This window comes from Lissotriton helveticus, chromosome 3_1 (genome assembly GCF_964261635.1).
Source record: "Lissotriton helveticus chromosome 3_1, aLisHel1.1, whole genome shotgun sequence".
Lineage (NCBI taxonomy): Eukaryota > Metazoa > Chordata > Amphibia > Caudata > Salamandridae > Lissotriton > Lissotriton helveticus.
Window position 1 is genome coordinate 1,615,720,209 of NC_136061.1, and position 288,358 is coordinate 1,616,008,566.

Consider the following 288,358-nt stretch of genomic DNA (forward strand, 5'->3'; position numbering starts at 1 on the left):
TTTTTATTAAGATCATGGAATTAATTTGAGCCTGAAATGCCAATGTTGAGAGTGGATCTCAGACACCATGCATCAATTGGAATTCCCACATTGAATGCCCTGCAGCTTCCTAAAAGCCCCCACAAATAATGGGATCCAAAATAGCTGCCAAAGCTTTGGATTGCTTATGTATGATGTTTTCTGAATTTCAGTGCAATTTTGAGTGACATTTCAATGACTATGAGTGACACTTTCTCGCAAGCAAAATCAAGCAATGGAGTGGAGCAAAGTGGAGAGGAGTAAAGCAGAGTGGAGAGGAGTAAAGCAGAGTAGAGTGGAACAGAGTGCAGAGGAGTAGAGTGGAGCACGGAGTGGCGCGGAGCAAAGCAGAGTGGCACTGAGTGGAGTAGAGCAGAGGGGAGTATGCAGAGTAGCGTTAAGTGGATGAAGCAGAGAGGAGTAAAGCAGGGTGGCATGGAGCAAATCAGAGTGACACTGAGTATAGTAAAGCAGAGTGGCATTGAGTGGATGAAGCTAGAGGGGAGTAAAGCAAGGTGGCATTGAGTGGATGAAGCAGAGGGGAGTAAACCAAAATGGCATGGAGTAAAGCAGAGTTGAGTGGAGTAAAAACAGAGTGGAGTAAAACAGAGTGGAGTAAAGCAGATTGGCATTGAATGGAGTAAAGCAGAGTAACGTTGAGTGGAGTAAAACTGAGTGGAATTGAGCAGAGTGAGTGGAGTTAACGGAGTGGAGTTGAGCAGTGAGTGTAGTCAATCACAACAGAGTGGCATTGAGAGGAGTAAAGCAGAGTGGCGTTGAGTGGAGTAATGTGGGGTGGGGTGGAGTGGAGTAATGCAGAGTGGCATGTAGTACAGCAGGGTGGAGTAAAGTAAAGCAGAGAGGAGTAGGGTAAGCAGAGTGAAGTAGAGTAACGCAGAGTGGAGTAATGCAGAGTGGCGTAGAGTGGAGTAAAGCAGAGTTGGGTGGAGTGAGGTAAAGCAGAGTGGCGTGGAGTGAAGTAAAGCAGGGTGGAGTAAAGGAAAGCAGAGAGGAGTAGGGTTGGGCAGGGGAGTTTGTGCAGGGGGTGTATGTGCAGGGGGGTTTGCACAGGGGGTTCATCCGGCGGCCGGCGCTCCTCCTCACCTGTGTCTGTGGTGTTGGTGCTGGCTGCGTCTCTCCCGGGTGTGGCCTGCCTGTCCGGCACTGTACTCAGGGCTGCAGACAGTCCAGACACAAGAGCGGTTCGGTTACAATGACTGCTGCAGCCCTGGACCCTGTCAGCCCCGCCTTCGATGACATTAGCTCAGTGCGTTGGCGCCGGTGCTGCACCTCAGAGTACGGTGTGCACCAAAAGAGGCAAATGAAAAGTAAAAAAAAAAAAAAATGATCACATTCACTGAGCCAACTTGTCACTAAATATATACTTTTATGTAGCGCACCACCACCACGTCCACCAACACCACCACATCCACCAACACCACCACATCCACCACCACACCACACCCACCACCACCTCCACAACCACCAACTCCACCACCAACACCATATCCACCACCACCACGCCCACCTGCGGGTAGCCAACGAAAATTATCATGATCCCTGTGATCAACATGCTCCTAGTGCACACAACCAATTTTGTCAGCCATAGTAAGAGAGATTGGCATGACAACAGTTCTTCCAGGTGAGTAAACCCCACTTTCTTATGAACAATAGAGTATAATGATGAAGAGCAAGTACACAGAAGATACTTAAAAAGGTGTTTTCCTCAGCCTGTAAAGGTCTACCAGGCATATCACCCCACCCTGTCATACATTGACTTCTGTCAGTGGTTTTGCTTTATAGATGAGAATCATTTCCCTGATATGGTGGCATCCGAATTTGTGAGAAAACCTAAACACACCCTCTCACACTCTTCATTTTAAGCACCCATTCCCACATGAATTCACAAACCCATTCACTGACCCATATCACTACATACACATCCTTTCACTAATTCATAGATCTACACACGTCCACTCACACATACAGCCGCTTACACACACATTCACTGAGCCATACAGCCACTGACTCACCCACTGATTCATCAACACATGCAGTCACGCACACCTTCACCCACCCACACAGACACACCTACAGGCACTTAGACAACCAATCAATCTACCATACAGCCACTTATGTACCCACTTACCAACCCATACAGCCACTTTGACACAAACTGACAGACTGATACAGACATTCGCACAACCAGTCACTCACCCATACAGTCACTGAGACATCTAATCACTCACTTATACAGTCAATCATGCACCCACTGAATCATCAATACAGGCACTCATACACCCAGTAATTCACCGATTCAACTTGGTTGATATATTTAACACTCATAAATGCTATAAAAACACTCAGTTACTGGATGTCATCAGTGATACCATTTGAAATGTGCGATAGGGTGAGTGAATGGCTGTACAAATGTGTGAGTGGGTGTATGAATTCCTCTGTGGAGGAGTGTGTGGGTTTGTGAGTACTGCTATGGGTCTGTGAGTGGTTGTGTGGGTGAGTGGGCGTTGGAGAGGTTGTATGAGGGTGTGTGGGTGGTTCTGTGGATGATGTAATTTCAGATGTCATGAGTGATGTAAAATGTGAGGTCGTACGCAGTGCATTGTGTGGGAGCAAGTTAAAGTTAACTCAGCTGACTATAACTGCTGAATTTCACTGGTTTTGTACCAGTGAAACCTAAGCCTAACTATACTGTCCCTGTAACCTTTCTTTTTTTTCACTGCACCATAATACATCTGAAGGCGAAGGTTGCACCTGGAGCCATTGTCTAGGAAAATACATTTATTCTGTGGATAATCTCACTTGCATGCTGGGGAGAGAGGTGCAGAGGAAGCTAACATTCCTATAAGTGTTTGTGTATGTAGTAGACTGGCACATTACAAACCCATCTGTTGGTAAATAAACATGGCAATTTTTTGTTGACCTCATACTGATGAAAGGCTGAGTCAGCCCCATGTACGTAGTGACCTATAGCCTGCAGGTTACCCAGAGCACAAGCCCTAAATAAAATAGTGAGGGGGGGGTTTAGCATAGGCAATTTTAAATGACATCACATTGCATGATGCCACAGAAAGTGATGACACAACGCTCACATAAACCTCATTTAAATGGGAACAGGCCCAATAAACAGTCAAATCTGAGACAGGGGGGGTCGCGGCGGGGTAGCAAGGAGGGGTAGCGCGGGGGGGTCGCGCGGGGGGTCACGCAGGGGGGGTTGCGGGGGGAGGGTAGCGCAGGGGGGAGGGTCGCACAGGGGGGAGGGTCGCGCAGGGGGGAGGGCCGCGCAGGGGGGAGGGTCACGCAGGGGGGAGGGTCACGCAGGGGGGGAGGGTCGTGCTGGCGGAGAGGGTCATGCAGGGGGGAGGGTCACGTGGGGGGGAGGGTCGCACGGGGGCAGGGTCGCGCCGGGGGGAGGGTCACGTGGAGGAGGGTCACGCGGTGGGGGTTTATCTTAAGGCAAACTAAGACAGACTTAAGACAGACTTAAGACAGACTTAAGACAAAATCCTCACTTCTGTGAATACCAAAAGTAGTAAGTTCATTCTGTGAATGCCAAAAGTAGTAAGTGCATTCTGTGTATACAAAAATAGTAGTAAGTTTAGGATTGAGTCTTAAGTTCATTCTGTGAATCGGGCCCCACAACACTAAACCCTAAAATGCTACCCTCAGCACGACCTTCCCCCGAACCCCACTTCAGTCCCTACACTCAATCACTACCCTGCACGACCCTCCAGCACTACCCTAAACCCTAAAACAATACCCTACACTACACAAACACCACAACACTACCCTAAACCCTAAAACACTACCCCCAGCACGACCCTCCCCGACCCCCAGTCCAGTCCCCAAACTCAAACACTACCCTGCACGACCCCCAGCACTAGCCTAAACCCAAAAACACTACCCTACCCTACACTACACAAACACCACAACACTACACTAAACCCTAAAACACTACCCCAGCACAACCGCCCGACCCCTAGTCTGGTACCCACACTCAAACACTACCCTAAAAGACCTCCCAGCACTACCCTACCTATAACACTACCTAACACTAGACAAACACCACAACACTAAACCCTAAAACACTACCCCCAGTACGACCTTCCCCCAACCCCCAGTCCGGTCCCTACACTTAATCACTACCCTGCACGCTCCCCCAGCACTACCCTAAACCCTAAAATACTACCCTACACTACACAAACACCACAATAGTATAATAAATAAGGCATAAAAATAGTATAATAAGGAACCGATCTACCATTCAGCATGCAGCTTGAATAGAATGTTAATAGTAGTCTGGTTTAAGTCCAGTTGTATTCAAATTGTTTGTATTCACTAAAGGTTCTGCATTGTAAATGAAGACTATGCGATTACAAATAAGTATGTGCTTAGTATTCTGTTAGTTTTCAAGAAGTTCCACTCACATATCAGTAGTCTTCATGTACTAGCCTTCCCAAAAAGAACACTATTGAATACTAAAATTGGCATAAAATAGCGTTCGAATGCTATAAAAAGACAGGTTAACCACTAAATGTAGTATTCGACTTCGGTAAGGGATGTCACCTCGACATCCAAGAATGTCATCTTAAATTGGCTGTACTCTATTGAAAATGTTATATCTTGGTGTCTGGCATTTAGCCATGTATGGAACGCCAGTAGCTCGGTCTGGCTCCGCTGCCACAGGAGCCAGACGTCGTCAATATAGCGTAACAATTGCTTGATACAGTCTTTGAATGGATTGTTGGTTTCTACAAATCGCTTTTCATACTCTGCCATGTACAGCACGGCCATCTCTGGGGCATAAGGACAGCCCATTGCAGTCCGCTTCACTTGCATGAAAAATTGCTCATTAAATGAGAAGTAATTTTTCTTGAGGGCAATCTCTGCCAGTTTTAAAATAAATGACGTAGGCACTCTGTGTGGTCTCTCACGGCTATCTAAATACAGTTCCATCACCTCCAACGCTTCATCCTAGGGGATCTGCGTGTACAATGATGTTACATCCATTGTCACCATTATTTGGGAGGACTGTTCAAAGGGAGTACCTTCCACCTTATTCAAGAAGTCAGTGGTATCTCTCAAATATGATTTGACACCTTTCAAAAACGGCTTGAGAAAAACCCCAACATATTTAGAGATTGGCTCACGGCAAGAGTCACACCCCGAGACTATTGGTCGTCCCGAGGGTTCATTCAGATCTTTATGTTGTTGTTGTAATACTTTATTCGATAGATATTTATCATAAAAGTACAAACATACATGATACATAAAAACAATCTACCCAATAGTATTACATTACCAGCAGAACAGCACAGAACAATTAAAAAAGGAAAAAAGAGGGTTTTAAAACAATACAATCATCCTAAATAGCTTTTATACATTGCCCAGCAACCTAGAACGAATTATCCAGGCACCTGCGAGGTATTTTGCGACCCCAAAGACAATATACATAGAGGCAGTGTTGGTTAACATAATACGCAGGGCTGATCTATGATCCTTCACACCCAGAGCCCTACACACTGGTTTCAGCCATTTATTCCTAACATACTTATAGGCTGTGCATGCAAATAGAAAGTGGCCCAGGGTTTCCTCCGGGCAACTACAGCCTGGGCAATTTATGTCATGCACTCCCTTGCTTTTCCATCCTTCCATAACAAAGTCCTGTCTCTGGGTAGCTGGATAAAGTCCAGGAAGGGTTCCAGCTTACAAGTGGGTTTATGATCAAGGAAATTGATCGTCAGGGTTCCCAATTTGGGTTTGATGTAAACCTTGGCCTCCACCCAATCCCAATATAACTTTTTGACAATTTGTTTAGCAGGTGGACATTGCGAGGCCCAAGACTCTCCCAAGCCAATAGATGTTGCCAACAACTTAAAGTTGTTAAGCCACTTTATCTTGTTGTTGACATTTAGGGATATTAATTCGTCCAGCACTCGAGCATATTCTGATAATTCTTGAGTCCTTCTCAGGCGCACCCAGAATAACAGCGGCCTAAGATGGACTTTATCAGAAATTGTTTTTTGCCCATGTCAAAAAATAATGGTAACAAAGGGGTTGACACTGGGAGTGATACCAAATCTCTAATGAACTTATTCTCTGTGGATACCAGGGCCTTCATATTTCCGTTACCCCATAGTTCAGAACCGTAAACTGCAGAGGCTACAGCCTTCCCTTCATAGACTGCCAAGGCTGGAGAAACCGGTCTGCTAATGGAGAGGCGCTGGTTCTTTAGTATCGCTCCAGAGACCCTTTTGAGATTGAGTACCATTTCAAATATGTGAGAGCCCCAGGACATATTGTTAGATAGCCTAACCCCCAGGTAGTCGAATTCATTCACCACCAACAGATGGGACCCGAACAAAGTGATGTGTACCTTCCTAACCTTTCTATTTGCAGATAAAACCATTACCTTTGTTTTCAAGGTGTTTATCGATAGACCGTGCTCTTTACAGAAGAGGGAGAAACGGTCAAGCAGTTTTTGCAGACCCTTCGGGGTCTTAGACATCAGGAGGGTATCGTCCGCGAAGAGGAGTGTGGCGGTCTTCTCTCCGGCAAGGACAGGCGCGTCCGCAGGATCCTCCCTCAAATGGTCCACCACCCCATTTATAAAGAGGGAGAACAGCGTTGGGGCCATCACACATCCCTGCCGCACCCCTCTGTTGAGTGGTACCCTCCCTGTCAATTGCCCCTGACTCCCTCACCGTATCCTTGCAAAATTGTCCTCATGGAGCTTGATGACAAATTGCAGCAAATAGCTTGGAAACCCCATGGACAATAATACCTCCCATAGTTTAGCTCGTGGAATAACATCAAATGCGGTTTTGAGATTAATGAAAGCCAAATAGAGGCTGCCCTTATTAATAGATACTGACTTCCAATAGACCGCACAGAACCGAAACACCTGGTCCATTGCACCAACATTCCGCCTAAACCCAGTCTGAAAATGTGTTAGTACACCTTCATCCATTAGCCATGTCTCTACTCTGCTTATAATGACCCTGCCAACTACCTTTTGGCTGGTATCAATTAAACTAATTGGTCTGTAGTTGGCAGGGTCCTCTCTGTCACCTTTTTTATAAATCGTGATCACCTCCGCCCCTTTCCAGGATTCCGGGACGGGATGGCCTAACTGGATTAGATTCATTAGGCATGCTATGGAATCTGCCCAAATTTGGGGGTCATAAAAAAATAAGTCTCCAGGCAAGCCATCTGGACCGGCTGCTTTGCCTGGGAGGATATTGGAAATAGCATCTCGGACCTCTCGTGGGGAGAATGGGATAGCCTCGGTAAGAGAGTCTGTTCTTAGGTGAGACAAGGGTAATGGTATTGGGTTAGCTTGAGCATCGTCATCACAATATAATTTTTAAAAATGGGCATACCATTGCTGTTCATTAATGTGATTTAAAATGGGATCAACTCCTCTACGGTCTAAAATATTAATTAGTTTCCAAAAAATGACTGAATTCTTTCCCCTGCCTGCAATTTTAAGCTGCTGCCAATGGTCCTCCTCCCAGTTTTTTTTTGCTAGGAAAATAGTGTTGCGGTAGTCCCTCCTGGCCAATCTCACTGCTATGGGGTCTTTCAATTTTATAGCTAAAGCAATAGCCTTCCTTTTATTTCTACATTTTGCTGGGTACCAAGGATTAGTCTTTGGGGGTCTAGGATCAGCCGGTGGGTTCCCCTTGGAGTTTTTAAGGAAATACTTTCCTATTTCTACTGTGAAATTCTGGCATTGAGCTAATAATTCCGGCCCTGAAAAATTTGGATTGGCCAAATCCACCACTGCAAGACGAGAGGTTTCAGCTATAACTAGCTCCTTGATACAGTTAAGTTTCCCCTCTTCGCCCCTAACCACATCCCATTGTCGTGTTTTGGCAGCTCCTGAGTTAGCGTTTAGCACAGCTACACGGTCTTTTCTGTTAACTTGACCAAAACGAACGGGGGCCATTTTTGAATAATTCTGCCTTCCGTTTCCTATGAACACGCTGCCTCGTGGTCAGTATGCCCTTTTGTCCTTTCTCGATACCCATGGTCACTAGTCTGCTCGGCAACAGGCTATTTTTAGTACTGGTCAAGCGCACATGCGCATTACGCACCAATTGGTCACTCTTCAGGAATGTTCATGCTAACTGACCAGTGCTGTCGAAACTCCTCCCACGTGTTGGCTGTGTTCCAAAAATGACCTTATATGTACCTAAAATGTGTAAACTTGTAACCGCCTATCTTTTTATTGCTATTAAACTATATAAAAGAGGTCGCACACCGATGATCGGTGTGCTACTTCTTACATTACCGAAGGGTGCTGTTGGAATGTATCACCACCCCATGGGGTCTTAATAAACTTGTCTTTTACCTTTTCCAGTGTCCGTGCCAACTTCTATACTAAGGTGTTCGAGAGTTTAGCAGAGTATGTAGGCCTGATTTGAACCCAACACCACAATTGGCGACCACGAAGGGACTCATCGGCGACTCGGAGGCCCGAAGGAGAGGTCGTGACGAAGGTTAGGAAACTCGCCATGGACGCGATCGCTGCCATTGAGTGACCCGAGTCTCGGCACCCACGGTGTGTTTTCCCTTCCTTCCGATCTGACCTTCCAGGTGGCGCCGGTCCTCGACTGAGATTCTGATCTTGGATTGTCGTGATGTGCCGTTTTGGCTGATTTGACCACAGAACTTGGCAGTTGGACTTTGGACGTTTGAAAATATTTGGTAAGCTTTTGAGTGGTGAAGTAGTCTACTGACACTTACTGTGGCTTTTTGAAACTTTTAATTTGAATTTGAATTTGTTAGCTAACAGTTTGAATCTATGAATTTGAATTTGAATATGTGAAGTGCACCTCACATAGGCAGGCATGTAGGGATATTTCTCTGATTTATTTGATTTGAACAGTGCACCGTGTTAGGTGGCATTTTTGTAGTATCACGTTTTCGTGGTACTTTTTGAAACATGCCTGTTTTTAGCACACTCCGTAGGATGTGCTGTTCTGAAAATGGTACCAATTATCGATTAAGTGAAAAACAGCCGGCTCCCCCAGAGGGGACTCCAAATCGTGAAATGTATATTAAATTCGGTATTCCACCTATAATGTATAGTACATTATGGCATAAGTATACTAAGACTGATCGTGAATTACAGTGGCCACTATATGGGTCGTTTGACCTTCGAAAGGTACAGTATGTAGAGCAGTGTTTGTTTCAGCGAAGGTCTAGACAAGATATGTTCGATTGTGTGCGTATGTGGGAGAAGGAGGTGCGTGAACGAGTGAAGCGTGAGGAAGCCTTGGCGGAGAAAGTGCAGCGGAAGGCTGCACATGACAAAGCTTTACAGCTACAGGAGAAGGAATTACAGGAAAAGAAAGAGAGGGAGAGACGAGAACGTAATTTACAGGTTAATGGTCAATTCCCTATCAGGCGTCCTCTCTATCCAGTCCTTACTAATGAAACGGATGATTTTTCATTACTAGATCGTTGTCCGCCTCCGTACGTCGTACCTACGGCTCCGAACGAGGACTCGGACGAGGATAGTGATCGAACACAGCGTACCAGGTTATATACGGAACGAGCTGCGGAATTGCGCTCAATTGCGCGAAAGCTAAATAATAATACTGTTACTGTTTCTGATGTTACTAAACAAATGGAACAGTGGTCTGATAAGGAACGACTGTATTTTTTTGATCATTTTGGAGATGAAGTTGTTGAGCGGTATAGAAAATATTCTCTCGAGTTAGAACCTAAGGAGATATCCAAGGATCGTGAGAATTTTCGTAAAGGTCTTTTTGTTCTTTCAGATGCGGACGACTTCTTCAAGCGTTTGCTTGAACTGCGTAATGAGACGACACGGCTACGGGAGTTGGAAAAGTCGAAGAATTCGTCTACGTCCGGAGCGACGGGGATATCCAAAGAATGCCCTATCTTTGAAACAGATAAGATCGCTGCGATTAATGTTAGACCTATGCGAGAAGCTGCGCCTTTATATGTCCCTCATAAAGGGGATGGCACAGATGATGATAAAAGCTCCAAAGACGCGAAAGGGTATTTTGTATATAATTGGGTTTATACGCCTTGGAATAGAGCAGATGTCATGGCGCTTAAGAATGCTTTACCTGATCCCCGTAAAAACCCTGCGGCTTTTTATGAAAATGTTGAAAGTGCAATTTCTTCATGTATCATGACGTTAGTTGATATTGATCTATTTTTCGGGTTGATATTGCCCCCTGATATGTGGAGAGCCATTCGTAGGTTTGATGACCTCACGACTCTCGGGGCCACTTGGAAAGATCTTGTTCAGGCTGATTTAGATAGAGAACCAGCATGTAAGCCGTGTCAGTTAATATTAGACCTTCCAGGGGCCATACTAACAAAACTAAAGACTCTTGCTCCCGCTAAAAAGATTGATTGGACTATATTAGCCTCTTGTAAGCAGAAAGCGGATGAATCAGTTTCCGATTTTTTCTCTCGCTTCGAGGAAGCGTTCCATGATTACAGTGGTCAATTATTGACAGAAGATACTGGCAGGCATCTATTCGTTGATAAGTATGTAGCTAATCTCCTACCGGAGATTGCGAAACGATTAAAAGCGAGTGAAAGTTCATGGACCACAGCAACCCCTGCTTCTTTATTGACTATGGCTCAATATTATGAGAGACAGGAATTGGAGGCGAAAGAAAGTAGTGAAAAGAAGGCGAAGGAATTGAAAACGAAGGTAATGTTAGCTCAGGTTCAGGCTACGAGAGGGAACAATAGAGGGGGGCGAGGATCGTACAGTAATGCTCCTCCCCCTCGTTCTGACATTTCTGTGAATCAATGTGCATACTGCAAACAGTTTGGGCATTGGATTGCAGACTGTCCGGTGTTTCGAGAGCAGCGTAATTTGAGGGGACGAGGAAGTGGGAGATCTAGGAATTATTATGGAGGGTCAAGAGGAGGTTATGGCACGAACGATCGTGGAGGATATGGAGCAAGGGGTCGTGGTCAGTCAGATTATAATATGTTCGATAACCGCAATCAATATCAGATAAATGAGGGTGATCCTGCTGAACCACGGGATGAGCATTACGCATAGGATTGCGTAGGATGGGGTGTGGAATCGGTTGAGGTACCAGTTGATCAGAGGGGTCCATACATAGAAGCACATGTGTTGGGTTCTACTGATCAATTTCTGGTCGATACAGGAGCTACTCGTAGCGCTTTGTCCAAACACTTGGTTCCAAGGGCTCCCCTGTCTGGCGAGGTAATTACAGCAATAGGGTTCGATGGAACACCTACTTCTAGCCCACTGTCTCAACCAGTTGCATTTCATGTTGATAAATTTGCTGCCCCTTGTCCCTTTTTGTTGTCTCCAAATACACCCGATAATATTATTGGACTCGATATGTTGAAACACTTTCGAGCTACCATTCGCTGTGCCCCAGAAGGAGTGCGAGTTGTGCTGAATGAGAATTACCCAGACTTTGAGCGAGTGTGTTTTCTCCATGAATCTGAAGTATTGGCCTCCTTACCAAACACGTTGTGGGCCACTTCAGACACGGATGTGGGGCAGATGTTAATCCCTCCAGTACATATTACTGTAAAGGAGGGAGTATCTCTACCACGTGTCCCGCAATATAAGATTTCTAGAGAAGGTGAACTTGCTTTAATACACATTGTAAATGATTTGATTTCGGCAGGAGTAGTCGAGGAAGTTCCTTACAATGTTTGTAATAGTCCAATTTTACCGATCCTTAAGAGAGATACCGATACTAAAGTTTACCGTTTCATTATTGATTTGAGGGAAATAAACAAGATAGTAGTGCCTCAGTATCCAGTGGTATCTGACATCACCACATTGCTTACGTTGGTTCCACCGACGGCGACTACTTTTACGGTCATTGATTTGAAGAACGCCTTCTTTTCGATCCCTGTACATCCTGACAGTCGATATCTATTCGGCTTTACATTAAATAATAAATCGTACAGATTCTGTCGAATTCCTCAAGGCTATACTGAAAGTCCTAGCATTTATAGTCAGGCATTAAAAAGGCAGCTTGATTCCTTTGACCTACAAGAGGGAGTGGTTCTCATTCAATATGTAGACGATATCTTACTTGCTGCAGACACGCCAGAACAATGTGAGAAGAGTACCTTTTCCTTGCTTTCCTTCCTGGCCAAACATAATCATAAAGTTTCGAAGAAAAAGCTGCAATATTGTAGACCAAAGGTGAACTACCTCGGTCATCTTTTGTCTAAGGAGGGCCGTGCGTTGACACCAGATCGAATTCAAGCAATATTAGACACCCCAGTTCCTCGCACTCAGAAAGATGTTCGCGCCTTTATAGGTTTGACGTCTTTTTGTAGGCAATGGATATTGGGTTTTTCACATATCGTTAAACCATTGTTAGCATTGTTGTCTAAAGATACACCGATTCCCATTGAATGGACGGATGAATGTCAGAATGCTTTTGAACAATTGAGACAAGCTCTTTGTTCTGCACCAGTGTTAGGTACACCTGATTACACGAAGATTTTTACATTATATGTACACGAGAAGGATGGGTGTGCATTGTCAATGTTAGTGCAGACACACGGAGATAAACAGAGGCCTTGTGCATACTTCTCGGCGGTACTCGACCCTGTGGCTCGAGGATTGCCTGGATGTTTTCGAGCAGTTGCAGCAACAGCAGTTGCGATACGACAAAGTGAGGGAATAGTTTTGTCACACCAATTGTTGGTGCTAGTTCCCCATGCAGTAGATGCGTTACTGAATCAAACGAAAACACAGCATCTAACTAGTGCCCGTTTGACAGGATATGAGCTAACGTTGTTGGCGCCGCACATCACACTAAAACGATGTGCAACACTAAATCCTGCTACTTTATTGCCGGATCCTGTTGCTGAGACCCAGAAGGAAGAACAACATGATTGTGTTTTTCTGACTGAGGAACAGACAAAGGGTCGTATCGATTTACAGGATACGCCATTTCCAGATGTAGATGGGGAACTGTGGGTTGATGGGTCATGTGTGAGGCTACCAGATGGTACGACTTCCGCAGCTTATGCGATCACGACACTTAAGACTGTGGTAGAAGCAGCACGGATACCCCAAAAATCGGCTCAAGCGGCTGAGTTAATAGCCTTAACGAAGGCATGTGAGTTAAGTGCTGGATTATGTGTGAACATTTACACGGATAGTCGTTACGCTTTTGGAGTAGTGCATGATTTTGGCCTACTTTGGAAGGAACGAGGATTCCTGACTTCACACGGAGTACACATCATGCATGGAGAGTTGGTGCGCGATCTCCTGAATGCACTGTTATGCCCAAAGAAAGTTGCAATAGTCAAGTGCAGTGCACATAAAAAGGTGACGGACAAAATAGGGCAAGGCAATGCCTGTGCAGACCGCATTGCGAGAGAGACCGCTATGCTGCAAAATAATTGTCCCATGTATGTGGTGAAGTCACAAGCTGAGCGGTGGCATGATGCTAGAGAAGAAATACTAGATATACAGAAGTCAGCATCAGAGGCAGAACTTGCGAAATGGGCCACTGAAGGAGTATTGGATGATGAGGGTTGCTGGCGTAGTAAAGATATGGAGAAATGGAAACTACCCATGGCCTATTTACAAACAATGGTGCAAATGACACATGGACTGGCACACATTGGAGCTCTCGCAATTACTAAATTGCTTACACGAGTTTGGGAAAATGCTGACATTGCTAGCACGGCTAAGAGAGTAGTGCAGACCTGTCTGATATGTTTGCAGCACAATCCTGGACAAGGGACTCATACTCCTAAAGGTGGGTTTGTTCCACCTACTGCACCATTCGAAGTATTACAAATGGATTACATCCAGCTGGAACGCTGTAATAATCTCAAGTATGTCCTAGTAGTGGTGTGTGCCTTCAGCAAATGGATTGAGGCTTACCCTACGAAAGACAATACAGCATTGACAACAGCTAAGGTGCTACTCAAGGAGTACTTCCCGCGCTACGGTGTTTGTAAACTTATGTGGAGTGATAATGGCCCTCATTTCATTGGAAAAGTAGTGGAATATGTCTTGAAAGGATTGGGAATCAAACAACGATTCCATGCTGTCTTTCATCCGCAATCAGCAGGTTTAGTGGAGAGATATAATGCAACTCTGAAGCTGAAGCTAGCAAAGATAGTGGCATCGACATCTCTGAAATGGCCGGACGCTTTGCCTCTGGCATTGCTGTCCATTCGATCAGTGCCCCATTCTCGGTCAAGGAAATACCCCCACTCTACTGTATATATTTATGTGGTTTATACCTTGTTGTTGTGTGACGTGTTCTTTCGTCTTCACTATGTTCACTTATGTCACGTTCTGCACTTTGTCACCAATATGAGCACCTGAAACGTCTTTGATATATATTTTTTTTTTTTATATGCTAAAAAATGAGAATAAACTAATGAGTTTATGTCTACCTACACCTCAAGCTCCCTAAGTGTTAATTAATTATACACTGCAGATATTCTCTCAAGGACCTTATTAGGCCACCCCTGAACCACTGTTCCTTAAATACGTTTTCACCCCAGGTTCGCTTTATGGGGTACCCTTGTTCTCAAAATATACCATTCTCGGTCTGGCCTCACACCCTATGAAGTAGTGTTTGGAAGGCCTATGAATATCTGGGGAGTTCCGAAACCTCGTTTGATACATGATATGCCTTGTATAATGATGAACGATTATCTGGCACGATTAACAAATGATTTGCTTTCTATTCATCAACAGGTTCGAGAGGCGCTCCCTGATAACTCCGCTGGTGAGGCTCACGATCTCCGTCCTGGGGACCACGTGATGGTCAAAATCTTTGAGCGATCCAGCAGTTTGGAACCGAGATGGCATGGCCCTGAGCAAGTGCTGCTGGCTACGCGAACTGCTGTGAGAGTCACCAACAAGAAGCGGTGGATTCATTCAACGCACTGCCGACGCGTCTCTCCGGATCTGGTGAGCCCTGTGGTGCTATCCGACTACAGAAAGATTTTGGATACAGAAAAGAGCCCAGCTGTCACGCCTGATGAATTGGAGGGAGCCTTCCCGGACCACGTTGTTTCTGATAAAGTGAAGTACAATCTACGCCCCAGGAAATAAGATTTCTTTTGTGCTCTTTTTGAAACTGGTTGGTGACCGCTCTGAGGTTTGTGAAACGGAAGCCGGGAATATCAAGGGGGGGGGATCAGTTCTGCCCAGTGTAGCGACACCCGTCTTGAATCCCGGAGAACAAATCAACGGCAGCCTCGGTTCAGAACCATCGTTTTAATTTTTCTCGCTTAGTGTTGCTTTTGAAGAGTATTGTTTTGTGAACTATGGCATCTCCTTCGACACGAAGAGGGAGAATTCTTGGTGCTGTTTTGTTTGTCTTGACCGTAGTGGTGATCGCAGTATTAGCTTGGACTATAGAACTGTTGTTTCCTGCACGAGAACATTTACTGCCCACCACTCCAAGTCCGTCTGAACATTTTCATTTCACTCTGCCTTTTCACGAAGAAAGGCATAGGCAGACTTATTTGAATAACAGTTTTATTAAGATTCTGCATCATACTCATAACATGACCAACACGTCCAATTGTTGGGTATGTGGGATGTTGCCCGGACATCAGAAAAAGGGAGGAACACCACTCATTCCTCTCCCGTTTTCTCATAATGGTTCTTGTCATGCTTGGTACACTCTTCTTTTTACTCTGCGATGGCCAACGAAAGGTGGATTACTTTTTCGGTTGAATAAAATATGCTATAACGATAAAGATGGCTATCCACATGCTGAAGGAACTAAATTCGAATGGGAAGAATATCGTCCGGACAATATTTCTACACCTCGTGTATATACGAATCAAAGACTCATAAATGTGACGAACATGCATATAATAACCGTGATCGATACAAAAGCAGATTTGTGTATTAGAAATAAAGGTACAATCCCCGTAGGTCGCAGTGAATGTAATATTACACTTACCTTTGATACACCAACTGGAATTGCATTTGTGGCTTCGCATAACACATATTTTATTTGTGGAAATAAGGGATATCACCGTCTACCTTTGGGATGGTTAGGAACGTGTTATGTAGCATTTGTATTACCACCTGTGTTTATTGCTCCTCCCATGTATCACAATGATTATGTTTTGTACCATGATTTCATATTGAATAGAGTGAAACGAACAATAGATCTTGATGAAATAGACCAGACTGATACCACTTTACAACAATACGTAGATTTCAATTTGGGGTTATTTTCATTCGTAGGAGCTGCATTAAATAGCAGAAAGATAAGGCGGCTTACACGTGTGGTGGAAGCCGTTGCCAACGAAACTGCCTCTGCTTTAGGGAATATTACTGAGGAATTGCAAATTACCAGAATTGTGGCGCTCCAGAATCGAATGGTTCTAGATGTGATACTAGCTGATAGGGGTGGAGCATGCCGCGTCATCGGAAGTAGTTGTTGCGTGTACGTACCAGATAACTCACCTTCTGTATATGATTCAATTACAAAATTACATAAGATAGCTGCTGAGATCCACCCAGAAAATGGAACATGGACTTTTTCTGGTTGGTTCTGGACTCTGTTTAGTACTTGGGGTTGGAAATTATTAACGATTCTCTGTGTTTTTATTGGAGTATTATTTTTCATTTGTCTATGTATTCAATGTGGCCCTACATTATGTTCTGTATGTATCACAGCCTGTATTCCGTCCAAACGAGCTATTGTCAAACAAGAGAAACTGATCAGTGACGAAGTATTGAAAATAATGGCTATTGACATTGAGGATGAACATTCTGACTATGTCCACTATGAGGTAGCTTTTGCTAAACGCTAAAAGGGCCGTCTGTCGTGTTTTGGCAGCTCCTGAGTTAGCGTTTAGCACAGCTACACGGTCTTTTCTGTTAACTTGACCAAAACGAACGGGGGCCATTTTTGAATCCTTCTGCCTTCCGTTTCTGCAGTTAGAGGGAAAGACCTCCTTGGTGATCAACTTCGGCCCCACACTCTCACATAACCCATTGGTCCAATTGATTCCCATACAAAAAGGGTTATGATCACTGTCTGTGGACTGCCTGACCTCCATATCTACAAGGTTGGCCCAGGATTGGACGTCTAAAAGGATGTAATCAATTCGCGATGGGGAACCTATCCTATTGTAGGTCATCGCCCTATTGCGATCAGAAATGGTCCGCCCATTGAGAGCCCGTAAGTTGTGGTCCAAGGGCAGAGCATTCAGCTGGATTGCTCTGGCGGACCATTTTTTAATGGGAGCCAATGCTAGAGGGGGTATAGAATGTCTCCAGTCCTCCGAGCTCCAACCCAATATGTCCTCATCATCCAGGGGTTCAAATGTGCAGTTAAAATCGCCCCCCACCAGGATTTTTGACCCAGGAGGCAGTTCTGATATCTTAGTATCTAACAGCTCAATTGTTTGCGAAGTTTGGTCACCCTGTGCCCCTCTAGCATAAACACAGAAAATTTGTATATTACCCCCGTGGGGGCTTTTCAGGGAGATATGCAAAATATCATTGGAAGGGACACTATGCATAGTGACCACATAGTTTGAATTTACTTTCACCCATATGAGAAGGCCACCAGACGGGCGACCTTTCCCTGAGGAGACTGCCGGAACGTGATAGGTGGAGTACCCATTTTTGTATTGCGGGGACAGACACCAGATCTCCTGAAACATGCATATGTGGAAGGGGTCAATAAAATCGTTCCAATCTGGAATTGTAAGGTTTTTCTTAAGCCCTGCTATGTTCCAACAAAGAATATTAATGGGGGTAATGGCTAGAGTTGGTACAGTGGTTAAGTATATGGCACCCGCTCCCTCTTCACTAAGACCAGAGCCGCAGGATTCCAAGTGTACTTGGCCCTCCCTAGCACTACCAACTTCAGCCCCTGGAGGGTCTAGCACTTCCCTCAGAACTTCTTTACCCGGTGAAGTTGCCTGTGTAGGGTCATCTTCGACTTCACTTAGACTAGGGCTACAGGTTTCCACATATAATGGACCCTCCCCAGCACTACCCACATCAACCCCTGAGGGATCTAACACTTCCCTCAGAGCTACTTTGCCCGGCAAAAGGGCTGGGAGTCAGTCAACTGCTTCCAACCCACTATAGCGATTAAAACAAGGTATAGGGGGAGGATTGTGCTGTGGACCTGACCATGCCCCATTGAGGGGGCTAGCCCCATACAGGGGCCTATCGATTCTTCTGGAGACTGTGCTCCACCCTCCATTGTCGCCACCATCCCACTGGCTAATGTTATTATGATGTTGACCAGACCATGCCCCATTTTGCTGGTTGATGCCAGGAAGACACCTACCCGTTGTTCTTTGCACTGAAGTCCACCCTCCGTTGTTACTACCATCCCATTGATTTAAGTTGTGGTCCAGCCAGGGCCCCCCTCTTGTTCCTCCTCCCGTTTGATTAGGGCTCTCAACCAACTCCACCTATTACTACGATGGTCTGTAAGCATATAGAAATAGGATAGTGGTTTAACTAAAATTGTAGAGTTAATGTTGCATGGGGGCCCTGCACATATATGTTCCACCGAACGCGAGTCCTCAAATGTCACAACTACACAGTCCCCTTGAATGTTTGTTTTATTCTCACCCACACACGGGGCTCTCTCTACCATAAGCAGATTACTATGGATATTTGGTAGTAGTGGATAGTTTTTATCTAACCAATGGCAGACTTTATTTTTGAGAGCCCAAAAACATTCTGTTGTTGAGGGGGCAAGCTCAGGGACGCCTATTACATATGGGCAGGCGTCAGGTGGTAAACTGATATTGCGACGTATCTTAAGGTTCACAGGAGGGGGTGTTGGCAAATTAAGTGCCGGGATGGGGGGTCCATCAGAATTCTGGGGTTTACTAGGGGCGTTAGATGTCAACTTGGCTGCACCGTTATTAGTGATCATGGGGGTGGGTGGTTTAGGTGGATGTGATTTAATTGTCGAGTTTTTCCCTACTGGCTGCTTAGAAGGTACCGGTGGTTTAGTGTTAGACAAAACTGGAGCACCCGATGCTTTTTGAGCAGGGACTTTTGGTTGAGTTTTTAGCTCCAGGTGTAAGGCCTGGAGCTGCTGTTCAATCCCCTGCAATCTAATCTCCAAGGGTGTAAGTAGGGATTTGATAAGGTTGGATAAGGAACTCATAAATAAACCATTTCTGTCTTCCAATCCCTCCGGTGTTTCAACCAGGCTGCTTGTCTCGAGTAGACTCGCAAGGCTGGTGTTTGAGACTGAGTCGTCAGGAATACCCATCGGGAGGGGGTTGGATACGTTGTTCCCCTCTACTCTCACTGCACTGTTGCCCAAATTGACCATACTAGCCCTACCCTCAATGTGGCCACTATTGTTACTGGCGGTCTCAATAGAACCCCCTGCCCCTTCAACAACCTCCATGCAATCACTACTTTGCTTACTAGTTGGTTTAGGATATTTAGGGATAGCGCCCTCCCGTATACCCCTATGAGTGAGTGACTCTTCCTGACGGTCAGTAACTGCCTGGGGGGTCACGAAGGGGATAGGAAGAGCTAAGGGAGGGGGAATCAAGACAAGGGAATCCAATAGGGCTGGCTGGCTGCTATTGGAGGAATGGGTTATAGGAGAGGACACAATTAAATTTGGTTCAGAGGTTTGGTGAGGTTTTAGTGGTGTGAGTGCAGAGGCTATAATGCCTAAGGACGATCTTCTCGCTTGTGCGAGGTCCTGGGACACCCTTCTTTCCATAAGGGCAATACCTTCGTCAATTAACGAATTAGTGCGCACAATAAAATTGTCTAGAGTGCCTGTTAATTTTGAAGCACCAGCTGCGGTCTTACTTCGCATTTCACGGGTACACATTCCTATAGTGAGGATTTAGGCCTAACTAGCAAAACACAACCCAAGGAACCCGCTTACAGAGTACAAAACAAATACTTTAGGAACAAGCAAAACACTCACAATAATAGCGGGCCACAGTGACTAAGCAATAATAAATTAATAAAATAATGGCTTACAGCAAAATTAAGGGTTCTGGCCCAGACCAGACTCTGCAGGCCTCGGAGGGCCACAGAGGGCCCGCCCTTTGCCCGGGCTTCGCCCGCGCGCGAGCCCCCCTGAGCAATTAAGTAGAGCGAGGAGGTGGGGGCGGGAAGAGGACCAGCTGCGGCAGATTAGTAACGCACTGCCCGCTGGTCCTCGCAGTCCCGCTGGAGTCCGGATTGAGTCTCTTCACCGCCCTCTAGCCAGAGTCTCCTTCCTTGAGCAGCTCCCGTGGAGCGGGGGCCGCGAAAAGTGGGCACAAGTGGACTGAAGTCCTGGGGGTGAAACGCCAAACAAACACACCACTCCCGTGGTTTCTCAAGCAGAGGAATCCGCTGAAATGCAGGCAACACGCCACTTTTCACAATCCGGTTGGTGGGGGCGGGGAGGGGACCAGCTGCGGCAGATTAGTAACGCACTGCCCGCTGGTCCTCGCAGTCCCGCTGGAGTCCGGATTGAGTCTCTTCACCGCCCTCTAGCCAGAGTCTCCTTGCTTGAGCGGCTTCCGCGGAGCGGGGGCCGCGAAAAGTGGGCACAAGTGGGCTGAAGTCCTGGGGGTGAAACGCCAAACAAACACACCACTCCCGTGGTTTCTCAAGCAGAGGAATCCGCCGAAATGCAGGCAACATGGCACTTTTCACAATCCGGTTGGTGGGGGCGGGAAGAGGACCAGCTGTGGCAGATTAGTAACGCACTGCCCGCTGGTCCCCGCAGTCCCGCTGGAGTCCGGATTGAGTCTCTTCACCGCCCTCTAGCCAGAGTCTCCTTCCTTGAGCGGCTCCCGCAGAGCGGGGGCCGCGAAAAGTGGGCACAAGTGGGCTGAAGTCCTGGGGGTGAAACGCCAAGCAAACACATCACTCCCGTGGTTTCTCAAGCAGAGGAATCCGCCGAAATGCAGGCAACACGGCACTTTTCACAATCCGGTTGGTGGGGGCGGGAAGAGGACCAGCTGCGGCAGATTAGTAACGCACTGCCCGCTGGTCCTCGCAGTCCCGCTGGAGTCCGGATTGAGTCTCTTCACCGCCCTCTAGCCAGAGTCTCCTTCGTTGAGCGGCGCCCGCGGAGGGGGGGCCGTGAAAAGTGGGCACAAGTGGGCTGAAGTCCTGGGGGTGAAACGCCAAACAAACACACCACTCCCGTGGTTTCTCAAGCAGAGGATCCATCTTTATGGATCTTTGGCAATAGGCAAAGAATAGGTGTTCTCGGAAAATTTTTAACCAAAAAATCATATTCCTTGGCACCTAAAAAGCCTGCCTCTTTTCCTATTTGTAGGGTCTCAGAGATCATTAATTGAATCTGATTGACCAGATCTTCAGACAGTTGGCGATACCATATATTGTTTGTAACCTGTTTTGCTCCCTCTGCTAGATACATCTCACGTGGCAAAATCACGAATGTTCCGCCTTTATCGGCCTGTTTTATCACCACTGAAGTGTCTTCTTTTAGACTCTTTATTGCTGCCATTTGCTTTAGGCTGATATTATGTTACATGTACTTTTTGGACTTTTCGAATTTATTGATTCCTGATAACAACACTTGTTCGAACGCGTGTATTTGTTTAGGTATGTTTTGGCTTGGTACAAATTTTGATTTATTTCGCAAGCCTGTAGCTTCAAGACTAGATACTGCAGGCTGAGTGGCAAAAAAAGGCTTCAGTCTTATTTTTCGACAAAACTCGATAGCCTCTAGCTTCAGCTTCGTAAGGTCTGTTTGTCTACATGGAACAAATTTAAGGTCTTAAATTTGTCCTAAAGAAATCTCTTACAATAACGAGTGGAGTTGGCATCTTTTGTTCTTGTTGATCAGATCATGTTTATGGCACATGGTTGCAAATATTAATGGATCAAAAATACTTACAGTGCCAAACACGTATATTTATGGTTCACATACATATGATGATAATGCCATATAATGTTTGAATATAATCTCCGATATGCTGATGCTTATTATTGAACTTGCATGAAACACATATTTGTCAATGTTATTATTCCCTCTTTGAGCTACAAACTAGTATTTCACATGACATTTGAAGTCAAACCCAGGGGCAAATGTATCATTCCTGACGCAACGCAGCAATGCATAGTGAAATTTGAAATATGGCACATATGCCCTTCCCCTTTCATACAGTGCAGCAAGGTGGATTGCTGTGTAGTGTTATGTGCATGTTTGAAAAATAGGACCCCTAGAGCGCTTAATTGCACAAATGGCATGCAAGATGGTGCAGCAAAGAGTTTGTTGTGTTGTGCTGTGTAAAGGTAGAGTGCAGGAATGAGTGAGCTTTAACAATATATGGTGCATTACATCTATCAGCTACTGCTGGGACACAAACTGATACCTAGAGAAAATACACGCCCCCTGGCAACATGGTGCAAAGGTGCCTGTGGTGTTGCTAGGCAGCACATTTTGTGTCAGTGCAGGCAGAGAAGGAATGCATCATGTAATGTTAAATGTGGCCCATTCCTGCCATCTCTCTTTCTGGTAGGGCAGCACATCAACCTGCCTAGCTGTGTTGCGTTGAGTGAAAATAACAGGAATATGTCCCCTAGTGAATGATTAGGTTGTGCGATCAATGTACATGTATTGCCATGTGAAAAGTGACAATATTACAACATGGGCATATTCACATGTGGAAACATATGACCCACATTTCACGTCATACTTGAAAGTTAAGAAAAACTCTTTTGGAATGTAACATCAATCACTTTTGTCATATCCAATCATAGAATCTTTAAACTTACCCCAATTTCTTTCCAGAGGGACAAACACCATCTCCTGGAGATCTGCTAGTCTGTGATGTTCAACCTATTGATGACACCATCCTGCACGCATGGATGCAGACACCTTCCGACAATTTCTGGACACATTTCAAGCACCTCCTTCTAGTTTTGGCATGGGAAAATTGCATTGTTGAGTCTCCAAATGAACTAACCCAGACGGGACATACACCATCAACCGATAATTATGCAAATAAGAACCGCCAAGTTACATTTCGATGGCAAGTGGTAGGAGCGAATGGTTGATGAAATTAGGTTCGGAATGGAGACTATAGAGGGCACTCTTGAAGGAGTCCAGAGGTTTTTCAGCCACAATAGTGGTTGTCAAAGGCAATTATTGACATCCATTCTTGGCTCCATGGGACTGATGTTTCCCTAACTGACATTGCTGGAGTCATGATGCAGAAGAACCAACAACAACAGCCTTCACCATCTCCAGTAATGTTGTTACACAGCTGGGGACCATCAATTCATCCAACCAGTCCTTGGAAAGAGGACTGGAGGCCTAAGGAAATCATTTTCAAGGAGGAAAGGCTATATTAGTCATGCTGGATCTGTCGGCGGCCTTTGACACCGTCCCACATGACGGTCTCCTTTTAAGACTCTGGGAGATCGGGTTTCGTGGGACGGTGTTGGATTGGTTTAAATCCTTTCTTTCGGACCTTCGACAGGTGATCTGGGCACCACCGTTCTCCGCTGAAATGCCGCCGCTAGAGGTGGGGGTTCCTCAAGGGTCCATTCTGAGCCCCACCCTTTTTAATATCTATATGGCCCCTCTGGCGGCGGTAGCGGAGGCTTTTGGTGCCCAGATCATATCCTACGCTGATGACACCCAGCTCCTGTTTACTTGCAGGAAGGGTGAGGCTTTTGATGGTGCCAGAATCAAAGACTGCCTTAGTTCGGTCTTTGCTTGGTTTCAACGGCATAGCCTAAAATGCAACTCGGACAAATCTGAGTTGCTTTTTTTTGGGTGTGCTCCTGATCCGTGCCGGAAATCGTGGTGGCCTCAGGACATGTTTCCTCCTGAGAAAGTGTCAACGCAAGCCAAGAATCTTGGTGTGATATGCGATGACGATCTCTCTTTTAGATCCCAGATTATTGGGTTATTGGGGAAATGCTTTAGCATCTTGAAGATGCTTAGACAATTTCTCCCAATGTTATCCCTACAATACAAAAAAATCGTTGTTCAGGCGTTGATCGGATCGCGACTCGATTACGCAAACGCCTTGTATCTGGGACTGCCAAAATACTTGTTGGCCAGACTACAAATAGTGCAGAACTCGGCGGCAAGAGCCATTTTCGGCATTCCACGTAGAGCTAGAGCATCTGATTTGCTCAAAAAGGTGCACTGGCTGCCCATCTCGAAAAGAATCGTCTTTAAGATTCTTACTTTGGCCTTTAAGGCCCTTCATTCTGTGGGCCCTAATTATATCAGGAAGCGAATGGCTTTCTATGTGCCCAGGAGGATGCTGCGGTCGGCCACATCGGTCACGATCGCTGTCCCACCTATTAGACGTGCCCGGATGGGAGGGCAGCCTTTCCGCTATCTGGCGGCCCACCACTGGAATGAGCTCCCTGTCTCCCTTCGGAAAGCCAATAGCCTCCTCTCCTTTAGAAGGGAGTTGAAGACTTGGCTCTTTTCTGCTTGACCTCTCAGACCACTGTGAGCTGCTGTCTGGCGTTTTTCGGTTTCAGGTCTCTTTGCCAAAGCGCCGGGACACCCTATGGGGTAGCCGTGCGCTATAGAAGAGATCGCACATAACATAACATAACATTTGGAGGTCAAGATGAACTCTTCCATGGCATCAACAGGTGCCCTCAATAGCAATATTGTAGTTGTGTAGTCCAACTAGCACGCATTTGCTAGGGACTAACATGCTGCCTTATTGGCATTCATAAATGTAATTGGGAACACGGGAATTACATCTTCAGCCTCTGACGTTTGTGTTTCAGAAGCAAGTGCCTTCACTCATCTGCCTCCCATTCAAACACCACAAATTCCAGTGGAAGTAGAACACTCATCAGAGGAGGAAGATGTGAAATTCCCCAGTTTCTGAATCAGAACTTGCTGATAATTATTTGTGAATGACCCCTTGCTAGTTTTATGATCTGTCCTGTGCAGAATATCATGCCACCTTCTTTGGAACCCACTACAGTAGTCTATGATTGTGAATTATTTGACCTTTACCATGACATGTTCTCATCAAACATCATCCACAATTGCCAATGGCAATTTGATCCTCAACACCTTTCTCATGTAAGACATGTAAATGGAAAGTCCCATTTCCAGGTACGTGTATTTGGAATCATTAAACATTGGTAGTTGGCACTATGTGATGATTGTGAAAAAGTATACTCTCACCTGATATCATGTATCAAAACCTGGTTAATAATACAAAAATGTAAAAATTCATTACCAGATTTGTACGGTCTAATCTTAAAAGTCTTCAAACATATTGTACAAAAACACCAAAAAATTTGCTGAAACCTAGAAAATATGGGCCTAAAGTGAATAGCACATGTTTTTTTTTTAATGTGCATCTTCTGCAATGACATCCATTGCTATGGTAGAATGAGCAATGTGTAGTATCTCTATGGAAGGTCAGATTGAATAAACAAGCAACATCATCTTGATGGACACACAGTGAGAGAATTGCAAAATTCACAAATACTTACCACTTCTAAAAAGAATGTGTGAGGTATGCAACTCCAAACACTGTTCCATTGATCTATATCTATGCTGCTAAGTAATTAGCTGAACATCATTTCATAACTTGCTTACCTCACTCAAGAGCTTATCATCAATACATGACGCTGGATGGTTGTAACATAACATAACACATGTATTTGTAAAGCGCACTTATCACCCATGGGTCTCAAGGCGCTGAATAACGGATGTTTATTGTTACCCAACTCAATGGTACTCATTTTGTTGACCTCAGATGGGTGAAAGGCTGAGTGGACCCGCCGGGCTTTCAACCGGTGACCATAAGGTTGAACACAGGCCCCTGCAGTGGATGCATTAGTCCACTAAGCCACCAGACCTAGCTCTAGCTAGTTACTCATGCCTATATTCCTCATGGATTTGCACTGCACTTGGGCCACACAAGGAGGCAAAAGGGCAATGCAATACCTTGAATGACCATTACCAAGCTATGCAAGGCCATCTTGCGTTGCCATGTGTCTCTGTAAATGTGGAGTAATGCAACTAAGGGCATAATAGCGGTCTTATGTTACTCTGCCCTAGAGAGGCAATACATGTTTTGAGTGTGTATCCAGACATTCACACATTAAATCAATAACACCTACAGCTTTTGCATAAGTGGTAGACTAGGGAACCTGTAAAAATACTACACTTCCCCCAGGGGAAGGATAATGAGGAGATATGTGGTTAAAGCTACTTGTTGTGACTTCTTTCAAGATGAGCTGTATTATGCTGCACACTTTGCAAGAAGTAAATGCCAACAAGGATTTGTTTTGTCCCGGCAGGTGTCTTTTTCTGCACTCAAATAATTCAAGGAAACAAGGCAGTGCTCCTTGCACTATGGTGCAAGGGTGTCTGCATTAGTGCTAGGCAGCAGTTTGTGTGCCAGAGCATTCAAAGAGCAGCAATTTGTTATATGATGTTAAATACGGCACGTTCCTGCCCTCTCCCTTTCACACAGCGCACTGCAGTAATGGGCCTAACTGTGTTGTGCTGTGCTAGTCTGTGGTGTGTGAATAGGAAAAGGGCTGGAATATTCCATCTTCATCCTCAAAGGTAGCATTCCTGTCCTTTCCTTGTGTGCCGTTGACGCATTTTTGGCTACCTTGCCCCAATGCAGGCACCCTGCCATCATGTTGCAAGGGTGCCAGCTTTGTAAGCAGGTTTGTTTTTGGGGGTTGTGTGACGTTACGTGTTCTGATGTAGTGCATGCCTTTACCACGTATGTGTTTCAAGGTGAATGCCGTTACCATGCATAACCTTTACCACAAATATGTCTTTACCGCGCATACATTTACAATGAATTTAATTGTAAAACCCTGCATGGTAAGGGAATATTCATTGTAAAGGTTATCTCAGACCCCTGCCCCAAGTCCCATAACTGGTCTCTTGCGCCCTTCCCCCTTTAGCCTCGAAAACTTTTTTTTCAAAAATACCCTTCCGCTGTACCCCTGCGCGCCCCCCCTATATCGGCCTCAACCTTCCAACAAATACCCATCCCCTGCCGTGAAGCCTAAACATGGACTATGCAAGATACCCCCACCCCCAAACACTGCTAACAAATACCCCTCCCTTGCCCTGAACCCTAAAAATGGACCCTTGCGTGATTCCCTCACCCCAAACCCTTCTAACTAATACCCCTTCCCTGTCCTGAACCCTAAATATGGCCCCTGCATGATTCCTCCACCCCCTAACCCTTCTAACAAATACCCCTGCCTTGACCTGAACCCTAGAAAGAGGCCTTTATTTACAAATATTAATTTTATTTCTAAAGTAAAATCCCTCTTACCTCTTCATAACATCTCCTCTCCAAGCTCGTCTGAGGCACGGTGCATGTCATAAAGAGGAAGCAGAAGGGTCTTTCTGTTTCCTATAACGATGCCAATAGCCTCTACCACCATTACCACACACACATACCTTTAACACACATGCCTTTACTATGTATCTCATTGCAAAGGCATGTGTGATTTAGGCAATGAGTGGTAACAGTGTTTACCCGTCACAGACATACCTTTACCATACATACCTTTACAACTTAATTCATTGTAAAATTATGCATGATAAAGGCTACACGTTGTAACCACACATGCGTTGTAAAGCATGTATGGTTGAGGGTATCCATGAAAACAGCAGCATTGTAGTGACTATTTTCTGTTTTTGAACACGAAGTTACAACTTCCAGCACATACACATTCGTCTGAGGCATGTTCCCATTTGTAAATGTTCTGCTGGATTCAGCACACATTATAAATAGGAGGACACAATGCCATATCTCACCACCATCCACCTAATATGCATTGCATGGTCTACTAATTAACTCAATCAAGTAATGGGTCTGAATCCATGCGGGGATGCGTAGGATCAATCACACTCCACCCATCGCGCACCTCCCTGCTGGAGATTTACACAGGTCTATGTTTTGTGCAGACTTCGGTTACTTTTGATTTGTCAAGTAACTCAGGGCCATACAAGGTGCCATTGCGTAGATTGTCAAACCTCATTTAGCTTGTCAGTGCTCTTGTGGTCCCTTACATGGAGCACATGAGATCTAACACTTCCGAAATAAGCCCCAAAATGTTGCTAAACTGTGTGCACAAGCATGTAGCTCAACATTTCCTGATTTAGCATTGCTGGTGTCACAAATGTTATTCTTAAAATCTGTGGCTTTGTGTTATATTTCTCATTCTCCACGCAGTTATCACTTTGCAAGAGCTTTGTGACCCAGGTGCTAAAGATAATGGCAAATGTGTGTTTTGATTTTTCACTATCTGGGCACATGCACACATGGTTGTCCTAGTTGTACACTTCTTTCTCAGTGTAAGGTTGCCATCAACCATCATGCTCTTGTGTGTCACAAGAGGACCTCACAACATTCAGGAAGGCCAGGCTGTCTGTGTTGAGGACTCAGCGATAAGTCCCTTGGCTTGCGTAAGATGTCCAGGTGTTCCTGGTCACTGAACATACTACAGTGTGAAAAATTGATATAGCAATGGATATTTAGGCCCAGGACTATGGCTTGAGGATAAAGAGATGTATTTGAACTTTGAGGAGCCATATCTTTGGATTTGGATGTATGTATATTGTTATTATTGACATAGGCTGATGCATTAGACATCATATTCCATTGCACTCACAAATATTTATATCCCGCATTTGTGAATTGCAGGCATACTGGTGATAATGTACCTGTATGGTGGAATGTGTCAGTTCTGATAACTTGACTCGTTGCCAGGCTTATTCATTAGCGGGCACATGCATCAACGTTTCAAATTGCGATTCCTTATTTTCGATTTTTAAGGAATCGCAAATAAGGAATCGCAATTTGGAATGCATGATTGTTTTCGCAATGTTTTAGCGATTCTGTAAAAATCGCATTTTTTACCGAATCGCATGAATTGTGCGAATTCTAAATTGCAAATTCGCATTTTGCGAATTCGTAATTAGCGAAAATGCACACATGCTGAATCTCAATGAGATTACAACCAGGAAGGCAGGAGAGTAATTGTACACAGCTGCTCCCAGGATTGAAGGGGAGGTTTGGCAGTTGGAATTTGGAGCTCAGCCTGGAGGACCTGCAGCAGTGTGTGTGTCTGCAGTTTTTGGAGAAATGGCTAATGAAAATGCTGAAGCAGAAATCCAAGCCAGGAAAAGAAAAATTAAATTCAGTGACTAGGAGCTGGAAATACTTTTTGAGGAGGTCACTGTGAGGCAGGACCAACTGTTTGGTAAACAGTCTTTGAAGGTGCCTGAAGCAGTCAAAATGAATCTCTGGCTTGCTATCCAAACAAAGGTGAATGCTGTGGGTGTTGCACATCGTGATATAAACAACTTACAGAAACGCTGGTATGACCTGCTCAGTCGTGCCAAGGGAAGAATAGGAACCAGGATGAAGGCTGCCAAAAAGACTGGTGGAGGTACCCCCAGGGATAGGCCCAATACCCCCCTTGAAGACATGGTGGAAGGGACACTTTTACCTGAAGCTGTTGTTGGAGTAATTGACATTGATACCTCAGACCTTGTTGGACCTTCTGAAGGTAAGACTTTTTGAAATTGTTTTTCAAAATGTACAAAGGGATAGGAAGAGGCCTTAAAATGATCTAGTTGATGCTTAATTTGCATTTCTCTCTTGCAGTAGTTCTCTAACATTTTCAAAATCTAAAAATTACTCATTTTCAGTCATGTAGCAGTGCGTCATGGGAGTTGTAGTTTGTTAAAAAATTGCATATGCAAAAGATAAGCAAAGTTAATAAAAAATCAATTATATTATGTTAGGAGACCAAAGTAGGCATGAAACAAGCGATTTTTGTATGAATATTTATTTTGAAAAACAAAACAAAAAGTGCAAATTTGAAAGTAACACATTGTTTGCACTATTTCAATCATAGATACACAACAAGAAATTAATGAGAATGAATTGACAGAGTTTAATACTCAAGATGGACAAGACACAGATGAGTCAAATGCTGCAACTTCATCATCCTTAATTTTGGAAAGAAGGCAAAGACACAGAGTGCGCCAACTGCAGCAGTCTGACAGTGATGAAACTCAAAATGTTAATGTCCCAGTAATGCAGACTGTTGAAACACCAGCAACCTCTAACCCAATGCAGAGCAGGCGTAATAGACTTCAACAGTTTTATAGGCGCCGGTCACATGCGTCACAAAGAGGAAGAGCTGTAGAGGAGAGCAGCACCGGCAGTGTTGTTGAGGATAAAATTCTTAATGTTCAGCGCCTACAAGGCAAAGATATTACAGTCATGAAGGGAAAACTTGGTCACATTGACAAAGAGATTGGTGCAATGCACAACAGTATTAAACACATGACAAATGTTATTGATAAAGGGCATAAAACAACATCAGATAACCTGCACCGCATTGCAACATCTTTGGAGACACTGTGCACAGTAATACAGACACAGCAAGGGGAAAGTGATAAGAGGCATCTAAGAGCAATGACCTGCATGCAGGGTCACACCAGGGGAATGTCTCGGCTTTCAAGCAGTACTGCTCAACTCTGTAAGAATTATGAAAAATGGGGTGACCCCTAAGGCATGGACCTGGGTATATAATGATACAGAAAAAACAATGGTCCTAAACCTATTAATTATGATAGTTGACTAAGTCAATTATATTCCCACAGTTTGTTATATATGCAAAGCAACTACAAACAGTCTGCTCGAATGAACTCAAGTTGCTTAGTACTACAAGATGAACCTACACCACGGTTAGAGAAAATACTTTTAATTTAGTTTTTCATTTTCTGGCAATATATTTTTTACACAATACCATTTTAGAATAGATAAAAACAGAATGGTTGCCCAAAAAAGCGTGCAAAGAAAGACGTGATCAGAGGTGTGAAATAGATAAGCAGAAAGGAAATTTCATAGTGGTGATCAGAAAATATTCACATTATTCAAAAAGCAATATCGGACATATAATTTTCCGTATTGAATACCTGGCCAAACCTTTATAACTTTTTCAATCAAAACAATATTACATCCAGACTTATAAGTCCTAGAGTTTTTTGCACTATAAACAAAGTTTAGTTGGTCCAAGGTTATATAAAGGTAGCGTCGACGTTTCGACTCGTCTTATGCCCAACCGGTGATTTGAACCTGGGGATTGCGAGTCTTCATCAGGACTGGAAAAACAGACAGGGGCAACCAAGGGATAATAATAACCCCTTCAAAAGGGGAGGGGGGAAGCAATAGAAGGTTGTCCGTAGTTACAACTCCCCATCAAGTCTCCTTAATAAGGATTCTCTCCTCACTTATGTTGGGAGGGAACAATACCTCATGTATGCATCATGGCAAAGTGATACCTTGGTGAAAATGACGTCAGATCGATTTTCTTATTTGAGGGGCTCCTGTTGATAACATCAGGTGACTTTAAAAATGGTTCTGAGGCGTATAATTAATAATGGTGCTCCTACTCTTAAAAACAGGTAGCTATTTGCTGAATAATCAGCCCGTATCTACAGCCAAGCCTCAGTGAGTAAGGACGCCGCCGTCGTCCTGAAAACATGGAATACAGGTTGACTAATTTAATGGCATGCTAATGTGGCACATGCAAGCATTTGCATTGTCATCATAGTGAGCTGAAATGCATGTTGAAAAATCTAGGAGCATCTACTTGGGGGCATATTTACAAGGGGTTTATCTCTGTTTTTTTGGCTTAAAAAGCCAAAAAAGCTGAGATAAAAATATTGCCCTACTTACAAGAGGGTGCTAACATGCATAATCGCATGTTAGCACCCTTTTTCCCAACACCTCCCTTTGCATCTCTAATGAGATGCAAAGTGGACGTCACTGGGCGTTCCCAGGATGGACTACCTTGCAAATATTGCTGCTGTTCACCTCACGATATTTACAAGGCAGCCCACTGGATTTTAGCACACGTTAGATTTTGGCGAAACCGGCTGTTTTCACCAAAAACTAACATCTGCTAAAATCCAGACTTACCTATGCTTTACATAGGGGGTGGATTATGCTGATACGGCCACAGGGTCCTATCAGCAAGGTTATTGCCGCTTTGCAAGGAACATCGCTGGAAAACCAGCGATGTCCCCTGCAAAACTGCGATAGCCTCGCTATCTCTGGAATTTGTATCGCCCTGATGAAACGCGTTGTTAATAACACGCTACCAGGGCGATACATTCCAGAGATAGCCTGCAATAAGAAATTTATCGCTAAGCACGGAGAGCGATAATTATTGTTGGCCATTGATAATACGCCCCTTGGATTATAATACTCAGTTGTGCTGAGCATGCATGAGATCACCTGCTTGAATTTTCTTGTGAGAAGCAAACTCAAACATAAAGGACATCAAAATGAAGACAGCTAGAGAATTTTGCTCACTGGATCCTGCATTTGTTTGCAGATATTTTCTTCACAGGTTTCAAGCCATGATGTCTTTCATTTACAACAAAAGTAATCCTCCTCTTGGTGAAGTAACTGATTTACTTTGGTGTAAAGAGTATCAAGATAGAGGTGTTCCACATATACACATGCTGTTATAGGTAAAATATGCATTGACTTTTGCAACAATGATGACTCTGTCTTGACTTTCATAGAACAATATGTCACATGCACAATCCCAAAAGTCGGTGGTGGAAAGAGTTTGAGACAACAAGTTCTATGGTTTCAAACTCATTGATGTGGGAAGTACTGTTGTTGAAAATACAGATGCAAAGGACAATTTTACACCAGATGTTGTTTTGGATTCCCATGACCTGCCAATTCTGATGGAGAAGTGAACAGCTTTTTGTCTGCAGTCAGACATACACTGACATGGAAATCACTGAAAAATACATATATTCTCAGAGGAGCAGAGGCTTCAAAGTATATTAATGACTACAACCCTGTCATTCTGAAGATGCTGAATGCAAATATGGATTTACAATTTGTTGCAGCAGATCCATTGCTGTTGCTCGCTACTTGACTTCATGTATAACAAAATCAGAGAAGACTGACATTTCTGCAGAACAGAGCCTTACCAGAAAATCTTACAGTTTCAGCTTGAAAATGATTTCCTACAAAGAAATAGGATCCAATGAGTGCTCGCACAGGTTGAGCTCAGACACCTGTGGTCTGTGCAGGTAAGAGTGGTGAAGCCAGGTTGGGAGGGGATTCGACAGATGACCACAAGGGAAAATTGTTTATTTATTTAATTTTCCCTTTTTGTCATCCGTTGAAATCCCCCCTCACCCAGCCCTACCGCTCTTCCCTGCATGTTCCTCAGCTCTGCACAGATAGTTCTCAAAGTCAAGGACAATTGTATGGGTAAGTCTAGGCCTTGCAAACAGGCAAAAAACCTGTAGTAAAGTCTTTCCCAGGAATACTATTTTGCACAGAATTTGATCAGTTCAGTTAGTCTTTATTTCGATTAGTACAATCATAAAATTAATACAATTTAAAAAATGCATAAGTGCACAAATATATGAAATTTCATGACCAGCTAAAAAAACTAAAAGACAGCCCACAATAGGATGAATCACATATTTGTTAAAAAAAATTAACAGATTGATTAATAAGTGGTAAAATGCCTTAAAACACATGGGATTCAGAAAAGGGGGTGGTGATGGACAGAGCATCTGAATTAAGCAGAACACTCATACCCAGTCAAAAGATCAGGGCTTGATCCATCAACGTTTTTTAGCTCACTGCACCATCCCAGTTCAGAACCTGGCTACATACAAATTAGTCTGTCACTGGCCCAGTGCATCACGGGAACAGGGCAGACCAAACTACCAAGCCAATTCTTTACTGGAAAGGAAACAAGCTTCCGGGGACCGGTTTCTGGCATTACAGCCATCTTCGGCCCGGCTTGCTTGAATCCTGATGGTGCAGTGAGCAAGGGACTCACATCTGAGTATACCCTTCCACGCTTGTGGTGGCCAAAACGATTCAGAAAAGGGGGTGGTGATGGACAGAGCATCTGAATTAAGCAGAACACTCATACCCAGTCAAAAGATCAGGGCTTGATCCATCACCGTTTTTTAGCTCACTGCACCATCCCAGTTCAGAACCTGGTTACATGCAAATTAGTCTGTCCCTGGCCCAGTGCATCATGGGAACAGGGCAGACCAAACTACCAAGCCAATTCTTTACTGGAAAGGAAACAAGCTTCCGGGGACCGGTTTCTGGCATTACAGCCGTCTTCAGCCCGGCTTGCTTGAATCCTGATGGTGCAGTGAGCAAGGGACTCACATCTGAGTATACCCTTCCACGCTTGTGGTGGCCAAAACGATTCAGAAAAGGGGGTGGTGATGGACAGAGCATCTGAATTAAGCAGAACACTCATACCCAGTCAAAAGATCAGGGCTTGATCCATCACCGTTTTTTAGCTCACTGCACCATCCCAGTTCAGAACCTGGTTACATGCAAATTAGTCTGTCCCTGGCCCAGTGCATCATGGGAACAGGGCAGACCAAACTACCAAGCCAATTCTTTACTGGAAAGGAAACAAGCTTCCGGGGACCGGTTTCTGGCATTACAGCCGTCTTCAGCCCGGCTTGCTTGAATCCTGATGGTGCAGTGAGCAAGGGACTCACATCTGAGTATACCCTTCCACGCTTGTGGTGGCCAAAACGATTCAGAAAAGGGGGTGGTGATGGACAGAGCATCTGAATTAAGCAGAACACTCATACCCAGTCAAAAGATCAGGGCTTGATCAATCACCGTTTTTTAGCTCACTGCACCATCCCAGTTCAGAACCTGGCTACATGCAAATTAGTCTGTCCCTGGCCCAGTGCATCATGGGAACAGGGCAGACCAAACTACCAAACCAATTCTTTACTGGAAAGGAAACAAGCTACCGGGGACCGGTTTCTGGCATTACAGCCGTCTTCGGCCCGGCTTGCTTGAATCCTGATGGTGCAGTGAGCAAGGGACTCACATCTGAGTATACCCTTCCACGCTTGTGTTGGCCAAAACGATTCAGAAAAGGGGGTGGTGATGGACAGAGCATCTGAATTAAGCAGAACACTCATACCCAGTCAAAAGATCAGGGCTTGATCCATCACCGTTTTTTAGCTCACTGCACCATCCCAGTTCAGAACCTGGCTACATGCAAATTAGTCTGTCCCTGGCCCAGTGCATCATGGGAACAGGGCAGACCAAACTACCAAGCCAATTCTTTACTGGAAAGGAAACAAGCTTCCGGGGACCGGTTTCTGGCATTACAGCCGTCTTCGGCCCGGCTTGCTTGAATCCTGATGGTGCAGTGAGCAAGGGACTCACATCTGAGTATACCCTTCCACGCTTGTGGTGGCCAAAACGATTCAGAAAAGGGGGTGGTGATGGACAGAGCATCTGAATTAAGCAGAACACTCATACCCAGTCAAAAGATCAGGGCTTGATCCATCACCGTTTTTAGCTCACTGCACCATCCCAGTTTAGAACCTGGCTACATGCAAATTAGTCTGTCCCTGGCCCAGTGCATCATGGGAACAGGGCAGATCAAACTACCAAGCCAATTCTTTACTGGAAAGGAAACAAGCTTCCGGGGACCGGTTTCTGGCATTACAGCCGTCTTCGGCCCGGCTTGCTTGAATCCTGATGGTGCAGTGAGCAAGGGACTCACATCTGAGTATACCCTTCCACGCTTGTGGTGGCCAAAACGATTCAGAAAAGGGGGTGGTGATGGACAGAGCATCTGAATTAAGCAGAACACTCATACCCAGTCAAAAGATCAGGGCTTGGTTCATCACCGTTTTTTAGCTCACTGCACCATCCCAGTTCAGAACCTGGCTACATGCAAATTAGTCTGTCCCTGGCCCAGTGCATCATGGGAACAGGGCAGACCAAACTACCAAGCCAATTCTTTACTGGAAAGGAAACAAGCTTTCGGGGACCGGTTTCTGGCATTACAGCCGTCTTCGGCCCGGCTTGCTTGAAACCTGATGGTGCAGTGAGCAAGGGACTCACATCTGAGTATACCCTTCCACGCTTGTGGTGGCCAAAACGATTCAGAAAAGGGGGTGGTGATGGACAGAGCATCTGAATTAAGCAGAACACTCATACCCAGTCAAAAGATCAGGGCTTGATCAATCACCGTTTTTTAGCTCACTGCACCATCCCAGTTCAGAACCTGGCTACTTGCAAATTAGTCTGTCACTGGCCCAGTGCATCATGGGAACAGGGCAGACCAAACTACCAAGCCAATTCTTTACTGGAAAGGAAACAAGCTTCCGGAGACCGGTTTCTGGCATTACAGCCATCTTCGGCCCAGCTTGCTTGAATCCTGATGGTGCAGTGAGCAAGGGACTCACATCTGAGTATACCCTTCCACGCTTGTGGTGGCCAAAACGATTCAGAAAAGGGGGTGGTGATGGACAGAGCTTTTGAATTAAGCAGAACACTCATACCCAGTCAAAAGATCAGGGCTTGATCCATCACCGTTTTTTAGCTCACTGCACCATCCCAGTTCAGAACCTGGTTACATGCAAATTAGTCTGTCCCTGGCCCAGTGCATCATGGGAACAGGTCAGACCAAACTACCAAGCCAATTCTTTACTGGAAAGGAAACAAGCTTCCGGGGACCGGTTTCTGGCATTACAGCCGTCTTCGGCCCGGCTTGCTTGAAACCTGATGGTGCAGTGAGCAAGGGACTCACATCTGAGTATACCCTTCCACGCTTGTGGTGGCCAAAACGATTCAGAAAAGGGGGTGGTGATGGACAGAGCATCTGAATTAAGCAGAACACTCATACCCAGTCAAAAGATCAGGGCTTGATCCATCACCGTTTTTTAGCTCACTGCACCATCCCAGTTCAGAACCTGGCTACATGCAAATTAGTCTGTCACTGGCCCAGTGCATCATGGGAACAGGGCAGACCAAACTACCAAGCCAATTCTTTACTGGAAAGGAAACAAGCTTCCGGAGACCGGTTTCTGGCATTACAGCCATCTTCGGCCCAGCTTGCTTGAATCCTGATGGTGCAGTGAGCAAGGGACTCACATCTGAGTATACCCTTCCACGCTTGTGGTGGCCAAAACGATTCAGAAAAGGGGGTGGTGATGGACAGAGCTTTTGAATTAAGCAGAACACTCATACCCAGTCAAAAGATCAGGGCTTGATCCATCACCGTTTTTTAGCTCACTGCACCATCCCAGTTCAGAACCTGGTTACATGCAAATTAGTCTGTCCCTGGCCCAGTGCATCATGGGAACAGGGCAGACCAAACTACCAAGCCAATTCTTTACTGGAAAGGAAACAAGCTTTCGGGGACCGGTTTCTGGCATTACAGCCGTCTTCGGCCCAGCTTGCTTGAATCCTGATGGTGCAGTGAGCAAGGGACTCACATCTGAGTATACCCTTCCACGCTTGTGGTGGCCAAAACGATTCAGAAAAGGGGGTGGTGATGGACAGAGCTTTTGAATTAAGCAGAACACTCATACCCAGTCAAAAGATCAGGGCTTGATCCATCACCGTTTTTTAGCTCACTGCACCATCCCAGTTCAGAACCTGGTTACATGCAAATTAGTCTGTCCCTGGCCCAGTGCATCATGGGAAAAGGGCAGACCAAACTACCAAGCCAATTCTTTACTGGAAAGGAAACAAGCTTCCGGGGACCGGTTTCTGGCATTACAGCCGTCTTCGGCCCGGCTTCCTTGAATCCTGATGGTGCAGTGAGCAAGGGACTCACATCTGAGTATACCCTTCCACGCTTGTGGTGGCCAAAACGATTCAGAAAAGGGGGTGGTGATGGACAGAGCATCTGAATTAAGCAGAACACTCATACCCAGTCAAAAGATCAGGGCTTGATCCATCACCGTTTTTTAGCTCACTGCACCATCCCAGTTTAGAACCTGGCTACATGCAAATTAGTCTGTCCCTGGCCCAGTGCATCATGGGAACAGGGCAGATCAAACTACCAAGCCAATTCTTTACTGGAAAGGAAACAAGCTTCCGGGGACCGGTTTCTGGCATTACAGCCGTCTTCGGCCCGGCTTGCTTGAATCCTGATGGTGCAGTGAGCAAGGGACTCACATCTGAGTATACCCTTCCACACTTGTGGTGGCCAAAACGATTCAGAAAAGGGGGTGGTGATGGACAGAGCATCTGAATTAAGCAGAACACTCATACCCAGTCAAATGATCAGGGCTTGGTTCATCACCGTTTTTTAGCTCACTGCACCATCCCAGTTCAGAACCTGGCTACATGCAAATTAGTCTGTCCCTGGCCCAGTGCATCATGGGAACAGGGCAGACCAAACTACCAAGCCAATTCTTTACTGGAAAGGAAACAAGCTTTCGGGGACCGGTTTCTGGCATTACAGCCGTCTTCGGCCCGGCTTGCTTGAAACCTGATGGTGCAGTGAGCAAGGGACTCACATCTGAGTATACCCTTCCACGCTTGTGGTGGCCAAAACGATTCAGAAAAGGGGGTGGTGATGGACAGAGCATCTGAATTAAGCAGAACACTCATACCCAGTCAAAAGATCAGGGCTTGATCCATCACCGTTTTTTAGCTCACTGCACCATCCCAGTTTAGAACCTGGCTACATGCAAATTAGTCTGTCCCTGGCCCAGTGCATCATGGGAACAGGGCAGATCAAACTACCAAGCCAATTCTTTACTGGAAAGGAAACAAGCTTCCGGGGACCGGTTTCTGGCATTACAGCCGTCTTCGGCCCGGCTTGCTTGAATCCTGATGGTGCAGTGAGCAAGGGACTCACATCTGAGTATACCCTTCCACGCTTGTGGTGGCCAAAATGATTCAGAAAAGGGGGTGGTGATGGACAGAGCATCTGAATTAAGCAGAACACTCATACCCAGTCAAATGATCAGGGCTTGGTTCATCACCGTTTTTTAGCTCACTGCACCATCCCAGTTCAGAACCTGGCTACATGCAAATTAGTCTGTCCCTGGCCCAGTGCATCATGGGAACAGGGCAGACCAAACTACCAAGCCAATTCTTTACTGGAAAGGAAACAAGCTTTCGGGGACCGGTTTCTGGCATTACAGCCGTCTTCGGCCCGGCTTGCTTGAAACCTGATGGTGCAGTGAGCAAGGGACTCACATCTGAGTATACCCTTCCACGCTTGTGGTGGCCAAAACGATTCAGAAAAGGGGGTGGTGATGGACAGAGCATCTGAATTAAGCAGAACACTCATACCCAGTCAAAAGATCAGGGCTTGATCCATCACCGTTTTTTAGCTCACTGCACCATCCCAGTTCAGAACCTGGTTACATGCAAATTAGTCTGTCCCTGGCCCAGTGCATCATGGGAACAGGGCAGACCAAACTACCAAGCCAATTCTTTACTGGAAAGGAAACAAGCTTCCGGGGACCGGTTTCTGGCATTACAGCCGTCTTCGGCCCGGCTTGCTTGAAACCTGATGGTGCAGTGAGCAAGGGACTCACATCTGAGTATACCCTTCCACGCTTGTGGTGGCCAAAACGATTCAGAAAAGGGGGTGGTGATGGACAGAGCATCTGAATTAAGCAGAACACTCATACCCAGTCAAAAGATCAGGGCTTGATCCATCACCGTTTTTTAGCTCACTGCACCATCCCAGTTCAGAACCTGGCTACATGCAAATTAGTCTGTCACTGGCCCAGTGCATCATGGGAACAGGGCAGACCAAACTACCAAGCCAATTCTTTACTGGAAAGGAAACAAGCTTCCGGAGACCGGTTTCTGGCATTACAGCCATCTTCGGCCCAGCTTGCTTGAATCCTGATGGTGCAGTGAGTAAGGGACTCACATCTGAGTATACCCTTCCACGCTTGTGGTGGCCAAAACGATTCAGAAAAGGGGGTGGTGATGGACAGAGCTTTTGAATTAAGCAGAACACTCATACCCAGTCAAAAGATCAGGGCTTGATCCATCACCGTTTTTTAGCTCACTGCACCATCCCAGTTCAGAACCTGGTTACATGCAAATTAGTCTGTCCCTGGCCCAGTGCATCATGGGAACAGGGCAGACCAAACTACCAAGCCAATTCTTTACTGGAAAGGAAACAAGCTTCCGGGGACCGGTTTCTGGCATTACAGCCGTCTTCGGCCCGGCTTGCTTGAATCCTGATGGTGCAGTGAGCAAGGGACTCACATCTGAGTATACCCTTCCACGCTTGTGGTGGCCAAAACGATTCAGAAAAGGGGGTGGTGATGGACAGAGCATCTGAATTAAGCAGAACACTCATACTCAGTCAAAAGATCAGGGCTTGATCAATCACCGTTTTTTAGCTCACTGCACCATCCCAGTTCAGAACCTGGCTACATGCAAATTAGTCTGTCCCTGGCCCAGTGCATCATGGGAACAGGGCAGACCAAACTACCAAACCAATTCTTTACTGGAAAGGAAACAAGCTTCCGGGGACCGGTTTCTGGCATTACAGCCGTCTTCGGCCCGGCTTGCTTGAATCCTGATGGTGCAGTGAGCAAGGGACTCACATCTGAGTATACCCTTCCACGCTTGTGTTGGCCAAAACGATTCAGAAAAGGGGGTGGTGATGGACAGAGCATCTGAATTAAGCAGAACACTCATACCCAGTCAAAAGATCAGGGCTTGATCCATCACCGTTTTTTAGCTCACTGCACCATCCCAGTTCAGAACCTGGCTACATGCAAATTAGTCTGTCCCTGGCCCAGTGCATCATGGGAACAGGGCAGACCAAACTACCAAGCCAATTCTTTACTGGAAAGGAAACAAGCTTCCGGGGACCGGTTTCTGGCATTACAGCCGTCTTCAGCCCGGCTTGCTTGAATCCTGATGGTGCAGTGAGCAAGGGACTCACATCTGAGTATACCCTTCCACGCTTGTGGTGGCCAAAACGATTCAGAAAAGGGGGTGGTGATGGACAGAGCATCTGAATTAAGCAGAACACTCATACCCAGTAAAAAGATCAGGGCTTGATCCATCACCGTTTTTTAGCTCACTGCACCATCCCAGTTTAGAACCTGGCTACATGCAAATTAGTCTGTCCCTGGCCCAGTGCATCATGGGAACAGGGCAGATCAAACTACCATGCCAATTCTTTACTGGAAAGGAAACAAGCTTCCGGGGACCGGTTTCTGGCATTACAGCCGTCTTCGGCCCGGCTTGCTTGAATCCTGATGGTGCAGTGAGCAAGGGACTCACATCTGAGTATACCCTTCCACGCTTGTGGTGGCCAAAACGATTCAGAAAAGGGGGTGGTGATGGACAGAGCATCTGAATTAAGCAGAACACTCATACCCAGTCAAAAGATCAGGGCTTGATCCATCACCGTTTTTTAGCTCACTGCACCATCCCAGTTCAGAACCTGGCTACATGCAAATTAGTCTGTCCCTGGCCCAGTGCATCATGGGAACAGGGCAGACCAAACTACCAAACCAATTCTTTACTGGAAAGGAAACAAGCTTCCGGGGACCGGTTTCTGGCATTACAGCCGTCTTCAGCCCGGCTTGCTTGAATCCTGATGGTGCAGTGAGCAAGGGACTCACATCTGAGTATACCCTTCCACGCTTGTGGTGGCCAAAACGATTCAGAAAAGGGGGTGGTGATGGACAGAGCATCTGAATTAAGCAGAACACTCATACCCAGTAAAAAGATCAGGGCTTGATCCATCACCGTTTTTTAGCTCACTGCACCATCCCAGTTTAGAACCTGGCTACATGCAAATTAGTCTGTCCCTGGCCCAGTGCATCATGGGAACAGGGCAGATCAAACTACCATGCCAATTCTTTACTGGAAAGGAAACAAGCTTCCGGGGACCGGTTTCTGGCATTACAGCCGTCTTCGGCCCGGCTTGCTTGAATCCTGATGGTGCAGTGAGCAAGGGACTCACATCTGAGTATACCCTTCCACGCTTGTGGTGGCCAAAACGATTCAGAAAAGGGGGTGGTGATGGACAGAGCATCTGAATTAAGCAGAACACTCATACCCAGTCAAAAGATCAGGGCTTGGTCCATCACCGTTTTTTAGCTCACTGCACCATCCCAGTTCAGAACCTGGCTACATGCAAATTAGTCTGTCCCTGGCCCAGTGCATCATGGGAACAGGGCAGACCAAACTACCAAGCCAATTCTTTACTGGAAAGGAAACAAGCTTTCGGGGACCGGTTTCTGGCATTACAGCCGTCTTCGGCCCGGCTTGCTTGAATCCTGATGGTGCAGTGAGCAAGGGACTCACATCTGAGTATACCCTTCCACGCTTGTGGTGGCCAAAACGATTCAGAAAAGGGGGTGGTGATGGACAGAGCATCTGAATTAAGCAGAACACTCATACCCAGTAAAAAGATCAGGGCTTGATCCATCACCGTTTTTTAGCTCACTGCACCATCCCAGTTTAGAACCTGGCTACATGCAAATTAGTCTGTCCCTGGCCCAGTGCATCATGGGAACAGGGCAGATCAAACTACCATGCCAATTCTTTACTGGAAAGGAAACAAGCTTCCGGGGACCGGTTTCTGGCATTACAGCCGTCTTCGGCCCGGCTTGCTTGAATCCTGATGGTGCAGTGAGCAAGGGACTCACATCTGAGTATACCCTTCCACGCTTGTGGTGGCCAAAACGATTCAGAAAAGGGGGTGGTGATGGACAGAGCATCTGAATTAAGCAGAACACTCATACCCAGTCAAAAGATCAGGGTTTGATCCATCACCGTTTTTTAGCTCACTGCACCATCCCAGTTCAGAACCTGGCTACATGCAAATTAGTCTGTCCCTGGCCCAGTGCATCATGGGAACAGGGCAGACCAAACTACCAAGCCAATTCTTTACTGGAAAGGAAACAAGCTTTCGGGGACCGGTTTCTGGCATTACAGCCGTCTTCGGCCCGGCTTGCTTGAAACCTGATGGTGCAGTGAGCAAGGGACTCACATCTGAGTATACCCTTCCACGCTTGTGGTGGCCAAAACGATTCAGAAAAGGGGGTGGTGATGGACAGAGCATCTGAATTAAGCAGAACACTCATACCCAGTCAAAAGATCAGGGTTTGATCCATCACCGTTTTTTAGCTCACTGCACCATCCAAGTTCAGAACCTGGCTACATGCAAATTAGTCTGTCCCTGGCTCAGTGCATCATGGGAACAGGGCAGACCAAACTACCAAGCCAATTCTTTACTGGAAAGGAAACAAGCTTCCGGGGACCGGTTTCTGGCATTACAGCCGTCTTCGGCCCTGCTTGCTTGAATCCTGATGGTGCAGTGAGCAAGGGACTCACATCTGAGTATACCCTTCCACGCTTGTGGTGGCCAAAACGATTCAGAAAAGGGGGTGGTGATGGACCGAGCATCTGAATTAAGCAGAACACTCATACCCAGTCAAAAGATCAGGGTTTGATCCATCACCGTTTTTTAGCTCACTGCACCATCCAAGTTCAGAACCTGGCTACATGCAAATTAGTCTGTCCCTGGCTCAGTGCATCATGGGAACAGGGCAGACCAAACTACCAAGCCAATTCTTTACTGGAAAGGAAACAAGCTTCCGGGGACCGGTTTCTGGCATTACAGCCATCTTCGGCCCTGCTTGCTTGAATCCTGATGGTGCAGTGAGCAAGGGACTCACATCTGAGTATACCCTTCCACGCTTGTGGTGGCCAAAACGATTCAGAAAAGGGGGTGGTGATGGACAGAGCATCTGAATTAAGCAGAACACTCATACCCAGTCAAAAGATCAGGGCTTGAGCCATCACCGTTTTTTAGCTCACTGCACCATCCCAGTTAAAACACATGGGAGCAAGTCTAGCAAATACTTTTCATGCAGTTTTTTGTTGATCAATAAACCTGCAATAGAGGCGCCAGAACATGAGTTAAGAAAAATTTAGAATTACAACTCCAAGCCTTTGTGACTAAAACATTAGTAAAATCTAACAGGATTGGTATATCCTCATCTGTTTTGCTCAAATGGCCCACATCCAACTTAAAAAGTAGGTACTGTAATCACAAAGGTTTCCTGGGTGTTTGTCTTCAGAATCCTTAGTTCTTTCACACCTGATCTTGTTCCCAAATTAGATAAGATTGGTTTGAACCATTTTTTCCTGGGAATCTTATAGGCTGGGCACAAAAAAATAATGTGAGCTAGTGTTTTGATCTGTGCTGGACATGTGAGGCATTTGTCATCTGACCTGGGATGCCAGGTGCTTGTAAAGGCTTTTATGGGGAGGTAACCCAACCTGAATTGGTGGAACAACTTCCTGTCACTCGGTTTGGTGATGACGTCCCAATAAGCTTCAAACTCAGTATCATGTTTGAACTCCAAAAAAACCCTTAACAAGATGGATCTTGTTATGGTCGAGAAGTCGTTTAGTCTTGACCATATTCCAATATACTGCCTTAAATTATTTTTTTGATGGGAATGTGTTGTTATCAGGGTCCTCACACAAGGGGGGCGTGGCTTGGCGCGCAATGGAGGACGACGTGCTAGGGTAGAGCTCCTGCTCGAGCTCCCCTTTCCCGGGCCGCTTCTCCGGCCCAGTTATCCTGATTTGGCCAACACTGCTGGCGGATCTCCACACAACCCCAGCCCACCCACTGTCCGACTGTGGGTCTGATCGGTCACTGTGCACCGCACCGGTGCTAACTGAGACGTCGTGGCTGCTTTTGCTGCGGTCCCCCTGGGGCGCCTGATCACGTGAGACCGGGGATCGAGACACGCCACTAGGCCTGACGCATCGGCCTGTGCGGCGCCCGACCGGAACCTGCAGATCCCGAGGAGGAGGACCGGACAACCCTCCGGACCCTCGCTGCTGATCCGCCCTGCTGTGCGGCTGTGCCCTCCTTGCCTGGGGCTGTTGTGGGCGATGGTGACGGCAAAGGAAGACTGGAGGTAATCGAGGACCCGGGCAGTGCCATGGACCAAGATGGCAGACTAAGGGGAAGCGCGAGATACCCCAGCACCTACACCGACAGCTGCACCAAGGGAACATCCCGGCTGCCCAGCGGCGCTGCCCACGGCCATCGGTACATAGGAGAGGAGGGGTGCTACATGAGATCGGGCGGCGGCCCCCCACACCGCAGTCCCTTGGAGCCCTAAATTAAGACACTGGGCCTGGAGACAAGGCACACCTGGCACACAGCGGCGCCCTGAGAGGTCTAGGGACACGGACTGAGCGCTGTCCCCCCCCTCCGCTCCACCGCTCCACAACAGGCACAGCGCTTCCCTTCTGTGCCGTGGCACGGACTTTGCCTATTACCGCCGAGGGAGGCGGGCGTCAGAGGGGGACAGCTGAGTGCCACTAGGAGTGTATTGCAACCTAGGAGCTGCGGAGACCGGGGGCTCGAGGCACAGAGCACGAACAGAACCGCTAACGGCGGGAGAGAGTCTACTCGCCTCCTGGCACCACCGGATAGCGCTGCTGGATGCTGGGACCCCGCAGATCCATGCCAGAGGAGACGCCGCGCCGCGGGGAGCCTTGAGGAGGAGAACAACTGCGAGTGGGCCACGAGAGCTGCTGCAGGTAGGCTGGGGACCAACCCCTGGAGACGGTCCTCCACCTGCACCCCCGACTCCTACTACGGGCACAGGGGTTGCCACGCCGGGGAGGGCACCACGGCGTGGCAACGCTGCCGCACCTGCCCAGGAGAGAACTACCCATACCGGCTGCTACACGGGCCTGTGTGCTCGCCTGAGTCTCTGCAGTGTGCCTCCATCACTTGCTCTGCCCCAAAGCACGTATTGGTGTGCTCATTGGTGATAGAACTGACATGCGAGCGCAACCTGACACCAGTGTGGCCCAAGCGATTGCACATCCTGACTACACCTAGAGACATCGGCACATTGGACTCCACTGCGCCTAAGACCTGGAGTGGCACTTTGGGACATCCCCCCTTTTTGGCCATTGTGAGACGCCCCCACTGCCTGCCCTGCTCATCCGTACACCCACAGGAGGACGCTAGCACTAGAGTTGGAACCGCATGAACTGTGGGACGCCATTGCCATTACTGCGGCCCTAGACCCGGCCTGTACCTGATGCTGCCGACCTCCCAGAATCCTGCATATTAATCACCTGAAGCTACGTCTTGCGCTGTCCCACTAACATACAAGACTTGATTAGTCGCTGCGCCTGGCCCATGTCTGGAGGGGTGATGATGCGGACCGGCACCGGAGGCACGACGTTAAAGGGGAAGATATACAAAGCTGCATCTAAAATGGATGCGGAACAAGTGACGTCCAAACTGGACCATGTGTTGGCCGTCATGGAACGACTGGAAGAATCCCTACAACAGACCCGCTCCTCCCTGGAGACCAAGATTGACGGAGTGGCGATTGACTTGACCCACCTCAGGGCCGACCATAAGAAGCTGCAAGACCGCACTTCGACCCTGGAGGAGGCGGTGTCGACGCTGGAACCCGCGGTGAGTCAGGCAGACAAACATATCCGGGACCTGCTCAATCGGGTGGAATTTTTGGAGGAACGTGCTGAGGACGCAGAAGGACGGGCACGGAGAAACAACATCCGATTAGTAGGCGTCTCGGAGAAATGGGAAGGGACGGATCCAGTTCATCGGGTAGAAGCCTGGCTACAAGACCTGCTGCCGGAGGGCGTACTGTCACCTCACTTTGTGGTGGAACGGGCTCACCGGATACCCACACGACCCCTCCCTCCTGGCTCCAACCCCAGACCTCTAATTTTCCATGTCCTTAACTACAGGGACCGCGATACAATCCTACGGGAATCCAGGAAGCTTGGCGACATCCAGATAGACAACGCCACAGTGATGTTTTTTCCTGACTACACAGTGCAGGTACAAAGACAACGTCTCTCTTTTCTAATAGTGAAGAGACGACTGCGACAGGCGGACCTCAAATACTCGCTGCTCTTCCCGCCAAGCTTCGTGTGGTGGCACAGGACAAAACACACTTCTTCACTAGCCCTGAGGAGGTCGAGGCCTGGCTAGATGGAGGAGTGGCTACAGCGCCACGGAGGGCGCAAGGGACCACCACGACTTCGCGCACACGAGGATCAAGGCGGCGCCGTAGGCGCCGAACACCCACTCCCCCCCCGCACACAGGAGGTGCCGTCTCGCTCTCCACCAGTGGATCTGATCCTGCAGGAACAGCAGGATGTGCTGCACATGGTCACAGAGATCAGCAGCTCCCCAACCCCGTCCAATGCTCCAAATGCCAGTCGGACCACATTTCCGAGCGACGATGAGGCGATATACGGTCTGCCGGACTCCCAACAATCTGCGGATCCTCCGGACGTCACGCCACAGACAGTGGACCTTCTCGGCTGAGAGGGACCCGAAAACCTTCCTCCCCTGCGGCGTTGAGCTGGCGTAGCAGAGCTGGTGTTGTTTCCCTGAGGTGAGCGACCTGCAGTATCGACAGATGCGGGAATTTCCCTGCCATGGGGACCAAGCGCCGAGGAGGCACTGTGAGTACCGTTTTGATTTGTACACATGGCTCAGTCTTCTACCCTGGAGAGACCAACACATCAATTGTGTTCGCATGCCTGCTGGAGACTTTTGTTTTGGCCCCTCTGGTAACGAAGACTCCTCACGAGCTCTCCCTCTGTCTCCTGACATTGTACGGCCCCTCCCTCACCTTCTCGCTTCCACCATCCTGGGCGGGTGGAGTCATGGGCCTGCCTGTCAGTCACGGCCTCTCCTTCTAGGCCCGGGAGAGGTGACATTCCTCTTGTGGACACCATTGTTCTTCAGACTATTGTTGCAAAAGCCATTTCCTACCCCCCTAGAACTGTATAGTTTAATATAGCTCATTTGAGTGTTTGGACGACGACATGTTGTGCAGCCGACCTTTTGGCATTGTCTATAATGTTGCCTGTACTTGGCTTTATATGTTCCTTTTCTCCCTTACCCTCAGCACCAGTGGGGGTCCCTGCGTATTGTGTTGATGTTTGGATGTGGTCTGGGGGCGAGGGTGGAACCGGGGGACCTCCGGGGACCTGCGGGGAAATTCAGCTGGAGGGCTGGACGTGGCTGGTGAGCGTGGGATTGGCACGAGTGGTGATTATGGCTGAAATCCGGATCGGTACATGGAATGTCAGGGGCATGCACACACCAGCTAGACGGTATCAGATTTACTCCTATCTCAAACGCCATAAGATCAATATAGCGCTGCTCCAAGAAACACATTTGAATAAAGTGGAGGTGCGTGCTCTGCATCGTAGGTGGCGTAGACAGCTCTATGCCACAGACTACTCCCCCTATGCACGCGGTGCCCTTTTATGGATCCGGCCTGGGACCCCCTGAGTGGCCACGGACACACATATAGATCCCGAAGGCAGATATGTGGCGGCTCAGGGCAGACTAGATGGACAGCAAGTGGCGCTAGTCTCCCTATATTCTCCTAATACAGACCAACACAGCTTCCTTCCGCGACTCTCCGCGACCATGGCGACCTGGCATGCGGCCCTGTGGATACTGGGGGTTGACTACAATTGCATATTGGACACGACACTTGACCGCTCCTCCCCACCCTTAGCTGGTGCGCAGACACATGGCGTATCGAAAGCGCTGCTCGGCTGGGCCACACAGTGGGATCTCCATGATGATTGGCGCGCTCACAATCCCTCGGCACAGGTGTACTCTTATTACTCTGGCGCGTACAACCTGCATGTATGCCTGGACAGATTCATGGTGTCTACTGACCTTCTCCCACTTGTCACTGACACACAATACATGGGAGGCACTCATTCGGACCACAACCCACACTTCCTGACCATCACTTGGGAACGCCCGCACCCACCCATTCCCACCTGGCGATTCCAACCGGCGCAGTTGTTGGATGCGGCATTCCGCGACTCCCTTCTCACGCAAACAGCCCAATATTTTGAGGAGAATTCTGGCACGGCGTCCTCTACCCAACTTGAATGGGATGCCTTTTGAAGTTGTGATTCGCGGCCACTGTTTGGGTACACAGGGACACATGCAGCGGCAACTGGAGGGCGATTTGATGCGACTGGAGACGCAGAGGATTCCTCACTTCCTCCCATGTTGAATGACGCCAACCCGGCAGAGATGGCACACGGGTGGGCTCTTATCATCCCCTAGCCCTCCTGAATACAGACTATAAAATACTTGCTTCCACACTAGCCCGGAAACTGGCCCCCCTGGTCCCCCTCCTGGTGCACCATGACCAAAATGGCTTCGTTCCAGCACCCCACACCTCTTACAATATCCGCCGTTTGTTCCGTGTACAGGAGTACGCCGTTCGACATTGGCCTCGAGGAGGGTGTCTAGTGTTAGATCTCGAAAAAGCGTTCGACTCTGTTGAATGGCTGTACCTGGGGGCGGTTATGGAGAAGTATAAACTGGGAGGTGGCTATGAGGCGATGGTTGACCTACTCTACCGCAAACCAACGGTCCGGGTCCGCACCGGCAGATTGCTTTGTGACGCTATTCGAGTGCGAAGAGGTACCAGACAGGGCTGCCCCCTGTCACCCTTGCTGTTCTCCTTGGCCATGGAACCCCTGGCCACGATCCTCCGGACGCAGGGGGATGGGTGGGGAATCCCAATGGCGGATGGCCTCCATGTGGTCTCGCTATACGCCGACGACCTGCTAATATATGTCAGGGACCTAACCAATGTCCTGGAATCTCTCACCGACATTTTCCGAACTTTCGAAGATATGTCGGGACTACGGGTCAACTGGTCCAAATCGGGAGCCTACTCCTTCAGCCCGGATACGCCTGAAAGCGATGTCCGCTTGGGTGGAGAAAGGCTACAATGGTACCCCACCACATTCCGCTATCTGGGAATCCATATCTACAGGAACCCAGCAGATGTCCTGGAGGGGAACCTGATGAGAGCGATTGCTTCCATTCGTGCCCAAGTCGGCTTTTGGAAGACCCTGCCCCTCAAAGTCCCTAGTCGTGTGACACTAGTCAAGATGATAGTCCTACCACGGTTATTGTACTATTTCTCCAATATCTCGACATACGTCCCCAATAAAGTGTTCCGGGACCTTGAGGTCCTAATTCGTGGCCTTGTCTGGAACACGGGTAGGCCCCTTGTGGCACTGACTAAGCTATACATGACCACTGCCTCGGGAGGCCTGGCGGTCCCCAACATGGAGCTGTACTACTTAGCGGCACAGCTGCAATGGGTGTCGGGATGGCTCTGTGGTAAAAACCTAGGAGACACTGCCTCGGACACTACTGTCTGGACCCAGACGCAGATTTGCGCATTGTTCTATCCTCTAGCTCGGCCCACCTGCCCTTCTCAACTGCACCTAGCGGTGGCACGCAAGTGCTTCCTTCGATGCCTGCGGCTTACCCGGACAACGACACCCTATGCCCCGATACTCCCTCTCCAGGGCACCCCCCGGGGTGGCAGAAATGTTGACGGAGGCCCAACTGACCAGCTGGACATGGGCAGGAGTGGAGACGCTGGGTGACCTCCACGCTGACGGTGCGCTGCTCTCTTTCGCGGACCTCGCTGCAAGCACGGACCTCCCAGGGGGGCATTCCTACTGCATGCGTCCATAGTGCGCACGCTGACCGCCTCCTGGGGCGATGTGTCGGGGGAGTTGCCGATGCATCAATTCATGCAATATTTGCATGTCATGGGCAACGGCTCCCATATAATTCACTGGCTGGTGCAGGCACTGCTGACCCACACGCAGGCTTCCACCTTGCCATTGCGGGAGAAGTGGGCGGCCGACAGAGGAAGGGACTGGACTGACAAGGAGTGGGAGATGATATTAGTGGGGCCAACAAACGTCCCACGCAACCCCCGGTTTAAGCTCATCCACTTTTACATCCTACATCGAGCCTATCTTACACCCGACAAAATTAACAGATATTTCTCACTCACTGAAGCGGCCTGACAGCGTTGCTCTCTGGTGGGAGCGGATCTCCTACATATGCTTTGGCAGTGCCCCAACGTTCAGACGTACTGGGACGATGTCACAACAGTACTCACACAATGTACCGACGAACGAGTGCCGCGGACATGGGAAGCCTGTATCCTAGGGCTCTACAAACGCACGAAGCGGAACAAGGTGCTGACACGGTTTTGGGATATGGGTCTTATCACAGCTAAACGCTTACTTACCAAACATTGGAAGGCCAGCAATCCCCGCACATCCAGCACTGGCACATGTCCTTCATCAACTGGGCATGGGCGGAGAGCACAGTACTCCTCCGGGAGGAAACAGCGGGCCACCGGAAGTTCCCCATTGCACAGCTCTGGGACGAGCTCCTTAAATCCTTCCATCAAGCCTGCCAGGAACAGGAGATAGCTTGAGGTGCACTGACCCACTGCTACCACGCTGACTAGAGACATTGCCAGAAACCACAACGCTCACCCCCCCCCTCTAGTTGCTGACGCACCCATACCGATGGTAGCGCTCCTATCTTACACCCGCTTTGCACGCGCTTAAGCCGCACCATACCCACACCCATATTCTCGCCCCTCATCGCCTATATCACGCACCTCGCCGCCAACGACAGGCGGACTTCTCCTCTACACCCTGACACGCTTCCCGTGCACTGGGTCCTGTCCATGCCCCTCAACACATAACCACTGTCCTGGCTACACACTGGTTACATCGTTTGAGGGCCCCTACTTGAGCCCCCCTCACGCCCGCGGAACGGCCCCGCCGCGTCCCGCCCCAGGACAACAGACCTCCTTGCTGAGACTGCAAAGACTCCCCACCTCATGCCACGCTGACAGGCGCTCACGTTCTCGTACTTCCCACCCTTTGTTGTTCCATTGTTGTATTGGTTCATGTATAAGTTCAATCATCGGTCACGTTCCCCGACCGGGCTTATTATTGCTGTAGACAACGGCATTCTACATGCCGTGACAATGCTGCAGGACGTCACGTACCTGCTGACACAATGCACTCCCGATACAATGACATGCTACAATTTCCTGCACATTTGGACTGCAAGCCACGACTGGGACGGGTGCCCCCCCCCCGACACCGGAAGACCGAACCTGAGTGCTGCTTCTTACCCCTGATGTACATACTTCCGTGGCCACCATTGGGGGGTTCCACACGCATTAGGCCATCTGTCGTCTCGGTCTTGGCTGCAACAGTCATAGTCTGGTGCTATCGCCTATGCGAGCCTGCTCCCCTGCATTAGTGAGCTATACCACTATACACCTGTTCACGTCATAGCGGCATCTCAAACACAGGATATTCAATCCCTCTGTTGCCTGTCCACACAACACCTAACAAACACTACTGCTAACTGATGCTCCTTGTGGATATGGACTGTTGCTCATTTGCTGCAGGTGCCGGAGACACATTGATGTACCTACACTAACAAATGTAAATGGAAAATCTACTGACCTACTTGTTTACCGTGCTATGTATTATAGTATGTCTAAGTGCTCTATCTATATTGCGCTGCCGGACCCCAGGGTTGTCGGCTAAATGGCTGTGTCTTCTCGCCCAATACTTCCTTTGATCGCCAACCCACGCTGCCGGCCCCTGTGGGTTTTAGGCTATGTGCTGTGTATAAACGAAACAAACTGTCTTAAGCAATAAAGGTCTTAAAACATACAAAAAAAAAATCAGGGTCCTCACACAAACTACTCATCCCCATATCTAGTAAAGTATTTTTTACTTTGTTTACCCAAGAAATCCTACATAGGCAGTCTGCCCCCGTACTTCATAGAGAGCTTTAGCATACGAGGAAAGCTCAGGAGTACTCCAGAGTCTTCTCCAAAGTGCAATGGGTCGATAACGTGCTATCTCCTCAATGGTGTAGCAACCCAGATCTAAATAAAGGGGCATGAGTAGAGTACATTTTGGGAGGCCTACTAGTGTTCCCATAAATTTGTTTGGAGCAGCAGTAAGAGTTGATAGATCCTCGAATCCCCAGAGCTCAGAGCCATACAATACTGAGGAGCTAATCATAGAATTATAAATCTTTAATGCCGGTGCAATGGGATTGGTCTGTGAGAGCCTGTTTTCTTTTATAAGTGCTATAGCTATTTGGGCGTGTTTGAGGACCAACATCTCAATCTGTGGTTTCCAATTCAATCTCCTACATAATGTGATCCCCAGATATGTAAATACGTCTGTCTGCTCCAGAAGGACGTTATTCATAAAGACTCTCCCTTTTATGGCTATATGTTTGTGGAAAACCATAAACTTAGTTTTCTCCACATTTACTACCAGCTCCTTATCACCCGAAAATACCTCAAAACTAGAAAGGGCAGACTGCAGCCCTTTCTGGGTCTTTGAAAGGATCAAGGTATATTCTGCGAACATAAGAAGGGGTAGTCTTTGAAAACGAGGCTTCCTCCCCCCAAATGTGTCTGAATTGCGGTGTTCCCCAGGGTTCGTCCCTCAACCCTACCCTATTTAATATCTATATGAGGCCGTTGGCTGAGGTGGTGCTGCCCTGGGGAGTACAACTTGTTACATACGCTGATGACACACAATTGATTATCTCATTAACCACGCATGATGCCCCCTTTGAGAACCTCTCCATTTGCCTCAATATAGTCCGGGAATGGATGGATGAATCCTTCCTAAAACTTAATGGGGCAAAAACTGAGGTGATGATGCTGGGATATAAGGCACCCACCACGGTGGAGGATTGGTGGCCGGACAGCCTGGGCCAACCACCTAAGCCCACGACCCAAATTAAGAGCCTTGGAGTGTGGATGGACCCAGCTCTGAATTTCTCAGTACAGGCCCGGAAGGTAGCTGCCACATGCTATGCACTTTTGAGGCTTCTGAGGAAAATTATCATTCTCCTCCCCTTCGAAGCCAGAAGGATCCTAGTTCAGGCGCTGATCCTGTCTCGCCTAGATTATTCTAATGCATTATATCAAGGTGCCCCTCAAGGGACAATCAAGATACTTCAGACTGCGCAGAATTGTGCTGCTCATATGCTGTTGACCGTCCCACGGAGAACATCGGCTAAATCAGCACTCCGTCAGTTGCACTGGCTTCCAGTGCAACAGAGGATCGAATTTAAAGCTCTGGTCACGGTCCATAAAGTAGTTCATAAAACAGCACCTACACTGATGCAATCATTATTCTGCCCATATGTCCCTGGTTGAGAATTAAGATCCTCTAATAAAAATCTTCTGACAATCCCAAAAATAGGGAGAGTCTGTATGGGTGGCCGACGCTTCTCCCTACAGGCCTCAAGACTTTGGAACAATCTTCCACCCTACATCAGAATGGAAAGCAACCATCTTAGATTCAGGAAGATGCTGAAAACGTTGCTGTTCGTCTAGTCTTGGTTGAATGAACGTTGTCTAAAGCGCTGGGATGCCTTCGGGTAGCCATGCGCGATACAAATACGTAATCATTCATTCATTCATTCATCATTCATTCATTCATTCAAGGTATCTTCTGGGAACATAAGAAGGAGTATCTTCATTCTGGCTAGAGTTTGGGCATCTGTATGATAGGTAGAAAAATACTGAACCACCCTGTTAAAAAATAAAGAGAACAATGTTGGTGCCAAAACACACCCTTGTCTTACTCCCTTGGTGACAAGAAACCTATCCATAACAATTCCCATGCAAACCCCAGCGTACCTGTGCATAGTTACACTCATGTAATTTAACTAAAATGGCCAGTAATTCCAATGGCATCCCCATATCAACAAAATCGCTCCACATTTTGTGTCTTGGGCCAAATCAAATGCGGATTTGAGGTCAACAAAAGCCCCATAAATTGAGCCCCAGATAATACCAACCTGTCAGTAAATTAGCATAAGTCTAAAAATCTGGTCTATGGTGCTTGTGTATTGGCGGAACCCCGCCTGTAATGGGGACAGGATATCAATTTCATCTATCCAGGTCTGGGTTCTGCCCAACACTAGCCTGGCGACAATCTTTTGAATCGAATCGATAAGACTTATCAGCCTGTAAGTACCAGGTAGGGAATGATCACCCTTTTCATATATCGGGAGAATTTCAGCACCAAACCAAGTATCAGGAATGGGGGCACCACTTGCTATTGCATTGGACAGTATCTGTATGTAGATTACCCAAGCTTCTTTGTCGTGCAAAAACAGGTCCGCCGGAATACGATCCAGACCTGGGGCCATGCCTCTCGGGATCTTTTTAAGAACAGATACAACCTCTAATCTGTTAAAGTACAAGGCTATAGTAGGAGAGGGCAATTGAAAGAGATCGTTACTGTGAGCAGAAGTGGTAAACTGCACCTCATAATGTGTGGCCCACAACTCAGCGGGTACATGGTTGACTGGTGTTTGAATTAATACACAGCTACCCCATTTAACAAGCTGCCAAAATGTTACCCTGTTTTTCCCTGTGCTCGCAATAAGCAGATCCTGCCAGCGTTGCTCATCCCAGACCTTCTTTGCTCGATATTTGGTTTTCTTGTACCCTATTCTTGCCTTTTCAATGTCACGCATGATTTTAGATCTAATAGTTCTTGATAGCAACTTGCAAGACTCTCTACACGATTTGTTATATGAAGACGCTGCCTTAGGGCGCATTTTTGATGTCCGTCTTTTAGGTTCAATGAACAAATCTTTGAGTTTTGAAAACAAATCATTGTGGACCTGGAGGACGGTTGCATTAATGTCCTCATGCGTATCACAGTTTTGCAGGGTAGCTACCGCGGCAACAACCATTATCTTCATCTGTTCTATGTCCCTCTCATTATCAATAATCATAGCCCATCTAACTCTCCTGGAATCATTGGTATGCATAACAGCTGATGTGGGCAGTTTTGCAGGTTGGTTGCTTGGCATTAGTTAAACCCAAAACCTGCATTGATAGTACCAGAGGATCATGATCACTTTCATTCTGCTCCTGGACTGCCATGTCCAATAGAGATGATCAAAATTCGATATTAAGGAATATGTAGTCTATCCAACTACTTCTCAGGCCATTATTGAAAGTTTGAACGCCCGTTCTGTCAGACTCGGACTTTCCATTTACTGACCCCACCCCCCGTTCCAAGCATAGCCTTCAGTTGCAAAGCGGCCTCAGTCCACTTTTTAATTGGGCATAAGTCCAGTTGCGGAATATTCCACTGGGCATCCTCCTCTGTACAGAGGTTACCATCCTCTTGGTCAAGGGGCTCAAAGGAGCAGTTAAAGTCTCCTCCTATTATCAGGTTACAGCATCCCCTCTGATTTTCAATAAAACTATCCAGGAGGGTAACTATCTTGGAACCTCTACCACCCGGCATCCCTCTAGCTTAAACGTTAATAATCAAAATATCAGGTGAATGTGCCAGACATAGCCGTAAAGCCATGATGTCCGGACTGTCAATATAGACTTCCTCCACCTTATAGCCTGTTTGCTGTCTATGACAACAGGTAAGTCCACCTACCGGTCTACCTCTCTGTCCCCCTAGTGTTTTTTAAGAGAAATGTAAAAACCCGGGATGGTACACATGCTCCAGGGAACAAGTTTCCTGAAATACCCAGATATCATGATTTTCGATATATGCAGACCACTCGGTTGAAGTAGTTTTTGAAGACAGTTCTGCTATGTTCCAAGAAACTATGGACAGATTTGGTTTTGGATGCCCTTGGGTTGTGGCTTCACTATTAGCAGGGGTGATGGGCAGATTGATGTTGCCCAAAACCTTTAGTCTAGAGGTGCTATTGGTAAGGGAAGATATTACTTAAGGGGATTTTATAACGCCATTCTCCCTCACCATCACCAAACTCATGCCCACCCCAATTTGAGGATCTTCCCCTGAGATACTGTTCCTGTGAACAGGCACAACCCCTACTCTTTTGTCCACCCTATTTTGAAGGAAATCATCACTGGTGAATATAGCTGATTCAGCGTCAGACTCTTGGTGTCCCTTGGGTGATTGGATGCCAGTCAGAGTGGGACAGGCAGATGTTCTGAGACAGTCTATATCTTCTAGAGAAGCCAGGGGTTCAAATCGATTACTTATTGGGACCAGATTATTGGATTGACCATAAGGTAGTGTTGCCCCCTCCTTACCCTATGCCAAGAATCACCATTTGGTTGATAAAAGAAACCTAAGGGGAAGATGTCAATACCATCTTCCTTGCTGTGCTCATTACCGCCCTCTCCAATATAAACTGTAGGAGGCTTGGTGACCTAAAACTCAAGACCACACAGTCACCATCTACGGTCTTATGTGATTTTCCAAGCCATGGTACTCTGCAAGCCATTTTAAATTCCGTAAAAAGGTTATCACTTAAGCCAGTCCTAGTGCTCAGCAGGTGTACGCCCTTGTTCCTGAGTGTTGACCAATGCTCCCGTGTGCTAGGAGAAAGCACTGGAACATTGGCCAAAACAACTGTGTATGGGGTTGCCTCTGGAGGAAGGTGAAGGTGCATTTCAGCACTCGGAACACTACCAACCAAATGTTGAGTGGTCCGAGAGCTGGTACCACCCGTCCGCTCTATCATAATTGATGGTTGAAGTAAGCTGCCCTGAGATAAGTGGGCTGATTGAATAGCTTCCGTTTCTAACCCAGCTATGGATGAGGAACAGAGTGGCTTATGTGAAGAGCCTATGTTAGCACCCCTCTTGATGTTCATATCCGACCCACCTATTTTCCGAGCACCAGGATCAACCTGCGATGCACCAAGAATACTGTGCTCTATTTTGGAAAGTCTATCTTCCATCAGGATCAACTTTTGTAATAAGGGATCAAGGGCCAGATGTAGGTAGGACTTATTTACCGATTCTTAATTACCGAATTTTACCGATTCGGTAATTAAGAATCGGTATATAAGAAGGGGGGACATGTAGGAGCATCCAGATGTTTCATTTACTGAATCGGTAAAAATCTGTATCTACGGATTCGGTAAATACCGACCGGTAATGCCCATTCATTCCTAATGGGCTTTGAAGCCCATAGGAATGCATGGGCATTACCGATTCGGTATTTACCGAATCGGTAAATACCGAATGTCACAAGGGTGCAGGGGGTGTCACTTTGACACCCTCTGGCACCCCCAAAAGAGGCTCGGGTGCCATGTGGCAGGCATACCTGCCCTAAGGGCAGGTCTGCCTGTCATATGGCATAGGTGTGCATGCACACATGTGCATGCACACCGGAATCGGTATTTTACCATCAAATTGAATTTGATGGTAAAATACCGATTCTGTAAGGCTTGTGGGACTCAGTAGAGTCCCACCTACATCTCAAAATTACCGAATCGGTAAAAATACCGATTCGGTAATTTACAGAATCGGTAAATTTACCGATCGGTAAATTTACCGATTCTGTAATATTTTGCCCCCTACATCTCAAATTCCTTTTACCGGTCGGTAACGGCCGAATTCGGCCGTTACCGACCGGTAAAAGCCTACCTACATCTGGCCCCAAGCAACTCCGAAAGTTCTAAGGCTGGCCGTTTGCCAAGCTCATCCTCGTTTGGCCCAGGTAAGGGATCGGTATTACCTAATTAGGTGCCCTGATTTGCTGCCAGTTTAATGGGTGCCTGGCTACCATAGCTCTCAAAAGTGACACCCCTATGTTTGACTGTTTTAAACACCTGCGTTTTGGGCCTAGGGGGTTCTCTGGCTTTCTTTTTTTTTTTTAAATGGTGGTTCACAGCCATTGACTTGACTAGTCTTCTTCCCCCTGGTAGTAACCATTTCTGAGCTGGAGCCACTTCCCGGGCTTTAAGGAGTCAAAGGCACTGGATCTAAGGGTACCGGAGACGCCCAGCTGGATTGGGAGTTGATTTTTTGGTGTAATTACTAAAGGGATGGTATGAGGACACTGAACAACTAGGAAGTGAAAGTGAATGAGGATGTGGCTCTAACGATAACCTGTGTTCAGTTAATTGGATCTCATGAATTAATGCTGTTTCTGCCCTAGTAAGAAATGCGTCAAGTGTCCCAACCACCCCGGGGCCCACTTCCACCTTGCGTCTGCTCATACTCCCAAACCCCAACAACAATTACAATACAAAACAAACAGTGGTAACTTACACTGTAGACGAAAATAGGGTGGCCCAGCCCAGTCTCCTTCAGTCACTGACAGGCTCGTAGGGCTGGCCCTTGGCCTGAGCTTCGCTGCAGGACCACTGACGAGGTTATATACTCATCCTTGGCACTGCGGCATCAGGATCCTGTGCGCTTACCCTAAAGGATGCTGGGAACCGTGGTCCAGCACGCACGCAGCCCCCTCCTTGCGGGAACTGTGTCTCAAAGGCGGCAGTGGCGGTGAAGACTGTGACAGCTCTAAATCTAGGGACCCAGCAATTGTGAGTATTCCCTTAGAGAGTTATGACAAGCTATGTGGCAAAGACTCTTTCACTATTGGTTGTATTATTTTTAAATGAAACAAGGGTTTTGGGGAGTTGTAGGACAGTACCCGCTCTTCTTTTCCTTTCGGTCCTTTGAGGCTAGGGCAAAAGAGGCTTCCACCTTCTTCTTCTTTCAGGCCATGATTGAGTGTCTTGTTGAGACCCAGTAGAGCATGTAGGGGGGGGGAAAGAAAACAAAAAGAAAACACCCAGTAAGGCTAACGTCCGTATGTAGGTATCTGTGCGTGGGTTGCAGGGAGAGGACCGGCAGTGAAAGGAGGGGAAGTGTCAGGGTATAACTAGTGAGGCAATCGCGGTGGTAGCAGGAGGAGCTCTGAGCATAGTGGAAGCCTTCAGTTTCTCATCCCATTTACACTACCTCCCCTACGGTTCTCACCCTCACCAATACGGCGCCACACTGCTCCAAGGCGTCGCCATATCTTGTCAAGCCACAACCCTCCTGGGCCGTGGCTGTCTTCCTTGTGTTGCCGAACTTGATCCAGAAAGCATAGACATTCTGAAAAATAATATGTTGGATAAACACTACCCAAGAGGAAGTCTTCAGCATCAAAACATGTGCCACAATGAAGTATATGAAGTATACATATAGAAGTAATGTAAGGGAACACATAGAAGAAATGCAGTGCTTGGATGTGAAGGTTGTTTGATGAGATACAACAAAGGAAATCTAATTAACCACCAAAAACTTAGTTGCCAATCTCCGGAGAGTTTTTCTACTTACCACTTTTGCAGTTGTTCAAGCCATGACTTTGTGAATCAGATTTACTTGAACACTATGACTGTTATGAAGACTCTTTCGACAATGTGATAGACAGCATTGAGTGTTCAGTCTTTCCAACCTATTTGCAGACATTTAAAGATGAGATTAAAAAGAAATAAACAATTGCTGGTGAGATAGCGAAGGAGATATCACAAAGCATTCAAAGGCCTGGACCACTGACTCAAGACACTCTGTGAGAAACAATTATTCAAAATGAGCAGCTATAGCTATGGATGAGGTGGAGAGTGTAATGCAGACACCAAGAGAGGAAACTGTTAATTTCTAACAGTTAGTAGAACAACAGAACAATAAACACACATACATTTTAACCAAGTTAAAGAGAAAATAGAGCATGGATTTCTCTACAAAAACAAATAATGTGAATGTTATTCATATAAACTAATATTACAATACATCAGTGGTTAAGCTGGCACTGGAAAAAGATTTCTAATTAAAGTTCCCACTGGTTTTCTACAGAAAATTACAGAAATAAATGTGTCATGTGTAGAAATAGAACCAAAAGGAGTACCAGCACATAACATTAAAGGAATAACTTTACATCAACTACTAATGCTACTTGTTGAACATGACAATAAACTGAAATATCAGAAATTCTGTGGTGAAGCTTATCATAAGGTATCAAAAGTAGTGAAAAAACTGAGGCTTCTAATCATTGATGAAGTGAGCAGTGGCGACTGACATCAACGGAAAGGGAGGGCAGGCTCCAATAAAAAGAAAAAATATCAAAATAAATGGGTGCAGGCATGCAAATATAAACTCAAAACATATTAAAAGAAACTTACCTGACAACAGGACCTCCTGCTCTGGACCATGGCACACCGCACCCTGGCCACGAGGAAACTCCCTTGATCAATCAGGGCACTGCTCTTACCAGAATGAAGGCTGCACCCTGATTGGAGAAAGCAGCCTGTCTTGGCACTACACAGCACTATGGAAGCTTGCAGTTGCTTTAAGCCAGCTGTCTCAAGGCAGGCAGGTTAGTGATCTCAAAGTGTGCGTGTCTGACTGGCTGATGGCTGGCCAAAAAGACATGCATACTTTGAAAAGTGCACATACAACCCATCCTCCTCCCAGTTACTGCTGCTGTCATTCATTAGCGGCCCACCCCGTACTGATGCTTGATTAGGATGGGAGGATGTCTCGATGAAAAATAAAATGGGAATGATGAATTGCCATTTTGTTTTTCGTTTCCAGTTCAGTGGCATTTAAGTGGGAAAATGCTCCCACGACTGAAAGTGCACGTTGTATCAAACTTAATGCTTGCCTTCATACACTTAAGAATGGAGCAGATTTTAAAAACAAACTACTATGTACTCTTTGGAGGAAAGCATTTGACTGTATTGGATGACCTACTGCAACTTACTCCCATAAAAAGACATCCTGTTTTCAAAACACATGTCCATAGTAAAACAAGAAATTCTTTAGGGAATAATGGCAATGTAAATAGTTAGTTACACTTTAAATAGAAGGAACTAGTGAAAAATATGTGTCAAGCATCTGATGTGGATTATGGAAATATTCTTAAGGACATTAGAATAGGAATTCTAGCAAACGCTGGAAAAAATGTGCACTTGGAAAGTCGACTTATCCAGAAACTATTACCCTTTAACATTACAGCAGCAGAAATGCATAGTCTCTGCTTCCTGGCTTCCTGCTTCAGCACAGATCACGAAGCTCACGCTACTGTGCTCAATCCACAGAGCAGTTGGTAGTGAGCGAGCGGAGCACGGTAATACTCAGCAACATACTGGGACTGGGACTCACTCCACGAGGCCGGAGCCTCTCTGTGTTTTTTCTGCTGCCAGCTGTTTTGAACGCGGCTGGAGCCGGAGTCGTCGAGCGCTTCTCGGCGCTGCGAGGAGCCGCTGGGTGTTTCGCTTTGCGGCCGGAGCCGCTGGGCATTCCTCGCAGCCGGTCCTGCCGGGCAATTCTTGGTGCGGGCAGGGCCACCAGGCGGTTTTGGGTGCGGAAAAAATGCAAGAAAGATTTTTTGGGTGCAGCGGGGGTGCTGCTAGATATTTCTCTTTGCGGCCAGGTGCCGGGCATTTTCCTCGCGGCTGGAGCCGCAAAAAGTTTTTGAGTGCGGACGCCTAACCTGTTTGTTCACTTCAGGACTTCCTTTGCTGCCTGTTGCACCTGTCTGCCCTCCGCACTCCCAGTGCCTCGGGACACCGCATGATAAGCCCAAGGGGGGTCTGCAATGCACACTGAGCACGCCGTACTACAACTCCCAGAACCCCCTTTGGGTACGCTCAACCTGCATCGTCAGCAACGATGCATAAAAACACAGCGGCTGATAGAGGCTGGGCCACCCCTCAACACTATAATCAGGGCTTGAAATAAGAAAACTTCTGATATTGCCCTGGCCTCTCAAGGGGACTATTGGTAACATCTAATAGCCAGCAGGATCGTAGAGATAACTGATGAAACTGCTGGGCAACTAGCTCTGGCCGTAGCTGTGTTGTGTTGTATAGTGCCTCATTGCTGTTTACTAAGTGCAATTCAGAAATTTGTGTTCTTGAGTTATGAATAAGCCCTCACGTAAGGGAGCAAATGGGGGGGGGGGGGTTGTAGGTACTTTGGACGCTTTCCTCTCCAGGGCCGAGTCTATTTTAACTCATGAAATTCAACTTATGGAGTGGAGGTTATCTTTAGAACCACCTAACTTATTTCCACCACAAGCCCCCCGTTAGATCCTAGTATAATTGTAGTTAACCCACAAACAGTACCACTGAGTACCCCACTCATCCAGCTTCAGGGCCCCTCTGAACCATTGATATCGGTCAACTCCTCACGTTCTACATCATCCCCTTCCCCTCCATGTGCCCGTAGTAGGAAATTGAAGGCAATGCCAGCACCTAAGGGCAAAGACCAGTTAAAAAAGAGAAAAGCCCGTAGCGCACCCAAATCAAGCCAACAGATCGCAAAGCAGGCCAAGAATAGGAATGATAGACATGAGCAGGGAGGGTCTGTAGCCACGCCCTCAGTTTTAGATAGTTACAAGGGGGTTGGCAACAGCACTAATCTATCATTGGGTGCATCGGGATCCAACTGCCCCTAGGGAATAGCAGATATCTTAAGGCAATTGCATGAGAAGTTATCTAGAATAATTAGTCCTGTGTTGGCCAAATTGGAGGCAATCGAAGAGAGGCTGGGCACAATAGAGAAACACCAATTTAAAAACCCATATGTTCCTATGGTATTCAAGGGGGGTGAGCCGACAGAGGTCATACTGTTAGAACAGCCAGAAGACGCCATTGAGGGTCCAATAACTTCCAGGCCACTGCTAACGTTAATCCCAGACAATATACCTCAGGGTCCTAGGAATGGCGGTAATAGAAGCAAGGGCGAAACGTCTACCAACGCCCGAGTTCCACAGTACTAGACTTACCACCTCAATCAACACCCTTGGTGGTAATTCTGGGGAATGTGCCGCCACTTTCTCTTGGCTCTACCGAAGATTACCCCCAATTTAAGAACAAGGTCATTCACTGGCTATGTAATAACTTATCAGTAAATCCCGCAATAGGCCGTAATATCATAATGGCCCGTCGTGTGGGCCAAGTAGGAAACTCCAGGAAATCTGGTATGGGGGACTGTATCGTTGTAAATTTTAATGACTGTATGCTTGTTGAAAGGTTATTTAGAGAAGTTAGATCAGGCATACTCAATGCTAGGACTGGTACTCGAATTCAGATTCTTCCACTGGGTTCTTTCTATCAACCAGAGCTTCCAACTAGTAACACTCAAACGTTACATACTAAATGGCAGTTATGTGTTAAGACAGTAGCTTTAAAACCCATTCCTCACATTTCCCAGATAGCCAGCCAAGATCCCCAAGGGCATTTTAATTCATTACCCAGTTCAGGCAACAGATTCGCTGCCATATCCTCCTTAGAGGATTGTGATTGACTAAATAGACCTGCAGTGAGTACCAATCCTGCAGTGCCTCACGAATCCCAGTGCCCTAGTGAGGTCCGTTTAAGGGATCCGCAGGGGGGAGATCCTATCATTGCCCTGTCAATAGCTTAACACCCACCCAAGCTATAGCTCTGGGTAACTATGCCTCCTACAATATAGTATCATGGAACATTGCCGGACTGGCAGGGAAATGTCAAGATCCCAAGTGGACTGAGTTCATCAGGTTTTTTCCCGTGATCTGCCTACAGGAGACCTGGCTGGTGGACTGTGCCTCCTTTTTTTCAGAGGGCTATACGACCTTTGTCCCGGCCACACATTCATCTAGTGGCAGAGCTAAGGGAGGCCTAATAATATGCATTTCTCTAGCCCTGAAATGTTTAATTACTCCTTTATCCAGCACTAATAGTAACTTTCAGGCAGCCATCTTGAAATACGGGAATGTTAAGCTGCTTTTGATTAACATCTATAATGCAGTGAACATCTCAGGGCCCTGCCAGATTACTCAACTGAGTGGCTTTATTAACCAACACTGTAGAGATGCATCACATTGTATGTTACTTGTAGGGGACTTTAACACGCATCTATGTGGTAATCCAACAACGACCACTATGGGTGACCTGGGTTGTGACAGAATGGTTGGGATACATTTTGTACACTCTAATCGTGGTGAGGCCCTTAATCATTTATTAAATGAATATGACCTGGTTATCTCTATGTCTGTGGTGGATGTTGGCAGCAAGCAGGTTGTGCCAACATTTAAGGGGTATACAGGGGGACTTTCATAAATCACATCTTAATTACGGAGACTCTTCGGTCTCGTTTATTGGGTTTTGAGATTTTGGATTGTATCTATAGTGACCATAATCCTGTTTGTATCCAGTTATGTGGGAACTTACTGGCCCTGCAAAACAGGTCACCTATAAATGGGTTGCTGAAACATGGACGGAAGGCGCCGCCTTAGGTGGTCAAAGGAGAATGTGGACGCCCTTTACGTCAGTATACATAAAACATGTGCCCCAGATATCGAATCATGTGTTTGCCCTGTTCCTGCCCCTGTGGATATTCTTAGGTCATTTGAAATAATTACTAGTCAAGTGGGGACACTGTTGACCACTTCGACATCAGTTGTTAAGCCTAGGGACCCAAGATGATTCGATCACTCATGTTCACATGCTGCCAGGGAGTTAAAGCGGTACAAAAGGGGGTGGTGATATTTTGTACCGCTTTGTCCGCCATAAGTGAGGAAGGGTATACTCAGACCTGAGTCCCTTGCTCACTTTGTCACTGGATTCAAGCAAGCCGGGCTGAAGACAGCTGTAATGCCAGAAACCGGTCCTCGGTAGCTTGTTTACAGTCCAGGGAAGGCATGGCTTGGCAGTTCGGGCTGGACTGTTCCCATGAGGCACAGGGTCAGACTGATTTGCATATGGTCATGTCTGAACTGGGGTGGCAGAGTGGGCTAAAGAACGGTGATGGATTAAACCCAGATCGTTTGACTGGGTGTGAGTGTTTGATTCGTTCAGATGCTCCGTCCATCACCACCCCCTTTTTGTACCGCCAGGGAGTTAAAGGCAGCTTTGAAAAACACACCAAGAGACCGACTACTGATCCGTTCATCACGCTTAATATATAAGAAAGCATTAGTAAAGCGTAAGGGTGAACTGAAGGATAAGATCTGGAAGGATCTCCTGGACCCCAGTACCCCATGCAATAGTGAGAAATTCTGGGGCATTGTTAATAGACCACTGTTTGATACAGGGAGGGACCCCGAATTAGTAAACAACATCACAGAGAATGATTGGGTACAGCATTTCAGCTCCATATTTAGGGCTAACACCCCACAGGCAGACCTGCCCCAGGAAGGGCTGGAAGTATTATCACCACACTTCACTCTAGGTGAAATTGAGAGAGGAATTAAAGGACTGACAAGTAAGAAAGCACCGGGCCCTGATGCCATACCTCCGGATCTTTTTAAAGCAAATATGACACTATGGGCGCCAGTTCTTACAGCGGTAATAAACGCAGCAGCATCTTTGGGTTGTCCCAGGTCATGGGGTATCTCTACGATCGTCCCAGTATTCAAGAAGCGAGATCGGAACAGTACCACCTGTCATAGGCCGATCTCCCTGATTGACTCGATAGTCAAGGTTGTGGGAGGTGTGGCCCTGAACAGACTGTCATCATGGGCTGAGGAGAATGGGATTATTTCAGCTATCCAATATGGGTTTCGCCCGGGCCATTCCACATTAGCACAATATTTAAACGTATACTTGATATTGGGGAAATACACCATGGCGCGACAGGGAACCATCTACATGGCGTTCATGGATCTCTCCTCCGAGTTCGATTGTGTAAAACCGGGGGAAATATGGGATCTAATGGGCGCCATGTGGGTGGAGCCTGTGTTGGTTACGTTTCTAAGGGACCTCCATAGGGATACCAGGGCAAACATCAGATACTCACAAGATCTTAGGGTATCGAGAGACTTCCCTGTTGAGAGAGGTGTGCGGCAGGGCTGCATTCTGGCCCCTTTTCTCTTTAATTTATACATCAACGAGTTGGATTCGTTTCTGGTAAAAACTGGTGCTGATTTTCCTTCTGTTGGGCGCAGGGGCTTGCCCGTCTTGCTATATGCAGACGATGCTGTCCTTTTGGGAAGAACCCCTAAGGGCCTGCAGACCCTATTGAACGCCTTTCATGGTTTTATGGCCAATCGAGACCTCGCCATTAATAACACCAAATCATTTATTATGCAGATAGGAGTGCGCCCGAAGAAACAGTACCCATTTAAGGTTAACGATGAGAAGGTACCCCTAGCCACGACCTTCTCTTATCTGGATGTCTTGTTTGATAATCAGTTAAACTGGGCCACGTTGGTACAGCGGAAAAGAGGAGAAATAATACGGGCCAATGCAGCTATATTCAATTTTGCGTCTAAAATGGGCAAACGCCCGGTAGCCGCACTATTGAAGATATACCATGCAAAGAGTGTGGCACTGGGCAGCTATGGGAGCGAAATATGGGGCTATGTTCCAGTTAAAAGCATCGAGGTGGTCAAGAACAACTTCCTGAAGCAACTACTGGGAGTACCAAAGGGAACAGCTAACCTAATAGCCCATGAGGAAAGCGGAACACCTTTTATTAGTGATACGATAGCACTGCGGCCTCTACTGTTTTGGCTTAAGTGTTGGCTGAACAAAGACCTGGTCCTCAACCATCAGCTGCTAAGGGAAGTGCATTCCCAAGATCATGTGCTTAATATTCCTTGGCTTAAATACCTAAAAAGATGCTTTACTGAGTTGGGGCGCCCGGATCTGTTCTTTAACCCAAGCACGATTGTAAAGGCTGATATAGAGCTTGTTAAAGGAACTTTTTCTTTGAGAAGAAAACTGGAACAAGAAGAGGCAGATTTAATAAAACCAAGGATACGTAAATTTGCTATACTTAAAACTACCCTTTTAATGGAGCCATATTTACCATGGCCTATAACAAGTCACGAGCAGTTTTTACTAACAAGGTTTCGGCTGGATTACTATCATTTACTATTAGCCGTTCCTAGGGGGTCTCATAGAGGTCAAGTGTTACCCTCCTGCGGCTGCAACAATCTGTCTCCGCAGGATGTGGTACACTTTTTATTTATCTGCCCTTTCTATGTCATTCCTCGCAGGTTCTTTTTAAAGCCCATATTAAAAAGATTGCATTTTAAACAGGTCCGTCCGGCCCTGTGCGACTTACAAATGGTAAAGCCTGAAAACACTTTATATCTGGTTGGATTTCTTAAATCAGCTTTAAAATCCAGAAACAGGCGAGAAGAAAGTTGATCTGTTTTTAGCTGAATTTTAATTTTGTATTTTATACTTTTGTATATGAAATGAACTGTATAAAATCTCTGGGGGTTAATTTCAAGATATCTATTTTTAACAAAGTTTTATGTTTATATTGTAACAATGCTTTTATGGTTTTTAAATATGAAAAACCGAATAAAGTATATTTTGATTTGATTTGCATAGTCTGTTTAATCCCTTCATTTCAAGAGTGCTCCAACTTCAATGAACAATTACTAAAACTCAAAAAAGAAGATATTTTCAAAATCACAGCTGTTGAAAAAATGACACATCAGGGAGTGTTAATTATACCCACAGAAAAACTACAAGCAAAACTGGATTTTTTAGAGAACTCTGTATCCAGGACTGCAGGATAAAAAAAACGTTTACGCGTATGCAACAACAGCTGAGCAATTTTGAGGGATATTTAAATGTTAAAGAAGGGTTAGTAAATGGTACAATTGGTTATGTTATTGATGAAACAGATTGACCAATTTGTTGTATGTTTTTTGTAAATGGTACAATTGGTTACGTTATTGATGAAACAAATTGACCAATTTGTTATAAGATTTTTGCTAGTGAAATACGCATACATACAGCACCAGGAGTTCTTACTCTCTCTAGCGTATGCTGTAACTATCCATAAATCACAAGGTTTAAGTGTAGATACAGTAAATTTTGGAAGTCCTGTCTTTAAAGAAGGAATGTCATATGTAGCATTGCCGCAAGTTAGAACTTTGACCAGTTGGTTTTTGATTGATGTAGAAGATAAGAAAGTTAGTGCTGAAGCAAGTTGTGTAAGGGAATACAATTGGTTAATAAGTCCATACACTCATTAGAACAGTATCCTACTTATGATAAACGGTTCATCTGTCTTAAACTGAAGCTTACAAAAGAGTCAATAGATATTCAAGACAAAAAAAGGAACAAGGATGAGCTTGAAAGCGTAAAGAAGAAAAAAGTGGACAATGAGGAAGATATGGTAGGATACAAATTAGAAAACAGTTCAGTTTTCAACTGTTATTCAAACGTTGTTCTGAATGTATTGTTTCATTTACCACATCTTGTAAATCAAAGACAACAAAAAACAGATAATGATTGAATTCTGCACTGTATCATTTGCTCCAATGTTTACTCAGTGACCGAACTGTAATACATTCTCCTTCAGGTTTGTGAGACCTTTTAGATATATCTAGCAAATCTCTAATATTTACTCCCAACATTCTTAATTTGTCATTTGTATTGAGATTGATGTAGGAGGCTGCCTAGTTGGTGCAGGTAAAAGACACATCCTGCACCAACAAGATGCATAAGAAGACATTATGGTCATCCTTGGAGTTTTGGAGCAAGAAGAATGAAATATTGATGATTGATTTGGACAGACGGAACCATGGTGGTGACGATTGTTATTATTCAGCTAACACTCAAATACATTTTGAGTGTTTTCTGAATTGAACACTACTGGATTGCAAAACTGTGCCTTTTAACAGATTGATGAAAACTCTAACCAAAAATGGCTTGTTCAAATTGCAGATCAGATTTTCCATCTATGTTAATTCTAGGAACACCTGGAAAATACCCAATATTAATGCCACAATGATGCCGAGCCGAATGATCTCAATTAGAAACTGAAATTACAAACTTCAAAGCTGGACAAGTATCAATTTCATTCGGGACTTATACCACTTTGGCTTATTTTTCACTGAAACACTGCGTTGACAGTTTTGAATAAAGTTTTAAATATTATCATTTGTTTATAATCTTGTGACAAATTTGTGCCAACATTTCTTTTTAATTAATATTGATAAGATGAGTATGTATTGGTTATAATCCATCTATGTACATAATTTAAAATTTTTAATGAATTTTTCTGTGTTAAATTCCAGCTGATATTTTGAGTTTATATATCTTTTAAATTGCTGACAGTTAATAAAAACATATGCCTACATATTTATGTATTTTTGCTTGTTTAAAGTTCTTATTTATCACGAAAACGAATTTTGTTGTATTATTATGTTCACTTGTTTCCTAATATTCATCATGATTGGTCATTCGAGTTCGTGTGTATTTACCATCCCCTGAGGCGTGAGCCGGGGGTTCTAGGCTCTTAATTACGATTTTAAAACTGTGACAGAATTTAATTTTGTTGTGTTATAATTTGGTCCTTTGATTCACTTTATGTAACTTTTAAACCACTCCGCTTTCGTTGCACTGCAATCTTCGAGCCCTACTAGGAGGATTCAGCGCAGACGCACTCTCAGAGAGGGTACCGCCATCTTTGGTGGATCCTAGGGCAGCGCACTAGTTGCTCGCTGACTCCCGCCCTCCGTAGTACTTAAACCGAGCCCAATCTCGCGCGCTTAGTTCGTGTGTATTTACCTTCCCCTGAGGCATAAGCCGGGGGTTCTAGGCTGTTAATTACGATTTTAAAACTGTGATAGAATTAAATTTTGTTGTGGTATAATTTGGTCCTTTGATTCACTTTATGTAACTTTTAAACCACTCCTCTTTCATTGCACTGCAATCTTCGACCCCTACTAGGTGGATTCGGCGCAGACGCGCTCTCAGAGAGGGTACCACCATCTTTGGTGGATCCTAGGGCAGCGCACTAGTTGCTCGCTGACTCTCACCCTCCTTCATTGCTATAAAATGAACACCTGGCCCTGCACCTGGCCCCGGCGGCACATCGGGCGAGCGCAGCGGGCGCGCCCAAGTAAAGCCCGTCTGCGCCAAGTCCGCGACAGGAGTAGGACAGGCTAGTCAAATCCAATCAAATTCCAGCCAATTCAATCTTAATCCTATCCCATCAACTCGTATGTATAATGGAAAGGACCTTTTAATGTATAAGGACGCTGGTAAATGCCCCAGCTGTCCTTCTATGGAGTTGATATGGGGCCTGTTCTCGTGTAGAACCTGTAAATGGACCACCCCATGGCTCTCAGGTGAGTCCCTGCCATGTGCAGTCACCACGAGGTCAGGCTCTTGCAGTTTTAAAGGCGGACTGATTAATGCACGGTCCATATGTTGCCATAGTCAGGACATCAGGGATTTGATCCTTGATCTTGACCTTGACTACCTTTTTGTGACCGAGACTTGGCTCAACGACACCAGCAATCCAGATCTGGCAATTGCCCTTCCATCGGGCTTTACTATTTTTAGGCAGGATAGACAGAATGGAAGAGGGGGAGGGGTTGCTTTAATCATCAGAAGTACCCTCAAATGTCACACATTCAACTTAGGTCCTCTTAAAGGGGCAGAGGGAATAGGCTTCTCGATAATGCTGAATGCATCTGCCTCATTTTCAGGAGGTTTGGTCTATCGTCCTCCAGGTAATGCCACTCCATTTCTTGACTCAATTGAAGAAGGCCTATGTCAGCTCCTGCTGCGCTACCCTCACTTTACTATTATGGGGGATTTCAATCTCCAGTTGGAATCCAAAAATAATGCACAAGCTATTAATTTCTACCAGACTCCGGACATTTTTGGCTTGCACCAATTGGTGGCGTTATCCACCCATTCCGCAGGTCATACACTGGACGGTGTTTGCTCTAATTTTCCGGCATTATCAACACTTATCCCGATCCCAATAATCTGGACAGACCACAGTCTGATTCCGTTTAATGTCTGTCTCCCTGGTCAGGTAAAAATACCTAGGGATAATCAGCAGTCCACTACTGATATAAATTGGAAGAAGGTGGCTGAGACTATAAAGGCTAATCCTTCACGACAGTTGCAAGCTCCAAGTCTGTCGGGAGATGCGACCCAGGATTCTAGAAGCTTCCATTCCTAGATGCATCAAGTCATCACAGAATGCGCCCCGCCTAAAGTACGCCAATATAAGGGTATAAGGCGAAAAATGAATGCCCCTTGGTTTTCGTAGGCGTTGGCTGAAAGTCATCTGCTATGTAGAAAAATGGAACGGAAATGGAGGAAATCCTATGACCAAAATGCCAAAATTTCCTATGTTCAGCAAAGAAAATCCTCCCTGGCCAGCATTAAATTGGCCACAAAGGAATATTACATCAAGGCCATCAATGAGGCACAGCAAAAGCAGCAAACGGTCTTTTCCATAGTTAAATCCTGCACGCATCCTAAAGCTCTCCAGCCTAAAATTCTTCCTTCTGCAGATTTTTGCAATCAAATCGCTGACTTTTTAGAGGAGAAGATTGTGCTCATTCAGAGGGATTTTCCTGTTCTTTCCCCTAGTTTTCCCTCTAGTCATCTGGGGGCGGGGGATAATACGACACATACCTTCAGTGCCTTCCAACCGGCCTCCCTTATTCAAACTAGGGAAGTCATCCTGGCCTGTAAGTCAGGAGCACCCTCTGATTTGTGCCCTCCTCAGATACTTTCTCAGTTAATTGATGCAGTTAACCCCTCCATTAATGCAATTGTCAACACGTCGCTAGGCTCAGGGGTCGTACCTCGGGAATGGAAAAAAACTATCGTTAAGCCGTTAATGAAGAAACCCAATAAATCCACCACCGACTTGTCTAATCTTCATCCAATATCGCTCCTCCCAGTCTTAGGTAAAATAACGGAGCAGATAGTGTATCATGAATTAAAGGATTTTGTCGATACTCATAATATTCTACACTCACAACAGTCAGGCTTTCGACCTAGACACTCGACCGCAACTGCCCTTATTGAGCTTACTGATTCTATTAAATTCTTGCATGATGAGGGGAGAAAGGCTGTCCTGATTTTGTTGGATCTCACAGCAGCATTCAACACCATCTATCATGAAATACTGATTGATAGACTGATAGGTATAGGTATAACAGACGTTGCCCTGACCTGGATAGTATCCTTTTTCACCAACAGATCTCAAATGGACTCTTTCGTCTCTTTCCTTTCCAACGAAAAAAAGGTCTTATCTGGGGTCCCGCAGGGCTCCATTTAAAGTCCTTTACTGTTTAATATTTATATGGTCCCCCTTATTGCACTGATAGAGTCATACGACATACTTGTAACATCATATGCCGATGACACCCAACTTGTGTTCTCTATGGATAAAAATTCCACCAATGCGAAACAAAATTTTAAGATCTGTTTAACAGATGTCTTCCGTTGGATGGCCAATAACCACCTAAGATGTAATGCCAACAAAACCGAGATCTTACCCTTGGGCAAGGAGGCCCTCTTTTGTCCAAAGGACTGGTGGCCTGAGGAGTCACCTGCTCCGCCCCACTCAGTAGAAACAGCAAGTAATCTAGGGGTCTTATTTGATTCCTCCCTTTCCTTTGACCAACATGTAAGGAATACAGCAGGAAGCTGCTTTAGCATCATTAAGTCTCTGAAGAAGTTTTTTGACTTCCTGCCTACTGACTCTAGAAAGTCGGTTGCAGTGGCTCTGATATTATCGCGATTAGATTACTGCAATGGCCTAATGGCTGGAGTCAAAAAAGCCACGCTAAAAAACTACAGAGTGGGCAACATGCGGCGGCAAGATTAGTTCTCAAATTACCTAGAAGATCTTCCGCCTCTGCTGGGCTTCAGACCCTGCATTGGCTACCGTTTCATAAAAGGATCCTGTTTAAGATCTTGCTAACCTCTTTTAGAGCCCTTAATAAGACTGGACCGAGATATCTTGTGAGACGTTTTGCTCGCTATGATCCCCCGAGATGCCTGAGATCGTCAGGCGATAATCTAATCAATATCCCTAGATTCAAGCTTAAAACCAAAGGAGGAAGGACTTTTACAGTACTGGCTTCTAAGGCCTGAAAAGCCGTTCCCAAGGACCTCAGACTCCTTGTACAGGAAAAAGCCTTCAGAAAGCATTTAAAAATCTGGATTTTCAGTCTGTCAGATGGTTTTGTAATGGCTGCCATTTAGATCTTATCATTTGGTTTGTACACGTGTTCAGCGCCAGGATGCTCCTTTCGGAGCAACAGTTAGCGCTCTAGAAATACCCCATATCAATACAAATACAAATTAGGTGTTTGCATTCTTCCTTGCCCTATTAACTAATACATTTACAAACATAATACATATTTAGGAATGAAAAGGTAATTTGTTTTGTGTTAGACTCTATGTTGCCCTGTCCCTTTTCTCTAAATAACAGTCACTATCTTGTGTTCTTGAGTTTCAAACAGTTCTGCAACATTGAAGACTTCTTTTATCTTCCAAGAAAGGAGTTAATTTAACAGTTAAATCCTATAATCTCTAAATAAAGAGTGATACTGGAGGGACATATTTCAATCACAGAAACATTGAATACAAACTAAAATTGTCTTTGAAACTACAACATTGTAACCTTTTGTTTCTTCAACCACATCTCTACTTACTCTTTATGAAAATAAAGTAATGTATGTGTCCCACCAGGGATGATGTTTTCAAGAGGATCACCAAAATTCAAGTGTGGTTTACATTTATTAGTAGTAGTGTATCATGGATAATATTAAATATTTGATTTAACATATGGTTGTTTAGATTACTGTAATATCTATAGGTAAAACAACTGATTAATGAATTGTATCGATTGCAATGCATAATGTTACTTCTTAAAAGTGAAATACAGTACAGTTTTTTATTTTTCTACAAAACATTCAATTGTTGGTTCCCCACTGTTTAAGGATGAAGCTGCATATGGTACATTGCTTGTTATGAGGTATAAAAGTATGAACGCTGATAACAGTAAATAAGGGAAAATAAATGATTTACTATATTGTCATATACTGTTACAGCATAGCCAATGTGTGTTGTTATGTTTCTTTATATTTAAAAACGAAATCCAAACACATATTTTTGTTCTTTTTCAACAGTGTCTGAAGTGCTACAACGTTAGCTGTTTCTAAATAGCTGTTCTACCACAGACATATTTCTTTAACATACCCCAGGAGTATATTTTTATGCAAGAAGAGTACTTGGATACCTTGCCACCACTTTGTTTTGCTGATGTTCTAATTATTACTTTCAGTACAGTTCAGCAAATTTACACTGTAAAACCATACACCAAGGTAGAGTCTTATACAGCCACTGACATATTTACAGACACACTGATTGCACAACTCATATACTCAGTCACTAATCAATTTAACCACTCACTCACCCACTAACTCACGGACACAGTTAGTAACACACGTCTCACTTACAAACACATCTTCTCCTACATGAGGTTACTTACACATACAGATATTCACGTACTTAGTTACCTCCTAATACAGCTACTATAAGATGCAGTGAATCACCTATACAGTACCCTATACAACCAGGCATTCATACATACAACCAGTAATGTACTCAGTCACTTTCCAATGTAACAACTGATACTCCCACTCACTCACTCATACTTCTGGAAAGACACCCAGTCACTCCTGTAAACAGTAAAGCATACACTATTTTACTTCCCTAAACAGGTATTAACACAGCCACTCAGTTACTTATACAAGTACTGCCATACATTTTCAATATTACATACAGGCACTAACTAATTTGCTTACTCACCTCTGCACTCACATAGCAAGTGAATAATTGTTGGAAATGCTCTTGCACTCACTTAGCCATGTATAAAGATACTCACATACCCATTAACACACAAATACAGACTGTGCCGCACCCAGTCACACACAGCTGTATACATTACTATACCCAGACACACACTGATACAGACACTAACACACCCAGATACACACCCATCCATAGACTTACACACCCAGACAGAAACTCTTTCATACACTCCACATACACACTGATACATAGAGTAACATACCCAAGCATCCATTGACAGACCCAGACACACTTTTGTGAATACATTGATACACCCAGAAGCACACAGTTCTATACAGTATTACACCTATACACACACTAATATGACCACTGAGACACTCAGACACATAATGATGCAACCCCTGACATAGCCACTAAGTTACTCATAGAGCTACTTACACAACATTCACTCACCCATATAGCCCACACCGTTAATTATTCACCCATACAACTGATGACTCTGCCAGTCACTGTATCATACCCTCTTTTATGACTCTCTTCAGTCAGATCTACTGCCATCTACACACCCAGGGACTAACTCATAAAACACACTTACCCATCCACTCACTCACCCCTACAGCTAATAACACACCCAGACACTAACTCATACACAACACTAGCCCACCCAAACCGTAACTTATACAGGCACTAACACACCCAGGGCCTCATTTATGATACTCCTTGCACCTTCTGAACTTTTCCACGAAGCTGAAGCCTGTAATATATTTATCACTAAGCAACTTTTTTTAGCTTAATGCTGCCTGATAAATACCAGTCCCTTCAATGCAGTATTCTGTGTTAAAGGGGCGTGCAATGGGTGTTGCTGGGGACGTTCCCAGCAACATCCATGGGCTTTTGACACTGCCCCAGATTTAGGAGAAATTGTAAATCTGAGGCAGTGCCAAAAGCTTATGCCTCCCCAAGGGAGGCGTAAAGGCGGCACAACGAGGAGAAATATCTTTATTTCCTCTCGCACACATAGAAAGAGAAAAGAGCCTCTTGTGGTTATTTTTGTACAGAGAGGTTTCCCTTCCTGTACAAAAATAATCATCCCCACAACACAGGCACCCTTGCACCATGGTGCAAAAAAGTACCTGCATTGGCATATGTCAGCCCATTGTGCTCTGGCACAGGGGAAAAGGACAGGAATGTGCAGTATCTTATAGATACGGCGCATTCCTGCCCTTTTCTTTTGTTTTAGGGAAGCGCAACAGGAAGGCCTGCTGCGCTGCCCAACGGCAAAACCTCATAAATTAGGCCTCCAGTCTCTCACCTATGCAACCACGCACATTCAGTCATACAGGGACTCACACAGCCTTCTACTCACCCATGCAGCAAGTTACACACCCAGTAATTCATTCATACAGTCACTAACACATCCAGTCTCTCACCTATGAATTCACTCACACAACCACTCACTCAATCATACATGCACTCACACATACTCACCCATACTGCCACTCATATAGCCAATCAATCACTAATACAACCACTCACACACCTACTATTTCACTCATACAACAACTCACGCCCCAACAGGTTCACTTGTAAAGCTACTCTCAAAGCCAGTCATTCATTTATAGAAGTATTCACATGCTGATATAGCCACTCACACACCCAGTCACTCACTCACCATTCACTCACACACCAAGTCAATCACCCATATAGGCACTCCTACACCTGCTCACTCACCCATATAGACACAAACACACCCAGTCAGTTATCTATACATTCACCACACAACCACTCACTCAAGTACACAAGCATAAATACACCACTCGCTCACCCATATAGACACTCACACACCTCAACACTCACTCATACATGCACTCGAACACCCTGTCACTCACCCATACAGCTATTTACACAGCTAGTCAGTCACTTATCCAGTTATTCTCATACCAACTATTTTGCTCATACAGTGGGTCAAACCCCAACTCATCTCAAACAATCACTCACACAGATAGCCACTCACTCATGCAGCCACTCACACATTCAGTCACTCACTAAAAAGAGCCACTCACAACCAGACATACACCCCTACAGCCACTAACACACTCAGTCACTCACTTAAAATTACACTTCCCCATCCAATCACTCACTCATATAGCCCCTCACACATCCATTCACTCGCCCATACAGATATCCAGACACCGACTCATGTTCTCATACAGATAAGACATGCACTCATTCACCTATGCAGTCACTGGCACAACCACACATTCACCCACACAACTACTCATTCACTCATACAGTCACTCATTTAGCCACTCACCCTTAGAGTCATTCATGCGTCCTTTCACTCACTCATACAGCCATTAAAATACCCACTCACTCCCCTATGCAGTTAATTACGCAGCCAATCATTCACCCATGCAGTCTCTCACACATCCACTCACTCACCCATACAACCACGAATGCATCCAGCTAATCACAGTATAGCCACTGTCATACCCTCTTACTCACCCATATAGTAAAGTAAGCACCATTTCACTCAAACACCAATAACACACTCATACATCCAGCCACTATCAAATAGAGACACTTAGATGCTGAGTCACTCACTCACAAGTTATTCACACACCCAGTAACTCACTTATACAGATACTAACCCACCCACTCTCTCATCTATACAGTAACTAATATAAACTTGCACCCACTCACACAGGCACTTACATAGCCATTCGCTCAAGCATACTGCCACTTACAGAGGCAGTCATCAACTCATGCACCCACTAACACACCCAATCACTCACCCATGCAGCCACGAACATACTTAGTAAATTACTTATACAACCACTCCTCTCTATATTTACAAAAACATACAGTGTATCTTTTTCTTGAAAAGTGGATCTAACAAGGACCTTTTTTTGTCTTTTTTTCTGGAACTGTTTTTTCTGTTTTCTAAGTCGTTGCTTATCATTATCCCCAGACTTTTTACTTTAAGTGCTGGGACAGGTGGGGAGCCCAAAGATGTTGGCCAAAAATTGGTGTTCCAGATATTAAGGGTACCTCCTGTCAAGATGAGCTCCGTTTTGTCAGGGTTCAACTTTAGCTGATTTGCGCTCATCCAGTTGCTGATATATGTCATAACAGACTTCAAATTGACCTCTGAAGAGCTGGTGGGTTGTATGTTGAAGATTAATTGGAGGTCGTCTGCATAGTTGAAGACCAAGACTTCCATTTCCTTCAGTGCGAGGATCAGGGGCTGCAGATATAGATTAAACATAAGAGATAATGAGGAGCCCTGTGGGACTCCACATTGAAGTTTTCCTTTTTCTGAACAGAAGTTGCCCAAGCCGACTGATTGATGTCTGTCTGTCAGAAAGGACTGGATCCAATTTAATGCCTGGCCTCCAACCCCTGCACTGCGTACACGGTCAATCAAGATGTTGTGATCGACCATGTCAAATGCAGCTGACAGATCAAGGAGTATCAATGCCTGGGGGGAGTTCTGATTTGCGCCAGCTCTTAATTTGTCCAAGACTGTCAAAATGACTGCCTCTGTTGAGTGAGCTGGTAGAAAACCTGCCTGGTGGGGATCGAGGTGGAGTGACTCCTCTATGAACGAGCTCAAGCAACCATCCACATAGGCCTCCAAAATCTTGCTCAAGTACGGTAAAAGGGAAATCGGGCGGTAATTGCTCATAACTTGAGGATCAGCGCCAGGTTTCTTTAGTATGGCAAGTATCTCCGCGTCTTTGAAAGATTCGGGGACCGTGCCACTACTGATAGAGGTGTTAAGGAGAGAGAGAGGAGGGTCAGGGCAGGTGTGGAAAGCTTCGCGCAGGATGTGTGGAGGGCCACTGTCGAGGGGGGATCCCGACTTAACTTTATCTATCAGATTGAAGAAGATTTCCGTGGTGATGTGAGGGAAATGGCTTAATACTTCCGAATTTTGCCTTGCGGCAGATGACGCCATAGAGATGTTATTCACTGGGATGCTAGCCTTTATTGTGGTTATTTTATCACAGAAGTAGTGGTTTAGTGAGTCGCAGAGAGAATGTGAGTGTGCTGATTGCACAGAGACTCACTCGGGGCCTGTCAGATCGTCCACGCTAGAGAAGATCTCTTTTGTTTTATTGGCAGATTTTTGGATTTTTAACGAAAAATACTCAGTTTTACAAGAGAGAATGGAGGACTTATACTCTTTAAGGAGGGACAGATAAATTAATTTAAGTTCAGGTGAATAGTTTCTTCTCCATTTTCGCTCAGCTTGTCTGAGTCCTAGTTTGAGCTTTTTTAGGCTGGGAGAAAACCACCTTTGGGCATCATGAGCTCTTTTAATTTTAATGTTTTTCAGGGGAGCTACTTTATTGCTGGCCAGCTTTAACCAAGTTGTGAGATTTCTGGTTTGAGTGGAAAGAGAGCAAGCGAAGGTCGGAGGAGCGGTGTCTACTAAGGTGGAATGGAATGACTCAAGACATGCTCTGCTCCAATTCCTTGCTTTCATGTTACCAGGCTTTATATCAGTGATTGTATAAGGCAGTAAGTATGTGTTAGTATCTGCATAAATAAGTGATGTGGTGTGTGTATAAATAACAGAGTTGGTGTGTATAACTGTATACATGAGCAAATTTGTATATGCTTGATTCTTTGCATGACTGACTAGGTGTGTGAGTAACTTTATCGATGAGTGGTGGAGTGTTACTGTATGTATAGGTGTATGAGTGCATATTACTGTACTGTATTGATGAGTAACCGCATGTATAAGTGACTGGATGTGTGTATAGACCTAGGACATAGCCGGTGGTATGTAGCATCTGGCATTCTTGTGTGTATGGTTTCAAAAATAGTAGTCTGTATTTTAGAGAGCGTGTATCAAAGTTTATATTAGGGCATCAGTATATGCATCAGATTTTCACATGGATGATGTCATCAGTTATGCCAGAAAATATGAAATTTGAGATGTCATCAGTGATGTCACTCACCATGTCATGAGTGATGTAATATGTGGTGTCATCACAAGTGATTTGCGGGCACGCAAGTTATAGTTAGCTCAACTAACTAGAACAGGTGAATTTCTCCAGTTTTATATCAGTCAAATGTTCAACTAACTACGACGTATCTGAAACTTATGTTTTTTTAGTGCATTTCTAAGGTTTTTTAAATGCTAATTCCTAACTATAACGTCTGTAAAACCTATTTTTTTTGTGAATTTCAAAGGTTTTGTAAATGTTAATTTCATATTTTAATGTTTATAAAACCTATATTTTTTCTATTATATTTTTAAATATTTTGGAACTATATTATACTTCTTTTTTTAACTTTAAAAATTATGTAATGTTTTATATCTTCCACAAAAAGTATGTATCTCTTTTTTTTTTTAGAAAACTGCACTCCCATACTGGTAGCGTACGAAGCTCCATCACCACGCGAATCCGATCCAACATATTTCTAATCTCGTAAATGATGCGCATTTCGTATCCAACGGGTTCATGGTACTGCGTCCCGCATAACATCATGTATGCATGAAGTCACCATCTGCTACTTTGGTATCCGACAGGTACGCAGTACCAAGCCACGCGTCACGTCATGTACGTATGGAGTCGCGCCAGCTGTGCTTTGCATATGCGACAAGTGCACGCCGCCAGGCCCTGTGTTACATCACAGACGTATCGTGTCACGCCGGGTACGCCATTCCCTCTTTTTTTTTGTCTTAAAAGTATAGCTAAATAACTTTAAACAGTATATGAGAGCAAGCGATAATCTAAAATATTGTAAACATTTTTATATTTCTAACTGTAATAAACTTATATTATGATAAATATATTTTCCCAAAATCGGGTCGGGTGCAGCCTCCTTATACGCTCGGTGCGTGATTGACATGTGACCTTAAAAACAAGCATTTGATTGCTTCATAACATTTCCCATAGTAACAGTTGGACGACCCCACATATTTTAGTCATTCTCTCTACAGCATTTGATGAGAGACACCTCTTCTGCTTAAAGAGCCTTTTTGAAACGTTTTTTGCTGTATACACATATCTTATTCTACCCACAACATGCAACAATCATCTTGATCAATATTCTAGGTCTCTACATTAGCCTTCCACGTGCGATGGCCATGCATCTCAAACGTTACAACAAAAAAGAAATGTGTGTTACACAATGCCCCTGGTGTGTGTTTGTGCACATTATTGTGCTGCCTTTTGGCCTGGGTATTGGTGGCTCTAAGAAGTATCATCAGCCACTGCAGAGTGCAAATCCTAGATCACATGTGACAAACAGGAAACAGTAATGTGTTGATTTGTATTGCTGTACGCTCTGTTGTCAGGCTTAACCAATATAGTAGTGTGTTATATGTGAGACATTCAGATTCACGTTTGACATACATTGCTTGACTGTAATGAGCGTTATGACTGTGTATGATGTAGCCTCACTGCTGATCCTCCCTCCATCCGAGCACTTCACATGTGTGCGCTTCGTGATTGACAACACTTACAATAATGCCGCATACCATTGACATGCGTGTCTGCGCATATCAACAAGCTTGATAATGACATGTGATGTTGGCCATTCAATGTTTTCGAAGAGCATCTCATTAGCGATAGATGCCGCCCTCCTGGTACATGCTACAATAATGTAAATTGCTCATCTGCGATGTCAAAACTGCAAAATAAACACACATAAGTACACTTTCTGGCCAGGCAGGAACTGGACAACCTCCAGATCCCCAGAACAATTAATCACACCCCTACTCTCGCCTGGCATACACAAGCACAGCTGACTTTGCATACGTATAAATAGGATAACGACAATGCCACATGTCCCAGTTCTTCCACTCTGCCTCTGGTGATATGGCCGCATCCACCTCCCATATTACAATGCGCAATAAAAAAAGGGGATCCATGAGGTGTTCACCATCCTGGCAATCAACACTGGCTCTAAATTGTGAACCCTACTGCCCGTCGTGTTTCGAAAGAGATCCATGAGGTTTACATCATCCTGCAATCAGCACTGCAACTGAATTTTGAACACTGCTGCCCATAGTGTTTGCACACACAACAATGACAGCAGGTGAGCAGTGGGGCCTGGGTGCACAGGAGCTCCAATTGAGAGTGGTGCTGCAGGAGGTGTGGGCTGCATCAGCTTGAGTGCACACGTGCAAACAAGCGAAGTTGCCCTGCGTAATGATGTGATCTCTGACCTCACTCATACACATCTCTGTCTCATTTTAAAGACCTCCTGGACCGTACTGTAGGCTTGAGTCAGCGGGCAGCGCTGCCCTACAGACATGTGTTGAGCGCAGTGCTGCGGGAGGGGTGGGGTGCATCAGCCTGTATGCGCAGGTTCGAACAAGCGATGTTGCCGTGCGTAATGATGTAATCTCTGACCTGATTCAGTCTCATCTGTGTCTCATTTTAAGGACCGGCTGGACTGTACTGTAGGCCAGAGCCAGTGGGCAGCGCTGGCCTACAGACACGTGGCGTTGGCTTTTAGGGCACTACAGTGAGCTCATTACTAAGTGTACATGCACACAGGCTTCCGCTAATGCATTACACGTGCACATTATGCTTCTAGCATGTGCTCTGTTCCTTAGTATGTAAACCTTGGCATAACATATTATTATTTAACCTTCTGTATGATCGTGCACTCCAACTCCTCTCTATGAACCACGATTACCACTAACAGTTGGTAGATCGTACTTCAAAAACGAAGGATGCACTCAACTAGTGTTTTCTATTAAGCTTGAAATAAACCTTCATTTACCTCCATACGTTTCTACCATTAAATTATTTCTCCCTTTTCAGACCCTGAATTGATTGAGCCAAAATGAGCAGAGCAGGTGCTCACTCCGTCATAATGCCCTCTGCATTCTGACGCCTTCCATCGTGGTATCAAGACACCGTCCCCAACCAGAGACCCTCTCTTCCACCCTACAAAGGTACCCCGGACTCAGAGCTTGCACACACCGATGGTGGCAGGTGAGCAGTGAAGCCTGGGTGCGCAGGACCTACAATTGAGCACAGTGTGGGGGAAGGTGCTGGGGTGGAGCACCCCGGGTGCACAGGTTCAGGCAAGCATTGTTCCCGTAACTAATAATGTAATCTCTGGCCTCATTCATATGTTTCATTTTAAGGACTTGTTGGACCACACTCTTTCTCGCGGACCCCAGCATCCTAGACACACGGGTGACGGGAGGTAAACACTGAGGGCTGGGTGCAGTAGGCCGACGCTCTGTCTCCTCCTCCCTCTGTTCTTTTGACTCTCCCTCCCCTTCTCCCTTCCACCCTTCCATTCGGAGTACCTTTCTTTTCCTCTTCCATATGGCACACATACTTATGTTTCATTTTTGTCTTGTAGGTTTTGTACGCTGCTTCTGGAGGAGTCCCACCGACGTATTTCATGTTATACTGTTTTTTGTTCTAGTAAACCTGTGTTTCCATTTATTTGTGTTGTTTTAATAAAGGTTATATTTTTCCAATAAATAAGTGAGTGTATAGGTCTTATTTTTCTGACAACACTTGTCTGTAGTTTATTGTGAAAATCGTCTGTTTATAGGGGGTTATGATGGAAAACATTTGTAATTTTGCGTTGCACCTACCAAATATAAACCAACAGACTATTACATAAATGAAGCCTGTGTAATTCTACAACTGCAAGGGTTCTATGCATGTGTCACTTTATAACACCATGAGTACTGTCTGTGTGATTACAGAACCAATAAGGCACTGCCTAGGACCACCGAGGATTCAGGGACTGCCGAGTCCAACTCTGCATATTTAAGTAAAGACCCGGAGGGGGCGAGCCCCAGACTTCAGTTGGCCTCGAAGCCCCACGAACAATTAGTAGAAAATGCCCAAGAAGGTGGTGATCCCCTAGGCTGTGAACTGTCTCTGTGCCCTCCCGCCCCTAATTTACATGTGACATTAAGATCCTCAGTCCTACAGAGACCCCGCAATATAATATTAGGATTGGCCACGGAACATTAACCACCTGTGGCCTCATTTATTGAACAGGTGAGACCCGCTTCTCTTTTTTTTTTTTTTTACTTTTACCATCCGGATCCGCTCTAATAAAGTGATACAAGGTTTTCCTCCCCTCGCTTCAACCAGTCAAAGAAGGATTTGCTATCACAGGGTGGAAGCCATGCACCCGGTCTCTAATAGCAAACATAAATGTCCCCCGGATGCACACCCTGGGACATTGTATGAGCTGCGCCTGGAAGGTCGCGCTCCCTAGGACCATGATGCATTGGTTAGTATAAACACATACTAACACTTCTTACACATGTGTAGTACAGCAACCAAAGTGTATTGAAGAGGCAGTGGAAGCGCAAAATCTAAAAATACAAATTATACCAGAGGTTGGATGACATAGTTTAATGAGCCAACGACCCTGGGATGAGTAGAAACAGCTACACGAAGAAAACGGGTCTTCAGCCCAATGCAAGCAACAAATATTGGTGAGTGCTGCCTTTTTTTTACCTTCTCCCGCTCGTCACCAAATTTATGTAGTGAAGAGGTAGACAGCAGTGGATCTGATAAGTTAATTTATTTCAGGAAAACAAGACACCTTAAACACCAACCAGCAGGAGCAGACAGCAAGGCAACCGTCTTCTCCAGCACGTGTACAAACTCCCAAATGTTCCCCTCTTGACAGCCCTGCATCCTACCATTACATACTTACATTCTAGTAGAATCCAACGTTATGGAAGGCCTTCGCCCCCATCACAGAAACCGAGATTATCAAGCTAATCTCAACCTCCAAACCCGCCTCTCACCTCCTAGACCCTCCTAGACCCTATACCTACTCAACTGATGCAGAACTGGTGCAGAATTATCAACAGCTTCCTCCAATTCGGCACTATACCTGATTGCCTCAAGGTTGGCCAAGTCACACCACTACTAAAAAAAACAGGCCTTAATTGACCGGACCTGAACAACTTCAGACCCGTCCCCAATCTCCCCCTCCTATCAAAAATCCTGGGGAAATGCGTCCTCTCACAGCTACCTCAACACATGGACAACATCAACCTTCTTGACCCCCACCAATCGGGATTCAGAAAAGGGTTCAGCACCGAGACGGTGATCCTCAACATCACAGACGACATACACTAGTCACTTGACTCTGGCCAATGCTGCCTTCTCATTCTCCTCGACTTATCGGCAGCCTTTGACACAGTAGACCACCAAAGTCTCATCAAGGCCATTAAAGAAAGGGCAGGGGCCGATGATAAGGTCCTCCGATGGTTCACCTCTTTCCTCCAGAACCGCTCGCAAATGATAAAAATCAAAAACTTTACCTCCGACCTCCACCCTGTCAGCAGAGGTGTACCCCAAGGCTAAGTGCTCTCACCTCAACTGTTCAACATATACATGGAACCCCTCACCACCATTCTTAAAAAGGCGAAGATCCCCTTCCACCTATACGCCGACGACACCCAGATCTATCTAGAAACCTCCTCCCCAGATGACATCCTCAGACTAAATAACACTCTAAAAGAAATTGAAGGCTGGCTATCCCAAAACCACCTTAAACTCAACCAAGTAAAAACGGAGATCCTCCTCATCTCCAACAAAGAAGAGAACCCACAAATTGCGGAGTGGCTTAAAGCTTTGGACACTCTAAACGGCAACTTCACCTTGGCCAAGTCGGTAAAATTATTAGGAATTACCCTAGACCCCAAACTGGACATGACCAACCACATCAAAAACTCCGCAAAGTCTGCCTTCCTCAACCTAAGGCTTCTTTACTGCCAAAGACCTCAAACAAGCCACACAATCGCTGGTGCTAACCAGACTAGACTACGGCAATGTAACCCTCACTGGTGCCTCAAAATCCAACTTGGCTCCCCTCAGAACAACCCTCAACGCAGCAGCCAGAACGGTCACTGGAATCAGGAAATATGACCACATTTCAGCAGCATTAAGAGAACGAAAATGGCTTCCAGTTGAACAGCGAGCCAACTTCAGAACGGCATGCCTCACGCACAAAGCCCTCCACACTAGAAAACCAGAATATTTAGCCGCCAAACTTAAGAGGGCCGGGCAGACGAGAAACCTCAGGAGCTCAAACTCCCTCCTCCTCATACCCTTGAAAACACGCAAACACAAAACAGCCGTGAAATCTTTTACCGGAACCGCACCCAAAATTTGGAACTCCATCCCAGCAGACATCAGAACTATCCCTTCCTTCCCAAATTAAAAAAAACACCTTAAAATCCTCCTGCTGAAGTGCGCCCTCCCAAATGCATAGCCACGCCACCCCTGTGGATGGTGTTCTCTGACGTGACTCTGCTCACATCCAACTCAGCCCGCCTCAAGACTTTCTCTGCACATGATTAAGCGGCCTCAAGATCCTCGGATCATCTCCACTCAGCACTCAACAAGGCTACCTCAGAACTCTTCCACTCTGCCTTGAAGACTCAGGACCCATGGTCTGCCGATCTTTAGATCTACCGAAATCAGCATTCAACAAGGATACTTCCGAACTCGTCCACTGCTTCCATAAGCCTTAGCACGCTTGGACTACCAAATCGTTCTGTTCTTTTTGCTGACAATTACTCTAATATGCTTAACTACCTTGAAACAATGCTGTAAAGTGCTCCCATACCCTCGGGTCTGGTCAGCACTATATAAAACTCCTAAAATAAAAAAGAAATAAAAAAATTACATACTAACATTCTACTATGACTTACATTGGAATACTACACAGAGCACATGACTTTAGAGCAATGAGCTCATCCTTTCATCCTGAAGTCTTGAGACGGGTAGGGGTTAGTAGTTTGCTTCCTACTCCCTGTATTATATGAACACAAACTAACACTACTTTCACAGGGATACTACAGCGCCCAGAGCACATCATTTTACAGCAATGGGCTCACAATTTAGGCTCACGGTTTAATCCCCGAGCCTTCAGACCAGTAGGAGAAAGTAGCTCTCTACCCACTCCCTATATACTGTAAACACATACTAACACTACTTACACAGTTATACTGCAGCGGCTATTATGCTACAGCGCCTATACCCCATCACTTTACAGAAATCAGCTCGCTTTGATCCCCGAGTCTTCACACCGGTAGGCGTGAGTACTTCGCTTCCCGCTTCCGGTATAGTATAAACACACGGTAGCGGTCAGTAGTTCGCTCCCACTCCCTGTATGGTATAAACGCCTCCTAACACTACTTGCACAAGTATACTACAGCGCCTAGAGCCCATCCCTTTACAGCAATCCCCTCGGTTTGATCCCCAAGTCTTCACACCGGTAGGCGTGAGTACTTCGCTTCCCACTTCCGGTATATTATAAACGCACAATAGCGATCAGTAGTTCGCTTCCCACTCCCCGTATGGTATAAACGCCTACTAACACTACTTGCACATAATTTCGCACAAAGCCACAGCACATCACTTTACAGCAATGAGCTGAAAGTTTAGGCTCTCAGTTTCATACCCGAGTGTAGCAGCATATCATCTCAGCATCATGTCACACTTTCAGACCGGTAGGAGTGACTACTTCACTTCGCACTCCCCCACAGAGGTTACAGTGTTGCTACCCTCCTTTCCTAATTATTTTGCCCTTTTTCCCCTTACACGCTTCAACGGAATCAAAACATTGGCAGCCAACACTTCCTAGTTGCAACCGCTCGCAGCGCTCGCAACCAATAAGCATCAAGCTTGAACTTGTAATGCCTCAGCCAATCAGATGGCAGACAAATGTCAATATTTCTCCAAATCTACTGAACCGATTTACAACAAATAAACAAAAGCGTGATTTCTAGACAAAGACCCTTCTCCCTGCCAAATTTGGGGTAATTCTGTTCACCCGTTCGACCTGTAGCCCTGTCTAAAGTTTCCTAGGGAAATTAACATAAAGAAAACACATTTTGGGACCCCCTTTTATCTTGGACCCACTTGACCAATCACCCCCAAACTTTCAACAGAGGAGCTGATATGACCAAAGAATTCGTTTTGAACATTTCATGATGATTCATCAAACAAAGTCAAAGTTATAAGCAAAACAAAAAATGTTCTTCCTATGGAAACTTGGTCCTAACTATAACTACCTACTGGTGACCGCCTGTAGGTAATATATATGTTTCATAGTTTCTTAAAAACACTCTAACTTCATGAATATCTGCAATTTGCGAATAATTATAACAATTTAGAAAAAAAAACTAGAGAGTGAATAAGCCACTTAACCTCATCGCTGCTTGAGACATTCCCCTGCTGTGCTGGACAGCAATAAAAACGGGTGTGGTCATGAAGAGCTCAGCTCGTCGTAAGCACACGAGCACTGTGCTGCATGAGGAGCTGAGCTCGTCATGAGCATGGAAGGGGTTAAAAAGGGCATGGAGAGACGAAGTGAAACACCTAAATTGACAGAGGGAATAGTCACAGTGAGGGACATCAACTGCGGCACCTCAAGAGTTCATCCGGATAGGTAAAGAAAACACAGGCACATACACCCTCCCTTTTTTGTAAGTAGTATGTAAATGTCTACTAAGGTGACTGCACTACCTTTGGATAAGTCAACATTTCCACTAGAAAAAGCTCCATCTCTTTCCAGGAAGATGATTAAACACCTGAGTTATCTAGAAATGCTAATTGATGCCTGAAAATTGCTGGAAGCCAGGAATGCAACAGCAGGTGCTTTTTAACTGATAATATACTTGCAAAAAGGACTCCCCACATCAAGTTAGCACCCAGCTGGCCATGGGGTAGTTGCCCCCCAAGGATATCTTTGTGGGGCAACTACCCCTCCTGTTACCTCCAGTCAGTCCCTCACAGTGGAATTTCAAAGAGGTGTTCAGAGGCCACGCCCCTTTCTCCACCACTCTGCCAACACTCCTCCAGGCACACTACTTGTTGGTGAATGAGGACCACTTTACTCATGAGGGACCTTGGTGGGCACGAAGACCTTCTAGTACTTCCTGTGAGTCCTACACTGCAGGATTCCTGAGAGTTGGTTGGAGCCCCCCTTTTCTCAACCACTCTGCAAATGCAATTACTACTAAAATAAAGTAATCCACTGAAAAAAACAAAGGCTACAGGGACATTATAGTTAGGATTAATGCACTGACCTCACATATTACATCACCGATGGCATGGTCAGTGACATCAGTATGACATCACTGATGACTTCTAAAATGACATCATCCATAGGATCACTAAATCACACCCAATAGAACCCTTCATGCACTTACTATCAATTCGACACAACCATGCACAAACCCATTCACAGTCCCATACCAGTACTTACAAACCCACTCACTGATTCATAGATCTACACACACATCCACTCACTCACCCATACAGCCACTCATGCACCCACTCAGGCATGAATACAACCAATGACAAATCACTATACAGCTATTCACACACTGAATCAGTCACCCCCAGAGCTACTCACACACCTAGTCACTCACCCATATAGTCAATCACACAGCCACTTACTCACCCATACAGATATGCACACACTCTCTCACTTACTCATACAGATAGTAACATGTACTCACTCACCTATACAGTCACTGACACAAGAACACACTGACCCATGCAGCCGCTCACATTAATTCACTCCCCCATACAATCACTCATATACCCCATCACTTACCTGTACTGCATTTCACATACCCAGTTACTTACCCATTTACAACTGACAAATCCACTTACATACCCACATAGCCATACGCACACTCACCCATACACCCCCTCACACATGTACTCACTAGCCCATACAGCCACTGAATCACCCACTTACTCATCCATACAGGCAGTCACACACCCCCTCACCAACCCACACTGACACTTAGACAACCACACAGGTACTCAGATAACCAATCACTCACCATTTCAGTTCCTCATGCACTGAGATACCAACTGAAAGACTGATGCAGACATTACCACAGCCAGTCACTCAGCCATACCTTCACTGCGGCATCTAATAACTCACTTCTACAGTCAATCATGCGCCCAGTGAATAATCCATACAGGCACTCATACACCCACAGATACAACAATACACATTGAGATATATTTAATACTCAAACTTTTTAAAAAGTCTCACAATCACTGGATGATTTCATCAATGATGTAATCAGTGATGTAATTTGAGATGTTATGAGTGGTGTCACTGACCATGTCATGAGTGACGTAATATATGAGGTCACAAGCGCAGTGCATTGTGGGGGGCACAAGTAATAGTTAGCTTAATTTCACTGGTTTTGTATAAGAGAAATCTGAGCCTAACTATGACGTCCATGTAACCTTTGCTTTTTTCAGTGAGTTTCTAAGGTTTTTTTAAATGCTAACTCCTAACTATAATGTCTTTGTAAGCCTTGTTCTTTCAGTGAATTTCTAAGGTTTTTTTAAATGCTAATTCTTAACTATAACATCACTGTAACCTTTGGTATATATATACAAGATCAGATAGACCTAGCAGACCAGGTGCAGGCACTGCCTGCATACACTGCAATAACCTCACAGTGAATCAGTTACAAACCATTGTACTATCTTCTTTTGAATATCTATGCATAAACATTGCAAGTAACCACAGACCACTATGCAAACTGCACACTATCTACCACCCACCAGGTGACAACCTCTCATTCATCGAAGAAATTGAGGAAATTATCACTAAGACTGTGGGGCAACACTGCACCCAGATCGTCCTCTGTGATTTTAACCTCCATTGGAATTACCCAAATTATCCCACAGTTAACAGCCTAAAAACCTTCCTAAGGGACTTCAAACTGAACCAAATCTGTGACAGCCCTACATACAACCTGGGTGCAACTTCGTATCTAATCATTGCTAAGGTAAATTCCATTAAACTTAAATCTGTCAATCCCTGTGACTGGACAGACCACCAGTACATCACCTTCCTCATCACTGAATCGGTAAGGACACAACAACCTCAACTAAAGAAACCTAGACATTGGTGAAGGAGCACTTGAAACATAAACCATAACAAACTGACTTCCCACGGCAGTAACATTTTACCTCTTCCGGTAGACATGTCAGATGTCTATGAACTTATAAACCACTACAAAAACAACATGCTGAGCATTCTTGACACAATTGCGCCCTTAGAAGTGAAAATATTCTCCAGTAAAGATTCAAAACCATGTTACGAAGCATAATCGCTTTATCTGGATTTACTGGTCTCTCCAAACTACAACATCGTAAGGCTTGACCGGCAAATAAAAAAAGGGGGAGAAATTGCTTGGATCTACCGCTCCGACCTCTCCCTTATAGAATTTCACTGTGATCCCATTGTCTCCTGTGAATATCTTGTACTCTCCATATGTAACGACTCTAACCAATTGTGCAAACTGCACATCTTCTACCACCCCCTGGGTAAAAATGACACATTCATCAACCACCTCATGGAAGTCATTACAGCAAAGCTCTCCCCCACTCCAATGACATTTTCCTATGACACATTATTATTCACTGTGATGACCTCAAAGAGCCTCAGGCCAATGCCCTTAAAAATGTCCTACCTGACCAATCACTTACTCAAGCCTGCACTCTACCAAGTCATACAAAAGGTTCCAAGCTGGATTGGATCATCTCAAAGGCACCGGTGGTCAGGCTAAATTCTATAGCTCCTTGCAACTGGTCAGACAACCACACTATTACCTTCCTAAATGAATAGAAAAGATAAGTGCAACCAGTGAAGCCAAAACCCTGGCTTAGGGACACAAAGAGCCTAGATTTTGTGAAGTTGGCAGCGCACGTCGAGAAGGATCTCCCCTCTTTTCAAAGTTTTCAAATGTTAATGAACTTACTGAGCACTACCACTCAACAATGTCTGGCATAATTGACTCTCTAGTCCCGTTAAAACTAAAAAGATCTCAGGTCGAAGACAAAAATCCCTGCCCTGGTTCAACGGATCGCTCAACAATAAAAGGAGAATTCTTCAGCTAACAGAAAGACATTGGAGACAGCATCCCTTCATCTCCCAGCTAAAACATCTCTGAAAGACTGGAAATGCTTACAACAAGAGAATCCTCACATTAAAAAAAGAATTCTATACATTGGAACTAGAGAACACGAAGAACAGACCCTGTAAGCTCTTTAAAATAGTTAAACCACAATCAAACATTCTGGCCAAAACCTCTAAAGAAGCTTCAAAATCCCTTATAACCTGTGAGGGGTTCTCCTCCTTCTTTATAGCCATAATTAACTCCTTAAGAAACTAGCTTAATTCTGCCACCAACGTCCACCCTCCTATTTCTGAGACCCATCTCTCTTAACATCCCCAACAGGCAACACCCAAAAACCAAAAGCACTGGTCTACTTTCAAGCTATATGACGTCGATTCCATCTCGAAAATTCTATCCTCCATAAAACCAAACAACCATTTTAATGATTTAATGACCCGCTCCCCTCCAAGTGCTTGGCCGCAACCAACCAATTTATCATTCCCATCTGGACTACACTTCCCTAATGCGAGGCTCTATACCTGATTCTCTAAAAGCTGGTCAAGTCATCCCTATCTTAAAAAAAACTACTTTGAATCCAGCTAATCCGGATAGTTTCAGACCAATATCCAATATTCCACTTCTAGCGAAAATACTTGAGAAATGTGTGCAACTTCCACTGAGCCAACACGTTTCTAAATTCAGTACAAATAGAATCAACAAGAAACCCTGCCAGAGCATATATCAAGGTCCCCTAGGGGATCCTTCCCTTTAAATACAAGGTGACAATTGAACATGAGAGCCCAGGACACCTCACACAATTTTCATTTAGTTCTCTTTAATTTATTAGATTTTTCTGTTTAGATAGAGTAAATCATCATCAAATCATCATGATACATTTGATAAACATTTTGAACAATCTCTCATGATGTAAATATTTTATACAACACATACATGTCCCACACACTCCCAGGCAACCATACTCAAATCGCACTTACCATCACACTTAATAAAATCAATCACTACCACATACAACTGTGCATAACATTCATACTGGTACAGTCAAGCCTGCAGTGAAGATAAGATATAACTGTGTAGGCACAATTCAAACTTGTGGATACAAAATGAGTCAGAAAGAGTTGTTAACAGTGACTATAGTTCTGTTATCCACAAATATCATGCCAACGCGCGTTTCGGTGTACGGCCAATAATGGCCCCACCTTCTTCAGGGCAGAGATGTACCGTAGGGTCGGGGACTCGCAAGCTTAAGTCGTCACAGTCTTAGTGACAACAGCATTCGTACTCGATAGGAGAGTATAGGTTTAACAGTTGTATCCAGCCGGAGCTCCTATTGAGTAAATAGCGGATAGTGGCTCGCAATCGGCTCCTTGAATAAACACACCCCTTGCCCCTTGGCACCAACACGTAGGATTTCAATAAGGAGGTTCAATAGACAGTTAAAAGGGATCAGGAATTTCAGGGAGGCACTCTGATTCAGCTGGGGTAGATGAGACCCTACGCTAGACTCACAGGTCCGAAATGTGGAGGTTTTTTTGACGGATGTTCGGATGGAACAATCGAATGCTCTAATGCTCGGGCCATTTCCTCAACACTAAATAATCCCATTAGGTCAAGATGGCAAGTAAAAACCGCTATAGATAGGCTCCGTCACACGTGTGGATGTTCACACAGCTACCGGCGCGGGGATCCGAGGCGGAGGTCTAGCGGGAAAACGGATCAGCAGTTCCCCAGTAGAGGCATGCTCCCAAAGGTCCGCGTGACAACGAGGAATGCTCTCAGGAACTCAAGCCTGCTAAATTCAACCTGCTAAACGAATGCCAATCTGGATTCAAGTCAGATCACAGCAAAGAAACAACTATTCTCCATATTGTAGATGACACTCTTCAAGCTCCTGACCAAGGCAAAACATCTGGAGGAGTCAGAAACTCCTGGTCCGCCGCGTAGGCTTTCTGCTACAACCACCCCACTTCTAAAAGAAAAAAAACGTACAACCGAGCCTTCTCTGGGGCCGCACCAAGAATCAGGAACTCATTGCCACCCAACATCAGAAGAATACCCACTTTATCAAGATCCAAAAACGAAGCTAAAACTTTCCTAATGGGTAAATTCCTCCCATAAAACTCACCCTAGTGCACTCACAGCCCAGCGGGTTAGTGATATGTTTTGACTCCATACCTGAACTTCACCTGTGTTAACCAGTCTTGATTTCTGTGCCTTATCCCTGTGCCTCTGGTATCATGGTCATCCACTCTTCATTGTGTATCTTTTAGTTTTAACCGTCACATTTCTAATTTTGTAAATAGCTGACCATCTCTGCTAAGTGTTCTCTTGATCGCCGTTCCGAATATCATAAATTACATGTTATTCCCAAGTGTATGCACGTTTATCTACTCCTACCTATGTAATTGTCCATTCCGAACTTGTATACAACTTGTTATCCCTGTAAAGCACTCTGATACCCTAATGGGTCATGTTTGTGCTCTATAAAAACACTAAGTAAATAAAATATTAAAAAAATAACCACAATGGTAGCCTAAACAAAGAAAGACACAATTTGAGACTAGCTGAATGACTGTGGAGATTCTTACCATCCTTTGATTACCTTAAGCACTTGAGATCACTGAGGAGCACCTACAACAAATGCATTAGAAACTCAAAAGCAACTTTCTTTAGAGCCCAACTAGACAAATCAAGAAATTGCTCAAAAAAACTGTTCGTACTTGTCAAACTTCAAATAATTCTACAACCTAACCTTCCACAATAGGATCTAATCAGGACCAAACTGCAATGAATCTGCCTCAATTTTCCTTGAAAAGACAAAAAAGATTGCAGGTGAGCTTGTAACAGCATGAGAGCACCTTCCAAAAATACTTCTAAATAGCACCCCTCTCCTCTGAATGCTCACCCCTCAGACCTACCAGGGCTCACCCTCAAAAACAACACTTTGTGGAACACTTTCAATACCTTTGATGAAAATGCAATTCTTAAAATTATTACAGTACTTAAAGCATCAAACCACTTCTGCGACCCTCTACCATTTAGATTCTCCAATGAGATTAAAATGTCTGTACTCCCACTCTGGATCAAGATAGTGAATGCTTCACAACTTCAAAGCGCTATACCAGACTGCCAAAATCAGAGCAGGTAACCCCTGTTCTTAAATAATCCACACCAGATCAAGCAGACCCAAATAACTTTTGTCCAATCTCCACCATTCTGATTCTGGCAAAGCTCCATGAGAAATGTGTCCATGTCCAAATATGCAACCACATAGACCAATTCCAATCTGACTTCCATCAGGGTCACAGTACGAAAAAAAGGCCTTGTACACTTAGTTGATGATGTTCTAAAAATGCTGGAACAGAATAAGTCTTGCATCCTAGTCGTACTAGACCTCTCAGCTTTAGGTACATTCAAACATGACAGCCTCCTAGACTTGCTTGAACTCAGGATGGGGTTATCAGGGTTTGTTCTAAACTGGTTTGCATTGTTTCTCCACAACAAATCTCAAATAATCAAGGTTAACAAGTCCCTGTCTAATAGAACTCTGGTTACATTAGGGGACCCACAGGTGTCCACCTTATCACTTACTCCCTTTAACTTGTTCAAGGAACCTTTAACAGAAATTTAGAAATGTTCTAACATCCAATACCACATGTACGCAGATGACACCCAACTGCACCTAAAAATGTCTTCCCTGAAGATATCCAATCCCGCAACACAACTTTGCAAGGAAAAAAAATGCTGACTCAAACCACCTCAAATTTAACTTGCTCAAACCTGAATTCCTCTCAATCACCCCACCAAAACAATCCCTCGATATCGAAGAATGGATAAAGCATCTAACATCCTTCAATTGCCCTCCACACTTTATAGATTCTGCAAGATCACTGGAAATAATCTTTTTTTTTCCTCATTTGCCTCAGACCCCATTGAACAAAGAAGCTGTCCGGCATAGTAGGCGTAGTGAGGCTACACGAAGCTACGTGATGTGGGCGAGAAACTACGCCCACCCACGCACTTCGCGTAGCCCTACTACGCGCCACCCACCTCCCTCCCGCCCACCCTAAATACTTACATTACCTTTTAAAAATGAATAAAAAACACTTACCTTGTACGCTGCGTCCCCAAGGGCTCCCTCTTGTAATCGCGCCGCCGTCTCGGATACTAATGCGCATGCGCGGCCGCCTGCACATGCGCATTTCTCACAAGAAATGCGCATGCGCGGGCGGCCGCGCATGCGCATTAGTATCCGAGACGGCGGCGCGATTACAAGAGGGAGCCCCAGGGATGCAGCGGACAAAGTAAGTGTTTTTTATTCATTTTTAAAAGGTAATTTAAGTATTTAGGGAGGGCGGGAGGGAGGCGGGTGGCGGGCAACTTCGCTACGCCCACAGAGTGGGTGTAGTGTTACCTGCTTCGCCTACTTTGCAAAGGGCGAAGTAGGCAACACTACGCCCACTTCATGGGCGTAGCGAAGTCATTCGCCCAGGGTTAACCAATACTCACCTGGTGGACATCGCCGTTGGCAATCAGATAAGTGCTGGTGCCCAACGTGGTTTAAAGAGTACAGAGGAGGCTTAATCATAGGACCCACTGTTTTTAAATGAGTAAAAACAAGAATATACCTCCCTATAGATCAAGCCCTAACCCACTTTAGCAACAAGTCCCAGAATGCTGCCTTTTTCCTGCTGCAAGCTCTGGACAAGTCGATCTTAGATGTCTCAGAAAGCGAAGCCACCCATTCAGAATGTGTGGGAGGGGTGAATTCAGTCCAACGCTTGCATATTTGTCTCCTGGCTAGCAGAATAGAGTAGAATAAGAGGGATCTAGCTGGTCTGGTAACTTGGTTGGTAAGGCCAAAAATTATCAAGACCAGGTCTATTTGAATTGGGGAGCCCAAAATATCCACCAAAGACTTCCCAACTCCATTCCAAAAAATTGCAATAGCATGACAGTCCTTGAACATATGAACATCTGAGGCTTCAACCATACTGCACTTCCCTCAGCTGACTGGAGCCCCCCTTTGAAAATGTTGTCAGCCTCAGTGAAGAAAGATAGGCCCTATGCACAGTAAAGAGGTGGTTTCTCTTCAGCCAGGCAGGTTTTACTATACCAAAGAGAGTCTTAAATGAGTTCTGCCATAATTGCTCACACTGTTCATTTGGTAGAAGTTCACCCCATAGTTCATCTGCGAGTTTGAATTCACCATCCACGGCCTCCTCCATAGACCAATACCAGAAAGAGATCAACCTCCTGCCTACTGGCCTGGCTACTAACTGATATTCAAGAGTGTTACCCCTGCCTATAGGATTTTTCAGGTATGCTGTGTTTGGACCCAGGTCTGCAACTGGATATACTTAAACTTTGAAAGGCCCACTCCCACTCTTCTCTAAGTTACTCCCATGAAATGAGTATACCCTCATATGCCACGTCCCCCCATACCATCACACCCGCTTCTCTAAGAGGTAAAGCCAGCCTGTCCCTTAAGCATTTTGGTGCACCCGGTGAATCCCAAAGTGGGGCTAAACTTGAAAAGTAGTTAAGGCCTACAAGGCATTTTAATCTGGCCCACAATCTGACCATTGCCTGTTGTACTTTACATCCTAAGGTGGACTGGTACCCCTTAACATAGCCAGAAACATACCTCATACCCCAGTGCTTACTGACACTTTTAACAGCATCCGGGAATGTGAAAGCTGAAAAGCCCATGCATATTATTGTAGGCCAGAGAAAGCAAGACCGCTTTTCTCTCTCCTATGCCTAAACTTCTTCCAGGCTAATCTGGTAGTTCTATATACCCAGACAAATGAGTATCTGTCCTTCTGAAGTTTACCAATAGCTGATTTATCAAAAGGAAGGGGAATTAAGTTGAAGAGAAAGGTTATCTTACGTAGAACCAACATCTTGACCAGATTCATCCTCCCAATAATGGTTAAAGGGAGATGGTCCCAGATTTCTTCTGTTTTCAGGACTCCCTAGACACTTGCGCAAAATTAACTTCTGCGATCTTAACTATATCCTGGACAATTCTGACCCCCAGATATCGCATGCTGGGGCTGACCTGATACTGGCTCCGCTCAAGGTTCCACATCATGACCTCAGTCTTCCCGGCGTTCACCTCATACCCCGAGACCTGCCCAAATTCCTGTGCCAATCTGCTCACCGCCGGGAATGTTCTTGCCAAATCTGCAGAAGGAACCAAGATATTGTCTGCGTACCAAGCCGCCTTCGTCTCCCACTCTCCATGTTTAAAGGGCACCATACACAGATCTTCCCTGAGTCTCTGACCAAAAGGCTTGATATACAGATTGAAAAGGAGAGGGGAAAGGGGGCAGCCCTCCCTGGTCCCCATGGTGATCTCCAAAGGTTTTGTCAGTTTGCCATTGACCAGCAGCCTAGCTGTATGGTATGAGAAAACTCCTTGCCCAATTTAAATTTCCCCATGTCTTCTGACAGGTATACCCAATTGACCCTGTCAAAAGCCTTGGTGGCATCAAGTGTCAAGGCCTCATGGGGAAGTGAATAGGCAGAGGTAATATCTATTGCTTCAATAAGGTAATAGGTAAGGTCTGATTGATGTCTTCCTATGACAAACCCCTTCTGATCAGAGTGAAGGATATTGCCTGCAACAAGCCCCAACCTGGCCGCCAAAATTGTGGCAAAGATTTTATAGTTCGAATTCAACCGCGAAATGGGCCTATATGTCCCACAACTTGCTGGATTTTTACTAGATCTCAGAATCAAAATGTTTGTAACATCATTCCAGGACCCTGGGGGCTTAAGGATGTGTGACAGGATCTTGTTGAATAGTTGTGTCAAGGCTGAGTTTATCACCTCACCCAAGGACCTGTAGAGCTCAGCTGCTAGCACATAGGGCCCGCAGCTTTCCCTCCCTTGAAGGCAGCTATGGCCTTCCTCACTTCTTCCTGCGTGATGTCCTGTTCTAAGTCTTCCTGCTGTTTAGGACTCAGGGGTGACAGTGTGGTCCTGTCCAACCAGTCCTTAACCTTGGGCCTATCCTCAACACAATCTTCTTGATATAGGTCTTGAAAAAAGCTTGAAGAAGGCCTCACCGATGTCTTCATCCAAAGATAGAGCGGCTGCCCCATCATCTACAGTGATTTCCTTAATCTGATTGCGAAGCCTGTCCGCTTTTGCCTTCCATGCCAGAAGTTTCCCCTATCCCCATACTCTAAATGGGAGATCCTACTTGCCTCCCATCTGCGCATAAGCCTTGTTTGAGGAATACTCTCCAACTGAAGCCTTAATTTACTGAGTTTTCCCGAGTCTTCTTGCTGCCTTCCCAAAACAACCCGACTATTAAGTTCTAGCTCCACTACCTTCCTTTATGCCTCTAAGGATGCAATCTCCACTTCATACTTTTTGTTCCTAAAACTGACCTTACTAATAATAATGCCCCTTAGAAAAGCTTTTAGGGCGTCCCAGACCACGGTGGTAGTAGCTGAGCCTAAATTAACCTTCAAGAAGAATTCAATCTCCTGGGATAAGAAGGACATCGCTTCCTCCTCCCGAAGTAACGTTAAGTCAAAATACCAAACTCTGGACTGCTGGGCTTGCGCCCAGTCAAGATCTAATAATATTACTGAGTGATCTGGCAGATGAGACGTCAGATATATGATGTCTTTGACCTTACCTTACCTTAGAGTGGCTGATCAAGATGTAATCAATTCTTGATTTATGTCAATACTTTAAGCTACAATATGATACCCCCAGCTGCTGACCAGATCTTTCTCTCCATATGTCGCAAAGACCAGTTTGCTCCATCATAGTCTGTAGAAACACTCTTGACCTGGAAGGGACGGCTACTCTACTACTTGCAGATTTATTGAGTGTTGGATTAAAAACAAGATTATAATCCCCAGCCATAATAACCAGTTCTGGGAAATCTAGGAGGTGCGAAAAAATGGTTTTAAGAAAAGAGGGGTAAGCTTGATTTGGACCATAATGGCCAATCAAAGTAAGAAAGAGATCCATTAAGGTTACCTTCAATATTACCCATCTTCCACATGGGTCTTGCAGATGGTGTAAAATCTGGACATTGGCTTGTTTTTTAAAAAGAATGAACGACCTCTAATGTTAGCAGTCTGGTTCGTACAGATAAAAGAGTCCACCCATTTTTTATTTTTAAAAATGTCATTGGTCTCTTCCTTAAGAAGGTGTGTTTCCTGGAGGACAATGACCTGCGCGTGAGAAGCTTTTAAATATGGCAGGATCTTAGCTTTTCTAGACCTCATGCACAGGCCATTGACGTTCCAGGACAATTTTTGGATTGTTTTCGTGTTGGTTTAAGTCCGAGACCCCAGGCCCGCTCGAAACCGAGAAAAGACCAGCTCCAGATCCCTCGAAAACCAACAGCTATCTGGACTGAGTTTAAAGCGAATGAGGTATTTTTGTGTTCTTTGCCTGTGTGCTCCCCATCCCCTAACCCACCCCTCCCACCACCGCCGGAGAACCCGTCCCCCAATTGCCTAGACAGATGTAGTCCAGGTGTTGCATCCCAGAACAGCCTGTCCCATCCTAGTATGCGTGAAATTATATATTTCAAGAGAGAGAAAAAAAATTGAGTCACAGCCAAATAAAGAAAGTGAGTCCTAAATAAACTAGTGAGTAAACTTATAGTGTTTAAGTCATCATCTATTCCATTTATGCTTAATTTATACAGGAACAAAGGAGAGGAAAATCCAGTGATAATAGCGACACTAATCCTAATCCAATCCCAGAGAATAAAAAACTACACCTCACGGACTTCCTTTCTGATGGTGTCAAGCAACTTGTCTGCCTCCTGAGTTGATCTTATGTTATGCATTTTATTGTTGTGCATAACTTTTAGGAAGGCTGGGTATTTCAGCGGCATGACAGCTCCGGATTTCTTGAAGTCGTCCATCTTCCTACCTAATTCCCACTGCATTTCGGGGGTAACTCTGGCAAGGTCTGAACAGATTTCATAGGAGAAGTCCCTGGCCCTTAATGATATTACCTTTAAAGCCAAGTTGAAGATCTTCTCCTTTAGAGAATAGGTAAGGAAGTTGAAGAGGAATTTCCTTGGCTTTGTTCTATTGGGATTCCTACAGTTCGGGTCTCTGTGGATTCTCTGTATGTCATTAGTCACGGTCGCCTCTGTCTCTTTGAGCTGTAAAGATTCTTTGAGTAGTGTAATGATATAGACTTTGATGTCAGCCCCTTCGCTCCCTTCCGGAATATTCAAAAGGCGAAGGTTATTCCTACGGGAATTATTCTCCAACGTCTCCCTTCTATCGCGAAGGGTCACTTCCACCCTTTTGAGTATCTGGATATCAGCCCTTGCAGCCACAAGATTGTCTTTTAGTTCTCCAAAAATGTTCTCTAGGGTCTCAGTCCTGGTAATTAAGAGGTCCACCTTCCTCTCCAAGGATTCACAGAAGTTCCTTCTCTCCCCCTGGTTAGCAGCAGATACCGAAAAGCCTTTCTTTTAATCATCTGATAGTGTGGTGAAAAGAACCTCCAGTGAGGCTTACGAGGTCCCACTCAATTCCTGAAGCTTTGAGCCGTTGTCGACCCTCAGGCTATCTTGACAAACAACTGCCACATGACTCTGATCAGTATGATCTATGACTTTATCAGACGCTGCCGCAAGCATGCTCTCAGTTGTTGTAGTTGATGATTCTGCCTGGGGAGGCAAACAGCTAAAGGACTCCATGTTCTCGGTGACTGCTTTTGTGGAAGTTGGCCAGTTAAACCTCTTCTATGAGCCTCACCCTTCTTTGTGATGTTTAGTACCTCAGGTTGTACTCTGAAATACGATGTTAAGGAAGGGGTGACCCTGACTTTAATGTCAAGGGGGTGGCTTTTGGCCCTCCCAGGCTTGATGCTTCTGCCTTTGACCTGGTAAGTTCGAAACACAGAATTGTTAATAGGAGTCACTAAGGCTTGGTTTTTAGTCTGCTCCTCAAAAGGCTGTTTGTTAAGGTTTATTCTAACTTTTGCTTTCCCGGGTCCTAGGGTGTCCCCCACATTTCTTACTTTTCATATTCCACCACCTTATGGCCGCCGCAGAAGATGCTCTCACCTGTAATGAGGGGCAAACCTGAACCTCCTGGGATCTCAGTAGCTGTCACACAACCTGTGGTTGCTCCGATGACACCTCTGGCAGCGGTCCCCCTGATGGGGAAAAAGCGACGCCTACAGAAGCCAGTACCTGCTAAGCCTGTCCTGCTTCAATGGGTCGAGATAGAGGCTGATGCTGACGCAGCCTCCACTGACCCCGAGGAGCCCGCAAGTCACTGCTTACGGCCCCTCCTGAGCTCCAGGGCGGCCTCGGACCAGTATGGCAGGCAGGAGAAATGGAGAGTACCACACATCCCCGAAGACACGCTTCAGTAAATGAAATGGAGAGAATTTCAGGAAGAATGTTCTGGCGGCTCAACAAGCGGTGAGACGGCAAGGTGGGAATTCACTAAGAGAAGGACGGGAGACAAGCGCTCAAGGTACAAGCGGCTGCTCAGGTAGCAGTCGCCATGTTCTCCGCCTCCCTACGCTGGGAATAATCCTTGACAAGAATCTTAACATACTGGAACACATCAAGTCAGGAACCAAAGGAGCAAGTTTCAAATGAACGTACTGAGAAAAATAAAAACCCTTTTGTGGTGCAAGCTCTAGTGATCCCCAGGTTAGACTATGGTAGTGCAACCCTATGCGGTCCGCCTGGATCCAAGTTGGCTTCACTAAGGACATCCCTTAATTTTGCTCCAAGGCGCAAAACCTGATCCAAAAGAAACAACCACATCAATCCTGATCTGAAGGCACTAAACTGGCTCTCATATCAGGAAAGGATACAGCTTAAAATTGCTTTTATGTCTCATAAATCCCTACACTTCAACACACCAAAGTACCTATCTGATAAACTGGAGATCCTCTAAAAGCACTAGCACCTAATTGTTGAACCCTCAGAAAAGTTTGGAAAAAGAAAACCCACAACCGAGCTTCCTCTGGATTGGCCTCTAGAATCTGGAACTTCCTGCCACCTGAAATCAGATTGAACTCTTCAACTACATCATTCAAAAAATTAGTCAAATTTCTTTTGATGAACAAAATTCTACACTCGAACCCACTTACTCATCAATCTCAACACTGATATGATGCAGTATCTTCAACCATGGCTATATGGTTATCACTCTCCTGCTATATCCTTCTTTATTTTCTAACTGAACTTTTCCTGATTTACATCAGGTATTGTCAGTGTTTATGTTTGCTAGTTGTTCTACCTGTTCTACTTGCCTAATCATTTGTAAAGTACTCTGATATCTCTCTAGGGTCAAGTTTGTGCGATATAAAACTTTATAAAGAAATAAAAATGTCATCAGTGATGTTATTTGAGATCATCACTACTGTCACTGACCATGTCATGAGTGATGTAATATGTGAGGTCATAAGTAGTGCATTGCAGGCTTAAGTTATACTTTACTGAGGTAATTTTAACTGCTGAAGTTCTATGGTTTTGTACGATTGAAATCTGAGCCTAACTATAACATCCCTGTAAAGTTTGTTTTTTTAAGTACATTTCTAACTTTTTTTAATGTTAGTTCCTAACTATAATGTCCTTGTTACCTTTCAGTGAATTGCTAAGGTTTGTTTAATTTCTATTTCTTAGCTAATGCAGAAAGGGGGTGGGCCTCCAACAATCTCTCAACAATCCCGCTGTGTGACTTACTGGAGGTAACAGGAGGGATTCTTGGCCCCCAAGAGCCCTCAGCATCCATGGGGAATATATCCAGGAGGTGCATTTGCATAGTTGTGGAAAAAGGGGGTGGGTCCTAGGATGAGCTCTAAGCAATTCAGCTGTGTAGGACTTACTGGCGATAACAAGAGGGGTTGTTTTCCCCCCAAGACCATCAGCATTCAAGGGGACTAAATCTTCCAACCGGTAGTGCACCAATCAGTGTGTTTGCAGAGTGATGGGAAAGGGAGCAGGACCTCAGGTGACCTTTCAGCAATCTCGCTGTGTGGGACTTACTTGAGGTAACAGGAGGGGGTGTTGGCACCCAAGGACCCCCAGCACCCACAGGGACTTCATCCCCCAACCAGTTCTGCACCAGGAGGCCCCTCTGCAGAGTGGTTGAGAAAGGGGGTGGGCCTTGGACTCCCCTCAGGCCAACCTTTTTTTATTTGTTTTTATTAGGGGAGAGGGCCATGTGTCCTCCGGGCCCATTTCGGGCGCCCAGGGACCCCTTCCCACAGGTCCCAGCATTTTATATAAAAATATTTTTTTAATAGTGAAAAGGGGCTGCGCGACCCTCTCTCCTGGAGCTGATATTGTCCCTGAGTCTGCAATCCCAGGGGCCTGGCCTCTTTATTCAGGGTGCCCCCAGGGCACCTAGTGACCTTCATTTGGGGCAATGGGGGAGGCTCAATGCCCCCACAGTCCCTGTTGACACCCCGCCTCCTTTGGAAGCTGCAATTGCTCCAACAGACAGGGGACTGCTGAAAGCCAGCTCCCTGTCTGTCAGAGGAAATGTTTTCATAGGTTTCGCTGTAAATATATTAGCATTCAGGGAAACAGACGAAAACTCAGCTTTGTGCAAGCCAGGGCTGTTTGACAATTCCATCTAGGAGAAAGCGGAGCTATGTTTGCTTTTGCTTGGTGGGAGCTGTGAGTCACAAAGCAAAAGCAAACAGCTACCTCTCTAGGGTGGGCACCAAAGAAGCTGGCCTTGGGGAGTGGATGTCCCCAAGGCCATCCATGGCTCCATGAGGGGTATCGCACAGCCCTTCAGGGGAGGTGGTAGTCCCCTAGGCTGGGGGTTAACAACAGATCTCCTACATTACTTTATTTCAGCCCCAGGAAGATGGTGTCCATGAGGTTGCATTGGGGTCCCCTTATTTTAAATATATTGTCCCAGGAATGTGGTGATCGGGGGGGGGCAGGCAGGTCCAGCAAGCCCGCCCGAATAATTTTATGGTAGAGAATTCTGATGTCTCTACAAAATGTTTTAGGGCCTATGCTGAGTAGTAGGACATTTGTAGTTGGTTTTCCTAGGTGCTGACTGAGCTGGCACCCAAAATCCACAGTTACCCACATTGCAAAAAACACATTGTTTTTCGGTGGAACAATGTGGTGTGTCCACATTGTGTTTGGTGCCCTTTTGTGTTGCAGGCACTTGGCCTACCTACACAAGTGAGGCATCATTGTTTGGGAGATTTGTGGGAACACTGGGTGGTAGGAAAATTGTGGCTGCCTGCAGATTTCAGGACTTTTCCTCACAGAAACCAAAGGAAAATGTGTTTTTTTAGAAAACATTTGAATTGTGCATGGGATTCTGGTTAAAGGAAAACCTGGTGAGAGCCACACAAGTCACCCCACCCTGGACTCCCTTGGCTGTCTATTTTTCAAAAATGTGCTGGTTGGTAGGTTTCCCAGGTGCCAGCTGAGCTTGCACCCAAAATCCACAGCTAGCCACCTTGTAAAAAAACATACATTCGGCTGGGTGAAATAGTATTCCTCCTAGGACAAGTTTTGGGGTGTTTTGTTGTGTCAGGCGCAAGGTCCAGCCACACAAGTGAGGTACTATTTTTATCAGCCTACTTGTGGAAATACAGAATAGTTCTGCCTTTGAAATGTAAGCAAGTGTGTAACACAAAAGACATTTTACAAAATTACCACTGCAACACAAGCCAGTAAGGGTATCCTTAAATTCAGACATGCACAAACAACCAAACAATGCTCCAGTACTCAGTATCTGGTGTAAAATTCATGAATACAGAGTGTTTGAAATGGGAATTCTGGTTGGCTACGGCTTGCGCCAAAGCCAGGCAGAGACCACCACTCTAGTCAGGGCAAGGGAGTTACACGCCAAGGTAACCCCTGCTCACCCCCTTGGTAGCTTGGCACGAGCAGTCAGGCTTAGCCGGGAGGCATTGTGTAAAGCGTTTGTGCAACACACAACCAAAGCAGCAACACACTAGGAACACCACAAAAAGGACTGCACACAAGGTTATATATAAAAATAGCCTTTGTATTACCATAAACACATTAGATCATAGTTATGCAGATACACTGTGCCAACTAGCACTGGGCAGTATTTACAGGGGATCATATACACATGACAGGGCCACGTGGGCCACTGTCAGAATCAGCACTTAGTAGAAATAGCACTTCTAGAACGTAGAATAATTGTAACACAAAAATACAATTGTAGGACACAACCAGTAACCACTGGTAAAAGGTTGGAACACACTACGCAAACCTAATCTCCTTTGGCCTAGAGCACGCAGGAACACCTAAACTCACTAGCATAAACTATAATAGTTAAAACAACCTCCTAATCATAAAACATAGTTAGAGGTATCACAGGCATAAATCAGATTAGGAATAACCAGCATAAATACAGTAGGCAATCACCTTGCGCCCAAATCACAGAAATACTGACCCCAGGCCAACTGGCCTATCAAAGGGCACCAATGCCCTATGTCCAAAAGTCAGGGCTGGCTGCCCTTGAAGCCAAAAGCAACAATGCAAAAAGACCAGGCCTAAATGTGGCAGCTGCCCACTAATTGCTGTGCAGCTCTGAAATCACCCAGAGGGGCACGGGCATTCATGGTGCCCCCTGTAGAAGTATTGCGCAATGTTGCTGCTGCCCTCTGTCACAAGGGGCAGCTGGGGAATTGGCCCAAACAAACAAGCTCTGGCACTTTAGTGCCTCTGTGCTACGTTCTGGAGCTCTTTGAACAATCTGGCCTCTGTTGGAGCCACTCGGGCTCTAAAGTAATTATGCCCCCGTGTTGGAGCCACCTAGGCTCTCAGCACAATCAGCCACACGTTGCAGCTGCCCACTTCCCAAACGGGGCAGCTGGAGAAGAATGTGTGGGCACACCTGGTGTCCTTAGAACAACCACAGAGGGGGGTGGGCACCGACAATGTGCCCCGACACACCCCCAATCCAAAAGTAGAAAACTGGGCCCCACTTACCGGGACTCCTATGCTCTCTCCGGTCTCCTGCGGGGGACTCCTCCGGACTTCACTGCTGGGTAGGATCCCGCCTTGACCCAGGCTCATGTGATGTCTGCGGCGGCGTCTCACTCTCTCTTGCTCTGCCCGGGAACTCTCTATGGGCATGGGCCTCCCCGGTTGAGCCCTCGAGGCTCCGGACGGTATTGGCTGCGCAGGGCTCCAATGCGGCAGGAATTCCCATGTGGTGGGGGCAGGCACCGACAATGCGCCTCAGGCCCCCTCCGCCTTACTGCCAGACAGCTAATAGGTGCAGGGTACTCCTCCCCCTACGGTAGCTCCACCACAAGGGTAGTGTGCCCGGTCCCCCTTCTTGGGACCGGGAAACCCTGGAGGCACTGCCTACTTCTCAGGAAGCAGAAGTCGCTGACTAGGCCCGCCAAGAGTCAGGCTCTGGCTCCTGCCGGTCTTCCAGGTCGTGATTGCCAGCAGCCCGGCAAATACTCTTCTGCGGGCAATACGGGGTAGGCTCCCGTTTCGATGCACACAAATGCGGGGTAGGCACCTGCTATCAACAAAAGGTGCCAGAGGCTGCAAGAACGCGGGGTGGGCACCCGCTTGCTCCATATAAATCCCGAGGCTGCTTTTTCCTCACTGAAGTGCGGGGTAGGCTCTCGCCTTCATGTAAATTAAATATATTAGCGGGGTAGGCTCCTGCCTCTCCTCTGCACACAGTGAGGGGGTCCCTATGCCAGGGGTACCCTCGGGCCACACAGCAGCAGGGTGGCACCCGCTCCAGTCCAACAAGCTGCCAGCACTAATGAAGAACAAAGTGCTCCCAAAAGCAAAGTGACCCCAAGGCACCAGAGTGCCCAAAGCCTCAAGTCCAGGGGAAGTCCTATAGAATGTAGGGGGGGCAAAGGCTGGGCCCAGGGGCCAGATCACAGGGCCCTCCAGCAGGGAGGCAGTCCCCAGTGGTGGTCCTCCTGGCACCCAGCAGCAGCAGCAGACCCACCTCAAGTTAGGATCAGAGTGAACATTTTTCATGGGGTCACCGCCCCTTTTTATACACATTTTTCCTTTGCCTCCTAGCACAGGGGGAAGGGGAAACCAGATGCAACTGGTGTAGGAGCACTTTGCTGTGCTCAGCCCCTTTCCCCATTCACAGGACTGGCTAGGGAAATCAGACGCACTACAGGGGACGGAGCAAGCATTGTGGAGGGAAGGCACAGTCCTACGCAGGTCCCAGGTGCAGCTCCTCCCTGTCATCAACATGCAGATCTCCCCATTCACCACCGGGCAGACCCATCCTGACTCCTGGAGCCAGGCACACCAGCCAGCTCCAGCCAATCACAAGCCAGACAGTCAATTCACATTCACAGCACAGACATGCCAACTTCTAGAAGTGGCACTACTACACTAGACACATTTATTCTGTGCACATCACCGCGCAGCATTTAATGTCACGAATTCGCACATTCCAAAGTCACCCCTGCACTCCCCACACATCAGGAACTACCATGGACACACATATTCCCCATGCATTCCTATGGGAGGGCAGGCCAATCTCACCACACGCACTCAGGCTGCACACGCACTTTACACTGGGACACAGTGTTAAAATGTGCAGAAGCCAAAAACGACTAACATCAGGTCACATGTAAAAGCAAAAAGTGTAGGGGTGAACCTGCCAAAAGGGCCAAGTCCAACACAGAGTTTTCCATTATAACCTTTTTTCATTCTTTATAATTTACCATATGAATTGCTGTACAGTTGGTACACACCGAAAAAAAATTTTTATGGTGAAGCTTAATTGTTGGATCTGGGTACCTCAGGTTCTTGGGGAACCTCAAAATCATATATATCCCAGCAAGCAGAAGGGTCCAGCGGATGTAACAGCATATTTCTTCTGTAAAAAGCTACAGATGAAAATGTAGACACAAATGGCTGTTTTTTTTAACTTCATTTTAATATTCTTTTTTTAACTGTTACTTTTTATATGAAAACCCTGGAGGATCTACACAAATTAGCTTTTTCAGATTCATATTTTTGTGTAGTTTTTAGAAATGTATAGTTTTCCATGATCTACCATGGGTTTCACACCTGTTTCCACCAAAAACTGAAAAGCGGTTGAAAGCCCAAAAAAATAAGACAGAATGGGACATCTCCCAGGGAAATGCCAAAACTGTGTTAAAAAATTAGGGGGCATATTAGCAAGGGCACTATCGCCGCTTTAGCGGGACTTTTTCCAGCTAAAGCAGCGATATTTTTATCACCCTATTAGCAAGCTGTCGCTTACAGCAGTTAGAAACAACTTTAGGCGATAGCTACAGGTTTGGGGCCGCTTTTCATGTCAGCGATATTTATTGCTCATGACATGCAAAGTGGGCGTACCCAAACTGTTAGCGACTGAAAGCAGTCGCTAACACAGCTATCGCCTATTAGCAAGGCAGGCGAAGCGATTAAAAAATTTGCGCTAAGCGCGAAAATCGCCAGAACCTAATGCCTGCTCAGTCCACCATGACTTAACCTGTATTTCCAATGAGAGGTGGATATTCAGATTAAGTCCCCATTAGCGATAATACCTGAATAACACTGGATTTCCAGTGATATTCACGCATTGAGCCGTTATCGCCGGATATTGTATCGCTTTAGAGATAAACGTTGCTAATAGCACGTTATCTCTGCGATAATATCCGGCGATAGGCGGTGATAAAAAAAATGTGCTGAGCTAATTTAGCAATATTTATCACTATTTGTTGCTAATATGCCCCAAGGTTTTCTGATTCAAGTGTGCTTGTTCCTCAAATCTGGGAAGATGGTGGTATTAGCACTGCAAACCCTTTGTTAATGCCCTTTTCAGGAAAAAATACACTTTTTTCTGTAGCACTTGTTCCCATTTTTACCCCCAAAAATAAACTTTAGCTATATTTTGACTAATTTCTAAGTCCCCTCCGGAGGAATCCACAAACCCTAGATATATCAATAGACTCCATGGGATGTTGGAAAATAGGATGCTACTGTAGAACAATATTTATGGAGGACTATGACAAACTACCCAAATGGCCAAAAAAAGCTTGGCACTGGGGAAGGCCTACAAATGAAAGGGTCAACTATTGATCCTTACGTGATATCTGGGGTATGCAATTAAGGGCATAGTTTAAAACATATACACTAATATCCTGTGTTTCACACAGCATACCATGTCACTAGTACTTGATTGCCTTTCTATGAGATTTATTGCATCAAGACACATTACATATTTACAAACATACGTCTAAAACAAACCAGACCTATTGACTCTGACAATGATTGGCATTAGTATTGGATAAATAAGTAATAATGATATCACTATTAATAATTTGAACTGAAAACATTTCAATTCTTAAGATATGAGAATGTGAATTGTATATTACCAAGATATCTCGACGGAGTTATGGCCTGCAGAGTGTCACAATCACTCCTTTTTCCCCCTTCACAACACTTTTCACTACAACCTCTCTGTGAGACACTTACATCCTTTTTCTCCTCACATTCTTCTGAAATCCTCCATCTGCATATTTGACACCTCACCTTTTTCCTCCTCTCCACCCCCTTTTACTTGCTCCTTCTGCATGAGGTTTATATCTCAGTCACTCCACTCTCCCCAAGACACATTCACCTGTAAGCACTTCATTTTCTTTCTCAGACAGCTTGGTCTCTCTTTTACCCACTTTAGGAAAGAATCACAATTTCAATTGACACTTGACATATTGCTTTGTCCACTCTGTATAGGGGTCAAGGATTGTAGGAGCATGTATTCTGACAGGCGCCTATAGACAACCCAGTACACTAAATTCACGATACAATACAAGGTGAGTACACCTAGGAAAACGTAAAAAGAAAAACATGTGAAATATAAACAGGAGCAACCCCACTAACATAGATTACTTTAAGGATTTTAACTCTCAGTATTGAGGTGTCAATCTGCATTTTCCTATAAAGGACAGCAATATAGTGTCTGATAGGGACACATTTGAAATTCTGCTTTTGATTACTGCTGGGAATTTGACCAGGAGGGACTCACTCCACTTAAACCTCAGGTGAACTGAAGTCCTCGTAGACTTAAAAGTGACCAATAGAAGCTCCACCAACACCTTGGGAGCTTCAGAAGGATCTTTCAGCAAAAGTATTCAATTTTGAGGGGACTTTGTCAGATGCAGCTTGAGGCTTGCTCTGCTGGATGATTTTCATCTCCCAAAAATACACTAAGTCCGAAGATAGAAATCTTGGCCTCTCAAAGGTGCAGAAAGTATACGACTAACAAGAGGACTCAAGTGGATGTGAAATTTAAACTTTCCCACTCAGAACTTGTCCCGTCAAAAGCAATGGCTTCAGTGGAACTTCATCCATCAATTATCCATCAATTAACCCACTTTGAGAGGACTTTGCCAGCATCAGCCTCCAACCTTGTCACACCGGAAAATATAGACTTAACTAAAAAAGACTTAGGGCCTGATTTAGATTTCAGCGGATGTGTTCCTCAGTCACAACGGTGACGGATATCCCGTCAATTGAAATCTAAATCCTGTAGGAAATAATGGTATTTAGATTTTGGTGGAGAGGTTATCCATCACCATTGAGACGGAGTAACCTGTCTGCCAAAATCAGGCTCTAACTTAGGAACTAAAAACTTTGAGGACCCTTTTGAGTTATCCAACCAATCAATCAATCAATCAATCAATCACAGCATTTATATAGCGCACTACTCACCCGGAGGGTCTCAAGGCGCTAGGGGAGGGGGGGTCCGCTACTGCTTGAACAGCCAGGTCTTGAGCTGTTTCCTGAAGGCGAGGTGGTCCTGGGTCCGGCGGAGGTGGTTCGGGAGGGAGTTCCAAGTCTTGGCGGCCAGGTAGGAGAAGGACCTTCCTCCTGTGGTGGCTCTTCGGATGCGGGGGACGGCGGCGAGGGCATGGCCGGTCGATCGAAGTTGGCGTGTGGGAGCGTAGAAGTTGAGGCGGCTGTTGAGGTATCCTGGGCCTTGGTTGTGTAGGGCCTTGTGTGCGTGGGTGAGGAGACGGAAGGTGATTATCTTGTTGACAGGTAGCCAGTGCAGATCTCTCAGGTGTCCGGAGATGTGGCTGCGACGGGGGTTGTCCAGGATGAGTCGTGCTGAGGCGTTCTGGATCCGCTGGAGTCTCTTCTGGAGTTTGGCGGTGGTTCCGGCGTAGAGGGAGTTGCCGTAGTCCAGGCGGCTGGTGACGAGGGCCTGGGTGACCATCTTCCTGGTCTCCGTGGGGATCCACCGGAAGATCTTACGTAGCATGCGCAGGATGTTGAAGCATGACGAGGAGACGGCGTTGACTTGTCTGGTCATGGAGAGGGAGGAGTCCAGGATGAAGCCCAGGTTGCGTGCGTGGTCTGTTGGTTTGGGTGCGCTGCCCAGGGCGGGGGGCCACCAGGAGTCGTCCCAGGCGGAGGGTGAGGGTCCCAGGATGAGGACTTCCGTCTTGTCCGAGTTCAGTTTCAGGCGGCTGCTCATCATCCACTTGGCTACGTCTGTCATCCCTTCGTGTAGGTTGGCTCTGGCGGTGGCGGGGTCGTTGGTGAGGGAGAGGATCAGCTGGGTGTCGTTGGCGTAGGAGATGATGTTGAGGTTGTGTTGGCGTGCGATGGCTGCGAGGGGGCTCATGTAGACGTTCAAGAGGGTTGGGCTGAGCCAGGAGCCTTGAGGAACGCCGCAGAGGACTTCGGTGGCTTCTGATCTGAACGGGGGGAGGCGGACTCTCTGTGTCCTTCTGGCGAGAAACGAGGTGATCCATTCCAGTGCCTTCTCCTGGATTCCGACGTTGCTGAGGTGCTGCACTAGGGTACGGTGGCAGACAGTGTCGAAGGCCGCGGAGAGGTCTAGGAGGATGAGGGCCGCTGTTTCTCCGTTGTCGAGCAGGGCTCGGATGTCATCGGTAGCTGCGATCAGGGCGGTCTCGGTGCTGTTACATGGTGTTCAGCCTGAAATTGCTCCTAGTCTCCGGCCCATCACGAACAATGTCTGATTGGTGCTTTACTTTTTCTTCAAGCATTTTGCTCTAAAACTTAAAAAAATTGCTCAGGTTCCCATTATTCAATTTTAATAATGTATATGGCATTTTTCTAATTCTGTTTTTGAAAATGTGTAGTGAGAGTTTTGTCATGTTGTTTTTTTCTCTTTTTTATTGCATTGATACTACTAACTGCTGACACATTTTTCTTAGGTTACAGCCAATCTGCTCAATACTGTAGACACCAGAGGTTGTGCCCTGATGTTTTTCATTGAATTTTTGTGTTGGATTTGTAATTTGGGCTCTATGTCTCTCATGAGAAACAGAACTTGAGAGCACGCTATGTAACATACAGAAGGCTCTAGATATTACTTTAGTGTCTGTATCAACTGAATATGTACAGGCTAATACTCAGGATATACATGGCTGTCCCACAATCAAGATAAACACCACACACCCCCTACACCACATATACCACACTTACTCCACTGGCTCCTCAAATTCGCCTCCCAACTCCCTTGGACAGGGTGTTGCAGATAGCATCATGGAATGTGGCGGGTATAAGGGGTAAATTAGTTTGCCCACAATGGCTTGAGCTTGTCAGCCTTTACAAAATTTGTCTATTTTAGGAAACATGGAGTTTGACACCCATATTTATACCTGGGTTCATGACTTTCCATAGACCAGCCACTCCATCCAAACAAGGCCGACCACAAGGTGGGCTGTTTACCCTAATTAACACCTCACTTAATTGCGATTGCAAGGAAGTGGATACTAGCAGATATGATATCTTTGGGGTGAGTAAGGCTAAAGAATGGCAAGGGCAAAACCATCGACATTTTTAATGTGTACGCTAGAAGTACCAGAGGAGGTAGCTCCCCAACTTTGCATGCTCTAGATTAACTAATGGAGGCTAGACAGGATGGTCACTCGTTACTAGTTGGTGGTTATTTCAATGTGACATTCAAACTACTGGATTGGGTAGAGGCCCGTGATGTGCAGGAGGAGGACAAAGAATGGATGGTACCACCTCTGGAGCTTACCCCCATTACAAAATGGACAAAAGCAACATTACAGCTGAATGCCATCACCCTGGAACATAGGCTAAGAGGCACAAACGAGAGAACAAGCTCAGCCAAAGGAGGAGGGATGACTTTTAGTGGACCGAAAGGGACAAGCAGGATTAATTACCTTCTTGTAGATCTTACTCTATGGCCCTTGGTACAGGACATGGTTTTAATTACATCCTGTGACAGTGACCATAATCTCCTTAGCCTGACTATTGAACATCCATGGGGCGAGAGGGCTAAGGTTGGATTGATTCCATTAAGTACTAAGGAGGTAATCCCCTTGAATTATAAACGTCAACTTAAATGGCCTACCATTATGCCAGATAAAACTAAAAGTAGTGCGATCGCAAATGATCTAGAAAAGCATCTGGAGACCATAGGTGTTGAGCCCTATGACTCCCCCAATACACTCTCCTGTGATAGCTCACACAAAGACTTCTTTGACCACCTGACCAGGTTTTTTGTTGTCAACGGCCATAGAACTGGAAAAAACAGGCCAGACAGCTGGGTTCCAACTTATGTTTCAATAGAGAGTGTAGAGCGTCAAGAGGGAGATTGGCCATAGCTATTAGAAATAGGTATGCACCCTGTATTAGTGATGCCAGGAAGAAATATAAACAAGTACAGGCCAAAGCGAAGATAGGATTGGAAGAGAGGAGATGGGAAGACCTAGGGGAGGCCATTCGTCATCCAGATAGCAGAAAGTTTTTGGACCCTCTTGACGAAGAGCAACTCCGAAAGAACACCCTTTTTGGGCAATTACATCCCAGCCCTAGAGTGGCATAAACACTTCAGTGACCTCTATTCTCTCATGGAAACACATGAAATTAGTTGCCTTGGGACATACGCTACCCAGTGCTTACCCTCTCATTTACCAGAGAGGACATTTTATCATGCCTGGATACAATTGTACCCGCCGAAGCCCCTGGCCTAGATGGTATTCCTGGTGGTGACCTCTTTTGCCCACATAGGGAAAACTGGACTACATATTTTATAAAATTGGCCAACGATATAGCCGGTGGGGGTAATATCCCCAATTCGTGAAAAAGGGCTGAAGTAGTACCCATTTTCAAGAAAGGGGACAGGTCGATGTCTTTCAATTACAGCCCAACCAGCTTGATCGATTGTGCGCAAAAGGTCTTCGGCTGTTCTGTTCTGGCCAAAATATAGGACTGGATGGATGACATGACATCCTCTCTCCACTCCAAGCAGGATTTCGGTGGAGGACCGGCACAATAGATCAAGCTTTTCGTTTAGTTATGATATATTTGAAGGTTGTTTTTCTGGGAAGCCTATACCTTGCCTTGATTGCCCAGAGACTTATTATGGCGGGTGCTTATGGATATGGGAGTGCCCTTGGAGATCCTGGAGATATTAATTAGGTTACACGATAGGAATTATACCCGGGTGAGATGGGGAAACCAGGGACTTCTTACCGAGCCCATCAAGATGCAGCTGGGGGTTCGCCAGGGATGTGTACTAGCTCCAACTCTTTTTTCCCTGTATGTTAATCAGGTGGCAGATATTTTGTGTTCTTTACCAGCTGATGCATCAACTCTGGCAAACCAAATAATCGCACACTGCTATGCGCTGACGATACCCTATTGATGTCCAAAACTCCCTTGGGTCTCCAAAAACCTTTAAACCACTATAAGGCATTCTGTGATGAGAGGGGCTTGGTTACCAACACCTCCAAAACCAAGCTAATGATGTTCAACCCACATACATCTTTTAAGGGAAATATACTCCTGGACAAAGTCCCGCTGGAGAAGGTTAGTTCATTTGATTACTTGGGCATTAGACAATCGAAGGGAATGGCTTGGAAGAGACATTTGCAGAAGGTCTCCTTGAAGCTCACTCAGCTCACTGGGGCACTGAGTAGGGAGCATCGCTTGTTGTATACCAGGCCCGTTGCCCCTGCTCTCAAATTGTACAACTGCAAGGCTGTGAACAGTGCCCTTTACGGGCCAGAGCTGTGGGGCACAGCATCCTCTAATGAGCTCACAGCTGTGGAAAACAAGTTCCTTAGGAACCTGATATCTCTTCCTTTAAGGACACCTCTTCTCCCTCTTAAGCTTGATCTGGATATTAAGTCCATAAACGATCTTGCGAGGCTTCATCCACTGTTGTTTTGGCATAGATTGCCCTCCACCCCTGATTTGGCAAATTATGCAGCTGCTTTTTGCGAGGTCTCAAATTTGGACACCGCAAATAAACCTGCCTGGATTAAACAAGTAAATGCCTTATGGTCCAACATTGGCTTGTAAACCCAGGCCATCAGTCAACCACCTTCATACTCAAGAAGCCAAGTTAAACTTTTGTATTGGGCTTGGGTCGATGAGAACAACTTTCGGAAAAACCATCTTGGCAGCGTAACATACGCTTTCATCAATCTAAAACCTAATTGTCACCTAGAAAGCTATTTTGATATTATTAAAGTTCCAGCAGACAGGAAGTTGTACACACAGTTTAGACACGGCGGCTTACCAATTAATGCTTTTATTAGCTCCGGGCAGAATAGCAGATCTCATCCTAAGGGCTGCCCTTCTTGTTCATATCCACTTGAATCCATTGGCCATGTACTTTTTGCCTGCAAAGCAAAGCCAAGAAGCAAATGGTTAGCTCCTATGTAAAGACAATTAGGGACCCGAAACTCTAAAGATGCCCTACGGATAATAAAATCAGATGCTAGACCTGTTTTTGCCTGTGCCACTGCAAAATGTTTATGCCGCTTTTGGGCGATCAGAAGGAGGGCACAACCCGCAAGGCTAACTGGCATGAATAGATAAAATAGGTTGTGCTGACTAATCAAGATTGTCCGGATCTAATAATGCTGCTTTTTAAATTCTTAACATTGTTTTATGGCTCTATTTTATGCATTTTATTCATGTTTCTGTGATCAGTCTTGGCACCTTGCCTTTTTGATTAAGGGTTTATTGCGCAAGGTATCAATTTGGAAATTGAGTTGTATAAATATTAACAACTCACTTGCACTTTCACCCCATAACTATGTTAATGAGACCCAAGTCATGATCTCTGTGGATATTGTTTTATTTATATGATGCTGCATCCTTTTAATGTCAACTTGAGCACTTTTATTTCTTATTAGCACATTGTTTACCGAAATGCTCTTTTAGTTGTAAATGAAATTTCTGATCCATATGGTCGCTTCTTTTATGGTTTGTCAAACCGAAATAAAGAAATTTGGTTGTAGAAACAGAAAAAAGAGGATTTTTTTTTTTTATTTCTTTTTAATCTGCAGTAAAGAATGTAGATTACGAAAATCAGTTTATTCAATCTGGCCCAATTGCACACCTTTGTTTTGTACAGTGGTATAAATATTTTTAGATTCTCAAAACTGATGGATATCCATAAGTTAAAGAGCAACTTAATTTCCATTGTTTCCATGGCATATTCTCATGAATCATAAGCCAATGATTGCTCAATTTGTAGACATCATGTCCGTGTAGTTGTGAATGACCAAATGTATTTGCACTTTTTACTGGATATATACAGATATTTACCAAGAAATCAAAAGCTTAAATTGATGCTATAGTTAGGTATACTAATAAATTCTTAGCTTAAGTTACAAAAACATAAAGACAAAAGGAAATTGGTGCAAGAGGAAATGAATATGTACAAACCTCATTTGGCATTTGTTTCTGAAATTCATATTGGGTTTCAAGACCGCAAGCTTTTGTCCCAAATGGGCTACGATCTTGTTGTTTGCTCAACGTTAGGGGCATCCATCAGGGGGGTGTAATAAGTATGGTATTTTAAATGGAAAATGATTCTTGCCTACTAAATGTGAAAAGGTTTTTGATTAAAGGTTGGCCTATGGATAGAAGCATGTCTATGGAAGAGAAACATTTCGCACAAGTTGCATCAGAATTGTCTGTTTCAGGTGACATTTTATTCAGACAAGACAAGTTTGTCCCGCCTGCTGGTATTAGGCAATCTATTATTTCGGTGGCACATGAGAGTCATCCAGGTGTTACTGGCACTACCAATAAAATTAAGACCACTTACTGGTGGCCTGGAATAGACAATCAAGTAAAGTTGTTCATCAACCAGTGTCCCCAATGTTTATGCTCAGATAAACACTGGAAGTTGTCCAATTCACCACTTGTACCAGTAGAATGGCCTGAAGCACCTTGGCAGAAAATTGCCTTGGATTTTTCGGGTCCATTTTCTGTTTTTAATTCTGAATATAAATTTTTAATAGTGGCTATTGATTACTTTTCTAAATGGATTTCTTTTTCTTTTGTTAAGAGTCCGAATTCTGATTCTGTTGTATCATTTTTAAAGCGTTTATTTGTCATTGAGGGTACGCCTCATGAATTAGTTTCCGACAACGGTTCACATTTTGTTTCACAGGAAGTGAATGTGTTTTTAAACAAATTGGATGTCAAGCATACGTTTGTTCCTCTTTACAGTCCTTCATCAAATGGTCTGGTGGAGAGAGCAAACCGTTTGTTGAAAGAGGCAGTTCAAACTGCTTGTGCTAACAAACTTGATATTACAGAATTTCTTTGTGAGAAAATCTGGAACTATAATTGTACTCCACATAGTACCACAGGAGTTTCTCCTTTTGTTTTACTTCGAGGTAGAATTCCAACTTCTAAGTTAAATCCATCTTGGTTAATGAAAAGTTCTTTGGTCAAGGTTGATTTGGCTAAGATTCGTGAACATGTAAAAATGAAACAAGAGTGTTACAAAAATCATTACGACAATCGTATGCATGTTGCAGAAAAGCCACTAGTTGTAGGTGATTGGGTCATCATAAAAAAACCTGTAAAAATCACTAAGGGTCAATCTAAATTTTCTGCTCCTGTGAAAGTTGTAAAAGTTTCTCGAACTGCAGCTCTCTTGTTTGAAAGGGGTTGGTGGAATAAGAATGTCCTCATTAAAATCACTGACCAGCAAGCAAGAATTATTTCCTCTAACAAGCAGAATTCAGATTTAGTTGATAATTCAGGTTCTGATTGGTTTGGGGTTGGTGAATTTTCAAGGATGCCATCTGTTCCTGTTGATTCTACTACAGATGTCAATTCTGGTTCTTCATTATTAGCTCAGGGAGATTCCAAGAGTGTTTCTGATCTTCCTACTTTACAACCTGTTTCAAATACCATTGGTGCGGGGGATGATATGGGGGTTGGTCGTAGAATCAGATCAGTTCCATTGAGACTGCACGATTATGTTTTGGATTAGTTTCGTTTTAACTTATATGTGTATAATTTATATATTGTTTAAGTTTATTTATTAGGGGAAGGATGTGTAATAAGTATGGTATTTTAATACACTTGTCCTCTTTAAGGAATGTTAGATATATGTTCTATTGTGAAGGTTCTCAGAATGTGTTATGTGCTATGTCATGACCATTACAAGGCGGTTATTCATCCTTGCTGGTCGTGGGTTTTACTTGCTATGGATTAAACCTATATTGAGGACAACACCCTGGATTCTCTTCATTTATTTATCCAACAAGCCTTACTACAGGGGGTAGCTATTTTGAAACAGAAACATACAAGAATGGCTATCACCAAAACTGCAGCTGATGATAGGGGGAGGTGGGCAATTGCACAGGTGCAATTTGCTGAAAAATATTATGTATTTTGTTTGGTTTATGGTCCCAACACCGATGAACCTAAGCTTTATGAACAATTAAATATAGAACTACTTGAGTGGGAGGGCGAATTATTGATAATGGGAGATTTTAATTGTGTTATGAATTATAAGAAGGACTCCACAAGTAAAAGTAATACAATAAGGATGCGCAGAGTTAGGGCAGCTATAGTGGAATTGGGTAGGATACATAATTTGAAAGGTGTTTGGCGTACTAAATGTTCCTACTATAGCCGGGTTTACATGTTATTCGGCGCCCCATGGAGCCTGTTCTAGAATTGATATGGTATGGGCAACAGACAATATTTTGGATAATTGTAATATAGAACTCTGCCCGAGAGTTACATCTGACCACAATCCTATATTGTTTGAATTTAAAACCCTGGACAAAAAACAAACCCCCGACAGTTTACATTTCCTAGAAATTTATTTACAGATACTGAATTTGTTTTAGGTATTAGAGCACATATAAAGGAATTTATAACATTTAATATCAATTCAACCACGATCAATTTTGTATGGGATGCGTGTAAATGTAGTATTAGAGGTTATGTGCAACAATATATCTTAAGGAAAAATACTGAAAAACGGAGGGTAGATAAGCTAACTACATCTAGTATTCTATTAGCTGAACAACAATTGGTAGATGCTGTAATACAGGGTAAGACAAATATTGAAGTGTTAAGACTAGGATTAGTGTCATTGAGGTCGGCACTAAAAAAGGCTCTTAGGGAAAAACATAGCTCCAAAATACGTAAATATAAGCTGGCCCAATATGAAGGGGGCGATAGAATTGGTAAGATCTTGGCTTACAAGGTAGCTGACAAGAAAGCAAAATCTACCATAAAATAATAAAAGGGTCAGACTCTATTGAATATAAAAAATCGGACCAAATTTTAGAACAATTTGCTAAATACTATTGCCATTTATATACTCCAGAGAACATACCCCCTCAGGAAGAAATTAGAAAATATCTAGATAAATATCTGCCCAGGCGACCAGATACTGAAATAATTAAACAACTTGGCTCTCAGATTACTAAAACTGAAATAGGGATAGCAATTCAAGCACTACCCTCTGGTAAGGCTGCGGGAGAAGACTGTTTGCCTATAGAACTATATAAAATTTGCGAGAAGGAACTTCTCCCGCTTTTACATTTGGTGATAGTTTCTATAGGGCAAACAGGAAGTGCCCCTATATCTTGGAGAACTGCAAAAATAATATTCTTTTTGAAAAAAGGCAAACCGCCAGAGGACCGGGGGTCTTATAGGCCCATCTCATTAATAAATACTCATGCCAAGGTTTTCGCTAAAATTCTAGCCAATCGACTTTCTCCTCTTATGCCAGATCTAGTGAATTGTCAGCAACATGGGTTTGTGGTGGGGAGAGACACCACTACCCATATTAATACCGCAGTGACTGCATTTGATGTGGCCTCGACTACCCTCACCCCATTCGGAATAGTTATGCTGGATACGGAAAAAGCATTTGACCGAGTGGGGTGAGAGTATCTGTGGGCAGCGCTGAGTGCATTTGGTATACAGGGGCAATATCTCAGATGGGTTCGATCTTTGTATGAACAACCAATGGCAATAGTTAGTTATGCTGGAGTTAATTCGGCTAACTTTGCAATTAAAAGGGGGACTAGGCAGGGGTGTCCTTTATCACCCCTGCTTTTCGCTCTAGCTCTGGAGCCATTTTTAAATGCACTGACAGCCCAAGATAATATAATACCAATACAACATGGAGGCAAGAGCCTGAAAATAACCGCTTTTGCGGACGATATAGCCATATTTACTACAGATCTAGTTTTGGCAATCCCTGAGATAACTGAAGACGCTAGTAAATTTGGAGAGATATCAGGGTATAAGCTAAATGTGAGTAAAACCCAAGTAATCGCTAACTACAAACCTGCTCAATCGATATTGGGACTCTCCACTAATGCTATTTATTTAGGAGTCAAGCTCGCTGCAGAAATAGAGAAAATTATAGCACTGAACTATGATCCCTTGCTTAAGGAAATAACTGCATCTTTAAAAACATTGGCATAAGATACCACTTAGTTTGGTAGGACGAATAAACTTAATAAAAATGAAGATCGTACCAAAGTTGCTGTACTTATTTAGATCAATCCCCCTACAACTCAATAACGTATAAATTAAAAAAATAGAGGGTATATGTAGTAGCTATATTTGGGGCTATAAAAAAGCTCGTAGATCAATGGCTTGTCTGAAACTCCCAATCGAAAAAGGGGGACAAAATTTCCCGGATTTTAAAATGTATTTTTTTGCAACCTTTTTTCAACGTATACGTAGCCTATTGACAAATGATACTTCCCTATTTTTCCATCAATTTATGTTGGGACCAGATAGCAATCAGTTCTTGTACCGTGTGCACGACCCCAATTATTTCAAGAGAGTCAAGTTTAAGACCGCGAGACATATTAAAAGAATTTGGGATCAAATTACGACTTCAGATAAGATTCCATTTTTTAATGCTGAGCTGCAAATATGGGGGAACCCAGGGATACCAGGCTTCTTCTCTGATGGCACTGGAGCCCTGTGGCTTGAGCATGGCATAAGTACTCTAGGCGACTTATATGGCTCGGATGGCTTTTTGAGCTTTAATGCACTAAAATTACTATATAAAATCAGTGATGCTATGCATTTTAAATACATTCAGATGAAAGACTTTTTGGTCAATAAAATGAAAATTGAGAAAGTAGAACATTCAGATACTTTAAAATGCCTCTATTCGAGGCATACTAAATCACTTATTAGCAAAAGGTATGCCTGCTTAAGTAGCCACAGAGAAGGAGATTGTGCAAACATGGCGGAAAAATGGACTAACAGACTAAGGGCCAGATGTAGGTCGCCAAATACCGGTCGGTAACGGCCGAATTCAGCCGTTACCGACCAGTATTTGACTTTTGAGATGTAGGTGGGTCTGAATTTACAGAATCGGTATATTTACCGATTCGGTAAATTTACCACTTCGGTATTTTACTGAATCGGTAAATATACCGATTCTGTAAATCCATATGTAGGTGACACTCCTAAGAGTGCCACAGGCCCTTCAGATTTGGTATTTTACCACCCAATCCTATTGGGTGGTAAAATACCGAATTCAGGTGTGCATGCACATCTGTGCATGCACACCTGTGCCATGTGACACACAGACATGCCCTTAGGGCATGTCTGTGTGCCACATGGCACACATGGCTGTACTTGGGGTGCTAGAGGGTGTCAAAGTGACACCCCCTGCACCCTTGCAGGATTCGGTATTTACCGAATCTGTAAATACCGATTCGGTATTTCACATTGATTCCTATGGGCTTCAAGGCCCATAGGAATAAATGTGAAATACCGAATCGGTATTTACAGATTCGGTAAATACCGACTCTTACAGAATCGGTAATTTTTTACCTACATCTGCCTCCTTCCTATTTACCGACTCTTAAATACCGATTCGTTATGAGTCGATATTTAAGAGTCAGTAAATAGGAATTATCTACATCTGGCCCTAGGTGTTAATATCAGCCCTAGCCAGATTGAAGGCTCGTTTAGACAAATCAAGTGGTTCAATCTTCAAGCCTAAGGCTTCAATTTTATAGAACGGTAACCCAAATTTATTTTACACCTCAAAGAATTGCCAGTTGGACATCTGGAAATGCTGTTAGCGAGCGAACTAAATGTCCGAAATGTAATCTGGAAGCCGCCGTTATTGAACATATGCTCTATCAATGCCCGGAACTTACTGTGTTTTGGAAAGGATTAATAGCGGCTTTAAACAGTAGACAAATTACACTTCCAACACTTTCAGCACATTTAATATTGTTAGACATACAAGACACTAATAGCAAGTATAAAGACTTGATATCTATTGTTATCGCATGTGCTAGGTTGGTCATAGCACGGACTTGGATCTCTAAGGAATCTCCTGTTATGGAGTGGTGGAATCTTATCAATGAAATACATACGATGGAACTCTCATTGGCTAAGCTCAAGGGTACTAAGGCATTGAAAGGGAGGGTAAAAATTTGGGGAACGTTTATTTGATATATATGTAAATACTTAGAGAGAATAACTTATTCTTTTTCTTTGCGTTTTCTTTTTACTGGCAGCAACGAAATGACTCATATTTGGGAATGTATGAACTGCAATCCTTTGCAGGTATTTAATGGTTAACTCTATGTTTGGATACCTTTGCTCTTGATATATGTATATTAAGAGATGTTTTTTTTACTTTTATCTTTTCTTTTCCAGCAATAAATAAAAAACATTTAAAAAAAAATAAAGTTACAAAAACACCAGAAATTCACTGAAAGCATAAAATGACATTATAGGTATAGATTGAAATTAAATAAGAAATAACATTTAAAAACCAAAAGATAAACACTAAAAATCACCAGCTATAGTTTGTGAACTAACTATAACTTGCACCCCATCATACACTGCTTATATGCTCTTATGCTACATTACTCCTGACAAGTGAGATTACAAAATTGATGTCAGCACCAATGACATCTCCAATTACATAATTGATACCTTTTATAATCACATCATTTACAATACTGCTGTTTACATTATTTAATAAATTGTTGTGTCAGTTTGAAAAATAGTTGTTAGTAATATACAGCATAGAGTTACTATGTGGCGTGTACATGTGTTTTCGCATAGACTGAAAATGTTATAAGTCCTGAAGGCAAGTGTGGATGTGCCTTTTAAAAGAAATATGGCGCACTATTTACAAACCAGTAGTAATCTATGTTAACTAAGGTAAAGACGGAATGTATACAAAGATAATGAAGCACTCATAGGAGAAGTCCAACAAATCAAGTCCACAAAGTAGGATGTGTAGAAAATCCGATCTAAGGGATTTATTAGTACACAGCGAATTCAATTAACCTTTTGAAAATGTCATCAAATCAACAGCTAACACATGTTTCGTCATGGGCAGTGACTGTTTGAAGGCTGTGAATGTACAAAGTTACAGTAAGACAAGACTCTCAAGATTTGAAGAAGAGATAAAAGAAGCCATTCACCAAAGGTGATATAGTATATCGTGTTGCCCAAGTGAAGTAAATAGAAAGGGAAAAATACACCATGCCACAGAATAGCACAATAAAAGCTCAAGGGACCTTTTGGTGCGGAGATAATGTGAAAGCAATACAACCCACAAGGATTGTAGTCCAAAATATCATCCATAATGCTGTCTGTTAACCAACCCGAAAGGAGAGTTCTAGAGTCAATGTCACCGTCATTGTGTCCAACCTCTAAAGTGTGCGCATGACAGCAAGTATAAGGATGTCATGAGTAAACCATATACCTAGAAATAATGATTGGTCATGAAGGTGGATAATTATTACCACACTATGCGGTGTATATGGAAAGTCCAATGTTAAAGATCTTCAGAGAATTAATTCCTTCAGTATGTTAAAGATATTATTTCAAAATGAAAGCAATCAATATAGCACCCTTATAGTCAAAGAAAATACCAAATGCAAAGTATAAAAGAGGGACTTACTAGTATATACAAGGGCTTAAGTATACTTGAAATATAAAATATAAAATATAACGATATTCAAAGTAAAAAATGTTCTCTCAATTAAGTATGATGAGACAGGGTCGTAGCCACGGGGGCATTTGAGGGCATGGCCAGCCCATAATAATCTTTGCCCCCCCCAAACGAGCAAGGCCTGCTGGCCCACTTTAGAGGTTCAGAAGTTCAGAAGGTGAATGAGCAATAAGAATCCCTCTAAGTGTTGTTTTTATCTTGTTACATTTGCAGTGTGTTCCAAAGTTAGAATGTTAGTCAATTTTCTGAAAAAACGCTTCCTATAACATGAAAATGTTGTTTACTTTTCCTCCTTTGGAAAGTGAGAGGATCGTCTAAAGTGAACTCTGGGACAATCTTCCTGTGGTATAGAAAGGGCCACTGGAATTAGGCAGCAGCTGAGACCTAAATTCTGTGGAAGTGTTGACAAATTTATGTGACAAGAAAACACAAATGTTGCACTTTATGCTCCACATTTGTTATAGTATCACTACATCATTTTGTCATCGTTTGCACTTTAGCACTGTCTGCGCAAAGGCTTCACTTCATTAGTACGGGTTCCATATTCAAACACAGCTGTACGTAACTAAAAGGTGGCCATTCAAACTTTGTGAGGGACCTTCCATTGCACTGCATCACATGCTGCACCATTTCTGTACAGTTTGATCTGTTTCAGCTAGAAACATAGGGGCATATTAACAAGAACCTCGTTAAAATTATCGTCATTTTAGCGGCAGGAAACTGCTGCTAAAACAACGATAATGGGCTTGCTAATATGCATTATAGAATTCCAATAGAAGTCCAGGTTAGATGTCCTTCACATCTAACCTGGGCTTCTATTGGAATTCTTTAACGCATATTAGCAAGCCCAATATGCCGTTTTAGCGGCAGTTTCCTGCCGCTAAAACAGCAATAATTTTAACAAGGTTGTTGCTAATATGCCCCAAAATTAGTTGTTTGTTAAAATCTGCAGAATATGCAGCAGATGATGGATTCTGTGGCAAATGTGATAAATTCATAATTATGCTGAAAACACAGCAGCCGTAGCATCACATAGTTCTATGGCCACAGACTCTCATAATTCCAGTGGCATTATGAGCAGGAAGTGCAAAAAGAAATACTGTAGAATATCACTTTGTTTGTTTTTTTGTGTTTGAAAAGATTTATTAAGAGTAATGATGAGAACAATTGACATCAACAAAGGAGAATATAAAGGATATAAGTCAAATGAAATCACATATTGCTAACGTCACCTAAGAACAAAAAACATTTTATAAAGTTTTAAAGAAAAAGGGAAGGGGAAAGAAGGAAGGGAAGGGAAGAGGAAATAATGTATCTAGCAAAAACATACTATAAAGCATAACAGCAAAGAAAAGCAATAATACAAGCAATAAGCGAAAGAATTACATAATATATGCACACATTATAAAAAAGGAAAAAATTTAAAATAGTATTCAAATATGCAAGAAGGAGAGAGTAAAATCATTCAAGGGGGTTTAAATTCTCTGAAGTAATAGGAACCACTGTTTTTTTAGCTAAATGATCTAAGTAAGTAGTAAGAGGAAGCCAATATAGTTCAACATTACTGGGTGGTTTACAGGAGGAAGCAAAGGAAACCACAAGTTTATGAAAATGACATAAAGAGTGCCACCAATGACGTATTGACACATTTGTAAGGGATTTCCAATTAGAGGAAATATGTTGAAATGCAAGTGCAAGCATAAGATCAAAAAGACCCTGTGAATGTGGAGAAATAATTAGAGAATCGGAGAGACTACCAAGAAAAAGAAGAGGGAGGGAGTATGGAATAGATAGTGAGAAAACATTAGAAATGCAAGACCAAACTTGCTTCCAAAAAACAGAAACAGTATGACAGAAAAAGAACATATGTAAATGATCAGCGTTAGGAGATTTACAAATCCAACAGTAAGAATCAAAGGAGACTATGAAACGAGAAAGAGGAAGAGGAGAGAGATAAAGCCTATGATATAGAAAAAACAGAGATTGAGTGAGAGATGCGGAACGGGGGATTTTCAAAATCTTGGACCAAAGTTTATCCCAAAGGGTAATAGGCCAAGTACATCCCAGGTCTCTTTCCCAAGAAAGTTCCAACTTGGATTTGAGACGGCCTGGGTTAGGAGAAGAAAATAATTTATAGATAAGAGACGCTTTAGGAAGAGTAGAGAGTAATACTAGAAGACGAGGAGGGGTAGTGAGAGAAGACAACGAAGGAAGAGAATAAAAACGATCAAGAATGATTTCCATAAGAAGAGTGTATTTCTGAAGAAAGGAACGAGGACAATGAAACTGAAGTTGAAAATGGGGAAAGGAACGAGGTTCTACTCCATCGAAGAGTTGACCGATCCGTATGATACCCTTCAGTCTCCATGAAGTCAAACAAATGGGCCTATTGTGGAGAAGAATAAGTGAGTTATACCAGATGGGTAAATGTAGAAAAGATTCACGCGAAATAATCGGTGTGGAGAATAAAGGTTTAAGTAGAGAGGATGTATGTCTAAATAAGGAAAGCGATTCATAGGGAGATTTAGAGGGTAAAGAAACCATTTCTTCAAAAGAGAAGGGCGACAGAAAAGATTGTTTAATGCTAAGCCAAAGAGGAGAAAAGGGGGAAGGTTCCGAGGAAAGCCAATGTGAAGCTTGTCGGAGAGAAAAGGATTTGTGATATAAGCGAAAATCTGGGAAATTAACACCACCATTCGATTTAGGCCTACGGAGAGATAATAATGAAATTCTAGATTTTTTATTTTTCCAAAGAAATTGTGAGATAGAAGAATTGATGCGTTTGAAATATAGAGCAGGAATGTGAACAGGCAACATGGAAAGGGTATAAATAAGAATAGGAGCAATCGTCATTTTAATGGAATCAAGCCGACCCCAACAGGAAAGAAAAAGAGGATTCCAAGAAGAAAATAACTTATTAATGCAAGAGAGAACAGCAGATATATTTAGCTTAACAGAGGAGGGAATAGAATTGGAGAACCAAATACCAAGATATTTAATTTTTTTGCTATTCCATGCAAAATCAGTGGAAGAAAAGAGATGAGGAAGACAAAGCGTGGTCAAAGGGAGAATTTCTGTTTTGTCTGAATTAATCTTATAACCAGAAACAAGGGAGAAAGCTTAAAATTCAGATAATAAAGGAGAGATAGAAGATTCTGGATCTGAAATGAACAAGAGGATGTCATCGGCATATGCAGAAAGTTTTAATTGGTGATCACCATAAGGAAAACCGGAAATGGAAGTGTTCTGCCGAATGGAGGACAAAAAAGGTTGAAGAGCCAGAACAAAGAGAAGTGGAGAAAGAGGGCAACCCTGACGAACTCCCCTTTGAAGAGCAAAAGAAGAAGAGAGTTGACCATTCACTAGAACAGAAGCTTTGGTTGAAGAATATAATAAAGAAATAAGAGAAATAAATTTGGAGCCGAAGCCATGCCATTTAAGAGAAGCGAATAGAAAAGACCAATCTACTCTATCAAAGTCTTTTTCAGGGTCGACAGAAATTGCAGCTAAAGGTATAGAAAGAGAGGGGGCTTTATTTAAAACATTCAGAAAAAGACGAGAATTGTCAGAAGTGGGTCTCCCCTTAATGAAACCACATTGTTCTTTTCCAATAAGGTGGGGCATGAAGGAATCCAAAAGCAAAGCAAGTAATTTGGCAAAAAGCTTGTAGTCAACATTGACTAGTGAAATAGGACGATAGTTTTTACGGAATTTAGGGTCACGCCCATCCTTCGGAATGAGACAAATAGTAGCATCTTGAAAGGTACCTGCAGCTGTACCAGAGGAAAAAAAGGATTGAAAAAGTAATAAAAGCTTGGGCAATAAAAGATCAGAAAAATGCAAATAAAACTCCACAAGGAAGCCATCAGGACCCGGAGTTTTACCCTTAGTAAGAGTAGACAGAGCTGCATTGAGTTCATGAAGGGAGAGATCAAGATCAAGAGTTGAGAAATCAAGGTGAGAAGTAGATGGCTAGGGTAACTTATCAAAGTAAGACTGAATCATAGAAGGAGTAGGACGGGATTCTGGGGTGTAAAGTTGTTGATAGAAGAGTTGAAATTGTTCAAGAATATGTGGGTCTGTGTGAAGAACATTGTCAGCGGAAAAGATGGATTCAATAGAAGTGCGTTCCTTACGAGATTTAAGGTAATTAGCCAAAAGTTTTCCAGATTTGTTACCGCCTCTATACTAGCATGCACTACTACGAAGAAGGATGGATGAGGCATTAACTGTGGTATACTTGTTGAAGGAGATCTTAGCACGCAAAAGTTCTGGAGACATACACTTATCAGCAGAGGTATAAAATCGATGTTCTAACTTTTTAATATATGCAAGAGAAGACTTACGTTTTAGAAGAAATAGTTTCTTCTTCTTAGAGACAAATTCAATAATAAATCCTCTTGCAGTAGCCTTAAAGGAGTCCCAAAGAATGTAAGGAGGAATGTCGGGAGCAGAATTGATTTGAAAGAATTCAGTAGTAAAAGTACGAAATGAAGAGGAGAAGATAGGATCAGTGAGAAGAGCAGAATTAAAGTGCCAACGAGAGGGTTTGGGACAAGGAGGAAGTAAATCGATATCAGTTATAATGGCAGCATGATCCGAGATAACAATAGGTTCAATAGAGGAAGATAAAAGATTTTGAGTGAGAGATTGAGAGAGAAAAATATAGTCTAATTGAGAAGAAGAAGTATGAGGGTGTGAGAAGAAAGAGTAATCTAGGGTGTCTTGATGTGTGAGTCTCCACGAGTTGGAGAGATGGGTTTGAAGAATAGTGTTCAGGAACTGTTTATGAGGTGTGTGGGGGATGAACCGAACAGTGGATTTACAATCAAGGAATGGATCCATAATCTGATTACAATCTCCTCCTAGAAGAAAGAAATCATCTTTATGCTGTATACACTTGCTTGTAATTAATGGCCAAAAAGAACAATCAGGTTGAGTAGGACCATAAATATCAAAAAGAGTTAGAGGAATTGAATTGATCAGAAACTTAACAAGATCCATCTCCCCTCAGAGTCCTTTTCTTCTAATAAAACTTTACATTTTAACTTTTTATGAATTAAAATAGCAACACCATTTTTCCTATTAGAAGAGGGAGAAAATAAGACAGTACCTACCCAATTCCTTTTTAACTTAAGGGACTCAATATCATTAAGGTGAGTCTCCTGTAAAAGAACAATATCAGGGGCGTAGGAGGACAAATTAGAAAGTACTTTTAAAGGGGTTAACAAAATCTTTTACATTCCAAGAAATAACTCTAAATTCACAAACAAGAGAAATGTGGTAACATCAAAACTTGTAAAAAAGTTTATAAATATCATAAAGTTGATAAGAGAAAACAACAAGAAGTTAGAAAAAAAGGAAGTAGGACCGAAGATAAAAGAAGAAGGGAAAGGAAAGAAAAGAGAAAAGGGAAATTCCACAAAATAATTCTGAATTTGCAAACAAGATAAACCAAAGAGTATGAAGATTACAAAAAAGTATGAGAAGAACTTAGAGTCAAAAAGAAGAAACAGCAAGGAGTCAGAAAGAAGAAGACATGAGCAGAGAAAAAAGGGGAGGGGAAAGGAAAGGAGAGAAAGAAGACAGAAGAAGAGACAGTACATATCCAAAGGATGACTGAAAACAACGTACCTGAAAAAGAGAAACACGGGGATGTAGGGAAGTGGCGACACTCTACAAGACGAACCTTGCAAAGGGAGGAAATCCAACCGCATCAGGACAAAGAACAAATTGGAAAAATTGACAAAATGACCAACGTAGACTCAAGGAAATACACCAGGGACTTATGGTACAGGAAAGGAACGACGCGAGACAAAGGGAAGATCTTTATGAATCTATGAAAGAAAAAGAAAAAGGTAAATGAAAATAGGGATGTACACTATAAAATACTCAGTGAACAAACATGAGAATAGAGGACGAAATAACAACGGGAAGGTATGCAATATAGTGCACGACTTAGCCGCAGGGTAAATTCAAAAGTACAATAATAATAACAGTAGAAGTGCTATAGAAATTAGAATAAACATATGTAAATACTCATGGGTATATTAGTAACATGAAAATGCATTCAACCACATGAAAAAAAAGAAAAACTGAACATAGAACAACAAGAAAAATTCTACAAGTAGAAAATCCAACATAGGTAAGTATAAAGTAGGAGACAATCAGCCACTTGAAGAGGTGGACGTATCCATGGCACCACAAGACTGAAGATGGATAAAATTCTTAAGTTCTCCAGGATCTTGAAAGGTCCAAGTTCTATTTTAGTAGGTGACCTTGAAGATACAGGGATGAAACAAACCATATCTAGCGCCCATAGAACGTAGAGATGGACGAAGATTCAAAATCTCTTTTCTCCTGGACGCTGTTGTGTTGGAGACGTCCTGGGAAAGGAACACTCTTTGACCCATCCAAGAAATGTGATGTTTAGATCTGGCCGCAGAAAGAACTGAGAGGAGATCCGTACATTTCAGAAAAATAATGACACCTCTTGGTGACGCCCTACTAGAACCCAAAAGCATTCAAGAAAACACCAAGAAACGGCCTATCTGTATTCCTACTTACAATGTAGCCTCTGACCAAGTAGTCAAGATAGTAAAAAAAATTGGAGGACACTAAATAGCGGGGGTTTAAATTTGGAAAAACCTATGTTTAGCCACCGGAAGGGCAAAAATCTCCGTAATTTTGTGGTCCACACACGGCCAAGAGAACTACATGGCTCAATGGGCACAGAACGCCTTCTCCACCCCCTCCCTGCAGGACATTACCCATGCACAAACTGCAGCGTTTGCCACTTGACCACGGCAACGAAACAAATCCACTGTAACAATGGGCTCACATGTGAACTGAGGTCTTTTTCAAACTGTAACACAGCGGGAGTGGTCTACATGATCACCTGCACATGTGGCTTACACTACGTGGGCATGACGACTAGAAAAGTCAGCACACGTATAGTTGAACACCGGAGTAGTTTCAGGTGAAAACGTTCAAATACCAAAATGACTACACATTTTCTTGAAAAAGCGCACACTCCAAATGACTTGAGGTGGGTGGTTCTGGAAAATGTGAATAACAAAACCAAGAACTGTTTGACAAAGAACAGCGCTGGGTTTTTAAACTTCATTCTGACACCCAGGGCCTGAATTATGACATACCTTGGAGGCAACTCACATAATGACCAATGTCTGTATAGGTTCCTAATGTAAAACATCTGTTTTAATAATGCATGCTAAGGAAATTCCATCAGTCCTTGTTGTGTGCACCTACTGAACACGTATCACTTCCATACCTATCATTAGGTCAAGCACCCAATTAGATTACTAATCAATATCTCGAACTGGACAGCTCTCTTGTAATACAATAAGAAACAAAGGTTTTTTATAATGGACAGAGCAGTTGAAAAACGGCCCCCACTTGGCCGCCAATCACTCCTACTCTCAGTATACAAGTCCCACTCAGCCCACACCGACCACGGTACCTGGACGCTTATTTCACCTAACTCTGTAAATTATCCTTGTGGTAAATTATCCTTGTGGGTTTATCTGATGATGGTGACTTTTAGAAAATGTGTTATCAAAAGAGACTATCTTAAATATGACCAATATTGTTAGAACTCTGATTAGATTTGTCATGGCACCTCGTTGGTGAGTTCATGAAGCCCTCACCCACCAACCTGGTTGGTGGCATGCTTCATCATCGGGCCCACCCAGTGACACCTAATGTGTCCCGGGTTTGCTGCGACGCCTGATTACAGCGGAGCTGGTATTTTACTGAGAGTGCAGTGTGAGGTGTAAAATTAAGTGTGAGTTAAAACGGCTTGGCGAGGGTCCCAGTACCCGAGGGTAAATTACATTTTAATAACTGGGCCCCCGTCAGCGGTTAAAATAAGGCTTGGGGATTTTTAAGGGAGGCGGGTTACTACCTCCTACATCCATCAATTGGTCGACATGTTTTAGAAAATACTTTTAGAAAATACAATTTTGCGAATTTCGAGAACTTAAAACAACATTTTTTAACCTTAAGGAGTATCTCTACACTCCCAACATGGCCGCCATTCCTTTCCGATCTTAAAACAACGTGACTCTCAGCCCACACCGATCGCGGTGTTCAGGCCTTTTTCCCACCACACCGTGCAAATTTCCTTTTTGGATTTATTGGGGATTTAGACCTTTAGAAAATATCAACTTTGTAAATCCGAGCCTTTGTTAACATTGTTTTTGTAACTTTAAGTTTCAGACTATACCCCCATATACCCCCAATATGGCCGCCATTGCTTTCGGACCTATCTACAACTTGACTAGCGGTCCATACAGATCGCAATGCGCAATGACAATGCGGAAATACTTGTATTTAAACAGCCTCCGGACACACACGCGTCAAGATGCAGTCCGGAGGTTGCTATGTAGGTGTTCGTGCCACATTATCCCGAGATCCAGGTAAGTGCTGACAACTAGCCCGCAGGGCCACAGCGGACATACGGCCCCTCCCGTAGCTTACTTTTTCCTCTCATTCCTTTGGCAGCGGTAACCAGCCTCTTCCATCATGGTACGCCCGCTACCATAAAGGTGCCGATTACCTGACTCATTGACAGTAGGATCCCTAGTTCTCTACCCCGTTTTTAATATACCCCCCAGGAGCAAGAATAAATCATTTTTAGCTAACTAGGAAGGTATTTTTAACTCACTTAGATCATACCACTCCACTTCACAACACCACTTGCACCACACATAGTCCATCAATTAAAAGTGCTCCTAAGTAGTTCGCAAGTCGCAGCACGCCTCAGCCCGTAGAGGACTGGGATGGCCCCAATGATGAAGCATGTCACCGTGGGGAAACCCTGGTGAGTGAGGGGACTCAAGAAAGAAAAATCTCTTTTCTTTCTCTTACAAAACATAGTGATTCCAACTCCAGTGAGTGTTGTGAATACTAGCCACTGACAAGCCAGGTTTCTGACCTTTGTTTCACAAGAGTTTTATGTTTACTACCTGGACTTCTCCCTGCCCTGACAGGGAAAAGTATTCGCAAGGCAAAAAGTGCTGTAGATACGCTCAACCTTTTTAATTAAAGATTCAGTCAATACTTCACACTGCAAATTAGAGGATATGGTGCTGTCAGGGGCAGAAGGGGATTTTACTGTATTTTTCAAGAGTGTAAAAAAAGTTTTAGTTGGGTTGTTACTAGTATTGATCATGTTGGCATTTTGTGCGGCCCTGGTCTTATGGACCAGTTTATGATATGCTTTAATTTCACTTCTTTACCGTGTTTTGGCTGTAAGATAGTAGGGCTGTCTCAATGCCCGTTCTAGGACCTTACAGTTCTTCTTTAGTAAAGTTAATGACTCATCAAACCAGGCATTGGCTAGCGCACAATTGGGGTGGGTTAATTTGGAATGCAGTTGTCCAGTGCTTGAGTGACCCACACCAGGAAGGATTTGTTGGCTGCTTCAATATTAGCCGGCCATTCTGGGAGCTGGATGATTAGGGCAGCTTTGAAGGCAGCTGGGAATAGTTTATGGCAAGGACGTTTGAGAAAAGGGTTGCGGGGAGGTTCCGCTTTTCGGGCCAGCTAGTGGTATCTGCAGAGAGATGAGGTAATGATCGGTCCAGGGTATAGGAACGGGGGCCGGTACCTCGAAAGACTGAAGATTTGAAAAGATAGGGTCAAGAAAATGACCAGCTAAGTGCCCCGGGACCAGTTGAAGCAATTGGCAGGCTGCCGTGTCCCAAGGAAATTGATGATGTCTTAGGTCTTCTTTGATTCCAGGTGAAGGTTCAGGTCACCTATTACATTATAATTGTCTGTCTGAAGAGCTAATGTGGTGACAGCATTAGCAAGGGCTTCTCGGAAAATGCTTGATGCTCCGGGTGGAGAAGCATCCATTACAACGCAGTCATTACAACGACCTACCTTTACAATGCAAGGGTTACAAAGCAACTGCCTTTACATCGCACTCCATTACAAAGCATGCCATTACAACACATGTCACTACAGCGCATGCCATTATAACTCATCCCATTACAACGCATTATAAGTTCAGCAATGGAAATTTTTTTTGTATTAGGGTGGGCATGGTATTTGGAGTACATGGGAATAATAACTTTCACCCCTACACTCTCCAACACTTTCCCTACTGTTGCACACACTGGAATGGGAATAGTAATTTTTACCCCTACACTATCAAAACACCAAGGGGCATATGAATGAAAATCCCCGTTTGCAATTCTCAAATAGCGATTTTTTGAGAATCGCTATTTGAGAATTGCAAAAAGGGATGTATGTAAAAAATTGCAATTTTTTAGCGATATCGCATTAAGGAATACTTTCCCACGCATTTCTATGGGATAGGAGGCCCATAGGAATGAATGTGAAGTCATTCTCAATTTGTGATTAAGAATAATTTCAAGGGTGCAAGGGTGTCGTAAGGACACCCTGATGCACCCCTGAAATGAACATGTGTGCGCATATGGCGCACATGCATGCCCTAAGGGCATGTGTGTGCGCCACATGGCACATTACAAATTCAAAAAGTGCATTTGTGAAAGAAATCGCAAACTACCACCAACTTGAAGTTGGTGGTAATTTGTGATTTTTTAATGAGAAATCGCACAACTTGGGTGCTTGATACATAGCGTTAAAGGAATCGCAATTTGCGATTCCTTAAATGCTTACGCAAAAGTAAGGAATCGTACATTTTGTGATTCCTTAATTTTGCGATGAGAAAACTGGTCATACATCGCGGTTAACGATTTTTCATTCGGAATTGCTGTATTTTTGCAAATCGCAGCGTTTGCGAATGAAAACTCGTTTGATACATATGCCCCTTAGTCATTTTCACCCCAACACTATACAAAACATACCCTACTGTTGCCCTAAAAGAACTATACGTTGTAATGTTATGCGTTGTAATGTTATGCGTTGTAATATCATGCAATCTAATGGTAGTTGCCATGTAAAGACTGCGTTGTAAAAGAATGTGCTGTAATTGCAGACATTGTAACGTCATATATTCGTCCAGGCAGGCAGTAGATAAGTAACCAGAGAATGTGAAATTATCTGTTAGCGCAATTTTAAAAAGTGCGCGTTCACAATCAGGGATGTCTTTAGGGACAAGACTACACGTGTAGGCAGCTTTGTATATATTTGCGATGCCCCCCATCTCCCAGCCGCTCTATTCATGTTGTTCATGGCATAGCCAACGGGAAGGGTCAGGAATAGTATGGCAACGGAATCCTTGGAAGGCCACATCTCCATAAGAAATAAAACATCAGGAGACCCTTCATGTAGGAGGTAAAACACCTTTGCATAGTGTTTAGTCAAAGAGCGACAGTTTAGGCTACAGATGTTATAATCCTTTGCATTGGCAGGCAAGGGCGGACCTTAAAGTTGCACTGGTTATAATATGAGAGATTGGCATCAGGGTCCCAATTGTGTTTCCTACAGGGAGCGTCATAGTGTAGAGCAAACAGAGCTTCTCTCAAGTAGACTAACATGTGGGATAATGGTGGAGCAGAAAGCCTGGCGACGTCCTGACGCAGACGGGAGCAGACGGGCTAGCCTTTGGCGTGCTAGCGTAGTTTCCGTGCTGCAGCATGCATTTAATTCCTGGGGGCACAACTGGCTACTCCTTGGCTGGTCTCTGATTGGCCAAAACTGGCCATTCAGAGCGAGGCAACGCAGAGGTTTAGAAAGCAAGAACAGCGTGACATAAGTTAAAAAACAGTGTGCAAAAGGCTTTTAGTGCAGAATTAACTTTAAGAAAAATCTGCAATCAAAAGATTCCAAAAGATTCCCTCTGTCTAGGCCCATTCGAACTAGCAGCGCAGCCGGGCTGTGGGGTGCATTTAATGCCTGGGGGGCAAAACTGGATCCTCTCAGGCTGGTTTCTGATTAGCAAGTAATAGTTACATTAGGGCACAAGTCATAGTTACTTAAGATAATTATAACTGGTGAATTTCAGTGTGCTTTAGGAATAGATAGATAGATAGATAGATAGATAGATAGATAGATAGATAGATAGATAGATAGATAGATAGATAGATAGATAGATAGATAGATAGATAGATAGATAGATAGATAGATAGATAGATAGATAGATAGATCTGTAGAAAGGCAGAAGAAAGGTGACCAGTACTGTCAGACTCCACTATGTGCGTCCGCATCAATTAGACAATGGCTCCGCTATGATTCTGTGATTTGGGAAATTAGAGGAGTACAGAGACATGACAGATATCACAGGCAAGTGGAATGAACTTCGGCACAAAATGTTGAACAGGTGGCAAAGGGTGCATAGCGTGGTTTAGGGTGGGTCATTTCTAGTTATCGCAATAACAAAAAAGATTCACTGACAGTGCCTCACAAGTATCACTGGGTCTTAAACTTTTCCTTACTTAAGGATAGCACAAGATGCATTTTTGCACATACTAATTCTTTTTCATATGTATTAACATTGCTAATTAAGAAATGTTTTTATACTAATGTGACTGTATGAACTGTTTAACTTTTATCTTTCACTTTTTATGCACTTTGCAAAGTGCTCAACCAAGTACTTTTTAGACCAATTGCAAAGATTTTTATTATTCAAGCAATAATGAATTTACTTACTTACTTACATAGGTTTGCTACACTACATATATGTGAGCAAGGAAACTAATTAGACACAAAAAATAAGGAATTCAGGAGATTATTTATAACATTTTGGTGTAGGGCAGAGCTGCAAGCGGCAAGCCTTCCCGTTGTGCTGCTTTACGTAAAAAGAAATGGGCAGGAATGCGTCGTATGTATGAGATATGATGCATTCCTGCCCTCTTTTAGAGCACTACTGCCCAAATGGTTGCCATGTGCCAATGCAAGCTCCCTTGCTCCACGCATTTAAATCAGGTTGTTTTTGCAGGGGAAGTGACACCTTCACATACAAAAACACCCTTACGCCACGCTGGGGAGGAGTAGGCTTTTGATGCTTTCCTAGATTCATAGCATGTTGTAAATCTGGGAATGTGTCAAATGCCAGGAGTGTTACGGTTACGTGGGAACACCCACAATAAGGCCCATAGCACACCTCCCAATCACATTGAAGGGCAACGCAACAACTTGCTCTACATTGCCTCACACCATATCTACAAGGCTATGAAAAGCCACGCTGGGTGGCTTTATGTGGCCTCATAGATATGGGTAATCTCAGTACGCTGCCGGAACATCATAAAAAGTGATGTTCCGGCAGTGCACAGGGCTTGTAAATAAGCCTTTCACTTGCTTGGAAAAGCAATGAAAGATGCAGAAATTGAGAGGAGAAATGTGATCTGATCACAGTATTTCTGCAGATGTACACTTAGTAAAGTACGCCGCGTGAAGTTTGGTGAAGCCCACAAAATGACATTCTTACTCTACTCAATTTTCAAATGTATTATTTGCTGCCTCTTATTAATTTAGTAAAATAAATTGAAGGACAGGGGTACAGGACTTTAATTTTGCGGCATCCTCCCGGCGAACTCCGAGCTTAATGATCCGGCTAAAACGCAAGGTGTCAGTGACACCATAAGAAGATGAATGTTCAGAGACTCCCCGTGTGCACTTTAGAAGCAACCTACAATTAATTCACTGTATAGAGACTGATGTCACCCTTCTAAAATTCTCCTCTTGATTGACATTATATTAATGAACAAATTATAGCCGTCAAAATTAATAAAGCAGAAATCGGGACTAACATAGGCCCTTCACATTTTTGTATTAGGGCTTCACTACTGTTCTTTTATTGCGTGAGATATGACTGCTGTGTTTTAGTAAGTGCGTTACTTCAATCACGTGTGAAAGGTTTACACAGACAGAAAGTGACGAAAAATAATTTAAGCATCTCTATTGATAAAAATCATCAGGGCTAAAAATCCTGTTTTTGTCAGGTTTGTTTCATTTAAAGGTACTAAGAAGCATATTTGCCATAGGACCATCACGTTAACATGTTGCCTGAGTAAATATCCTTCAATGACTGGTCAGTGAGGTACTTTCTGCCTGAGCTGTGGTTGGATGCTGATAATCAGTATTCATGTCAGTATTGCAGATTCAAACGACAAGGCCTGTGAGTGACAGAAGGCTGCCATGGGTGTAAGTTCTAACTACATATTGAAGGCGTTAAATAGGACAAGACTTAGGGGCCTATGTACAAACCCTTATCGCCACCACAGCGCCATTATTACTGACGTTGAGGTGGCAATAGGGGTTGTGCATTAATTACAAGGCAGCGGTAAGCCACTTAACGTGGCTTAACGCTGCCTTGTAAATAAGGCCCTCTTTCATACTAAGCTTAGTGTGAAAGTGGTGGGCTGTGGGTGTTGCTGTGGATGTTCTACCGCAACACCCATTTATTTTGATGCTGCCCCCAATGTACAAGGGTGGCATACATAGGAGGCAGCACCGTAATTAGGACCAGGTAAATCCTGTTAGAAAAAGCAAATGTCCATGGTTTGTTTACGTACAGGAAGGTGTTCCTTCATGTACATAAACTGTCTTTAAAAGAAAATGCCATTTTGTCACTTTTTTAATCATGCTGCATGAAGCAACACACATGAAAGTGACAGAATGGCATTTTAGGATTGTTTATGTGCAGCAAGGGGCACCTTCCTACACATAAACAATCCTCCCCTGCACGCAGACACCCTTGCCCTATGATGCAAGGGTGCCTGCATTCGGCTAAGTTGCTAAACTTAGTGCCATCGCAGGGAACACACGAGGCTGTACCATATTGTTGTAAATATGGTGCAGCTTTGCGTTTCAGAAGTGGCAGAGAGAGACGTTAAGTCAGGAAGGCCAAGTCCTCTCTACGCCACTTGATTGTACATATGGCCCTTAGTTGCTTGAGTAGGTGAGTCAGGGGGTGTGTGGATTGAGATGTTCTTGACTAATGTAATGTAGCTACCTTAATAGATTCATGTAAGACAGCATCTGAGATAAAGCAGAACGATAGGAATTCTGCACATGTGTGCATCGATCAATCTTTCTAATTGATTTTCTTGTCTGCAAGAAAGAACTGAGATCATTAAAATGTCAGTCATTTTTTAATTTAAGAGTGTCACCTGGTGCACAAAAGTTACAAGCTGCTAAGAAATACAAGAAATTTAAAGAAACAGATAGAAGAAAACTTTAAATCTATAATAAAAAATATCACATAAAATGCATAAAAAAATATATTTCTAAAATGTAATCCATACATTCAAAAAGAATATGCTAAGGCATAGCTGCTTTGAAGGAACTGAAGAATCTTAAGCATTGCCCACTCACAAAAGCTTGTTCTGCTCAAACTGGCAGTTTTTGCAAGAGTAAAAAATCAAATTGCGATGCAATTAGAACAACATTGTTGGACGCATATATCTTTGCACTCACATTGTTAACATTGTGATCCTTTATGAATTGCTAGAAAAAGGAAGTGGCAAAGAGGCGTTGTCTCTTTCCCGACAATTTGAAAGGAAATTCTATCAGTGGTTTTCAGTGGTTTGCACTGCTCTGACAGTTGCAAAACGTTGAAATCTCATTGACCATTATTGTCATCAGTATCCTTTTCCATGAGGGACAGATTTACAGCATGAATAAGAGATGTAGGAAAAGGAATAATGATACAACAGTTCCATGGACCTCTCTGCACACAAGGGGACATATGTATGAACCCCTTGCATCACCGTATCAGTACCTTTTGATGCACCAATCACACATTCATATTTATATGGTCACGTAAAGCCGTTTTACATAGCTTTCAATGGCCTCATAGATATGGAGTAAGGCAAGGCAGCGCAAATCAATGTGTTGCCTTACGCTGTGTTGAGTAGGTGTTCCAGGGACATTGTTCTGGGTGTTCCACCAAACACCCATGGATTTTGACTCTTCTTCAGATTTCCAAAACTATGTAAACCACACACTTGGAAAGAGGAAAAAGCCTGTTTTTGTGCGGGAAGGTTGCCCTTCACTGTCTCAAGCTGCAGGGTCTGAAGGGAAGTCTCAGGGGTAGACACCTGTGCCAACATCTTCTTCGAATCCTCCTGGATAAGGCTTAACTCCACCGCTGTAGAATCGATCTTATCCTCCAAACATTACCCACTGGCATCTTTCACCGCCATCAGCTAATCAAACCTGTCATTGAGTTGAAGGTTATGCGGTCCCTGGCACCCTGCTTGATCCTCTCTTGGCATTGAGGCATTGGCCTTTAGTGTCTGGGAATGGCCCATTTTGTAGAAGGATAAAGGGAGGAAGTCCACTACCAGTAACAGCAAACAACGTACAACCATATATAGCACCCCTGCAACACCAGTAATGAGAGGTAAACCGGCAAGGACCAGTGCAGTCTTCAGAGACGCAGGGGGTTAATTTACCATCAGTCACGGGCAAGGGCGTCCCCATAGCATGCGCTCTTACAGCACCTTCTCGCATCTTGCTTTCACCACCTGTAGATGATCCAGAACCCAGCTCTCCTTACATCCACGCAGAAAAGCCAGACTGGCAGCAACCTCTGACAAGTGTGTGACTCCCCCACAACTCCAGCAATGTCCGCACAGGAGTCCATCAGACCTGCATGGGGTACTTGTGATGTGCACTATCCCCACACTTCCAGCAGTGAAAATAAAAGGGAACAGACGGGGAGAATCAATCTGGGGGCCCCATGCACCCAAGCAGTATGCTAGTGTCACAGGCCCCCAGGCACTATGTCGTTAAATTCCACAAGTCTTTTATGCTGTGGCCACTGTCTGTCTTCTAGTTGGCTACAACTGTAGTGTGAAGTCCCAGAAGGTGGCAATTAGGCAGTCTGCCACCACACTGCCCCTCAGGTCTCTGCTGTCCAGTCCACCCATTTGGGCCGTTGCCAGGATGAAGGGAGGGGCAGAGTCACCGGGTTCCGAGGTATGGGCAGCTTTGGCATAATGCGGAAGCAAACTGTTGCCCCCACAGAAGGTGGCCAACTCAACGGTTTTGGCCCCAGGTGATACTGCCAATGTGGGAGGAGTTGTGAGAGCCGCAGGCACAGCAGTATCAATACAGCATTGTATCGTCCTCAGTGTAGCGCGGCCTTCGATGGTGGTCCGGCCCACTTTATGAAGCTCACTGTGTAACCCCAGTACTGCAGAATTCGGGCCCCTGCTGTAGGCAGTATTGGGTAAGTGCAGGGGCCATGAGGGGCAGTGGAGTTGTGAGGCAGCCTGGGAGCTCTTCTGCGACACTGCCTATGGCATGGCGGCAAGCTCTGCACCCCAGAAACCACAATAGCGGTCCAACTGTCAGGGTTAGGCAACAAATATTGAAAATGATGCCTAGGGAATAATAATCCAATAAATTGAAGGATAGAGATACCACTAATTATCTCTTCCTAATTAGGTTTACTCACTTCTGAAAAAATCTATATCTTTTAAGCTTCTTTAAACAAAGGCAACCAAGAAGGAGTTTTCAAAAAAACTAAGTTTTTGTTCTGTTTATTTCACCATCTTCTTCAAAAAATGAATATATGTAGTTTTTTTACTGTTTTTCAAACACATATATATATATATACACCCAACTAATACATATATATATATATATATATATATATATATATTACCTACTGGCGGTCGCCAGTAGGTATATATAGTTAGGATTTTTTCTCTATGGGATTTTTGAAAATTCTATGTCTAATAACTTTGGCGTTTGTGGACGGAACTGGCTGAAATTTTCAGGAAAATGGCACATTTTGTTTCTGAGCAGCCCCTGAAAATTTTGGGGGGGGTTCGTCAAGGGGGGGCCGAGAAAAAAGGGGGGTCCTAAAACGCGTTTTTCCCATGTTAATTTCCATAGGGCGGTTGGCCTCACTTTTAGCCCGAACGGCTGAATGGATTTGCACGAAACTTGGCAAAATTGTAGGGACTGGTAGCCCGATGTGCCTTTTGTAGGTCTCAATATATGTGCTCCAGTGGATTTTGAGAAATTAACGTTTAAAAAAAGATATATATCTGTAACAGTGGACCGGGCAGCGTCCCAGGACGCGTACTTTTCGCGCAACGGAGCTTTGTGAAGCGAAGCTGATTGGTTCTCCGGCGTCTGTCAACATTCCAAACAGTCCGTAGCGGCCGCCATCTTGTCTCTCGGTAGGATCGAGAGACAAGAGGAGGTGAAAGCGAAGGGGCAAATGACCATAAGGGGGAATAGTAGATCCTCGCTGACCCCCTAGGTTTGATGTGGAGGTTTTAAAAGGGCCCCGCGGGGCAAAAAAAAATAATAATAATATTAATCGAACGGCTGAATGGATTTGCACAAAACTTGGCAAAATATTAGGGACTGGTAGCCCGATGTGCCTTTGCTAGGTCTCAATATATGTGCTCCAGTGGATTTTGAGAAATTAACGTTCAAAAAAAGATATATATCTGTAACAGCGCTCCGCTTCGCGTAACGGAGGTTTGCGAAGCTGATTGGTCATTCTGTCACTGGGCTATAGTTGGGCTACATCTGGCTGATATTTGGGCTACATTTGTTTTTTTGTGTGTCTGGCGGCCATCTTTGGGCTACATTGGGCTACATTGGGCTTCATTGGGCTACATTGGGCTACATTTGGGCTCCAACATATATATAGGCCAATGTAGCCCAATATATATTTTTCAAAGTTAATTTTCGTAAAAACCACTGGAGCATATATCTTGAGACATAGCAAAGGCACATCGGGCTACCAGTCCCTACAATTTTGCCAAGTTTCGTGGAAATCCATTCAGCCGTTCGAGCTAAAAGTGAGTCCAACCGCCCTATGGAAATGAAGGAAATGAATGGGTAATTTGTAATTAGCAAATAGCTAATCGCAAACTAGGAATGGTAAAGAATCGCTATTTATTCCTTAAAGTGCGCTATTTAGGAAATGCAAAAAACTTTGATGATACATATGGCGGTTCATCTCTAACAAGATAAGAAGCATAGGGATACATTTATGATGACTGGTGCATCACCAGGGATGTGTTAGTCATTCTGTGCCGCTGTTCCGTCACCTATGGTGTGCTGCATTTACAATGCGGCGCATCATGGGGCAAAAACAGCACAGATGCGTGATGTATCTGTGCCGTAAAGGTGGCGCATTGCTGGAGTTGTATCGCAAGTGTGATGAAGCTCCAGCAAGGGTCGGGGGTGCCCCTGTCGCAGGGTTTCTGTTCTCACACAGAACTGTGGACAGAGGATTGGAACCTCGGCGAATTAGGGTGTCCCAAAACTCACGTTAGTAATCAAAAACTCCTTAGCAAGCTAGGTACAGTGTCACATTGGATATAACAAACTCTCAATGTTTAGACAATCCAGAATATGAACTTATAGTACCTCAGGATACGTGGAACTCATGAACAGTCGGTCGTTATATATTTCTTAGAAACCAGAACATGGAGTTAAGAAGAACACATGTGTATTTGAAATGTTTATTTACTAATGCCGTCTTCTCAGGCGTAGTATCTTAGATAATACAAGTACACATATTATCAGTAGCAAAATTACCAGCATAGTTACTAGTACATAAAAAGCGAATGGTGATAGTATGTTAACATGCTGTAAATGAATAAGAGTTAGCAACACTTATAAGCAGCCGCGGGCCGTGGAGGGAGTTACGGTGGGGCAGGGAGGCGGGGAGGGGGAGGGGCAAGGTAGAGAGGGCTCCACCCTGCTTCCCCGCCTCCCTGCCTCACCGTAACTCCCTCCACGGCCCGCGGCTGCTTATATCTCACCCTCCCTAATACACATATTATATTATTTGCTAAGAAGGTCTCTTTGTGTTGGTTTAGGGCGTGCCCATACTTTAGTGTCTTAGATTTGAAGGAATCACATCAGCATACACCAGCTCTCTCTTCATGTGAACCGCATCAACTGTTGTGTATGTGTGTTCGGCAAAGCAATATAAAACCCGCCTCATGCCCAGAATTGGCAGAAGTTGCACTTATGTTATGAGTATGAAGTCGTGGAGATCAGACCTCATAACAATTCTGTATCGTGTTGTTCTTGAAACTTTAGCACTCGCTGTACAGATATAGTTTAACAAGCAAAGCAGATAGTAGAGCAATAACATATTATTCTCATGTAAACCACGATGAACTACTAGGTGGAAAGCTAAAGCAACAACTAAGTGTCGTGTGCAGAAGTTGCAAAAAAGGAAAAATGGCGTTTAAACCGGTAATGAGCCCATGCTAACTTAACACGGTGTAAAGATATCCAGGACCTAGATGACACCTCCCCATGATCCGGAAACGAACTGAATAAGATAATAGAAGTGCCATCTCATGAGAGCAGATTGCAAGTTTATATGTGGACGGTCCGCAAGGTAAAGCATTAAAAACTAGGAACATTTAATGCTAAAGAAAAATAAAACAGCCAAGTACTTTATCGAGTCTTAAGCCAATAGGCAAGGTAAATAATAAAAACTTGACAAATAAGTCAATGAATTGTCAATGAAATGCTAGTACTCAGCATATCAAACATGAAAAAGGTCTATGACATAACTGTGTATGCAAAATAAGCTGCAACAGCCTCCAATAGGAAGTCACCGTCTTCATCCGAAAACAGTTCAGCCATCCAATTTAGAAGCGGAAAAGAACATACGTGCTCTCCCAGCACCGGATCCTCTATCACCATCAGAGGACAGCTCGGTGGGTTTTCAAGAAAGCTCTGTTCCAAGAAAGACTGTGCTGCCGCCAGTAAATTCCAGGGACCAAGTAGTCCATGCATCAATGCCACAGCCATAATCCTTTCGCCAGGACAAACCAACTCGTGAGTAATGATAGGAGTCATCAGCTGATTAAAGTCGACGGCAGGAGAAACCGGTCCTCAGAGACACAAATCAATGGCCCAATCGAAATCACAGGTCAGGCAGTGAAATACAGGCTGGACACAGGTGAAGTAGGAGAATCGAAAAGATAATCCATATGCCGTGCTTAATATCGCCAATGGCATTGTGCCATAATATTCTAGCATGCGATTGCGGAACAGTGTCAGCAGCTGCAGGGTGGGAGGTTGCATAGGAGGGACATCCATATTTAAAAATGTAAAAAAGCACAAGAGCGTCCGCTGGTAATGCAAGTAAAAATGCCAATCCACGAACCAGAGTGGAGAAAATAGAATGAAAGGAAGCAGGGATGACTCCAAAGATTTTCTCAAATGAAGTCACGAGACCACTGGTAACAACTTTAAAAAAGTGCGCCAGGGCCTTTGTGGAGGATGCGTTAAAGATAGTCGGAACCATCTTGCTGAAATTGAAAGGCAAATCTGAATTGAAAAGGGTCTGCACCTCTGTACGGGTGTTCGCTATGTGAAGCACGAAAGTTTCACGGGCCGAACTCAAGGCCACCTCTCTCTGAGACAAAAGAGCTCTTATTCTTGCCATGCCGTTGAAATCTGTCCCAAGGTTGGTATTTGTGGCCAGATTGAAAACTCCCTATGTTCATGTGTGGGAGGAAATAGAACATTTCTGCAGCAAATAACCCGTTCACTTACTGTTACGATAAAAGGAATACTTTTAATTAGCTCAGAACAATCTTCATTATTGAGCATCAAATAACTACCATTTTCCAACAACTTGAACGTGGGGATGATAGCAGGAACTGGCGTGCCTTGCAACACGCAAGCCATATTTGGTCGGTGTTTGTTGCATGAACCGTGTAACTGTATGTGCCTACACATTAGTGAATGATCTGGCGTCTCAGTGCATTCCTCTCCATTCAGATAAACTTCTTGATCATCTTTGAAACATCTGTATGTGTATGGAAGCGACCAGACCTCATGAAGAAAAGCACTACCTAAAGGTTCATAACGACCTATTGGTATATATTTCATACAATTTGAAAACTTATATAAAGCAAAAGGCAGCGTTATTAAACCGTGGATAAGGCACGTTGCCAAAAAACCCGCAATCCTCTGCTGATGATGTCACTGAGCATGTCATGAATGATGTAATATGTGACATCATCAGCAGTGGATTACGGGTAATAGTATCTCTAGTTTACTCCCCTATAGCTGTCTTTCTTTTAACATAAGTGTCTGTTTCCTTCCCTTATACTTACTGTTTTTGGTTCGCTTCCGGTTCGCGTACCGGCGAGCGAACTGGGAAGCGAACTAAGAGAAATAGAGGTTGGCACAGTTCCAAATATTGTACCAATTTTTTAATAACGGGGAGGTAGTTCTGAAAAGAACTTTTTTTTTAATTGTTTTTGTTGTTTTATATTTTTTTTATTATTTTTCGGAACATTTTTTTACTTTTTTTGAATTTTTCTGAACAGTTTTATATTTTTTGGGGTTTTTCTTGGAGGGGCAATGAAAACGATTCATTGTAAAGGGCTCAACAGGAGCAACAAAACAAAAAAAAAGTATTTATTATTTTGGGCGTTTCGTACAAACTTGCATATGATAGTCAATAGCTCTGTTGATCAGAGTGATGCTTCTTTCTCCGTAGCAAATGAATCCATCGCAAAATACGCAGATGTGTTTTACTTCACCAAATCTCATTTGTATATTTGGCACCATCTCCCTGCCCTCTGGTCCCGTTACTTCCGGTACAACAGATCTTCTGGCCATAATAGGGAGATTATCTAGGTCGTTCCGAAACTGTGCAGCACTGTAGTTGTTAGGATGCCACCTAGTCATATGGCGATGCATTGTGTAGTTTCCGAAACTGTATTTTTTGTCGGTCCCTCTGGACAGTCTATCTTGACATATAAGGCAAGTTACGTATCTTGCATTTACTTTTTTCTGACCTTTGGGAATTTTAAAAAATTGCCAAATGAAGTTTTCTTTCCGGTGAGACGTCCTGGGCTGCTCAGGCAAAAACTGCCTCTCTTCGTGCTCGTCGTCCTGTTCCTCTTCTTCCTCTTCTTGTTGAATTATAACTTGAGCAGGTGGTCCACTCTTCCTTGGATGTGGTGGAGGTGGTGGGGAAGCACCAGCTGAAGCTACTAAAGAAGCCATTGCTCAGTGATCACAAAGGGTCTTTCTCTCACAATGATGAAAGTCAGAGTGAGGAAAGAAGGAGGGATTTTCATCATTTGGGAAAAACAAGAGTTCTCAACCAATCAAAAGTGTTCATTTTAGATTATATGACCTAGTCTTACATCATTAGGAAACCAAAAGTGAAATGAACCAATGAAAAGTGTTATTACCAAGTCACATGACTTGCTGTGTTTACGTTAAGCGCTTTGCAGGGCCTCCCGGTTTGCTTCCAGAAACCTGCGCTTTGCGACTCGCTTCGCGTACCAGTTCGCTAACGTAGCACGTCATATGACGTATCACGCGACAACGTGAAACGTCATGCGGACGGGAGGCGTCACGATGTTGTTTTCTAACGCGGCACTTGCGGTAAAGAAACGTTTACCGGCTCGCGGTCTATTTCGCGGCATCAAGGTCAGCTAACGGGAAGCTTCCCGATTCGCGAAGCGGGAACGAAGAAAAAAAAATATTTTTAAAAAAAACTATTCATAAACATATAAAATATATTTTTGGATTTAAAGAAGAATACATTTTACAGCTACAGATATTAGCTGTTAAAAAACCAATGAAATTCACAGAAAACATCACTGATGACATCTCAAATGACATCACTGATGACATCATGACACACCAATACCAGTTACTACATACGCACTCACTGATTCCTACGTCTACACACACATTCACTCATTCACCCATACAATCACTCATACATACAGTCACTCATTATTACAACACTATCATATGCACTCATACACCTATGCAGACAGTCACACACTGCCACTCATCCATGGAGTTACTCACACACCAAGTCAGTCCTGTAAAGAATCAATCACACTTCCATTTCTTCATCTATACAGTTAAACACAGAACACCATACTTCAGTGACATCACTGATGACATCACTAATGACATCTGAAATGACATCACTGATGACATCTCAAATGACATCACTGATGACATCATGACACACCAATACCAGTTACTACATACGCACTCACTGATTCCTACGTCTACACACACATTCACTCATTCACCCATACAATTACTCATACATACAGTCAGTTATTATTAGAACACTATCATATGCACTCATACACCTAGTCAGTCCTGTGAAGAATCAATCACACTTCGATTTCCTCATCTATAGTTAAACACAGAACACCATACTTTTCACACATATACTAACACATACTTACTCTCTTATACAATCACTGATACAAGTACACATTGATATGCACAGAGTCACACACCTCCCAGCCAGCCACACACACACTCAGTCTTCCATACATCCACTCATTCTTCAATATGTAAAACGTATTTAAACTTTACAAAAACACACAGACACTAGATGATGTCATCAGTGATGTCATTTGAGATGTCATCAGTGATGTCATCAGTGATGTCACTGACCATGTCATGAATGATGTAATATGTGACATCATCAGCAGTGGATTGCGGGTGCGCGATATATAGTTAGTGCAACTAACTATATATGGAATTTCAATGGTTTTGTGTGAGTAAAATAAGCTTTTCTAAATGCTAATTCCTAACTATATATGGTCTATAACCTATGGTTTTTTCAGTGAATTTTCAAGGTTTTGTAAATGCTAATTCCTAACTATATATGGTCTATAACCTATGGTTTTTTCTGTGAATATATATATACATATACAATATACAAACAGATAAATATATATATACACACGCACTATATATATATTAATAACAGACTAACCTATATATTTTTGAACCTTTAATAGTCTTCGCCCTTATTTTTTTCAACAAAAGGATGCTTCCAGACCATGTATAACCAAAAACATTCCTTACAACAAAAGGTCACCATAAAATAATTGGAGCATAAGAGGTATATTCATTAGCCTCTATTATTTTTGTACTCCTTCAAATTTTTATTTACATATTCAAAATTTTGTAATGTTGCCTTCAAAAAAGTGTCGACGCGTTTCAGCCCTTCTAATTTCCAGGCCTCATCAAGACTAGGGCGTTCAAGATTCCGCCATCTTCTATTTCATCACTTGGCTCTTCGAATTGCATGTATATCTTTGTTTCCAAACTTCCACAATTTAGTACCAGCGCATAGAAACACTGGCTGCCTCTCTTCCTAGTCTCTTTAATATGAGAATTAATAGTAGTTTGCTGTTTTCCTATTGTCCGCGTTGTTACTACGCGTCTACCAGGGCCGCTATTACGATCCACATCGTATCCGTGTCAGGGTAAGGCACAAGCAGATCCCAGTGTAACCTGTGGTCAACCGTTTGGTAGCTTGGCACAGAATAGTACAGCTTACCTCAGAGGCAATGTATAAAGTATTTATGCAGCACTTCAAACAGTAGCACAATGCAAAGACACCACAGAAGGGATCCCACCTCAGATTAAAAAATAGAGTGGATTTTAATACATGAAACAAGATAAAAATGACAAATCTCTAATCAGTAGAACCAGAGATATGCAAAAAGATTTAAGTGGAAATAGCGCCAAAAAGCCAAAAGCGTTACTTGCAGCTCTGCAGTCCTGCGAGGTCGAGGAAAAGTAACAAGTTCAGGCCAACTCTGATAGAGTGTGGTTTGGATACATGGACCAGGTTAGTCCAGCTGAAAAGTTACCTTCTCAGTCCAGTGCAAAGAGTCCAGTTCTTGGTGAAGGGGGCTGCGAGGAGCAGGGAAGTGTCGCAGATGGTTGTTGATGTAGCGCAATGAGCAGGCCTGGTGTGATGGTTGGGATTTGCTGTAAATCTTGTTTTCCTTGCAAATAGTCAGACTGGTAATTTGCTGTAGCATTCCTCCACAATTGGTCGATGCGGTAGCATGAAGGGTTTGGCTGGCGGAACTTTGCGTTGGTGGACTGCGCGAGAGACAGGAATTCGGCACCATTGGACCCATTCACAGTTGCAAATGGCCTAAGAATGTCAATTCAGCCTCTCTGACACCTAGGATCCAGGAACTGAGGGGCAGAGGCTTGCTCCGACTGGATATGAGTGCTGGTCGCATTGTTGGGAGACTGTTGAGTCCTTGAACAGCAGGTCATTAGATTAGGCCTTGGAGTCACTCTGGGAGTCCTGGGTTCAGATGCATATCCAAATCCCTCTTACTTAGGCAGGACAGTAGCAGGGCAGCATTCCTGCAAGGCAGCAGTCTGGTACAGCAGTACTCCGACAGGGTAACAGTCCAGCATGGTGGCAGTGCTTTCAGCAGCATAGCAGTCCTTCTTCCTATAAGTGTCTCCACAGGTCCAAAAGTGTACTGAAGAGTTGGGATCTTACTTACAAGCCCCTTGTGCCACCGGTATGTCACTTTTTTCCACGTTAAAAGTGATGCACTGGCGGCACAAGGGGCTCGTAAGTAAGCAACTTAGAGCCAGAGGGCCAATATTTATAGCTGGTGCCTACTTTAAAGTGGGAGAAGCTTCTAGAGGTTTCCTTCTGAAGTGTATTAGTTTCCTACCTCCCCTGCCCTGGATCCAGACTAACTACAGTGAGGATGCAGCCCTTTGTGAGGAGACAGAACACAGCCTATTCAAGCGTAAGTAGGGCTGTGCCCAGCTCTGCCCTACCATTCTGCCAGTGATGGCTTATTGCAGGCATACTTTAGTTCTCTAATATGTGTGGCTGTCTTGAATGAAGACACAAAACCCAACTGTGAGCTACACTCAGTCATGTGACCCAGGGACAGACTGGAGGCACTAACTGGCTAAGGGAGGAAAATGGCAACTTTCTAAAAGTTGCATTTTTCAAAATGTAATTCATAATCCGACTTTACCATAAGAGAGGGTTTTTCATTACAACTCCAAAGACACCAAACATGAATTGGTTACCTGTTCCCATTTGGAAGTTACAATTTCCTAAATTGAGTATGGGAATTCCAATGTTATCCTATGGGAGAGGTAAGCCTTGCAGGAGTGAAAAATTATTTTAAGAGTTATTCACTACCTGGACATGTAAAACTTAAAATATCATGCCCAACTTTCTAATTACACTGCACCCTGCCTGTAGGCTGTTTAAGGTCTACAATAGGGGTGACTTACATATTTTAAAAAGGAAGGTTTGGTCCTAGCAAAAGGCTTATTTTGCCAGGTCAAAATGACAGGTTATAGCTGCACACACAGGTTATGAAAGCATGCTTGAGACATGTTTAAAGGATTACGTAAGTAGTTGGTACAATCAGTACTGCAGGCCGCCCACTAGTAGAATGTCATTTAATTTATAGCCCCGGGGCACATATAGCACCACATTACTAGGTACTTATAAGTAAATTAAATATGCAAATTTGGGATAAGCAAATGTTACCATATTTGAAGGAGTGAGTGCATTCACATAGCACTGGTTAGAATGGTAAAGTGCATAGAGTCATAATGCCAGCAGAAACAAGATTAGAGAAAATTGAAGAATAAAGCAAAACATTTAAGGGGAAGACCACCCTAAGGCTGACAGGTCTGACAGACATGAACAAAGATAATTTGCACATGACCCAGTGGGCAAAAATGTGATGGGCTGGGATGCGACCTGAGTAATTACCAATGGTTGAGATTCATTCAAACATTTCATGTAAGAAAGTGGGTTATAAGCTGGGAAGGATATGAGTTCTTTGAAAGTACTAAAACCACAATCTTCCTTCTACAGAGAACCAAGTAGTCGTTTTTTGCACTTGGCTCTCTCACATTAGTGAGGCAGAGCAGTACAAGGCTTACTCAAGGAACATGGAATGGGCTGGTAAATCAGCATTCAGAAACAAAAAAGTGGCATTTAAGAAATCATTGTCCATTCAGTGCTTTTGCTTTTAAATTATAGAGAAGAACTACTTCGTTACACACACACTAAGAAGCACTATGCATTAATTTACAATATTTAGAGGATGGAAAGTAAAAATACCTGTAGTGACAACCTCTAACAGTTTGCTTCCCCACAACTAGTCACCCTCAAAACACATTATCCCCATACATATTGACGTATTATAACAGGGTGCAGTTAATAAAAATCAGGGCTGCTGGTTTGGACAAGGTGTCGCCATAGCCAATAAAATGGAAATATATCACATAAGACCAATTCAATATTATCAAATCATTTCAGGATTGTACTACTTTTTGGTAATATGTATTTCATATTTTGTTCAATAATTAAGTGTTACTGTAAACAAAAACATTTAATTCAGTACAGGATATTGTGTTGTGCATTATTGCTATCAAGCAGCCTCAGGTCCCCACATCAAAGGTTTCTCCGCCCCAGAGTCCTAAAATTAAAAGACTAAGCTCCTGGAGTGCTTGCAATCCATGGAAGCCTCTCCTAGGGTCACAAATACACTCCTTAGGAGACAGAGTCACCTTTCAGCAGTGGTGTAGCCAGGTTGATCTGGGACCTAGTACAATGAAAGTAATTTGCCCTCCTCAGTCGAGTGACATCCTAGTCTGTTAGGTGCCTTCAGCACTCCTTAACTTGCTTCAACATAGTGTGCACCTGACATATCCAAACTCACCACCATTCTCATACACCAACTATTGCCTTTCCACTCCCTGCACTGCTTTTCTTCAAGGCTAGTCCATTACCCTAAAAGGTATTATCAAAGGTAAAATGCTTGGCCCTTGCAAAATAGATGCACACAAAGGCATAATATTCAGGGCCCCCACACTTACGCTGCCATCATCTCATAGGCACACTCTTCATTCTGCCCTCAAAAAGGCATATGTGTTAATCTGCACTCACAGAGACAAACAGTTCAACCTGCAGACCATCTACCCTGCACTCACAAAAGACAATGCTAATCCTGCATTCAAACAGGCACACCCCTCACAATGCACTTTCATAACACAGTGGCTATCCTGCAATATAGGCACACTGCTCACTATAAATGAGAAGATTGAGGTATAGCGGGCACAGGTTAAGTATCTGGTACATTGGCCTACAAATGAAATTTAAAGCTGTTCAGTTAAGCTACACTGTACCCTGAACACTGACTGAGATTATCTAATCTCCCATCAGCTACATTTGGACCAGCATTGCAGATTGTGTGAGTTTGATCTTGTTAATGTTTGCATAGGAGAGTATGTCATGTGCCTTCTTTAAAATAAGGTGGTGTTTTTCTTTGTAGTGCAAGCATGCGCAGTTCATGCAAGGTGTACAGCGCAGAGGAGGACGGCAGCCCAGGGACGCCAAAATACAGGTAAGTGATTTTTAATTTCTTTAAATTATGTTGTAACTAATATTTTATTTGGGGGGTGGAGGTGGGTGGCAGAGCGGAGTTCGACGGAGTTTTCCTCGAACTCCGCGAACCTCCGCAAAGTTGCACTCTGCATCTCTGCCCAGGGTTAGTTCTAATATCCCAGCGACATCATCTTTATGGCAAGTGGTCTCTATTGTGAACTTTTTCAGGGGTTTGTAGCCTGTGGTGCAGAACTCGCTTCTCTGCAATTTTCCCCTCACTGAGACTTGTCTCTGACTGCATGAATGAGCGGAATGCTGAGGAGGCGGGTGCTTCTAGTATAATCACCTCCTTCCTCCCAACTTGCTTGCCATCCTCTTGAAGAGATTTTTTGGTTCTCTGCTCTTGCCTGGAAACTTCCTGGTCTAAAATTTAAAGGGGTTTTTCTCTTTCTGTCGAACACTAGTGCAGCAGTTTTCAACCATTGCATCTATAACTATCTTTTGCCTTCCTGTTCCACAACTTGTGTCAGAAAAACACTAATAATTGCAACATATGTATATATATAAACAATATTTATCTCATTGATATAATTGGTTGTTTTTTTGCACATTCTGCAGATGAATCCCAAACCAGTGTCAGCTCATCCAAATAAAGGGAAGCAAGCTGCCTCACTGTCACCAGTAAAAAAATGTGGCAGTGGACTCCCAAGAGAAGCCACTAAATAAGATTTTAGAAGAAATCCAGGCTATTCATTTTGACACGGACAGCATCTGCTTGAATATTAAAAATATTCCACAGGACATTTCCTCCCTTCTTATGAAGGTAGTGGACAATGAGATTGAAATCTGCAAAAATGCTAAAGCCAGTTCAACTAAGACTCCATTCGTTCATCAGGTTGGCTCTCTTCAGATGGCCTTACTTAACTTAGAAAATAGAAACAGACAATAAAATCTGTCCATCCTTAATTTGCCAGAGAGTATTGAGGGTCAAAGTTGTTGTTTTTTCTTAAAATCAACATTACCAAAGTCCTTAAATACTAAATTTCCAGAACAATTTGTGATTGATCATCGCAAACCTCACAAACAATGAAAAATAATCTACAAAATCCTGAGACACCATCATCTTCTTCTCATCAGAAAGGCTTCACAACAAACTGCAGATCTTCTGATTGAAGGAAATTAAGACTTTATTCCCCAAGATTTTGAAAAATTCAGACTTGCGACCTAGACTACAAGCTGCTGGATATAAGTATGGCCTCTTTGACCCTTCGACAATGCGCATATGGAAAAATAAAGTCTTTCTCATCACCTTCAGTCTTGATACAATTTCTAGACCAGCATGATCCTATTCTTATGGAGTCGTTACCATCAGAGTCCACTGGCTTAAGGTTAATCCCTGTTATATGTGATGGTACTTTGATATCATAGCAGGTTTAAGCAGTGTGTCTAGTCTTGCTTTGTACCTCAGTCTTTTAAGCTCTTTGATATAAGGGTTTGATTGTTGACCTCCATATATGTTGTTTGTCATGTTTTGTCTACTTTCTATGGCTACCTTCTTCTTACTGTCCTTTTTCTTTCTCAAATTTTCTATCTTTTATTAACTTGATATGCTTCAACACCAAAAGCTAATTGTTGTTTTCTTCAATGTTAGACTATTTAAAAAAGATTAATGCTAATGTTTGTTTTTGCAAGAAACTCATATAGATGATAAAACTCTATATTCGATGTCTAAGGGATTGGTAAGAGATATAGTTTAATCTCCTGCTGCTAGACCCAAATATAGAGTAGCTATACTTTTCTCTCGCAAAGCTCATACACAAATACTAACTCATCATCATGATTTAGAAGGGTTTTATGTTTATGTAAAAGTTACAGTGGACAGGCACATTTTGAATTTTATTAAAATATATGCTCCCACATTAGATAACACTTCTAATTGGAAAAACATTACTACTAAAATAATAAAATTAGACAACGCTACCCTTGTGATGGGAGGTGATTTTCATTTTAATCAGGATCCTCTATTGTACCATCCTTCTGCATTGAAATTCCTGTCCATTAGATCTTTTCACCTTTTGAAATCATTTTTCTCTGCTACTAAATTAATAGATTTTTAGAGACTAGCACACCCTACAGTCACAGAATATACCTGCATTTCTAACATGTACTCCACTCAATCTTGGATTGACTACCTTTTGGATCCATGTAAATTATGCCACATGATTACTGATTCCAATATACAGCCTATTATAATTTCTGACCCCACTTTGCTCCCCTTCTATCTTTATCAGCTTTATTCCCTACCAATAGGAGTTGGAAAAATGTAATTTTCATTTTCATTTTAACTCAAACAAATCTGGTCAACTTTTAACCAATTACCTACGCTTTAAAAAAGGAAAAACTGAAATGATGGTACCATGCTTATTACGTCAGAGGAGAAATCGAGATAATTTTATCTTTTTAGTCCTCCTTGTTTCATAAGCCTACAGCGCTCTCAGACTATGTCACTAATAAATTCCTAAAATGTTACCAGTCATTTAAATTAGCAGGAATGTACTGAAGCACGTAAAATGACTATTGCACCACAAATTCTTTAAACTGTATCTATGCTACCCGGAATTTTCCTTTTACTTTATTTACCAAACAGCAAAACTGGTTGCCTCAGTATTAAAACTTTACGAATTCCCAAAAATGAAGGAGGAGTTGGTCTACCTGATTTTTCAGAAATACCATGTATCTTTTCTTGTTGCACAATACTCACTAGGTTCCAATATATTGATTCTTCTAATTTCCCGAAAAGGCTTACATTAGAGAAAAATGTACTAAAGTCCTATCCTTTACCTGCTCTTTTAACCATGATTTACGGCAAATTTAATAAAATCTCACCACTATTGCAGCCTCTGAAATTGCCCTTTTCTCTTATAATAAAAGCTTTTCCATTAACATTAAATACCCTACAAAGTTACCCTTTGGCTTAACCCCAAACTCGAATTGAATAAACATATTTCTTTCTGTAGCCTATGGAGTAATGTTGGTATTTTTTATACTACTGATATTTGTAAAGGAAACATGTTCTGTTAATTTAACGAATTAAGCTCCAAGCTCCAAGTCCCATTTACCTCAATCTGAATTTCCTAAATCTGAATTACTCTGTAATTCCATCCTTAATACTTATTGTGATTTGATACCTTCTGCTAAGTTATCTAATATGGAGTTCTATCTGAATATATGACAATACAACGTGTTCCATTACAACGCGGTATGTCACATTGCAGTTTTTACAATGCAATTTGTTACAACGATTTGCGCTGGAGGGCGCTGGATTTAGGGATAGTATGATTTACTATTTCAACTCCAGTTTATGTACAGTAGGGAAGGTGTTGGAATAGTAAATCATACTATTCCTTAGGTTAGAGCGCCATCCAGCGCAAGTCGTTGTAACGACTTGCGTTGTAATGACTGCCATCACAGGCATTGCGATGCAATGCCCGCGTTGTAATGGATGTCTCCCTTCTATCCAGACCTGTTAAGCCGAACAGTTCATATAGCTTCTAAAGTGTATAGAAAGCTTTTGAATCACCTCTCCCTCTCTATGGCTCTAATTAAAAAAAGGTCCATAAACATACATTTACAATCATCAAATGTACAATGGAAACCTATTTGGCTACCTAATATTGCTAGTTTTCTCCCAACCCCTCTTATACAGACTCATGTTTATCTATCACATCAATGTTCATTGGTCCCCCGTTAAATTATTCAAAGCTAAACTATTAGATTCACCAAAGTGTTGGCATAGTAAAACTACTACTGGAGATTTATAGTAAATAATATCCTATAATGTCCTATAATTTTAAAATTTTGTTCTGAAGTTTGCAATATTATTACCCAGTCATTTAAAATCAAGTACCTTTATCTTTTTCTATATTAATTTACAAATCTTATTGTGTGAATTGGCCATTTTTGCAGGTTTCTCCCTAAACGCTTTGCCTTTTGCCTCCTATTTTTCTCACCCTGTTTTCGTTGGCCATAGGTTTTTTGGGCACTTTACCACAGCTGATCACTGCTAAAGTCCATAAGTTCTCAGCGTTAATTGTGAATGTGATTGGTTATCCATTGTCATATTTGATTTACTGGTAAGTTGCTAGTAAAGTGCACTGTGTGTGCCAGGGCCTGTAACTGAAACGTTACTAGTGGGGCGGCAGCACTGATTGTGACACTCACATGAGTAGGTCTGTAAATATGTTTCAGACCTACCACTGATGCGTCTGCGTGCACCGTTTGAAACTGCCATGTATACCTGGCAAGTGCGCTCACTTGCCAGGCCAAAACCTTTCCTTTCCTTACATGTAAGGCACCCCTAAGGTAGGCCCAACGTACCCTCATGGGCAGGGCGAGGTGTATGTGAACGGTAGGACATGACCTGGAGTGTGTTGCATTTCCTGATAGTGAATTACTGTGTATTTTGTGTTTCACTATTGAAAAGCTATCTGTCCCTTAGGTTAACATGAGAGTTGCTTTGTAACATCTTACAAGTATAACTTACCATTGGGAAAAGAAAAAAAAATGGAGTTTAGGCTCTCTGATCTCTGAATTTATTAGGGCTCCTTTTGGGAAAGGTGGTTTTTGAACTGTGCATTTGAAAATGCCAATTTTAGAAAGTGGGCATTTTCTTACTTTACTATTCTGTATGCCTCTGGCTCTTTGTGCATTCATTGTATAATGATGGAGTGACAGGAGCTTGGGACATGCATTCACTCTAGACAGTCACTTGGGGGTTGAGGTGTGCCATGTCTTGGCAGGGTGACTCATCCCTGGGCTTAATAGACCTAGTCTGCATTTAGAGCAAGGGTGGAGTTTCGCTTGGACCTAATTAGGCTCTGTCTCATTTTCACAATGTTGTATCCACCCCCTGTGGCCATGCTGCACCAGAGAGGCTAGGACTGAGTTCGACTGGGTTCAGAGACCGTTGTCACAAAGAGAACAATGTCAAAATGACATATAACTTTAGATTACTTCAAGAAACAAAAGGAACCTGTCGAGAAGAAGAGCAGTAGGACTATGTGGAGAGTGCTGCCTTTTCTGTGTGAGGTGTGGGTTGGCCTGTAGCTGCTGCTTCTGTCTGTGGTGGAGGAAAAGGAGAAACTATTTTTGCCCTCTGTGGTGTCTGCTTGTGAAGAATCTCCAAGGGCGTGTGTTTGCTTGCCTCCTTGTGGAAGTTTCAAGAAGATAACAACTTCACCCGATCCTGGCTGGATCACAAAGTAACCTGCCTAAAAGAAGTGCTGAAGAGCTGTGTGAGGAGCGCTGCCCCTGCTGTGTGAGGGGTGGGTTGACCTGCATTTGCTACTCCTGCAGGAGAAGGATTGGACTGTTCTTCACTTTTGTTTCTAACATAACAGAAAAGTGCAGGGTGAGCACTTTAGTGATGCATACTTAAAGTGTGTGAGGAGTGTTTGATTGCCTGCAGCGCGTCAGAAAAGAGGTGAAAGAAGCATTCGGCCTCTCCCTGGTGGCTTACCATTTCAGCAAATTTTCTTAATCTGCAGACTGGGCTCTGCTAAGTGGCCCCGGTCTTTTAAGTTTTGCGGCACCCAGGTGCTGAGGACACCTGGCTGGGAGTTTCTCTGTACTGCTGGGGCAACACCGACACCAAAGGGAAGCGGGGCCCACTGCCAGAGGAAGCCGGAGCCTCACGGTCTCCCACCAGCCACACCTGACTCAATTTGCAGCATAGAGACATTACTCATGGGTTGTGTGCAGTGGCCCGGTAGCCGCTAAGGAAGAGGCAGCTGCAGGAGCAAAGGACTGCTCAGCGACACCTCATCCAGCCAGCGAAGTGGACCAGCCCTCTGGAACCCCCTTCTCTGGGGCGGTCCCCCTCCAGGAAGGAAGAGGCAGAGAGCTGCGCACCAAAAGGGCCATGCTGTCTGGCCCAACTGGGGCCTGAGGCGGCCCTGGGAGAATCCCCACTCGCCGAGGGTAGGGTGAGGCACATTACCGCAGGCAGCTGCATTGAACCTTCCCACACTGAGGGGCAAGGACCAAGCCAGGTTGCTCCCGAACCAGTGGGATTGGTGCCCCTATCTCCCAGGAGTCCGGAGCCAGAGCTGGGAGAAAATCCAGAAAATTTGGAAGGAGTTGAGAAGAGTGAGGAAGTCAGTTCGAATATCTCTGTGGCAGATTGTAAGATTGTTGGCGCTGTTATCGTCGTCAATTCAGGCAATATACCTTGCACCTCTGCACTATGGGGCACTTCAGAGATTGAAAGGATATACTTTACCAATGGGTGCAACATTTTCAATTAAAGTGGAGATGAGCAAAGAGGCATTGCAGAAGGTGGATTGGTGGTTGTTGAACATGGAGGCATGTAGCGGAAAGCCATTTTCAGGGAAGTTCCGGAGATGGTGGTAGAGTTGGATGTATGTGTGGTTGGGGAGAACAATGCGGGTCTGTGAAAACAGGGGGACATTTGTCAGAGAAAGAAGAAGAGATGCATATAATCTGTTTGGAGTTACTTGCAGGGTCATTTTCAGCACAGAGTTTTGTGAAGGATCAGGTGAAGTGCTGTGTCTTATTAAACATTTCAGCAGTTGGGTATGTCAATAGGTTGGAAAGACCCTGTTCAAAGGGAATTGCTGACTTGGCACATGAGTTTTGGGATTACTGCTTAAAGAGAGAGATCATGGTAAAGGCTCAGCATATAAGAGGGAAGAGCAAAGTGGAGGCAGTTTGGCATTCAAGGAATTTGAGGGATGCAAGCAATTGGAGGTTACACAGGGAAGTTTATTTGAGATTAATGAGAAGATGGGGTCCTTTGGAGGTGGATCGTTGGCAGACAGGCTGAATGCCCAACTATAGATGTTTTACATTTGGAGACCAGGTCCGGAGGCATTGGGGGTTGACATTTACCTTCAGGATTGGTCTGTAGGGAGAATGTTTGCATTCCCTCCTTTACCATAAATCAGAGAGTGCTCATGAAAGTAAGGAGGAAGAGGGTGGACTTGGTTTTGATAACTCAGTTTTGGCAGTCTCAGGTGTGGGTCCCAGATGTGATGAGTCTGTAGGTTTGAAGATCCAGTATTATTTCTGTGATTTCCATATCTACTGGTGGATGCCCAGGAGAATTATCACAAGATGCTACCAGGAGGACAGATAATGTTGATGGGATGGGTGATTTCAGCAGAGTATGACAGGTGTCAGGATTATCAGAGGAGGCCTCAGAGCTTATTAAGGAATTGTAGGCTCCCGGTACTTCAAAATCATGCAGGTCGGTATGGAGAAGATGGACTGGTTGGTGTACAACAAGGACTTTGGATCCTATATCATTACCTATATCATTACCTGTAGTGAAGGTGGTAAATTATTTGTCAGAATTGTTTAACACCTTGACCGCAGCAAAAATTCTGCTGCGGTGCTGGGTTTTTAATGAGTGGGCGGGGTTTGGACGGCCGGGGGCCGTCCTCCACACACGCCGACCGGCCATCACGCGCCTTAAGGGTTTAACAGAGGTTTGGCGTACAATTTAGTGAATCTGAGCAGGTCTGCTATTTTGGCAGGGCATGCACTGGTAGATGGGCATTGTGTTGGACAACATCCTTTAGTTAAAAGATTAGGAAGGGAGTGTGTATGGAGGTTCCTCCTAGATCTAGATAAGCATGTTTAGGGGATGTGTCTTTGGTGCTGAAGAAGTTGGAGAAATGGGGTAAGAATAGGTTGATGTCATTGAAGTTGTTATCATGGATGAAGGCAGTATTGTTGTGTTTAGTGTCCTTTAGACGGATATTGGATATAAGATCTTTAGAGGTAAGTGCTAGGAGCTGTATCAACCAGAGGTAGTGTGTTTTATGTTGCCAAAACGCACAAAGAATATGTCAAGGACCATTTTTATCCTAAGATGGATGGGCATGATTTATTCTGTGTGGTCCAGTGTTTGAAAGAGTATGAGCACAGAACAAGAGTTTAAAGAGAACAGAGTACTTCACAGTTGTTAACTTCTCATAGACAGCTTTTTAGGGCAGTTTCTGCACCAACCTTGGCAAGATGGGTTAAGGAGGTGATGAAGATGGAAGGGATTTATGTGTCTGTATTTGGGGTGTATTCAGTAAAGGGAGTAATGGCAAGTAAGGCTTTTATAGCCAGGAGATGTTTAATTCTATAATGAAGGCTGCTGATTGGTCGAGTGTGTCAACGTTTAAAAGATTTTACTTTAAATCTGTGGCAAATACTGGACAGAGGGTTTTGGATAAGCTTTGAACATGCATAATATTGGCCTCCGTGCCTTGCCATAAAATGCAGATTGTCCACAGTTTTAACGTGCAAAAAAATCATGATTTTATTGAAGACACAGAGGCTAATATTATTCCTCCCTGTTGGACCCAACCCATTGAAGTTGTTAATTTATGTTTTCAGTTCAGGGTTGAAGGTTTTTCTTCCATGAAGAGTCCAGGAAGAGGAGGACATTTCTTTGAAGAACAAGGGACAGACATGAATATTTTATGTTTTTGATGTTTTTGAGATTTGGCAATTTGCAGCAAGAAAAGAAGGAAGTGAGCTGTGTGTTTTAAGATATTATGCATGTTCCTAATGTTCTAGAGTTTTTTAAAGTCCTAGATCAATTCTAAGATTCTGTGTTGCTACTGTGTGTTAGGGAAATAAAGGAGTAGTGCATAATATTAGGAGAGGTTACTGAGACCATCCGGAAATCTGTGGATGCAGTTAAGCCGCCATGCTGGTGCTTTTGGACCGGTCCACAGTATTTGACATGGTCTCTCATTCCATACTTCTTGAAAGACTTTCCAACCTTAAGATCCAGGGCATTCCCTTGTCCTGGACTCGGTCTTACCTTAGCTGTCGGACCCAACAAGTATCCCTCCACCCTTTTGTCTCTGAAGAGAAACAACTGAGTTGCGGGGTTCCCCAGGGCTCTGCACTTAGCCCTCTCTTTTTTAATGTCTACCTTTCCCCCTCGCAACTTTGGTTGAATCTCACGGGGTGAGTGTAATCTTCTATGCCAATGAGACCTAATTGGTGTTTTCTTTTGAGGACCACTCGGAAGCTGCTTTCACTAATCGCAGACAATACCTGTATAGATTAAGATTAAGATTTATTTGGGTCATCGGTCTTTTAAAAAACAAAAATCATTACACCGATGAGATTTATAATAGTACTACTACATACTTATATAAACACGTAAATCATTAATAGTATTTTTACATAGTTGGTCTAAAAAATACTGCTATACATAAATTAATAAAAATTTTGTTTAAAATGGAAATTTGGGAGTTCTTGTCTTTATGACAGTCTATTGCAGTCTCCACGGAGTTTCAGCCAATTCCTTGAAATACACATTTAGAAGTTTCACCCCCTGCATACTAGAGGGATTGAGGCCCCGTCATGGCAGGTGATTATGGCTTCCCTGCACGTTCGTGTGTTCACACTATTCAGTAGCGTTTTTATTAGTGACTTCCGTTCTTTTAGTAACTTCGGGCATACACAAAAAATATGTTGAATCGATTTGTATTTGTATCCACAAAGTCTGCAGTTTCGGTCATCACTTTTATCCTTCCATGCCGGGATTACATCTTTTGTTTCCCACATGCCAAGACACATCTTCATAAATTGATGTTTTAGGGTAGGCAAGAAATAGGCTGATAAATATTCCTGTGGCTTCCTTTTTCCGTTTGAGCTGATAACCGTCCAGGCATGCCGTCTTAGCAGTAAGGTGTTCTCATCCATTGAGTGAGACAAGAGTTTTATTGTGGTGTTAATTAATTTGTTAAAAGCCTTTTTTCCTAGGCTGAGATGACAAATTGCTTGCGCAGACAGATCCTCTATCACCTGGTTTAAATAACGACTCCAGGATCCGTGCATCCTCTTTTCTTTTTGTCTGCCTATTTCTTTCCAGCACAGTTGGTCTATGGACCCGCTTTCAGAAGCACGTAACCTCCAACATAATTTAATGAAAGCACTTTGCTTCGAAATTCCTGATTTTGTAAGCCAAACTCTAATCGCACCTGGGCAGGCGATGCACATTATTGGATATGAAAAACTTTTTTGTAGACGTTTGTTTGTATTTTGTTCAAGGCAGGGATGTCACAACCTTTCATTATTTCAGTGCCATAGGTTGCTGTTGGCATTAACTGTACCTGCATGACGGTTAATAGGTTACCGTATGATGCACAACTCAATTTCTTTTTTAGAACGTTAAAACCATATCAGGTTTTGGGATTTTGACCTCATTGAAATGAGCTGTGATTTATAGCTCAATTTGTGTTCTACCATGAACCCAAGGTACTTATAGGAAGTGACCGCTTCAACTTTTTTACCCTCTATATGCCATATGAATCTCTTGTATTTTGATTCACCAACCGCACAACTTTTATTTTGAGTAAATTCAGTTCTAGCCCTTGTGCTGACAAATATTTGGCTGAGGCGCTCATTCCTCGTTGTAAGCCAATTGGAGTTTGGCTTAATAGTACCAGGTCTTCGGCGTACTAAAGGCACCTGATTTCCTCATTGACTATCGATGGGGGATGACTATTGGTTTCCAGGAGAGCGTCTTCAAGATCAGATATGTACAGATTGAAAAGAGTTGGAGCTAACACGCACACCTCTTTCAGACTATTTTGGGTCTATATTTTCTTTGTTATCCACTGGCCATCCCTAACTTTACCCGACTCCATGTACACGAAGAGAGTTCTCTGATGGCGTTTAATAACTTTGTTGGGATGCCCCATCTGTCCAGTTTTTCCCATAAACGTATATGGGGCACACTGTTAAAAGCTTGCTTAAGGTCCACAAAACAGGCAAATAAGCAGGTGTTCTTAAATTTAGCTTTTTCGGCTAGCAAGGTTAAAGTGGTTAGGTTTGTTAGCATGCCTGCTCCGGCCCGAAACCCTGTTTGAGATCTTGGGATGAGGTTGTGATTGTGTGACCATTTTTTCAGTTGGGTTAACAAGCAGCTTGCATATAACTTTGCTTCAACATCAATTAAATAAATCAATCTGTAATTTGTCGGCCTTGCTGAGTTTTCCCCTTAAAAATTGGCTGGATGATGCTTCCCCTCCATGATTCTGGGATTCCATTTGTAATGAACAACTCATTGAAGAATGGAGTAAAGTAATGGGCCCACTATGAGGCGTCTCCCCTAAAAAGGGCATTGGGGATTCCATCGGGGCCTGGCGCGCCCTCTAATTTTAATTTCTTTATAATGTTATTAATTCGCTTACCTCCGTTAATTCATTCCAGATGGGTTGTAGGCCGATATGTTTGTTATACAAGTTGATGAGCCCCGGTGGAAATTCCTTTTTTCGTTCCTCGCTTCTCCTGCAATCCTTTTTTGCTGTTTGAGTGACTGATGTTGATTTGGGCTTTGGTTCTTTGTACATACTCATTATGGGGTCGATTCCGATCCGTTAAAAATCACCATCCGTACGACTCGCATCCGGAGCCGTTTCCGTACGACTCGTACGGATGCCGTACGACCAGACGATTACGATCCCGATCGGGCTACCCGGACGCGATTCGTACGGTCCACGTCAGGTAAGGGCGATTCGTACGGAAAAGCGCACGATCACCTACACACCGTACGGCGCGTACACCCCATGATCGCAGGGGTATGCGCCGTACGCCAGCGATCATGAGGGGTACGTGCCGTACACCCAGCGTACATGGGGTACGAGCCGTACCCCATGTACGCTGGGTGTACGGCACGTACCCCCCATGATCGCAGGGGTACGCGTCGTACCCCTGCGATCATGGGGTGTACGCGCCGTACCCGGGGGGGGGGCGTTCCGTACCTGTTTCGGGGCAATCTCTGACTGTACAACAGTGTCCAGCTCCCGTAGAAAAAGGGTTGTACGGAGCGTACACAACACGGATCGTACTTGCCGGGTCGTAAAAAGCAGCCGCGAACCGTATAAATGTCGTGTACAGCGGCTTCCGAGGGCGATTCGTACGGGAATTTCATTCGTACGGTCCCTGGTATGATTCATACGGATAGCTGCATCGGGTGTGGATCGTACTACGTCGTTCGTACGGGGACAGTTACGGGTACGATTCGTACGGAAAAAATGCTCCGTACGACGATTCGGAGCACTTTTTACGGGATCGGAATCGACCCCATTGTGTGTTACCCATGTATCTTCATTTATCCCTGCATTCTGATGTCTATTTTTCCCAAGTGTCAGTGAATTTATCTGATACCAGAAGGGTTTTCCATTCCGTTGTTTACTTGCCAGAAGAAGTTTATTCCATATTGCAACTTGGTATCTGGTTTTGGCTATTCAACAGTTTTTCTTATATAGCTTTCTTAATTTTTTTAGCTCACTTCTGTTGGGTTTCCCCCCATTTTTAGCTGGTTTGAGACAGCTAATATTTTATGCACTATTTGGCTTTTCTGTTTGTATAATTCATGGGCAAACCAGGGATGGTGACTGATTGTCCAAACATGCTTCCTGTGACACTTAAAGGGGTGTTTCCTTTTGTTGTCCGCGAAGCTTTCCATTAGGGCTACCACTAGATTTTCCCAAGCGCTTAATGTCTCTCCCTTCCCTGTTTGCGTTGTCTCTGAAATTCCAGATTCCTCTAGGCTTCCTTTACTCATGCACGCTTTGCGATATACTTCAGCCATTACCTTTTTGATCCCCGATTCTCGCCAAATCAATCTTTTTAAGTTGTAGGCGTGTGGTGTTGAAAGTAGATTTTTAGTTGCTGTCAGTCTTGCTATAAATTGCTCCAATTGCAAAGATTGTGGCATGTGATCGCTCTCTATGCGTGACACGATTTGGAATTTTTGCATCTGTCGCACTACAGTTTCACTCACTAGGGTATGAACAATGGTTGAACATTTGGTCCCGCTTAAAAAGGTTGTTGCGGCTGGTGAATCATCCTTTGTGTTTCCGTTAAGGTGAATCAATCCTAGTTTTTCAAATTGCCGTCTAAAATTGATGCCCTTTTTGTTCAGGTTCCCTACAGTATTACATAAATTGATGTTAAAGTCACCTGATATGATAAAATGTGCCTGACAATACAGCCTTTGTAATGTTTTTATTATTTTAAACAACATCTTCTTATGCTCATCTTTTGTCTCCTCACTTGGGTGAATGTAAACGTTTAGTAGTATTAGTATTGTTGGTGCCCCCCCGTTCATATGCTGTTCCAGCTTGGATACGAGAACCCAATGCGTTCCTATAGGGAGTTTTCGAATGACCAGTCTAATTTAGTTGAAAAATACGAGGACAAACCGCCCTTTGGGTGTCCAAATGTTGCTAATTTTATTGCTGGTTCGTGGTGCCGGATAAATCCTACAATATTGAAAGGAGCTGTGCTCCAAGTTTCTTGGGCTAAGATGATGTCATACACTTGCAGGAATTCCAAAGCACCAGGGTTTTCTATCAGATTTTCTAGGCTGTGAGTGTTCCACGAGCAGATATTAGAGAATTTTTGAACTCCACGCTCGTCAGGATTGCGACTTAAAATGATATTTCGGTAACCCCCTCCTGTTTTCTTCAGTCACCTGTTTGGCTGTATTTAATACGTCTATACGCCTTCCGAGTGGAGCAGTTATTAGGGGCCTTGCGATTATTAGATTCTCAAAAGCTGTCTGATTTGTTGCTGCACCTATGGAGCCTCTCAGTAGGAATCCCTCACTCTCCATTTTGGGGATAAGTGGACCAGGGTAACGTGGGGCCTCTATCCTTTGTAATTCAATGCCCCAACCCTGAAACTGTTGCTGATGGGTCATTATATGCTCTGCAATTTCTGGTGTAGACCAGGTTATTACTGTTGCCTCTCTCTTAATCATAGATGGATGCGGTTTAAATTCAATCGATAACAAATGAGAAGAATTGATGTATGCTATTTCCTGCACTTCCTTTACCAATTTTATGATTGTGCCTCTGTTTAGATTGTCAAAGTTACCTTTTGAGATGTTTTTTGGCAGTAACATAATTGTATTTGAATCGTTGACCCTTGGCATATTTGTACATGGTACTTGAATCTTTGGTGTGTCCCCACCTTCCACCCCGGGGGGACATCTATTTCTGGCTTCCTCTTTAATTTTTTCCTGAATCCCAGGTCTCATTTGGACATATCCTTCTGAGTTAGTATGACCTTCCTTTCGGGTGTTGGAGGTTATCAAAAACTTATGGGCCATGAGGGTTTGCCTATTGGGTGATTTCTCTTGTTCTCCTGCAGCTAACATCGATCTGCTTTCGGTATCACTTTTGGACAGTAAGCTGGTTGTTCTTCTGTTTCCTATGGGATTCGTTCCTTGAGTGGTCATTAGTGGGGGTTTAGATACTGAAATGTTTTATTTCGTGTTTTAAAGATGGTGACCTGACATTCTTATGTTGCATAAATAAAGGTCATATTTTGTTTTTTTGGACTGCTTTCTCTTTGTTTCATGCTTTTCTTTGCCTCTTTTTTTCTATTTTTGAGAGCACGGGCATAACCTCCGCCATCTCTGTTTTTTTTCCGTCATTGTTTCTATTTGTTATAGGGTTAATGTCTTTTCCCTTAATACCTGTATAGTATCTCTTCTAGGATGTCACTCAATACTTTGAAGCTCAACCCGGATAAAACCGAGGTTCTCTTTTTTAATCAAACATGCTGCCCATTGTTGCTTTGGTGCCCTTCTGAATTGAGTCCCTCTCCCAATCCTGTGGATTCAGCAAGGAACCTTGGCTTTCGGGTTGACTGCAACTTGTCCTGTTAATCTCAAATTAGTCAGGTATTCTCTTCCTCCTGTGGTAAACTTCATATGCTCCGCAAATTCATGCATTCCCTCCCCCTGGAGTCATGTAAGACTATTGTACATGCCTTAATTACTTCCTATCTTGACTATGTTAATAGTCTTTACCTTGGAGCACCTGCCTTCCTGATCAGACACCTGCAGATCTTTCAAAATGCGGCAGCCAGGTTGATATGTAAGATCCCTTATCGCCATTCTATCACCCCATCTTAGGAAGCTCCATTGGCTTCCAGTGATCAATTGCATCCAGTTTAAGGCTCTTTTTCTGACCTTTCGAGATTTCCAAGGATGTGGCCTACCTTCAAGCTCACCTTAAACATTCTCAACATAGCCAGAACCTGAGATCTAATCACCTTCGTATGCTGACAACCCCCCTCTTCCAAGGTTCTAGAATGGGTGGTAGAGCCTTTGTAGTGATTACCGTAAAAGTGTGGAATGGCCTGCCTCTTTCTCTTCGTTCGATTGAATCAGAAGCCGTTTTTCGAAGTGCTTTGAAGACTTGGCTCTTCTCCAGCCTTTAGACTTTTGCTGGACCTTCTTCTGCCGTCTGTTACAGCGCCGTGACACCCCCGTTGGGGGTAGCTGTTGCTCTATATAAACTTCTAAATAAACAAATATAAATAAATGTTAGTCTCCGTGTCTTTAATAAAATCATCATATTCTGCCCATTAAAAATGTTCTCCTTTTTACTGTTGTCAGCTTTCCTACTTCTTCACTATAAACAGTGGTCTGAATGAAGCATCATCAACGAACAGTGGGGAAAATAACAATCAATGCATTATTAGAAAAATAAAGTTCTCCATAATAAATCTTTATAAATAAGAAATACTATGCATAGCACTCACTACAATTCACTAATTATGTATTTTATTCTAAACTTACTTCACAGTCTGTAGAAACATAGGTTATAACTGTTTCTTATGTTGTTATATCTGGTACAATATGACATATAATTCAGAAGCAGTCCTCAATTTTGCGGTTCCTTTTGAAAACATCCTTTCATGGAGGTGAAATAATATGGAAAATGGAGATGACCCACATAGACAAAATACCACACAATAGTATGTAGAAGTTCTTGTTGGAGAAACAAAAGTTTTTTTTGTTTTTGATAACAGTTTTGGGTGGTATCTCAAGGCTGCTCTTATTGTACTATGTCCATTTAGTATTGAACTGTAATAAGAGAATGTAATGTTGTATAAATTCATTTGCTGAAGGTAAAAGGACTGTTGTGTTTCCAAAAATATTTTGAAGATATTACCCCCAATAAGCCGAATAATGACTAGTAAACCATACATCAAGTAATAAAAAAACACTGTACACCAGTTTCTTATCTACAAATAATCCTTAGAACTTCGGTTAAAGAAATACTCCCTTACACAGCTTGCAGCAGCACTAATTATTTTCTCATCAAATTCAATCAAAAACAAACTGGACAATATTCTAATTTGCAATGATACTACATATGGCATTCCCTCTTTGAATACAGTACTCCCAAGAGGTACTCAAAACTGCTTTCACTGCGCATTTAGGACGTTTACTAGTAATAACTGTACAACGCAACAACAATTTGCTTGCTACCGTCAACCTCATCAAATGTTATCAGAAATTATTCCACATCATCTATGTTTGGATAATTAACAAGATTTATAACTTTACCCATTGCACAATTTACTAATCCTTCTTCAACATTTATATTCCAGCGTAATATTATAAAACAGGTTTTACAGCAATGTAATTGCTTCTCTAGTCCTGCAGTCTTAGATACAGACTCTTCTAAAGAATCCAGTTTTGATTGTATTGTTACTCCTTGATGTTCCATTTTGTCAGTAGCTGTCATTTCTAAAATATCTTCTTTCATCCCATTGGCGTAATTGTTCATTGAAGTTGGAGCACTCTTTTAGGGTCGACATTAAGCAAACTATTGATTTGTTTTCTTTAGTAAAATTAAACATTAGTTAAGCTTGTGCAATTTTCAATGGAAATAATTTCTTGATAAGGCGATTTTCCAAAGCATATTTTCCTTGTTTTGTCAGAACTCCTACTCTAATGTCCTTTAGTATATCTCCATATTCCACATCGGTTGGTCTCCACATATTTTGTACTAATTTTTTGTATTCAAAGTATTCCCAAATATTCATGTTTCCAAAACTTCCAAGATAACTTCTTGTTTCATTATGCAGAAGTGTCTTGAAAATAAATTGTCCTTTTACAGGTGTTAGTTGCAGAAGGTCACCAAATACAATTAAATGTTTTCCACCAAAGAGTGTGTCATAGTTTGTTTTCAATATCTGCTGCATTCTTAAATGTATGTGGGCAAACATTAGGTTTGACACCATGAGGACTTCATCAATAGTTAGAAACTTCAGTTTTTTTTAAAACTCTTGCTACCTCATGACAAGCTTCACCTGATAACTTTTGGTATTCCACTTTGTTATCACGTTCTACAGGTAGGAATAATAATCAATGAAGAGTAATTCCTTTAATGTTTTGTGCAGCTAATCATGTTGGTGCAGTTACTACACATGTCAAGTTTGAATCTATAGTCTTCTGTGGGTAAATGGTGAGCACTTAAATTCAATTCAATTCAAAGAACTTTATTTGGTTATTGTACACAGATAAATAACCATAAAAGTGCAATTAATTAATCACAATCAAAATACAAATTTAAAAATATCAAGAGAGTTGCACACATTTAAAAACGTGCGCATTAAAATTCATGTTACAATATATTTCCGGAATCTAAAAACAGCTTTTAAAAAAGCAGAAACAGAAGCAACTGTAAAAATATTATCCAGTTTCTGGATTGCCAAAAATGCAGGGCGGCATTGTCTTGCAGCTAGATTCATGAAGCCACATTGTGATCGCAATAGCTGCGAATTAGAAATTGCGATCACAATTTGATTAAAAGGAATTCATGATAGTGAAAATACCCAAAAAGCGAATTTGCTAAAGAAATTTTGCGAATTCGCAAATAAACTCGCAGAATCCTTGAAGAAGCCCATTTGCGATTCTGAAATTGCGAGAAATCATGGATTCTGCGAATTCAATTGCGAACTCGCAAAATAATCGCAATCGCTACTCATGGAAATTCGCTAAATGCGAAAAACCTGAAAATCGCAATTTGCGACGCGCAATTTAAGGAGAACCCAAACCAGGTGGTAACCAGTAAGGAAAAAAGAAATATTCAAAAGAACGTTAACAAACTACCAACAGGTGCAGGCCTGACCAAACACACTTAAGGACATGCAGCTGGAGCATGAGGACTCTCACAATGCCAGGACTCTATATGGTTGTCAGGCGGCGAAGGCTACAGCGAGCAGCACGGAACAGACGTAGGATCCAGGAGCGGATATTCCGCCAGCGGGTCACCCTTCTGGGCCAAACCAGGGAGCAAATTTACGCTAAGTACCGCCTGAATGGGGCAATGATCATCAAGCTGATCCTGGACCTAGACCCCCTGATGCAGCACCCAACAAGGAGGACGAATGCCGTGCCCACACACGTCCAGGTATTGTGCAGCCTGCACCTTCTGGCCTCCGGAAGCTTCCAGGGGATAGTCGCTGTTGCAGGGGGAAATCCAAGCCCACCATGTCCCGCTGCCTAAGGAGTTTCCTGGATGCAATGCTGACCCAGCTACACCACTACATCTCGTTCCCCACCAGCCAACAGGACATGAATGACACCAAGCTACAATTTCACAACGTAGCACAATTTCCACATATAATAGGATGCATTGACTGTACCCACATCCACATCTGCCCACCAGCACAAACGGAATACATGTATCGCAACCGCAAGTGCTACCACTCTCTCAATATCCAGATGGTGTGCAATGCCAAGACAATCATCACGGACATAGTGGCACAGTACCTGGGGAGCACACATGACTCCTTCATATTCCGGCACAGCGGCATTCATATACGACTGGCCAGGGGAGACTTTGGTGAAGGACACCTACTAGGTAAGTACACATGACCCACAATAGTACACTGTGATAATGTAGCTGCGCAAAACAGGCACTCATCCTTTGCTCCTATCATACAGGTGACAGCGGCTACACTCTCCGTGAGTACCTCCTCACCCCATACCTCAACCTTGCAACACCACAGCAACGGCGTTACAATGCTGCACACATACGCACAAGAAATTGCATTGAGAGGACATTTGGCCTTTTGAAGAGCAGATTCCGCATACTGCACAAGACTGGTGGGGCCCTCAAATACGAGCCAGAGGTCTGCTGCCGCATCGTGGCCGTGTGTGCAATCCTCCACGACATTGCTACCAAGCGCAGGATACCTGTAGAAATCTCTGGCAGTGAGTCGGAAGGAGACAACCGACCACCTGCACATGTGCGTCACGCACGCGGGGAGAATGCTGCAGAAGGACACAGGCGCCGTAACCAAATCTGCATTAACTATTTCTAGTGCACCCACTGCCCACACCCATTACTTCACTCACGCATGACAATAGTAATAATGACATGAGTCAGATTTAGTTAGACAGAATGTATGTTATTGTTACAGCACAATAAAGTGGGGATTTTCCCAAACTGTTACATGATTGACATATTTTGTCATATATCCCATGTTCTTGAGGAGGGCATGCTTGTAGCAGCAGCATGGCCCCTCATGGTAATGTTCAATTGTTCAATGCCGCCTCCGGGCAGATGCTCCCAACCTCCTTTCAACATCCTCCTCCTGATTTGACCGTGAGGCAGCAGAGGGCCTGCTGCTGCGGCGGGGTGCTACCACCGGTGGCACGGACTGGCTACTATGTTGGAAATAGCCTCACTGGTGTCGTCACCCCACTCCTGGCCATGGCCAGTTTCCTGCATGGCCTGTACTGCTGTCGTCACCTGCTCCATAGCTCTTGCGATGTCCTGACAGCACTGGACCATTTGGACCTGCATGGCCAAGGAGCGTCGCGAGAGCTGGGAGGCCGTGTTGCCAATTATGTAATTGGACCGCGTGTATGCTGACAGGCGGGTCAGCAGCTGCCGGTGCCTGCTCTGGTGGAGGTTGCGCTGGCTGTACATGGCCTGGGTGTTGGCCTCCATAGCAACTGTCATCCTCTCCATGCGGTCAGACATCTGACCAACATTCCTGGTGGTCTTATTTAATTGGAGGTGTATAGCCGCAAGATGACGGGCTTGGGTTTGATGCACATGGAGCATACGGCGCTCAATAGAGAGCCCACCTGGTCGCACGTTTGCTCCCCTGCCAGCGCGGGATGTGTTGTTGTGCTGCTCCCTCACCAGTCCGCTTGACTGGCTCCTCACAGCCGCAGGGTGGCGGGTTTGTCGGTGAGAAGCAGCTGGTGTTGTCAGCACCACTGGTAGTTGTGTGACGCGCTGTGGTACTGCTGCGCCTGTTGGCGCAGAGGTGGCACTGTCCACAGGGGCAGGTGGTGGAATGACCGCTGGTGCGGCAGCTTGCCCTGATGGGCCTGGCTGTGGTGATGGATTTAAGTCTCCCTCAGTGTCCTCTGGGATTTCCTCAATTAGCAGGGCATCACTGTCGGAACTGGGGACTGCTGCGCCACCTGTGATGTAAAGTGGACGTTGATTAGTTACATGTTTCTTCCACATGTGATCTTCCTACATGCATGCAGGCTACCATTCCCTGACTCACTGTTGGATAGACTCTCACTAAACAGGTCTGGCTTAATGGGGCTAGATGGTAATTGTGGCCAGACTACATCTCCCACAATGCAATAGCACTTTTGTGGTGTGCTTTGGCTGCATGACTGGCGTTTGGAATGGGATGATCTGGAGTCATGGACATTGTTAGGGGACAGGGGGCTGCAGTCGCATGGCACTTACCTTGTGTATCTTGTGTGGGTTGGGAGAAGTCCAGCTGGATTAACCCCACGCATGCCTGCGGATTAATGGTGTCCTCGACTCTGTCCTCGAGTGGTGTGTTTGGTGGGACAGTGGGTTCCCCTCCACCTGTCGCAGCACTCTCCCCCAGCCTCTCAGCAATCTTCTCCTTTGCCCGCCCTCTGAGATCGTACCAACGTTTCTTGATCTCATCAACAGTGCGCAGAGTTCACTTTTGCGCGGATGCGCACCCATATCCGCCTTTAATCGGCTTCAGGCACCCTTCGGGAGTCTCTACCAAAGAGACGATTATGGTCCTTGCAGACTCCCTGGATCAAATATTCGAGCTCTTGCTCGGAAAATTTAATTTTCCGTTTTCTTCCAGTGGAAGTTTCTCCTGCAGCTTCCTGTGACATGCTGGCCACTTGGGTGTCTCCTGGTTTTCACCTGTGGGCACTCTGGAGGGGAGCTCTGGCAATGCTGATTCTACTTCAGGCTCTCACTGCAATTAGCGAGATCGCAATTTGCGATTTCGGTAATTGCGAAATCGCAATTTCAACACGGGTATCGGCCGAATCTGCTAATTTTTAGCGTTTTTTGTGAACTCGCAATCTGTGATTGCGGCTGATTGCGATTCGCTTTTTTTTTCTCGCATATTATCATGAATGCCATTCTGCGATTTCTAAATTGCGATTCGCTATTTCTCGCAATTTAGAAATCGCAGATTTTGACATTGATGAATCTGGATGTAAGTTCCATACTCTTTAACACTGGAACAATCCACCTTTTCCTGGGTATCGTATACAAAGTGCAAAAAACAAGACATGTATGGATGACTGAACCGACAGATCATCATATGGGCATTTACAGAGGGATCTTGTCCAATCATCCACCTCGAGAAAGATTAGGGATCAATGCAAGATATCTAATCTGAGGCAGGTTAATAAAAACCTATCAAAATCCTTCATAGGTAACAAAATAAGAGGCTGAATGTTAACAGTAACCACAGTAGTTTTAGTCATTTCATTAGATATTGTAAGATCACTCAAATGTGTCAGACGAAGATTTTTAAGGACCTTTCTAGGGACCTGACACATTGATAAAGGATCGCTGAAATATTCCTGGTGGCCTATTTGTGATAAAAACATCTTCACATAATGTAGTCATCCTATTTTATTAGCCTTATCAATACTCAGAGCATCCCTTAAAATGAAACGGTTAAAAGCGCACTCATAGGTGCTCCAAACCCTGTGCCACAGAAGAACAGGTTGAATCTTAATTACATCTTCCAGGTATGGTAGACCGAGTTCAGTGTGTAAAATGAGTGTAGAAACACTGTCCGGAACTGCCAGAAGGTACCATAGAGAAGTGTTTTCTGCCACCTGTAATGTGGTCACGTTTGCATACCCCCAAATGCCTGCGCCATAAGTTGCAATTGCTATGCAGGTAGCCATGTAAATGCACAGCAATTCCCCAGGCGGTTGCCTGCCCATTTTCCTCCTAAAATGTGTTACTGCCATTAAGGACTTACAAAATATGAGCCTTCTAGTTTTAATTGCATTACAACAAGAACCAGTCAGGTCATACAATATCCCTAAATAGGGGAATGTGGGTGTAATATCGAAGGCTTTCAGGTTAATACAAATTATTTTTTTCTTTTTATTTGCCCCAGAACCACAGTTCATTGAGAAAGTTTTAGAGCAATTAATTGTGAGGCCCAAATTTGTCATAAATTGCAAGAAGAACGTTACCACCCTTTGCATACCAATGGGCATCCGGGCCATCAGAACCGTATCGTCTGCATAAAGGAGTGCAGGGACGGATCGTGCAGCTGCCATAGGCTTATCCCTGCACTCTCTTAGCAGAGTGTTTTGTAGATCGTTGATGTATAATGTAAACAGGAATGGGGCAAGGACAGAGCCTTGCCACACCCCTCTCGATATATTTAACACCCTGGTACAGTCCCCATTCTTTCCAAATCTAACCTTAGCCCTTGCCCTGAATAGAGTTGCCTAAGGAAGGAAAGTATGTGGTCGTCCACCCCCAACCTTTCCAAAATTATCCACAACTTTGCCTGGATGACACAATCAAAAGCTGATTTTAAATCAACAAAGGTTAAAAACAGCTACTCTCCCTTGGCTTTTGTGCATTTACCTAAAAGAATATGGAGATTTAGATCCTGATCAATGGTACCAAGGCCCTTTCTAAAGCCGTATTGAAGATTGCAGACAATTGATCTGCCCATAATTGTGGTCTATCTAAGACCACACGCCCAATTATCTTAATAGTGGAATCTAATAAAGATATAGGGCAATAGCAGGTTGGGCTTGCTCTATCACCCTTTTTAAATATAGGGAAAATGGTGGATTCATACCACGTCATTAACAAACCCCTAGAGCAGCATGCATTGAATAATTGCGTGAGCAGTGGTCCCCATAGCGCCACATTATTTTTAAACAGGTCAACCGGGACACCGTCCAGGCCCGGTGCCTTTCCATCCATGCTGGCTTTAATTGCTAAGTTAACTTCTTTCAAAGTAAAGCCCATATCCAATTTCTGGAAGAGGGGTGGAAAGTCCTGATCAAGTTCTAATTCTACCGATGCATGGTCGGCTGTAAGTTGGTCGCTATAGAGTTTGGTATAGTGTGATACCCACTCATACTCCAAAATAGCAATCTCTATTGTTGCTTTATGGCTATCATTAAAGAAAGGAGCATTAACCGCCTTCCAAAAAGCGGCAGTATCTCGATTCACAGAAGCCTCATGGAAAGTATTCCAAACTTCCTTTTTCATTTCATCCTTCCTTTTTTTTAGTGCCTTCTTATAGCTCCTTCTCACTTTCCTTCTTAAGTTCTGGTCCTTAACTGTGGCATTTAGAGCATGCTTAAGATGAGAGTAGGCCTTAGTACAGGCTGAATCAAACCAACCCTTAGTATTAACACCCCGCTTTTTGGCTTCTACCTAAAGAAATTTTTTAATCTGCTCAGCAATAACTGTAAAGTTCTCTTTGATTACAGAATCAGGGGAATTTTCATCCAAACAGGCACTGAAACGAGCATCAAATGTCAGCAATAAATTATGAAGAAAATCCTCAGGGATCACTTTCGTCCATTTCAGGGCGTATCCATTTTGTCTGTTCAAAGCAATGTTATTTAAGAGCTGCCGAGACCTACTATTCATATTGAGCTATTGGTTGAGTACTAGGATGTCAACATTTAACGGGAAGTGATCACTTGGAACAGTGTCATGTGTGCTAAAGTTCCTAACACATACAGAGTGTCTGTAGGATATCAAAATGTAATCAATAATTGAGAAAACACCTCTACCATTAGAATTTGGGCAAAAAGGGACCTCTGATTGACACAAACTAGTAGCATACCCCATGTCACAAGAAAACACAATTTCATTCATAAGATCCCCACACACTGTGTGTGCAAAATGCGGTAGGCTAACATCTTTATCCAGAGTTATGCCACATGTCCCTGTATCCCTTCTGTGACAGAGTAAACAGTTAAAATCCCCTCCCCAGATGACAAAAACATTTTTGGTTACCTGGCCAAGTAGGCTTTTATACGTCTCTACTTAGATTTCCCAACATTTCCACCATCATCTCAGAGGAGGCATTGTTATAGAAATGTATGATAATCACACATAATGCCTTATCCACTTGTATCCTGACAGTGTGATAGTAGCTGTTATTATGGACCATCTCTACTTTCCCAAATTTTAAGTAATTCGAAATATAAGTACAGTGGCCCCCTTTTGCTCTGCCATGAGTACTTTAATTTAAAAAAAAAAAAGTGTTTCCCAGGGTTAGATTGACCACCTATGTATAGTAGAGCTGGTTTAAATAAAGAACAATGACACCCTTTCTTCTCATTCAGTATCCATGCTCTATTTTATCTTTAACTTTATTATAAATGTGTTTCTGTTCAGTATTCATTTGTTGTACTAACTGGCCGAGCTGTTCAGTATCCACTCTTGCATGTTGCATTGCATTCTCTCCCTCAATCATAGCATTTTGAATCTCTGGTTGTCCAAAACGATCTTGACTTCCTGGTGCTGAACTTTGACTGCTCTGAGAACTGTCCCTGGCTGTCTCAGCAACAAGTGTTTCCTCCTCTTGAATCTCATCTCTAAAAATGTAAAAGTAATTCCGAAATACTGAACACTCAATGGTATCTTTAACAGCATTGAAAGACTCTTCAGACTAGTCATACTATCTAAGTAATTCTGATTCTGCACAACATGGCTTGAACAACTGCAAGAGTGGGAAGTAGAAAAACTATTTTTTTGAATGGTGTTTGGAAACTCAGATTTCTGTGATTGGATAGATCTCCTTTTTTATGTCTTATCAAACAACCACCACATCCAAGCAGTGCATATCTTCATTCTTCTATGTTTTTCAGGAGCATTTGTTAAGAATGGTGGCCTCTGTAACAGCCTCTAAGGATTTAACGGGAGTAACAGCAGTTATGTGTTACCCTTGGCCAGTGGTCTTTCCTTAATGACAGCCATCTGTATGGCAGTCAGTATTTCTTTACTGGATGCAAAAGGCATTTCAGCATTAGAATATAAATGTGATTTATATGCAATTGGCACTGTTTCACCTTCATTGAATGTGACAAATGTGAAGCCAGTATCACCCAAATTATACAGATGACTGAATTAGTTTTGTTGACATGTGTGTGTAGGTGTCTTGACGCACACACATCGGTCTGTAGTGATTGGAAAATTATTGTATGTTCTGAAGTCCAAGATGTCCTGGGAGAAGCAGGACACATTACATTGTAAAAAGGTTTTGTGCATTGTTCATAATCTGTCATTGATGTTCTGCCCAAATTGAAGAATCCTAATAAGGAATACAATTATTTAATAGCGTTTGGTGGTTGTAAAAAAGCACATATCTCTACGAAATATGGTCCCAGGCTCTCACCCTCACTTGATAGTTCATATCCCAAAAATAAGACACTAATAAAGGCAATTTTTGTTTTCTTGCAATCAAATGTATAGCCCAGTACAGTAAATCCCAATATAATGTGATCTACTCTGGCCTAATTTGTGTTTTGATCATTATCTGTTAGATATATATCATCAATGCAGGGCAGTCCTTTTTGGTCAATGTCATATAGAGTTGACATTATAAAGACAGCAAAAAAATCCAGAACTGCACTTATACCCTTGAGGCAATAAGCAAATAAGCAGAAGTGGCCTTGTGAGCGGAGTGAGGACAACACTGTCACATCTCTGTTTTCAGGTGCTGTTTCTTGGCCGAAACCAGTCCCAGGGTGGTTTCTGGTCCAGGGAGGATCTGTTCTGGCAGCTTGGGCTGGACTGCTCCCATAAGGAGCAGGGTCAAGACGGAATTAGCATTTGGCTGGATCCAAACTGGGGTAGCGTAGTGAGCAAAATAATGATAGATTTGACCCAGATCTCTTGACTGTGGATAAGTGGTTGAAAAGTTTCAGCTCTCCGTCAATATTCTTGTTGTGTTTGCAACTTTCTAAAAAAAAGTGTTTTCAAAGTCCGACTTTACTATTTATCAGGGTTTTAAAGTACAAATCTTTAGATACCAAGTTTGACATTTCCACCTGCTTCCATTTACAAGGTATCACTTATTTAAATAAATAAGTTAACCCAATGTTATCCTATAAAAGAGGCAGGTCTTGCAGTACTGAAAAATGGATTTAAGAGTACATGTCAAACTTTGTAAATGCAATGTACACTGCTCCCTGGGCTGCAGATTTATTTTGCCAGATGGAATGGCAGTTTAAATGACACACACAGGCTACAATGGCAGGCCTGAGACATGTGTAAAGGGCTACTCGAGTGGGTGGCACAATTAATGCTGCAGGCTCTATGCTAGCATTTTATTTACATTCTCTGGGTACATGTAGTAGCAATTTTCCGGCGATTACAGGTATATTAAATGTGCCAATGCGGTGTAAGCCAATGTTGTCATGTTTTATGGAGTGAGAACACACACTTTAGCAATGGTAAGTTGAGGTAGTGTGCATAAAGTCCTAAGATCAACAGAAATGAGATAAGCAAAAATGGAGGAGTAAGGCAAAACATTTGAGAAAGACCACCCCAAGGCAGGTTAGACTGGTTTAACATATACCTGTGTCTTGTATTGCTGACCTTTCTCAAAGTAATGCTCCATTCTATAGGTGTAGGAGGAGGTTTGTCCTAAATGGCATTGGTAGTCTGGAACTCACTAAGCTGACATCTTCTTGTCTTCCTGTTATGGAGTAGCCAGACAAAAGATGAAAACCTGGTTCTCTGAATTGACTGTCAAATTCCTTGGCTCGTGCACTCTTGAAAGAGTTTTATATATAAATGCTGCTACAAGAAAGTGCCCTTTTAGTGTCCCTTTTTGTGTGATCACACTATTTGTTTTTACTGATGCAGCTGTTTGTTTGACTCTGTGCATTCTGATACTACTGGCCTGTCCCCAGTACAGATGCTGTGAGCCCTAATGATGGTACATTTGGCTGCCTCCTAATTGATATATTTCCCTATAAGGTCATACTGTATGGTGCAGACAAACAACCATGCCATTGAAATTTAAATGTCATCTATGAACTGTAGCACTTACTGTGTCATTCACTAGTGTAACTAAGGAAAACATGGATTCAGGCGCCCAATGTAGCCTAACTGCCACAGTTTAAACCTCTAACCACCCTGTAAAAATGACCCTTCTTGACAGGGCAAAACCCTCCCCTTTAAATTTTATTAAGACACCCCATGGATATCTTGCAGCCCACAAGGTGGGGTACATGATTTTTAAAAGTGAGACATGTAGACATTTTATTGTATCATGTCTCTACAGTGACAGTGCCACAAAATCTATGTTCACTTTGGAATGCTCTGGCTGTTTAATGAGGAAAACCAGAATGCAGATTATAATATTAATTTGCTATCTTTGATTTGGGACAAGCTAGAAAATGGTTTTATTCCATATTTTTAATATTTATTGGGCATCCAATTTACTGTTGACATTGTATTGTGAGTTTTTTAGGAAAAGTAACTTTTAGAAAGGTGCCGTCTCCCTGCATAGAGCTAATAGGCACTAATTTGCATTATACTGCCACCAGCTGCCCACAAGCTGCATCTGAATGGACGAATAATGACTACTCATTGGTGCTTTACTTTTTCAAGGTGCTTTTTCTCTTATATCTTTTCAAATTCATATCTCCAGTTCTCCTTATTAGATACAGGTCATTTTGGTGTCATTTTGTTTAATACATTTTATTCAATTTCCCTAAATTTGGGTTGGTTTTTATTGTGTTGTGCTTTTTAATTGTAACTGTTTTTGTGCTTCTAAATGCTTTACAGATTTTTTTGTTGAGTTAATCCAGTCTAATCTGTACTATAGTTAGCAGGTATTGAGTTTAGGATCACATTACTGAAACCTCTTCCTGGACCTAAGAGATTTTACCTACCCACCCAAATTAAAAAATCACTTTTTGAAGCTGCTACACATGATTGTCTCTGAACAATATTTTAGGTTCTTGAATATCTGGTTGCACATATTGGTCAACAATCAGATACTAAAAGGACGGGTCAAAGGTTGCACATTTTGACTCAATATGTTCGGAATCCATCACAAGGATGCTTACCTGCAAGGGTCAAAAGACAACCATGTCTGTGATTGCTTATTTAATAAAGCAAAGCTTTCTTTCACACTAACTCATTTTCCTTACAAGAAACAAGGATGCCATTTCCTTTACGTGTGTTGAGGAGTTGGCAGTAAAACCCTGAACTTGTGCTTTCTGTTTAACAATTTTTTTTAATTTGCAAGGAAGAAAGAGAACCGACAGGAGACCACTTGCCTTTTACTAATTTGTTTACCACCTCTCTTGTGTTCTCGATACATTTTCAATGTTTTGTGACTGGATTTCGGTCAAGCAATATTGGCACACAGCAAACCAATTTGGAATTTGGAAGTGACGACTACAGCACGATACCCAATCAACATTCACTTGCAATGCCATTTTCGGAATCGGAAAAAACTTTCTGATTCCTAAAATAAAATGAGTAGATCTTAATTAACATTTTACAGTCACTAACGCGGAATCAGAGCGTTTGTGATTGTAAAACAATGAATAGTGCATCTGGCCATTTTTTTTTTTTGATCTATAATTACTACATTCATGCAGTAAAAGAAGTGTACGTAGTTATGTTTAAATAATTGCAAATAAATGTGCCATTATTCTACTGATTAAAGTCTATGCTCGGAGGCATCTAATTTGTTCGAGCACCTGTGAGTTGCATACACTTTTAATGTTTTGTATTAACATCTAATTGCATAAAAGGCACTGTATTTAAATGATTAGCAATAAAACCCTCTAAGCGTGCGTTAATTGATGAATTGATGTGACCTAACAATGGCACGCAGCTCTACACATATTTTAAATAACTGATTTAATCAATGTTGTGAGTTTGAAGGGATACAGCTCACTGGAATGCAATTCCATTAGTTTTCCAATTTGCAATGTTTTTGAAAACTTTTTCACATCTCACTTCGGGCATCCATTTCTTTGCTGGGAGAACAAGCTGTCCTCATGGTCTTTTGCGGCCACAAACTTTAGTAGACATGTTTGTCTGAAACTAACTTACCCTGCTCTTCTCATGCAGGGATCAGACACAATTCCATTGACTTATTCAGCACTTTCTCTGGACTTGTTGCTGCTAAATAGCCACTTTGCAATATGTTGCCATAATACAAACTATTATATTAAAAAAAAATATTAATAATAAATAGGACGAATCAAATCATGGGAAATAAATCTCATATACAAAGGAAATACAGCACAATGGTCTATTAAAAAAATTAAAAAGAGTCTTCAGTTTTATTTTCCATATGTGGAAACAAAAATCACTATTCGATCATCAAATGGCTAGTATGGATATTGGTAGCCAGGTAAATGGTTAAGTTTGCAAATGTTTTCTCTGTCGATACTTTGGCAAATGGATACCTTGGCACTTAGCGAAACCATTGTAGACCAGGAGCATGGTCTCATACGAAGGCAACTTTCCCCAAGGTGGCAGTCAATAACTAATGTGTTGTCATTTTGGAGACTTTATAACTGTTCAGGGTATTGTTATGTAATGACAATGTGTGTGGATACATGTACCCCATAAACTTGTCATTCAGTACGTAAAAAGATGGTGGAACGATAGCCCATTACCTGTCCAGAGAAAGCTCTGTTAAACTGTGAAATATCTAGTTAGAGAGTCATGATCTGTGTGTGGGTGTGGTATGGTATGGTATGGTATATTTGCCACCTGCGATGTCTGTGGGTAAAGTTGTGTTACAAAGTCTAGAAGAGTGAAGGATGAGCAAAGGTCATCATTGACAAATAAAGAGGATGGGATGTGTTTTCCAACCTCAAAGAGATCTTAACCTGAGGACAGAGTTCTCATTTCGCAGGTGGAATCTCTGTGGCAGAGCAACCATATTCCAACCATTAAGCTATTTATTAAATGGAAGTTGATCATCAAAAATGCTTTGTAAAGGCTAGATGTTACTGATTTGAAATAGAGCTCAGACAAAGGGAAATATCTAAGAGAGGTTGTCATATGCCCAGAATTTGTTTTCCTACTATGTCCTCACTCTACTTGTATTACTTCATAGAAATGGCCTAGTCTAAAAGAGGCCTAGGCCTTGCCAGGGAAGTGTTGTTTTCAGGTCTTTTTCTCACTTTCTGTTGCCTGCTTTATTGTACACTTTCACAAACTGCAATTTGTAGCATGTAAAGTTGTAAAACATATTACTTGATTACTACAAAATGCATTTCACTAATTTACAGAATGAAATCTCAACCGCCACTTTTTCTATATATTCTGTTGGGAGATTCTCCTGTTGTAAGTTTAATACATAAGAGTAAATTTGGGAGAGGGAACCAGGCCAAGTATCTGGAAACTGGGGAATACCTACTACTAAAGAGGAAGGGATTAGGGAGGAGTAAAGAGGGGTTTAAAAGGGTTAAAGAGGGATTAAGGAAAGGTCAGACAGTCACCCACAAAAGACTAAGCCCATTGCCATTCACAGACTGCACTTCAAAAGTTACTACAGCAAAAAAAAAACAGTTGAAAATGTAGGCCAGCTCAGACCTAGAGTAGATCCAGCACCAAAAATGACAATCCACTGGCACTGCAATACGCTCACATGGAAAATAATGAAGGCAGGCACCTTAAGTAGAATCCTATAGGATTTATTTTTCCAATAATCAATTTAGCTTTTTTACATTACTTATGCATTTAATTGAATGCTAAATGTACATAAAATAATTACTATTTTATCATATAACATGTTATTAATTGATTTAAGTAAAATATTTAAATTAATTTTAAACCATTTTATACATAAATTGTTGTGATTCTTAATACATATTAACTAAATATAAACAATTTATTTAGGTGGGATTTTTCAATAGGCTTTAAAAATGAATTTTCATTTAATACATTTAAGTTAGTAAAATACTTAGGGACTGATTACGAGTTTGGTGGTACGATGGACTGCCAAACCCACGGTGGCGATGCCGCTACTGCAGCATCGAAGGTCCGACCGCCATATTCCAAGTTGGGTGGTGGGACCACCATAGGACCGCTGCTACTGCCACAGATCTGCAATCCAGCTCTTGCAGCCGTCTGAGGCCAGCAATATGCTTGTGGTGCCGCTGGAGCACCACCAAGCATATTACAAATTTCCTCACTGCCACAGTTTTCTTGGTGGAGAGTTCACTATTAAAAGTGCAGAGGTGAAGAAACTAAGGGGGCCCCCTGTTGCTTCAAGACCTGGGCATGTATGCATGGGGGCACATGTTGAGCAGCCCCTGTATGCATGCACCCCCAGTTCCTGCATGGCATGGACTTAACCGTTCATGCTGTGATGGAACGTGCTGTGTTGCTCCCATTGTCATGCCTTTCTAAAGCTCAGATATGAGGCTTTGAAAAGCACCACCGTGGGACCACCGCACTATGGGTTTGGCGGTCTTGGAGCAGGGCGCTTGTGTGGCCGCCCACTCCAAGACCACCAAACTAATAATCAGGCCCTTAATTCAAAATTAAGGTAACTGTGCTATATATTTTTATTTTGTTCTACATTCAAATTAAATATATACAATTTCCATTAATATTTAGCATAAAAACATTTTTCTAGGTTTTTTAAAAGCTTAAAACATTATTTAAATGTTCCCTATATTTTAACATAAGGAGCTCTATGTCCTGGTGCAGCAGAATGCCACACATGTATGAAAAGAACAAAGTAGAAACGTTTCAATTGTAAATTAAACTTGACCCCCTAGGTTCAGCGGGTGGAACCATGTAAATTTAATCTATGTAATAAATTTACCCTCGGAAATGGTGAATAGCCAAAAGTAGTACATTTAAAAGTAATTCAGAAAATACATTTATATGTGTAGATTTACTCAGGTGTGAGTTTATCTTTGTAGATTGGCCCCCTAATATCTTCAATTGCACACTTGTAGGAAAATTCAAAATTTCATATTCAAAAAAGCATTACTTTTTAATGGGATTGAGGTAATATTCTTTAGATGTTAATGACTTACGTTCAAATTACATTTGGGGAAATATCTTAGTGCCAAGGCTAAGTGTCTAATTATTCTACTTTTTATATTCCTCAAGTTCTGATAATAAAGACAACACATGCATAGTACAATACACAAGGTTGATCTGAAAATACAAAGAAACATTTATATTCCATCCGAAACATAGTTTGTGTACTACAACATGTACTCCCAAAGCAATTGATGTGCCCCATATATAGCAAGCAACCACCTTAGGGCCCAAGGGGGGACATTTAATGACTCAAACTATGTCACTCCCAAAACGCATAAGACACAAAAATGTCATAGGTATTCCACCCATGAACAGAAAAACTAGAAGACAAAACAACATTTAGCTTTTAGGACAGAAACCTTCATCCACCCTTAGGCATGCTTCATCATCGGGTTCCTCATCTCACCACTACCATAAATGGTGGTGATGTGGACTACAACTCTACCAAAAGGGAGGGAACCACTTGAGGATGGTGTGTCAGAAGTTACATCATTGTGATCTGTATGGTTTTATGGGGGATGGCAAAGTGTACGTGAAAGATGTAACAGAAAGTTGAAATTGCTTCATGATGAATCTAACCTCATTTTTTATAAACGTCATCATGGAGCACATTAAAAACACAAAGGAGGGGTGTGACTTTACCCTGTATATGATAATGGGATCAACATGTTGCTGCCAATCCCAATGACCCTAAAAAGTGGTGTAAGACTTTCTTCATAACCTAATATCTAAACCATATCACTCTTTTAGTATAATATATGCAAAAAAGAGAACAAACAATATATACTGCACATTGAATTAACAATACAAACATTGGTGCACAATCAATGTGACTTTGACCATCCTAGTCAGCAACTGAAACACAATCAATACATGACAGAAGTACACAGAAAGCAATCTGGAGGCTTGAACTAATTGATACACGCTTAGACAATGTCAATAACTTTTAAGTATGGTGACTGCGCGATCAAAATCAAAGTGCAACCAAAATCCCCAGAATAACAGACCATAGTGAATACAGATTCCGAAAAGATACCCAACTATGGTGTTACAATTCTGAACAAGCTGACCCACTCAGGTATGATATATTGGTCCCAACGGATCAAAACATTGACAGAACAGACCAAGGCTGTAAATAATGTATTGAAAAGTTCAGATCAGCATATTAATCATCATCATGAAAAAAGGGCATAGAAAATAGGAAAATAAGACCACAAAAGACACAACATGACACCAGGATTTGCCATGTCATGCATAAATTATAACTATTTTAATAAAACGGTCGGGTGTATGTAGCCTTATGGGAAAATTAAAGAAATGTCCAAATCACAATATGTCAGCCATAAATACAAAATCCACAGACTGAAGTTTGAAGCCTTAAAATGAGACTAGCACACTCACTAGAAAAAGTAATTAAGAAACCCCCCCCCGACTTGTCACCGGATAACAATCCCAAAAATGTGAAAAGGGATGAGAAGGGAAAGCAGAACTCCAAAGAATCTATTGCCAAAAGGGAATAATGAGGCTAGGGCAAGGTGTGTGGTGAACTGAAAACATGTTAATCTAAATACAGACTCTGACCTTGTGCCAACTACCTCACCATAGTACAACAGTAGAATATTGGGAATTACAGTTCCAGAAACAAAGCCCTACTTATAAATCACGTTTAGGGGCAAAACCTATGGCTCACAATCAAAACCTATGTAAAACACTCAGTCAGGGATTTACTCACAGTACAGAAAGTAAATGTCTCTAATGGTCATAATAGTATAACAAAGGCTGTCAAATCAAATGAAAAAAATAGTAAGTGCACTTACAAACCCAGTGAAGTTAAAAGAGACATCAAAAAAAGAAATAAATGTGAGAACAGGTATACAGGTACCCATGAAAACAAAAACTATGCTTTTTCAAAAAAGGGGGGTGTGCACTTCAGTTAGCTGGCATAATGTGGTGGAGAAACTCAGAAAAATATACCCCAAGTCAATTAATTTCCTTACCAAGGTCTTAGACCATACTTATGTCTGTGCTTCTGAGATGGGGACAAACCAGTCTTTCATAATTAGTCAACGAAATTCCAAGGGATATCATCATTCAGCCAATTGAAATGAGGATTAAGTCTAAAAACCCATCACTGTTCCATATTCTGTAACAGTACTTGCACCCTCAAGCCTGTAGAGAGCCCGAGAGGTTTGTCAATGAAGACCCACAAAATATCACAGTTGATATGGCCTGCCTCAAGGTAGTGCTGAGTTAACTCAGTGTTGCCACATTTACATCTAATTTTGTTACAATATTATGAGATCCTGATCTTAATTTTGTACATGGTTAAGCCAATGTAACAGAGTCTGCAGGGACACATAGTCATGTATATCAGCCTATTGCTATGTCAGTTACTACGTGTTCCGTGGTGTACTAAGTCCAAGGTCAAACTCTGTGACATGTTTAGTGATCTGACATACAGAACAAGAGCCACAGAGGAACTGTCCTGTTACCTTTGGAAGTAACTGGACAGTACCCTAGTTGTCATATTTTTAGATGGTGGTCTAGTATGTACTAACTGGCCTCTCACATTTTGGCCACACTGAAAGCCAAACATAGGAGGTTCCATTAATCCCATGATTAGTATCTTCCAATTCATCTGGATGGACTCCTGAATCGAAAAGATAGAATATGGGAGGTGAATACGCCTATCAAGCAATCATTTGCTGGACAATGGTGATTTTCAAGTATGGCATATCTTTTGTAGGTATGGGCTTGCTAGGCTGCTCTCCAGGGCTGGACTGACCGTAGTGGGCACTGGGCGCTTCCCTGGTTGTCTGCCAGGGGAGTGCCGGTGTTGGGCCCTATGGGGCTGCTTTTGTTAACGGGGCCGGCAATATCAGCTCCCTGTAAAAATGTCATCCAAAACTGGCGCTAGCAAACAAGTAAACAGCTCGACCACCCCCCGGGGGGTGGGCGGCTGAGCAGTTTGCCAGGGCCGGTCTCGGTTCCCAGTATGGCACTGCTCACTGCTGCTCTCCGGATCAGATAAGTCAGGCACTACTGTTCTGTCAGTTGTTTACTTGGAGCCTTAGCATGTTCTTTGTAATTTTGAGTTTTCAAACAATTTTGCTTTATTCAGAGGAATTGACCTACTAATTCATTACTACTCCCTCACTCATCCGATGTGAGTGTCCACATGTCCGTGTTTTTATTCCATCCTTTACCTCTTATTCTCCCCTTGTTCTCAGCAGGAGCCTGAAAATCATCCTTCAGTAACGTTTCAGTGGAGAAGCATTGGGTGAGTGGAGCAGTAGTGATAAATTAACTAATAGTTTATGGACTGCACCACGTTCTTCACACATGAATGATTTGCAGGGATGTGGTTTCAGGCCCTGGCCCCCTCCCCGATCCCCAAGGTGGGGGGATCTTTGGTGTGCTCAGCTTTGTGAGTATTTAGCTCCTCCTTTGAGCCTTTTGGTTGCACTTTGAGTTTGTTTGCGCAGTCATCATGCTTATAAGTTATGCACATGTGTGTGTGAGCCTACCAATTAGTTTAAGCCTACGGATTTAAATTTTATGTACTTCTGTGGTTACCCTGATTGTATTTCAGATGCTGACAACAATGGTAAAAGCCACATTTATTGTGGACCAGCATTTACATCCTTAATTGTATCTGCACTATATATAGTTTGTAGGTCATTAGCATTGTCAGAAACATTTTGATCCCGATATCCTTTTCATTCATTCATTTTTCTTCATTTGATCAGGTTAAAAATGATCATAAAAGTACAAATAAATGCTTCTTCATAAAATTGTACAGATTTGTTGATCCCAATATCACCTACAGGTTGAAGTCACACCCCTGCTTTGTATTTTTAATGTGGTGACATGGTTACATCCACTGTGATGCATTTTTTACTTTCCGTCACTATCTTTTCACTTACACTCTGCCCACACTTAACAACAACATACAGCTCACATTTGTGTAACCTCTGATACTCCATCTGCTCCTCTCCGTTTTTATAGAGTTATAGCCTACACCACTTTCATTATACTAGTGGTACAAGAAGGAACCCAATGATGAAGCATGTTACCTACAGGTGGGTGAGGGTGTTTGCTCTTTAAAAAAAAGGGGGCTTTTTGACTTACAGCCTTTCTATTTTTTCTTTCAAAGAGACGTACCCACTTCGGAAGCATGACTAATCAGCCTATTGCTTCAGGTAAACTCCCTCAGTCATTTTTGTGTGGTCCCCTTATATTACAAACAACAGTCCTTGTATTCCCAGGAGTGAACTTTATAGTAACCATATCCTTTTAAAAAATCCACAAATAAATTAACGCCCTAACCGCGGCGGTTTTTCCGCCGCGGTGCGGGCGTTCTAAAGGGTGGGTGGGGTTGTGTCGGCCGTTGGCCGTCAGCAGCACCTGGGAGGGAGTGCTCCTGTTGGCACGGAAGGGGTTAATATACTGAATGTCAACAAGCTCTGTTTATACACCTTTATTCATGAAAATCTTAACTGTATCATTACACACATATCTTTTGAAGTCCATTTGTTGTACATATGCCGAATATTGGAACCTCAAATGACTTGCTCTGTCCCGATGATGATTGCGCTTCACCAAAAAGAAGAATCCATGGATGGTGATCTCAATTAGTGTTCTGCTTACATTTGGTTTACTGGTGCAAATGTAAATCTGTTCTTTCCTGTAACGTTCTCCAGTTTTACCCAAGAAGCATGTTCCACCTGTGCACCTTGTGCACTCCATTTGTACAAAATACACAAATCCAGTAAATCAGGATTTAGAAGTTAAGAATATAAAAGTTCATTAGTAGCAGAAGCTTTTTCTGAATGGGACGCTCTGCTCTTAAAGTCCAGAAGGTGCTTAGCTTTCGGCTCATTAAAATGAGTGATAACCTCTCCAGAATATCTATAAGTGATCTGGACCATTATTCAAAATTGAAAAGCTACATTATCTCATTTTAATTGTGGTGTTGGTCTACTACAAATATTTTCCACTTATTACAAGCGCTTATGCTTGTTAAAAAAAATTGATTACACGCATGTTGTGTCTCAGAACATAATTAGAGCCAACACTGAGTAGAATTACCTCTAGAGAACAAGCCTTGAGGACCTGCTGATCTGATCTTCTAGCTGATGTTTTTTTCTTTCCATGGGTTTAAATATTGAATGAATGGATCACAACGGCTTTGCTTTCATCTGTTACTCTGCAGCTGAAATGATCTTGCCTGTAGCTCAATGCTGCAGTTTCATAGCAACAGGCTAGAAAAAGGAGATTTTGTAGGAACCTTCAGCAACAAAACGGTAAAACAATTATTATTTATGACTAGTTTGTGCCCAGATTTACTATATATCGCACAATGGAGCTCTGCATAAAACATTGCAGCACTGGTTGCGCAAATGAGAAAACAAACAATATAGATGTTCTTGGTGGTTTTCAGCAAAACTGGTAAAAAGGTAAGAAAGTGGTGTCTTGCAAGGAACTGGCACTTGGGAAGAAGACATTACGCGAGCGGTGATCATACAGACGCCACGTTTAGCAGCTCCGGGAAAGCCAGCCGTGTGCACACAACATCCACGTGTACGATACTACCCGGCTGTGCAAAAGGACCTCGTTTTTCAAATCTGACCCGTAATTCTTGTATTAATACAGCACAAATATTCGCTTGGAGGCATCGAAATAATTACGCCCCTTGTGAATCACGCAAGGAATGTGATGACAAGATCACAACTGAACACGTTTTTATACAGATTTGAGTTGAGATAAAAGCGCCCTCTATCACATTGAGGACTGTGGGAGCCTGTGAACATTAAAGGCGATCACCACCGAAATACTACACATTCTGTAGATTTCTTTTGGAAACATAATTTTAATGGTATGATACAATTCTGTGGAGAAAACACATAGAGACTGTCCTGAGGAAGGAAGCCATTATCAACTTAAGCTTCCGAAACGCGTCGACGCAATTTCACCAAGTCATATTCGGCGTTGCCAACAAACAATTTGGTCTAAAGGAATATTATTCCCCCATTGTTGTCAAACGAGGGCCCGAAATGACATAACTAAGACAGATAGCAGTGTCTTTTTTGATAATTTTCTCCATATCCACATTAGGTGGTTTTATCTGTGTATCTTATGTTTTTTAATTGACTACTCATTGATATCTATGTATTTTTATTTATAATAAATTGTATACTTTTTTAAATAGATTGTTTGTGTTCCTTTCTGGTAGGTGTTCTCCCATTCAACTAGATGCAAGATAAATGAATGTTGTGGATTGGGTTTGTCAGTTTGAGTCCTGATTTATGAGCAGGAAATAATATCTCCCATAGGGAAAAAACTTCTTGTTTTACTTGGGAAGAAGAAGCAGGAATTCCTAAATGACAGCAATCGGCACAGAATATGCTGTGTAAAATGTGTAAATTGTGTGAAATTACACGTTGTGCTTGAAAATAGCTCCCACAGTTGTGCACGTCCTTTGTTTTCATACGGCTTGATTTGGCTTCAGGGTTTCACATGAAGGCAGATCATGCTATTTCAGTTGGTTGGTTTTGTCTAGCCCTTTCTGTTACACTCTTTGGGGAATATTCACAAGGAAGTGGCAGAGATAGAGATAGAGATACCTTCTTGGCTTAACGCCTCTCTCCGCCACTTTGGAAAGCAAGGTTGCACCATATTCTCAAGGCTATGGTGCAACCTCGCTTTTCCCCCTGCGATGGCGCTAAGTTTCATAACTTAGCGCCAACGCAGGCACCCTTGAACCAGAGTGCAAGGGTGTCTGCGCGCAGGGAGGTTTGTTTATGTACAGGAAGGGACACCTTGGCATTTTGCAAAAACGAGGTAAAATACAGCATTTCTCCTCGTATCGCCAACTTGAGACCAGGGTTTTCCTGGTCTTAAGTTTGGCGTTAGCTCCTATTTACGCTACCCTTGTGAATAGGGGGCAGCGTAGATATCAATGGGTGTTAGGGTGGAACGCCCACCACAACACCCACTGCACGCCCCTTTCACGCTAAACACAGCGTGAAACGGGGTCTATTCACAAGGCAGCGTTAAGCCACGTGAAGTATCTTAACGCTGCCTTGTGAATAAGGCAAGGCCACTATCGCCACCACAACGTCACTGTGAGCATTAGCAAAGGGAACCATTTTTTAACTGCTATTGCATCCACTTTCGACACAAATTAGCTTTTGTGCAAGAAAGTTAGCCTCATGTAAAGTATGCCTTTGCCTCGCCTCACACCTTAGCTGGGGCTCTAGTGAGTACGGGTGTTAACCTGTAGCAAGTTTGGGACTTCGTGTTCAAGTAGATATACCTCTTGAGAAAAGTTAGGTCTTTTATTTATGGGGATTTTACATGTTGTTTGCAAATTAGTGACTTTTAATTTGCTGAAATGGCTTTGTCGGTTCGCCTGTAGTGACTTCAGTGCACTGCTCTCCCAGCAGTTGTAGAACTGGAGCAGCAGCCTGGGAAATGATATCTTCAGTGTCCAATGTGCAGTGTCAACACACTGCTCTGGCCTTCCCAGTTCCCAAACACTTCTAGTGGGGGCTGAATCAGTCATAACAAAGAATTAAATGGGCTCTTGGTACCGTGCACATCCACTAGCAATAAGATGAAGGGAGCTGCTACTCCTTACACAGTGCACATGCATAACACGCCACATTAGATTATTGAAATGTAATGTTTTTTACACGGTGGAGGTAATGGTAATTACTTAATGGCAATTTTGCTTTAGGTACTGAGAGAATGTGGGCTGCAGGCATGTACACGTCCTTTACCTTCTGGGTTAATGCACATTGCTTTTATTGCAATGTTGCTTGATTTACTTGAGCAATGGGAGATGCTGCGTGGCACTTTAATAGCTTGTAATATTAATACTTGCATAGATATTGAGCGACACATGCTTAGTGAAAAGTGCCCAATGGTAAACCTGAGCAGAATTAAACAATGTTAGCTTCAGTGACCATCCCTCACAGGCTGGCCTGTTGACCATATAATGTGCAGCACTCTTGCAGATGTGAGGTTACCGCTAATGTAATTGACTGCCCCATAGTTGAACAGCACTCCTATGAATATTATGTATAAAGATGATAGAAACTTTCTGTTTACTGTTACAACACACTCCCAAAGGAAATGCATTTAAAAACAATCTCGAATAACTGTTGTGCTGTTTAGTGACACTGCATGAACATTACTAAAATTCGATTCAGCCACATGATTCTACCCTGGAAACATTTCTGAAGCTTTGTCAATGGGTCGGAAGACATATCGAGGTCTACAAAGAGCAAACTTCATGCCAATTCCCATAGGGATGAAACTGTCACATTGTCAGCTAAAACGGATGGTCGCATTTTCTATGAACTCGGTTGAGATGATATACAATTCGTTACTCAGAAGAGAATAGTGTTATAAAAAATAGACGTTCCCATAAATAATTTTAATTGAAGGGATATTATGGTTTGATGCCAAGCCTAAACAATACTGACATTTGCCAATTATGTTAAACAATAAGACCATACCTCCCCCAGTGCTCTGCTCATGGCCTCATACATGACCTCAAAAATTGGCCTTACAAATGAGACCATCACTAACTTCAGTAACTTTGAAAAAGCTGCTATGAGGGATGTAGTGCCCAGCTCATGCAGTGGTTGAAGGTAGGATCCGTGCCCAGTCAAGCCATAAGTAAGCTTTGGGGAAGAGGTATTGAGCACTATTTTGCTCAGTCCCACACATTTCTTATAGAAGATACATGATTTACTGCTTTGGAAAACTGTTACTGCTAGATGCTCTAACAAGCATTAAATATTTATAATATGTCTATAGTTCCTCTTCAGAACTGACAGTAAAGCCATGACATTTTAGCTAATATATTTTGAAAATTGTGTGCAAAATGTACCATTTGTGCACATGCATTCACTGCTTCAAACTTAAAGCTAAGAGATAGCAAGTGGGGACAAGATTTTTTTGAGAAGTTGTAAATCCGTGTTCTCAAAGTTCCCCAATGCTATTCAGATAATAAAAATAACAAAAATAAATGTAACGTTTTATAGAGGGCTTAATATGGAAGAATTTGCCGGCATTGTAAATAACAGATTTGCTATGTGCATCAGGACTTTGGAGATTTTCTTTTCATATCAAGATGGAAATAGATTTTGGAACTATAGCATCGCATCAAGCTGATTTCGGAATGAAGCAATTTCAATCCACTTCAAATCTCTACGGTTAATAAAGTTTGGATTGTACCATTTTTAGGCAATGTCTCTCACCTTGGCTCACATTTTCCTATTATACCAGCGTGAAGCAGGGTGTTAGTGGTTTATTGAACTGCCTCCCCATCTGCAGATAAGCGCAGACGGGAAGAGCGAGGCATGTGTCATAGTACTCGGTAAATGGCATTATGAACTCAGACAAATGTCTGAGCCTAATATGTAAAAGGCTTGTGGCTCCCCATATTTAAGACATTCATCTCCAACTATTCGTGCTGAATTCATATGGAGCTTTGTGGTAAAAAAAAAAGCCTTTTAACTATGCGTTAATGGGTTTTATTTAGTGCTGAGCCTCCTGCTTATCCAAGAGATGTAGAAAGAAAAATCCACATGTGAGGAGTGGAGAGAGGGAATTAGGGCCTCTTTTACAAGCCTTCCTTCAGCGCTGCCCTCTGTCAAAAGAAAAGGGCAGGAATGCACCTTATCTATCAGAAACAACGCATTCTTGTACTTTTCCCCAGCACGGGCGCACAATGGGCTGCCATGCGCCAACGCAGGCGCCATTGCACCATGGTGCAAGGGTGTCAGCGTTCAGGGGCGATTGTTTTTTTGCAGGAAGGAGCACTTTCCTGCACAAAAACAATCAATGGAGGTGATTTCCTCTTTCTATCTGCAGCATACATAAAAAAAGAAAAAAACAAGGAGCAATAATGTTATTTCTCCTCGTTGCTCCTCCCCTATGCCACCCCAGGGGGAAGGGGTGGGGGGGGGGGTAGGCTTTTGACGCATTCCCTTGTTTACAAAACCTTTAAAATCTGGGAATGTGTCAATTGTCATGGGTGTTCCGTGGGAACACCCACGGTATCGCCCATGGTATGCGTCCCTATCGCAGGGTGAGGCAACACAGCGACTTGCACTGTGTTGCCTCAGTCCATATCAACAAGACCATGAAAAGCCACGAAGTGTGGATTTACGTGGCCTTTTAGATATGCCCTGTAGTGTGGCTGCCAGACCATCACTAAAAGACCACTGGCCTTCTAAATGATGCCCAACATATTATTATGTTTGCAAAACTGCATAAAACAGTACACTGCATCAAGCATAAGAAGATCCTTTTTTATCACAGGATCACAAGCATTATACACATAGGTATGTACTATATCCCGGTTCGACAAGGTTGGGTGTGTTCTCGTGTTCCGCTTTTTTATTTCATCCACGTTTAGGGATGATTTACAGATTACTAGGTGTTTCAGGTCAGTCTATAGTAATACCACCATTTTCCCCACGTATTGGAGTATTTCTTAGCACATCCTCTGTTTTTATAAACTGTTTATAAATTGCTTTCTATGCTACCGCACAGTGGGCATTTCTCAAATCCTTTCTCGTACAATCTTAATGTCACTTGTTCACTTTATTGCAGCGTGTAAAATAGCAGCCAATTCGTAACTCTTGTTCTGCATACTCATTAGCTAAATCCTCATGCAAAACAATACTACAATGCACCCTGCACTGTGCATATGTTTTTGGGCGATTATAGTGTGAATGTAATCTTGTGTCTCCTCAATAATAACAGTACAACATAATGACAGAGCCAAAAATGTACATATCTTTTATTCTGTGACAATATGCACTTCTATGCATTACTCTGCATCAGAATACCTCTACAACACAGTCGCATATTATGCACTCAATATATTTCTTAATCTGTACCAGCATGCTGTGATGGCTTTACAACATACGTTTGTGCATTGGACATTAGACATATTTATTATTTTGCTGCGGAGTGTAGCAAAAACACTATGGGGCAGATTTACAAGCCCCTTGCACCACTTTTGCGTCAATTTTCCCATGTTAAAAGTGATGCAAAAGTGGCGCAAGGGGCTTGTAAATCTGCCCCTATGACTTTGGGTTGGTTGCTTTTGCACATCATATACGAATTATTCTAGAACAGCATGGAACAATAATACTACAACTCAAAGACACATATTCACATATTCAATCAATCAATATAAGATAAAACCGGTTTTAAGGATAAAGTCAAAAAGAGTCTTGAATATATTTAAACCTCTGCCTATGAATGAAATGGCCAAGAGACAAACAATCCTTTATAATTTCCTACTCACTTATAATCCAGGCCGGGACTAAATGCTCACACAGAGACAAAGAGGGCAAAAGGCCAAGATATCAATTAAATAGACCGCTCTCATTTCTTCCTGTGAGAGCACTTTCCAGAACACACAAGAAACATCTCAACCATTTGCTGCTCATCCAGATTAGAGTATCCCCAGGTCTCGCTCTCATATAATACATTAGAGATACAAGAGAAAGATAGGTAACAGGTATTAGGGCGCTCTGCAAATGATTTTGGCTCTGTTAGGTTCACAGATTACTCAAATTGCTACTAGGCAGAATAGGAAGGTTACCTAACTCCCTAACTTATCACCCGAATTCCAAGTGATTTCAAATATTTCGAAATTCCTGCCGAGCAAAATAGTGTATAGTATTTACACTTTCATACAGTAAAGTCACAGTGTCCGTGTATAGTCCATTAGCTAGTAAGACACCAGAGTACTAGTGTAAGTTGATCCGTATTTATTCTCAACTCATATATTCTCAATTTTGCTTCACACAGTTCAATTTTTTTTTTTTATCATCAAATTCACAATATTTTTTAAGGTCAAATCAGCCTTGTGAACAGATTAATCATTCTTTGAAATCAAAATTCAGCCTTGTGAACAGATCAGCCAACACGTGTTTCGTTGTCAAAACAACTTCATCAGGGCTGCAAACCAAAAAGCAAAAATATGTTGTATAACTACACACACTTAGTGTTATATAGGCAGATATTATTGATAATTAATCTAACACCTCCTAAGTGAAAATAAAGGTACATAGTTCCCAATGCATTTGTGCTCGTAAAGTAAAATAAGTGTGACCCCCGGTGTCAGGTAGCAATACACAACAAAAGCATTCGGGTCTCTCGCCTTTAACAAAGGACCAAGTAATGAGTTATCTAGGATCTACAATTCATCTTCTGTTCAATCTACAGTTTTTCAAGAAGAGTATTTTCTCAACATTTAAGATCTCTGGAATGATATAAGGATACCCCCCACTCTGTCCTAATAGTAACCGCCATTCAAGCTTCTTCTAATAATATCGTTAACGTATTTAATAAAAATTTCTAATCGTAAACTAAATTATATAGAGCATACATGCAAGCAGCTTCCACGCAATGTATATATTAAAGAGTCTACTTAGAGTCTTTAGACTCATTCACTAAAGTAACCACTTTGTCACTATAGAGGTACAGCTGTATTACCTCTCTAATGTTCACGTAGTCCATTCAATAACGGAATCCTTCGAACTTTTTACAAAGTTTTGTTATTGCCTTTCTCTTGCAGGTTCTGTAAAGATATGCGGAAATGACTATACATGTATGTCACTTCTGCGTTATAGATATTTATAATATTCATACCATAAAGGGTAGCTTACCGATCAAACCGATAGGTCTCATCTATCGTGTATCTGGAATTTCACGTGTATCTTTTTTAAGCGCGATATCACTTATTTCTTTATGTCAGTCTATAAACAAATGGTTGAAAGGATCGAGCTATGAAACTGTATTCTACCATGTAGTTATAATTGTAAAAGCCGTATTCTCCACTTATAATAAATAATGCTCACCTTATATAAGAGTATATCACTTTTTAAACGTCTTCCCGTGTATTGCTCGCGTATATTATAAATCAGCGCGTTGCCTCGTATTTGTATATCTGAATCTACAAAGAAGTATTAAGAAAACCAATCAAGGTCGAAATTCTATATTGTGTTTAAATTTTACTGCTAAAGATATTTATAAAGGCAAAAAGCGCTCACCTTGTAAAAGTGTGTATCTTCTCTTACTTCTTCCCTTGTTCTATGTTGCCGGCGTCTAGTTTAAGCGCCATCTTAAGTAAGTAATTGAAAATCTCGTCGGTATCGCAAATGACTAGTTAGAGCAGCCATCTTGTGTAAGTAATACCGCGGTTTGGTGCATCACAGTAAAGATCATTATAAAGGCATTATTTATGCCACCACTACACAAGTATTTTTATTTTTATTTTTTAAGGTTCTTAAATTAAAAGTGAGCTGTCAATATCACTATTTGAATTATTTTCATTACGTGTGTTACATCGCCAGTCTCGCTAAGTTGGCGTTCCCTGTAAAAAAGGGGGGGTTATATTTAATATTATCCTTTTCACAACTTATCATAGTATCAAGCTGCTGTTTAGTTATGTATTTCCTTAAACAGCCTCTATTGCCAGAACCTACTAACGAAGTCTAATTTTGTGCCGCCATATTGGAATGGTATCCTAGTATCGTGCTGCTGTTTACTTATATATTTCCTTAAACAGCCTCTATTGCCAGAGCCTACTAACGAAGTCCCTGATTTTGTGCCATCATATTGGAGTAGTGGATCTATCCATATTATTCAATACCTTATTTCTAAGGATAATACGCAGGATAAAGATTCATAAATAGTTTGAAGTTTTCACGGGGGCAACCATCAGTATCAGAGCTGCTGGCACCTCACATCATTCCATTACAATTAATAAAAGTATTGGTCATATCAAGAAAAGGGGTGTTCATGGCAATAACATTAGAAGCATCATCACAGTTCAGCAGTGTTCATAATAAAGTTTATACATGTAACAAATTGCTATTTCCTAACACAACAAAATCAAAATATACTTAACACAGATATCGTATAACAAATTCTAAGCTTAATGAAGTAGTTTACTGGTATTTTGATCTTTTAATTAATGTTCACCCAAGTAGTATTGAAGCTCAGAATCTATATTGAGTCCATCTTCAACTGCTCTAAGGACCATGATCCATCTTGCCTCTTTACGTCTTAAGTTAAGAAGCCTGTTTCCTCCCCGTCTATCAGATGTCACTTGTTCTATACCATGGTATAGGAATTTATGTTTTACAGAGTCATTCCCATTTTGTATCAAATGTGAGGCGATTGGATACCTTGTGTCTCCATTCTTAAGTGCTGAGGAAGGGCTTCAGATCTTTGTCAGAAATAAGCATTTGCCAGTATTTATTCATAATATTGAAAAGTTTATAACTACCTCTACCAAAGTTGGTGATCATTCGAATTTTCTGATTGTGGGTTGGGACCTCAGATCTACTCTTGGGTTTCAATGTGTCATCTCTCTGTAGTTTATTGGCTCTACGAGCCGCCTCAGTAATTACAGTATCTGAGTATCCTCTATTTTTAAATCTTTTAGTCATGTCTTTAACATTAAAGTGAAAGTCTTCATCTTTAGAGCAGTACCTCCTCGCTCTGATCATTTCCCCATAGGGGATCGAATTAATTTGACTTTTTGGGTGGCAACTGTCTGCTCTGAGTAGTGCATTGCAACTGGTCTCTTTACGAAACATGCGACTGCCCAATTTATTGTTTTCCACAAAAAGTTCGATATCTAGGAATGTTAGTTTGTCTTTGCTGTAATGATGAAGACTTTCACTTTAAGAAATAAGGGATTGAATAATATGGATAGATCCACTACTCCAATATGATGGCACAAAATCAGGGACTTCGTTAGTAGGCTCTGGCAATAGAGGCTGTTTAAGGAAATATATAAGTAAACAGCAGCACGATACTAGGATACCATTCCAATATGGCGGCACAAAATTAGACTTCGTTAGTAGGTTCTGGCAATAGAGGCTGTTTGAGGAAATACATAACTAAACAGCAGCTTGATACTATGATAAGTTGTGAAAAGGATAATATTAAATATAACCCCCCCTTTTTTACAGGGAACGCCAACTTAGCGAGACTGGCGATGTAACACACGTAATGAAAATAATTCAAATAGTGATATTGACAGCTCACTTTTAATTTAAGAACCTTAAAAAATAAAAATAAAAATACTTGTGTAGTGGTGGCATAAATAATGCCTTTATAATGATCTTTACTGTGATGCACCAAACCGCGGTATTACTTACACAAGATGGCTGCTCTAACTAGTCATTTGCGATACCGACGAGATTTTCAATTACTTACTTAAGATGGCGCTTAAACTAGACGCCGGCAACATAGAACAAGGGAAGAAGTAAGAGAAGATACACACTCTTACAAGGTGAGCGCTTTTTGCCTTTATAAATATCTTTAGCAGTAAAATTTAAACACAATATAGAATTTCGACCTTGATTGGTTTTCTTAATACTTCTTTGTAGATTCAGATATACAAATACGAGGCAACGCGCTGATTTATAATATACGCAAGCAATACACGGGAAGACGTTTAAAAAGTGATATACTCTTATATAAGGTGAGCATTATTTATTATAAGTGGAGAATACGGCTTTTACAATTATAACTACATGGTAGAATACAGTTTCATAGCTCGATCCTTTCAACCATTTGTTTATAGACTGACATAAAGAAATAAGTGATATCGCGCTTAAAAAAGATACACGTGAAATTCCAGATACACGATAGATGAGACCTATCGGTTTGATCGGTAAGCTACCCTTTATGGTATGAATATTATAAATATCTATAACGCAGAAGTGACATACATGTATAGTCATTTCCGCATATCTTTACAGAACCTGCAAGAGAAAGGCAATAACAAAACTTTGTAAAAAGTTCGAAGGATTCCGTTATTGAATGGACTACGTGAACATTAGAGAGGTAATACAGCTGTACCTCTATAGTGACAAAGTGGTTACTTTAGTGAATGAGTCTAAAGACTCTAAGTAGACTCTTTAATATATACATTGCGTGGAAGCTGCTTGCATGTATGCACTATATAATTTGGTTTACGATTAGAAATTTTTATTAAATACGTTAACGATATTATTAGAAGAAGCTTGAATGGCGGTTACTATTAGGACAGAGTGGGGGGTATCCTTATATCATTCCAGAGATCTTAAATGTTGAGAAAATACTCTTCTTGAAAAACTGTAGATTGAACAGAAGATGAATTGTAGATCCTAGATAACTCATTACTTGGTCCTTTGTTAAAGGCGAGAGACCCGAATGCTTTTGTTGTGTATTGCTACCTGACACCGGGGGTCACACTTATTTTACTTTACGAGCACAAATGCATTGGGAACTATGTACCTTTATTTTCACTTAGGAGGTGTTAGATTAATTATCAATAATATCTGCCTATATAACACTAAGTGTGTGTAGTTATACAATATATTTTTGCTTTTTGGTTTGCAGCCCTGATGAAGTTGTTTTGACAACGAAACACGTGTTGGCTGATCTGTTCACAAGGCTGAATTTTGATTTCAAAGAATGATTAATATGTTCACAAGGCTGATTTGACCTTAAAAAATATTGTGAATTTGATGATAAAAAAAAATTTAACTGTGTGAAGCAAAATTGAGAATATATGAGTTGAGAACAAATACGGATCAACTTACACTAGTACTCTGGTGTCTTACTAGCTAATGGACTATACACGGACACTGTGACTTTACTGTATGAAAGTGTAAATACTATACACTATTTTGCTCGGCAGGAATTTCGAATTATTTGAAATCACTTGGAATTCGGGTGATAAGTTAGGGAGTTAGGTAACCTTCCTATTCTGCCTAGTAGCAATTTGAGTAATCTGTGAACCTAACAGAGCCAAAATCATTTGCAGAGCGCCCTAATACCTGTTACCTATCTTTCTCTTGTTAATTAGGTTGGGCTGCCGCTTGTGGCGAGTAATAATTATGAATCGTGAGCAAGAAGCACAAGATTTATTCAAAAACTTAAGCATAGGCTCCTCTATAAATGTAGCGGTAGCCTCTACAACACACACCAAACAAGAGGGTCTTAGAGCCAAATTTGTCAAACTTGAAAGGTTGAAAATAACGGAACTTAACAAATGGTGGGATGCTGTAACACTAAAACAGTACCTAACCATCAATCGTATTCCAAGAGGATTAAGATCATCTATTATACCAGCTTATGAAGATCTTGAACCAGACTTACTAGACAAATGGGAGCACGAATTAACTACGAGCTCTTGTAACCTGATAAGAATTCTTATTGATAATGCAGAACGCAAAATTGCGAAATTATTGATAGAAATACAAACAATTGAAGATGAAATTAAACAATTAAATTTACCAGAAGCAACTATTAAAAATTACAACAAACTAGATGAAATATTGGCGAATTTACAGGCAGACATTAAGAGGAGGAAAGCACGTAAAATAAAGAGGGACGAACAAGACTATCAGGCGGGTAGGGTATTTACCTTTGCCCGAAAATTTGATTATCTTTTCCCTAAAGGGCAAGGAAAGACTAGAACTACCACCCCATTGAGTTCGGCTGTTAACACATCTACAAGTAGCTTATCTACTAATGATGATAATACTGAAGCTCCCATTATCCCTAGTGGAGACAGTTTAACTTCCAACAATAATTTTTTAGTGGAAGTTCAAAGAATCAGAAAAAGCAACCGGAATATAGGAGAAAGATTTGGCAACAATCAAATAGGAAGACAAGAAGGGGGAGACGTGGCAAGCGCAGGAGAAGCAGCTCCAGGGATGAAAGAGAGACTGAGATCATGGAGGAAGTGACTACAGGAACCAATGAAATTGAGGTAATCAACCTTTCATCTATAGAGTTGTCAGGCAGTATGACTAGTATACTTAAGAAAGGTTTTGGATTTTGTCCAACCAAAAACACGGATTGGTATGCTACTAAGATTGATCTGTACAAATTTGTTCGTTTACTAAAGCTTACAATTTTTTTTCTCCAAAAAAGATGATACTGTGGTTAAAACTCTTAATAAACCAGTTTTGAGTGAACTTACTATCCAAGAACTACATGATACAAGACTACTATTATCCTTGACGGAATCAGAAGAAGACCCAATAACTATGAATTCTCTTTTACTTGATCTTGAGATAAACCCAAGCTTAGCATCTAAGAGTGATTTTAAAGAGAAATCTAAGTGGACACCTCAACTATCCACGGGTAATGTGGTAGATGCCTTTTACAAATCTGTCAATTTGGAGATAGATAATCTGATCAAAAGAGAGTATCAGCATAAAAAGATTTTTCTTGACAACTTAAAAATGGATGAAAGGGAAGCATTACGGAAACTCACAGACCACCCACAACTTATGATTCGTAGAGCAGATAAAGGTGGCAACATTGTTGTTATGAATCGTAAAGATTATAATGATGAAGTTTTATCCCAATTGGGAGATAGTAGATACTATGAGAGAATAAAATCTAATCCCTTAGAAATGATTAAGAATGAAATAAATTTGAAGCTGAAGGGATGGTATGAGAATAGTCTTATAGATCATGATGAATATCTATTTCTAAAAATTGATTCCCCTAGAGCCCCATGCATGTACTGTCTTCCTAAAATACACAAGAACAGAGAAAAACCACCAGGGAGGCCAATAATCTCAGGCATAGGGGGACCAACTGAGAAACTTTCTCAATTTATAGACTCATACCTTAGACCTTATGTGCAAAACTTACCTTCTCACATCGAAGACACGAAACATGTCCTTAACATAATGAATGATGTAATTTGGGAGAATGACATGATCCTAGCTACATTAGATGTAGTATCACTCTACTCTAATATAGATCATGAAAAAGGAATACGAGCTATTGAGAGTTTTTTAAACAACAGACCAGTGGAGTATTTGAACCATACAACTATGTTACTTGAAATGACTAAAATAGTATTGGAAAACAATTATTTCCTCTTTGAATCGACCTGGTACAAACAAAAGATTGGGACTGCGATGGGTACTAAATTTGCTCCGTCCTTCGCGAACCTCTTTATGGGGAGACTGGAGGCGGAGCTTATTTGGGGCCCTAAAGGCAGCCAATGGATCGATCACATATACTACTGGGGTAAATTCATTGACGATTGTCTACTATTCTGGAGAGGTACATCAGATGAACTAGATTCTTTCTTCCAGTATTTGAATACTAATGATATGAACATGTCATTCACCACTCATTACAGCAAAGACAAACTAACATTCCTAGATATCGAACTTTTTGTGGAAAACAATAAATTGGGCAGTCGCATGTTTCGTAAAGAGACCAGTTGCAATGCACTACTCAGAGCAGACAGTTGCCACCCAAAAAGTCAAATTAATTCGATCCCCTATGGGGAAATGATCAGAGCGAGGAGGAACTGCTCTAAAGATGAAGACTTTCACTTTAATGTTAAAGACATTACTAAAAGATTTAAAAATAGAGGATACTCAGATACTGTAATTACTGAGGCGACTCGTAGAGCCAATAAACTACAGAGAGATGACACATTGAAACCCAAGAGTAGATCTGAGGTCCCAACCCACAATCAGAAAATTCGAATGATCACCAACTTTGGTAGAGGTAGTTATAAACTTTTCAATATTATGAATAAATACTGGCAAATGCTTATTTCTGACAAAGATCTGAAGCCCTTCCTCAGCACTTAAGAATGGAGACACAAGGTATCCAATCGCCTCACATTTGATACAAAATGGGAATGACTCTGTAAAACATAAATTCCTATACCATGGTATAGAACAAGTGACATCTGATAGACGGGGAGGAAACAGGCTTCTTAACTTAAGACGTAAAGAGGCAAGATGGATCATGGTCCTTAGAGCAGTTGAAGATGGACTCAATATAGATTCTGAGCTTCAATACTACTTGGGTGAACATTAATTAAAAGATCAAAATACCAGTAAACTACTTCATTAAGCTTAGAATTTGTTATACGATATCTGTGTTAAGTATATTTTGATTTTGTTGTATTAGGAAATAGCAATTTGTTACATGTATAAACTTTATTATGAACACTGCTGAACTGTGATGATGCTTCTAATGTTATTGCCATGAACACCCCTTTTCTTGATATGACCAATACTTTTATTAATTGTAATGGAATGATGTGAGGTGCCAGCAGCTCTGATACTGATGGTTGCCCCCGTGAAAACTTCAAACGATTTATGAATCTTTATCCTGCGTATTATCCTTAGAAATAAGGTATTGAATAATATGGATAGATCCACTACCGCTGCTGAATCTCTCGCTGAGTCAGGGAGTGGTTCCGCAGGCTTGGAAGCAGGCAATGGTCATCCCGCTGCTTAAGAAGCCTGGTCTGGACCCTAAGGCCCCTGCTAACTATCGGCCTATCTCTCTGCTGCCGGCTCTTACGAAGGTTGTTGAGAAGCACGTGCAGACGGTGCTCTCCAATTTTCTAGAGTCGAATGAGATTCTGCATGCCACCCAGTCAGGTTTTCGCCCGAATCTTAGCACGGAGACTGCGCTCCTTGAGGTCTCCGAAACAATCAAGGGGATCTTGGATTCAGGGGGCAAAGCCATGCTGGTGATGTTGGATTTGTCGGCGGCTTTCGACACCGTTCCCCATGACGGTCTTCTCACAAGACTCTATGAGATAGGACTTCGGGGAACGGTGTTCAGCTGGTTTTCTTCCTTTCTAGCTGGCCGCCGGCAAACGGTCTGGGCCACACCAGATTCCGCCGTGATGCCGCCTTTGGGAGTCGGGGTCCCTCAGGGCTCTATTTTGAGCCCGACCCTCTTTAATATCTTCATGACCCCTTTGGCAGCGTTGGCGGAGTCGTTTGGGGCCCGGATCGTATCTTATGCCGACGATACCCAGCTCCTCTTCTCGTGTAAGAGAGGAGGAGATTTTGAGGGGGAGAGTATCCGGGATTGCCTTGGGGCTGTGTTTCAATGGTTCCATCTACACAGCCTCAAGTGCAATTCCGATAAATCTGAGGTACTCTTCTTTGGGTGCGACATGGAACCAGACTGGCAGGCTTGGTGGCCTATCAATATGTTCCCCCCTACGTGTTCATCCCAACTGGCTAAGAACTTGGGTGTTAAGATGGACACGGGGCTGACAATGAAGGCCCAGATTCTTGGGGTGTCGGGTATGTGTTTCGGCCTCCTTAGGATGCTACGGAGGTTTCTTCCCCTATTATAGGAGGAGCACAGGAAGCAGACTGTGCAGGCCCTGATAGGCTCCAGGTTGGATTATTCTAACGTTCTATACCTGGGCCTGCCAGAGTACCTTTTACAGCGGCTGCAAGTTGTGCAGAACGCTGCGGCACGAGCAATCTACGGACTGAACAGACGCGCCAGTGCTGCGGGCTTGCTCCGGACCTTGCACTGGCTCCCAATCCGTAAGCGGATCGCCTTTAAGGCTCTGTCTCTGACATACAAGGCCCTCCATGTGACGGGTGCTAAGTACCTCCAAAGGAGACTTACCTTTTACCAACCGGCTCGCTCTCTGAGGTCAGAATCCTTATCTCTGGCGACTGTTCCACGAGTGAAGCGAGCACGTCTGGGAGGTCGCTCCTTTGGATTACTGGCGCCCCAACTGTGGAACTCTCTGCCCCTCCCACTTCGGGGAGCCACTAGCTTATTAGCCTTCAGAAAGGACCTTAAAACCTGGTTGTTCTCCCAGTAGGCCCCCTGTATTTGTTGTTTTCTTTTTATCTGTGATTCTTTCACTTTTAATGTGTTATGTTAGTTTACTGCAGCCTGCTTTAATTAAAAGCGCCGGGACACTCTTTTTGAGTAGCCGTGCGCTCTACAAAAGTCATTTTAACATAACATAACATAACACTACTCCAATATGATGGCACAAAATCAGGGACTTCGTTAGTAGGCTCTGGCAATAGAGGCTGTTTAAGGAAATATATAAGTAAACAGCAGCACGATACTAGGATACCATTCCAATATGGCGGCACAAAATTAGACTTCGTTAGTAGGTTCTGGCAATAGAGGCTGTTTAAGGAAATACATAACTAAACAGCAGCTTGATACTATGATAAGTTGTGAAAAGGATAATATTAAATATAACCCCCCCTTTTTTACAGGGAACGCCAACTTAGCGAGACTGGCGATGTAACACACGTAATGAAAATAATTCAAATAGTGATATTGACAGTTCACTTTTAATTTAAGAACCTTAAAAAATAAAAATAAAAATACTTGTGTAGTGGTGGCATAAATAATGCCTTTATAATGATCTTTACTGTGATGCACCAAACCGCGGTATTACTTACACAAGATGGCTGCTCTAACTAGTCATTTGCGATACCGACGAGATTTTCAATTACTTACTTAAGATGGCGCTTAAACTAGACGCCGGCAACATAGAACAAGGGAAGAAGTAAGAGAAGATACACACTCTTACAAGGTGAGCGCTTTTTGCCTTTATAAATATCTTTAGCAGTAAAATTTAAACACAATATAGAATTTCGACCTTGATTGTTTTTCTTAATACTTCTTTGTAGATTCAGATATACAAATACGAGGCAACGCGCTGATTTATAATATACGCGAGCAATACACGGGAAGACGTTTAAAAAGTGATATACTCTTATATAAGGTGAGCATTATTTATTATAAGTGGAGAATACGGCTTTTACAATTATAACTACATGGTAGAATACAGTTTCATAGCTCGATCCTTTCAACCATTTGTTTATAGACTGACATAAAGAAATAAGTGATATCGCGCTTAAAAAAGATACACGTGAAATTCCAGATACACGATAGATGAGACCTATCGGTTTGATCGGTAAGCTACCCTTTATGGTATGAATATTATAAATATCTATAACGCAGAAGTGACATACATGTATAGTCATTTCCGCATATCTTTACAGAACCTGCAAGAGAAAGGCAATAACAAAACTTTGTAAAAAGTTCGAAGGATTCCGTTATTGAATGGACTACGTGAACATTAGAGAGGTAATACAGCTGTACCTCTATAGTGACAAAGTGGTTACTTTAGTGAATGAGTCTAAAGACTCTAAGTAGACTCTTTAATATATACATTGCGTGGAAGCTGCTTGCATGTATGCTCTATATAATTTAGTTTACGATTAGAAATTTTTATTAAATACGTTAACGATATTATTAGAAGAAGCTTGAATGGCGGTTACTATTAGGACAGAGTGGGGGGTATCCTTATATCATTCCAGAGATCTTAAATGTTGAGAAAATACTCTTCTTGAAAAACTGTAGATTGAACAGAAGATGAGTTGTAGATCCTAGATAACTCATTACTTGGTCCTTTGTTAAAGGCGAGAGACCCGAATGCTTTTGTTGTATATTGCTACCTGACACCGGGGGTCACACTTATTTTACTTTACGAGCACAAATGCATTGGGAACTATGTACCTTTATTTTCACTTAGGAGGTGTTAGATTAATTATCAATAATATCTGCCTATATAACACTAAGTGTGTGTAGTTATACAATATATTTTTGCTTTTTGGTTTGCAGCCCTGATGAAGTTGTTTTGACAACGAAACACGTGTTGGCTGATCTGTTCACAAGGCTGAATTTTGATTTCAAAGAATGATTAATATGTTCACAAGGCTGATTTGACCTTAAAAAATATTGTGAATTTGATGATAAAAAAAAATTTAACTGTGTGAAGCAAAATTGAGAATATATGAGTTGAGAATAAATACGGATCAACTTACACTAGTACTCTGGTGTCTTACTAGCTAATGGACTATACACGGACACTGTGACTTTACTGTATGAAAGTGTAAATACTATACACTATTTTGCTCGGCAGGAATTTCGAAACATTAGAGATACACTTGGCCCTAAAAATCTGTGGAAGAGCCCCAGTAGGTCTGCTGCCCAACCTTGATACAAAATTAACAAACAGCAGCGTTTGCCCTAGCAAAATTCTCCCTCTTCCTGTTGATCATAGGATGCCAGCTTAAGTCAGAAATGAACGAAAGGGCCAGATAAGAGAACACAGTGGTCTTTGGCACAGAAGAAGGCCCAACTGAAGATGTGGACGATTTTGTGGAACGCGGGCCAACGACCATCACATAGGATTTCTTATCATTCACTGAAAGATTCAACAGAGACTGCACTCTCCTGGCGGTTCTTGCCCATCAGAATGACCTTGTTTGTGTATAATAAGACTGGTAAACAACGTTGCCCCACCTGTCGGCAATTTACTTTATGATCAACTAAATCTTGCCCCAGGTTGTTAATATGTAAGTTAAAAAGAAAGGGACCAGGATACAACCCTGCCACACCCCACTTTGAATTTTGAAGCCTTGTGTGACCTTTAAGTCTGTAGAATAACGAACCGCAGCCACTGGTTTCCTGTAAAGATCTCTCAGAAATAAAACACTGTCCTGGTCCACCCCCATGGATCTACCAAAGCTTAGATCTATTGGCACGATCAAACGCTGATGATAAGTCCATAAATTCCAAGTATATAGAAGCGGGATGAGCAACAGTGTACATGCTAAAGACCACATATAAAAGCTCAGGCATTGATTTACCATGAACCGCCCACGATGAAATCCATACTGGACTTCGAATCAAACATTATTGAAATCTGCCCTCTGGAAAGTCTTTCCAGAAGGATACACCCGACCACCTTGACCATCCTAACAAGCAATTTGATGGGCCTACACCAGTGGGTATTGTCCCTCTCCTGATTCCTAAAAACAGGAAGATTGATGGTCATTGACCTTGACGAGGGAGGACCAACCATCACTGCCACATTGATGAGGGTGGTCAAGATTGGAGCCAAAACCTCCCTGCCTTGCACATAGAGGTCAGGAGTTATGACATCTGGCCCAGGGGCTTTATTCTTAGATAATCACATGATACACTTTCTAACCGCCTCGACCGAGAATATAAGAGCAACTTTGCTTTTTATCGCACCCTCACCTCCACATAATGCAGATGGTGAAGAGTTGTAACTTTCCTCAAAATTAGCCACCCAGCTATCTTCAGGGATGTGCGCCTCCAGCAGAAAAGCAGCATCAGCTGCGAGGAATGGGCTATAATGATGCTCCAAAATCTAGAGCTACTTCTTAAGGTATTAGGCTTGATAAAATCTGGCCGGGCCTCCTCTTTTAAAATAATCTAACATCTAGTCAGTTCTTGTTTGTACAGACTACAGCTCTACCTTACAAAAGACAGATCCTTGGGCTTAGTACTCAATGCACTCTTGAGAGTTCTCAATGCCTGAGAGCATCCAGAATCAAACCACCTCGGCACCGAACCCTGCTGCCATGATGTGGGGACAGTCAGGAGAGTTGAAATAGTGTCAAACATCTCAGAAAAAGCCTTCAGAACATACAATGGAATGCTAAATTGGGAGGTGCACATTTCAAAAGCCTTCTCACACTGGGTAGAAAGAAAGTTGCAAAAAAAGTCAGAAGTTATCTGAGACCACTTAAGTCTCCTACCCCCATCAATGACCTTCGTGACCCTTTTACACCCACCCTGGGGGTTTGGGCCAACAAAGACTTAAAAAATGTTAAACACACCAGGTTGTATTCACTAAAAGGTCTCAGGTATATCACAAGATTATAAATATATAGAAAGAGAAATGCAGAAACAAAAATAAAAGCAATAAATGACTCACAACCCTACCCTATAAAGGTGGAGTTAACATCCTTCCCCTTGGGGGGAAAAATTTCACATGGATTTAACCAGGTCAAACTCGCTCAGTAGGGCATTAAGACTGTTGGGTGTGTTCCATGTGCATTTCAGTCATAAGGAAACATCTTAGGGCGTCTACACCTGCTTCCCTTCGGTCCCCAAATGGACATTAAAATCACCAACAACTATTACATGCATGATGGACAAATTCAAACCTTTCAAATCCCTTAGGTATGAGCCAAAGACTTCAATATTACTAACCCCTGAAGGGAAGGAAATAGCATAATAAAATTTTAGCAATAACAGCTTACTAAAAGCAGTAGACAATACAAGAGCTTCCGGAGTGGGGGCTTCTGTAGGATGGATAACCAATCTCCATCTGATGGCTAAAGATAGAAAAATAAAAGACCTCCGCATGGTATTCCCGCCCGTGCAGGGGTTGCAGGTGTAAGAAAAGTTTTATAACCATCCAAGAAAAAACAGTTCAAGATGGCCCAAGTCTTCTGAAGGCAAATCACATCAACGTCTTTAATAAAACACAGCCACTTAGGGACACTAACCTTTCCAGGAAGTCCAGAGATGTTTCAGCTGATTACTTTACACTCTTTTACAGTGGACCACCATGGTATCTGGGGAACTCTGGGTTGGGGAGGCATTCAGCTCCACTATCAAATCAAAGCTGAAGAACCTGAGGCCAGCCTCTGACCGGAATTTAAAATGGGGTCTGATGGTCTGTAAAACCCCAGAGGAAGAACCACAACAGAGGAAACAGAACCACTGTAGGGGGACGTCGGGTAGATTCTAAAATTCTATCTGCCATATGCGGCCTATTATAATTTAATAATGATCAAATCCACTGCAATATTTTTCTTTGTACTGTGTTAATATAACGTTCCACCCAGATCCCTATGATGGTATTTAGATCTATCCAATACAGGACTTTATTTTTTCATCAGTGAGCTCATGCCTCGGACAAAGAACCAAGAGGGGGGCCCAGCACAGCCTCCTCTGGGCTCTGACATGGCCCACGCCACGGTAGGTGGAGGTTGCATTTCAGCATGTCGCATTGGGATAGAGATCACAGGCCCATCCTTTCCAACACAGCATTGCGGAACGCAGAGTCCCTTAACTCTCACTCTGGGCAGCAGAAAATCACTGATCCACTGGACGTCCCACGCCGCAGTAGGTAGAGGGTGCACTTCAAACTGGTCAAAGGCCCCTCCTTTCCAACACAGGAGTGTGGGACATGGAGTCTTAGACTTTCACTCCTGGCAGCAGGAAACCACTGGATGTCCCATGCTTCGGTATTTGGAGAGCGCTGTACAGATTGCAGTGTGGGGAAACCAGTCACCGGCCTCTTCTTTTCAACACAGGATTCTGGGACACAGAGTCCCTTGACTCTCACTCCAAGCAGCAGGAAACCACCAGATGTCACATATTCATTATGTTGTGACAGTTCTTAAAAACACTTCATATATTTATTATACAGACACAGCACTGCACCAAAAGCACTGCAACACACAGGCACTTAATTTTTTTTTATTATTAGGTGCCAGATAAAAATGACTGGTCTCTCATTACACATAAGGTGGACACACCTATCCAAGGAGCTTATAAATATGAGTAAAAAGGAAAATGTGGTGGGAAAATGCATGAGTACAGAATAGTGTGGTGAGGATTCACTCTCTCTCACTCATGCCAGGAGCAGAGACTCAAAACCGGATAGTGAATAAGGCCTTGTGGGAAAGATCTACAACTAGTCTCCTTGATGGCCTACTGATTGTCTTTTAAGAATTTATCACGGGAAATGATGAAGCAGAAGCAAGTAATGCCAATGTTGCCATTGTGCTGACTGCTAATAGTATAAGAGCACTTAGAATGTCCACAAGCTAGTGTGTATGTACCTTTCCTGTTTGTTTTCCTCCAATGTTGTGCCTGTTAAGGGCTGTATTTTGAGCTAGCCTTATGACCCTTATACATTGTTACACATTCATTACCACAGTGCATGTGTTTTGTTCCTTAAACTGTTATTTTGGATCGGCTGCACCCAATTGGTTTATTTTAATTTCCTCTGATTTCCTGGGAGGTTGGCATATGAAGTGCCTCAGTGGTATGGAGGATAAATGCCATATATTTGTGGCTGTACGTATTTTTATCATCCATGTATATGGCCCAAGTGGATACATAAGTATATATAAGTGTATATGTACTGTAAGTAGGCCTAGTCATGAAAACTGTAACTTTTCCGAGGGAAATAGCAAGATATCCATACAATGTAATTTCCTAAATGCTATTAATAATATAATTCAATAGTGAAAGTGGATTTTTGTTAAGTGTAGTTTAAATGTAACTTCATGGGAGTATGTGACCCCAACATGTGTAGTCGATTTGTAATGGCGGTGTAGGGATCGCCAACCGGAGTTCAGTCGGTCGAGAGAACGCGGCAATGTCAGGCGATGTGAGTCTGCCCAACATTGTAGTCAGGCTCTTACTGTGATTACCTATTTATACACAGACAATGCTAAGCTTATATTTGATGTGTATAGTATCTTTAGGAATCGTTCTACAGGTCTCTCCAAAAACTTGGAAACAATTCGATGCTTATTGAACAATAATCATCTCAAATTAAATTCATTAAATTAAATTAAATTAAATTATCAGAGCGCTGCCGCTTCCTATGCAGGGGTTTCCAACCAGTAGCTTAGCTCACATATTACAATAAAAAGCTTTTGCTTGGTTAAATTAATATGCATATAAAAAAATGAGATTATTCAACACTAATAATATTAGTAGCCCTCAATGCGTTTCATTGAACATAAGTAGCTCTCAGTACAGAAATGGTTGGATACCCATTCTATATAGTGTTGCAGGATAGATTGCTTTTAATGATGGCTGAGGCAGGAATTTAGGACTTAGGTGCCAATGGTTTAGATCATATTTGAGGGGCAGATGTTGGACTGTACATCTCTCCCCATTTCACTCTGAGTTTAAGATCTTGTGGCAGGATTTTCTCATTAACCTCCACTCTGTTTAAATTATATATCCATCCTCTGGCCCACACTTTATGATCATACGGTTTTAAACTGTGCTTACAACACCCAATTGCTTATTTCTTTTGACAACACTGTGGCTAACCCCTGTGCAGTCTTCAGCGACTTTATACTGACACTAGGCTCCTGGCTGTCTCATAGCTCTTTGAAATTTTTTGTGTAGACAATGCAAAAGATTTATTCTGCTGTAATGGCTTTCCCTCCTCCGCCATTCCTATGAAACTTTGCCCAGTCACAATTGACCATACTTCCGAAATGATTCTGGTCAGGACAACCATATATCTACAATCTGTGTTTCTCTTCCAGGGCTGTTTCAATACATCTTGCTTTTTTAATCTTTCTCCATACAACCGTGGGCTGTGCAGTTAAGCATCCCAGTCACCTGAATCATTGTAATTCTCTGTTCTTTGGATTGCTGGAAGGGCTCATAAAAAGGCCACAACATACTCAGAATTCCACTGCTAGACAACTCTACAATGGCCCTATTTAACATCTGCATCAGCTGCTCCTATAGCCCTATATTGGCTAACAATTTTGCAAAGGATCAGCTTCAAGTCCTTGTGCTGCATGCGTTAGGTATTTTATGGATAAAGACCCTGCTATTTTCAATACATGTTTACTCATCATACTCCTGCACCAGGCTGTGCTCTAAAGATGCTCTTCTAATCGCTGTAACTATGTATGATCAACTCTCACACGGGTTAGGTAACTTTCTGTCGGAGCTACTGTACTGTGGAATTCACTTTCATGTTCTTGCTCAAAGTTTATAATCATCTTCTATTCAGGAAAGCCATTACAACCTGGCTTTTTGTTCAACAACTAGTCATCTTGTCTTTTTTTGTGTTCCCAAACTAACACCCATACCATGGCTTGCTTGAAGATATTGTGCCTAGTGTCAAGACATAGGGGTCGATTCCGATGTCGGACGGACTCAGATCTGTCCGACATCGGTCAGGAGCCGTAACCGACTGACCTGCTGTCATCGGTTACGGCCCTGCATGTACGATGCGACTGAACCCTGTTTGGTCGCATTCGTATACTTCACAATGGAAGCATGCATTCCGAGTGGAATGCATGCCTGCATTGTGTAAAGCAGGGGTGCAGTTCATCCCTGCACCCTGTGGCCGGCACCCCAAGGTGCCTGCCACTGGGTGCAGGGATCAACAGAGGGCCCCCCAAGAGACAGTTTCCGACTGCCTTTTCGTGTCGGAAACACCGGCACAAAAAGGCAGTGAAAAACTGCCATCGTATTCCCTCAGTCACGAAGAGGCGACCGGGGGAATATTGCAGGATTTCCGGATGGCAGACGGGCTTTCCGAGCCCGTCATAAGCCATCCGGAAATCCGAGTCAGATTCCATTCCAACCGAGCCCATCAGAATGGCTCGGTCGGAAAGGAATCCGGCCAGCACATTCCGATGAGGTCAGAAGGGCTCCGAACATGGTTCAGGGCCCTTCCGACCGGAATCAGAATCGGCCCCATAGAGGAGACATATAGAATTTGTTAATTCTTATAAGGTGGCATTAAAGGTGCATGAGCTTGCAAGAAAACACTGGGGAACATTATTATAGAGTATGATTGTTATGCAAGGGGAATACAGTCCTGAACCTAGATGAGATTGATCGGACAGAATCCCAGATAAAAGTAAGCCTGCTATGTAGGTTGAATCGTACTCCAAGCATATATGTGGCAAACTTTAGAGACACCTAGAAGAATTACACCAGTCTTGGCAAGATATTCTGAATACATCATTGAAGCCAATGTTGGTCTGGTGAAAGCCAGTAAGGTTGACCGTCTTTGTAACTGGGCTATAGGACAGCACATTGAGAACAATTGTTTTACAGAGCTGCACCAGCAAGCCTCGTAGAGAATTTGACATGGCTCAGCAGCAGAGTGTCAAAGAAGAGATTGGGGTAACATTACCAGAAAGGTGGGTCATGCCTCCAGTAGAAGTTAAAACTAAAAACTCCACAGGGTCCCAAACTTCAGAAAAGGGATGAGAATTCCATTCAGCAAAGCAGGAAGGGGGTAACAACGGGTATGCTCGAGAAAGTCTGATGCGGTTGTCGGTCATCAGGTAAGACACTAGAGGGCAACTCAGCCTGCTCTAGGAAGAAATTAAAAAGTCGGAATTATACAACGATGGCCGTTGTAGCACTGTGGGAAGGCAGCATCCAGTAGAAGAGGGTATGTCTAACATTTCCTTGGGTGTATGGTGGATCCATAAAATAAGCTTATGACCCAGGAGGGATCTAAGAAATACTTTTAGAGAGTATCCGTAAATGTGTTCCCTCTGTCTTCTCTGCAGGATATATGCACAAGCTTGCCCCCAGCAATGGGAGATATGATCTCCACAGAATAGTATCTGAAAGGAAAGATTAGTAAGGTAAGAAATGTTAATTGAAAGGAAAGACTGACCTATGGCATAGCATGCTTAGAGTGAATGGGGTTTGTTACCCAGAGTGTGACTGTTATGCCCCTACTTACTTTGTTAAATAACTCGATAAGTCAAAGGGAGAACTAGAGTGTCATTTTTCAGGGAGCCAGCAGAAGAGTATGGGGAAGGAGGCAGATATCACCCACAGAAGGGGGATCAATGGGCCATTGCTTACCTCCTTGTTTTTTCCCAATTGGTTTGTGAATGATATTGTGTTCTCTTCTTGACAGCATCATTGTTTGGCACTCTTTGAAATTATTACACATTTCTCTGAGGAATTGCCTGCTGCTTGTGCCTTTTCCACAAAGGGTGGGGCGGATATTCCCTTAGAACTGTGTTGTAATATAATTCATGATATTCACTCTCTTTCAAAAGATGTGAAAAACTCCTAGTATTTGGGTAGAAAATCACACCCAAATTCACGACTTTGTTAGTGACTTTAGCAATTCTTCCCAAAAAATGTTCCCTGAAGTTGGGGCAAATAACAGTGTGAGGAAATAAAACAAGATGGTGTTTATGCTGGTTGAGGTTGCATCAGACTCTTTATATCTTATTAACAAGTCAGAAATGTTTGTTGATTGTCTTTGGTCAAATGCGGTTGTTTTCTCCAATGTGCAGAGGAGGGGCATGCAAAAAGAAGCATTTGACATCACACCAGTGACTCCGTGGTGTGTACAACTCTGGAATTATTCACAGTCAGAAAGGGTGTAATTAATTTCAGAGGGGGTACTCCAACTGACTTGGTAAATGCAATCTAATTGTCACTAAAAATAGAAACCATTCCTTCAAGCAGATTTCTCATGTTCATGCTTGGCATGTATGCAGATTCCTAGCAATGGCCAATTTCCCAAAAAGTGAAATACTTACTTTTCCATTCTGCATTCACCCTGAAACTCTTCCTGTATGGGGTTTGACATTACCACTGTTTTTGTCAATAGTGGAACTGATCTGTTGGAATTCTAATACTCACTCAGCTATATTCTCCTGGTTTGGTTGTTAGAATTTGTATAACCTTATTTCTGAAGAACCTGACATTCAGATAACCTCTTACATAAAATGAAAAATTCTCCTTGGTGGTATTAGAAAATATTAAGAAAGTTGAAAGTCATATTTAAGTGGTAGTTAACCTAATACACATATATTATTAGTTGGTAAGAATATTCCTTATGTTTATTTCAGTTTAGAGTTTATAACATTTCACTCAAGTTACAGTCAGCCACTCAAATGTTATAAAACAGCCATCTTTAGTGATCAACATTTGATGACTGCAGATGGCCATCCTTGCTAATGGCACATCATATTTTGATACCTCGAGTCATACTTGATAGGCGTTCTTAGCTTTGATTAGACAGTTGAGGAAAGCTTTTTACTCACTGGAACACGTCTGATAGTCAAAACACTGACCATTGATGGTGATGTCTAAACAATATAGTCACAATAGTGCTGATAATAATCAATCAAACTCTCTGGTCAAATTACATCGATTCTGCCTATGGTTTACTGCACACCTGTGCAAGGTTTTTGCTTGAAAGTTTCCTTCTTTTCCAAGAATAATTGCATTCCGTTATATTTGCAGGAATCTTCTTTTTATTTTTGTTAAATAATTTTTATTAAAGACAAATAACATTGGAATACAAATATAATATTCCGTTCAGCTAGAGATCTAAGTATATAGTTACACATTACTAACATCTGTAAATATTTAAGCTAGAAGATATAGAATCAGTATAATGCAGAACATTAGTATTAATATTCCTAAAAGAGTAAGTGATAAATAACACAAAGAAGAAATATTACTGAACTATGAACTGGCATATTAATAACCTGTGAAAAATAAGAGAGAGCATATTATATTAGAGAAGAAAAAATATTTTAAAAAGAGAGAAGGAGCTGGTGGTCTGGGTGATGTGCTGGCTCGCGGGAATTGTTTTGTGCCCATGATTACTGGGATTCCGTAGAGAGGTTCAGGGTGTGCATGTGGGGTTTTTGTGCTGTGGGATTTGCTAAGTGATTCTGCTTCTATTTGGGATAGGAGTTTGAGGGCTCAGGGTCTGTTGGATCATTAGCTTAGGGGAATAGGGGTCAGGCAGGAGTGTTGGCTTTCTCTTGGAGCTATTTCTTGGGGAGAATGCCTCTCCATTATCTGCGCTGAGTAGTGTGTTAACTTGGCCTTGTTTGTTATGCAGTTTTTACATAAACGAACGTCTTTTGCTAGAGAGTCAAGTTTTTTTTCTATTCGGTTCAGATGCCAGGTGAGAATATCAGGGTGGCTAACTGTTCAGTGGGTGTGTGGATAAGTGGAGTTTCCTGAGTCTGAGGTGGACATGCGATCCTCAAAAGAGTAATGGGTAGTGTCATCAAGGTGGGTGGAAAAGAGGGTTTGTTTGGGTTGGGTAAGTTCTATGTGTGGAGTCAGGACTAAATTACGGTCCAGAGGTGTCAGGGATAACACCCGAAGACCCCTGAGTTCTACCTGTCTTGGTGCACAAATAAAACAGAAACACGGGCTTCTCGATGGTGGCGTCAAAGACCAAAGGTTTATTACTGCAGGGATACAGAAGTCACAGAAACTACACATGGGCAGAATCTAGGAGCCTGTTCGATTTGTACGAAGTGGGTTGTTCCTTAAATACACAATTTTTAGCTGTAGGCAACATTCTTCACATACTCGTACATTTCTTAAACTTTGTATCCTAAACAATAAATATTTGGCGTTAAACAGGAACCGTCAACGAATTTCTGATGTCAAACATTACGAATGAGGGGTTCCCACTGTTCGATCAAAATCTCATGTCATCTTCTCATTCAGGAGCCGGACCGCCTCATCGTAAATTCCGTTACCTCCCCCTAATAAAGGCCCAGAAGGAAAGGAGCAGAGCCAGGTGTAGAAGATAGAAAAACAGGATAAGAGGTGTTTGTGGGTCGTAAATGGGCAAGGCTGCCGTTTTCGGCCGCCTAATCATGATCAGGCCAACGAGCACGAGAACCAGTATAGCAGGACTGGCCTCGGGCAGAGGGAGCAGCTTCTGCCGAGTCATGCGGCCAGAGCGTTTCTGAACTAGGGTGCACGTGTCATTCACAAGGTGAATCGCCGGCTAAAGCCTACGTGTCCTTTAGCGAAATGAATTGATCGGAGGTCACTGTTTGCTTATTGACTATGTGAGGGCAAGAATACAAGATGGATGCTGTATTCTAAAATGGATGCCATCGATGTACCGGCAATGTGCTTGTAACAAGAGTGTTCTTGCTCATAGTATAGCGAAAACACCAGGCTATACTATATGGATCATTTACGGTTCACTGGAACCGAAATTATAGGTTTACGATAACGTTGAAAACACGGGTTTCGAATTGTCACGGAACCTCCGACCCTCCTTTTGCCCTTACATAGGCAATTACTCACTCTATGTCAGAGTCTGTCTCGATGTTCATCAGATCAGTAATATGTTGCTGTAGCATTATGCTTTCTCGCACCTTGTCTCCCAACACAGGTGGTCTCCTTAAACAGGTTGCAGCACAGTGGCTACACAAGGCAGGGCCACACTGGATAACAAGACAGCACGAGAATAGGAACACTAAGACAATACCAATGACCACCAGAACCTTCCATCCCCACGCTGATAATAGAGTCCAAAGCCATTCCATTAGCGACCAATTTCCCTTGTCTACGTGAATAGAGTCGGAAATTTTGTGTAGCTTAGAGATCGCTTTGTAGACTGTCGGAGCATTATTGGGGATATAAACACAGCAGCTCGATTGGATCATTCTGCATACCCCACCTCGATCTGCAAGTATTACATCAAGAACCATACGGTTCTGTAATGTCATGAGACGATCCGCCTGAAGCTCAGCTGTTAAGTTACTAAGGGCACCAGCAGTTTCTGTAATAGTAGATTCAACTACCCGTGTTAGCTGACGTAGATTTCTACTATTGGCCATAGGCCCCCAGAACGGAAGGAAACCTTTGAAGAAGTCTCCGGCTTCCTGACCAGCTGTGTCTTCCTTGCTGAAAACACCTTTTACCATTCTGGTTCTGTGATAATTTGGGGCATCTGTATATGTCGGAGGCAACAGTCGAGCGATATAACATGAACCTGAAAAGTCCGCAGGCAACCATGTATATGCCCTGTCTTTACAGATGAAGTAGGTACCCTTAGCGGTTAGGAAGGCAGGGGAAGAGTTTGATGGATACACGTAAGTTTCAACACAGTCACTCTTCCCTAGCCGAGCTCTTGGATTCCTCCCATTACCTTGCAAACAGACTTGACCTCGGTGAGGCACGACCCAAACTGGAGTGGAGCTTTTACGCTTGTTTTCACCCAAACTAATGCTATACTAGTAGTATTCCAACTCAAATAGACTCGTAGCTCATCTTTAGGAATAAATGGGGTGTTATTGACGTCTTTAATCATGTCAGTTATTCCCTTTAACAAAGCTTTATTAGCGGAGTTATACTTGGTGGAAAGTGGAGGACGCGGGGGATAGGTCTCGAGGGCATAGACAAATACAGTCTGCAAGGCCCGACATGATCCATTATAGCTAAAAGGCAAGACCAGGTAGGGAATGCCTTTGTCCATAGTGTGTGGTATCAAACCGCACACCCAGCAGTCTGTTGTGTTAACTACCAGTTGGTGTTGGTGCAAGAGTTGTACAAAAGTGTTATTTATGAATTCTGAGCGTCGAGCTTGCTCATGTTCAGGAAACGGATGAAAGGAATGAAAAGAAGCATCAGTAGGAGAAACAGGTGCATGGGGAGGTACTGTAGTCGTGATCGGTGCAAAGATTAAATGAATACCAATGGCAATTCCACCCATCAACGTTATTAAAACAATCAAAAATTTAATTGCACATCGCATCAGAAAGCATTTGCTATGTAAAACTTTGTATAATCTATTTCTGCGAGCATAAATTACATTCTCTCGGTGCAGCCCAGGAAGCTCCATTTTCTACAACCGCTCGTGACCACTGATGATTTGTACGTAGTTGAAAATGCCTCTATCAGCCCTGGGAGTTCCCAGGAATAACAGAAAGACCAACCTTGTGTCTAGCCCCCGCAGATTCAACTAGGCACAAAGCCACAACCCTACGGCGACCCAGACGGCAAGGTAATAGAAACAACAAAAATAAAACAGGGAAATACAAAATATTCAGCAAACTTCCTGGCTGGAGGCAATGTAATAAAATATGAAAAATAGGCAGTTTCCTGCTTTATTTGTCCTTAGAATGAGAACGGAGGTTGTATCTCAGTTTTCCTGGCGTTGTTTGATCCGGGAATAGTTCGTTTTCGGCAGGAGGAACAATGTTCGTATTCGTAGATGACAAATGTTTGTTCAATGCAGTGTTTTGGTCAGTGATCACAGAAACAGCTTCAGGGGGGAAGTCAGAGTTTGGTGAATCAGTTGTCAGTTCTGCATCACTGAAAGGAACAGGTTCTGTATCAGAGGCACCAATTCCTTGTCTAACCCAGTTGTCATAGGGGAGTGGAAGGGGTACACGCCTAGTGTGAGTAGCATGGACCCAATTTTTCCGGCCAACCACACGCACAGCAGTCCTTGTCGCCAAGAGCACTTGAAAAGGGCCCACAAACTTCGGTTGGAGATTCCTGGTCTGTCCGAAGTTTTGGATGACGATGAAATCTCTGGGTTTCAGCTGATGACCAGGACTTTCCGGAGGCTTTGGCAATGCATCGAAAACCTGTTGGTGAATGAGGCTCAATTTAGCAGTCAAGTCAAAATGGTAATCAATTAACATTGGGTACTCTAGCTGCTTAAATTCTCGTGGTCTCGGTACTCCCCAGACATTTGCGGGGCGACCGAACACAATCTCATATGGGCTAAACCCTACTCGAGAGTGCACAGTCGCTCTAGTGGATAACAAGGCCAGCGGTAGTGCATCTGGCCAGGACAAACCCGTGGAAGCTTGGATCTTAGCAAGTTTCAGTTTAAGTGTACCATTGTACCCTTCAACTAAACCTGCTGACTGGGGGTGGTTCGCACTATGAAACTTCTGCTTAATCCCTAAACCTGCACACACACTCTGCATACACACTCTGCATAACTTTCCCTACGAACTCACTCCCATTGTCTGACCATACGATCCGTGGCATTCCATACCTGGGGAAGTATTCTTTTAGGAGGATTTTAGCAGTGGACAAGGCAGTGTTATCTTTTAACGGATATGCTTCAATCCATCTCGAAAAAGCACAGACTACCACCAGAACATATTTAAGGTTATTACATTGGTCCATGTGGATGAAATCCACTGAATCACTTCGAAGGGGCAAGAGGGAGGAGCGAAATGTCCAGCGGGTGTGGGAGTTCCCTTACCAGGATTATGCATCAGGCATACCATGCAGTTCCTAACCACTCTTTCTGCACACTTACTGATTCCGGAGTTAATCACAAAAGTGGAATGGACACTGGTGTCTACTGAACCATTAGTTCAAAAAATTGACAACCCTCATAGGCAGCCTGATTTTACGATGCGGTATATCTGTTTTTCCGCCCCATCAGGTGTCATGGCATATTCATAGGGTAGTCAAAAGTGTGGTATGCCTGCCTCACCCGAGGCTACCTCTGGTCCAAGTAGAAGTATCCAGAAATGATAGGGAGGGTGAAAAGATTATAAAAGCAGTGTATCTCCAAAAAATATATTTTAATGAGAAAGGGGGATAGCACTGTCAGTTAAAAATAAGTCGATATAGATGTAATCGGGTAACTAGATTACCATATATCTATGTGTATATGGGTGCGGCGTCAACATGTTTCAGCTCCCTGGGCCCAGCCGGGTCTATGGAGCTTTCGTCAGGACAGTAAAACAAACAGAAAACATATAGTCGGTACTCACACCATTAGTGTAGGTTCCATTCGCTATTTATAGCGTTTCTTATTTTGTCACCTGAAATATAGGAGCACAAACATATACAATCCCAAACGTTGTGGTCTTGCGGTTATGGTGATTAGGCATAATGAACACACACACATACTAGAATTACTAGTGGATTTATGCACTTCATTTTAGTCACATAAACGTTTGTAGCGAAGAAAAGGTAAAGGAGAGCAGTTATAATTTGTTTACAGGAAAGAGGGCGTATTTTGCACATTTATTTGGTACTGCGTGCATTAGCTTCATCATGACTCGTTATAGAGTCACGAAAAAGCAAGCAGACGCTGGTGGAAAAGCGACGTTTTCTTTAGCTGCTTAGGAACTATTCGTAGCAGTATGTAGCTCATTTACAAATAAGGGCCAATATTTACAATATACACAGGTGTGGGTGCATGTTAGTGCGCCGCTTCTAAAGTTTTGGTGCATAGTGAAAGCGACGGTGTCTTTAGCTGCTTGAGAACTTTTTTATAGCAGTATGTAACTCGTTTGCAAACAAAGGCAAATATTTACAATATATACAGGCGTGGGTGCATGTTAGTGCGCCGCTTCTAGATGCATAGTAATAGCGCATTCCTTTGAAAACAGCGCATTCTGTTATGAGGGCGCAAGCGCTAGTACCTTATTTTGTTCTTTTCAAAAGCTTCAACAAGGATGCAGAAATCGCTTAACGGGGTCTCTTCTAAAGGAATAGTACTGAATGTTAAAGGAGTCACAGCAATCGATCTTACCAGTGTCTCTCCGTCTAGTCCACTCACTCTTACCCTCGTGGACCGCGTTTTGGGCCCTGTGCTGACTCTGCCCTTGGTTACAGGCGGGGCACAGTTTCTGGGCTTTTTTTCAGTACGTTCATTGACACAAAGATAGGACTACAGACTCCACTCAAGATGGACACTCGTTTTAGGTGTATACTTCAAAGTGCTCAATCAACACCAGTGGTTATCAATACTTTAGGGTATTGCAAATATCGAGCGGGATTGATTTTCAGATAAATCCCATTGTTAGATCTCAAAAATACCTGTATTGAATTGTATTATTGTCCAGAGTGGGGGATAGTATAATCCGATTTTATTACTCTGTATCATGCATATTAGTCATGTTAATTGAACTGACTCCATGGAATATTGTCGTTCATTCCAGAAATGTGGGTGCCAAGGCGGTCCACCCACCTCTGCTCTTTTTCAAAGAGAACTCGTTCCGCATTATTGTTTTTATCTTGCAAAGTCTCAAGGACTGTCCAAATTAAGTCATCGCAAGTGTGACCTGCCTCTACGAAGTGTGTACACAGTTTTGTATTGTTTTTCTTAAGTCGCACATTGCTCCGATGTTCCCCGATTCGTAACTTCACTTTCCTACATATCATGCCCATGTATTGGCGTTTGCAAGGACAGGTAATCATGTAGATAAGGTGTGAAGAGTTACAATTCGTATGATGTTTCTGGGTCCATTTGAGGGTGCTAGTGAGTTGTAGAGTTTTGGTTGGTCTTGTGAACTTACAGACCCCACAGGTGCTACATGGGTAATGTCCAGAGACAGGTTGCATTCTGGCATCTCTCATGACTGTCGAAGATGTTTTTATTTTAGGTCGAGTATGGACCAGGACGTCCTTTATATTCTTTGTCCTCCTATTCGCAAAACGTGGTTTTGGCCAGTTGAGTTGTCCAGAATTGATTATCTGCCAGTTTTTTCTGATTAATTTTTGTACCCCATAAGTGGCAGGACAAAAGGTAGTGACACAAGTTACCAGATCTTTTATTGGTTCCTTCACATTTGTCTGTAAGAGGCATTCACGTGGCTGGTGTTTCCCCCTTTTCATACATTTTTTAATCACCGCTGGTGTGTAGTCCCTTTGTTGCAATTTCCGACTCAGTTCAATCGCTTGTTTTCTGTAATCGCTGTCCTTACTGCAGTTCCTTTTGTGGCGAAGGTACTGACTAAAGGGGAGATTATCCCGCAGTGGCCGTGGGTGGTAGCTGTAGTACGACAGCAGACTATTTTTTGCTGTGGGCTTCGTAAAAGTCTTAGTTTCAAGTTTTCCGTTCTCATGAAAGATGGTTAGATCTAAGAAAGCTATGCTTTGATTATTCGCAGTAAAAGTGAAGTTAAGCCATTGGTCTCTCGCATTCAGCCATTCGATGAAGTTGGTCAGATATTCTTTGATGTCCCAAATCAGAAGCACATCATCGATGTACCGTTTCCAGTATAAAATACTGGAAACGAAAGGGTTGGTTGTGTTGAGTACCCAATTTTCTTCCAATTGGCTCACATAGAGACCAGCCACCGATGGAGCACAGGCACTCCCCATGGAGGTCCCATGGCTTTGCAGGAAGAGTTGTCCATTATACTCGAAGTAGTTTTCTTTTAAAACCAGACGACAACACTCCATGATGAAGTGGCATGGGGTTTTGTGTGACCAATTTTGATTGAACAAGAGGTCTTCAAGCATTTGAAGCGTATCTTCCTGAGGCAAGCTTGTATACAATGCCTCGACATCAAGGCCCACCAGTATCATTGTATTTGGATTGAATTTAAAATCCGCAATTTCTGTCAAAAGGTCTCTGGTATCTTTAAGATAAAGATACCAGAGACCTTTTGAGAGTGCCTGTGCTCCATCGGTGGCTTAAAAAATGTATGAAAAGGGCGAAACACCAGCCACGTGAATGCCTCTTACAGACAAATGTGAAGGAACCAATAAAAGATCTGGTAACTTGTGTCACTACCTTTTGTCCTGCCACTTATGGGGTACAAAAATTAATCAGAAAAAAATGGCAGATAATCAATTCTGGAAAACTCAACTGGCCAAAACCACGTTTTGCGAATAGGAGGACAAAGAATATAAAGGACGTCCTGGTCCATACTCGACCTAAAATAAAACCATCTTCGACAGTCATGAGAGATGCCAGAATGCAACCTGTCTCTGGACATTACCCATGTGGCACCTGTGGGGTCTGTAAGTTCACAAGACCAACCAAAACTCTACAACTCACTAGCACCCTCAAATGGACCCAGAAACATCATACAAATTGTAACTCTTCACACCTTATCTACATGATTACCTGTCCTTGCAAACACCAATACATAGGCATGACATGTAGGAAAGTGAAGTTACGAATCGGGGAACATCGGAGCAATGTGCGACTTAAGAAAAACAATACAAAACTGTGTACACACTTCGTAGAGGCAGGTCACACTTGCGATGACTTAATTTGGACAGTCCTTGAGACTTTGCAAGATAAAAACAATAATGCGGAACGAGTTCTCTTTGAAAAAGAGCAGAGGTGGGTGGACCGCCTTGGCACCCACATTTCTGGAATGAACGACAATATTCCATGGAGTCAGTTCAATTAACATGACTAATATGCATGATACAGAGTAATAAAATCGGATTATACTATCCCCCACTCTGGACAATAATACAATTCAATACAGGTATTTTTGAGATCTAACAATGGGATTTATCTGAAAATCAATCCCGCTCGATATTTGCAATACCCTAAAGTATTGATAACCACTGGTGTTGATTGAGCACTTTGAAGTATACACCTAAAACGAGTGTCCATCTTGAGTGGAGTCTGTAGTCCTATCTTTGTGTCAATGAACGTACTGAAAAAAAGCCCAGAAACTGTGCCCCGCCTGTAACCAAGGGCAGAGTCAGCACAGGGCCCAAAACGCGGTCCACGAGGGTAAGAGTGAGTGGGCTAGACGGAGAGACACTGGTAAGATCGATTGCTGTGACTCCTTTAACATTCAGTACTATTCCTTTAGAAGAGACCCCGTTAAGCGATTTCTGCATCCTTGTTGAAGCTTTTGAAAAGAACAAAATAAGGTACTAGCGCTTGCACCTCATAACAGAACGCGCTGTTTTCAAAGGAATGCGCTATTACTATGCATCTAGAAGCGGCGCACTAACATGCACCCACGCCTGTATATATTGTAAATATTTGCCTTTGTTTGCAAACGAGTTACATACTGCTATAAAAAAGTTCTCAAGCAGCTAAAGACACCGTCGCTTTCACTATGCACCAAAACTTTAGAAGCGGCGCACTAACATGCACCCACACCTGTGTATATTGTAAATATTGGCCCTTATTTGTAAATGAGCTACATACTGCTACGAATAGTTCCTAAGCAGCTAAAGAAAACGTCGCTTTTCCACCAGCGTCTGCTTGCTTTTTCGTGACTCTATAACGAGTCATGATGAAGCTAATGCACGCAGTACCAAATAAATGTGCAAAATACGCCCTCTTTCCTGTAAACAAATTATAACTGCTCTCCTTTACCTTTTCTTCGCTACAAACGTTTATGTGACTAAACTGAAGTGCATAAATCCACTAGTAATTCTAGTATGTGTGTGTGTTCATTATGCCTAATCACCATAACCGCAAGACCACAACGTTTGGGATTGTATATGTTTGTGCTCCTATATTTCAGGTGACAAAATAAGAAACGCTATAAATAGCGAATGGAACCTACACTAATGGTGTGAGTACCGACTATATGTTTTCTGTTTGTTTTACTGTCCTGACGAAAGCTCCATAGACCCGGCTGGGCCCAGGGAGCTGAAACATGTTGACGCCGCACCCATATACACATAGATATATGGTAATCTAGTTACCCGATTACATCTATATCGACTTATTTTTAACTGACAGTGCTATCCCCCTTTCTCATTAAAATATATTTTTGGGAGATACACTGCTTTTATAATCTTTTCACCCTCCCTATCATTTCTGGATACTTCTACTTGGACCAGAGGTAGCCTCGGGTGAGGCAGGCATACCACACTTTTGACTACCCTATGAATATGCCATGACACCTGATGGGGCGGAAAAACAGATATACCGCATCGTAAAATCAGGCTGCCTATGAGGGTTGTCAATTTTTTGAACTAATGGTTCAGTAGACACCAGTGTCCATTCCACTTTTGTGATTAACTCCGGATCTTATCAGGGGAACTGAATGGACCGCAAATCCTCATCCCTCCTTCTTTGATAGAAGCACTTACTGATTCCATCATTCTTCCAGACTGGGGCCAACATTTTACAAATCCCTTTAGAACTGATGTGCGCTGTTCCATGCGCCATCGTTACCACCGCAAGCACATTTGCATCAGGCAACATCCAACGCTGATGCTCCGACAAGTCAATCCAACATCCACCCGAGTCCAATTTGCCCGTTTTCTCTTTCCATGCAATCTTTTCCTCTTCAGTCGCTTCTTCCTGAATTGCTTTCACACTTTCCACTGTGTCTTCACACATTCCCGATTCAGCAACCCATCTCGCAGATGTTGCAACATACATCCCACTCATCGTATTCCTAGCTGTCTGTTTAGCTATCTCATCAGCGAAAGCATTTCCACGACCAACATCATCCGTAACCGCTCGATGAGCGCTGCATTTCACAATCGCAACTTCAGTCGGTAAGGTTAGAGATTCCAACAAGTCATTGACTAGCTGACCATGCTGGATCTTAGTCCCATGGGACGTAATAAAACCTCTTTCCTTCCACAGTCGACCAAAACTATGCGCTACGCCGAACGCATACTGACTGTCTGTGAACACATTCACTCTCTTTCCCTTTGCTAAAACACACGCTCTAGTCAATGCAATTAATTCTGCAGCTTGGGCAGAATTCTGACTCACTCTTGCAGTCTCCACAATCGTACTCAAAGTCGTTACTGCGTAGGCAGCTGTCACATCACCATTCTCTAATTTAAAACAAGACCCGTCAACATATAACATGCCATCTGGATCTGGTAACGGAGTGTCCTTAAGATCAATCCGTCCTCTTGTCTCCTCCTCGGTTCTAAAACAACAGTCATGGGGTTCAGAATCACTCGACTCCTGGCTAGTCGGCAACAGTGTTGCTGGATTCAGTACATTGCATCTTTTAATCTGAATGTGATTTGCTAGCAGTGTCAGCTCATAGCCTGATAATCTAGCACTGGTGAGGTGCTGAGTTTTCGTTCGGTTCATGAGTGTATCCACGGCATGTGGAACCATGACTATTAGCATATTGTTCATGACCAGACCAGCAGATTGTCGAATGGACACTGCAGCTGCTGCTGTAGCTCTTAAGCAACTTGGCAACGCTCTGGCTACCGGGTCTAATGTTGATGAAAAATACGCACAAGGACGTTGTTTATCCCCAAATCGTTGCGTCAAAACACTTAATGCACAACCTTCTCTTTCATGAACATAGAGTGTAAATGGTTTGCTGTAGTCAGGTGTACCCTACACAGGAGCTGAACACAGTGCTTTTCGTAACTCAGAGAAACTCTGCTGACATTCGTCAGACCATGGCACCGGACTCGGAACACCTTTTCCGGTCAGAGCCACCAATGGTTTTGCCAAGAGAGAAAAATTTGGGATCCATTGCCTGCAGTATGAAGTAATACCTAAAAACGCACGCACTTCTCTCTGTGTGCTAGGAACATTCATCTGAGTAATTGTTTTTATCCTCTCCGGGGTCAACCTTCTTCCCTCCTTTGACAAGAGATGACCTAGATAGGTCACTTCTTGGCAACAATATTGTAGTTTGGAAGGTGAAACCGTGTGATTAAAATCCGACAAATGATGCAGTAGGGAAATTGTAGCTGTTTTGCAAGTTTCCTTGTCATCAGCAGCCACTAGAAGGTCATCTACATATTGGACCAAGGCAGAACCAGGAGGAAGTACAAAAGAATCTAACTGGCTCTTTAATGCCTGACTGTAAATGGATGGGCTTTCACAATAGCCTTGTGGAGCGCGTTTAAACCTGAAACTTCGACCTCCTAGAGAGAAGCCGAAAATATCTCTGCTTTCCTCGGCTATCGGAATGCTGAAAAAGGCATTTTTCAAGTCAATCACTGTAAACCATGTGGCCGTAGCAGGAATCAGCGTCAACAATGCAGTAATGTCTGGAACCACAGGAAACTGCGGAATCACAATTTTGTTAACCTCTCTAAGGTCAATTACAAATCTGTAGACTGGAGGTTTTGAAGGATCAGTGCGTTTTAGAATCGGCAGGACAGGACTGTTACAGACATTCCCTCTAGTTTCTTCTATTACGTCTTTCTGGATTAGGTCTCGTACTATCAATAAAAGCGCACGTTCGCCTTCGCTAGAGATCCTATATTGTGGGATTCGTGGGAATTTAACATTTGCTTTCAAACTTACTACATAAGGAGGAATTTCCAAAAGACCCACATCATTAGGACCAGTCGCCCAAAGAGTATCAGGGAGAGAACGCAGCTCCAGTGGGAGCCCGTCCTTTGACAAGTATATTGGGGAGATGACTCTCTTACCCAACGTGAGCTGTACTCCTGAAGGAGAACAGTACAGTGTCGCATACAGGCGTTTTAACAGATCTAAACCAAGCAGATGTTCATTGCAGCCGGTCGTCAAAATCAAGGGTGCTTTTAATTGACGAGGCCCAACAGAAATAGACAAAGGACCAGAAACAGGATTGTGAACAGGGGCGCCTGAAAAACCTACTGAAACGTTTGTTAAGCCAGACAAAGGTGCGCCAGGGAGTTTCGCATGCATGATAGAACTTTTTGCTGCACCAGTATCCAACAGAAACAGTTCGACCACACCTGATGTAGCTACTGCGACATAAGGCCCACTCTGATCTACTGGAACTGATACTACTCCCTCTCTCTGGCCATGGCTGTCCTAGTACTCATTTTGTTGAAATTCCTCGCTAACCTCACAGTAATCTTCTACATGGTACTGTTGCGATCTACCAGGCTGTACAGATTGTCCATTCCGCTGATCGAAATAATTAGAAGGGCGATCATTAGTCTGTGGAGGCATAGTACCTCGTCCTCGGCCTCTAGGGGTTTGCGTAACACCACCACGACCTCTCTGAGCTGGAACGCTATTATTTTGTGCTAGGACTGGACACTCATTCTTGTAATGACCTTCCTTTTTGCAGTAAGCACACTGATTCCATTGGTACTGCGGTCTTTGGGAACCGTAATCGGTTCTCTGATGTGGCCCTTGCTGTGAGTTTGTCTGATTCGTGCGAGGTGGATATGCCTGTTGCAAAAGGACTTTAGTTTTTAAATCTTTTGTTTTCTTTTCTGACTTTTCTTTCTCTTCTTTATCCCTATTTTCATAGTACTGAGCAGTTGCAAGTATTTGCGCAGTCGTAGAGACAGCCCACGCACTTTCAGAATCTTTTAATTTATTACTAAGCTCTGGTAACAAGTTATGCACAAATTTATCGACAAACAATCTCTGGCCTCCCTCCGTGCTCATATCCTGACCACTGTGATCTACGAAAGTTTCTTCAAATCTAGTGAAGAAGTCGGAGACGCTTTCGTCTTTCTTCTGCTTGCATGCGGACAGTTTGTCCCAATTAACGCGCAATGCTGGCATCAAAGTTTTCATTAGATCGATTATCCTACCAGGTAAATTAGCAATTACAGGTTCAGGCTTGGAACCCCAAATTTGTTGACCATCTGCCGCTACTATGGCTGGCCAATCATCACCTAGAGCAACTGGATGATTTTCGTTACGAATTTTAGCCCAAATAGGTTGCGGCACTACATTGCCAAATAGCATGTTGATGTCTGCTAAGTTCATGACACAAGCTTGAACCGTCTGAGTCAGCTCTTTATAATACCCAGCTGGGTTTTTACGCGGGTCTGGCAAAGCCTGTTTTACTGCTAATACTTCAGCTCGTTTCCACGGAATGTGTATCCACACTCTCTGGAACTGCGCTGGAGCGGCTGCAATACCATTGGCCGCATCAGCTTGAATGGCTTCGCGCCATATTGGCGGAACCTCCCTCATCGGATATTGACGACCTTGTTTTGAGCTACGTTTATCTAAGTCCCTTGGTGAGCGGAGAGACGGATCAAACCTATAGCCTAAAATCAGTTCCATCGCTTCTTTTACATCCTGGCCTACTATCATACCTGCGGCAAATTTTTGTTGAACATGGATTAATTCATCCGGAACTGATTCAGAGTCGTCCTCCTCCAAATCCTCACGCAAAAGGGAACACATTACATCGAACACATAACGTTGTGTCGGTTCGTTCCATTGCATAAATGTATCTAATACATCTTGTATATCATACCTTCCAACTTTCGAAATCCACCTAAGGGCTGTAGAATCTAATATTTCTCGTTCTTCAACACTCGGAAGCTGACTACGTCTCTGAGTAGATTCAGATGCAGGAGTCTTATTTAGAGTTTTGTAAAAAGGAGATAGAATATTAGTGACAGATTCGGTGATTTTCCGACGAACAGAATGCGGAGAGATAAAGCTTGCAGAATGTTTGAGTAGAGATGTAGTTGGAACAGATGAAACAGTAAGAGTAGGGGTAGCAGGCAAAGCAACTTGCGAAATAACAGGTATAAGCGAAGCAGGCATAGGCAGAGGAGCAGGCAATCCTGGAAGAGGGGTTGCCGAAAAAACGTTGTTAACCACAGGGAGTGCAGGAGCTAGATTCAAGGGAGCAGGAGCAGGTATCCCAGGCTGTCCAGCAGCCGGTAATAAAACATGTGGCAATGGCGGGGCCGTAGCACCCTGGGCATACGGTGGAGGTGACCTCAACAAGTAAGACAATAGGGGATCCTTTTCAGGGTCCTCTACTGGCTTAGCAGCACATGATGGCAAGGCGGGGTAGCACTTGTCAATCGCCAAATTACGCTCTCTATCAGATATCTCTATTGCTTTCTCAGTTTCATCGAGTTGTAGCTGCTTAGCAGGCTGTATTAAGGTCAACTCTTGCTCTTTTTGCTCTTTCTTCAATTTCTTAAGCTCTCTTTGTTTGGATTCTTTTCGCCAACAACGGAAAGAATCAAACATTGCCGGCCGGGCTTTCTTCTTAAACAGTTTTATTTCCAAATTATCAAGGATTTCGGGTTCAAAACTACCATGTAGTGGCCAACTAAGGACACCACCCTTTTTCGTGTAGCGGACCCACACCTCATTATAAGATATAGGCCCCACACCATGCTTGCAGTAGAGCTCATAAGTAGGAGTTCCAATTGGAGGAACCGGACATGAGTCCTCCAACCGGGAATCCCTGTAGCAACCAAAACATGAAAACATACACTTTTTCCGATTTACCATTTTGAAAAACCGGAACACAGAACAAACACAGACAAAGATGCGCAATCGAGAACTTAGGCCTATCAAATGAACCAATGTATCGACACCCAAACCAAACCAAAGATTATCGTAACGAGAACAACCAGTGATAATCTACAAAACCAAGTCAAGTCAGAGAACTGAAAGGATCATCCGAACAGGAGCAACCAATTGATAAATCCTTACAAAGTAACCAAAAACAACCAGCAACCACTTAATACTTAACTGAGGCACTGTAGACGTCACCAAGGAGAAACCCGTCACGTCTCGCCGTACTAAGGACTGCACCTCGGGTCCAAGACAGGGCGTCAGTCAAGGCAGCGGACCTTTGTAGCCGTCTGAACGGGAACCCTCGTGGAAGAGAACGTCGGGCCACTTTTGCGATATACCGGGATCGATGAAGTGGGGCGCCTCCCTCTGGAATCTTCACACGAAGCTTCTCGAAATCTTCAGGCTTTTGAAACGATACCGAATGACGTCGCCCCACGATGGAGCGCCAATTGGAGTTCTGGACTAAATTACGGTCCAGAGGTGTCAGGGATAACACCCGAAGACCCCTGAGTTCTACCTGTCTTGGTGCACAAATAAAACAGAAACACGGGCTTCTCGATGGTGGCGTCAAAGACCAAAGGTTTATTACTGCAGGGATACAGAAGTCACAGAAACTACACACAGGCAGAATCTAGGAGCCTGTTCGATTTGTACGAAGTGGGTTGTTCCTTAAATACACAATTTTTAGCTGTAGGCAACATTCTTCACATACTCGTACATTTCTTAAACTTTGTATCCTAAACAATAAATATTTGGCGTTAAACAGGAACCGTCAACGAATTTCTGATGTCAAACATTACGAATGAGGGGTTCCCACTGTTCGATCAAAATCTCATGTCATCTTCTCATTCAGGAGCCGGACCGCCTCATCGTAAATTCCGTTACCTCCCCCTAATAAAGGCCCAGAAGGAAAGGAGCAGAGCCAGGTGTAGAAGATAGAAAAACAGGATAAGAGATGTTTGTGGGTCGTAAATGGGCAAGGCTGCCGTTTTCGGCCGCCTAATCATGATCAGGCCAACGAGCACGAGAACCAGTATAGCAGGACTGGTCTCAGGCAGAGGGAGCAGCTTCTGCCGAGTCATGCGGCCACAGCGTTTCTGAACTAGGGTGCACGTGTCATTCACAAGGTGAATCGCCGGCTAAAGCCTACGTGTCCTTTAGCGAAATGAATTGATCGGAGGTCACTGTTTGCTTATTGACTATGTGAGGGCAAGAATACAAGATGGATGCTGTATTCTAAAATGGATGCCATCGATGTACCGGCAATGTGCTTGTAACAAGAGTGTTCTTGCTCATAGCATAGCGAAAACACCAGGCTATACTATATGGATCATTTACGGTTCACTGGAACCGAAATTATAGGTTTACGATAACGTTGAAAACACGGGTTTCGAATTGTCACGGAACCTCAGTTGTGTTCGAGGGAGGCTCAGTAGTGTAAGGATTAGAAGTCGAGCTGGTGCTATCATGTCCGGTGGGCATATCTAGGGGCTGTGTTGCAGTCTAGTCGAATGTAAGAGTAGGTGGAGTGGGGTTTAGACTGGTGGTTACAAGCCTAAGGTTTGTGACAGTAAAAGAGGGAGCTGTGGATTGACTGTATAAGGAGTCCTGGAAGGGAATGGATTGGGCATTGTTTGGAAAGGAGGTAGGCGAGGGAGGTTGGGAGGGTGGGAGTAGGACTAGCTTGTGTTAATGAGGCGAGAAGTGACGAGAAGTGTCAATCAAAGATTGTTAGGTGCTGGTCTGACACTTGGATTAGTTTGATCCCCGTTCTTACGATAGAAATGGAGACTTTACCCTTTGGGAGAGGGTGGATGTAAGTGTAGTTCCATTAGGAATTTTAATCGTTTTTTGTGATATGTAGGTGGAAAAGGAAAATGTTTATCTAGTTTGCAGGACGTTTGGAGTAGAAAATCAAGTCAATATTCATGTTGCTGTTGCTGGCTCTTTAGTGGGTATCGGCTATTAGTCTTTCTCGGAAGTGCTTAAGTAGGCTGTGTTTGAAATCTTTGGGGTTATTTTTTGAGACATGTTTTGGATATTTTATGCTCCAAGAGTTGGGGCGTAATTGAGAGGTGTGAGCAAGGGGTAAAATATTGATGAGGTGGGGTGCTATGAATAGAATACACTGCCTAAGTGTGGGGTCAGTGTTTCACTGGGACCCCATTTATTGCATAATAGCAACCCAGTGGTTGCTGAGCCATAAAGTAAATTAAATGTGAATCAAAAAAAGATACAATTGTCCCGTTTGTGTTGTGATTAGACTCATGGTTGAATAATTTAGTGCAGTTAAAGGTGCTTTCCAGGAAGGATGGATTCTGGTGAGTGAATGGGGTAGTTTGTCAGATAAAAGTGTTTCCATTTGGCCTGGGGGAGCAAAAAACAACTGCCACTGGTGATATTATGATGGATTATTCTACAGATAGTGAATAGCGGACATCTATGCTTGGAATGGCTGTCCTTTTTGTTTATGATGAATTGGAAGTCCTCCTTTCATTTATATACTTTGTGGAAGTCCACTTTGATGTCTATATTTCAAGAAGGAGGGGGAGGAGTCAGTCTCAATGTTGGAATAGGTCTCCAACATCAGAAACCCATTATTGTCTCAGTGTACACCCCGAGGTTAGTGAAAGTGCCCACAACAAAAAAGAAAAGAAGAAGCAGTCACTCAGTGTCCTCGACCTGCTCCCATAGGTGATTTTAGGAACAATAGTCCTTTCTCACTTTTTATGATTGGTGAAGGTGATCCAGTATTAGCTCAATATCCATGTTCCCATTGATTAAGTCCTTTTTTTACTTTGCGTGGTGCCATTCACTAAATGCCTAAATCTACTGTTTGCAAGATCTCTTCTCCAAATGAAATAGTCAAACCTAGGAGTCCTCTTTTACTTTTATGTCTCCTCATTGTAGAGGAGGATGGCCTGGAAGACAAACAACAATGGCGGATACAACGTGGCCAGCCCTAGGCCGTGTACTAGAAATAGGCAGGAATAGGCCATCAGGGGGTCAAAATGGAGCACATTCCTAGTGGGCTGCTATCCCCAATCATAGCACCATAAAGGAAGGGGTGAAGAGGTCGGTGTGGACTGATAGTGTACTCAGCCTCCTTGTGTTTGTGAAAGGGATTGACATAGCCTTTAAGCCACTAGTTACCACCACCCACACCCAAACAAGCCATCAGGTGTAATCAATCAATCAGTGGGGGAGCAGACGTTGAGAGATCTCGAGCTGAGTGAGCAGAAGCGAGGGACAGCCTTGTCCAAGATCGACCGCTTCACAGCTTGAACCTGGAATTTGGTGCACAGAGGACAATAAACCTGCCCACCTGTGTATTAGGCATTCAACTAAGGCCTGTTGTAGTCTTGCTGCATCAGGCTGGCCCCGGCAGCACCTATATAATCAGCCCCGTAATGACTCCCGATCTGCCAAGGTGACAGCTTCCAGGCAGGGAGTTGGGGGAAGGGAGAACTTGAGTGGATGAATGGCAGTACCATCCGGGAACCAACTGCACTGTCTGAAACACTGGTGCGGTATTGTGGGTCTACATACTACAGGCCCACCTCCTATGCACCGGGATAGTTGTTACTGAATTTCTGATCAGTCATTCATAGGTCAATGTGGCAGAACCGTTTCAGATCCCTCCAGCAGACAGGGCGTAACTCACCGGGAGTGATATATACAATCCCTGGAAATTCCAGTCGCGGAGATGGTCCGTGCTTGTGTCGTACCAGAATGAAGCCGCACTGGCACAGTTTAAAAGGGCAGCGACCCCATAATCGGCAGTCACTAGCATTGATGCCCCACTCACCTGCGATTAGAGCATCAGCATGGCCCAGTCAAGCAATGCAGACCGGGGAACAGCTTAGATTGAACGGGCAGTGGTGGGCTTTCCTCAAAGAAACATGGAAGTCTCCTTCGCTCTGTCCCCGTGTCCATCAAGCTGCAGAGTTGCACGGTTGCAGAGTTGCAGGGGTGGTCATTCAGTTGGCTGTCACTAGAGTGCACTGCTCCCCTATGTTTAGAATAGCAGTGAGGGGCAGGTCGATCAAGGGAAGCGGTTGGGAAAGCTGAGAGCAATGGGGGTAATGGCAGGATCACCTGAAAAAAACATGGACGCCTCCTTCTCCCGGTACCCAGGTCCGGCAGGTGGCACACTTAGAGGGGATCAAGGTAGAGATGCCTGTGAGCCTCTGCCACTGGACCAAGTTCATTTGCCATCCTGTAGTCAGGGATTAGGCTGCATGGGTGGATCAGGTCTGACGGTCATTGGCGAGGAGGCACCAAGAGAGAAATCATTCCTGGTGGTCACTTATTAAGGCAAAATATCCTGTGAGTCTCGGAAAAATTTACTTTAATCTGGCCATTGTGGGCCAACCATGGTAGCCCCTAGTTTAGAGTGGAAGACAGGATAGATTCTGATCTACTTCACTTGGAAAAACGTATGCTTGAGGATTTATGGATGCTTGTTCCTGTGGGGAGGGTGTGGGTAGGAAGACAGGCCCTGGACAATGAAGAAACACATTGGAGATGTTTCCCTGTAGTGAGGCACCTCTCCTGTGCTGGCACTCCTTGCCCTAAACCATATTCCCCTCTCCCAACTAGGAAGATGATTTTTGGAGCACTAGTGCCACAAGGGAGTAGGTTTCTCCAGGACGTAGTAGGAAGAGCGGAGGCAGATATCTTTGAAGCTTGGGTTCATGTCTGAGATTGTGTTACTCTAGCCCTCTTCCTTTTACTGAAACAGTGTAACATGAAATCATGCTTTAGGAATGATGGCACTGTTTCACAGTCTCAAGGCAACTTCATGATGAGGTGCTCATTGCACACACACAATACACATGGAGGAGGATATCATGGCACTGCTGCACCATCTTTAGCAGAACCTTCAGAATTATGTGCCTGGTGGTGGCTTACAGCCACCCGTATCGCAATCCAGGTATCTTCCTGGCACAATATTTTCAGGCATTCATTCAGCCCTTCACAGCCTCAGACATAATTGCTTTGTTCATTTGGCAAACAGCAGTGTTGCTTGACCGACTTTGGGCTTGTCCTATTACCTAGCCCTGGTGTTTTTCCTATCATCCTGAGGGCTTTCCATGGTAGACTACTCTCCTTGACAACATTCCCCACAAACCCTGCCATTGCACCTATTCCAGTGTGACAATGATGAATAACATGAATCTGTAGCACCCAGGCAGGAGCAGCAGAAGTCAACATTACTTCTCCTTCAGGCCCAATACATAGTCAACTCTCAACTGGTGCTGGAAGAGAATCCAAGAGCTATTGCCACAAGTCCTGGAGAGTACACCAACTACAGAGCATAAATTAGGAGTAGATTAACATACCGACACTGGTCTTCCAGGTACCTTTGCAGCTCTGTCTGCCTGTGAATGTGCTTAAGAAGGATGGTAAATGTTTTTCTGACTTGTGATGTATCTGTCCATTTTTACTGATGCCACATCCTCCCTTCATCTCAAAATGTCACTAAAGAAACAATCCTACTGACTATCTAAACATGTGTACCATACTGAGTAGAATTAAAAACTGTAATTAATTTGGAACAGAATAAGTGCTGGGGCCCAAAGCTTTACTCAGAAGCCTGCCACTGGTGATAACGGAGGCTAGGATGCCGAATACTAAATCTGAGCAGCTTTGATTTTACCTAATGCCCCTTTTTTCTGCCACTAGACACTCCCTGTCTCTTTAGCTCACTCTTGTAGGTTCTATTTCATCCCTATTTCTTCTTTTGTCACTGTTTCTTTTTCTCCTTCCTGCGCCCTTTTGCGTTTTTCTCTCTCGCTGCCTCTCACCAAAGTCTGTTGAGGAAAAATAAGTGCTAGCCCTAAACATTAGTACCCGTGGGCCCAACTGCTCAAATTAAGCACTGATTTAAAATGTTACTGTTTACAAAACCAAAGCATCAATCTCTCTGAAATAATTGCTGCCCAGTCAGACATTCCCCCGACCTTCAAAACACTTTGAAGGGACCACTGGTGAGCAGGAGAGACAGTAGCCTGAGATTATCCATTGCAAACTTCTTGAAAGGTACCTCCCCTTAATCATCTGCAGTTGCTGGATGAAAGCAATGGATATTGCAATCATTCTCTTTTGCTCTAGTTCGAGATCTTTAAACCACATGACATTTTCAACTCAGGTCTTTGTTATACTAAGCTGAAGCAGCACAGTAATTAACTCACTCTCCCAGGCAGCTGAAATGCTGACTTTCATTAAAGTGTCTCTTGGAGAAACATCTTGTTGAATAAACTTGAATAAACTATGTCACGGAATCTAGCTGTGTCAAATAACAAATTATCCTACAGTCCCTCGCTCTCTATTAAATTGTGGACAAGACAGTTGTTCTTATTCTTTTACCATGTTCCATTCTACAATCTACAAACACAAGTTATGTATAAAGTGCACAAGTGAAAATACACTCCACATTCATAATCTTTACCTAAAATGAATGAAGCAACTCCTCCCAGTTTCAATTTAACAGATACAAATGTGGACTAGATAATGCCCCAAAAACCACAGTGTGCATAGTGCCCAGATAGCAGTCCGAGATAGAGCACAGTCTTCATCGCTCAGCTGCATGAATGCACACATGTGCGTGCGTATGTCATGCACACCCTGCTCATAGCACCTTTCCCGAGTTGTACGAAGAAAGGGAACTTTATTTCAAAAGATAAATATTGGTGTTTGAAGCTCTAATCTATTTTACACAGACTATCACAGTGGGTGAGGTTAAACTAGAATGTCACATGCCAAAGCAGAAGTCCAAAAACCCTAAGCTCAAAACTGAAAAAAATATTGGTTGTTTGCTTATGCTGCACTCACTCTGCCACAAACAGAAAAACAGACTGTTGTCATGCATCTGAAGCGCACAAGATATGTACTTCTGTAAGTGAGAGACATTTTGGACCAAACTCCATTAATTTCACACACTGAGCGGTACTGATAATGAAATGTAGAAAACCTCGCTGTGACTTATAGTCTAAACAACCAGTCAAGGATTAGTAAAAATATCTTATCGCTGAGTTTTCAAAATACATATTTAATTGATGATTTGTTAACTGGTAGATCCCACCCTTATTTGTACATAAATGTCAAACCTATGTCTTAAACACAAATTCATTGGTATATGTAACAGTTTGAGGCATAGTGCCACTCACAAAATCACACCTCAATAGTTATCTTAGACTGCAAGCATTGCTCAGCTAGCAAAACACACAATCACTTCATGCTAGGCATGCTTCAAAAGAAATTTACAATTATTTAATATTTAAACTCGAGCAGGATATAGTAAGTAAGTAAAATCTTTATTGCTTGAGTAATAAAAATCATTGTAATGTAATGCTCAATAAAATTAATTTTATAACACGGAAAACATTCACATCTGAACCATCTACATAAAAGTGTGCATAGCAAAGTTTACCATCTGTTAGTTCCATTTAAAATGAAACATGCAAAGCTTATAAAACTCTAACCCTAGTATTAATTGGGCAAAGTTGGGAGATGGGTCCCCTCAACTTACTCTGCGACTGAAGATTGTTGTCCCCATGGGCATATATGCACTCGGACATAGCAGCAAATCCGTTGAGAATATAAATGCCTAGGGGAAAGGGGCGATTAAAGTGCACATGCTCATGTTAACGTTGGCGTAGCACCGCCATAATAAGCAACCATCCCTTTGTTTGTAGCGGGTTGTGGGTTTATAGGGGAATAGATTTTATAGTGTTAATTGTGGGAAGTAATTTATTATTAATTAATTGTTAATTGGTTGTTAATTATTATTAATTAATTGGTAATTGATTATGGTAATCAAGTTATTTTTATTAAGAGCGGGTTATGGGTTTTACAGGTGTAAAGAAGGGGAAGTAATTTAATTTTAATTAATTATTAATTTGTTGTTAATTAATGCTAATTAATTAAGTAAGATTTAAATATGGCAATCGTGTAATTAAATTTAGATGTGAGTTGTGGGGTTTATAGTGGTAAAGGGTGGGAAGAAATGCATTTTTAATTTATATTCAAGTAGTTGTTAATCTTTATTCATTTATTATTTTTAAATTAATTATGGAAATTGTGTAATGATTTTTAGGTGTGGGTTGTGTGGTTTATAGGGCAGAGGGTGAAAAGTAATTTATGTTAAAGTAATTAATAATTTGTTGATTATTAATATTAATTTACCTATTGATAATTAATTAGGGTAATTGTTTATTTTTTTCTGTGTGTGAGTTTTGGTTTTATAGGGGTAACGTTTGGGGAGTAAATACATTTGTATATGTTTTAATTTATTTTTTAATGAATAATACTTCTTTAATTGATAATTAATAGTGTTAGTTGTGGAGGTACATTTTTTAAAACTTTAGATGTGTGTTGTGAATTGTGCTGTGCTATAGGGTAGGAAATAAAAAAAGATTACATTGATGTAATTAAATTTTTGTGTACAAATCCTTTCTAATTAAAAATAGTTATCGATTGTAAATTATTTTTTCATTTATTTAATATAATATTTCTAGGTATTTGTCATATCATTTTAACATTATAATATGTTTCTTTTTTTTAGATGTTCTAAATATTTTTATATATTTTTCATTTTTGTTTAAATATTTTGTGTTGGTGATATTTTGTTTGTTTTCAATTTTGAACTCACTGTAGTGGGAATATTAATTTTTACCCTTCCACTATCCAACACTTTCCCTACTGTGGCACTCACTAGGCTGGGAATAGTAATTTTTATCCCACCGCTATCCAACACTTTCCCTACTGTTGCACTCACTGGAGTGGTAATATTGATTTTTATTCCTCTGCTATTCAACACTTTCCCTACTGTTGCACTAACTGAAGTGGGAATAGTAATTTTTACCCCTTCGATATCTAACCCTTTCCCTACTGCTGCACTCACTGGAGTGGTAATAGAAATTTTTACCCCTCCACTATCCAACATTTTTCCTACTGTTGCACTCACTGGAGTGGGAATAGCAATTTTTACCTCTCCGCTATCCAACACTTTCTCTACTGCGGCAATCACTGAAGTGGAAAATGAATGTTTAAAGATTTCTAAATTGTTTATTGTTTTATTTTATAATATAATGCTTTTATTAGATGTCATGTTATTGGTGTACATATATATATATTTATTTAATTATATATATATATATATATAGCCGACCAAACGGAGCCACAGCCAGCATGAGGAAAAACATTGCATGCTGGGGGACGTAGTCCTAATTCATGGACAACCAGTGACTCCGTGCCTTGTATTCCGGGCATCTAGGCCTACTTCAGGTAAATGGAGGCACTAATAAAGACTATCAAGGAACTGCTTACACCAGTGGCAACTTTTTTACTGAAGGAGCATTTGAGAAAGGATAACTCCGAAACGCGTCATGCTTGATGTAAAATAAATGGAAAGGTGGAACCCCTTCTTACCTCGTGTGCCGCCTCTTAATCTGCTTCGCAAGTTGGGGATGAGTCGTGGAAATCTATGTGCGTGTGTGGCTACACGTAAAGGAAGGCACCTCCCACAAGTGCTACAGGAGTCGTTATGGATTTGCGCAGACTCCCGGACCGCCTCACACGTCAGTGGCATCAGATGAAACGCTGCCAAATGGCGGGTCATACTTGATGATGAGGAGCCGCTACTTCACCGGCCTCTCCGTCCCTGAAGCGACTGAATGTACGGGGCTGGGAGAGAGGGGAGATAGACAATACACCTCAGCCCAGAAATGTGGAGCAGTCCCTGCCTTGGAACATCGCTGGTCGGAGCTACAATGAGAGGTACAGCGAGCCGACCAAACGGAGCCACAGCCAGCATGAGGAAAAACATTGCATGCTGGGGGACGTAGTCCTAATTCATGGACAACCAGTGACTCCGTGCCTTGTATTCCGGGCATCCAGGCCTACTTCAGGTAAATGGAGGCACTAATAAAGACTATCAAGGAACTGCTTACACCAGTGGCAACTTTTTTACTGAAGGAGCATTTGAGAAAGGATAACTCCAAAACACGTCATGCTTGATGTAAAATAAATGGAAAGGTGGAACCCCTTCTTACCTCGTGTGCCGCCTCTTAATCTGCTTCGCAAGTTGGGGATTAGTCGTGGAAATCTATGTGCGTGTGTGGCTACACGTAAAGGAAGGCACCTCCCACAAGTGCTCCAGGAGTCGTTATGGATTTGCGCAGACTCCCGGACCGCCTCACACGTCAGTGGCATCAGATGAAACGCTGCCAAATGGCGGGTCATACTTGATGATGAGGAGCCGCTACTTCACCGGCCTCTCCGTCCCTGAAGCGACTGAATGTACAGGGCTGGGAGAGAGGGGAGATAGACAATACACCTCAGCCCAGAAATGTGGAGCAGTCCCTGCCTGGGAACATCGCTGGTCGGAGCTACAATGAGAGGTACAGCGAGCCGACCAAACGGAGCCACAGCCAGCATGAGGAAAAACATTGCATGCTGGGGGACGTAGTCCTAATTCAAGGACAACCAGTGACTCCGTGCCTTGTATTCCGGGCATCCAGGCCTACTTCAGGTAAATGGAGGCACTAATAAAGACTATCAAGGAACTGCTTACACCAGTGGCAACTTTTTTACTGAAGGAGCATTTGAGAAAGGATAACTCCGAAACGCGTCATGCTTGATGTAAAATAAATGGAAAGGTGGAACCCCTTCTTACCTCGTGTGCGGCCTCTTAATCTGCTTCGCAAGTTGGGGATTAGTCGTGGAACTCTATGTGTGTGTGTGGCTACACGTAAAGGAAGGCACCTCCCACAAGTGCTCCAGGAGTCGTTATGGATTTGCGCAGACTCCCGGACCGCCTCACACGTCAGTGGCATCAGATGAAACGCTGCCAAATGGCGGGTCATACTTGATGATGAGGAGCCGCTACTTCACCGGCCTCTCCGTCCCTGAAGCGACTGAATGTACGGGGCTGGGAGAGAGGGGAGATAGACAATACACCTCAGCCCAGAAATGTGGAGCAGTCCCTGCCTGGGAACATCGCTGGTCGGAGCTACAATGAGAGGTACAGCGAGCCGACCAAACGGAGCCACAGCCAGCATGAGGAAAAACATTGCATGCTGGGGGACGTAGTCCTAATTCATGGACAACCAGTGACTCCGTGCCTTGTATTCCGGGCATCCAGGCCTACTTCAGGTAAATGGAGGCACTAATAAAGACTATCAAGGAACTGCTTACACCAGTGGCAACTTTTTTACTGAAGGAGCATTTGAGAAAGGATAACTCCGAAACGCGTCATGCTTGATGTAAAATAAATGGAAAGGTGGAACCCCTTCTTACCTCGTGTGCCGCCTCTTAATCTGCTTCGCAAGTTGGGGATTAGTCGTGGAAATATATATATATATATATACTTATTTGCAATTTTTCATATATACTTTTTTTATTTAAATTCATTTGTTAAAATGTATATTAAATCTAATTTATTTTTTTAAGTACATTTTATTATTTAATATATTTAATATGATTTGTTATACATTTATTAAAATCAATATTTTGAAAAGTATATTTTTCACATCAATATTTTTTTCGATATTTTTGTACTTACCATTATAAATATAGGATGTCGATATTTTTGACATCGATATTTATAACTCGGATTTTGTGCATGGGAATATTTTGGGGGTCGATATTCCACCAGTGAACCCGTGGCATGGTGTGTAAAATTCCAATGGGTTGGGATGCAGCTGAGTTATTACCAGTGGCTGAGACTAATTCAATCATTCCATCATTACTGTTTTGTATACTTAACATTTGAACTAAAGCAACTCCAACCAAAGTTACATTCCATCCTCACGGATGTATGACGGTACAACGCGTGGTATTACCACGTGTACCGATACAACGCGTTTTTTACAACACAAGTCGTTACCACGACTTGCGCTGTAGGGGTGCTGGACTTAGAATGGTTACATTGACTATTCCAACACCAGCCTACATACAGTAGGGAAGGTGTTGGAATAGTAAATCTACTATTCCTTGTCCTTGAGCGCCCTCCAGTGCAATTCGTGGTTACGACTTGCATTGTAAAAGACGCGTCGTAACTGTAGTGCGGAGTAACATCCGCGTTGTAAAGGATGTTCCCCCATCTTCACACTAATTGAAAGACATATGTGGCTATGATCTATATTTAAACAAATTTAGATGAAAACGTCGCCTGTACTTTCATGATAATGCCTTTTTATCTTCACATACCAATTCTCTAGTACAGCAGAAATTATGTTCATTGGTTATTCTACTGGAAACAAGAAGAAGCTGATTAACACACACATTATTCAAAGTGAAACTGTTAGATCTGGGGGTCTCTAGTTGGCAGAGGTAGGTACCACTGTCCAAATAGGGACCCTTGCTTCTAGTCAGGGCAAGGAGATAACCCTCTGAGATAACCTCCGCTCATCCTCTAGGTAGCTTGGCGTGAGCAGTCTAGGCTAACCAGAGGCAATGCGTAAAGTATTTGTACCAACACTCACAGTAACACAGTGAAAACACCACAAACTGACTCCACAACAGTTTAGAAAAATAAGGGTATTTTTAATCTAAACTACACAAGACCAAAACGACAAAAATCCAACATACACAGTTCAAGAATATGGTTTCAAAAGAGTTCTTAAGGTTGCGTTAAAATTCTTCAAGTTGCGGCAAAAATAACCACAGTTGCGTGAAAAGTTCACAGTTGCGTCACATTTACTCACAGTACCTTTAGTTGCAACAAAGTTCCAAAAGCAGAAGCTGGTGCGGTGGAAAACAAGCGATGCGTTGCTCCTGAGACCCTGGGGAGGCGATGCGACAGCCCCGCTGCAGCAGCGGGCGTGTTGCGACGAATCCGGTCTGTATGGGGAGGAAGGCCACTTGTATGGATTCCGGTGCGTAGGTTCCGTAGGAAGTCTGGTCTCGCAAAGGCACGATGCGACGATCTCGTAGGTACTGCGACGATCTCCGGGGCGACGATGCGCGGTCCAGGGGCGATCCTTTCTCTCGCAGCTCCTCGATGCGATGATTCTGCGACGACACTCGCAGCGACGTGATGCGGTCTGCAAGCAAGCGGTGCGGCGTTCTCACCCAGCGACGACAGGCTCTGCGACGATACTCGCAGCGATGTTCGATTCTCCCGCACCGGTCTGGTGCGTCCCGCAAACGAAGGATGCGACGTCTCTGGCAGTGGCGTCAGGCGCTGCGACGATCTCGACCTCCGTAGCGGAGGGAAACTTCTCGCACTGTCGGGGATGCGCTCCGCAAGCGAGCGATGCGACATTTTTCAGTTTCAAAAGTCACTCAAGCTTAGTTTCAAGCTTCCCAGCACAGGTCCAACCTCCAGAGGCCCCACAACTGGATCAAGCACTGTAGGAGGGACAGAACTCTCTCAGCAGAGTTCAGGGAAGCTGGGGGTGAAGTCCTTTTGTTCCTGGGACTTCAAAAAAGGGAGCCAGCTCTTCTCAGGCCCTTGGAGATTCCTTCAAGACAGGGGACACAGCACACAGCAAAGTCCTTCCCCTCTCCTTGGCAGCAAAGCAACAGGTCAGTCCAGCAGAGCAACAGCAGGACAATCTTCCTTCTTCAGTTTCAGCTTTCTCCTTGGCAGAGGTTCCTTCTTGATTTCCAGGATGATCTAATTTTCTGTTGTCAGGGGTCCTGTACTTATACCCCTAAAGTCTTTGTTCTTTTGGTGCATGTGGGCCCTGAGCCCGGTCTGAACCAGTTCTGGGTGGATCCTGAGCACTTTGTTTTGCTGGCTGCATCTTTCCTTTCAGAGTAAGGGGCGGGGTCCTCAGCCGCCCAGCAGGGGGGTGGAGCCAGCATTGTGGAAGGCAGGCACAGCCCTATTCAGCCCAGGTGCTAACTCCTCCCACCACTCCAGTTGCAACTGCAGTCATTCAGCCTAGTGCTGACTCATCCATCCTGCTGGGGAATTCCCGCCTGGGGAATTCCCCAGCCCCTGTCACTCTCAAACCAGACAGTCAATACACAAACAGGCCCAGGCACACAGAAGGGTCAGACAAGAGAACAGCAACTTTCTAAAAGTGCTGTTCTCAAACACAGGATTTAAAAACAACCTTTCCTAAAAGATGTGTTATTAAATTCTGAGTTCAGGGATACTAGATACTTATGTCCTATCTTGTTCCTATGGAAAGAAATGCTGTTAACCACAGTAGCCAGCATCCCCCGTGTTAATCTATGGAGCAAGATAGCCTTACAATAGTGAAAAACGAAAATGGCTGTAATTCACTACCAGAACATGTTACCTGCACCAGTACATGCTCTACCTTTCACATACACTGCACCCTGCCCAGGGGGGTACCTTGGGCCTTCCATAGGGGTGACTGATGTGCACAAAAAGGGAAGGGTTAGGCCTGGTCAGTGGGGACACTGACCAGGAGGACATGGCAGTTCTAAACTGCACACAGGCACTGCAGTGTCAGGCCTGAGTCATCATTTTAGGGCTACTCCTGTGGGTGGCACAATCAGTGCTGCAGGCCCACTAGTAGCATTTGCCATCACCAGCCCTGGCACACCCAGTGCACTTTACTAGGGACTTCATGGTGATACAAATATGCCAAACATGTATATCCAATCAGAATAACACTTTACATAGAGAGCATATGCACTTTTGCACTGATCAGCAGTGGTAAAGTGCGCAGAGTCCTATTGCCAACAGCCACGGGTCAGGAAAAATAAGGGAGGAAGAAGCAAAACGTTTGGGGATGACCCTGCAAAAAGGGCCAGTTCCAACAGAAACATTTGTATATTATAAAGTTATTGCCATTTTGTAGTTTAAATAAAACTAATGATTGTACGTGTTGCAAGTCAAAGGACCAAAGGATGAGGTGTATCAGTTATCAAAATAAAAACTCATTTAAGATGTAGATCACTTCAACATATTCTTTAATGTGCTTCATTTTTATAATATTTCTGGTGCAGTAAGGTAAGGAATCCCATATGCCCAGGATCAAACAACAGCAGATCACCCCTTCTTATTCAGAGGTCCAGTCCAAGCTTCAATATGGAGAAGAGAAGGACAGTGGGCATGATTCGGGGGTATATTCACGAAAATGTGTGGTAAATATCACCAATAAATGCTAACGGACCGTTACACATCGCAGCCGAGCGCGGGAAAATAACCCTGTGTTAACGTGGATTCACAACACCGCGGTATGATGCGATAGTCCGCCAAAACCACGGCCAAGATCCGCGATACAACCACCACGATGGAGATAAAAACACAAACCCCAACACGGAAAAAGACACAATGTGCCCAAACGTGATAAGAAAACCGTGACTACCAGCGCAAGGCCAGCAATCCCCACGCGTAATGCTGGAAAAACCACAAGTACAGCAGACGGAAAATGGCACTAAAAAACGACATCAACTGCGTAGTACCACAGCAGCACCCTGACCCACTGCAGAGGACAACATGAACCTCACAATCCCCATGGATGAACACCCATGAATACACTGACCTTGGAGTGGGTGGACGGGGGAGGACGGGCCCATGGCACATACATAAACATCAAGTAGTCCCACCTACCCAATGTGCCCAAAGGGGCACCCACACAACACATCAACAAACACACACCCAACACATGCAAATGTGCAAAACACAGCAAACATGCAAATACGACAGCTACACTGAAAATGCAAGAGACACAACATGACCAATAGCTTGGCTGCAGTGCTATCACCAGGACAATGTACATGGCACGACACTGAGGTGGTTGAGTGCGGACCACAGCCAGAAAGGATCAGGTCACACTTGGACACAACCATCTGCACGAACAACCCCTGACGTCATCGGCACATCTGTGGACAGACCAGAGGCACAACCTGACAAAGAGCACAAGTCACCCAAGTCTGCAACATCTCATCTACGTTCAAGCACAGAACTGATGGGCACACAGCCTGAAAGGGACCAGTGGCAGAAAAATAAGAGCCGCAGGAGCGAAAAAAACACTGTGCAGAATGCTCACATACGTATAAGTGCACTTCGACATTGACAACATACCGGTACGAACAGCAACCCCTCCACAACAGAACACAGGACACAACAGGTGCCGCAAATGTACACAACATGGCAAATCACATCTGGTACAGCAGGAAACTGTGATATGACAATTTACAAGTACAACCTGTGACCTGCAAATTTGTTTTATTCACACATGCTGTGTTTTATGGCATTCAGTACTGTCCCATGATTGCCAGGGATGGCCACAATTTCACGTGCTCATGAGAAGTAATTGTCAATGATAGTGTTCCTACGGGCCATTCCTGCTGCAGCTGCAGTGGGATGTGGGCCACCTGCCCCATCGTCCCGTACTTCTGGAACTGGAATCCATGGGGCCTTGGTGCTTACACAGATGTTGTGCAATACACAACATCCAAGGATCATCTTGCACACGATCTCCGGGCTGTACAGGAGTTTTCCACCTGTGCCGTCAAGGCACCTGAAACATGACTTCAACATGCCAAATGTACATTGAACGATGCCCTTGGTGCGTATGTGGGCCGCCTTGTACTGCCTCTAGGCGGATGTGTTCGGGTCTCGGAGGGGTGTCATCATCCAAGGGCGGAGTGCATATCCTCGATCACCCGTGACAGTGCAGGGAGAAAAGAGTAAATACTTGGTTCAGCATGATGTGATGGCAGGCCCAATAATACAGTGACGCCTGTGCTGGCTGTATATGGTGTGAGTGTAAGCCAGCCCTCAGGGAGTAGATGGTGCTGGCAACAACTTTAACAGTCATCAGGCATTCAGAACTGCAATGTCAGAACAACAGGGGGATGACTAGAGTCGCACAGGGTTAGTGGCCCCGTATGCACAGCGGACGACACAGGCCCACCGCCACAGAACGCTGACCTGCAGGAGACTGGGGTAGGGTCACAAGTAAAGAGCAGGTTTCCGTAGATGTAAAAGGAGGTTTCACGGAGTGCCTCAGTGGACAGTGGAAGGCGTATCCCCAGGGCATGATGCAGATGGCACATGTCAGCTGTGTCCGGCAACATAAAGGACGTGAATGCCGCAGACTCATGCCAGACACCAAGTCCGCACCTGCCCGTTGCTGATGACAACCCCCAGGCCACAGGCTCAGACACCAATGATGTTCCGCTGGTGGCTGACGGTCGCTCACGGTGCACAGGGTTAGTGGTACCACTAGTCGCTGGACTGCCATATGGAAATATGCCACACTGATTAAAGGGGGTCTGGCGCTGTTGCCACCGCCACGTACAAGGGGTCATTGCCATTCAGGACTCAGTACACAGTTCCACATGTGGGACCTACTATGACGAAGGGGACGCCAGCGGATTATGTAATGAGGAAGGAGTAATGTGGGCCAGCGTGATGGGGGGGCAGCGATGGTCTGCGGAGGCTGCAGAGATTGCGGGACTGGGTTTTGGCACTTGCCCCAGCACGTTATGGGTCTTCTTTGTCACACAACGGTGTCGGCATGTGAGCAGTGCAGCCTTGGGGTGCTGGGGTGGGTAGGCCTGGTCTGGGTGTCAGCGTCCTGGGGTACAGCAGGTGCACAGGGCCGCAGTCCCCGCTGCTCACGGCGTGTGCCTCGTGGCAGACTGCGAGGTGCCACCCTGTCAGTGACCTTGGCTATTCTGGGATAGAACCACGCTGTGCACCACGGGGTTTTGGTCTGTACCCCTGAGGTGCGTTGGCATACTCAGGGACCACCCACTACGCTCACACACAGGGGTGGAATAAGCAAGCAACATTTCCGCTATCGGGCCACAGCCTGGTGTGACATGGTTCACTACTCTCCAGTCACCAGCAGTTGTGTTCTGCATAGACATATCTGTGGTTTGCCTACCCATGTCTGTCCTGCACATCCACGCCTCACTTGTTGTGTACATTCCCATTCACGGGTAACTTGTATCCTTCGCACATGGCTGCATTCCGCATCTACACACGTTCAGCTGTTGTGTGTCTGTGGTGCCATCATTTGGCTGTATGGTGTGCAGGGGTAGCCCAGGTTCACCATGGAGTGGTGTTGTTGTGTCTCGTAGGTGGGCATGTTGATTGCCATGTGGTATGTGGTTTGGTCACATGTGCATTCCCACAGTTGTGCGTTGTATGATGGTGGCTTTGAGGTGTGGCATCCCGGACAGGTGTGATGAACTTTGATAGGGCTGTCTGTGAGACCCCACCGACTCTGGCAGCTGCTGGTTGGAAGGTACCAGAGGTCAACAGGTGCAGCACAGCCAGCAGCTTTGTCTGCAGAGGGATGTTGGTTCTCTGCTGTGTTGGGGCCGTCACCTGTGGGCGATGTGGGTCATGATGCGGATTATGGTTGTCCTTTTCAGCCTGTAGTGGGCAATGACTTCCTCTGGCTTTAGGTCGGTGAGACTGGTGCGTTTTCGGTAGGTCTGCTGTCTAACTCTGCGCTGGTGGTCCGGGGGGGGGGGGGCAGGTCCGGGTCCTGGGGGTGGTAGCAGTGGGTGTTGTGGCCCTGTTTGGGCTCTGAGCTGCATGATGAGTAGCTCCATGGCGTCTTTTGTTCTTCAGGTGTGGCTGTGGGTGGGGCTCAGTTGCCTGCTGCAGGTAGTCGTCCGGCTTTGCACCTGCAGGAGGCAGGTGTTAAATACCTGTTGCTGCCGCTGCTTACTGCCTGTTTTTGACTTGCATTACGCATCTGGCATTTCGTTGTGAAAGTGGTGTTGTGGTTTTTTCGTGTGATTTTGCACGGGAACACCTACTCTGCATCTCATTATGGTTAGTTGGAGGTGTCCACCGTGGAGGTAAGTTTTTGGGCAGTTATTGCGTGAATACTGGCAATGTCTGCAGTTTGCACCAACTTGTGAAAGACGTGTTAAATTTATCTCCGCTTTTGATGTGGTGAGGTGGGGATAAATCGAAGTTACGTTCTTGTGAATATACCCCTTAGAGTTTTGTGGATTGGGCACTCTGTGACAAATGTGACGGATAGCCTGTCGGGTGTATAACAAGTGCTATAGTATATAATGTACTTGGGACATGGCTGTTGGAATATCTATCACGTTTGTGAAGGTGTAACCTGTCCGCCGAGATCTAAATTGGACCCATAACCTGTATGTATCCTCTCAATCCCAATATTTTACTGACATCTCATCCTTAACATGTGCGATGCAGCTACCCTTTCTGTGAACTATAAGTGCTTGTCAATAGCCACAATTTGCCTGTGGAGAAGAGAAGCCTATAGTTAATAAACCGTCTGTCCATGTCACGTCGCCACCCACACTAACATGATGATTGCCCTAATATAGCATAACTGTGACCATGGTCCCATTCTGCTGCTCCTATCCTATTTTCCTAATGATTGCTTCCCAGCATAGAGCTTCCTTCTAGTTATCTGTCTGAATATGACTGGTGCAAGGTATGTAGCAGGGAGAAGTGACCCTATATTGCTTCTCCTCAACACATGATGACTAGAAATTCTGTGAAGGAGAACATGAGGGACTTGGGGGTATATTATCAAGGGGGTTTATCTCCGCTTTTTTGGCTTTAAAAGCCAAGAAAGCGGAGATAAAATTATCTCCCTATTACCAAGCTGTCGCTAACACCAGTTAGTGACAGCTAATACGAGATAGCGACCATCTTGGGCCCCGCTTTGCATGTCAGTGATATTTATCACTAATGATATGCAAAGTGGGCGTGCCAAGATGTTAGCGACTGGAAACAGTCGCTAACATCGCTATCTCCTATTACCAACTTTTGGAGATATTCGCGCTAAGCGCGAATATCTCCAAAAGCTAACACCTGCCCTGAGCAGTTCTTCACCATGTTATCCAATGGGAGGTGGATAACATGGCTAAGAGCATTTGCTCGATAATGCATGAATATCGCTGACTTTTCAGCGATATTCATGCATTGCGGCCGTTTTTTATCGCATTTGCGATAAACCTTGCTAATAGCAAGGTTTATCTGCGATGTGCGGCGATAATTTTTGTCTCTAAACAAGTTAGAGACAAAAATTATCGCTAGTTGTTGGTAATATGCCCCTAGGTTCGCATTTCCATATGGTCCTGAATTCAAGTTCCCAGAGAGCCGATCCTGCTCTTTATGCAAGGAGTGTGGTATACTGGTTGCTGACTCCATTGTGTAACCGTACAGAAAGGCATGCTGGCAACACAAGCTGTTAAGCACAATGATACAACAAACACAGTGCTTAGCCTTCATTGATTGAGGCACCCCCTAAAGCTGAGGAAAAATGCACACAAGATAGTGCAACAGTGAAATAGTAGGTCCATGTGCTGGTAGAAAAACATTTATTTCAAATGTTTCGACCTTCTGACTAACAGTCTTCACCGTCCCATTTAGCCCTATCAGTTTAGCATTGTATGCACATCAGAGCTAAAATACGTAGGAAATGCCTCAGAACGTTACCGTGCAGAAAGATTTGGAAACTGCAAACATGCGCAGTGCAGACATTGTTATAAAAATACCATGCTTAGACTATTAAGATCAAAATTAAGAAATAAAATGAAACACCTAACGCCAGGCCTTTTTTAAAATTGATGAAAAATATTGGAACTAGGGGTTGTCAGAACTCGTGGAGTTTAACTCTGTGGAATTCTGCAGAGTTACAGAAAAACTCTGGAAGATTTCAGCCAATGGGTATAAAATATGCAGCTCGCGCTACAATTTAACGCTGGTATTGTGAACTGTATTGAAAATCAGTGCGAAAGCACCATGAGTTGTGAATGTTGCTGCTGCTCAGGTCGAAAATAAGTTTGAATGGTAGCAAATCTACTCGAACGGCAGCCCTCTCTGACCTTGAGAGTTATAAAATGGTGCCGGACGGCTCCGTAACAACTGGAAATCGAACCAGAGGCGGGCAAATCTTACTCACGCATTGTGGAGCCTCGCAGTGTTCCTGTGAACATCATGAGGAGTGAACGGCAAGATAATTCTGCAATGTGCAGAATGGCAGAATTTTACAGCACTCAGAATTACTCACGTAACGTATAGTTACCAAATTCTGCCTATACAGCAAGCAGAATTATCAAACTGCATAGGCCTAATTGGGATCAGCAAGCAAAATACCTAAACTCAAAATACCCTCAATATACACTGATAGAATAAACAAAGTAAAAGAGTATTACGTCGACAGAAAGAAGTTCAAGAAAGAAAATCGTTGTGAAGGAATAGAAAAAACTCATAAATCCTAACAAGATCCACTGGGTGCCTGAGGCTTTCACTCTGTTGTTTATAGGTCTATCTTGGGACATAAATTAAAGCAATGCTCAACCAGGGAACTGTGTACTGTAGTGTAGAACATGCATCATGCATCATCATGTTTTTTTTCCTTTCAGATTGCAAGAACCTGGCCTGCTCGGGCCAGACGTCAAAATTAATGTATTTATTTGATTTACTTCAGGAATGCAGGGATTCCCGTTTGCAAAATCATTATTCTCTCCTGGGTAAAATATACATCTTCTACTAAATTAGTGATATTTTGCCCTAAGAGCAAAGGTTTGAATAACATTGGGACCACTTTCAATACTGTAATTCATGCAATATGAATAATTGTTGGCAGATTTCAATGTTTGTTGTATATTCATTTTGCTATTTACATATCAGGTAGACATGTCGTTGAAGGAAAATACAATTATAATAGAGACGTTTTGATAATTTTTATTTTTACTTCTAGATGACGGTATGGAGTAAATTAAAGTATATTTTATTTTTTACTGTATATTTTTATCAAGGTTAAGGCATTGCTTCGCTACTTGCATTGTCCCGTTACTATTTCTCATAGATTTTGGTGACAGGGAATCTAGTACTTTTTGCAGAATGGGCATCAGCCAGTGTTCGTTAATAGATTTACTTTGTTGAAATACTATCACTTTAATTGTTTTTTATGGTTTTCATGAGAATATGCTTGCTATTTGGATGTGTCAACCTTTTCTATATACACCATAATATTTACAAATTTCTAACACATTATTTTGTTTTAATTTGCTGTCATTATACCATTTTGTTTTATATACAGATTTTTATTGTTGGCAATAGGTTTTGTGCACACTTGGCTTTCTGTAAAGATGCAATAAACATATTAACCCTTTGCCAAAAGTACATTGCAACATTTTCCGTGTTTTCTTTTTAAACTTTTTTTACTTACTGTGCCAACTTTGTCTTCAAACTCCTTTCCATAACAATCTTCTTTGAGGGTATAGTTTCAATCTACTAATGCAATTAATTTGGGAAATGAGCACTATTCCCTGCTGTTAATTGTTGGATGCCCAATATGGTGGGTGTTTCATCTTGAAATTTCTTTTTTGAGACTGCCATGTCCAACCAACACACGATTCCCCAACTATTTGGAAAGACTCAACCTAACAAGAGTTCGACCTGTTGTCTTTTCCAGTGCTATATCTGATTGCATATATTTCATAAAGAATTTACACTGATAACTCGATAATCAAATCGTCAGGTGTACTAAACAATTCAATTACAGTAATGAATTCCACTTCCTGAGTCATAGAATCTGAATTTGCTGAATTTTGGAAGAAAATGTGACATCACGGTATCTTTTCCAGTATTTTAAATTTAGGATTAGCAAGAGTACTGGTGGGGGGCAATGGAAAATTAAATTCGGCTAATACCCACAATCAACGTGGTATGCAGATAGCCAGAAACATTTTTCAGGAAGCACCCCACTCTTCAAACAAACAACAGCTATTCTGGTGAAAGGACAGCAGAATGTACTTTTCGAAAGTGAGAAAGGAAAGTGAATGCTCCCACATTCATTGATGATGTCAAGCCAAGGGTTTCCACAACGGGAAGATATATTTCCGTGTGGAGCTGAAAACTGAGAAAGTCGCATGTGAAAATCCATATTTACACATGGTTTCCTAATGTGAATTGTCAGCCTAGTGGAAAGTCCTCATCTAAACATTGCTGAATAAGGTCTATACATGAAAAAATGGGACAGCAGCAGATTTCAAGGAGTACTCCTCGGATTTTTGGGTAAATCTCCAAAAAGTCAAAAATATACTTGAAATATTTATTTGGATAATAATTGTCTTCTATAACAATATACCTTGTAGGTATGTATATAATTTCTTATTAATATGTAACCTGTTTAGTGGACCACAAAGACCCCAGCTTCATTCTGCCAGAAACCAGCCCAGAATGTCTTCAGATATCCTTATCCACTTCACTGTGTCAATATTTGTTTTACTTTTGATTGCTCAAAATGTCTCTTTCATATTATGACTACACAACATGATGTAATGGAGGACAGTGTCAAAATTGCCTCAGACATTTCATCCATAAAATACCACTTATTTGATAATGAATAGCAAATGGATTCCGATTTTGGAAAAGGGGGGTGGTGATGGACAGAGCTTCTGAATGATGCAGAATACTCTTACCAAGTCAAGAGATCATGGTTTTAATCCATCACCGTTTTTTAGCTCACTGCACCATCCCAGCTCAGAACTTGGCTATATGCAAATTAGTCTGTTCCTGTCCCAGTGCATGATGGGAACAGGGCAAACCAAACTACCAAGCCAATTCTTATACTGGGAAGGAAACAAGCTTCCGGGGACCGGTTTCTGGCATCACAGCCTTCTTCGGCCCGGCATGCTTGAATCCTGATGGTGCAATGAGCAAGGGACTCACGTCTGAGTATACCCTCCCACACATAGTGTGGATAAAACCGATTTTGGAAAAGGGGGGTGGTGATGGACAGAGCTTCTGAATGATGCAGAATACTCTTACCAAGTCAAGAGATCATGGTTTTAATCCATCACCGTTTTTTAGCTCACTGCACCATCCCAGCTCAGAACTTGGCTATATGTAAATCAGTCTGTTCCTGTCCCAGTGCATGATGGGAACAGGACAAACCAAACTACCAAGCCAATTCTTATACTGGGAAGGAAACAAGCTTCCGGGGATCGGTTTCTGGCATCACAGCCTTCTTCAGCCCGGCTTGCTTGAATCCTGATGGTGCAATGAGCAAGGGACTCACGTCTGAGTATACCCTCCCACACATAGTGTGGATAAAACCGATTTTGGAAAAGGGGGTGGTGATGGACAGAGCTTCTGAATGATGCAGAATACTCTTACCAAGTCAAGAGATCATGGTTTTAATCCATCACCGTTTTTTAGCTCACTACATCATCCCAGCTCAGAACTTGGCTATATGCAAATTAGTCTGTTCCTGTCCCAGTGCATGATGGGAACAGGGCAAACCAAACTACCAAGCCAATTCTTATACTGGGAAGGAAACAAGCTTCCGGGGACCGGTTTCTGGCATCACAGCCTTCAAATGGATTCCTTCTTCCTGGCCCCCCTGCAATGGGAAGTTCCAAGTGCCAGAAGAATAAAAGGAGTTACTACAAACTTACAATTATACCAAATTACAGTGTAACTCAGTTTATTCGCCCGCTAAAGCCCACAGTCAATAAATTAGGTTAAGTATAGATTTATTACAAATTCAAAGCCTCAATATTATAAATCAGTCTCAGAAATAAGGTATAAAAAGATAGAATCGCCAGTGGACAGACAAACCTTTGCACAAAGTGTATCCTCAATAACAGAAAGCAAATGAGGAATTCAGTAGACAAAGTACAAAGGGTATGTAACACAATCTGATGATTAGATTGAAAGTTTCAGTCCTCCAGTCTATAATGCATGAGGGAATTATAATGATCTTTAACTAACCTATACTAATTAATGCTAGATGGAAAAAACAAATTCGATCTAATAAAGTAGAAAGGTGTCAGCATAGCAGAACTTCTGTAGAAGTTCTCCAAGGAAGGAAAATTGTACAGCATGAAGCCACACAAGAGATGGGTCGCAAGAGGTCTGTACCTCTTAGAGTCTAAAGAGAATGTGAACAAAGCTAAAGTGCAACACCCAATTAAACCCACAAAAGAACTTTAGAGAATCCTAGGTCATGTGCCTAGTTATTTCTTATCTTCAAACAACTAACTTTGGCCGCAACACTCAAGATTTAATTCCTTCAGTCCAAGCATTAAAGCGCCCTTGTATTTCTCCTGTTATTGAACTCCACTCAGACCGTAGTCCTCCTTTTCCTTGTCAATTATCTTATCGTTGCCAAGTGATACTCCTTTGAACCTCACTATCTCTTTCACACAATGGACTTTTCTTCAACCATGAGATCACTCTTCAGCACCTGCGGAGAAGAGAAAAACATTGCACCCAAAACAAGCATTCACAGTACTATTAAACATTAAAAAATCTAAAACCTTAAGGTCTCTGGTCAACTTTAGCTCAGCAAGCATTTCAATACACGTTTAAATGCATGATTACAGGTTCATATACAGTTATGATATAAGTGTAGAGCACTATCCAGTGACTAAATTTTCAGTTACAAATTAATGAGGAGCAAAAGAAGTACATGAATATATCAAAATACAATGTTCTTCAAACCACACATGTAAATATACATGAAAACTACAACTCATTTTAATGGTAAAGAAAATGGCAATACACACTAATATAAATGTTGAGATAACACAGATGCTTATAACCTGAGATCCTGATAATTTTTGAAGTGCATTACGTTGCATGGTTGGGGTTACATTACAGAGGTACATAAGGTCATACATAAACATTTATGTGGCCTATATAAACATGGAAGGGTGTAGTCAAATGTACGCTGCTCCAGTCACCCCTCTGTTGGCATCTCAAGCCATTGCAGATTACAATCTGAAGTTATCAGACAGAACACCTAAAACCTAGACGTTTTTATCATCTTTTACCTAGTATACTCCAGACGTTTCATGTCATCACAGTAATTACTCTGACATTCCCCCAGACTCTAGTTTGCTCTCTTCCTCTTCACTCCCCTTCTAACCTGTGCATATTTGTATCCCTTAAAGATCATGAATAGAAATACTACACAAAGGGCAATTATCAAAAGGGGTTTCAAGATGGTGCCTAATATTCCACTTCCCTGGCTTCCAAACGATTTACCTACAGCAGACAATACATTTCCATTGGATTCCCAAGCTCATGTTGCTTCTAACTCTTTCAAATCCTTTGTCAACCCAGATGTAGTCTGAATATACTTCTCCAGGTCTTGACTTTTGACTGGAATATAAGTGCAGCATTGCTGAACTTCAAGCATCCTGCAGACTACACTCTCCTTTGCGCGCAAAAGGTGAAACATAAGTCGGTTTTTTAAACCATGGACCTTATCACAATCATTTCAGTACTAAAGAACTGACAGCAATAGTAGGCAATTTATCCACTATTGAAGACAGCTTTCTAACTTTTTGGTCATTCAGAATCACAACTACAGATGGAATTAAAGCACCAAAAATATCCTCCACAACTTTCCTGGCACTAAAGCCGTGTCTATTTCTGGCCTTCGCTTCCCACACAGGTTCAGTGAAATATCCTCATGGTAAATGTTTGGGAACACTATACCAATATAACATGTATCATGCCATCCATGGGGTAATTTAAAATATGCATACTGTTCACAAACAAACTAGACTCCTCGAGTCACAGTATCCTGCCCCTCTAAATAAAGCTCATTCTTCCATCTCACCTAAAATATGTTCACAGTCACTCTGCCCTAAAAATAACAGGTCTATATACATTTGATCAACATGTCTATACAGCTTTCTGTTTGTTGCCAATGTAAGGACAGGGCAGGCTAATTTTCCTTCACCTGATGTTCTATTTCTTCACTATTCCTTCTATAATATTTCTTAAGATCTTTATCACGTTCACATTTGGACTCTAGATCTCTTCCTCTGTCTTCCACAAAATTCAGAAATATCTTCCCCATATCTGACATAGAACAGGGCAAATATGTCTATGTTGATTATGCAGTATCCAGTGACTTAAGAGACGCAAAATATGTGCCTGGAATCTCAGCACCTTTGAAATAGGGATTTGTATTTACAGTGCAGACACCTGTGGTCGACACAGTTTTAAGACACCCAGAAATGCCACCTCTACTGGATCTAAATTGTCTGCATAATAGATGCAGCTCTACGGGCACTGTTAGTTTGTTTTAGCACTGTGAGAGCACATCCTCTCTCCCACTGCAGAAACTTCAAAAATGCTTTGTTGTAATCATGCATTCCTAGTGCCAGGATGCGGCAAAGACTTACTCTCAACTCTAGGAAGGCAACTAAACAATCAGTGTCCCAAGGCACCAGATCTGACACATCCTTGTGTGTCAGCCTCTGTAAAGGCTTATCAACTAGGGAAAAGTTGGGTATCCAATGGCGATAGAAGCCCACCTTTCCCAAAATCATCCTGATCCATTTCTGGGTGGTTGGTGGTTTCATTTGCAAAGTCCCTGAAATTCTCCTCTGAAACACTTTTCTGATTCCTTTCTCAATGTCATGACCAAGATGCAAGATTTCTGTCAAACAGTACAGGAACCTGCTGAGGTACACTTTATGTCCATTCTCAGCCAAATGGTTTAGTAATGCAATAGTGTTGGTTATGCTAACTTCTCGAGTATTCAACACAACCAGCAGGTCATCAATATACTGTACCAGGACAGAGTTACAGGGAATAACCAAGGGTATGGAGTAGAGACCCTGGACCAAATCAATAACAGAAAACCATTCAGCCTCACATGGAATTTGAAACATTAGCATATCAGGATTCAAGCCACGGGACAACAAGGGATCACTATAATGCATATCTTGCGAAGGCCCTAAACTATGCGGTACTCATCACTAGGCTTCTGCAGGCCCATAATACGGTGAGTTTCAAGGACTCCCCATAATCTCTTTCAAAATGCCTCATTGAATCATTCTCTTGATTACTGGAGTTATTCTGGCAATAGTTTCAGAGGGTCAAGTTACACTGTGGGGTACTGGAATTTCTGTATCTGGCTTTATCTGTTTATGGACAGGCTCAACTCCTTTAATGAGTCCAATGTCCTTCCCTGAAAAATCCCAAACTTCAGGCTTGACAGTATCCCTAAGATCCAAGGGTTCCTCTTCACTTGTCATCATAGGGTACAGTACAACCTGTGGGTTTGAATAACTTCCTCATTGTGGGCCTTGAACTCCACACCTCTTGGTGTACAGTAAATGGTGCAATTCAGCATGCACAATAAATCATGTTCTAGCAAACTAACTGTACTTGAATCACAGACCACAAATTAGTGATTATTCTAAAAATGTCCTATTCTCACAGGCGCAGCCTAAGTAATGGTTTTCCTCATTTGCTGATTAGAAACTCCAACAACTTCGATACTTCCTCCCGAGGAGGGTAGGTCTGGAACATCTATTATTTGCACAGTAGAACAGGTAGCACCACTATCAACCAAAAATAATACAGTGTGGCTATGTTCATCACCATCTGCATATGGACACTCTGGTATACCTCCAAGACATTCCCACTACCAATGCCCCAAACGATTACAGTGGTGGCACAAGTTTAGACTTTTTTGATGTGGCTACATCATTTCCAGTATTGGATCAATTGAAATACCCATATCTCTACCTTTACTGAAAACCACCTCTGCCTTGCATAGCAAGTGCTCCCTGCCGATACATTCCATGCATAGGGAATGCACTTCCAACAAATGGTGGACTTGGAAATCTCCTCTGTGCAGCTTTCATCTTTGCCATCATGAGATTCTCCTTAAATTTCTTCTGCCTCATGTCAATCTTGGCATTGCAATACTTAGTGTATCAACAAATTTCATCAATCGACTTATTCTGTCAGCAAATCAAATGCAGCTGAATCAACACATTAATCTCAGGTCTTAATCCTGTCACAAACCTAGATACAAAATGCCCCATATCCTTAGGCTTCAACGTTTCCTTTCCACTATAATATTTGAACACCTGCATCAATCTCTCATAAAATGCATGAATCATCTCTTTAGGCTCCTGAGTCGTATGGTCAATCTTGATCCAATCAACATCTTGGGGTAAAATGTAACCACATCATCACCTGATCATACTTCCTCATCACTATGGGTGATGGACCATTATTCAAATGATCCCTCAGTGGCTTTCTATCGGGCCATTCTGTAGCTATCTTACATGCTGTCCACAATTCACATGGAATCACTATGTCAAATAGAGCATTTAAAATCAGTCAACAAAACCTTTGAAATGTTCACAAGCAGCTGAACTTGTTTGATTTATTCCACAGGTTTCTCTCTTAACCTAGGGAAATCATTAATGAATGATGCAAGATCACGCCTACTCCAAGGAACCTGAACGTAACTTCCACTAGTCATCTCTTGGAAAGGTAGAATTACAGTTCCCACTACTCCTCTTTGGAAGGAGGACGGTCCCCCACTGACCTTTTGGAACTTTTCCTTTTGACCATCTAACTTCCCAATTTTCCAGTACACTCCGAATCTGGATGCTGTGAATTAATTCCTGAATTTGCCTTTTGACCAAACGCCGAGCCCTTCCAAGGCGTCACCAACCTTATTGAGGAAGTCGGTGGAGTTTGCTGCAGCCGCCACGCCTCGCCGGACCCGCTCCGAGGGTCCCGCTTCGCGGCTTGTAGCTCTTTCTGGGTCTGAGAAGGGGTGCTGACTCTGACTGACCGGCAGGGCTGCGAGCGATAGCGGTGGACTCCGAGGACCAGGAGTCCCCACGCGCCCCTAGTCCAGCTGGGCTGCTCTCCCTGCCGGCCCCGCCCTCACCTTCACATCGTTAAATCTTCGCTACCACCTGGCCCCCAGCGGATTCCTTTGACCAAACGCCGAGCCCTTCCAAGGCGTCACCTACCTTATTGAGGAAGTCGGTGGAGTTTGCTGCAGCCGCCACGCCTCGCCGGACCCGCTCCGCGGGTCCCGCTTCGCGGCTTGTAGCTCTTTCTGGGTCTGAGAAGGGGTGCTGACTCTGACTGACCGGCAGGGCTGCGAGCGATAGCGGTGGACTCCGAGGACCAGGAGTCCCCGCGCGCCCTTAGTCCAGCTGGGCTGCTCTCCCTGCCGGCCACGCCCTCCCAGTAGCCGTTTGGACAGCTACATAGAGGACCTTCCGTATCCGCTGCGCGGGAGCGCGCGGGAGGGCGCCGGGAGAAGCCCGGGACAAGGGCGGGACCGTCTGTGGCCGTCCGTGGTCGGACAAGGTTAGGTTGGGCCCAGAGCCCTGCAAAAATTATTTTCTGTCTCATACTATGTCTTTCGTTTGGTATACATTTGTATTTTTACTATCCAATATTAGAGAGGGGGCCCACCGGTACCCAATTGGTAGCATAGTGGACTTATTTATATTTTACTTGTACATACTTCCCCATTTAGCCTCCAAATATGCCATTAAGATCTGGGAAAGAACGCTTAGTCCATATACAAACCTCCAAGGGCGTTGTTTCTGGTCCCCTTGATGCTTTTATCACAAGAGCGACGGGAATTTTGGAGAAAGAAATTGAAATGGTAGAACATAGACTGTCCCTGGATTTAGTTACCGGGAAGCGTTCTTCAATTGGTGCTCTAGCCCATGCCAAAAGCCCTGTCTCTCATGCAGCTTTTAACTGTATTTCTACCTCGGAGACAGAGGCGATAGTCCATGTAGATGGAGATGGGGCCACTATATCCCCACCCCATGATAATAGGGAACAGAATTCCTACGTTAATCAAACAAGAGACGGGGAATCGGGATGACAGTCAGTATATTGAGGATGACGAATACAGTCTGTCCAATGCATCCCAATCTTATGTCCCTGTTCCCCCCAATTTGTCCAACCTGTCCCAAATTAGTCCACATCCAACATCCCGGAAAAGAAAACATGTTTCGAGCCCACAGGGGGAAAAGGTCCAAAAACAGCCTAAAATCGATGTTACTAACAGTGTGAGCTCATCTCTTTCCCAGCCCCCTCAAGGTTTCCCAACGGTGTATTGTCCCTCATTAGCTCCCCTGAGGTCATCAAACCCTTGCCCAACCTGTCTTAACAGTGATGATATTCTGTTGGTCAAGATGGAAGCAATATTAAAAACCATACTGCTTCCGGTCTTAGAGAGAACAAGGTTGATGACCGCTAAAATAGATGTATTGGAACAAGCTGTAAACACCAATCTGGGTCTTTTGCAAAAACTAATAACGCCCTCTACTGGGGTGGGGGCTAGTAACCCAACTTTGGGTAAAAACCAATTAGCGGGAAAACCCACAGTGATCCCTGCAAGCAAGTCCGTACCCCTAGGGACATCCGCTGTTAATAACAAATCCTTACCAGGGGCAAAACCTGCTGTTACCTTGACCACCGTTAGTAGAGCTCCCGTAAAGGATATACCAAGGGATAAACACCCACGAACTATTAACAAAGCCCCAGTGAAACATCTCTTGCCGAAAGGCACGTCAAAACAACCTAATAGTACCCCAGCACAACTACCAATAGTGGGTAAAGACCAAAATAACTTCCAATCCTCCAGGTCCCAGATGTTGGACAATCGAAAAATACGCCCCACACCTCGAGTTAACTTACCCCCAGAAGCGTCCCAATACACCATCGTTTTAACTGGGGTGGCCCCTCTAAGAGATGGCATCAAAGAGACCCAAGGGGACTTGCGGAACAAAGTCATATTTTGGTTAAATAAACATCGCCCTCTCCCACCCTCATCCCCCACTGAAATCCTCTATGTAAGGAAAGTAGATTGGGTGGGTAAAGGCTCAAAAGACTTAGAAGGGGATTGTATCTTGATCTCTTTTAAAGACCCCTGGGTGGTGGATCGAATACGACGAAAAGCAAGATTTGCCCGTCTAGGCGACGTTCAGACTCTGGACCTTGCCTATTTCTATCCCCACACATACATTAACTACCCTATGGGCCCTAATCAGTGGAGAACGAGAGAGGGGAGGTTTCAAGGCCCGATAACACCTCACCCACAACAGTACCCCCCACTCTTTAATCATTTTGGGGTGTTGTCAGATTTAGAATGGATAGATTGACTGTGTTCACCCAGCCCGTTATCTAACCAGATCGATGAGAGCAGGGAAGAAGCACAATATCCACTTAACTATGTTATGGAACTAAACTTGGATAACCAGCCTAGGTCCCACAAAAAGGTAAATATGTTGGTTCCATCAGCTAGGGAAAGGGTGTTACCTCCTAAAATTGAAGGAAATGGAGCCAGAAATAAGCCCTTAAGTGCTAGATTATCTAATTCCCACTCCCCTCCCAATCTAAGTGATAACCTTGTAGAACCCGATACATTGATATCAAATATTGTGTCCTGGAACGTAGCTGGAGCAAAGACCCGCCTGGACTCTGAGGATTGGCTAGAGTTCATTGATAAATATGACGTAGTGTTACTACAGGAAACTTGGGCTATCGCACCTATATACAAAGCTGGGTTTATAAACTACTTTAAACCCGCAATAAAGAGTAATAAAGGGTGCGCCTCTGGGGGATTAACAACGTGGGTCAAACAGGCTTGGGGCTATTCAACTACTGAACTTTATGTGGAAAACCCCGATATCTTGGCCATCAGGTTGAGCAAGGAAGGGGGCCAGGACATGCTTATCATTAATATCTATTCTCGAGGCCTTCCTGGCGGCCGATGCCCCCAGTTGGTGGGTGCCTTGGACAATCTTTTGGCTGGTTGGAACAAGGGAACATTCATCCTGTTAGCTGGTGACATAAACTGCACTATCGAGCTGCTTTATCTGGCTGAGGATAACTGGGGGTTTGTAGAGGATGCTACATGGAAAATACCGGAACTAATGAACAAAAAACCTGTTAAAGCGACGGAGGCTGCCCTGAGTTGGACTGCATTTTGTCTCACCTGGGGCTTAAGGGCCGCAAATGGACGCACTCAATCGGACCTTGGCGCCAACTTTACATTTGACAATGGTTTGAGAAAAAGTCGCATAGACTACATTTTTTTAAAAATGGAATTCTGGAGTTTGATAGTTAATATGGAAATTGTCACGCGTCCTGAAAGCGATCATAATCCTCTGTCTTTGAAACTTAAACTGTATGATGTGACGAGATTGGCAGGACCAGCTCCTAGGGGGCAAGGGGCTGTAACCTTATCAAATGATCGGAGGAGATTAAAATGGTCTACAATTTCAAGTGATACAACTATACAGGCCAGTATAGAAAATGTGGTGAAGCTTGCACTAAACGAAATGATGGCAGAGGCCAGGGGGAGGGGACACACCGAATTAGATAAGATTATGGGCATGCATGACAAATGTTTTATTGAGCTTAAGCAACTTCTCTCGAAACCCTGCAAGATAGGTACCGGGCATCCGCAAGCCACCAGAGCAAATTGGTACAATAAAGACTGTAGGGAGGCCCATAGTTCATTAATTGAGAAAGTTAAATCTAGAAACATGAGCGCTGTAAAGGTGGCTAGGAAATGGTACAAAAGAGTACAGTGGGAAGCAAAGAGGGCGTGGGAGGATGATTATTGGGCGAATCTTTTGGATGCCAGTAAGTCTAATAATCAGACTAAATTTTGGGACATTGTTAAATGTGGTAAGGATGGTGACTTCCATACTCCATCCAACCATGTATCCCCTGAAGCCTGGATAAACTATTATTCATCCCAATTTTGTTCAGAAGCTATTGATTCCCCGCCCATCTTGAATTTGTTATATGTAATGCCCCCATGTGATATGATCCTGACCTTCACCGAAACAGAAACTGAGCTAGCTCTAGGCTTAACAAAGCGGGGGAAAGCCCCTGGGTTGGATCAAATCCCAGCCGATCTGTTTAAGGCCAATACAGCCCTTTGGGTACCATATTTAACAAACATAGCTAATGCCATAGCGAAGGGTGCTTGTATCCCTAAAACATGGAAGGGGGCTGAGATTCTCCCCATACATAAAAAAGGAGACAGATCTAATCCAGGCAACTACCGCCCGATCAGTTTAATCGACTGCTTTCAAAAAGTCTTCGCCCGCATGATTCTGGCCAGAGTGCAGGGGTGGATGGACCTCGAAAATATACTGTCCCCAATGCAGGCGGGCTTTAGATCTGGTATAAGTACCATTGATCAGGTGTTACGTTTTTGTATGATCTTTTGGAAGGTTGTCACGCTTGGCGGTGGTACCATTTTTGCCGCCTTTATAGATCTGAAGTCAGCCTTCGATCTGGTACCAAGGGGTAAATTATGGCAGGTACTGAGGGACCTGGGTATGCCTGGTGAATTAGTGGAGATGATTATCAGACTACATCAAGAGAACTACGCCAGGGTAAGGTGGGGAGCACAAGGTCAACATACGGACTCCTTTCCAGTAACCCGAGGAGTTCGTCAGGGGTGCGTTCTCGCTCCCACCCTCTTTTTACTCTATATTGACCAAGTAGTCAAATTATTCATGTCCACTCACACTGATGCTCCATCTTTGGCAGGGACTAAATTTCCTATGTTGATCTTCGCCGACGACACCCTACTCCTATCAAAGACACGGGGAGGCCTACAGCGGGCTTTGAACCGCTTTGAGGGGTTTTGTAAAAAAAACGACCTCCAGATAAATGTGGGTAAAACCAAGTTCATGGTTTTATCCAGGAAAAATCTTATACGTAGTAACGTACAAATGAGTGGGGTCAACTTGGAACAAGTTGATACCATGACGTATCTGGGGGTCACCCTGGACCGTCGTCTGTCTTGGAAAGATCAAATAGCGACCCAGCAGCTAAAACTCGCTCAATTGACTGGATGTCTTCTGCGCGAGCAGAAGAAATCAATCACAAAGCGGGTCGTTCCGGCCCTCAGAATATATGACACCAAAATAAATACAGCCACACTCTACGGGGCAGAGCTATGGGGGTACATGGACCTTTCCAGTCTATATAGAATCCAGTGTAGATTTCTTCGGAATCTGGTAGGGTTACCCCAATCCACTCCACTGACTCCCCTCTGCCATGATATGGGTTGCTTGCCAATCACGGACATGGCCAGATTTAGAGTAGTGTCCACATGGAGGCGCTTGTGGACCTCTGAGGATCTTGTACTCTTTGCAAAGGAGTTAGCAGAAGTGACGTCCATGGGGGGTTCTGAGCGAATCCCATGGCTTCGCTCGGTGAAAAAGAGTCTGCATGATATGGGTTTAACACATCTGTGGGTGTCCCCAGGTACTAATACTTTTCCATCGAAAAAAGAATTTAAGGAATTATTTTGGGCCTCAACCCGTCTCTCCTTGGTACATGCCTCCGGTTCTGGGAGTCTAACGGGGCGATTTTTAAGCTTTAAGTTGGATCCCGCCCGAGAGACTTACTGGGATTCTATTACCAGACCATTGGACAAAAAACTGTATCATCAATTTCGGGTGGGCTCATTACCCTTGAATTCTTTCACTTCATCCTGGGGTAATACCTCTTCTAGCTCTTGTAGCTGGTGCCTAGATCATAAAGAAACAGACGGTCATCTTCTGTTTGCCTGTCCCCAGTATTCGGAACCTCGTTCCAAGTGGCTAAAACCCCTATTCAAACGACTACCCTGCAGAAAATCCTCGGATGCAATATGGGCCCTGAAAACAAACACCTCTGAAATCATTGTGATATGCTTGGCCAAATTTTTAGGCTGGGCTTGGGCAATCAGAGCAAGAAGGAATCTATCCTCTTCCTAACTACATTTTGAAATGTCTTTTTCCTTTATTGCATTTTTAGTTTCAGGTTTACTTATGTCCTGTGGAACTGATAAATGTTTAATAACTTTTTAATTGTGATTTTAGTCTTAGTGTAAACTTAACAATATGTCTTAGTGTGTTTTCATATAATTGCTTATATATATTGGTGGTTTTGTTTTGCTTCATGAATGTTTTCATTTTGTCTTTTATGATTTTATTATCGAAATAAAGACACTAAAACCTGAAAACCTGCCTTTTCAACCCTTGTATTATCATATTTTTCTAAATCCTGATTGCAAATGAGAGTCAATGGTTTTTCTGCAAAGCCTTTGTCTATTCCAAATCTACTTCGTATTTCTGAGCTTTTTCAGACAATTTATCATAAGCTTGTCTCTCTCCTATTAACATTTCTATTCATAAACAGGAGCTCATTTCCTTGATGTGTCTATACGAGCCATTTCAACACTTCAACTTAATATTTCATCTTGTCCAAGTTTTAATTTAGCTTCAATCACCAAATTAATTTTCAACACTGACTGAAGCGTTCCTTGACTTATTTCTAATCTTCTGCTTTCATTCGGGATTGCACTATGAACCTTCAACAACTCATCTAGCTCCTGATCATCAAGTATATGCATCTCCTTAGAAATTTGAGGCCCTGGTTCATCTTTGGGTTATTACTATGCCAGTCCAATGGTGGATCCCAAGTAAGTGAACCCACATATGGTAACCATAGGCATTACCTCAAAGGTTTAAATCTGACCTCATTCAGTGATTGGTAGGCTTTGCACAACAAGGACAACTTGCTTTCATTGGGACCAAGGGAATACATTTTACATTCAAATTTGTAGGAGCCTTCTCTGAGGCTCCTGACTCAGTTGAAACTGTAAAACTGTGCATAACACTTTCAGTGGGGCTTAGTATTATAAATAGATCCTAGAGACCCAGTAGTAACCAGAACAGTGAGAGCTTCGGGAACATTGAAAGCAGCTGCAACATTCAGAACTGTGGAGGGGCCAGGAGTACAAATCCCCAGACTCACTCTCACTGAGGTTTGATTCATGTAAACAGGTGTGGTCCCCATTATATTAGAGCTCATAGTAACAGGTGCTGTAGCAATTCCAGAATGTCCACTAACGTTAGCACATCCACCTTCTCTGACTTAGGTATCATTATATGTACAACAACACATCTAAGAGACTATTACTGCTATCACTGTCACTGTTTTCACCTCCTTCAGCGGATGCCTTTATCTCATTCGGTCTCTCTCTCTCTCTCTTTTTCTTCTCTTGTCTACCCATCTCAAACTCCACATCTGTCAATGCCATATATAACCTAGTTCCCTCTATCATGCCCATTCTACATCTCTTATATTCAGATTGCCACCTTGCATCAGTAGAAGTGTGCACTACATTTCTGGCTCTTCCCTAAAATCGTTCATTCTCTCTAGCATGAGCTGCACACTCCCAAGGAATTACCAATTCAAACTGTATAGGTCTAGGCTGTTGATTCCACCTCCTCAAATTTTCAATGATTCGCACATTAAATGTACTTTGCCATTGTTTAAGCAAATACAAGAGTGCAGCCCTACATTTATTGCCATATAATGGCCTGTGGTGTCTTCAGGTGGTGCTTCTTCTCCCTCCCTAACACGTATTATCACCTCTCCCCTAAACAGATTCGCATAAAACGTTAAGACATTTCATTTTTCCAATAAAATATCGATAAACACAATTAGAATTGTTTATTTCCAAACAAGACCCAATAATTAACTCGCAATCCTCAGTCCAAATCAACAACCAAGAACAGCGCATGACGTAGATACCCAATATTATTGTGACTTTGTTGCAACCTACCAATCCAACGATTGTCTGCTTTATTAAAGAAATCAAAAGCATTCAATCGCACAAGAAATGATTCAATCTATTCTAACACACATTTGAATGAAAACTCCACCCGCAGGGAAATTTTTATTTATTTAATGCATTTTTATAAAGCGCAGACTTTACCCGTAGGTGTCAGAGCACTGTACAATAGAACTCATTACGTTACATGAGAGAACTGTTGCAGGAATAGAGCAAACAAAAATAGCATGAATAGACTGTATAAGCAAAAGTAAGAATAAATATGACAAATTTTACAATGACTAAAGAACTTCCTGGCGAACAATAGCAGGCCATAGAATCAAAACAACGCAGGCAAAAGGAACACAATTTCAAACACAGCAAGCACAGGATGTATAAGCAAAAATATAAACATATGTGACAAATTTACAATGACTAAAGAACTTCCTGGCAGGGTCTGAGAAGGAAGGAATTAGTTCTGAAAGTGTATTTGGAATAAAAGAGATTTGAGGTCCGCTTTGAAGATCTGGATGGAGGTGATGGCACGGAGCGAAGGAGGAAGCGGGTGCCAGGTTCTCACCGCATTACCTGAGAACGATTGTGCCAACAGTTTTTCTCTTTTGAAAGAGGGGGGTTCAAGAATGAACTTTTCGGCATTCCGAGAAGGTCTTGAGCCTCCAGACAGTTTGAGTTTATTCGCCAGATAGCGAGGGGAGGAAGAGTGCAAAGCTTTGTGGGTGATGCACGCTGTTTTGTAGATAGCTCTAGCCTCGATGGGAAGCCATCGGAGAGAAGACAGGATAGGAGTGATGTGGTCACTTCGTTTGGACCCTGAAATGAAGAGAGCTGCTGAATGGAGGACGGATTTGAGGGGGGAGAGGTGAGATTTGGAAAGGCCAGTCAGAAGAGAATTACAATAGTCAAGTTTAGAGAGAACTAGCGATTCGACCAAGGTTTTAAGGTCATTCTCCGGGAAGAACCGACGAATCCCCCATAAAAGTCGCAGTTGATAACCTGCGTTCTTGGCCATGGAGTTGATATGTGAGATGAGGTTGAGTCTTTTGTCAAGTATGACACCTAAGGATTTAGCGCAATTCACAATGATGGGTTTACTGTTGAGTAGATTTGATTGATCCATCCAGGCTTGAACAGGAGGCGGAGAGAGAGAGCTAGATATGATGAGGAATTCCATTTTGGAGGGATTGAGAATGAGTTGGTGAACTAGCATCCAGTTGTGAATAGTGTTGAGAGTAGAGCTGAGTAGTGAGAGATCATGAGGGGAAGACACCTTGAGGTAGATGTGGGTGTCATCCGCATAGAGATGGTAGAGGATTCCAGATTTGCTTAGAAGGTTCCCTAATGGTTCCAGATAGAGATTAAACAGAATGGGAGCAAGGATAGAACCTTGAGGGATGCCTTGACCAACCACCAGTGGAGACGAGAGACTATTTGCAATCTTGATCACTTGGGATCTGTCTGTGAGGAAAGAGGCAAACCATTTGAGTACAGTGCCTTCCACGCCCATTGTCTGTTGAAGAATGTTAAGGAGGGTGTTGTGATTAACAGTGTCAAAAGCTGCAGGGAGGTCAAGAAGAATCAGAAGGCACAATTCCACTGAATAGAGAATATGCAGCGCCTCATCGATCACTTGCAGCAGGGTTGTTTCAGTGCTGCAGTTTTGAATAAAGCCCGACTGGAACATGTCGAGGAGATTATTGTCCATAATGTGTTGGGACAGTTGTTTTGCAACACATTTTTCTGTGATCTTTGAAAGAAAAGGGAGATTGGTGATGGAGCGGAAGTTATTGAGGTCATTTGCATCTGCAGAGGTTTTTTTTAGAAGGGGGGTAACCTGTCCTGTTTTGAGGACACTTGGGAGGGATCCTTGACTGAGGAAGAGATTGACTAGCCTGGTCCAGTAGGAGAGAGTGTTAGTATAGAAATCAATGGCGATGCGACTGGGAATGGGGTTTTCCTGCGCACAAAAGGTTCGTCAGACTGATCATACCTCAATTGCACACACAAAGCTAATTGGGCCCAATTCACAAAGGTACAGTTAGACCAAAAGTCCAGCTTAGACTAAAAGTCTAACTTTTCTACTTTCAAGTATTCACAAAGGTATGTTAAGGACTGGCAATCATTATGGTACATTATCTTGTCCCGTATCTGCTTACCTGTTGATGACCCAAGCAGCTGAGGCCTCACCCCTAACCAAAGACCCCCCCTACTTTAAGTACTTCTTTGTCTGCACTTGCAAATGTAGAAGGGGATTGCTCTTGCACTAGTCTCAATAACAAACCCAAAGGAGTAACAAACATTCCCTACTGGAACATCACAGTCATCATGTCCAATTTGTTAGCACAAGACTAGATCGATTAGGTAGAAGGATTTGATACATGCTTCTTCCAAGAAACACGGGCTACTGAGCCCATATGCAAACTGGGCTATACTTCTGATTTTATTTTGTCAATTCTTTACCATCTGCCCATGGCAGGACCTCTGGTGCCTAGTGATCTGGAAAAAAATCCATCTTAACCTTAGAATTGGGGCTACTGGGCATTGTTTCACCAGACATTCTGGATATAAACATGTACTTCCCTGATGGTACTGGCATGTACCTATATAATGTTTATTGTAGGCTGAAGAGTAGGGTCATAGTCATTTAAGGCAATATGTTCGCCTAATTGATTCTAAACATCAGATTGTTGTATGGGGGAATCCTAATATAGATTATCAACCTGTGTATGGCTATGATATGATTCTCGAATATGAAGACAAGAGCTGGGGCATAACTTCCCATAACGCTAAGCAGTTTGTTCTGTGCACAGTAGATGCAATGCAAGTTGTCCAATTTACAGTGACAAATCTGCTGAGAGCATGCAATGGAGGGTCGCCATCTGATTAGCAGGAATCCCCCACATTTAGGAGAGGCCTAATACTATCTAGGTTAGAGTATATCTTTAATAAGGCCACAATGTGGGATATCTTGGTAAATATCTATATTGAGCACAGGGAGGAAAGTGATCATGATCCCCTGCATGCCAAATCCTTCCACCATTCGTTCAATGCCCCTTCACCTATGCACAGAATAAAGTACAGAGTCAATAAATGGAGTTAAGTTAAGATTTATTACAAATTCAGAGCCCAAATAATATAAATCAGTCTCAGAAACATATTATAAAAATGGAGAATCACCAACCAAAAGCCAAATATGCACAATTTCTTTTATTCGTAAATAGCAGAAAGCAAATGAGGAATTTAGTAGCCACCGTACAACATATAAGGAACAAAGTGTAATGAGATTGAAAGTTTCGGTCCTCCTGCCTATGATGCATGAGGGAGTTCTAATGTTCTTTAACTAACCTACAATAATTAATACTAAATGGGAAAAACCTAATTTAGTTTCAATAAAGTAGAAAGATGTGGGCATAGCAGAACTTCTGTAGAATTTCTCCAAGGAAGGAATGTTGTACAGGACCAAAGGGACGGGTTCTTGGTTTGAGGGAAAGATTGCGCTCCGCTAAATAACTGGCAATTTAACTGACACTGACCTAATCTTGTGGTGCTACCAGGAAAGGGGTGACCATAATAACCCCATGGATGGTGTTGTCCAAGACAAACATCTACATTAAATACCAAAAACCTGTGCACACACATAAAAATCAAACATATGGTATGTCAATTTGTCAGACTGGAAGAAGGAGCAGTTGACGCTTGTTGATCTCGTAGTTTTAATGCTCAAAGAAGAAAATGCCAGCCGACACGTGTTTCGTTGGAGTACAATACACTCCGACTCTTCAGGGCTGGAGATAAAACAAAATACACCAAAAAAAACTGACTATTCTGGCCAGAAAGTCAGTGACACACAACATTCCTGGGGATGTAACAATTTAAGTTCACAATTCTCTTACTTGCGCTTTTCTGTACATAAATAAACGTTTATGAAGGCTTAAAAGGTAATATGTGAACATGCATGAAAGAATGGGCGTGTATTTCATCACAATATCTTCTAAATCTCATTTATGAAAAAAATGCCAATCATGTAATCAATTGCTCACCAAGCGTGATTACATTCTATACAAAATTTCTGATTTATACTCAAAGTCCACAATATCTCTTGTGCGCTTGTACATACACAGTTATGTTATGCAGAGAACATACAATATAATTAATCATCATTGCGACCAAAAATATTTGAACGCCTTATTGTAACCGTGTAAAGGTTCAGTGCCACCGATATGAGTGCGAGAAGAATGAAAGAAGGACCAATACCTCACGACACCCCACACAAATGTGTTGCCCTAAGGAAGTGCTGGGTGTAGTTAAAGTATCAACAAGTGCGATGATCAGCATGCCAATACATACCTAAGTCCTAATGGATAAGTAAAAATGAATCCCTACAGGATAAGATAAAGAGAAGAAAGGGAGAACTGTATTTAACTGGCATGAAAGGATATAAACGGATGTGAATTCGTTTTTCATTCAGATAATTATGCCAGGATAAAACACCCACTCACCCCACAACCGGTGATAATTCCAACCCGGTTAGAGTTTCCGTAGATTGTTCGGTGGGTATGGAAAGAAAATCAAGAGATCCGCTGTCGGAATGGGACAGGTCCAGAACACGAAGGTGGAAGGAAAAACAATTATTAGTATTCTCCTATTTTAAAAAACCCATACAATCTAGGTTAGACAAAAGTTAATGTGAGTCATAAGTAGCTCCTAACACACAGACTCCTGATAAGAATCTCATTAAAAGGATGTTCAGGCTGCACAAAACGTACCAAGAAAATAAGTATGTCCTGCTCAAACGCCAATAAGTATACTTGATATTGAAAATCTAATAAAAAGGTGAAGGTCGAAACTGTGCAGTACATCCTACTGAATACATAAGGACACTGCACCACATGTCAAACGAGAGAACATTTTGGGCGAGTCCTTTAACCACAGTGCATATAGTGAGGCACGCTACACGTGCAAAATAATTCTAAAAAGTCCCAAACACTTTGTATCAATGCCTCGCTATTTATCAACCGTGGGACCTGGCACTGTGTGCCTAGTTGCGGATATGAAGATAAAGCAGATGATCTTCGAATATTGGGCGGAAATTTTTGGGCATAGATTGAGAGCCTCATTGACTGTATATATTTTGTGTCATGATGAATCTCTGGGGTATAATAATGAAGAATCAATGTCTGTTTTTATAGGCATGGCAGTGCTTCGAATTATACTGGCTGCCCGCTGGAAAGAGTCTGAGGCACCTACTTTCCAAATGTGGTTAAGCCGATTTTTGGGGCTTTACAAACAGGAGCTAGCTATTTACAAAACTAGAGGAAGAAAATCTAGAACTCTTGGCGCCCAGATTTGGGCTCCTGTTACTAATTGGTATGAAAATAAAAGAGGCCCTCATGCTCCTTGTTTGATAGAACTATGAATTGTATATTCTTGCCATGATATGACATTGCTCTTTTGATTTGATCTTTCTTTGTTGTTACCTTTTTATAATTCTATGATGTCTCTTATGGACAATACCTAATACTGTGATTTAATATATATGTACTGATAGCTCTGTTTGTACTGATATATGTATTATGATCTTGCTCAACAAAAAAAAATGAAAAAAAAATGAAGCAAGCATTCACATTACAATTAAACATTGCGGAATCCAAAGGCGTAAGGTCTCTGGTCAACTTTAGCTGAGCAAGCATTTCAATACACATTTAAATGCATGGATACAGGTACATATTCAGTCATGGGAATACATTTTCAGTAACAAATTAATGGAGAGCATTATTTAAGGATGTATGTGAATATATATGAAATACAATGTTATGCAAAACACAAACATGTGAAGTATCCGGATTGTAAATGATTAGTCACCTCAAAGAGTATTATTAAAGAAGGATTTATTGAAGAGCATAAAAGATGTCTTGACGAGCCCACGCCAACCGCTGCACAGGAATCTCTGGAATACCTAAGCATAGGATTCCACATTCCAGTGCATGTGGTGGAATGGACAACTACATGCACGAGGATATAACACATCCCTCTTTCTAGAAAAGAAAAGAATTAATCACAATATAAGATTCATTTTAGGTAAACTGTGAAAGAACAAATTAGTAACAATTTGACAACTGTCCTTAATGAAAGAAAATTACATAGCAGTTTGTTAGTGAGAAATCATACATCAACATTATAATCTTTGTGCCAAAAGGGGGGTCTCCTTAGACGGGGAGAGCTCACACCTCGGGTGTAATTGGGAACAGGCTGATGAGTATGAGAGGAAACAGGAGGACGACATGAACTGGGAAAAGGAAGTGAGGTCCCTGGTTGATTGGGAGGACAGGAACTACCTAGGTGAGGTGGAACTCTGACAACTTTGGAAAGACTCCACACATTTCCGTCAGATAACTCTACAACTTGCCTACCTACTCTAACTACTAATAATGGGTCAGAAAAATGTGATACACCAGATCTAAGAAAACCAGATTTCCTCACTCGTACCCAATCACCAACCTTGCATGGATTGTTGGAAGACGCAGACACTACAGGTGGACAACGTCTGAGACGCTTATCTCAGCAGAAGTGAACTGTGTGCCATTATCAGACAGGATAGAAGTGGGGAAACTTTCTTTTTCAAAGACTGATTTTAAAAAGTCGATAACTACCCTAGAAGATACATGGGGTACAAATTTCACTTCTGGCCAACTGGAGAACTGGTCTATCAGCACTATAGCATAAACCGGACTGTGACCTAAAGACATCGGACCAGCAATATCTACTGAAACACACTCCCAGGGTTTTGAAGGTCTCGAGACAGAATCATGTTGATATTTTATGGGTTTCTGTGATTTATCGCTCACACAACACTCAACGCAAGATCTTACTTTTTCCTCAATCAACCTGTCGACTCCAGGCCACCAAAATTCACTCCTTATTCTCCTCTTCATGCTGGACATGCCCGGATGACCCTCATGTGCCATATCTAGAATAGTGTTCCTCAAACTGTGCGGCACAACCAAAAGCAAACCCCTCAATAAAATTTCACCCTGGATAGATAATTCTTGAGCCACATGAAAGTACGGTAATACATTGGGGGATAAATTGTTCTTGGAAGGCCAACCATTTTTGATAAAAGATAAAACATCCAAGTAGTCAGGATCACTATTACAAGCCAAAATCCAATCTTCTTCACGGATGCACCCATTGGAAACTTCGCAAATTGATACCACTTTGTCAGGATCATTATCAGGAGCAACAAGATTATCATCTTCTACAGGTAATCTAGAAAGAAAGTCAGCTAGGATATTTTTTGCACCAGGAATATACTCAACTGAGAAATGAAAATCTTGTAATTTGTACTGCCATCTTGCAATTCTGGAGGTGGCTTTACTACATCCCTTGGTTGTAAAAAGGTCTACAAGGGGGCGATGGTCAGATCGTACAACAAAATCTGTGCCGTACACATATCTGCGAAAGTACTCAATACCCCATCAGCAAGCTAATGCTTCTTTTTCATGAGTGGAATATTTTGATTCAGCACCCCGTAACGGTCTTGATGCGAAAGCAATTGTGACCAGAACACCACATTGCTTCTGCATCAGAACTGCCCCAATGCCAACATTGCTTGCATCTGTGACAATAAAAGATTTACAATTTGTGTCAAACGGGGATAAGGCGGGAGCAGAGATAATACATTTTTTTATAAAATTAAATTGACATTTGCAATGGTCATCCCAAATAAATTGTTGTTGGTTTTTCATCAACCTACGTAAGTGAGACGTTTTATCAGAGAATGTAGGAATGAACTTGGCATAATACTCAGCTAAACCGAGGAAAGATCTAAGTTGATCTTTATTAGCAGGTTCGGGTGCATTTTCTATTGCCTTAATTAAACTAGATTTGGGAGAGAGGCCCTTTTTACTGATGGAATGGCCCAGGTAGTCTACAGAGTTTTTTCCAAACTTGCATTTTTCTTTGGTCAAAGTAAGACCATTGTCTTGTAAAATGGACAGAACTTTAAATAAAATCTCAGAGTGTTCGCATTCGTCTTTGCCAAAAACCAAGATGTCGTCTTGAAAATATAATACATTAGGGATATTTTTAAACATGTTGTGCATTACTCGCTGAAACACTGAGGACGCGGACACTAATCCGAAAGGCATTCTTTTATATCTGTAAGCACCCTCAGTGGTTATGAACGAAGTTAGATGTTCACTATCATCATGAAGGGCTATCTGATGGTATGCGTTGGATAATCGCGCATATCTACACAAAGACGAATTTTTCCATTTGGTTTGTGTGCAACGACTACAGGCGAAAGCCACTCTGAGGATTCAATTTCCTCAATTACATCTAAGTCACATAATCTTTGAAGTTCTTTTTTTACAGATTCACGTAATGCTAAAGGTATGTTGCGTACTTTGTGTACTTTGGGAATGGCGTTATGTTTGAGGATGATTTTGTGCTTAAAATTTTTGAGCAAACCCAAATTGGGGGAAAAAACTTGTGGAAACAAAGTTTCCCATTTGTCGTCAGAAGTACCATCAACTGAATTAATGAAATCGGAATATCCTAACACTTGATCCGGATGGTTGGGATCAAGTTTCATCATTAATTCTCTCTGTTGTGGCCAACCTAATAAGCATGACCCATCTTTGGCAACATATACCTTAGCATGTATTGATTTGCCCTTAAATGACAAAGTGGAGGGAAAGTACCCGAATACTTCGATAGGTTTTTTACCATATCCCCTTAATTTTATGTCAGAGGGGAATAAAGATATGACTTCAGGAAATTCTTTTAACAACACATCATCTCCTATTAAAGTGTACTTAGCACCAGAATCTGCCATACCTTTTATAGATTTGGATCCAATCTGGAGCATGCAGAAAGGCGAGTCCTTTTTTTCTTCTCCAACTTCATAGATGGTGCAAACATCATCGTACTCGTCGTCATCAATGTCTACTGGTTGAACCTCCGAGAATCTAGGACGTCTATAGTTTGGATTAGAGTATCTTGGTTTGTTACGATTTTTGCACATTCTAGCGAAATGACCTCTGGATTTACAGTAATTGCAAAATTGTCCCATGGCAGGGCATCTCTTGTCTGTAGCCACGTGGCCTGGAAAACCACATTTGAAACAAACCACTTCTTTCCTGATATTTTGTTGTGAAGTAGAAGGAAACATTGGTTTGTTGGAAGGAAATTCAGATGGATTTTTCCTGACATTCAGAATGGTCGAGACATTGGATTTTTCCAAAGAAGCATCTTTAGATTTCTTTTCGGTTAATTCCTTGATTCCCAATTTCATATCTTCAAATCGGTGTGCAATGTCGAGAGCCTTGGAGAGAGATAAATCTTTTGCATCGAGCAATTTCTCTTGGAGTTTCACGTCTGAGACGTTATGTACGAGCTGGTCCCTTACCATTTGATCGTGAAATTGTTGATAGTTGCACTTGGCAGCTAAAATCCTCAAATCTTTGACAAATGAATCAATTGGTTCAATGGGAAGTTGTTGTCTACTGAGAAATTTATGACGTGCCACGACCTCATTGACTTTTTTGATAAATTGTCTATCCAGTTGCATAATAGCATTTTCATACACGTCGGCTTCGTCTTCGGAGGAATTGTCTATGTTTAAGGGAGGGAGATGAGAGAGCACCTGTCTTCCTTCTGCACCTAGTGAATGTTTGAGGATTGCAAGTTTGCGTTTGTCGGTATAATTCTCACCCCCAATGGCTTCTAGGTATGCTTCAAAACCTTCGCGCCACTGTTTCCATTCTAGGGGTGGTTCGCCAGGACTTGCTAAAAATGGAGGAGGAGCATTGAAACCCTCCATGAATTTAAGAAATATGGACAGAATGTAAGATGTTAATTTTATGAGTGAGACAGTGATGTCACAAATCACTATGATGTGAGTTCTTGAATAGTGGAAAAGAAAAAATTGTTATATATTTTTTTTTTTTTTTTTATTTTTTTATATGACAGTCATTGTGACATATTTGAAGTCTTTTGCAGGCTCAAGGTCGAGTTTTTCCTGAAGGATGGCTTTGTGACGTCACAAAGGCAGAAGAGTAATCAGCTTTGGAGCTTTCTGTGTTGGCGCCGCTTGCTTGTGCTGACGCTGCCGCTGCTCGCGCTGTGATTAGTGTTCTGAGCGCATGATGGTGCGCATGCGTCAACTCGCGCGCGTAGGCAAAGTGGAATACACACAAAAGTAATAAAATTCAGAACAGTCTCACCGCTTGCTCGTAGAAAAACGGGATTTTCAGCAGAGTGTGCCTGACATACCTAAGCATAGGATTCCACATTCCAGTGCATGTGGTGGAATGGACAACTACATGCACGAGGATATAACAACATGTCAATATAAATGAGAACTACAACTCGTTGTTATGTTTTTTTTAATGCAAAGTCATATAAAATTCGGTAGTACTCAGTAGATGTACTTTTCAATAACTGTTGAAGTGGAATACATTGCCTGATTGGTTTAACTTTAGACAAGTACATAAGGTCATACGAAGGGTATGCAATATTGGTGAAAGAAGGTCAGATCCATGGCACATTTTCAGGATATTCATACAGACATATACTACAATAATCTTAAAATATAACAAAATTTACAAAAAATACAGGCAAAGACAAAACATACTTTGTAATCTTAATGCTTTTGTTCCATAATTAATCAAAATATGATCTCCAAATTTTATCAAACTTTCTCACCACTCCCATTCGTTGTGCAAAAAGTAATTCACTCTTTCTAACTTTCTTCATTTTTTTAAACCATTCCGGAAACAAAGGTACCTGTGTTGACCGCCAGTTCTGTAATATCAATGACCGAGCCACTGCCATTACTATATACACCAATTTTGCCAAATGGTCTGCAAGTTTAAGATCGGAATCATAACCGTACAGCATTATTTTAACATTGCAAGTAATCCTAATCTTATAGTGAGTTTCAAGGAAAAAGAAAATCTCATTCCAGAATGGCTTAATTTTAACACAGACAGTAGTCTTCCCTTTCCTCCTTAATTTTCTTATCTTTGCCATGAGATACTCCTTCGAATCTCACTATCTCTTTCACACAATGTAATTTTCTTCAAATATGATATCACTCTTCGGCACCTGCAGGGGGTTGGGGAAACATTGCACTTGAAGCAAGCATTCACTTTACAATTAAAGATTGCGGAATCCAAAGGCGTAAGTCTCTGGTCAACTTTAGCTGAGCAAGCATTTCAATACACATTTAAATGCATGGATACAGGTACATATTCAGTCATGATATAAGTGCAGAGCACTATTCAAGGGAATACATTTTCAGTAACAAATTAATGGAGAGCATTATTTAAGGATGTATGTGAATATATATGAAATGCAATGTTATGCAAAACACAAACATGTAAATATATATGAAAACTACAACTCGTTGTTATGGTTTTTAATGCAAAGTCATATAAAATGTGGTAGTACTCAGTAGATGTACTTTTCAATAACTGTTGAAGTGGAATACATTGCCTGATTGGTTTTACTTTAGACAAGTACATAAGGTCATTCGAAGGGTATGCAATATTGGTGAAAGAAAGGCAAGATCCATGGCACATTTTCAGGATATTCAAATCGGCTACATTTGACCATGGTCATTATTTAGACATTGACTTAAAATCTGTCATTGTTAAAGAACTAGCAAAACAATGCTAGATACCTCAGCTTTCAGGAAAAAATGTGAGGAAAGAATTATGTCATGAGCCAGACTCTCGGACGCTAAACCAAGAGGAATAGGAAATTCCATTAAAACATGGCTATGAAATACAGCCAAAAAATATGGCAGTATTTAATTTCTAAAAGAATAAGTGGTGGGGCCTAAATATTTACTTAGAAGTCCAAGTAATATGGAGAAGTGGCTGTACTTAGGCTGTAAAAGAATAAAGTGTTGGGGCTGATTGTTTTGCTGTTTACCAAGGCTGCATAGGCTTGAGTCCACCTCATGCCGCTTTAGACACACCCTACCCCATAATATCTGTCTTGAAGGTTCCTGCTTTCCCCCCTAATCACAGGTTTTCCGTTTTTCTATTTTTCCTTCTTTCCCCTCCTATGTTTTCCCTCTCTTTCCCTGGGCTGTTTCATTTCAGTTCAATAGTCTTTATTCGGTCATAACAGTGACCATAAAAACACAGAATGAAAATACATTATACATCATATTCTTTTTCAAACTCAGAGGTTACAATGGTTCACACATAAAAATCTAATGGATTCAAAACATCATTGAATATAACTTATATATACGTTCAGCCAATTATATAAAATGACTGTATGAGCACCCCTGGTGACTAATACTCGTTTAAAACTATTGCTAATCTAATCAGGGCTAAAATAAGTATCCTTACGATGCATTCCTCCTCCTCCTCAGTTTAATTGCAGACAAAATATAGTTGAGGACAAAGAGACAAATCTTAGGAGTATTTAAACATTTTAAAAACATCAAAACCTCTTTAGCACCTCCGGTGCGGGGCTGTTTCCCCCCCTGTGCTGGGGGCGGGGGGGGGGGCGTACAGCGCCCCGGTGCTCATGACGAGGTCAGCTCGTCATGAGCCACGGCCCTTTGGTGCTCATGACGAGTTGAGCTTGTCATGACCACACCCGTTCCCATGGAACGCTCAGCACAGCAGGGGAATCAGCCCAGCGTGCGAGCGTTCCACGGAACGGGTGAGGTCATGACGAGCTCAGCTCGTCATGAGCACAGGAGCGCCGTGGCTCATGACGAGCTGACCTCGTCATGAGCACCCAAGGGGTTAAAAGTGGTCGTGGAGAGCTTCTTCTCAAGCCACTATATAAACTGCAAAAAATTGTAAAATGCACTGTCATTTGTGGTAAGAAGTTATTGCATGGGCAATCCGGAAGAGATTCAAACTAGGAGTCCGTTTTAGAGAAAGCAACCATATAATGAATAGTATGTAACCTGAACGTCGTGAGGTAAAATCTATGGTCTGGTTTTTCGACCCAGGTTAAACACTGCTCAATCCCAGGCATTATGGAAATAGGCAAATAGGTAAGAACTGAGGTTACACAACTTGAACTTGCAATTCCAATTTCTTCACTTATTATAATACATTTTTCCTTAAGCATGGCTTTAGTTTGGGGCCCAGTGCTATTTGGAAAATCAAAGATGTTAATTGGGCCTGTGTCATTAATGCTTTTTTTGACATATGCCAGCCACGGAATAGAACATCTATTGTCCAGATTCAGACAGTCAATGGAAATGTCTCTTGAGAAACCTGCTTGTGGATGACATCAGATTTGAACCTCGAGTTAGAGGGTGGCCATTCTAACTTTGTCTTCCTTATAGCCCATACCCAATTCACAGTGGGAGATAAAACTTGGAGTTGATTTCAGGCGGACCAGTAACTGACAGAGGAACTCATTTTCAAAGGCCTGCATTCTAGGTGGTTTTCAAGACCGTTCCATATCTTCCCACAACCAGACATTTTTTGGATTGATATAGCTGGACAGTCTCTTTAATTGACTAATGCCCCAGTTTTTTTCGAATCTAAAATTAGATTCACACAATAGTCTCATCTTCTGTATTCACTGGCTAGTGATGCCTCCCCATGACAGATTTGCTTCAAACAGAATACCTAAATAATTAAAATGTAAAAACTTAGTGATCGGTGCCTCGCCAATGAAGAATGATTTTGTTTTGGTATTTTCTGGACCGCGTGTTAAAATAAAAGATTTCTGATGAATTACTTTTAAACTAAAGTTTGTCATAAGCTATTGAAACCATTTAAAAGTTCCGGGAGGACAACTGCTGTCTGCGAGATTAAAACTGCGTCATCCGTATATATAAGACTGTGACTAGTCGAGAGGCGATTCTAGGGGTATTCATCGATACATAAACTCGGGGGTTTGTTTAGGAAATTATTATAAAATTAAACCAGAAAAGATTCCATTATACAGCCCTGCCTGACCCCTCGGGCAGCCCCTTTAGGTTGGGAACAAATGCCTTGTTAAGTGTGGCGGACCCTGATATTGGTATCCCAGTGTAACCATCTTATAACGTTCAACAATTGTGGGTACACCCCGCTGCCTCTCTCTGAGACCACAACATTCCCCTGTCCACCATGTCAAAAGCACAGGAGAGGTCCATAAACACCATATGTAATGAACCTATCCGGGCCTTGACGTACTTTCCAGAGAAATGGGATGTAAATGTAAAATGTAAATTGATACTTGTATAGCGCACTACTCACCCGCAAGGGTCTCAAGGCGCTTGTACGAATACCGCTGTGGAACCCATCCTGGCTTTCCCTGTGAGGTGTCCACTCCTGTGCACCCCCAAGGTGGAGGCCAGGCATCCTTAGCATTGTGGGGGCCGTTGTGGAGATTAAGCAAGCTATTGCCCAGAGTTGCATAGTGGGACTCCATGATTGGAATAAGCACCGAGGCAAGAATTATCAGGTCCGTGGAATTTTTGAGCCCAAGACCCGCCGAGGCGGGGAATTGAACCCTGGTCCCGGGCCAGACTTCTGCATCAGGGTCTGCTGCTCTAACCATTGAGCCACACTTCTCCTAGTTCCATACATTCTCAATGATACCCAGGCCTGGGCGCAAACAATATTGAGCCTTTGAGAAGAAGAAATTATTATTTGTCCCCCAAGTTAACAGTTTTTCCAGGATCACCCATCCTAGAGTATTTACTATGGCATCTAAGAATGAAATTGGGCGGTAACACAAAGAGCAATACCTACTCCCCTTTCTTGAATATCGGTACAAAAATTGATGCCCCCACATATGTTAATTGGGGCCCCCTTCACTACTGCTTTAAAACCATTGGTTACTAATGGCCCCCTAAATTCCAAATTAGATTTTAGAGAGTACACCATACTCTTTTTCTTCAGACGTTCTACCCAAGAGGATGTACTTCCTGCCTGTGTCCCATATATTAACAGTTACTGTAGATTAACCTATTGGCACATACAACACCTTTCAATAATCCGGTTCTGCCATTAGCGCCCTTTTAGAGTACCTTCTTGTGGTTTGGCTGGGAAGTGTCTTGTGAGACCCAAAGGACATTTAAAAGTAAGTTTATTAATTGTGGATCTGTTTTGCTGTTTAATGATGACATCTGACAGTCACACTGAACGAACACAGGAAAGGGAAATAAGTCCACAAAAGTTCTATGAGATAGCCTTGTTTATATCATGATTTGCTACTCTGGTGGTGTGATTAAAGGCCATAATGGACAATTAAAAAAAAATATACTGATGGTGGTAAAAGAAAGCTACAATCTATGTTCCCTTTAAGGTGCCTGCTCAGGCGGCTGCCCAGCCTCTCTCTTAACAGCGCGCAGAGATAAGCTGAGAGCACACACAGGCCAGAGAACTGCATTAACAAATGCCCTTGAAACTCCTTTGGAAACAAAGCAGCCTTCTTTGACGGCACACCGATGCATTGAGCGAGGCCCATACTATGAAAGCTATCTGTGGTGGACGTCTGTGAGGGGAAACATTTGCTTACATGGTTTAGTACAGGGTGTGGGAGCTTTAACACTGAGGGGCATATTCTCACGGATTTATCGTTGAGTTAGTGGCACTTTATCGCTGCCAAAGTTGCAATACATTTATCGCCCCATTCACAAGCTGGTGCTAACAGCCCATATCACCAGTTTACCTGCGATAGCAGCCGCAAAAAACATTGCCACAGATGAGCCCGGCTACTATCACTAATGAGATGCAGGGTAGGCTTTTCGGTGCAAAAAGCCGCGACAACACCACTCCGCTACATTTTCAACGACCAGCCAGATCTCCAAAAGATCCCAAAACAGGCAATAAGGTGCATTTACAGCAGGAATTTAACGCCTGCTCTTACCTGGTGTAAAGTCGGATGACAACCAGCACCAGAAAAGGAGGCCCAGCCCTGACCCACACCTGAAGAAGAACAGATGGCATGGATCCACCACTGATCATGCAGCTCGGACACCCACCGCCACCACACCCAGGACCCCCCCCGGGCCCTACCCTGAGCACCCACCACCCCAGGACAAAGATATGTTACATCAACTTCACGAAATCTTGAACAAAACAATTTGCCTGATGTCGCACAATTATTACACGTAACATGCAGGTGTGGTCAGAAAAAGGAGAATCACTCCTCAATCAATCACACATTTGTAAAGTGCGCTATTTACTCATGAGGGTCTCACGGTGCTGGGGAGGGAATGCTGCTACTGCTCGAATAGCCAGGTCTTGAGGAGTATTCTCAAGGGCCGCAGGTCCTGGGTTGATGTAGGGGGAGGAGGAGGGTGTTCCAGGTCGTGGCACTGAGGTG